Genomic DNA, 284,864 nt, shown 5'->3' with positions numbered 1-284,864 from the left:
CATCAGGCCCCATGGACTTATGCGTGTCCAGCTGCATAAGTAAATCATTAACTACTTCCTCCTGGACTATGGGGGGGTTGTTCTGCTCTCCATCCTTATCTTCCAGCTCAGGAGGCTGAACACCCTGGGGATAGCTGGTCCGACTATTGAAGACAGAGGCAAAGAAGGCATTAAGTATCTCAGCCTTCTCCTCGTCCTTGGTCGCAATGTTTCCCCCCTCATCCAGGAAGGGATGGAGATTCTCCCTGACTCTCTTTTTGTTGACGTATTTACAAAAGCTTTTTTTGTTGTCCCTTATATTAATGGCCAGGTTGAGTTCCAGCTAGGCTTTTGCCTTCCTAATTTTTTCTCTGTGTAACCTAACAAGATCTCTGTACTCCTCCTGAGTTGCCTGTCCCTTCATCCAAAGGTGGTAAACCTTCCTTTTTTCCCTAAGTCCCATCAAAAGCTCTTTGTTCAACCAGGCTGGCCATTTTCCCCGCCCTTTAATTTTGCGCCTCATGGGGACAGCCTGCTCCTGGGCCTTTAGGATTTCCTTCGCGAAGAGCGTCCAGCCTTCCTGGACCCCTTTGCCCCGCAGGATTATCTCCCAAGGGACCCTCCCAACCAGGGTTCTGAACAGGCTAAAGTGCGCCCTCCGGAAGGCCAAGGTGGAGGTTTTGCTAACCCCCTTCCTTACCTCCCTAAGAATTGAAAACTTGACCGTTTGATGATCGCCAAGACCAAGACGGCCTCTGACCTCCACATCTCCCACTAGTCCTTCTTTGTTTGTGAAAAGTAGGTCTAGTGAGGCGCCTCCCCTAGTAGGCTCTCCTACCGGTTGTGTAAGGAAGTTATCTTCCATACACTCAAGGAACCTCCTAGCCTTGCCTGCTCTCTGCTGTGTTCTATTTCCAGCAGATATCCGGTAGGTTGAAGTCCCCAACCAGAACAAGGGCTGGCAATTGCAAGACTTCAGCCAGCCTCTTATAGAATACTTCATCAACCTGCTCATCCTGGTTGGGTGGTCTATAGCAGACTCCCAGCACAAAATCCCCCTTGTTAGCCTTCCCCTTCATCCTTACCCACAAACACTCAACTTCATCACTGGAATCTAGCTCTATACAGTCAAAACACCCCCAAATGTACAGAGCCACACCCCCGCCTCTCCTTCCTTGCCTGTTCCTTCTGAAGAGCTTATAGCCACTCATCACAGTATTCCAGTCGTGACTGTCATCCCACCACGTTTCGGTGATGGCAACTACGTCATAGCTGTCCTGCTGCACCATGGTTTCCAGCTCATCCTGTTTGTTGCCCATGCTACGGGCATTAGCATAGATGCACTTGATCTGGGCTCCCGATTTCACCCCCATCCTTGGCCCTTTACCCCAGGCTCATTACCAGTGGGCCTGGTTTTATCCCCTTCCCCCTCCACCTCTAGTTTAAAGCTCTGTCCATGAGCTTTGTTAACTCCTGGCCTAGTACCCTTTTCCCCTTTCGGGATAGGGTTTTCCCATTGTTCGTAATCAGAAATTTCTAAATGTCTATCCCTTTTCTCAAATGAAATGACAGAGCGAGAGTCCTCACTAACCCAGCATCCTTCAAGCCCTGGCATGCTTCCCTTGGGTTTAATCCTGACAGGCCCAGTTAGTTCCCCTTCCCCCCTCATATCTAGTTTAAAACCTTATCAATGAGCCCTGCTAACTCCTGCCCCAAAATTCTTTTCTCCCTCTGGGACAGGTGCATCCCACCTGCCCCCAGCAGGCCAGGTGTCTCGTATAGCTGCCTGTGCTCAAAAAACCCCAAACCCTGCCGATAGCACCAGTCCCGGAGCCACGAGTTGACCTGTTGCCTCTTCCTATTAATTTCCTCATTCATAGTTGCCACTGAAGGGATAGAGGAGAACACAACTTGCGTTCCTGATCCCTTAAGCAGCCGTCCCAAGGCTTTAAGATCTCTTTTAATTGATTTTTGCCTCCTTCTACCCACTTCTTCACTACCCACCTGAAATACTAACGGGGGTAATAATCAGAGTAGTTTACCAGGGCAGGAAGTTTTTCCAACATGTCCCTAACCCATGCCCCAGGGAGGCAGCAGACTTCCCTGTGAAGTGGGTCAGGGCGGCATATTGGTCCCTCTGCCCCCCTCAGTAGAGAGTCACCCACAACAATGACCTGTCTGCTTTTCCTTTTGGAGCTAGTAGTGATGCCGGGTCTATGGTGACTTGTTCTTTCTGACTTCTCCAGCCTGGGTGTACTATCCTCCCCTTCAACAGCCAGTTCCTCCTGCAGGACTCCATACCTGTTCCACAAGGGTAACTGGGGAGGTGAGAGGGGCCGGGAGGGGGCTCACCTGCTTCCCCGAGCAGGGACCTGTTTCCATTCCCCCTCTTCTCTGAGATCTCCTCCTATTGCTTGGTGACAAGAGGGGAGGGGGTTCTCTGATTTATGTGGGGCCTCAACCTGTTCCCTTACTCTCAGGGAGCGGGGCCACCAGTCAATATCTCCCTCACACTCCCTGGTACTCCTCAACCTCTCCACTTCATCCTTCAGCTTGGCCACCAGGCTGAGCAGATCCTTCACCTGTTCACACCTGATACAGGTGTTGTCTCCCCTACCCTCCATGGCAAGAGCCAGGCCCCGGCACTCTCTGCAGCCAGAGGCCTGAACTCCCACATGTTTGCGTGGGGCCTCTGTCTGGGCGCCCACAGCTTTTCTAACAGTCTTTGACCGGGCAGCAGCCATGGCTGGATCTCTACAAGCAACTGACACCTTGCGACTCGAGGGTCAGCTGGGGTGAGCCCCCTAGTCCTCTGGCCACTTAAAGGGATTGAACTCACCTCGTACACCGGTAGAGGCTCAGCACCCAGCCGTACAGACTGCAGCCGCTGAGGCACCCGCCGGGGCACACACACAAGCACCGGGTGCTCGCTCTGGGTTCTGTGGCCAGGGACTAGTCCCTGCCTTCCCTGAGGCTTCTTATACCCTGGAGGCTTGGTGAACCGGGGTGGTGGTGGCTCTGCCCAGGCTCCCTCAGCAGCACCTCCCGCCAGCTGTCAGCCCCAGCACAAGGAGAGGGCTTGTCCCGGCTTCAAAGAGCCCCAAAAAGAGCTTCTCGTCAGCCTTTTTGCTACTTGCTAATGCAACAAGTAATCACATTTACCTTGCTGTTAGGTATGGAAGGAAATGATGAGGTTGGAAGGAGACACCTTCACACCGAATTGAAGCAGGAAGCATTTCTTAGCAATGGCTTTATAGCCTATTTAAGGCATCAAAAGAAGAAAATATAGCTTAAATGTGCAGAAAATTCCCAGAAGGAACAGAAGTTCATCTGGGACATTTTGAAACATTTGAGTTTGAGTCAATGCCTGTGAAACCTGCCTGGGACTCCAGGCTGTGCAAGCTTCTCTCCACAGTTTGCTTCCTGTGGCACCTGGGCAGCATCCACTGCTGCTGCCACCCCTAAGATTTGCACCCTGTGTCTCACAACTGGAAGAAAGGGGAGGCGCTAGTGGGATGAGGGAGCCTTAGGAATTCATGGTGCCTGAAGAGGTGTAGAAGGTCAGACAAGGTGACAGGGAACAGCTCATCCTCACATGAGGCTTGAGGCGTTTTTCTCTCTCTTGAGGATAATTGAGATCTTCTTAGTGTTTGGTAGCCTTGTCATGTGTTCTCTGCAACTGCTTTGCCTAGAGAACATATTGGCGAGAAACTCGTGGGAATTTCATGTTGTATGTCTTGTTACAGGAAGGTACACAGCTAAATTCACTCTTCTCTTGCCCAGAGAATGAGAAAATGTTCTGCTGTGCCAAACAGGATAATTTTCTGCTTTTCTATTAGGAGAGTGAAGTGATGAGGTAATGAATGCGAACCTGATCTGGGATCCAGGTAACCGTCCTACCTGCTCCCAGGATGCAGATTTCAAAACTGTCAGTGTCGAGTTTCTGGTTTAAGTTTTTTAAACCCAAAATAACAGAGATTACATTGGTCAGAGCACTGGCAGGAGAGCAGAAGGGACTGAACAGAGATTGTATTTCATGCAGAAGAAAATGGGCTTTATGTTTGAGTGACATGGCAAGAACATGGGATAAACTGATCTTTATGCCTACAGTCATAGACAATTTTTTCCGTTAGATCCAGAACTGTTCTGGAGACAGTTCAATCTGGTTGAGCTGAATAAAATATTAATAATCATAAGTTGTTCCTGAAACCACCTCCAGCATGCTCTAGTCTCTGCTGTGGTTATTCCTTTAATAACCAGCATGTTGTCAGAGCTGCTTTCAAGGGACAACAATCAATACTCGATTCCACACTTTTAAAAACCCCCATTTTTTATTCATCTCATACTAGGAAATTTTCAAGGACTGTTCTTCAAGAAGATCTTACACAACATATCTTCCCTTTTTTCCATTCTTCCTTCTAGCTTCATTTAGTATATTGAGGCATGATTCAGACTATTGAGGTGAATGAAAAGACTTTTGCTGATTTCGACAGCCCTCCAGTTAGGGCCTGAGATCCCAAGTCATTTCATATGCATATATGTACATATATAATAACTACCAAAAGTTTAGGGAGAACAGCAGTGCTTGAGAGCCATTCAGATGAGTAGCTATGGAGGTGGAAGTCACCTATTTATCCATACAGCAAGCAGGAAGAGGAGGAAAAGTTAGCCATGTTCTCCCAAACATGCTTATTTTTGGTGCAGAAAGATGAGTTTCAGAGCATTAAGGTGGTCTTACTAACATGATGGATTTCTTTGACTCCCTTGACAGACTGATGGGGCTTATTTTCATAATTGTGAGAGCCTGAGGGCAGGCTTTAATGGCCTGGGGCAGCCTCACCGGGGATCTCCATCCCACACTCTCTAACTCCTGGGCCCAGGAGCCCACTTAAACTCAGTCCTAGTCCCTCCCTGGGCTGTGGATGTGCTGGTGTCTGTGCCTGGCACTGGTGATGGCTGTCTCTGACCCATGGACTGGTTTCTCACCCTGACCTTGTTGCTGTGAACCTGTTTAGCAATCTGCATCTGACCTTGGTTATCCTCACTGGAGCTGACCTGCATAGTGAATTCCTGGTGTGTTACCATGAGCCTTTCTCGTGATCTGGACTCTCAGCTGGCCCTGGCTGTTCTCCCTGGACCTACTCATGGGAGCCTTCAGATAAGGTTTCAGGGCCATTTTTCTAGGTAGATACTGATTTTCATGAACTACCTTGGTCTTTCACTGTTCTTAATCAGCTTGGAAGCAATGAAATATTAATCACGAGATGAAAAGCAAAGCTAAAACCTAGCTTGTGCTATGATGGCTAATATAGTAGTTAGAGCCACAAGGCAAAGTGGAGTGGTGTTTACTGGCTTAGAGAAGATGCAAGCAAGCTTTTAATTAGGAGTTTGCTTCTGTTTCTAATTGGCTGTCACAACAAACAGTGTGTTGATACAACTGAGGGCAGAGAGTGGGTAGGATGAGAAACCACTCACAAAAAAGGTGAACAAATAGGATGACTTAACTGTTTCTGTTGCTGATCGTTTGTATCATCAAAATGTGTCCTGAGAGTCCTTTTTCTTAATTACAGCATGGCTTTGGGGGTTGCAATGGAACAGAGTTTACAGAAGTGATTTTTCTGTTGAGATTTTAAGGCTGTTCAAAGTGGGTACGAACATGTGCAATGAGATTAAATTCACTGAGCAAGCACAAGGGGGTTGTTAAGATTGCTTCCCCTCTATGCCAAGGCTTCTTTGCTTTAACTGTAATGCTGACTCCATTTTTAAATATGGCATTAATTAAAAGCAAATTACCTGACTATTTCTTTAATTTGTTTTTGATAGGATTATAGTATGAGATCAAATATGGGTTAAATGGTTATTGAAACTCATACATGAACTGTATTGTAGTGATACATAATGTGACAATTTAATTGGATCTGAATTTTCTGTGGTGTGTTCCTCTCTAGAAATATGTTTTTATTTCAGATCGCTGGCTAGCAGTGGGCATCTTGCACATGTAACTGTTTTCTGTGGAGCTGCCAGGGTGGAAACTCCCAGGAGCTGAAATCAAGCCTTAGATAATTGTGTTGTGTTGCAACAACATCTAGTTGCCAGTTGCAATGAATGTAGTGCTGATAACCTAGTGTGAGACAAACCATTGCTGTTTATGTTAACACTTCAGTTAATCTTAAAAGCCAGGTGAAGCAGCCTTTGTGAACAAACTTTTTATTTTCTTGGTGGTGTCCTTCTGACAGAAAACCTGGAGGTGTGAAGTGTCAGCAACTTGAAGCTCGCCTGTGTTTTTGACTGAGAATGCCTGATGACAGGCACTCAAATTTGCTTTTAGACCATATTGTAAACTATTTTTTCAGTTGTTCTCAAAGTACAGATTCTACTGAAATCAGTAATATCTGCCAGGGTGTAATCTCTGAAATTAATGCTTTGTGATTTTAAGTCACCTAGTCGGGAAAATACCAGTCTTTAATTGTCTTGCTAATGATGAAAAGCAAAGCATTTCTGGTAGCTGAGAAGTGAAAGGTGGAGCTATTTACAAAGATGCTGTAATGTAAAACACACCAATCTTTTTAATATTGCCTTAGTATCTGTAGTGAACTGGTTAGTTATGTTTGAAGTGGGTGGAGTGGTGTGTATGTGTGGGGATATATATATATATATATATATACGTGGAAATCAGAACAGTATGCCTTACCCCTGCCTTACCACTGTGCAGAAACAGTATTGATATCACCTAAAAATGAACACTTCTGATATTATAGAATGTTATAAGGTTTCTGTAATCTTGGTCTTGCAGTAAAAACAAAGTAGATGTGGTAACTAAAATGGAAAATTCTTTTTTTCTGGAACATTGTATTCTTTGTCTAGCTTTAAAATTGTAAATTTAATTGCTAATGTCTTGTTGTGATGTGAGTAGTTAAAGGTTGTCTCTTCCTCATCTTAAAGTACATTTTATTAAATATATGAAAGTCTAAGCTTAGCTAATGTTGCAGCTGTTCAATGCCTGCTAGTATTCATTAGCTGTTGAATAATTTGGGTAGGGTACCTCTCCTTCTACCTTCTGCAGGAGCTGCTGTGTTGGTTCAATGCAGCCAGTGGTTAGAGGCAGCGTGTGCTATTTTAAAGAGTTTGTTGGTGTTTTCTTGTCTCCTTTTATTGAAAAGAAAATACTTAATCTTAAAATATACATTTGCTCTTCATGAAGTTTCATGAGGCAGACTTCACCCTAGTTTTCCTTGGCTAACACTTATGCAGTATGGGCTGGAGTTGAGTGTATTATTCACCTTGTTATGGAGCCAGAACACATGTTGTTACTCTCCTGGGAATGTGGTGGTGTGGTGTTGGCACAGGATGCGTTCTGCCTATTGTACCTTACAGCTATATTATTTCAAAAACAGTGTCCTACATACTGATTTCCATCTAGAAAGTACCTCATACCTGTCTAGAACCCCCTCTTCCTCTCTCTTCACACCAGCTATTTTTTGTTTAGCTCTTCTGGCTGCAATGGGATAGTTTCTCATCAAGCTGGGTTAAGTAGACTCTCTTCACAATATTTATGTACCTATAATGCAAATAATAATGGACTGAGAACTAGCAGCTTGTTGAATGTTACTGTTTTGCTAATTCATCAGGCTGTAAGGATAAAATCTGAATTTGAACATAATGCTGTATCTGAATTTCTCTTGTAACTGGCCTTAAAATGTCTTCAGTGTTTTGTTGGGTTTATTTTTTCCCCAGTTGCTAATGTCGCTTAGTAGCTCAGACTGACCTTCCACAAGATGGCACTTCAAGTATCCCGATGGAATCTAACAGTTCTAACATACAGGAAAGCATACTGCATTTTATACCTCAATTTGTAATGTGCTGCCTTTGATTTTTCAGTGTCTTAGAACTGGAATCAGAATGGACACCTGTATCCCCAGGTACCGATCCTCTGGATGCAGTCACATCACTCAGACTATCCTGTTCTGCTTTAATGCTTGTTAAGCTGTTTTCCTTGGAAATCTCCTTCAAAATATGGCCTGGTCAGTCCTGTTGTGAAGATGTATGAGGTGAAAGCTTTAGGAGGTATGGCTGTAGGCCACTTAATACAGATATGTGGCCAGAAGTTTCCTTGGGGTGTCAGCTGGAGTTCACAAGGACTGGGTTTAGAGGCATGACAATGAAATACCACAGGAAGAGAGCCAGGTTTTTTTATGGAGAGTGGTATATCTTATTGTTTCAATACAAGTGTAACTGTATATAACTTTAAAAGCCCTCAGGAAACCATGAAAATGTAATACTGGAATATAGTCGGTTTCTATTGTGGTGTCAATATACCAAGTGCTGGGATTTTCAGATTACTGATCCAGAGGCAAGAAAAGTATATTTACATTTTTGGAAAAGGCCTCTAATTATGTGGTTAAAAAAAATATCAGATGTTCACCATTATATGTCTGTAGAAATTAGCTGTTTAAAGTGTTTGTATTACCTTTTGAAGCAGTAAAAGGGATTGCCATCTAACTTCTCTCAGTGCTGTACAAACATGCTTTGAATAATGTTCCCTGCCCATGCAGCATAATTGCAGTCAGAGGATAGGAAGTTCAGAGAGCTCAAGTGACTTATCAAATGTCACTCAGGTCTGGAGATAACCTCAATATCTGAGTTGTTTTTATCTACCAGGTAATGATTTTGTTAACTAACAATGTAAACTCTTGGTTTCACACAGATATCTCCTGTTATTCCTCTGCATCTTTCCCACTTTCCATAGAAATTACTCTTTTTATACTAGAGTGATTATGTCAAGACACAGGACTTCTAAATCTTTCTACCCCGTTGCCTTTAAAAATCATATTCTGAGTTTAATTTAAAGACTTTTAATATCTAGGCATAGCTGAAAAGTGCTCTAAGGCGCAGGACAGACAAGTAAAGCCACTTCTGCTACTTTAAGGTGACTCTGGTACTGTCACATCTTCCAACAATTTGGGTGCTGGGCAGTGAGTAGAGAACATCCAGGGAGCTATAACAAGCTGTGTAACAGTGTTAATCCTTGACAAGGACACAAACCTTTTTATTCCAGAGGACTCCTTGCTTGCTGTTGATCTCCCTGGGGATGCACAGGTCAATAAGAGATTGTGTCCTCAGTCAGCCTATGTGACAATGCTTTCTGCTCTAATACAGTTCACCTTAGGAAGCTGGGTGCCTTTGCAAAGTAGTGCCTTTGCCTTTGCTGGCTTTTTTCAGTGGTGCCCAGTGGCAGGACAAGAGGTAACGGGCACAAACATGAACATAAGAAGTTCCATCTAAACATGAGGAGGAACTTCTTCACTTTGAGGGTGGCAGAGCAGTGGAAGAGGCCGTCCAGGGAGGTGGTGGAGTCTCTGTCTGTGGAGACGTTCAAAACCTGCCTGGACACGTTCCTGTGGGACCTGCTCTGGGTGGACCTGCTTTGGCAGGGGGTTGGAGGAGATGATCTCCAGAGGTCCCCTCCAACCCCGTATCATTCTGGGATTCTGTGATTCTGTAACAGGCTTCTGGTTTCTCTGGGTGCGAATCTTTATCTTTCACAGTGTCTCAGACTTGTTCAGATGGAGTACTTCTAGATCAACAAAATATTGGAACCCTTTCCACTTCTGAATTCTCAGGTTCAAATCTTTTATTCTTTGATTATTTAGTAAAACTGAACCTGGAAGTGAGGGGAATGTGACTGCAAAACTGTGGGTACTGTTGTCTTGATTGAGTTCAGTGCTACTTGCAGCTGAGCTTCATATATGAGTTGTCTTCAGCAAGTTTTTTCTGCCAACTGAATTATAGGAAATAGTTGGTTATTAATTACCCATGATGAGGAGGCTTCCATTTGTCCATTCCTTATTTGATTAGGTGCAGGTAAAATCCAGCTTATAATAGAAACAGGCCTTTTCAGACACAAGTTGATTTTTCTGAGGTCTGATAAAACACTCTGAAGGGGGCAATTAGAATAAGGGTAAAGGTAAATAACTTGCTGGCAGATCTTTAGTAAGATGAGTCAGGGAGGAGGAAGTTAAGAGACAAGTGACCCTTATGGCCTCATCGGTGTGGGTGAGGGCAGTGTCCTGGCTTTGTCAGCCTGAGTAAAAACCTGGAGCTGAAAGGTTAAAAAAGTACCTGTCAGTCTCAAACTGGCACTTCAGGTGTTGCCTGCCCAGCTTTTTGTAAGGGCTAAAAATATGCAGATGTTGGATTGGAGAAACTAGAGCCCATCTGTTCTGCTCTCAGCAGCGGTCAGGGAATTGAAAAGAGCAGCTGAAGATGTTTCGAAAGCAAGAAAGGGATCTCTGAACTCCTGTTCTCACATAAATGGAAGCAGCATGTGGTGGACTGCAGCAGACTTGTGTTCAGATCAACTCTGAATTATTTTCACAGGCTGCTGCTGTGAGCCAGGGGAAGAGAAGACTTGTAGATACAACGTAAAGTAGCTCCTACTATAAATACAACTGCAAGCAGGTTAAGGTTTCTATAATCTATTTGTTTTTATTTATTGACTCAGTGTTTTGCACAAACATTTAATACTCTTGCATCATGTACGGCTGGGTATTTACTGTGTGAGTAGTCACACACCTTCTTTCAGTTCTCTTGTCTTCTGAGAAGAGTATGAATAAACATCTGTGGTAGAGGTTGCCCCAGAAACAGGTTAGGAGCCCATCTGTGGAGGGACTGGCAGCCCACAGAGCCATAGGCTGTGCTTCTTTAACTGGTTAATGTTATTGTGTTTTACCTATGTGCGAGGACTAGAAAACGTATTTCTGGATTTTCCTTCGGTAAATGTACGATAGAGGGAGACTGGTCCAGCTCAAAGCTCTAGAAAAGACTTATGCTCACTCGTAATATTAATTTGTCTTTTTCCAAGCTTAGGAATGCAAGTGTGTTTTCTAGGAAAAAGCAAAGCCCTACTAGAGGAGCAGTCTAATCCTAGATTGATTAATCTTCTCGTTGCCAGGTTTCTTCATCAAACTTTGAGATTACTGCCTTAATGTATGGAAAAACATTGTACATTTTTTCCTATATTACAAAAACATCATAATATATCAATTATATAGGAAGGCTGTTCCAAATGCCCTTGAAGCTAATAGGAATGCTTACCTTTGCTTCAACAGGCCTTTCTATTTAATGTGGTGTGATTTGGCTCAGACCCCTCTTAAAACCAAAACACACAAGATGTTCCAAAAGTATGTTTTCAGAATGTTGACAGGCACCTTCCCCGCAATAGCCTCATTCTGTTTAGCGTTTCAGATGAGGAGATTGAAATGGGTAATTAACATGTATGAACTGCATTTACAAGCTGAAAAAAGTCTGACCACCTTGTTCAACACTAAACTGAGTGAAACCAGGAGGAAAACAAGCCTAGTTTTTATGAAAAATTTATTTCTGAAAGTAAGGAACTAACTGGCTAAAGCTGTATGCAGTTCTGGCACCTATCTTATGGTACCCAGCAAACAAATTCCCTTTTATCCATCACTGATACTCAGCCAGAAAGAATTCCTTCGTGATACCTGATACTAGGCTGTTATAATGAAACGCTATAAACTTGAAATTCAGGCTTGTTTTAATGTGTTGCTTAGACACTTTGGACTTCTTTCAAAACAGATTTATGTTTAGGAGTTTAAATAAACAAACTAGCAAGGTTTTGCTTTTGAGTTAGAGGGATGTGGGGTGCCTGCTGGCCTCCCAGCAGGTGATTTCCTCAGTAGACAAAGCATCTCTGGAGACGAGGGTTAGTGTCATTCACATGCAATACACTGATCTTTTTCCTAGTTTTTAGAGCAATTCTGTAGTAAGCAGTGTCCTGTGGAATAGGATGTATTGTGTGATACCTCTCTCCACTGGTAGAAGCCAGTTGCTGCTGAAAATAGCAGGTTTCCTCCATGGAATTGTTGCCCCTAATCAGCTGGAGATGGGTTTATTTCCCTTAAGGCTCTTTTTCCCCCCTGCCAGCTGTACCTGGTGAACCTGCCTTCCCGTGCAAGGCACGTCCTTTTGATGCACCGAATGCTTTCAGCAAGCTGCTGAAATATCTGCTCTGCTCCAGTGAATATGCCAGTGTTATTCCCAAAGTGATATTGGGCAACTGGTTTCTAAAGACTTTGGCAGAATCTTTAAAGGACTGGAGTTGATAATAGGCAGGAGAGGTTTGTCACGGAGTTCTGCCTGACTCAACTGTTTCATTTCCTGACAGAGTCCCAAACGCAAGCTCTCTGCTCTGTGGCACGTTGCTTTTGATGAGCTTCTACCTGTACCAGGGCATAAAGCCATCTTCTGCAAGTTTTAGAAAAATATGTTGCTGCTTGGCTGAAGAAATAAGGAACAGAAAGAGATCATGTGGTAAGTTTCAGTAAGGAATTTTTGTAAGGAAAAACCCTTGGAGGCAGCGTAGTTGCAGTGTATGAGTCATCGGAAATACATAGCATGAATTGGGTAGTAAAGTCACCCTTCTCTTCTCAGAAAAATTAAGTTAATTATTGTTTCTAGAAGATTAGGAAGATTGGGAGAGAGTGGATAGATGTTTAACAAACTGACCTTCCAAAGTTCATGGCAGTAATTTCTCAGTACAGGCTAAAGATAAGATCAGAACCTGTAGGACAAACATGCCTCCTGAATAAATGCAGCTTACAAATAGTTTTAACACAAAGTTCAACGAACTTGCTGTAGTAGGCTGCTTGATTTATTCACATATATATTAGGAAATAAATGCTTGCATATTGGAAAATACTCATAGTTTCTGTAGAAACTGCAATTCTGTAGACAATTGCAACATCTTAGAGAGATTTGAAACCGAAAAATAATGTAGCTATAAAGATACAGGAATATCCAAGTTATAGATTGTTCCTATATTGGCCTATGTAATAGGGTTTAGGGGGATATTCAGCAAGAATGGGTGATATAAAATATACTCTATCCTGCCTGGTGATGCTGAAGCGTTGAACAGCTGCAGCAGAGGAGATGCCTGTTTACAGCAGAACATGCCTGAACAGTGCTTGGTGTGTTATGGGATGCTGCACAGCTGAGGAGACCGCAGAGGCATCTCAGGTCAAAAAGCCCCACTCACAGCATGCAAATGTGAATTCATTCCTGGGGGATCATATTCTATAACTAAGAATGAATCAGTATTGTAAATAATTATTACAAGTCACTTAGTCTATTGTATTAGAAAGTTTTAGCACTTTTTAATGAGGTGCTCAGGTTGTTCCCCTGTAGCACAGCAAGAAACCTGGATAATTTTTGTGGCTGAAGCGCAGGCCAGGAGACCTGGGTTCCCTCCTTGGCTCTGTTATGGTAACTATGAGCAGACACTTAATCTCTGTGAACTTTTCGTGTCCTTAAATGATTGAAAGCATTTATTTGACACCCAGTCACACCTATGTGATACTCGTGACAGACTGACACTGTATTAAGATTAGAGGTTTTTCCTTATTACAAAATTTTCCTATTGTTTTGTAAGAGGATTTCTGCTATTACATGTTCATTTGTATGCTACTCGCATATTTGATTGGACTCTTATTTTCTACTACGCTTTTGTGTATTGGATGTGTATTTTTTGTGTATCTGATGAACTGTGAGATCTTTGGGTGCAGGACAGGTTTGCTTACGCTTCGCCAAATGACAGAACAGGGAAAAACCATCAAGACCTCATACAGAACGCACTGCACTTTCAAGGTATGACAGCATCCCGGAGCTAAGTGGTACTCAGAATCCTGCAGCAAGACTTTATGGGAAACTAAAAAAACCTACATATCTTCTAAAATTATTTTCCATTGTAATAGTTTGTATTAACACAGTGGAGGGATATATGGCAAGCTTGCATAATTCTGTAGATGAATGTAACTCAAGTTATTTTGCTAAAGCTACTTTTGTCCTATTCTGTCTTAAGATCAGTGACTGCTATAACATTTGACCTGAAGTGTAAAGCTTTGATTCAGCAAAGAACTTGAGGCTTTGTAACAAACACTTTCCTCAGCAACAGTACTTGATCATGTCTACTCTTACCCATGAGTGCAGCTGCTCTTTTGTAATCACATGTACGCTTAAATTCAAATTAAAATCCATGAAACAGAAAGTAATTCAAGTGATAGTTTTTGTTACACTGCAAAACTTGTACGAAGTGCAACTTATTTCCCCATATAGTAGTGCTTGTAGTTGATATTTTTATTCACAGGCTGAACTGAAGAGTTGAATTAAGTGTCAGGTGTACACTCACATACACTGATGGTAGTGGGTTTGGGAAGTAATGTGAGAAAATGAAAACCCCTTTTAGAATGCAGTGAAGCATGTTATTTTCCTGTGTCTTTTTTATCTTAAATTTAAATTGATACAATTAAAAATAATTGCATAAGTGAAGAAATAGTGTTCATTCTTAGTCTTTAAAATGTCATAATATTTAGATGCAACTTGGGGGGTTGGACTAGATGATCTCCAGAGGTCCCTTCCAACCCCATATCATTCTGTGATTCTGTGATATGTTTTCCACTGAATTTATAAATTCTTTCAACAGTACATTCGGTGGAAAACATTTGTTGAACATTCAATTCTCAGCTCTGGAACCTGGATCCTTTTTCCACTAGAAATAAAAAAATCTCTGAAATTATGTCTTAACAGGTGTTTGGAGTTGCATTTTGCAGTGCCAGTCAGCATGCTGGAGCTATTCTGGGCTGGAAACTGAATTCCCAAGTGCCACAGAACATGCTGATGGCAGGATGTGCAACTTTTTCAGAGGTACTGACTTTGCAATGCACTGAATGCTGAGTGCCAAAAATCTAGGAATTAAGGTTTCTGTTACAGACAGGGACATCAAACACAACAAAATTGACAACTGGCCCATAGCTTATTGTTAGTGCTGAGGCATTTATAAATGTCTGGCTGGCTTTTTTTCATGATCACTAATAGAAAGATTTTTAACATAACTCAGGGAGTTCTGCAGGGATGGGAAAAGGGTAGGGAAAGACTGTAGGGAGAGAGGAATGAAGATATACAGTAGGCCACAGTGGAAGATGGGGTAGGGGACAATAGATGGAGAGTGATGTAGTACAACAGTGACTCAGTCATATGCTGGGAAGTGGAGAAGCAAAACTCACAGGAACATCAGCAGACTGGACTGGTTTTCTAGCAAGCCTGCATGCAAAAGGGGGTTTAACGTTGCAGTGTGAGTAGCACGCATGCAGAAGAGCCTGGGCTGTGTCTCCTGGTTACAGTAAGGGTAGGGAGTACTTAACAAGTCCTGCATGTTACCTTGGTGCTGCTTAATACCCGTTGTGTCTATTCCGGATTAGCTAAGGGTTCAGTACGTTCACTGGCTCTGCGTGTACTTTGGCTCTTTCAAATAGACATGAATAACAGCCACTCCTGAGGCAAACCTAGGAGTGACTTTGCATACTGTGTGACTTACATGAAGATGTGTGCTTTTTCCCAGGTGAGAGAATAAGAACAGATCAAGCTGTGGCCAGAGGATGGAGTGCAATCTAAGCTCTTGGTGCTTCTCTACTGTGTTTACCTAAGGCTACCTCCCTCCTGAGATACAAGGTGAGAACATACTTCCTCCCACATGATTGCCCTTCAGTCATTTTGTTGAGATGTCTTTGTGAATAAGAAGTATCCAGAAAGCCTTCAAGGCTTTCTGCTTTGCTTTTGATCAGGCATGTGGGTGCATTGGTTTGAAGAACAAGCTGTGAAATGCTTCTGTACTGTCATATTAGTTCACATTTTTGCACAATTCCTATGTGTTGTCTCGCACTCTGGCACAGGTCCAGGCAAGGAAGATCAGACAGAGCAGGGACTAGCCTGAACTTGTATCTAAGGTCATGATAAATAGCCCTGTGGGACCATTAGCTCAGTGCTTGCTGGTAGTGAAGAAAACCAGGTGCCAGGAAAAGATGGAGGCCAAATCTGTATAAATTTATGGTTCATCTGTGCTTAGATTACTAGATGTGCTGCTGTTCTCATCTTGGTGTATGAGAGACCTGGAGAAGGTCTAAGGGAGGAAAAACAGGTTGATATAAGATATGGAACAGTTTGTGTATTGGGAATAAGTTAGAAGGCTGAGAGGAATATAACTGAAGTATATAAGAGCTAGTGGCACGGAATGGGATCAGTTGTGTAATCTCCCCTCAACACAAGTACTAGAGGCCACATGTGAAATCACTAGGAACTAGATGAAAATAAATGGAAGGTGCATAAACCTCATGAGATTCCAGCCAGTTCCCTCAGCTGCAAGAAGCTGGAGGCAGGGGAAGACAGAGGACAAGCATCGTATGATTGTCCTGTTCTCTTCTGTGGGTGTCTGCTAATTCCCACTGCTGAGGACAGAATGCCAGGCTGGATTGTGCCCCTACAGGCAGTGCGGACACAGTGAGGTCTAGTTGCCCAGTGTGGCAACTCGGGCACGTGTTGAGGCACAGCGAGCTGCAACAGCAGAGACGAGGACGTATGCTCCCCCCGTCATGGCAGAATAGCTCTGATCTGCAGCTATTCCTGACAGCCTTTAATGCTAACCTTCAGGGCATCAGGAGTGCAAAAGAAGGCTTTAGATAACACCCTGGTCAGAGCTCCCAGGGAATTGATATCAAAGATAGCTCATGCTTCTGGTCACCTCGGTGCCCCACCATTCTGCCCTGCTAAGCACATATCTGTCTGGACTGATAAACAGAGCAAGTCGGGTACTTCATTGTCTCAGCTCTGTTGCGTGGCTTCTGCCTTGAGGTAAAGGGTCACTTAATATTACAGCGCTCAGGCTCTTTGATAGAGGTTTTGCTTGATGATTCAAATTTAGCATTTTCACAATCAAGACAAATATTGACCAGGGAACCAGAAACACCACCTCCTTTTCATCCCTGCTTGGGACAGTTTCTCTGTGGAAAAACAGAAAAATCGAGGCATGCTGCAGCTGGTCTGACAGCTGCCAAAAATGTCAGTGGATTATAAATAAGTTATTTCTCTCTATAGGATAATTATTGGCAAGGGTATAGGACTAATCTAGAGGCTCTCATCTCTAGTCTAGAAATAGCTGCTTTATAGACAAAAAAATAAAGCACGAACCCCCACCCAAACCCAAAGTCATCCAAGCAAAAAATACACCTGAAACAGGAATAGTAAGCTTTGATAAAATAGCTGGGGAGGAGAAGCAGGGAAGACACCTTTAATGAAATTTCTCCCAAAAAATCAAATTGAAGATCTTCAGGGGATTTGGGGCTTTAATCTGTTATATGCTGAATATGTATATTGAAAGATAACTCTTGCTACAGCAGCATTGCACGCTTGTCGCATTGACCTGTGCTCAGCTTTAGGCTTTGACATGTGCAAAAATGGATGAAATGTTGAATTACACAAATTGCTAGGTACTTTAAGATAAATGCATTGGGGAATTAATTACTGAATGGCTTTGCTCTTGTGCAGAAATACTTCTTCTTTCCTTCCTATAAATTCACTGTGCCAAATCTTTCAAAAGTTCATAGTGAATATTTTTTATGTTCCTAAACTGTAGAAATGACCCCAGAATATATGCATGTATTTTGAAATAGCCCATTCTCTTTTACAGCAAGTGGCAACTCCTTTCATGTTCCAGCCTCCTTAAACTAGTCTAGAAATAGAGATGTCAATTACAGGTGAGAAACCTTGACCTATGAAATAATTTTGTTACACTTTAATGCATTACTGTTATACTGTGACTAAGTGATAAGTTTATCTTTGAAAAAGATACTGGTTTATCCATTTTTATGCGGAATAGTTCCAAGGGACTTTAAATTTCACTCCTGGCAGTCAGCGTTGCAGCACGTGGTGCTACTGTGAGGTAGAACTGGGGTCTAAGAAAAACTTAACGTTTGAATATATCACTTCAGCTGATCCTTCAACGCACATGAAAGCCCTGTTAAGAGGAAAAGATTTGCTTGCTAAAAATCTCTTAGAATTTCCCTGAGGCTCTTAAAGTTACAGCAGAAAGAAAATGTTGCAAGTCAAGAACATCAGAACCTGGATCTAAGCAGCCTCTACCTCTGACAGTCAGTATCAGCTGCTTAAGATGAGGATGAAAATAAACCCTGAGGGTAGGAAGTTGCACGATAATTCTAGCACAGTCCTCTTCTAAACTCTCACAGCTAAAAGCTATTGTGCTCTGCTGCAGAAATGCTTATTTTTCTTTGAGGAAGTCAATGATGCTGGCTATACTAGCTCTGGGTGCCCTTAGCTGTACAGGAATTCTTTCAGGAATGCTACTAAGTCTGTTATCTTGATTCGGTGATTCTTGATCTTGATAAGTAAAGGAAAAAACTTTAAAGTTTTTTTTAAAGAGCTGCAGAATGGCTTAAGGTGTGGTGCGTAAAAGAATCTAAGAAGCTCCAAAGGCTTTCTGCAGCCCTCTCTATGGAATTTTGTGTTACTGAATTAAACAAGCTCATTATATTACATGCTCCTTTTCCAGTTTTGAATTACCCACTTGTATTTGAAAATCACTGTTTTGCCTTGAAGGAAAATATGTACAGAAGAGGTGCTCAGTGCTCATGCTTAGGCTGTACCTCCTACTTCAAGGTTTCTTCATTGTTGATTATTCCAGTCAAGAAACCATGAGCGTTAGCCTTTTTGGGATATTTTCTGCTTTGGGGCATATGCTTACCAAATTGCTCAGTTTGGCACATCATAATATGATAGCAGCAGTTTAATAAATTAAGCTATTGGTTGCTAAATGCCAGTATAGAACATTACTGAACACTGACTGTAAGATTGTAGAGACTAAAGGCTGTGTCTTCAAATGATCCTGCTATCCTGAACTCCTGTAAATATTTACAAATATATTGGCATTAGGATAAGAAGAGGAAAATTCCCTACCAGCTTCACGTGCAGTTTAATCTTTGACTAGGCCATAGCTGCTGTTTGTTTGAAATGAAAGTGCATTTACTTTTTCCCCAAACAACATCAAATATTGAGGTCACGGTGGAGGTCTGAGTGCCGTGCGTGTGAGCTGAGATCTCCTCTGCCTGTTGCACTTTGGGAACAAGGAATCTACAAAGGCCTGGTCATGGAATCATGGAATTGTCAGAGTTGGAAGGGACCTCTAGAGATCATCTAGTCCAACTCCCCTGCTAAAGCAGGGTTGCCCAGAGCACATTACTCAGGACTGCATCCAGGCGGGTCTTGAAGATCTCCAGAGAAGGGGACTCCATGACCTCCCTGGGCAGCCTGTTCCAGGGCTCTGGCACCCTCACAGGAAAGAAGTTTCTCCTCATATTTGAATGGAACTTCCCATGTTCCAGCTTGTGCCTGTTGCCCCTCGTCCTATCGCTGGGAACCACTGAAAAGAGTCTGGCTCCATCCTCCTTCAACCCATCCTTGTAAACATAGATAAGGTTTCCCCTCAGCCTTCTCTTCTCCAGGGTAAAGAGTCCCAGCTCTTTGAGCCTTTCCTCATCAGGGAGATGCTCCAATCCCTCAATCATCTTTGTTGCCCAACGTTGGACTGTCTCCAGTAGTTCCCTGTCTCTCTTGAATTGGGGAGCCCAGAACTGGATGCAGTATTCCAGTTGTGGCCTCAGCAGTGCAGAGTAGAGGGGGAGAATGACCTCCCTCGACCTACTGGCCACACTCTTCCCTAGGCAGCCCAGGATCCCATTGGCCCTCTTGGTGACACATTGCTGGCTCATGGAAAGTTTACTATCCACCAGGATTCCCAGATCCTTCTCCTCAGTAGTGCTTTCCAGAAGATCCATCCCTAACCTATATTGGTGCCTATTCTTCCCTACCAGGTGCAGGACCCTACACTTTATTGAACCTCATTAGGTTCTTCTCTGCCCAGCTCTCCAGCCTGTCCAGGTCACGCTGGATGGCAGCACAGCCCTCTGGGGTGTCGGCCAGCCCTCCCAGTATGGTATCATCAGCAAACTTGCTGAGGATACACTCTGTCCCCTCGTCCAGGTCATTGATGAATATGTTGAACTGGGCTGAGTCCTTCTGGGAAACAAGCCCAGCTATAGTCCCTTCAGCCTAAAGACTCTACCTCTTTGCATCCTACTAGTTTTGAAAGGAAGGATGTGTGCTGGGAAGTAGAAATCACACTGGATCTGGCTGTCATCCCCATCCTCTGTCATCTGAGGAGAGAACAGTGGTCCTGGCCTGTTTTCTAAGGGGCACTGGGGGACATGCATGCACAGACCCCCAGCACTCTGCACTATTTCTCTGCATGGACACTTCACGTGTCAACTCAGAGTGACTTGACTTTTGCAAGATATCCACTGCTGCCTCATAGTATAGTGGGCCACTTTGTACTTACTGAGAACGTGTTTTTCAGGGTGCGTTAATGCAGACTAGCTCAATCTCTGCTAATGCTCCACATTATTGTCCATTTAGCCTGGACAGAGAAGATGTGCAAGATCTCCCAATAAGGCATTCTTAGTATGAACTAGAGTGCCCACACAAGTCTTTACTGCAGAGTAGCCAAAGGTAAGACAGTAGAGCTTCATAGCTCTCCTGGGTAGTATGACTGATTCTCTCTTCCCCAGGTTTATTTCTTAACAGATGTTTTCAAGACACAGTGGTGGAAGTGGCTGATGCCTCTGGACAATGAAGGGTGGTGAAACTCCTTGTTTTGGTCTCATTGGTTTAGGAAGACAAGCCTCTTAGAACGATTTCGAGGTTGAGAGCAAAGTTGAGAGCAGGGAAAAGCAAAATTAGCTGTTTTAAAACAGTGCCAGCAAAATGTAAGTTTTTGCTCTTTACTTTCCTCAAACAATTTTTGAGGTTACTAGGACAAAACCATTTCAATCATTTATCTGACTGGGAGGTCAATATTCCTTTGAATAATAAATGGGTGTGGTGAACCTTTACTTCTCTCCCCTTGGACCCAGTTGCCTAAACATTGCCAAAAAAAGCATGAACACAGGACAGATATGGCCTTGGCAGGGACACGGGAAAGACAGACACATGCTCTGGGCAAAATCTTTCTTTAGAGGAAGCCATGTGAAAGCACAAACACATGTAGGAAGTCACAAGTGGAGTGGAACTGGGTCTTACACTTGCAAAGTTGCCTAAGCTGCTTTTTCTGCCAAGCCTAGCAATTTCTGGGCTTCCCCATGGCTCTTACTGTGTCATTTAGCAGAGCAAGTAACGTACTTCAGAGATTCAGCTGCCGTCAGAGGTGGTGTGGCCACAGCTTGCCTCTTCCGATTCGGGGGGTGCCAGGACATCTGCAGGGACCATCTTGCTGATGTGGGTTCAGGTTATGGTGTTGGTGACAAATGTGGAGTGGTTGTTGGTGTTTGTTTGGTTTTTTTTAGTTGAAGCAAAAAGAAACCAGATAAAATGTTTCAGTATTGATGCCAAAACATTTGTTATCATTAAATATGTGGGTTCTAGTTTTGGTGGATAAGCTAACATACAGTTGTGTAAATGGAAGTTTTCCTGTGTGGAAATAAGTGGAGATGCTTCAGGCAGCAACAGCAGAGCTGGATTTTAGATACTGCACAGAGATTATATAGAACCAAAATACTTGGTCAGGTTTTCCAATACTTCAGTTGGAGAATCTGCCTTAGATTAAATGATCTGGACTAGTGTGTGTGTGTGAAGCACTTAACGTCCTCTTAGGCAGAAAACACACCTTGAAAATATAAGTTGAACTTTATATTTGTGTTTTACCATAATTGAAAGAAACACCAAAACATCAGAGCACTACTGTGGCCTGTGGAGGGGTCAGACTGGGAGTGTTCCTCTAATTATGAAAAACCAACAGAACATGAAGTTCTGATGTGTGAAATTATGTAGTATGTCGTGATGATTTGGCACAGAGTTGGTGCAGCTTAAGTCTTGCTAGAGAGGCACTACCGTAAGAAGTGTTCTGCCATGAATTGCCAGCAGCAGAGGTAACAGCAGTGAATTCTGACACCAGAGGGGTGTTACTTCTTAAGCTCCCCTAAATCAGGAGTCAGCAAAATCGGGGCTATCTGACAGGTTTCATGAGTAGGATGTGGATGGGTAGAGCTTCATGACCTGAGGTGAAAAGTCAGTCAGTAACAAGGAAATTTCTTGCAGTAGGGGATGGTTCAGGTGCAAAATTTTCCCCCAGAACAGTGCTATGGCTCTGTCCATGCTTCCTGGCATATTTCACAAATTTTACCTTGGTAAATCATAGCATCAACCTGTTGGAGTTCCGAGAACTGTATCATGGGTGTCCTAAGGGGAAACAAACTGACCTTGGCAACAAATGCACCCAGGATTGCTGATACTGTGAACTGGGGAGTGTGACTTGAAGGTGGAATGGATTGCTACCCATGAAGTCTGCCCCTCTCCTGCCGGCCAAAACCTTCTCAGGTGGGGACTGATGAGTGTTTTGAATTCCTCTCTACACCCTGATAAGGGATGATTTGCCTAGCTATCGTTATGTGCGAGGGCTCATTTATATAAAAGCAGACGTAGTGCTCTACCCCTGTGCCCTGTGTTTTTGCAAGTACAGAGATAGAATTGACCCTTTACAATAGGCAGTCCTTAATGTCATGAATCCCATTTAAAAACAAACAACTCTTTTAAAGAAGCTTTTCATAGGCTGCTACAGAAGTATTACTTTGGTTTTGCATTTGGTGGTGTCTCGCTAATCTAGCTTAGTATCTATTTTCTGGATAATGTTGGTTAGATGCTAAGCTTTATTTTATTTTCAAAAGGAAAAAGTTTAAAGGAGAGTTTAGAGGAGAAACGCTTGGAAAGAATTCATTTTATTGACAGTTTCCACTTAAGTCTGACAAATCTATTTGTAGCCTGTGTCATAGAGATGCCTCAGGTCTCAGCTGGAGTATAGTGCAATACACCTCAATAAATAGCCTACAGACTAGTAGTTTAGAGGTTTTTTTCTGTAAAAATCTGAAGCCCTCTAAAGACCCTTAGTTCTGGGCACCAGTGAAATGTTTTTGTCAGTTTGTGCAAAGAAAGAAGGTATTGTTAGTCAGCTGTGTGCTCTGACAGCTGTGAGTAGAGATAGTGCAAAGTCATGCTGGAAATCTCTAGATAAGCTTTTTACTTGGTCAATTAACTAATCTGAATGATACTTCTTGCAATAAATCAGGAAGAAAATATAAGTGAATTGTATAAATTTGTAGGTCAAAGGCTGGCTGCCAGGCCGAGTGCAGATTGCACAATTACTTCCTCTTCTGGAAAGTTTGTGCAAAGCGTTGAGCTGAATTATTTGTTTCCAGACAAGGTATGTGAGGAGAAACAGTAACACTGGTATCTATTCCATGTGATGTGTTTGTTGGAATATCTATAAAAAAGAAGCCCCCAGATTGCTGTATTCAATGGTCTTCTTGTGCAAGCAAATGAAGGACAGGGGGTTATTGTTGTACGTGAACATTTTCCTGTAAATAATTGTACTGTATGCAAAAATACGATAGAGCTTGTGTTTTCGGAAAGACATCCTGGCTTTATTTGCAGAGGTAATAGAATTTGGAAAACTAGTATCTCTAGTGGGAAATGGAGAGGATCTCCTCTTGTACATAGACAACTCTTTTTCTGCAGGCTTGCACACATAAGAAGTAAAATCAGGAACACTTCTTATAAAGCCTGCCAAACCATTATATTGTTTCCTCTTGTATCTATGCTATGAGCCACTATGGTCTTGAACATCTTTGTTCTAAAATGTTTGACATGCAACACTGCAACACATTGAAAATAGTTTTTGGAAACCTAGTAACAGGACAGTGTTAAGTCACCTAACTGTACAATTGCCTTAGTTTCTCTGGAAGCTTAATTTTTCCTTGACTGATATGGATGCATTTGTTACCTGCAATTAAATCTTTGGATAATGCATATAAAATCCTTTGCTCCCATCAAAAAAAAAATCACTATGGGTTATTTGAGAGCTTTGTGCAAATGCCACCATGGATAAAGGCCCAGACAACTTGAAAGAGAACTTAGAAAAACAAGTATTTACTGAGTCAGGTTTTCAGAGAAATCACTGCTAGTTAAATTTAAAGTGAAACAATGGCTTCATATTTATTAAAACAACTTATTCTGGTGAAATTAAAATAGATTATAAAGTATCCTACTTTGATGTGGGTTGTGAGAGTATAGAATTCCTTTTCATGAACTGTTTTTTTTATATCACATGGTTGATAGTATGCATTTTAACATGATATCAGCAGTCTGCCTGATCCCCTTGAGATAGTAGTTCCAAAATAGATGGCCTCAGAGATAAAAATATGCAGCATTTACTACTTGAACTGAACACTTTGGCACAAATCTATTTGATTTGTTAAGGGCACTTTAAATTTAGCAAGCTTGATCAATTATTCCACTGAATTGAGTAAGGCACCTTGGATTAAAATCCTAGTATGTTGTAAGTTTTACAGGAAGCAGTCTGACTCATTTTACAGCTACTGTGCAACGGGCTTATAAGCCTTTTTCTCACTGAAAAAAAAAATTATAAACTGAAGTCTGTATTTTCAGATCCATTATATGATATAATAAGGTGAAAGCAAAACCACAAACTGTCCAAATTAGGAAGAAAGTTATCACATTTTCTCACCCTTTTGTGGCCAAAAAGATCACTAGTGTTAAAACAAGCACACAGTGCTATTCTATCACTTTTGTTCCCACCTGTAATTATAACTAGCAGTTTTTCTTTAAAATACAGAGGAAAAACCCAATTCTGCCACAGGAAGCATGGCATTTTATGAAGCCTCAGGTTTTAATTTGTGCCAAGGGTTAAAAATGAAGGTATTTGTTCAACGCAGGACTTGTGCCATGCATGGCTCCTATAAGCCTTCTTTTGCGGTAGTTACGTAGTCAGCTGAACATTACTAAGGAAGATCACTACATCATTCATTCACAAGCTGGGAAGGGGAATATTCCTGCTGACTCATGCTTATAAGACTTTTCCTTGCTCCGCCTCCATTCATTTCAGCCCCTCCTCTCCTCTCTTCGTGCTGGGAGCCTACTGTATTTAAACAGCTGTCCTAGAGCAGAGGCAGGAGTTGAGGCTTGTGGTTTGGTTGGCTTTGCTGACTGTACAGGCATTTTCCTAAAGATCTCACTTCTCATCGGACCTGCTGCTAAAGGTAGGGAGGCTACAAGTAAATGTAGAGAGCTCTGTCTGGCATGCTGTAACATTGCTGTCTGAATATCGCAGGGCTGGTGGTCGTTTTTTTATGTACCATAAAGGTGAATTTTTTTCCACATACTTTAATTGTGTTAATAGGGTCTGGCATGCAGGAGTGATAATGCAAGTGTGCGTGGGGGGAACAAACTTCTGAAACTTGTAGGCAAGTATAAAATGTAAAAGCTATTGAGATTTCTCTTTTTTTTTAAAAGCAATAATGAATTAAATTTTAAAAACTGCTGGTGAAATGAATGGGTTGATGAAGAAAAGAAGCTGAAGAAAACTGTTGCTTTTGTATTAGCGTTGTTCTTGTTGAAACCTGAGTGCCAGGGTAGCTCTTTCAGGCTCTTCCATTATTCATGTATACTGACTGCCCTGCTCTCTAGAACTCTCCCCATGTGCTGCACAGGCCACACCTGGTGGTCCTTACCTGAGCAAAGGTGTCATTGATGTTACAGGGAGAGCTACTCACGTATGGCTGATGTAACTTGGCTTTTCATTTCTGCTAAAGACCATTTAGTGTCATTGCCTTGCTAAATGCACCTTTGCTTTTTCTTCTACTCACTTAAAACCTGTTTCAGTTGTGCAGCCTGCAACTACTGGGGGCCACACTGACCAGCTCTGAGTGAATGATAGTCCCTCCAGGCTGGGGGCTGTGTCGGGAAGGTATGTGGAGTTTGGCCTGGAATGAGCTGGGTGCTTTTCCAAGCCAGAACACTTATGTAAGGTCACACAGACACTGAAATGCTTTGGAAGCAGTGAGGAGATAAATTGTGGAGCCAAATGAAGAGGAGGAAAGAGACACCCATTTAAAGTCGGAAGCCTAAAGCAGGAGCCAGAACAGAGATCAGTGTCACTGAGTTGACCAAGTGTGAGTGCCCAGCAGCCTAGTCTATGTAAAAGGAGGGTGAGAAGAGCAGTCTTGGGTTTCTTGCTAGCTCGGGCTTTCTCTTGCTATTTACTAGTTCTGCAGAGATTTAAAATAAACTTAAGTGTCCTGTGTGCTTTCCAATAGCTTCAGCAAGAACAGGCTTTCATCTGCTACACTGTGTTAGTTGTACAGGCTACCAAGGTATATGTGGACCCTTGATTCTAAGATTGCAAAAAAAAAAAAGTTAAAGTAATCCACCTTTACTTCTAGCAGCAGGAAAAGTGAATGTTTGGCCTGAAAGAAATGCCTGAGATGTTCTGAGTTTTACCCCCAAAATCAAACATTTAGCCTATGGGGTGGGAATATCACAATCTGGTTCATTTTTGACTAAAAAACTGTTAACTACAAATTATAGAGATGGCAGCTATAGGATGTGGAAGGGACTTTTCCCATTAGAAGAGACATGCGAGGACAAACAGAAGCATCTCTGATGGTTAATCTTGATAGAATTGTCCAGTGTCAAAACTTCAGGAACAAAGCGTGTAGCACTAGAGTGGTCATTCAGGGGTTTTGTGGACCCAGATCCTAAATAAAACCATGGCTAGGAATGGCCACATATATGCATGGATCTAGTAATTTCATCAGAATAACAATTGTGTTCCTCTAGCCATTAGGGTTTACTTTAGTTCCAGCAAATGATCCTTTTTCACGTGTCAGAAGATACAGAATGGAGGAGGAGTGTGAAATGAGGACAGTGTTATCACTGAGCCCGTGGCTGCCAGCTTTGCTCTCTATCAGGGTGGGGTAGGGTGCCTAATGCAACGGCCAGGAGCCAAGGCAACCTTTCTCTGATGCAAACAGGCCTGCCAGGCTGACTTCTACTGTCTTGTGCCTTTTTTGTCCCCTTCAGCCTCCCCCAGAAAATTGCTGGCACACAATGGCATGACTTTGCTCCCAGGTCTTACAAATGGGCTTGCAGGCTCATTATGTGTATGCTGGTTTTGCTGCTCTGCTGGAACTGTTGCCATGTGCTGTACTGGGTTGGTTCAGCAGTCCTTGCTTCCAGCAAAAATCCCATGGATGTTGCTGGGTTACCACTGTCTACAGAGTGCATACAGTCTCTGTGAAAGCTGCTGCAGGCTGCTACGGAGCAGAAACCTGGAAGATCACTTCCAGAGATCTTGCTTCCCTCTTCCAGACTCCCGATAGTTTCACAGAAACAAGATGTGCACTCTGTGTTAGGAAAGACTAATGAGAACTTGTTGTCTTATGTAGTACAGCCATGGAGAAGGGTTTCTTTATTACCATGGAGGAAGAAACTTCCACTAACCTTCAGATAGGTGCTGTAGTTTAGCTGGTTTGAGGGAATACCTTACTGGTCACACCAGTGTCCTGTTCCTTTGGTGTCTCTGGCCATCCCAGGTGCTAGTGCTGAATTCTACCAGTTGCAACTCTGGAGCTTTGTGGTGGGGAATTATTTGGTGGTAAATTTCCCCAACAATCTGCTGAAGGTGGTGCAGGTTTTGGTTCATGTGGCAGAACCTACCAAAGGGCTGGGGCAATATTTGGGCCATTAGGCTGTGCTCCTGCAGCTAGCAGGGGTGCGTTAAATATGCTTTAAAAAGTTGGTGTATGCCTCAGTATAGACACAACAAGTGTTCATCTTCTGTAGTGCGTGCATCTACCTTTGAATCTCAATTAAACTGGGAACCTTGAAAGTTTCCTTGAAATCCAGCTCTCTTCAAAGCTAGATGCTTGAAATTACTTAAATTAGAAAGCATGACCAGTCTTTTTACTAGTTCTTGCCCTGTCAGGCAAAACACACGAAAGTCTTAGACTAATGTTTAGTTACGTGGTAACAGGTGACCTGTAAGTGCTACTATACTGTGGTCTAAAAATTTGGACAAAGCTGATAGTTTTGAATTCAACTTGTAAGTCTTATTATGTGCCTCTCTACATAGATGTACTCAGTCTTCTTGGAATAGCTCCGTCTAGCCCAGCAGTGGCTGTATATTAGTGAATGTGAGAATTGTCACACCCTTGCAGGAAAATGGCACTTACAAGATTCCTCTGGAAGCCTGGAGTTCTGCAAATCCTAAACTCACCTGTGTTTTTCTGGCTGCTCATTCAATCTCCAGGGACTTTCTGCATTACTGTAGTTGCTGGTGATGTAAATGTCAGGCTTAAAGTGGAGTGTTACACTTGTAGGATGGCATTTGCTGCAATACCTGTGTCAAAGGCAGTGATGTGCCAGACCTTATGGAAGTGGCAGTGCACTTGCCAAAGATCTTTCTGTGTTTGACAAGGGTGTGGAGAGCATGCCCTACTGAACGAAGACATGCCATTCAGTGCTTTTTTACTTAGCTTTCAAAAATGGCAATAATGGCTTTATAAAAGACTATATAATAATGGTTATATAAAAGACTCTGTAGATAAAAGCTTAAAAGCTTATGCTGAATTTCAAAAATTTCATTACTATCATGGTAAAAATATATTTTTAACTTCTCTAGATTAGTGACAGTATAGTTGAGTTCCCTGGAAAACTAAAGAGGTCATTATTTGACAGAGTAGGATTCCTGCAGGAACGGCAAAAAAACTGAGTCAGTGTTCATTGAGTGTCTGTGTAATGGTTAGATTAGTTTTGTAGATTCCACTCTAATGACACCTTAGTCTCCAAGATAATGATGTATATTTTGTTTAAAGACTTGTTGCTAATTACTTGTTCAGACCTAGAGTTTTCTGGAAAATTTACAAAGGCGGCTCAGGAACTACACTAGTACTTCTCAAAAAAACCCTGTAGCAATGGATGGTACATATTTGAAAATGCAGCCAGGAGACTTCCAGCCTTTGGGCAGAAGTCTTAAGTGAGGTTTGTTCTAATTATCAGTAAAAGCACAATTTGCTTTAAAGAGTATGAGGTGTTCATGATAATTATGACAATTTTCTGCACAGCACAGGCAGAAGTGAAGTTTTCATTAACAAGCTGCAACACTTCAGTTACTGTAGTCAGAGGATTGCTGAAGTTGCCAGCTATTCTGGAGGGACTGAAATTCATGTGTGGAAGAAAGATAAGGGTTCTCTCCCTTCTTTTTTTTTGGTGGTGTATAATCAGGGAATCATCCTTTGGCTCTGGAGGCAAGAGGAGAAAAAGATAAGTAGGCCTGTCCTGAGCGGAGAAGTGTAATGTGATGGTCTGCAATGGCAGGATAATACTTCAGATCAACCTGCATTTGTAGAAAGTAATGGATTTTTTTTGTCATAAAGGCAAATAATTCAAAACTTATTTGTCTTCACAGGTAGACTCCAGGACCTAAATGCTTCCGGACAGGAAGATGCATGCATTATTGACCAGACCCCAAAATAAGAGTGGGTTCAAGCCACTGCCTGTTGTCATCATAGGTAAGCTTTCTCCTGCCAGCATTACTGTGTTCTCTCGTGCTGTTGGTGCTTTGGACTTGCTGTTTTCAGCTTTTGTTCCACGTGTTCTTACTCAAACCAGAAATGCCTGGCCACTGTCCTTTCCCTGGCAGCCAAACTTCCTCTAGTACGAAGAGAAAGATCACTAAGAGACAACTCTTACAACTCCCCCACAAGGGAAGTAGGGAACCAGGTATTTGACAAACTGGGACACATACCTCTTTTTTTTTTTTTTTTTTTAAATAGTAATGTTGGTAACCTTTTGGGCATCGGTTCAGCTGAGCCTGGTTTTTCCTCTGGATACTTAGAAGGGTTTGAAACCTTTTCACGAGAGATAATCACTTCTCAGTGAGTTGATTATCCATAGTGCTTGAATTTGAGGTGGGTTTGTGTGATCTTTCCCCCCTCCCCCCATTATGTGTGTTTAGAAAGTGCTCCAGATGCTGTTAGTTTCTTAAAATTTTTCACAGAATTCTTTTAAAATGCAAGTCGGCTACACTGATTTTGTACAGATTTAATAGAACAGTAAAAAGCTGTGATGTTTCTGCCAGTTCAGAAAGCAGGTTATGTAGTAACTGTCTTGTCTCCCTTTCAAGAGGAGAGCTTTGTGATGCGAAGTGATTTCTGGAGCAAAGCACAAGTCATGAGGTCAGCGCCTTCCCCTCCGTGACCCATCATGAGCTGTGCTCCAGCACAGGTGCTGGACCCTGCTCATCTGAGCGTATGCTTAAATGCCTTGCAGAGCTGGGTTCCTTCCTTATCTATCATCTAATTTATAGCCCCTGAGAGAGCTAGTCCAGAGTTAGTGCACCGCATAAATCACACTTAATCCTTGCTAGCAGTGAGTTCAGCGAGGACACTGCTACCAGCAGCTTCTAGTCTGAGGGTGACTTTGCACTGCCCAGCTGTACGAGTCTTGAGGTGGGAGGGAGGATATTTTTGGTACGTCCCTAGTGCACTTCTACAGGGATCTAGTGTGGAGATGTCGCTAAAGCCTGGGAAGCACCAGTGTGAAGATGTGAGCTGTGAAGAGGCTGTTGGATCGAAGTGGCTCAGCTGTTTCACTGCAGCAGGATGTCACACACAGGTTCCAGCTGCTTCCCCAGGCCCTGCTGCAGGGAGGCTGTGGGCTCCCTCCACTCTGCTGGCAGCCTCAGAAAAGCAGTTGCTTTTGAGAATAGTTTGAGCCCCAGAGGCAGCTGTACTTGTGACCGTCCATATCAAATGTAAATGTGGCTCAGAGTAAATCCTCAGTGTGTGTTGCTGAGTGTTGTGCACTAAGTTTGGCTTAGGTACCTCCTTGTAGTTGCTAAACCAAAGTAGTAAGCTGAAAAGTGTTATATTTTACTGTAGCTTAGTTTGCTTTTAATTTGTGTTGCTTTTGGATAAGTTTCCTGCAAGTGGAATATTCCAGATACTGACCTGAAGCTGTCCTTGCTCAGCATAGCAGACTTTGACCCCAGCTGCGGCATATGCTGCCCTTCACATCGCTCAGCTCACTGTTAGCTCTGCAGCCCAAGCCTCCCTCTATCAAATCCCTAAGGAGCAGCCTTTGCTGCAGTTGCTCACGCATGTGGCACGGGCACTGTGTCAACACAGGCTGCTGTGTCACTTCAGCTCTCCACCCCTGTGTCGTCACCGCACTGTGTAATGGGGGTTAGTCACATACTGGTGAGCAGCAGAGCCTGAGCAGACAGAGAAGCTGACACCGTTATGCATACACTGTAAAATATTAAACATGCTGGACAACAGCCATGTGAAAACTTTCCACAGCCTGCTCTCACTGGGCTTTGGAGTCACATATATCAAGTTTTTTTTCCACTGGCTGTTGGGTGGTCAGCAGGAAGAGTTTAGTCATCCAGCAATCTGTTCAAAGTGCTGTGTTCCGGGGGTTTGCCTTCGCATGGCAGAGATTTTTTTTCCTTAACACGCTCCCTGCAGCACCATGGTAGGGCTGGTTCCCATTTGAGGACATTTAAAAGTGTCCTCAAGACCTGTTAGTCAAAACTGCTATTGCCAGATATCCCTTATTAGATGGGATTTCTTACTGAGCAGAGCTGTTTCCCCTTCACTTCGATAGTCACTCTTTTTTTGTGGACTTGCTCTGTATCCTGTGTGTGATGAAAATCCCTGTAGTGGTGTGAAATGTGCATCCAGGAGAACTGAGGCCCCCAGTCAGTATGTGACTAGTTTCCAAATCTTTGAAGAAGTTAATGAGCAATAATTCAATTCATCAGCATGCTAGAGACTTCAGGCTTCAGGTGATGTTATCCTCTGGCTTTAGCCCAATGTCTCTTCAGCAAGTTCTGAAGACCTTGCAATGCAAATAGGTGTAACTGGGCAGGAGAAGGGGAAATATGAGGGCAAAACAATTTCCCCAAGTCCATCAGTAGTCAACCATCACACTCCCCTGTGTCAACAGCAGTCTCATACACTTTGAATTGGCCTGGGTATTAGAAGCACTCCTCAAGGGTCTGCTCTATCTGCAGGACTATAAATTCTTCTCAATTGTGTCTTCTATTTTTAGGGAATGGACCTTCAGGAATCTGTCTCTCATATTTGCTGTCAGGCTACATCCCTTACTTCAAAAGAGACTCTCTTCATCCTCATCCCATTCTTCAGAGGAAACTGGAAGAGGCACCAGATGTCTCTATTTTGGACCAGGTTCGTGTAAAGAGAAACAGTATAACATCATAGTAAAGCATCCTAGGGGTATAAGTGATAACCTCATTTGACTTTCAAAGTACACAGACAGAATGAGCCTTAGGCAAAGTACTTTTAGTTGCCCAGATCTCCCTTTTATGAAATGCCAGCATTGCTGCTATTTCTTGAGGTAGTCCTCAGGCTATAACAGGGTCTTTGTGCCAGTGAATGAGCTTCACAGAACACCAAAACCACTCTGGGAGTAACAAGCTGTCTGCTGCCTGGCAGGACACGCATTTTGAGCATCTGATCTGCCTTTCTTTAGGATTTGGAGTATCTCTCTGAAGGCTTGGAGGGACGATCCCACAGCCCTGTGGCTCTTTTGTTTGATACCCTTCAGCGTCCAGACACAGACTTTGGTGGAACAGCAGAATCTGTCCTCACTTGGTGGCACGAGACTGACAGAGCCATCCCCCACCTGGTGCTTGGCAGAAACGCTCCTGGAGGTGCCTGGCATGTATGTGAATTGAAGCCTAACTGCTTAGGTCTGCATGTTGTGAAATAGCCAAATGTGTTGACTGGAGAGGCAAAAGCTCTTCTCATATACCAATTAGCCACGTTTGATTTTATGTATATAGACAAGCAAAAATTTAAAAAAAAAAAAAAAAGGTATGAGAGGCATTTATATTTCCAGTCTGTTGTTCTTTTTGGAGAACATGAATAGTTCAATCCATGACAGCAAATCAGAGGAAATCGCTGATTTTGTGATCAGTGCTGTATTGAAACATGACAAAATTGCATTTCACTTCTTACATTAAATAACTGAAAGTTATTTTACTGTGTTTCTTGTTCCAGTCTATCGAGGGCTCTATGGTTACCCTTAGCAGAGGTGAATGGATGGGACTCCCAGATCTCCCGTTCAAAGACTGGCTAAAGCAAAAGAGAAGGTAAGATAGCTATGGTGCAAACATTCAGAGGTTATTTGGGAACCTGGGGTGGTCTCCTTGAGTGTAGCTGCCCATCTGTTATGGGTGATTCTAGTGAGAGAAAGGATACCCTCCCACCCCCCAGTAAAAGTCCATTCTGCGTTCAGTGATTCAGGTTAAATTGCAGTGCTGCTTGGAATGTGTCCTTCTCAACACCCACTGGGAAGATGGATCACAGTGACCATGAGTTCTGCATAAAGCTTGGAAAAGGCATGGTCATCTGACTTCTATGTCTACTGCTGCTGTCCCTAATGACAAGTACAATCAGCCCAGCTGCTGTGCAGTCTCTGAGGTGCTTCTGCTCTTGAGATGGATAATCCAAGAGTTAAAAATGGAATGGAAGGAAGATGCAAGAGGAAGGCATAAATGAGCAACCATGTTCTTGGGGATGGGATTCTGGGACTCATGCTAGAGAAAGCTGCCTCTGTCCAACAGCTTGTGGACCCGAGTGTTAGCTCTAAATACCAGGAATAACTTTGCTGAAGTCAGGGAAACTAGATAAGTCATCCCTGGTAGTGCCAGAGTAGATGGCTCCAGGATAGATTCAGTGGAAGAGGGGAGAAATTTCTGTCTCTTACTTAACTGCTGCTTGACCTTTGTTTGTACTATATTACAGAGGCCTCAGAAACAATCGAGCCACAGCAGAAGACATTGCTCAATATTATCAACACTACGTGGTGAGGAAAGGGCTGCAGAAGAATTTCATATGTGGTACTGTTGTGACCTCTGTGAGGAAAGTGAGTGCAGAGAGCATCTCCAACCACCTACAGAAAGATCTGCAGGAGGATTGTGACTCGCTCTGGAACTTCAATAAGAAAAGTACAGAGGTCTTCCAGGTGGATGGATTCTTCAAAACTGTGAAAGGTGATAAAGAGCCCTTCTCCATCTATGCAGAGAATGTGGTCTTAGCTACAGGAACATACGATAGTCCTTCTTGGCTTGGGGTCAAGGGAGAGAACCTTTCCTATGTCCATCACCAGCTGTCTGCCCTAGAGGAAGCAGTGAAAAACAACAGCATTGGCATCATGTCAGATCCAGTCTTGATTGTAGGTGCTGGTCTGACAGCTGCGGATGCGATTCTCTTTGCTCACCATTGCAATATTCCAGTAATCCATGTTTTTCGGAGACGAGTCACTGATCCAGGTCTTATATTTAACCAGCTCCCCAAAATGATGTACCCCGAATACCACAAAGTCCATCAGATGATGAAAGAACAGTCAGCTGCTTGTGCTGGGCCCTATGAGTGTTACATTAGCCTTCCTGAACACCATGTGCTATCCTTTGGCAAGGACAAGAAATGTATCTTTCAAGACAAGAATGGCTACCAGAAAGTCTATAAAATTTCCATGGCTCTTGTTCTAACTGGCTCAAACCCCAACCTCTCCTTTCTGCCAAATAATGGCATTGACTTGGTGATGGACAGTGGCCAACCAGTCAATCCAAAGAGGAATCCCATAGATGTTGACCCATTCACCTATGAATGCACTCAGGAGAAAGGGCTTTATGCTCTAGGACCTCTAGCTGGAGATAACTTTGTGCGCTTTGTGCAGGGGGGGGCTCTGGCTGTTGCCAGCTCTCTGTTAAAGAAAGCAAACAAAAATCCCCCCTAACAAAACAAAAATCCTGTGCTAACTGTGTCTGCGTTACTGCTGTTTTCTTAAAAAAGCAAGTCATCTGATTTGTACAGCCTCAAATGTGAAGCCCACTCCTGGTATTCTCCAAGGTTATGCAGAGAGTTACTAAGTTCTTGCTGAGTTATTTGGGAAGATGAAGTCACCAAATACAGAGTGGGTTTCACACACAGCAGTACCTTCAGTCCCTGGGGATTCAGCTCCTTTCCTGCACAGCTGTGTACAAAGGCTGCAAGGGCTTTGGATCTTGTGCCTGGAAAAGCAGGGAGCACGGTAGTGATTGCTCTTCTGTGCAACACCTTCCAGGTTGCTGAAAACTGAATTGGGGAACAATCAATGTTAATTATTTCCAGGCAGCAGGCTGACAACCCTGTGTCTGTCAGTGTCTTACAGTGTTTTTTCACAAAACAAAGCCAACCAACATGGTTTTATTTGCTCCTGTAGCTTGGCTGTATGTTCTTATTAGATCAGAAATCACTGAAAGATGTTGCAGGTACCTCTGGCCCATGAAGTGGTTACTCTGCAAATAAAAGCTGACATAAAAACAGTCAAAACTATTGTCTATCTGACACCAGCAACAAGTAATATGCAATATCTTTTTAAACAAGAGATTCCTGTGATGTGTTTTTTCTCCTTCTTGAGAAGGAATGCTACTGATTTACAAATACTTGGTTTGCCATCTTGCAGCTTTCTAGTTTCTAAATCCTAAAACTGCAATAGCCAAATTCTTGGCAGCTGCTGTAGAGACAGCAGAACTAAAGGGGAGCTACTGGTCTGTCTTGTAACTGCGCAGGTACTGTATGGGGCTTCTGCTGCACAGGATTTCAGAAAGATGTAATATGTTGTAGATTGCGTGAATTTCTAATGTAATGTGATTTTTTTTTTTTTAAGAATACTATTTCTGTGAAGGGGAAATCGGCAGAGTCACTTTTAGATAGTTTTGTGCTATATATATATATAGCAGTTTTTAATACTAGTTTTCTAAAAGATTTTTATTGGCAAAATATTTTGTTACAGGCTTTCAGTCAGTGCTTTGGATGAGCTGGGGTGGGTGGGAATGATGTCTTATGTTGCAAACAGCATTCTCAACAGACCTCCAAGGCCTTTCATGGGGAAAAATCAGAGTCCTAGCTAATCTTATTTGATGTAAAGACAGACTCCGCTCCCCGTGCTGCGCTGAAACTCACTGACACGGTAAGATGTTGCGCATGGCTCTGGAAAGCTGAGAATGTGGAGACAGTGGCTGTTTGTAAATGAGTCAGCCTCAAGCCGAGATGTGTAAGGAGCTTGTCTGTGGTGTCGCTGTATCACACTTGAATGTTTTTGCCACTGACTGTTATATGAAATTTTTCAATAAAGTGATTTCAGACTTAGTCTGTGCTTGGTTTTTAACTCTGAATCTCTGATCCAGAGAAGATCTAATGAACTGTTCATCAGCTCCCTGGAAAGCACCAGGGTGTGGGTTGTGCCTGCTGAATCCTGCATCTTTCCCCTCCCGAGGAGCACTCCTCTCTGGATTTGCTTTCTGTGTATCTTCCTCTCTCCAGCAGGATAGAGAACCCTTGTATAGAGTGCTTTGGCAGTAGCTAGCTCTTCTGTGAGGCTAAAACACAACAGCAAACCAAGCTATTTGCCAAGCATGTTCTTGCCTAGGGCTTCTTAGATCTTTTTCCTGCTACCTACTATCTTCTCCTGTCAAAAAAACCCAAATCGGGGCCTAGTCCTGTTTAGATCAGAAGGGACAATTGAAGGTCTCTAGTCTAACCCCACTAAAAGAGGGTAAGCTTTGGAGTTAGAGCTGGTTACTCAGTGCCTTATCAGGGAAACCTTGGAGTATCTCCCAGGATGGAGATTGCACTATCAACGTTTGATTGCCCCAGTCAGCATTTGATCCCCTTTGTTGAGAATTGTGGGCCGTTTTCTTCGCGAGTTGAAGTGTCCCTTCAGTGATCCAGTTTGTTTACTGGATCTTGGAGTGTGTTGGGTTTTTTTTTCTCATTGCACAGGTCTGAGGTGACAGTTATTCCCCTGTGTCTGTTATCCTGGCAATACTGGGATTCATGAGTATGGATAATACAAGATGGCACCTGATGGCACAAAACCCTGTGGTTTTGGTATTCCCCAGGAGAGATGAGCTGGTTCTCCGTTAACCCTGCCTTGTGCTCCTCTAGACCAGGTCCCAAGCAGTGCAGGATTGTGCTCTTCCTCTCCTGCAGCTGAACTTTGGTAGAAAAAAATCAGTGGCCACCTTTCTAAAAATACCATTTTTGGCCAGGTCTCAAATTCCTGCATCAAAAGCAAATGAAGTGGAGAACAAAAGCCAAAGGGCACGTTAAAAAAAACACAAGGGACGTTGGAGTGTGCTGGGAAAAAAGTGTGTAGGGTTGGTGTCCAGTGAAATGCTGCTCTTCCCATCACTGTGGTCAAGGTCCCAGCATTTGTGCTGATCATTCCCACGTCCCATATTATGTTACTGTGATCTAATTTGCCCTGTGCTGGGGAGCTCCTAACTAGGGCAGCAGCCTGTGCCTGCGTCGGGGGAGCTTGGGTGACCATGTTTTAAATAGCTGGCTTTCTTGCCCAAGATGGATGAGCTGATTGCCTGCCCTGTGTAGAACCAGAAAGGGAAGTGGTTTTTCACAGCTGAGGCTTAGAAAATATCCTACATTCTGCCCCCGAGGGATTTTGAAGCAGAGGATCTCAATAGCAGAGGTAGTGGTTTGCTCATCAACAATGACAAGTCCTCAGGGCAAGGCTGCGCAGGGCTAATCCAAGTTGTCATTTAGCTCTCCGTATCCAGGGAGACAAATATGGATTATTGTTCCAAAACAGCCATGAGAGTCAACAGATACCAGCTTTGTTACGTATGGGATTCACCCATGCATTATTACCTTGACCTACAGCATGTGACAGGACTAGGAAAAAAATTAGTCTCCTCTTGGGCCTTCTGCACATCACATGCCCCTGGTGAGAGTGACGCAGGTTCGTCAGGCGAGATACTAAACACTTTCACTGCCGTTTCTATTGCTGCACATGAGGCCCAGCCAGACAGCTACCTTGGCGAGTTCCCTGGCTACTTAAAATTGAAGACCACTCTGCTTCGTTTCTGTCCCCTGCAAGTCCTTTGATGTTCTCTCTGTGCTGTCCAGTGGGAACCTCCTGCAGCCACCATGACCAGAGCAGGTCGGTCTGGGAAGCCCTGAGCAACTCCCTGCTCTGCTCAATTTGGATAGAGCAGATTTAGTTTTGTTCAGGCCTCTGGCTGCTGCTAAGAGGTGATGTTCCTCACTCCACAGCAAGGGCTCCACGTCAGGCACCCATTTTCTGTCCTTCAGGGCTCCTCAGCCTCCTTTGGTTTCCTCCCTGAAACTCATCAGTCCCCAGTTTGTGTCTTTGCAGAAGAAGCTCCCGAGACCCGCTGGCACTCGCCAGGAACAGGGGAAAACTGTGCACCCAGAACAGAAACGAGGATTTGAAGTTTACCAACAAGACAAAAAAAATAGAGAATTGTGGGGATTTTTTTTTATTTTCTTGTATGCTAGTTAGTCCTTGTAGTCAAGGCTGTTGTGTTTTAAATAAACATACTTCGGGTGTGGCAGAACTGACTGTACAAGTCTGAACTCGGGCACCTTTCCTTATGCAATTAATGTACAAACTTACCGCTTCTACTTTTTGTGCTGGTGAAGGACTTACAAGATGTTGGAGCATGTTCATTGTGAGCTTTCTTTTCTTAAAGGAAGGGAAGGGTACCTTCTTTTTAAAAGGAGCCATCTTTTACATGTCAGATGGATTGAAAGTATTTCAGTGAAGCTGTCTTGGGAACCCCTTTGGTTGTTCAGCATTCACTTTTTTTGGCCACACTTCTGTCTTTGACCATACGACTAAATCCAGCCACGTCTTGGCCAAACCGCTCTATTTAAAAGGTCTACAGAGCATTATGATGAACTGCAAGTCCGATGATGGCGTAAATCTTGGCTTTATTGGGACCCTTAGGGAGCTGTCAGGCTATTGCGGACTGCAGCGGCTCAAATTAACCTGCTTTACTTGTGAGTTAGAGAGATCTGTGGGCAGGCCAGCAGCCAGGGCATCACTGCTAGCCGGCAGCTCCTGAGGCTGTGCTGTTGCTCGGGGGGCACTTGGGAGGGGGGCGGTGAGGAGAATGTCTTCTAGCAGAAGGGGTTTCAAGCTGACACCAAGCCTGGAGGCTCCAGGGAAAAACATCTGACTTTCAGTGTTCTGAAGCAAGTGGCAAGGGTCGAAGCAAGCTCCTGGCTAGAGACGGGCTCAGTGGGAAGTAAGAAAAGGGAGCACAAATGTTGTTGCTGTTGTTGTCTGGATCCTGCCTTCTGCCAGAGCCTGGAAAGCTGGAGGGATCCGCTACCCAGGAAGAGCTTTCTTTGCCATCCCTGGGGACTAAGCCCCAAGGACCAGGGCAAAACCTGGATCCTCTGCTGTGCAGCTTGGAGAGAGAGATTCTGCTCCAGTGTGGCAGGGAAAACGTCTCCCAGCATTTCTGTCCTTGGCCATATCAACGTGCCCTTCTGCTCTGTATGGGCACCTATGCACAGCTTGGCTCAGAGCAGCAGGACCTACTAATATATTGATTTACAGGACTCTGAGGTTGCGCGGAGCAGGCTGCTCCCATGAACTTCCTTCCATGTGAAGGAAGGAGGATGGATTTTGTTTTCCAGCCCAATTTTTGCTGCTTGCATTCATTTCTTGGAAGCACTGTAGAAGGTTCTGCCTGATTTTATGGCTCTGCTGCAGCAAGCTGGAAATGAGGAGAAGGAGGGCAATCCCGAGCCAGGCAGCACGGATGCATGGGCAGCGTGGCTCTGCTCCGGTGGCATCACCACCAGCCGGTAAACCCTGTTTGGGAGGTGAAAGCACTATTTATTTAAGGTATTTACCCCGCAGGTGAATTTCTACATCCCGGTCTCGCTGGAAGCAAAGGGGCTGGTGAAATAACCACAGAAACCACCTTTATGAACTCGGGACGCAGCTGGAAAGTGCTGCGGTCCCTGTGGCGGGTGGCCGAGCCAGGGCATTTGATTTCAGCCCAGCGATCTCTGGGGGTAAACAGAGCTGGTTTGGCCACGGCGCCAGATCGGGGCCGGGTCAGAGGGGGTTCGCAGGGTGAAATAGCGGCTGACTGCAAGCCGGGAACAAAGAGGCGGTTCAACGGAGGTTGTGAGTGTGTGAAGTTACTGCCGATGACAAAGTGCGGATTTTGGGGGTATTATGTTGGGTAAGTATCCAAATTTCAGTTGTGCTTTTATAAGCCCACTGAACCTTTTACCAGGGAGGCAAACCTTAACCAGACGACAAGCAAAGGGCAGGATGAAATCATTCCTTTAATGACAGAGAAATAGAAAACCAGGAGAGCTGGGCTTTTTTTTATGAGACCACAGAGAGAGTTTCAGGCCTAAAACATTCATTCCTTTTGAGAGCCAGCCCAGCAGAGCAAACCTCATTGCAACTTGGCATTAATACCCAAGTAATCCAGTATTACCGTAACTCCGAGTCAGCAGAGGTCTCAGAGGCATAGATAGCTTTCAAAGCCAATAAAATGACCGATAGATCTTTCAGCTGAAAAAGCCAGGGAATTTGTATGTCAGAAAAAATTCCTTGGTGCTTTTCTGGGGTAGTAAATAGACCTTTCAATTTAAATATTAAGGTCTAGCAAAACCAAACAAATGGCAAAGCGGTGGGATGCTGAATGCGGATGTTCCAGGGGCTGCAGTGCCGGGAGCATCGCAGGCTGCACCAAGTTCAGCCCATCCCTTGCTGGGCATCCTGCTTGGGGACCAAAGGGGCCACAGGGGCTTCACGGCCTCCTCCAGCTGGGAGGAAAGGTGTACATGTGATGGGCATCATGACATGGAGAGGGTGAGAGGTTTGTCTTCCAAAGCTGGAGTGGTGGCTACAAGAGAGATGAACAAGTCAAGTTGCACAAAGTTAACTTGATACTGTCGTTTCTAAGTAAATTGGAACTAGTGGAACGTTTATGCCATGTGAATCCCTTGTGCTGTGCAGCTGAGTTTTTTTTTCTCCTTTTTAAAAAAAAAAGTCTGTTTGCTGGGATGCCAGTACTGTTTTGTCGAACCACAGCCTGGGAAAAGAAGCAGCGGCAGCAGATGCTGACACGTTGCAGCTCAGGGCTAGAGAGATTTCACAGCCAATGCTTCTGAACAGCTTTGAGGGTGGGACATGCTGGGGGCTCCCTTCCTTGTGGAAGTGGGGTAGTGGGTGGCAGCCCTGCCTGGAACTGGCAGCCCTTCCTGGGGCACGCATGGGTGTCTGTGTGGGTCTGGGGGCTGCATGGATGGGAGAGGGTAGGCAGGGTCTGACTCTGCAGGGGGAAAATGCAAGGAAAGGAAACTGGAGATACGAGGTACCTGCAGAGATACAGTTTTCCTGGAGCTGGTTGGGAAGGACGGCATTGGCATGGCCAGAAAGGCAACAGCCCATCCTGGGTGCTGTGGTGGGAGCACTGATTCCAAGCTCAGATGTGGCAGTCAAAGTTTCCCCTGAGGCCTTTCTGTCACCCGTTTGCCAAATTCCCATTCACAGAGGTTGCAGGACCAGCTTTCTGTCAATGCTGCTCTTGTCACGGCATCTCTGGCAGCTGCCCAGGAAATTAAGGCCATTAATGAGCAATAAGGCACATGAGCAGTGCGAGGGAAGGGTGGTGTTTTGTATGAATGAATCCCACGTGATTCACACTCCCTGAAATAACCTATTTGCAAAAACATACCATGTCACCTGCAATGCACTTTCATGAAGTTTAAGCAAAAGAGACTTCTCAGGAGTGTGAATAGCTGGTAGTATTTTTGCTGGCATAACTAAGATGGCTTAAGGCAGGATATTAAAGCGGGCAGCACACAGGCTCTGCGATATATAGACCCCATCAAATGTGTAACAGCAAGAAGTTTTTCCCCTCTGAAAATGAAAGCTTTAAAATCCTTTCTCTGTCTTACATAGAGGTGGAAGTAAGACCTTTGGAAATTTTTCATTAGAAAAAGAGACAGAAACCAGTGTTCAATCAGGGATTTACAGTAGAGCCCCAGATGCAGTGCTCTACCATTGCAGTGAATGCTGTAACCACTGGGATTTGGGGGTGGATTTCTGGTTCCCTTTTCAGCTAGTGCTTCCATCTCAAGGCTGAGAGACACTTTCAGATTTGTTTCACCAGAACTGGTTTCTTCCCCTGCATAATTCTGATTATGGTGAACCTGTGTTTGTAAGAAGCAAAAAACATTCCCAGGCAATGCAGTGTTGGTCTGCAGCAACCACTTGTACCACTTTATAATTAAGGTGACCGTCATCCTGAAGTTGATATAAAGAAGTTCACATTCCTGAAAATATAAATATTTACATAAGTATTTTTCAGGAAGATGGAGAAGCAAGTGTCCGAGAAAAAGATAAAGTTATATAAACAAATGTTATCGGTCTGATGTAACACTCCAAATACCTCATCCACTGAGTAATCTGGATATGACATCAGGGGGGAGCTGGCCGGGAGCTCACCAAGTGAAATGTTCTCACCCTGAAACAAAGGAAAGCAAATCAAAGGGAGGTAGAATCTCCCGTTCCCAGGCTGCCTGTCCCCTGTGACCTTCCTCGTGCTCTGTTACATCCATTTCCAACAAAAGGCTTTTTTTTGCTCCCTTCCTTTAAACAATGTAATGGATACCCCTCCATCCATGTGCTGGGAAACATCTCGCTGGAGAGGAAGCGATGCGGCTCTGCTGGAGCAGCTCCCGGTTTGCCATCAGAGCGTGCGCAGCTTTCCCAGCCTTAGGTGAAGAAAACTATGGGGCTGTGAAAGCAATCCTGCAGCTGAAACAATAAAGTCTTGCTCTGGCCAAATACCATTAGAGATGAACCATCTTCCCCCCTTTCCTCATATGAGCAGTCCCAATAGGCTTTGAATACTGCACTGATAAGGGAAGCGGAAATACAGAGGATGAAAGTGCTTGTTCTGTTAAGGGCTGAATGACTGAGCCCCAAATTCTCACTCTTTCTGAGGCTAGAAGATCCCAAAGGCCCCCACTTGGTGAAAGAAGCATTTTCTATATGGAAATATAATTTCCATATTCCTCTGATTCCCCAATACTCAGATTTGTCAGGATGATATTTCATTAATTATTTACTACTTTAAAGTTTGTATGACAGGGACAAAACTCATCAAGAAGGATGGTGACTAATGATGTGTATTCAAGTAAACACAGGGAAGAGGTGAATAGGGATATTGCTGTTCAGATGGGATTTTTTTTGCTACTGTTGGTAGGGGATATATTTCTTTTATTTATTCATTTTCTTCCCCAGTAGTGCATTACTTGGAGCTGTAGCTCTCCTTGCTCTTTCCTCAAAGCACTGGACCACAGAGGAAGTCTTGGTCCCCGCAGCCCAGGGCTGGTCCGAGGCAGCAGATGATGGGACGGATGCTGTGCGCCCTGTAACACGGCTCTTCCATTTCATGATGTAGCATTGGGCTCTTTGCTGCTGGAAAGCCAGCACAGTTCAGGTTTGAGATCAGAGCATAGCTGTTCAGACACAGACACATGGATTGCTTGGTGTGGTTATCTCATGCCGACAGCTTTTAATTTAATAAATTCAGAGCAGGCTGCCTAAACAGATAACAGGGGGACCCGACAGCCTCGCTTTCTCCATGCAATTTTCTCAGCTCGCTTCCTCTGATTTCTCCCCAACTCCCACAAGGAATCTGGACTTTTGTACTCAGCTGTGGTTTGTGACAGTTTTGAGTCCATATCGAGTAATTCCTCTCACCACCCACCCAGATATCTCGCTTCTCCCAAGGCATTTGATCATACCTTCAAACTGCCGCCTGTGTTTGCTTTGCTTTTCTGACAGCTCTTACAATAACAAATGAGAATTCCATTCTCAATAAACAGTCCACCCCAGGAGATCTGACTGCTGACCAAGTTTGGCTTCAAAATCCTTACTGTGGTTGTACGTAGGCAGCCACCCCACCTACGAGAATGATTTGACATGTCCTAGTGATGGGCAGCGCCCGGGTCAGCAAACAGGGCTGCCCAGAACAGGGACCTGAAGGAAAGCAAAGGTGTAAAAGGCCAAAAGGGGACAAACCCGAAGAAAATGAACTATTTGAGGAAACTTCCTTGCATTTGGGCTGCAGCAGGATCTGAAGGTGGCAACTGCAGCGGGTGCTGGCGTGCCTGGCCCTGCAGCGCCGGTGGGTCTCTGGAGGTTGCTTCCCCGTACAGCTGCGCTGGCTCCGAGACAGAAGCCAGCAGGGCACGGGCTGCGTATTTCTTGTTCTTTGATGAGAAACGCAGCACATTCGTGGAGGAGGAGGAGTGAGATTATTACAGGGAGTTGGGAAATGATTGCTTTTTATTAAAAGCGGACATTTCCTAGGGATGCTTTATTACCCTTCACCAATTGCACACAGCCCTTGAATGAAGCCAGTCCCTGCTGGATTTTCAGTCCAGGAATGACACTCTTCTGTGCTTCACTGTCATGCAAAGGTGGTGTGTTCAAACTGGCCTTTGTGGTGGCCACAGGTACACCCGATCCTTTTTTTTTTTTTCCCAGTTCTTCTCTCCATTTTCGGCTATTACAAACCGTCTCAGTGCAGGGCACAGGCGAGCATCCTCAGGCTGATCTGGGAAGCGCAGTATTGTGTTTTTTGCAGCCTGCTTGCCCAGGGTGGGATCGTTCCATGGCCAGCTTACCTCCCAGCATGACTGCAAATGTAAAAACCTCCTGCTGCGAGCTGGTGCTTGTGTTTCAGCAAATATTAAAAAAAAAATCACTGTTTATTTGTTGAAGGAGCAGCCCCAAATACAGCCTCCTGTCAGTATCTAATCTGGCTGTCAGAGCTGGAGGGCACTGCCCATACTTCTAGACATTCTGTGGCTGATACTAGGCCAGGCTGTTACCTAAGTGTGTTGTATCATGAGCTTTGTTTCTAATGTTGGCATGTGAATCGTGACGAGAGATTGAGTGCGGGGCAGCAAGTCACCCAGGGGGAGGATGAATGCACAATGGTGTTATTTTGTCATAACTCCATCCCCAAAAGTCATCAAGAAAACCTCCTCTTGGCAGGTGGACTTTGAAATGTACTGGACTATTCTGTTAGCCAAAGCTTTTGGGCTTTGTTGTAAAAATGGAGAATCTAGTGCTTTGCTGAAGTCTGCCAGGGCAGGAGAGCATTGGTGTCTGTGGCAGGAGGTGTAGGAGGCAGCTTTGCTGTCAGGGATGTCGTGATTGCCAGGATGGAGCTTGCCGGCACGTTGGAATATGAGTAAGAGCCATAAGCTAGGGCTGGGGAAGGGGACGGGATAGTAAGCCTATCGTGGCTTCTATTGTATCACCCACATGGCCATTTTCCAAAAGCCCAGTCCTTGGAGGGACTTTGTCCCCAGCTGATTCAGGACTGTGAAATGGGGCAAGTGTAATTCCAAACAAATGCCTCTGGCACCTATCAATAATTTATCTCCCCGGTCCCTGAATTTCCTAGCAACAAGATTAGTCCCAGTAATATGCGGTCAGTGCAGCCACACCAGCCCAGCTGGCCTTGCTGGGGTGCCCGCAGGTGCCCAGGTGCTTTTCACCAGGTTTTGTGCCTTTTCCCGGTCTCTCTCCATCTCCTCCCCAAGCCCACATCCCTGGTGTCCTCCAGCCTGTTGGCTCTTTGGGACCAAAACATGCCCATCCCTCTCAGGAGTGGCTGTTCAGAGACTCACATCTCCCTGCTGCAATCAAAGCATTGATGTAATTTATGTTTGCAGTGGGACATTAAGGTGTGCCCTGTAATGCTATAAAATAAACAACCCTGGATCATTTGTTTTAACAAGTTTGAGACTAATAGCTAGAAATACTTCACAGCCATAAAGAAAGTACAGCAGGACAGGAGCACTGCACAGAGAATTTCTCTGCTGGAGGCAGAGTGGTTATCAAGTCTATAATGGGCTTCTAGAGTCACTTGCCATAGTCTTGGAGGCAAAGGTGAAGCAGTAAATCTGCGGTGACTCAGAGTGTGCACTTGGTAGAGAAATCCTCAGAAACATTACTGCAAGGCACCGGATTTATTCTGGAGACAGACGGTGAGGAACATTGGGAGAATCCCTCTAAAATTGCCCAGAAATGAAGGGAACCTAAACAAGGATCCCAAACAACCCATGGATGCAACTCATAAGCAGTGTTCCTCTGCCAGGAAGCAAACCGGAGGTTTTTCAGGTAGTTTATCTCATTGCAATTTAAGATTTCTGTATTTCAGCAGTTAAGGACGCCATCTTTATTCTACTTTTTAATATAGCCACTCTTCACAAATCTGAAGTGACACCTGGTGGGTCTGTCAGCTGGGAGCCTTGCACCCTGGTACCCGACATCCCACCTGATGTTCGCGCTTCCTGGATGCCCCTCATGAGAAATAGGCTTCTACCATGTGAGAGTTGGTGCTAAGCACCTGGGAAAGAAACCTCTCCTTTTGAGACAGATCCCGCTGCAATGAACTCAGACAATCTGGGTGGCATAGGAGAAGTTAAAATTATAGCATGGTTTCATTTAATACCTTTATTTCTGCCATTTTCATGGGGAAAGCCATGTGGTAAATAATTAGCTTCATATTTTTACCAGTGTGTCTCATTCTGCAGTCTGCTACTGAAATATATGGACCCTCAGGTGCACCTAGGAATTGGGAATGAAGACATCATCAGAAAGACATCACAATAGGGTTTTTACCACTGAAATTTGTGGTTTGCTTTGGATCTTTTTTCCATAATACTCCAGAAGTTACAAAGTTAGAGTTACCTGGAGATTAATTGCCGCCCTGTGTCCTGCTACCTGAAATCACTAAGTAGCACATAGAGGAAGGGTAAACCCCTCTCTATATCTATCGCTTGTGCTGGAAGAGGGGTTTCTCTGGAAATCTGTGCCTGGGAGCCCCCCGAAGATGCCGTTCTCGCTGTGCTGATGTCTCCCCACGCTGACCTGGCAGCAGGAGCAGGCAGCCTCAGCTTTGCCAGTGATTCACAGAGACGACGTGGAGATCTTCTCCATCACGATATTTTGGACATCATATTATGCAATTATCTGTGTACGGACTGTACAGACATGCCTTCAAGGAGGTGATTAGCTGTCTTGCCAATCCCGAAGCACCAATCTGGACTTGCACAGGGCAGTAAAGCTGTTGGGACAGGTTTTGCTGGGAAACAGTTCCGGGCTTCTGAAGGTGTGATTCAAACCCCAAGTATGAGGCTAAAACCTGCATGTGTGTGACTTGGGATGCAGCTGGCGGTGGGAAAGACAACTCTAAAAATGTCGATGTATTTAATTAAAACCACTTAAAATCAATATTTTATTTGGGAAATGCAAGCATATTTTGCTGCAAGTTCTCATCAAAAAGAGGCTTTCAGCTCTCCTTGAGGTGCCCGTGTGCCCGTCCCACAGCAGCACAGCTCCCTCTCCTGACTGCAGAGCCCACCAGCGCAGAGATGAACGTGTTGTTATGCTCACTAGGAGACAGGCTCATTTTTGCAGAGCAGAGGTCTTTTAAAACACAAAGGGACACATCCCCACCTGCGGGGATGGGCTAGATTAAGATATCCCAAATCGGTAATTATATCAGGTTCTCCATTGAACTGCAGGGGCTGGTGGGACCTTCTCTATCTCCAACCATCTTTTCCAAGTCACATTTAAAGAAAAAATACCTCTATTTTACATTGAAGGTGGCTGCCTATGGAGGGTGGGGTGGGCAGGGGTGTCTGCTGGCAGTGCCTTGGTGCGAGGGGTTTCTGACTCTCACCACAGCATGACGCAGCGCTCAGCTGGGCCACTGCCCTCCCTGCTGCCATCCCATGTCCCAGGGCTCTGCAGGGACATCAGCAGGACAGGTACTGGGCAAACATGCTTTGTGCCTAAAGCACTGGTACACCCACGTGTCAATCTGTGATGATCTGACCTTTTAGTGCTGTGGAATGGTTTTCAAGTCTTGATTGTTGACTTTTCTCAACAGCAGACAGCTTAGATGATCTTAGAAATACAGTATTTCTGCTTGTACAAGGGTTTGACAAGCCCTGCTTGTGTTGCCCAAGCAGCTTTAACGCACCAGCTTGGCTACAGATAATTTGGACCAGGAGTATGTCCCCTGAAAAGTTTCTTATGCTGAAAACCTTGTGGTCAGCTCCTTCCTCGGAGCATTCAGTTAGGATGCTCTATCTGTGCCTGACTTTGAGAAGCCCACAAAACAGATACAGGGCTATAAAGGTGGGCACTGCAAGTAGATGAAGACACAAATCTCACATTCTCACCAGCCGTGATGCGCTACTCATGTTACCCCATGAAGCCCAGCTGGGGAAATGGCCCCAAACTGGACTTGTCAGAGCAGCTGTGGTTCAGGTAAAGGGGCAGGGGCTGTCAGGGAGCTCCAGCTGGGGAGATGAATCCTCAGACACAGCAGACAGCTGAAACGCATGTCAGTGTTATGGTTTGGGGAACCCACAACAATTTATTGTCTTTTAGACAATTATTCTCTCACTCAATGACCCCTCCCCATCCAGGAAGGAGAATCAGGGGAAAACAAGGAAACCCAAGGGTTGAGATATAAACAGATTTAATAGAATAAGATTAGAAAATTAACATTAATAATACTAAAGAACCAATATTGATCCCAATACCAATATAAAATACATGAGGACTATACTTAGCCCATTCCATCAGCAGAAGCCACGCACTCCCAGCACGGACAACCAGTGTGGGACCCTGCGAGCGCTGCAGCTTCAGGAGGAAGGGATGGCCTCAGGCCTCTGGCACCAGGGCAAGGAGTTCTCAGCCTCTCTTCTCATCTGAAGAGAACTGAAACTAATTTATATTGAATGTGATGTTCATGGTATGAAATAACCCTGTTGGCAGCTCAGGCCTCCTCGTCCCCGCACCCAGTGAGCTCAAAAACACTTGAGACCTTGAAACCCACACCCCAGAGCTGGCTGTAAAGTATTTTCACCAATTCAGACACTAGAGTATTCTAAAAGTGCGGTTTTCCCAAGCATTAGAAGAGACTTTACTGAAAAGTAAAATTACTGAAAGAAAATTAGTCCTGTGTCACTCAAACCAGGACACAAAACCTCCTTGCAGCCTCAGCATCAGGCACTAGATGTCCTTGCATGCTGTGCCGTGGGTGCGCAAGCCCTCTGGTGCCGCACAGGCTGCAGGTGTGACATTTCTATGGGACAAAGGTGACCCTTTTCCAGCTCTGGTCTTGCCAGAATGGAGGGGACTTCATGGAGAAAAGGCACTTGCTGCTCCACTTGTCTTCATGCTCCCCTGGGGATGTCAGGTCAGGAGCTCCCTCCCTCAGGGGATCGTTTTCCATGAGATCCCAGCAAGCTCTCATCCATGCGCATCCCAGCACCTGCAGCTAAAAGTCACTTAATGGTGATCTTGTTAAATTACTTCAAGAGCAGCCCTTTGTTGTGGGAAATCGATAGCTGCCTCACAGGTCTGTTGATGTCTTGCTGAAACCCATTAAATTACATGACTGGCAAACACAGCAGCACTTTAAAATAGCTTCACAGCCAGTAAACCCAGTATGTGCTTATAAAGTGATTTTTTTTGTGTCCAGCGGTGAGCAGGACTGGAGAAATGGCAAATGTTACTCCCCAAACTCTTAGTGAATAATTACTGGAGCAGTGTAACATATAAATAATTTCCCCACTTTTATCACTTCGAGGGCAGCAACTAAGGACAAATAAAGGGCTATGGGGAAAATGAGTGTGCCTGGTGCTTGAGCAGCAAGAAGCAGCCTTGAGTATGCTACTAAATTGATGGTCTGTACATGAAAGCCCAGTTCACTCCTGGAAGCTGCAGTAGGTATCTTTTGGGGAGCCCTGACAGACCTCTCCTCCTCACCGCCAGTGCATGCTGCCATGCCATGTGCTTACCCTGAACCTCATTTGTGCCAAAATCGCTCCTGTCCTGCAGTTTCGGTGACACTTTGAGGACTGAGAGCAATGCTGCAGGCAAAGGAATACTCCAGCAAGTTTTATGCCCTACTGAATAACCTCCATGTCTTTGCAGCTTTAGCCACAGGCTAAATATGTTAAGAATAACAGACGAGAGCAACAGACATCATCTACCTGGACTTATGCAAAGCATTTGACACTGTCCCACATGACATCCTGGTCTCAAAATTGGAAAGTCAGGGATTCGATGGATGGAGAGCACTCGGTGGATAAGGAACTGGCTGGATGGCCGCACTCAAAGGGTTGTGGTCAATGGCTCAATGTCCACGTGGTGGCCAGTGATGAGTGGTGTTCCTCACGGGTCGGTACTGGGACCAGTGCTACTTAACATCTTTGTTGGAGACATGGACACTGGGATAGAGTGCACCCTCAGCAAGTTTGCTGATGACACCAAGCTGTGTGGCATAGTTGACATGCTGGAGGGAAGGGATGCCATCCAGAGGGACCTGGACAGGCTGGAGAGGTGGGCCCATGCAAACCTCATGAAGTTCAACCAGGCCAAGTGCAGGGTCCTGTACCTGGATCACAGCAATCCCAGGCACAAACACAGGTTGGGCAGAGAATGGCTGGAGAGCAGCCCTCAGGAGAAGGACTTGGGGGTGCTCGTGGATGAGAAGCTCAACATGAGCCGGCAGTGCGCGCTGGCAGCCCAGAAAGCCAACCCCATCCTGGGCTGCATCAAGAGAAGCGTGGCCAACAGGTCACGGGAGGTGATTCTACCCCTCTACTCTGTGCTCGTGAGACCCCACCTGGAATACTGTGTCCAGCTTTGGAGTCCTCAACACAGGAAGGACATGGACCTGGTGGAATGGGTCCAGCAGAGGGCCACGAAAATGATCACAGGGCTGGAGCACCTCTCCTACAAAGACAGGCTGAGAGAGCTGGGGTTGTTCAGCCTGGAGAAGAGAAGGCTCCAGGGAGACCTTTTTGTGGCCTTCCAGTACCTGAAGGGGGCTACAGGCGAGATGGGGAGGGACTCTTTATCAGGGAGTGTAGTGACAGGACAAGGGGTAATAGTTGTAAATCGGAAGAGGGGAGATTTAGATTAGATTTCAGGAAGAAATTCTTTGCTGTGAGGGTGGTGAGACCCTGGCCCAGGTTGCCCAGAGAAGCTGTGGCTGCCCCATCCCTGGAGGGGTTCAAGGCCAGGCTGGATGGGGTTTCAAGCAACCTGGTCTGGTGGGAGGGGTTGGAACTTGATGATCTTTAAAGTCCCTTCCAATTCTAACCATTCTATGGTTCTATGATTCTATGCATAAGAAAGGTTTCTATTTTATTTCTTTAAACCAAGCATCCCCTCGGGCAGCTCTAGGCCAGCATCCTGCCCGTGCCCTGGCTGAGCCCTGCAACCCTGCCTGGGCTCTCTCCAGAGGGGCTTTGCCATTGTACGCCACCATATATTGGGTACCCCAGAGGGAGTCCCTCCTACATTGAAAGCTGCCAGATTTTACCCTCCGAGCAGTAAGTAACGGTATTTATTGCCAGTAATACGTTGGGGAAATCTTCTTGGCCAGAGGTGGTATCTGCTGGGCAAAGGAGGAAATTATTTTAGAAAATAATTACAAAGGGCATGAGCAATGGGAAAAATGCCAGTCCTTCCATCCCCACTTTTGCTGTGAAGAAGCTCTATAGCTCTAATTTCAATACATCTGCAGACACATTTTGTCCATTAAAATAGTGTAAATTAACAGTTTTATGTTGCAATTGGGGAGGTCAATTGTACAGAGGCAATAATTTATTTAGGTGCAATAACTCGTTTTTTTTTTTAATTGGTGGTCATGCCCACACACATGCTTATAAATACGAAAGTCCACAATTCTCCATTTCTGTGCTTTTTATCCTGTTATGTATGATCTCACATGAGGTGTACCTGGCACAAGAAACAAAGAGCAATTTTGAAAGGTCATCAGAAATTAATTAGCTTATTCCGAGGGTTCTTAATAGTTCTGACCTAAATTGCATGTTGACGGAAAAAATATTTTTTTTTATATATATATATATATATAAAAAAAAATATATATATTTTTTATATATAGTGCTTTATGTGAACACTATTATAGCTAATAAACATGCAAGAAAAACGTTACAATATCTCTTCCCTATGACTACACAATCACAAACTCTTAGCAAGTCAGTGGCCTGTAACTTTAAGCAAGGGCAGGTCATTTTTGGTGTTAAACCGTCATTTTCTCAATTGACAAAATAACAGAGCTGGGAAATGCCCCCTTAACAGCCAAACACCTAACAAACCCAACACACCAGCCTCTGAATTTATTCAGCAGCTGTCAGCAGAGGTTTTTAGCTGCAGCACTCAGCCTCAGGCTTTGTGCCTTCTGCTGGTAATTCTCGTAGTTTGCCTGCATCCCTGCAACTCAGAGTAACAAAAATGCAATGTTTGGTTTTGAAGGTTTCCACTAAATGGTGGCAGTTTCTCTGAGGAGGAAAGGCCATGCCTGGAGCTGGTATGGAGCTTTGATTTATTTGGGTTTTTTTCTTATGGTGTTAATTCCTCATACTGCTCTGGAGAACCATCTCAGAGCTCTGGGGAAGTTTGGGCATCTGAGGACTATGATCATAGAATGGTTTGGGTTGGAAGGGCCTTTAAAGGTCATCTAATCCAACCCCTCTGAATGAGTAAGGACCTCTTCAACTAGATCAGGTTGCTCACAGCCCCATCTAACCTGACCTTGAATGTTTCCAGGGATGGGGCTTCTACAACCTCTCCAGGCAACTTGGGCCCATGTTGCACCACTCTAATCATAAAAAGTTTCATCCTTGTATGTAGTATAAATCTAGCCTCTTTTGTTTAAAGCCATTACCCTTTGTCCTATTGCAACAGGCCCTGCTAAAAAGTTTGTCCCCATCTTTCTTATAAGCCCCCTTTAAGTACTGAAAGGCTGTAATAAGGTTGCCCCAGAGCCTTCTCTTCTCCAGGCTTGTCCCGGTTTGAAGTGAAACCGAACCAATTTTCTGTTCTGTAACTTTACATCCCAGCCAGGCCTCCTCTAACTCTCTGAAATTAACGGCACATTGTGGAGAAAACTGCTCGTTCTCAGAATGATCAGACCAATGTTTGTGCTCCATGCCAAGGAATGGTGTGCAGGGAGGCCCTTGCTTATACTTATTGCTATAACAACCAAGGGCAGCCAATTTCATTATTTGCCCCCTTAGAGGGTCGGAAACGGAAAAAACGTAGAGGGGTCACATCAGTGGGGAGGAGTGGACACGACAGGTGACCCAAACCTGACCAACTGGGGTATTCCATCCCATCTGCCCCACGCTCAGTATAAAGACTGAGGGATCAAAGGGTCAGCCCCTTCCTGCGATGGCCAACGTCCAGAGAGGACTCTGTCTGTTCATCTGCCTTTGATCCCGATCCGTGTGTTCCTGTCTCCAGAGCTGGAATCCAGTTCCCATTCGTCACTGAGTCCAGTCTGGGACTTCCCCAGTGCCTGCCGGTGATGTGACTGTCACCCTGGGAGCTTGATACGGTTTTGTATATATTGTATCTATTTCATTATTTTTCTTCTTTATTTTTATTTTAATATTAATTTTTCATTAAAGTAGTTTAGTTCATTCTAAACTTCTGAATCTCCTTATCTCTTTCTCCTCCTCTCTCCTCTTTTAGGAGGGGGAAGGGGGGGGGAAGGGCCATCTGCCGGTCCGGTTTTGGTAAATTCAGCCAAAACCACGACAAGGCTGAACCCCCCCAACTCTCTCAGCCTGTCCTCACAGCAGAGGGGCTCCAGCCCTCCCAGCATCTTCATGGACTCCTCTGGACTCACTCTAACAGGTCCATATCCTTCTTATGTTGGAGGCTCCAGATCTGGGTCTCATAATGCTGCAGGAGTTGTGCTTGATAGCGAGGTTAGTCCAGGTAATTATGAGGGTTCTCGGATGTCTAGGGAGTGTGCCTTTAGGAATAGGACCAGGAATAACTTGAGCTCTCACACTGCGCCTGGTCTCTATTTGCAGCAACCGGGTGCATTGCGTGCGCTGTGTAATTCCTCAAAAATACTCCCTGAGGAGGGGATGTTTGGGTGCAAGCAGGAGTGTTTTAAAAGAAGGGATTTTTTTTTTTTTTTTGGCCCATTAGTGTAACTGCAGTTGGAAAAGGCTCTGGACGTATTTAAAGTCAAAGTCTACATTTTATCTTAGAGCAAGAGCCAGTGTAGCACTCTAAGATCGATGTGATATAAAATGATGCATTTGAAGCTGCTTATTTGCATCAGCTCCTGCCCTGGTTGCAGCGCCTGGGTCAGAGCCCCCTGACCCCAGTCTCTGCGGGGGGGAGAATCGATGCTTTATTAGGGGTGTGGGCGAGTTGTGTTCCCCAAACCATGAGCTCTGCACCCCTCAACTTGCAGAGGGGAGGGGGTTTGTTGTGTTTTTAAGGGTGAACATACATTGCACGTGTACATGGTTTCCCTGGGTCTTTCTCAGTTCAGACCACTGCGTTACCTTGGTGCTGTTGGCAGTGTGGCACTTTCAAACTCGGGTATAAATTTGTTATAAAATCACCTGGTGTGATTTTATGTTTGTGTTCATTATAATAAATATAAATTAATGCAGGGAATAAAGTGGCATTTCATCCTTTGGGCTGGGCAGGCAAGGTTGCTCTGCCTAATTCCCATCTCTATAATGAGGCCACCATTTCTTCTTCCTGCCATTGAACCCTCGGATTAACCTCAATCCCTCAGTTATTAGTAAATATGAGTAAGTCATATGTGACATTTTGCACTAAGTGAGGCTGCAGGTCCTGACTGTTGGAAGTTTTTAATTAAATAAAGCTCCCTGCTGTGCGTAGAGGGGCAGGGGGGAGAAGGCAGAATTCAAAGGGGAGATGAAAGCTGCTGTCTCTGCCTGCCACGCCGGGGTGCAGGCAGGACTTCTGCTCTGTCTCGGACCTTTCTTTCAGAGAAGCCCTTGGGTTCTTCAGGTGGCCTCTCATCTGAAATTACAGCACATGGTTTGAGCTCCTGCTCCAACAGCCTTTCCAGAAGCTGCTGGAAAATACCACTGAATAAGCCCCCTATGAAAGCTTGTAGAGTAAATATCACCAGTGACGGGGATAAACCAATGCTTTGTGCTGAGCACCACATGCACAGGGAGCAAAAACTGTTGGGCCACGATCAGGCCTGAAACTGGAACAGCAATAGCCTTTTCTTGAGATCTCTGAGGTTCTGAACTTGGAGCTGGGGTTGCGGAAGAATAGGTCTGATCTCTCCCAGCCTTCAACAACCTCCCTGTCCTTACTGGATCCTTCATTAGTAGAGCTATAGTGGCCTGGGACCCCGCATGTGCCTGCCGGCGCAGCAGCAGGGAAGCTCACCGTTAAATGGCGCGGAAGAGAAGGTGGAGCTGCTGCTGCTGCCTTTCCCTCGGCAGCTCACCCTTGGTGCTGTTGGGCAGGGTTTTGAGCTCCCTGCCTGCAAAGCAATGTGGAAAGGAAAATGCCACCAGGTCAGCAGTGGAGACAGCAGGCTGTGCTGCGTGCTGGGCTCTCCTGCTGTTGGGTGCTGTGTGGCTTGACTGCTCCGGGTCTATCAAGACCTGTAATTAATGTTTGCTGCTTTCACTGGGATGCACTTTGCCTGGATTTAACAGTGCTTTTTGTTGTCTCCTCTCTGCTCTCTCCTATTTATTCCTGTGCTGCTCAGCATCTGCATTATGCATATGCATAAAGCTTTCAAGGCAACCAGTGGCTGCTGGTGGTCTCCACCTTTAATGAAAGAGCAAAAAGAGCACTGGATGCCAGGGAGCAGCAGCTAGAGAGATGCTCCAGCATCTGGCTAAAGAGGCAGGCAGGTGTCAAAGCCATATTGTCTCCACTTGTCCATGACTTGTTTGGTTTCTTCTTCTGGCCCTGGTTGATGGCTGCATGCCAGGGACCTGGGCAGTGCCGTGACCAGCAGCACAGGGTGACAGGAGAGGTTGGCAAAGCCCTGATGCCTTGGCTGCAGTCATGTTTATTTGCACAGGACAGAGTCCATCACCCTTGGCAAGAGTCAGGGGATGAGTTTTGGCACACAGACCCCAACCTGAGGTCTGTGCCTCTGCTCCCCGCATTGTCTGTGGTGTGACACGTGGGCTGGGACCAGCCTGAGCACATGACTTGGGGGTTTCTGTGTGTTCTCACCTGGCTCAGATAAGTACAGAAGTGTCTTTCCCATTTATTCCTCAAAGGGAGACTTCAGCCTCGTGGAAACCTGGGAATAACTGAGCCGCAGCAATACGGCCAGTTAACTTCTCAGTGCGAATGGCTGGCAGCTTCCTAATGCCTGAGGATTTCAGCCTGAGGCTGAAACTTTTTCTATATAGATCCATTTATGGAGAAAAATGAGTATTTAAATGCCATAGAGCTGTTTTTGACATTAACAAAAACTGATTTTTAACAAAAGCACAGAAATAGTCTCAAACTTCCAAGCCAAGTAATGAATCTTCTCAGCACACAGAAACAAAAATTCAAAGAACTGTATTTATAATTTATCCAGTACATAATTTTAAATAACGAGCCTATAGTAATTCTAAACGGGATGAGATTAATACAGTCTGAACCAGCCATTTAGTGGAGGGATGTCTCAAGGAGAAAGAACTGTATGAATAATCTGAGGATTGAGAAAATACTAAAGAGCGCAACAATTCAGGCTGTGAGGGGTATGGGCTGATCGGCAGCAGCGGTTGGTGCGGAGGGATCCAGCCCTCCTAAGCCTGTGGCAAGGATGATAAGATGTGTCTTGCCTTAGATTTTCTTTGCTGTGACATGTAAGTGGGGACTGTGTGATGGCTGGCTTGCACACCAGCCTGCTCTAAGCATCCCTCTAAATGAACAGAGGGCTATTAAAGCACTCCACACAGCTCCCACGAGCCAGCATAAACCTCCTGAAGTTCCTCCGGTTTCCCACATTAATTTTGTATTACCAGAGAAGAAGGAATCCCTGAAAGGTGAGAGCTCACTGAAAGAGGGGCTCAGCCCACCGGGCGTCCTGGCCTACTGCCACACTTCTCTGTGCTCCACCTATTTATCAGCCTTTCAAGAGCCTCCAGCCGTTATCTGTGTACTCCGGCAGAGAAAACTGGGCTCCCACTCACTTTCCTTTGAGCAGCAGCTAAGAAAATGCGCATTGTCCCACCTGTCACCTCAAACACAGTAGTTTCACCCTAACTTACCTTAATAAAGATGGGTGGTTAGAGGAAAAGGCTAAATAATAGCTGGATTTTGCTGGGAGGTCTGGGCTCTGGTCACTGGAGTATCGAAGTGCTGCATAAAGAAATAATTTATTGGTGGTTTGATTTTTTTTTTCTCTTAAAGCAGTAGCTGGTCAGGCCTTTTGGAGTAATGATGCTGTTTCTCATATGGAGATCAGACATAGGGCTCAGCGTGGGAACTTGCTGGCTCATGTGTTGATGGTCAAATCTGGGGATGTGGCCCTTGTGGGGCATGAAGTTCCCTAGAGCTGCCTGCGAGAGGGTCTGGCTGCTGCAGGTGGGCAGGGGGGAAAGGCCATTCAGAGCCTTTGGGCACTCTGGCACTTCAGAGAACCCTCCGAGAGGGTCTGGGTCAGAGCTTTCTACCTTTGGTGCCTTTCTGAGTCTGAACTCAAACTGGGAGCATCTCCTCAAGTGTGGAGGGGGAGTTGAAATGATTTAGTGTCATTTTGGCCAGAAGACTTTTTGCCTCTACTGCAAGTCTAGATCTTGACTTGTGTAGGTGAGCACAGGAGTATCACAAAGGAATACCCTTGTAATACAGAATTACAGGATTAGAAATATTTGTCCAGCTGAGTGCTGTGATTAGCTCTGTAGCCGTGAATGCTGCAGTACCCCAGCTGGAATCACTGGCTATTCATTGTATAGGGGCTTTTTGGAGTGGGGGTACGGGGTCAGGGGCAAGTTTTATATTTTAGCAAGAAATTTTTCTCTGATGTCCTTACAAAGAGCTGCTAAAATCTGTTGTGGGGGTAGGGAGACTGCAGAGGGGAGAGGACATGCCATAGGAATACTCTTTTTAGATAGAAAATGCCTAAAAGAATGCTTTGTGTTGGAGCAGGGCGGGGGTATATGGGCGGGGGGGGAGCACGCAGGCAGCACCCACCGGGTCTCTGCGGGATGACCTACCCCCACACCAAAATTCCCCCCCCGGCCCCTCGGGTCCCCCCGCGGGCCCGCCCCTGCCCGCCGCCCGCCGTGTGGCGGTGGGAGGAGGAGGAGAAGGCGGTGGGAGGAGGAGGAGAAGGGGGGGAGGAGGAGGAGGGGGGAGTCCCCAGCGCCGGCATGAGGCCGGGCTGAGCGATGTGCGAGCAGGCAGCGCGCTACTGCCGGGCCGGCGTGCACAGGCTGCTGCGCAAGCCTCCGCCGGCGCTGCGCGGGCTGGACGGGCTGCTGCGCTGGGTGGTGGCCAGGATGGGCGACAAGGGACTCGCCGAGCGGGAGCTGCTCAACCCGGGTGCCGCCGCCGCGCAGAGGAAGGGCACCTCCGTCATCCTCGATGTGAGTGGTCCCCCAGCCGCCGGGGATGCACCCCGCGGCCCGCGTTCCGCATCCGCACGCCGGCTCCGGCCGCTCCCGCACCGGCTCGGGATCGGGGGTATTCCTGGGGTCTTGCACCCCCTGGACCAGTTGGGAGCGGGTTGTAGCCCGGGTCCTGCAACCCCCGACTGGGTGGGCACGAGGGTGCATCCTATCCCCTTGCGCGGGTCCTGCAGCCGCGGACTGGGCGGGCGTGAGGGTGCAGCCAGGGTCCTGCATCCCTTTGCCCGGGTCCTGCTCCCACCCACCCAGCTCGGAATCGGCGTTATTTCCCGAGTTCTGCATCCGAGGGGCTGCGCCCCGGTCCAGCATCTCCCGGACCAGCTGGGCAAGAGACTGCACCCCGGCTCCTGTATCCTCTTGCCCGAATCCCGCAACCGCAGACTCTGCATGGGCACGGCAACGCACCGCGGCTCCTGCACCCCCCGACCAGCTTGGCATCAGGGTTATTGCTGGGGTCCTGCACCCCCGGCCGGTTGGGAATGGGGTACAGCCCAGGTACACCTCCCGGACTGGCTGGGCATAGGTGTGCAGCCCAGGTCCGGCAACCTCTTTTCCAGGTCCTGTGCCCTGGGCTGGCTGGGATGGGGATGAAGCCAGGGTCCTGCACCAACTTGTCTGGATCTTGCACCTCCTAGACTGGCTGGGCACTAGGGGTGCAGTCTGGGTCCTGCATCCCTTTGCCCTGGGACAGTTGGGAGTAAGATGCACCTTGGTCCTGCATCTCCCAGGCTGGCTGGTCATGGGGGTGAGGTCTGGATCCTGTACCCCCTTACCTGCAAAGTGGCTGGGCATGAGGGTGCAGCCCAGGCCCTGCATCTCCTTTCCCAGGTCCTGCAGCCCCTGGAGCAGATGGATGGGGATGCACCCTGGGTCCTTAATCCTGGTATTATCTTGACTGGACGGGGATGCAGAACTCCAGGTCCTGCAACCCCCCCAGTCTTGCATCATGGGTTGCCCCAGGTTAGCTGGGCATAGGGGTGCACCCAGGTCCTCCACCTGCTCCAGTTCCTGGACCCCCATCCCTGAAGGGCTGCAGGTGAGAGGATCTGTGCAGTGGAGCTGGGCAGCACGGTCCTGGATGCCTGCGAGTGCTTGGGACCCAGGGTTCCCTTACCCAGGTTTGGGGGGGCAGGTAGGGGTGTGCTTAGTGCCTCGGCTGCGGCATTTATAGACTTGCTGGTTAGGGAGCTAACAAGGCTATTTGCACTTAAATGAATTGGGAGAATGGGCTGGAATCAGCCGGAGTGCAAACGGTGTAATTACACAGACTTTCTGCAGTATCTAGTAATTAAACACATAGATCCCCAGCTTTGCTATCTCCTAGCTTTACAAAAAATGTAGTGAATGCAAAAACAAGCTCCTGAGGCATTGGCTGTAGTAAAGGATAACTCACACCCCCTCAGAGTTAGGCAGTAGTAACTCTTACAGGCAAGCATTTGCGTTTTCTAAATAATTGCTGAATTTTCTACCACATCGCTGGCAGGCATTGGCATGGGGTGGTAAGTCCAAAATTCATTACATCTCTGAACCCCCAGGGCTGATAGGCATTTCTGTCCCCTGAAATGAACCACTTCAGCTGTGTCTGTTGAGCAGCCGAAAGCGCTGGATGGATGGTTGTGCCCAGTAAAAGGGGCTGGCAGGTGGGCAATTGCCAGCTGTAGGAAATGCTGCTTCGTGGGGAAACTGTAAGGATAAATGCAACTAATACCCTTATGTCTTTTAAGTTAACTTGTTTGGGGTTTTTTTTCTTTTTTTTTTTTTTTTTTCTTTTTTTAAACCTGCCCTGAAATTACCAAAATTATACCACAATCTGGAATCTGGGTTTCAGAACATAAATGCAATTGGGAAGCAATGTTCAATTTATACAAGAGGCTTTTGAGTTAGGACTGTTTTTCCACAAAAATGATATCTTATCTGTTCAACTTTACCATCTTTAAATGGATTTTTTTTCCCCCCACTTTGAGGTTTGAGCTGAGAAAATGAGCCATGAACTTTCAGAATGGCTTAACCGGTAGGAAATACAATAGAGCTGGGTGTGCAGCTCCTGCTCTTTTTTTCCCTTTCACAATGGGTCTGGGAGCCCTTTCTCACCTGCTGAAAGTAGAAATGGATGCTGGAAATATAACTTTTGAGGGTTTGGTGGTGTTTTTTTTTTTTTCTGCTCCCTTAGAACTTGCTTCTCTCTTTTTTCCTCCAGTTATAATAGAAATGTCAATTGAAGCCATGGCTTCGCTGTAACAGGCTCTTCAAGCGCACTGCAAGACCCTACCCTTCATACAGAGTTTAAACACGGGAATGCGCATTTAGGTTAATTTTCACACATTAGCAGGAAAGTAGCAAGGTTCCCACGGAATCCTCAGGGATGAGAACATATTTTCTGCTTAACTCTTTCACGTTCTTGCATTACGTGGATGTGCTGGGGAAGCAGCGAGTCCCAGCCACGCACCAGTGCAGCTCCTTGGTGAGTGGGGATGAAGTAAAAGACCTGTAAGATTTTATATTTAACTAACACGTTCGCACGAGCGGGTGTGCTATGTAGGCAGTTCATCGGGGGCTGGGGAAAGTGAGTTAAGCTTGGGTTTGGCTATGAATTAGATAAGATAGCTCTGATGCTAATGATACCTTAGTCACGTTTTCTTCTTCTTCTGTTCTGGTTTTCTTTTGACTCAGCCATCCCCAATGTGCTTGTTTTGACTCCTCCAGACTGTGAGGGTGGCTGGTGGGTCAGTATGAAGTTCCCTACCCCCTTTCCACCAAAGAAACAAAACTGTGGTGTTGTGGGGCAAAACTGAAGGCTGAGAAAGAACAAAATACAGCAAGAGGTTAGATGTCTTCTGCCATCAACCTGGCTACTGCCACTTGGAGGGCTGTTCTCAGTGTTCTTCTTTTATTTGGCTAGTGTCCTTTTAGGTGAACAGTTAAAAAGGTTGAATAACGTTTACTAGTTCAGCTCAAAATCATCAGTGTAAAAAATGGCTAAAACTGCAGATTAACTAAACCCTTTGTACAAACTAGTGAAGAAGATACTTAAGTCCTAAGCATTGTCTAAAACTGTCAGCAGGTAAAACTAGGGAGCGATAGATGCTCTTCTGTGGTGGTGGTAGGTTAAATGGAGGTGATGTGTCACTCTAGGAACCTGGAAAGCATCACTGTGCGTTTAATGGTCAGCTCTTACAGCGTCAGTCAAATCAACATAAGGGGTTGGGGCTGGGGTTGAGCAAAGGCTCTGTACCCATCCTGTGTTTGCCTCTGGGTGTTTGCTCCCTGGGGCTGGATGGCACAAGGCTGCTCTGCCTGCAAGAGCCAAACGCTCAGGGTTGGCAGCACGTGCAATTTGCTGTAGACAACTAGTGCCTCTATCCACGGCTCATGGCAGTGCTACATTCTCTGTCTGCCCTCGGGGCTGCTTGAAGATGCTCTCCAAAGGCTCTGATCTTTCTCTGCATCCACAAGGACAAAACTCCTTTGTTAAAAGAAAGATGAAACTCTCACGGTGCTACTCGAATCCACATGTGTCGATGGTGGCATTTCCAGTCCAGAACAAGTCTGCAAATGTCACAAGACAAGGAAGAATATAGCGTGGGTGGGGGTAGGCCTATATGAGACCATGTTTGCTGAGTGTGAATGAGTCCACATGAATTACAGAGCTGTGGTGGGTGGCACCCACGGTGTCTAGACAGGTATTGCTCTGTCTGGGAGTACTTCAGTGCTAACTTACCGACTGTCCTTACTCAAGGGTCAGCCTTGGGTATAGGTGAGCATCCCTGTGGCAGGACTGTGTGCTCCAAGGGATGGTGACATCTCTGCCACCTTCCTGACTTTGCCCACAGTGAGTCAATTAATTGCTTTTTGGCTTTATTTTAAATGTCCCTGAAGAAAGAAGTGCCATTCGTTTCAGGTCAGATGAAGCTTTTTGTTTGATTTGCTCTGTCTTTGCTGAAAACTAATTTTCACCCTTATCTACCTCTTTCCTTCTTCAACAGGGTCAGAAAGATTGCTCTCCTGCTCATGGCTCCTCTTTTACTCTCTCTTATGTGGCCAAATCTGATTTCACTTCAGCCCTGTGGGACCAAGTGAAGTGTTTGAACAGAAGATATAGAGGATTTGGTTTGTGCCACGGGTGCATTTCCAAATGTAGATCTCTGAGCATCTATTCTGTACCTTGTTTACCTGTCTCTGATGGGCTTCCTGCTTTTGATACATTTGAAAAGGCTTGTTATAGTTTTCATGCTATTTGCTTGTTGCTTCTATAGATCATTTTAACATGCCCTGTTATACTCTTGCATTTAACTACCAGGATATACCTCCCTGTCTATTTTCCTCATTTGGAGTCAACTTGGATTTTTCAGTTCTAGGCAGCTCCTTTACTCCAATATTTAATCATAAAGACAATTATATTTTTTATTTTTAGGCCTGAGTTTGGGTTTGAGTCTTTTTTTCTAGGTGATTTACATTTACTCAAAGACTCTAATAAGGTACCTATAAAAAACCGGCACAGTTTTCCAACTGTTTTGTCAGTGCCATTCCCAGAGCAGCCCTAACTAACAAAGCTATCGCAGCCACAGGAATCCCTTCTCAGTCCCCTTCTGCTTTGACATTTTTCCTTCTGCTTTTTTTTTTTAAAGGCTGATTCACTTCCCTACTTGTGTCCTCGTTTACCTTCTCCCTTCTCCGAGTGAAAGGCTCTATAAGCTTTGTTTTGAAGTCATGCCAGCAGGGCACGGCTGGAAAGCAGGGGTGGGCCTGGCTGGGCTCTGTGCGTATGGGGATTGCTATTGCTCACTGCAGAGTACCTCATCGCATGGACAAGTTCAGCCTTTCTCTTCTGCTCTTCAGGGATTCGAAAGCAGGTGCTTGAAATGGAGCTACGGCCAGGGCTGGTGCTTACGGAAAAGTAACTTCTAGCTCTGTGAACGTGGTAACGTCAAATGCACTCTTGCCTGTTTTATGCAACTTTTATTTAGCACAGCCAGGTAAAGTCTAAGGAGAAGGTGGGAGTGAAAGGAGAGGCCAGGATATGGTGTTAACTGCCCTCATCTTGGGGAGGAAGGGGAGAGGAGAGTGAAGTAGGAACACAGTGATCAGATTAGTCAGGTTTTTATGCATATCTGGATGGTTTCCTCACCCAGGAGACTTAGGTTTTGTTTGTCCTCAATTCTGCACCAAGATTATGATGGAAAACAAAATTCTAGCTCAGTCGTACTCTATTTTAAATCATCTTATTAACCTGCTGAAGGCATAATAAACTCTATGAACACAGTAATAATTCTTAGGCTTGTTAGGGGAGCGCTTGTGTGAATTTAATAAAATTGCTGAGAAAACCTCCATTAAGCAGCCTCCAGTGTCACACGTTCTCATTCAGGAGCTTTGAGAAGGCAGAACCGAGTGTTTAAATTTGAAACCACCAATTTTTTTTTTTCAAGTTTATTATTACCACTAGTGTTCTGAATTGCTTACTTCTGCCAGCCAAATATCTGTATTAGGCATTTGAGAGTATAGCAAAAATGTATATTTAAAAAAGAAAAGCTATTGGAAGTCTTCACAGAGGCTCCTGGCTCTAAATAAAATAGATTTTATATTAATCTAAACACCCGGTAAATGGAATAAGTATCCTGCAGCCAGTAAACTGCATGCATTGCCTGTCTAAATCCTATAAAATGTGTTAATCTGGTGCATATTGTGGGCATCCTGTGGCCTCACCGTGCGACTTAGCCTGTGCTTCAGGAGACTTGCTTAATAAAAGCATAGCTGGTGAGGGAGATGGTTGCTGTAGTACTTTTTGGACTGGATAATTTCTCATTTACCATCTGAAAGTGGTGTGTTGCCCTAACGGTTGGAGAACTGGGGGTGATGGAGCGGAAAGAGCATCCCTGGTCAGCCTTGTACAGTGCTGCCAGCTCCTGTCCGCCGCTTGGGACAGTCCCTGGCCATGGTGGAGGCGCAGGAAGCCAATCACCGCCAAGGGCCCGGAAGGACAGGGCGTTCCTCCATCAATATTTCATTGCCTCCACTCTCGCTGACCTCCCGGGCTGCTGCCTTGGATAAGTCTCAGCAACTTCGCTGCTGAGTGGGAATAGCACTTATGGAGTCACTGCAAGCCTGCAGAGAGCGGCTGTGGGGTGGACCAGCTTTGCAGCCTCTGTGTTGAAGGTGATGCAGCATCCTTGCTTGCGTTCCCTTCTTCCTTGGACGCTTCCTTTCCCTGAGCTCCCTGGGAGCCCAGCACTGAGCTTCCCTTAGGGACTCGCTCCTCTGGTTCACAGGGAAGGTGTGAGGGGCTGTGTTTTCCCTCCCATCCCTACACCTTTCCCTTACCAAAAGCACACCGCATCCTTCCTGCAGCGGAATAACTACTGCAAGACACGAATGGAGGGCATCTTCAGGTTGTGTGTGGGAGGGCACTTTTGTTCGCTGAGCTAGAGTGTAAATCCTAGGTCTTCACAGAAGCAGCATTTTTGGCAGCATTACAAAATTATCACAGAATATATTGTGTCTTTATCAGCCTCCTGATGCTCATTCCAGTGATCATACCATGATGTACTGCTTGCCTGTATTGACAGATGACTTTATCTTAAATTGCTTTCACTCCGGGGTGTCCTGTTTCAAATTTTTTGTGTGTGTGCAAATTTTTAGGTGGTCCAATCAGGTTATCAAGTGGGAAGAATAAATCTTGCTCGTTAGCAATAAAAACTAAACAGCTTAGTCACGTAGAATGAGTCCTTGGTAGGTAACAGAGCTGATGTGATCTTCCATCAACCTGTTCATGTACAAATACTCGTACTTTCTGGGAGTATCTGGGGGATTTAAAGCCCTAAAAAGTTCACTTAGTGAAGCTGGACATAAATATTTCCATGTCTTAACATTTCTTCCTTTTCTTAATTGCAGGGTTTTTTTCCCCTCTTGCTCTGAGAGTTTATTGTGAGGTTGGTGCCTCCACAGAGCAGAGTGCTGCGGATGGAGCCTTCCTCCCACTTTAAGCTACATTTTACCTATTGTTTTTGCCTTCTTGTTCTTCCTCTGCCAGTTGTGCTTAGTGGGGTGGTAATCTCCCGCAGGACCTTAAAATAGACATCATGGCTTCTGTGTTAGACTTGATGTGATGTCTTTGTTTCGAAGCAATGGGAACAGTAATGGAAGGATGTGGTGATGAAACAAAAAACCCAGAAATAATCAGCATCTAGAAGGAAAAGTGCCTCATCTGGAGGTGCTCAGGGATAGTGAGGAATTGGGGTGTCCAACTTGGGAAAAGAGGAATATTTCATACTCTGGGCAGGGCATATTGTGCATGGCTGGGTGGTGTGTGCCAAACCATGGCCCTGGCTGGGGTCCTGCTTGTCCTGGCTGGCTTCGTTCTTACTTCCCATTGATAAGCCTTGACTGGCCGGTCCTTCAAAACCCATATTTAACCTCAGTGAAGTCCATAAGTATGGAGCCAGGTAGAATTTTCTCCCAAAACTTCTAATTGCTCTAAAAAAAATGAAAGGCCAAGAAGTAAGCAGTTTCAGAGTGGCTGCAAACTGTAATCCCGGTAGGGTTTTTCTGATCCTCTCTTGAAGCTGGGCCTTGATGACTCCCACCATTTGGGTTTGGCTTAAGCAGAGGGTGGCTGCCTCTGCTGAAGTATGCCAGAATGTCCAGCTTTGACTTTGCCCTATGCAGCCTGTGAAGAACTTTGGGCAAAAGAATGATTAATGTTCCTTAATTAAGCCATATCCACTTAAATAGCACATTCTGCAATTCAATTTGTCTCTTGGGTTTCTTGTTTTGTGCAGCAGTTTCTCTTCTGATTTTTTTTTTTTTAATGATTTTATGACCCAGAAAATAAGAGATTCCATTTTACAGCTGACTCTGATCTGTCCTGCTGGTGCTTTTATTCCCTCCGCAGGGAAATTTCTTTGAACAGCTGAAATCTCTGTTCTTGCTCAAATTAATAGGGTCAGTTCTGAAGAGATGATGAGCATGCTTTCCCTTTTCTGCCCAATTTATAAGCATGTTAATTTTTTGGTAACTTATGGCCAAACCTGTGCTAGTAGCCATTTTTGGCAGGAATTGATAACATTTCAGCCCTTGCACAAGTCTTCTGCTATTAATCGCATTGTGTCAGGGGACTATTCCTAAAATGAAACTAGTCAGAAAAATAGCAGTTGTTTCTGTCTTTCTCCCAGAAAATTCTACTGTACTACACATTATTGTGATTTTTGTTCTTCTGAAAGGGCTATCTGATTCCTCTCTTTGGAATCAGATAGCCTACTGCTACTGCAGTAGTTTTAAGTCAAACTACTCCACACAGTAGTTTTAAGTCTAAATATAATCTCCTTCCCACGCAGGAAACTTGCTTTTTAAAAGAAAAAAAATTGTAAATAATTTGTTTCAGGAGTGCAGAACTGTGAAACTTGGTTTAAGAGATATTATCAATGCTAGAGAAATTGGCTGGGCTTGCTGCACAGCTGTTGTAGGCTATTTTTTTTTTTTTTCCTTGTGTTGTATCCATGTTTTTGGCTTTCTTCTGTGAGGGAGATGGGAAAGGCTGGAACTGTTTTGTGTTATCTTTATTTTTCTAGTTTTTCTACCAGTTAATCCAAAGCCAAACCAGTTGATACTCTTCCCCGGAGGTATTGTCCATCATGTGGGGTAGAACATTGCCCTGGTGCTAAGGGTTTCACCCTTTCAAGTTGAACAACATAGTAAAAATATTTCTCTCTCTCTTTCAATTCTAGATTTTCAGAAGAGCTGACAAAAATGGTAAGTCTGTACATTCATATTTCACATTTCTCCATTGAACTTTTGTCAGTATTACCATTTTTTTGTGACAGTAATGTTTAACCTTTTAAATGTCCTTCAGTTTACTGGGTCTTATGCTGATATGGTTTAAGCCTCGGAAAAAGTTTTGTTGTTTCTTTGGCTGAGATATATTTTTAGAATAGATGTGATACCAGTGTGCAAGTTGGCATGGCAAGATCTGCCAGCTTTGGGGCAATTTCACACAAAAAAAAAAAATCCATTAAAAAAAATCACAGTTAAGTGATGAGTGAAGATCCACCTCTCGGTAATTTTGGTAATCTTGGAATAGTTTTGCAAAACAGACCTGCTCTGTGAATATTAGTCTGGTTCCCGAAGGACTTGGACACAATATGAAGGATGTGTGTTTTCAGTCTGTGCCTGTAGAAAGCTGAACAACTTCTCTGAAGCCCAGTCTCGTCCTTAGATGGGGAATAACATGGAGGGGTCTTCTTTAAATGACTAGGGATCCTGAAAGGAGAGAGCTGTTCTGCTGTGAGATAATGTAATTATGGGAAAAAGTATCAATGGAGTCCGATCCCAGGATCTCTGCAAAGCAATCTAATTTTAGCTCCCTGCTAAAATCCCAAGACCTAGTCTCTATTGTTTTCCTGTTGTACAAGAAGAAAATTAAATATGCATTGAACCGGTGTGTGTTTGCAGAGGGACACATGGGAGGGTTGTGCAGAGGAGCACAGGGGAATGTTTGGTTTGTCCCTGCCAGATTTAAAAGGGAGATAACTGATTTCTGCAAGATCTTGTAGGTATGATCACTGCCCCCAGGTAAAGCAGAGAAGGATGCTGTGAGCTGGCTGACACATAAGCAGTAAATGCCCAATTAACATGGACATTTGGCTATAACAACTGACATGGTAATAAGGCATTGAAATTTGTTACTCAGATAAACTGAATTTATCTCATCTGGGGGGTTGATGTGGGGGGAGAGCACTGCAAGTGCTGCTTTCTGAGAAAAATGAATTTGTGCTCTTAAGACCTAGACTGTCATACTTCACAGCCTCCTGAGCACTTAATTGTTGCATAATTGGAGACCTGGAGGTTTTGCCTGATGAAATATGCGATGCTGCCTCTGAGAGATGCTGCCTGCTTGCTTTCTGCGGGCTGGCGTGCCTGCCCCTGTGGAGCTGAGTGCCGGGGTTGCCAGCCTGTAATGAAGTCTTACCTGCCAGTTGCTCTCCATCAGAAGTCTGGTGTTACGCGATACCATGCTAAAATCTGTGCTTAGTTATTCCCATCTCAGTTTGAAGTTGAAAATGCCACTCCAGACTTCGACCTGTGAAACTATTTCTTGCTAAGCGCATGTTTAACCTCCCTCCTGCCGGAGCCTCCTTCCAATTTCCGTTACAGCCTCAGTGTAGGGCAGATGAGACCAAAAGCAGTGATTTTTCTTCTCAATAACAAATATTACTCTGCTGAACAAAGCTTGAAAGCATGCTCTTTAATTCTCCTTGGATGTTCCTTCCTTGGTAAGGCTCAAGCAAGTGATCCATGCAGATAACAGGTGGGATCACTCCACTGCACGTGGACAGGAAGACAGCAAGAGGCTCAGGTACAGCGTGACACTTAAAAGCATTTTCTTGTCCTGCTTGTTCGAACAGAGGGAATATGGATGTGAGCAAAGAAGCAGAGTTTAGTAACCCAGAGCTGACCTCGGGTCAGCCACGCTGGGCACCCAAACATCTCTCCATGGGGCTGCTGTCCTGCCCAGTAGACGTACCCTCCTGGGGCACAGCTACCCCATAATGTAATGCCCATGGGGAGCATTGCTCGTGGATGAACGGCCTCTTTGGCCATGCTCTGAGGACTTGAAAAGGTGTTCACCCCTTTGCAGGTGTTCCCCTGGATGCTGTTTGTCTCAACATCTTTATTCCATGTTAACCAGTAATATCCCAATTAAAACTCAAACAGGATGCTTGCATGGATCAGAAGAACCAGACCTGGTCTTGTCTAGGTCACAAAATGTTGAAATGACTGTGGATTGCCAGCAACATCTGCCACCAGGTAGCTGTTCATGCATTGGGTGTAATGGTGATGGGCTGATGTGTCAGGACCCGTGATCAGCTTGGGGTAGTATGAACAGACACTGGCAGGACAAGCCCTACCCTGATGTTGGGTGGTTTGCTGATAAAAAATGGTGTGGGGCAGGAACTTGAGCTGGTAAGTGTGAGAGCTGTCACTGCTGGGGCACAGCAAGTCTGAGCGCTGGGCTTGCAGGGGGGTGAGGAGACCAAAGGCTCTGAGTGTAGGCAAAAAAGGTGCACCTGACCCCCAGCAAGGCCGGTACTTCCAATTGCTCTTCTGAAATTTTTCCTGCCTCTTCCTAACCCTGGATGGGCACTGCAGGGGGGGACAGCTGGCTCTGTCAATAAAGGCCAAATGTTGTCTGAAAAAAGTGGTATCTCCATCTGCTTCTACTCTCATTGCTTGTAATGCAGGTGACCTACAGTTACATTGTTTGGACAACAAAACATGCTGCTCTCCATGGGACTAACGCCGCCAGGCAAACAGGATGCTGCCTTTTCCTTTTTATGACCTGGATGACAGGCTGTCACAAAGTAGTCTGGATTTAAGCGGCAGCTCTGTCCCCATGTTGGTTCCTGCAAGGTGAGGTGGCCGAGCACGTGTCCATCTGCTTTCCACGTGTCCACGTGGCTGCTTTCCAGTCCCACTGAGCAGGGTTGTTTCTGTAATCTTGGGGCTGTCCTCTTGAAGGACTGTACGTCCTGCAATGCCTTTCCCCACATTTTTCCAGATGCTGATTTTCCTTTTTTCTTGAGAGAACATCTGCCATTCGTGGTGGCCAGCTCCATCAGTCAGTCGTATTCACTTAACTCTTGATAACAGAGTTTGCCACTCTTTGTAATTAGCTCAGTACGTTCCTCCACAGCCCTTTGGGGTCATAGCTTCCCACAGCTGCCCCTCCAGCACCCTGCGGCTCACAGGAGACGCACAGGAATATTTCCCTTGGTACAGTCTCCCCACAAACTGTGGCTCAGAGGTTTCCAGAGCCAGAAGTAATATCTTTGTATTTAATATCCCTAGGGATCTCTCTTTCACAATTTTCTCTTTGACATCCTGGCTTTTAATTTACTGATTTCTTGAAATTCAGTCTTTTCATGGCTGTACCTGGTACAGCTCCAAGGAACAGTGGAAGCATCAGCCCGCTGCTTGTCTGGCTCACTACAGGCAGCCTGTGCACCACACAGAGCCCTCCACTGAAAAATGAAAATCTTACACTTTTAGATGTTTGCCAGAATCCCAGGAAGGGGCCCAGAGCCCTGGACATGCTGCTGAAAACACAAAGTCACAGGTACCCAAAATATTTTACCCTGTTAACGGGCTTCTGCTGTCTCCACACCTGCAGAGGTTCTTATCTGGCAGGGACTTTGCTCTTTTTAGTTAACCAGCTGAGACGGATCATTATCCTATGCTGTGCACTGGTGGCATACTGGGGAGAGAGCTCCCAGGGCAGGGAGTGCTGGCAGTTTTACCCAGAACTGGTAACTCTCGCTTTCCTCGGTGATGCTAAGGCAGCTCTCATAGACCTGTGCAGGAGCCCTACAGAAGTGGTGGGGAGGAGAAATCTGAAATAAAACCAGATGTCAGGAACTGAAGTTAATAGAACATCTCATTCAGCTTTTACCATCCAGGGATCAGATAATTAAAGGGTCACCTAAAAGGCAGAGGGGAGATTGTAAGCTTAAGGAATTGTGTCATTTAATGTGCAGCTTCCTACAGTCATAGAGGTCAAAAATTTGGAAATTTTTCACCATCTTGATTTTATGTTATTTTGTCTCCAGCCTGGTAAAAATGGTATGTATTGTGTTAAAGCAATGTGGCTCATTCAGACATGGTAGCTATGGAGCCTGATTGTGTGAATTCAAGAGCTTCTCCCTCCTCCCCTTCCCTCCAAAGCTCCTCGGCGTAAACTGTTAATTCATGTAAAATTGGATGTTCTTGGTGCAAGATGCTAAAACACATTATTGTTCCTGCCATGTTCAGGTACTTGTATCAAGGTGATTTGATTCAGTGCCTGTGTGTACTAAGAGACTACTAATGAGGCAGCTTTTGCTCGTTAAAAGATGTCTTGGTCTCCTGCCCCAGAGAAGTGAGATTCTGTCTCTAATGGGAGTTAAGCCCCCAGCCTCTCTTCCATCGATAATACCAAGCAGCTGGACTTACAGCTATCCGTATGATAAACTCAGCAAACAGTCTGCATAGAACACCTTGAAGTGATGAACACATTGGAGACATCTGGATAAACTGGCAAATGGTCTGAAAAAGGGGAGAAGGGCTGGGCCATAACCTTCTGGCAGTGAATAATTCATCGAGCTCTAGTTAAGCTTTGCAAGGGCATGGCTGTTAGTCATTCAAAATAATCTTTCTCCTATGTGTAGGAGTGTTTTTCCTTTCTCTGCTAATAAATCCACCTACTGTCTTGTAGTCTTCACACTCCCAGTAAACAATACTTAATCATTTAATTGGCATGTGGTGGGAAAACGGAGGCATCTTGTTTTAGGCTGGTGAAGCAGAACTGTCAATCATCTAGGTTATCTACTGTGTACTTTAATCCTCTCATTGGAAAGCTGTTAATCAATTACAAGTTAAATAGACCAGCATTCTCTTTGAAAGATTAAGACAGTTTCATTTTGACAGAACAGCCTAATTGCTAACAATTCATTATAGAAATGTTGCTTCCCAAACCCTGCAGTTTTGTTATCTTGAAATCTCCAGTCACTGCAACTACCCAACTCCTATGTCTTAAGCGTAACTAAATGTGAAGTGCATCCAGCTTTAATCTTGTGGCTTAGTTCGGAGCTTTTGCCATAATTAATAGATCTCCTTCACGGAAACAGCTGTTGATCTGCCCCATGGACAGCTTGCTGGGCACTGGAGGTCAGGTGGACCTCTGGACCTCTGGACCTCTGCTGTGGAAGCAGAGAGATGCAAAAGAAAATGTGCCAAAAACTCAGCATATGGTTATAAAGTGCCACAGAATGTGGCAGGAAGAGCTGGCGGTGGTGCAGTATTTCCCTTGACAATGACCAGGGATAAGTTTGCATTGTGGTTCTGTCAACTTGGCACCTTCCTATTGTTGCTGTCCTTGTGGCTTCTGCACCAAGAACCGGCCCAAACCGCTGTGCTTCTCCCTTGAAAATTTATCATAACTAGAGAAGGTGTGGATGGGAACAAAGCCATTCAACACATACTGTCTTGGATAGCTTCTGCTGTTATCAAAAATGAAATACGATGAAGTGTGATAAAACTAATTTAATTTGTAGATTTAACGTAGACATCTGGAGTACAAATACTGAGAAGAAGTTTCAGTTTTTAGTTGATTGAGATGAACAGCTAAAGGCCTGTAGAGGACACAGCAGAGCTAATAAAGGAAAAAAGGAAGCATGAATGCAGCAGGAATAGGTGCTTGGAAAGGGTTGTTGGCTAAGAGCCACCGAGGGCAATGGAGCTGTGCCCATTCCTATCCCAGCAGGGCTTGTCCTTTAAATAGCTGCACACAGATAGCTGTTAGTGACTTAAGAGCTCATTAAAGGAGATTTATGTGGTTATTCTTTGTAAGTAAAGGTCTGCATTTCCCAGTGTTGCCAGCCTCACAGCAAATTGCGCTACAAAGGATGGGGGCACATATAGAGCCACTTGCACGTGGGGCACATAAGCATCCTTGGACATCAGCATCATAACAAACTGGCTAGGGAGCCTGGTTAGCTGGCAGCAGGGTTGTGTCCTTGTGAGTAAAGCAAGCTCTGCTTCTTACAGACAAACCAGCAACATTGCTCTGCCCGACGGCATTGTGCCGGTAATGCCCGTGCCACCGCTGTCCCCGTGGTCTGTGGAGCTCACAAGCTTCTAAAGCTGGAAAATGGCAGAAAAAGAAACACAAATAAATGAAAAGCTTCAGGTTCACTTCTCAGTCCCAGTTTGATATGGTTAAGAACTGAGGCATGTCGTAGGTGTTGCATAAGTAGAAATCAGCCTTGTTAATCAGCAGTACACAAAGGAAGAGACCGAGGCTTGAGGTTGTCTTATGGATTGGGTTTCTTGATTAAGAGATAGTGGTGGGAGAGCAGGGCAAAAAGGAATAAAAATGCGGCAAAAAGGGATAAAAATGCCTCTTCAGTTCTGGCAGCGTGGGAGCTGTGAGAAACTGGACCTTACAGGAGCACGAGAAATGCAGGTGGAGAAGGAAGGAGAAAACTGGAACTGGTGGACAGGTGGTCCAAAGACCCCATTGTTAGTGTTCATTGCTTTATATCCTCACAAACTCCTCATCTGCAGGGCTACAGGTTAGAGGAGGCGCTTTGGGATCAGGAAAATGGGATTATGGTCCAAGCACAGTACTGCTATCATGACACATGCTTAATGTCGTGTATTGCTTGCTTCTTGTCCTGCCTGCATTGCTGGTTCTACCTTTCCTTATTTCAGGAACCCAAGAAGCTGTCACCATTCAGCTTTCTTGCCCTGCCCAGGCCCATCTTTTTTTATGGCATCTGACTGCTGGGCAAAAAACTTTAATTCTGGAGTTGTTCTGAGTTTAAAAATAGCAGGTATCTGTTATTAATTACCTTGTTAATTTATTGAAACATTTTTAGAAAATTACTTGATTGGAATTTAGCATGGTAGTTGTCCACAAGATGTTTTTAAGACTCAAAATAGTTATCTCCTTACCTTTCCCCATCAATTTGAGGCCCTTTGGGAAAATACACTTGCACAGGACTTGAATGGTGGTAAGCAGCTGGGACTTCAATAATATGGCACCCAAGACATCAAGGAAGAAAAATGGAGACATCCTGGCATTGGGTGCTTTCATTAGATCTTAAAAAGATGCCAGGCTAGGACTGTGATACCTCCATCGGATTGAAAAAAACCCAAAGACCTAACAAGCCTCCAGTTGCACACACATCTCTTCCTTCCACAGCCACAACTCTGCACCTATTTTGAAATTATGCTTTTACTGTGAGGTCCCAGGAGCCTTGCCGTCCCTGCCATAATGGGCTACCACTCATCAAAACTACTTACCTTCCAGACCTTCTGTGTGGCTACTGCTCCTCACGCACAGGGAAAACCTTGAGCTATTCATATCCTGCTGGTGCATCCAAATTAAGTCATTAGTTCTAAGTGAGAATATTTATAATTCTTGCATAACCAAAAGACTATTAGCAGCCACCCACTTATAAGTGGAAAAATGAAGTGAAGAATCAAGTTTTCTAAGTACGGATAAATCTGATAGGTTCTTCCATGACCAGATGACCTGTCTAAATGTATTTATATTTTTTAAAAAAATAAATAAAATAAGATTTTAATTTAGATAGTCTAGATTTCATGTGACAATCAAAAAGCACCTTGTAAAATTGTGGAATGACATTTGTTTACCAGGAGAAAGTTTGGATCTGCTTTCGGTTATTGGGACTCCTGTATAATTTCCTGGCTCTCTATTGTATGTTCAGTTATCCTTCCAAGTCCTTGCAAAGGTCACAGCACATGGTTTTGAAGCGATGACATCTGTTTAAATCGGGACATGCTGTTCCCAAAATAATAAACAAACCTATCAACCAGATAGTGAATTTTGAGATAATGTAGAAATTGTGAAAGGTGGTTGCTGGCCATGATCTACAGGTTGTCACTAGATGTGCCCGGCACTTCTGTCCACCCCTTAGACCTATGAACTTAGTGTACTGAATCAGGGTTTGGTTTTCATCATTGACCAGCTTGAAAGGGCAATTCACAGCTGCTTGTGCCCTTTCAGAGCTGCTTTTTGCTTTCAACAAGAATGCGAAGGTATATAGTACACACTGCATGCAGCACAAGTGAAGAGCTGAGATTTTTTAGGACTTGTTTTTCTTCTCATGTCTCCTCTCATTAGAAAATGCATGTTAGAACTAAGGGGTTTTGTTTTGTTTTGTTTTGTTTTGTTTTATACTGTTTTTGGCTGACCTCCTTCATTCTGCAAAGTAGACTTTGAATTGAGTGCATAGGGTTAGGACTTGTATCCCCATGTGCTACAGGCTGACAGTTACGTAGCAGTTTGGCTTTAATCTGGGCCCATGTGTGGTTTGCCTCATGCAGGGCTAAAGCCAGATGAATTTTGAGCTGGGCAAGGTTTGGATCCAGCCCAGAAACTCCACCATTAACTTAATCCAATGGTGTTGCCAGCACATGAGTTTTCATTTCCACAACAAAAATGTCTATATCCCACTGTTGTGGTTTGGCCTCAGACGGTAACAAAGAACCCTGTGGCAGCTGCTCTCTCGGCCCCCCCAAGGCCATGAGGGGAGAATCGGAAGGAAAAAAGGCAAAACTCATGGTTGGGACAGAGACAGTTTAACAGAACAGCAAAGGGAACAAGAAAACAGTAACAGTAACACGGATAGAGGAGTATACAAACATGATTACCATACTGCGGCTACAAGAGGGGACCCGGGATGCCCCAGCCCCCTCCCCTGTGGTGACTTCCTCCCCCCTCCCCGGCAGCTCCTGGGCATGGCTCCCCTGAGATGGAATACCTGTGTCCCTGCTAGATCCTGGGGAGAATTAACCCTATCCCCCCCCGAACCAGGACACCCACCTATTTCTGCACAGCATCAGTTTATAGCCCATTAGTCTCTAAAATTGTTTTTCTTGTCCTGTTTCTAAAGCTTTTCCCTGCTAAAAGAGGAGGCTACCAGAATAGAAGGTATTATGAAACCCTTCATGGACAGCAGCAATGGAGGCACTGCTAGTCCAAGTGAGACCTGCACATGTGGGGAATGGTGGTGGTGGTGGGGCTCCTCTGCATAGGAGGCAGTTATCCACAACTGGGAAGGTTGCTCTATTTAAACAGAGTACTTGGCCTTCCCGGCTTGCTGACACCTGATGTATCACTCAGGTGTTATCATGCAGAATGTCCTTACCTCATTATTCAAGGTACAAATCATTGACCGTAGTTGCAGTGTTGGCCATCACCTGCATCCTCCACCTTTTTGCTGTAAAATCTGCAGCTAGAATATCAAGCCAGACTTAAAGAAAAAAAAAATAAAAAATCAGCATTACCTAGTATTTGCCCTTCCTCAGTCCCGCTTGCCAGTCTGCAGTACTTGCTGCCTTGTGACTAAAGCATATTTGCAGGTTGGACTGCCCAAGGGCTGTGCTGGCAGCTCCTGGCTGCCCTCTCTGCCTCATCTCATGGCTGCTGAGCCTTCCTCTCCACCTTCTCTCAAAAATTCAGCTGCTGTGCAAAACCCACAGTAAGAGTCAATAAATTCTGTAACCTTCAAGGGTTCCTGGCATTTCTGCATTGACAGTAAATGGATTTGAACCTCAAAGACAGTCAGATATCTAAACACGCAGCCTTTCACATCTTCATGCTTTCTTGTTAGGCTATACCTCAGTCCATCAAAAACTCAGATGGTGATGCTGACCCAAAGGGCCATCTTCCAATGAGTGAAAGTATCAGTCCTCAGGCTGTTTCTGATCTCTGCTCTCTTCCAGACCTCGCTCGGAGGGCTCAGATGTGGACGAGCAGGCTAGATCAAAGCTTTTGCATTGAAAACCACCTACCGTTCTGCCCCAGTGCCTGGATTTCCAGCCTGACCCATCAATCGAGCCTTCCTGCTGCCTGCGTTTATCTCCATTAGAGGTTCAGGGTGGTCTGAGACCTGCCTGCCCACGAGCATCCTCCTGTGGTTCATCAAAGCTCTTACCCTCAGGAAACATTTATCCCCATGCTTAGCAAATGCTGATCTGCAGAGCAAAGAGGTGTCCGCATTTGGGCTATCACTAATTAATGCAATGGTGTTGCATTGGACAGTGGGGCAGCCTAGCTGTGTTCAGCCTTTAGGTTGGTTTTGGTGAGTGATGAATATTTCTATAGGCTATTTTTTTCTATAGACTCTTTTGGTGAGTGATGAATGTTTCTATAGGCCCTTTTTCTGTTTCTGCTCTTTCCGTTCTCTCGCTTGGATCCTCCTTTCAATTCCTTTAACACAGATTGAGAGACAAACAGCCATGCTTGGGTGTCCCCAAGAGATGTGGGGAGGGGACATCGAGCTGGTGTTACTGCTTTAGCCTGGCAATTTGAGGCTCAACATTTGATCTGGAGGGCAGTGTTTCCAAATGCTCCTGCTTTGCTTTGAAGTGCACCAATTAAGGTTTGACATATGACGTAACCTGAAGAAGACGAGGTTTATTTTCTTCTCTCTGTGGGCTGGGGGATGTGAGCTTTCTTCTGCAAGCCTCATTAAAGACTTCAGGCTGGACAGGAGTGAATGGGATATATTATGATGACAGATTTAATGGCCATGTCGCAAGTTGTGGAGGGTGGGAGTAAGGGATTGTAGTTTCCCAAGGAGACTTTGAAAAGCTTCTCAATTAGCCAAGAGGATTTTCATAGACATTTCTTTCTGGAGCCAAAGTTGAGAGATATAACTGGGGACTGCACAACAAATGTGTCTATGTGGCACGATGACGGCCAGCAAAGGGCACTATGAAACATTTATGGAGCTATTACCGACTTGTGATCCCTAGCCAAAAAACATGAGCTTTATTGGTAATGCCTTAAAAGTGGTGGTTCTTGCCCTGGCTTTTCTGGAGCATGGAGATTGCTGCCAGCTGGCCCAGAGAGCTGTGGCTATAGCCATCCTGAGGGCCATTTCACTGGAAATGTTATATTCATATATTTTGCTTGCTGATGGGTTAGTCTTTGTGCACCCTGCCATCCCTCCCCTTTGAGTTCATGACACAAGCTCCAAACCAGCTCCAGGCTCCTTGTTTGGACCAGCTGCTGGGGATGTCCCTGTGGTCTGGCTGGCTGGGTAGCAACCATCAAAGGGCAGAGAAAGCCGAAATAACAGGGTATCCTCAAGAGGTGATAGCCATGAACACTTCATGGGTCTGCTGAGATTTGGCTGCACCAGGCACACCCGATACCTGCGGACGGGGACACAAATATTGCAGGTTCGGCAGGGAGGGGGGAGCCTCTCCTGCTGCAGCAAAGCCATGATCTCATGGAGACATTGCTGTGATGTCCAACCTTACCATAATGCCACGCGCTGGTTTCAGGAGAGGAGGATATCTACAGGAAGGTCTTTTCTGTGTGGAACTGGCAGCACAAGGCAAAGGGAAGGCTCCAGCTATAATGGCAAGCCAGGGAACTGATGGATGTTGAGGGCTTAGCACCTAAGGCGCTTTTTGATCTGTCTCATTAATATCTTGTGTTGCTGTACCTGGGAAGCTTTTCAAAGTAAATCCAGCAAATCGATATTCCTCTTGCTAAATTCTTGATGTTGCTTTCTTGGCAGAGATGAAATTTTAAAGTGCTTGGAAAGGAATTTTGCAACTTGGCTGGCTGTAGCAATTTGGCAGGTTAAACGGGTGCAGCTGACTGCAGGCTTTGGGGACTCAGCTGATGTGTAGCAGTGACCAAGGGGCATGACTTGGGTGCAGGGACAAGCTCCCAGAGTGGACATTTGTGTTTTGAGTGTTGGGAGTTGAACCCTACAAATTGTGGGGCTCTGGCCACCTTGTGAAACTCTCTTCTCCTGTGGAAGGCAATGTGCTCATCCCTCATGTAGGACAGCCAAAGAGCTTGCTGCTTTCTTGTGCATCAAAGCTAGTTGTAGCTCTGGTTTGAGGCTCTTAAATCCTTATGATACCTAGTTTCCCTGCTAGGTATTAGCCTGAAGGATCTCAGCTGCTCCTCCCTGCTCTGTATTACCATCCCTGCTGGCTGTATGAGCCCCTTAACAGAGGGATGCAGGCAGCGGGGACTTCACCAGGCACCAGAGCCGACAGTGCACTCTGCATATGCCAGCCCTGAAATTGTTCTTGCAAGATCTGGGCCCCTTTGCCATAAATGAGCTTAAAAAAGGCTTGGTTTTGTCCTGCTCCCTTGGTGGGAGGGTGTCACTGCTGCAAGAGTTTCTCAAACTGCGCTCAAAGGAACAGGGTGGCTGTGACATGACTTTATGCATAGCTTCCCGTTAGTGTTCAGTGAATTTCCCCTGGAAGCACTTATGCATGATGCTGCCTTTGGTGGAGAGACGTTCTAGCCTGGATTTCACTGAATTTCACTGAATTTTTAGAGTTGGAAGGGACCATAGAGATCATCTAGTCCAACTCCCCTGCTGAAGCAGGATTGCCCAGAGCATGTCAGAGCATGTTACTCAGGACGGCATCCAGGCGGGTCTTGAAAAAAGGAGACTCCACACCCTCCCTGGGCAGCCTGTTCCAGGGCTCTGGCACCCTCACCATGAAGAAGTTTTTTCTCGTATTTGAGTGGAACCTCCTATGTTCCAACTTGTGCCTGTTGCCCCTTGTCCTCTCACTGGCAACCACTGAAAAGAGTCTGGCTCCCTCCTCCTTCAACCCACCCTTTAGATACTTATAAGCATTGATAAGGTCTCCCCTCAGCCTTCTCTTCTCCAGGCTAAAGAGTCCCAGCTCTCTCAGCCTTTCTTCATAAGGGAGATGCTCTGTTCCTTGAATCATCTTCGTTGCCCTTCGCTGGACTCTTTCCAGTAGTTCCCTGTCCCTCTTGAATTGGGGAGCCCAGAACTGGATGCAGTATTCCAGTTGTGGCCTCAGCAGTGCAGAGTAGAGGGGGAGAACGACCCCCCTCGACCTACTGGCCACACTCTTCCCTACGCAGCCCAGGATTCCATTGGCCTCTTGGCCACAAGAGCACACTGCTTGCTCATTGTCATTTTGCTGTCTACCAGGACCCCCAGATCTTTCTCTTCAGAACTTGTCTCCAGCAGGTCCACCCCTAACCTGTATTGGTGCCTGACATTCTTCTCCCCAGGTGCAGGACCCTACACTTTTCCCTGTTGAACCTCATGAGGTTCTTCCTTGCCCAGCTCTCCAGCCTGTCCAGGTCTCGCTGGATGGCAGCATGGCCCTCCAGGGTGTCAGCCACCCCTCCTAGTTTGGTATCATCAGCAAACTTGCTAAGGATACTCTCTGTCCCCTCGTCCAGGTCACTGATGAATATGTTGAACAGGACTGGACCAAGTATTGACCCCTGGGGGACACCACTGGTTACAGGCCTCCAGCTTGAACCTGCTCCATTAATCATTACCCTTTGGGTCCTGTCACACAGCCAGTTGTCAATCCACCTCACTGTCCCCTCATCCAGCCCACACTTCCTTAGTTTCCCAATGAGGATGTTATGGGAGACAGTGTCAAAAGCCTTGCTGAAGTTAAGGTAGATGACATCTGCTGCCCTCCCCTCGTCCAACCAACCAGTTATAGCATCATAGAAAGCTATCAGATTGGTCAAACATGATTTACCCTTGGTAAACCCATGTGGTCCACTTCCAATAACCCCCCGCTCTTTGACTTGTTTGGAGATGACATCTAGAATGAGTCTCTCCATTACCTTCCCAGGGATGGAGGTGAGACTAACTGGTCTGTAGTTCCCAGGGTCCTCCTTCTTGCCCTTTTTGAAGACTAGAGTGATGTTGGCCTTCCTCCAGTCTTCAGGCACCTCTCCTGTTCTCCATGACTTTTCAAAGATGACGTTTTATCTTGTTTTAACTGGATCGGTGGTGTGGTTTGTGTGCTCCTGGTGTATTACAAATGAGTGACAAGGTGCAGTGTGACAATGGCAATTCACATTTCAGCACATAGGACCTCCTTAAAATGCCTTTGCCACCACTGCAGGCATCTTGTGTGACCCCAGCGTGCATTATTTCTCTTGCCACCTCACCTAAATCTCACTTACAGCTTCCATCGCTGCTTCCCTCAGCAGCAGGGATTTCCTATGTTTGCCTGGGAAGCACAGTCCCTCAGGGGCAGCGGAGCAGATCCTGCATGGAGGAAAATCACTACTTTTGCCTCCTGCCTCCTGCCCTGGTGCCTGTGAGCCATCCTCTGCTCTCGGCAGCACGGGAGCAAGGGGCAGCTCTGGGCTCTGGCATTGCTTTTAATTGGATATCTTCTTGCAGATCAGCTGGATTTATTGAAGATGGTTTATTATAGCTGTTAAAATTAAATAAGGCAAAAAATGAATCCAGAACAAATACACTGCTGCAAGTAATCCTTATAATTCGCTAGCAATTTTTGCCAGACAATTGTGAGAAAATAAGTCCTGGCAGCCTGTGTTCAGGCAATCGGCCAGAACAGCTATAAATCATGTGTTTCTTCCTATTATTTTTCTCCCTCTTTTAAAATCCATGGGTGGCTAGATAATATATATTGGAGAGAGGGGAAAAATTATCTTAGTGACTTGCAGTGGGGAAAGAAATCCTGAAGCTAAAACAATGATACATCCAAATCTGTAACTTCCAGCAGGGACAATTTGGGGGAAAGGAATAGCTAAATTTTCCCTGGGAGGATGTGTTAGTAGAGAGCGAAAACCAGATGTTCATGGACGTGAGACACAGGAGCCTGGGTGTCTTTAGTTTTATGCTTGGTCATCTGCACTGTGGGAAGGTACTGTGTCAGTCTGGAAAAAGCCTGCACTGCTTTCAGAAAGTTTTAAAGGTGGGAATCATTAGAGTGGAAATTTCTCTTCTGTGACTCTGCTGCAGCCTCGGTGCAGAGGGGGAAACCTGTCTGTGCGCCGGCCGAGTCCCAGCCGGAGCTCAGCTGCAAGGGAAGATGCTCCGGCTGCACTCCTGCTGCTGCTCAGCAGAACATTAAAGGGCTGGTACAGAGTGGGCTCGGGTTCAAGAAACGACTCAGCCCGGCCTCTGGGTTTGGATCTGAGGTTGGTTCCTGCTGCCAAGTTTCTGCCTTTAATTAGATACTGGTATTGAGGCATCCAGCCTGACACAGCACAGGCGCAAGGGGTTTCAGCCCTCTCCTAACCTCAGGCTGTGAAAGGAGCCAGATTTCTGGGGCGATGCTATTGGTAATGATCAGAGAAGGTGGTTTTGGGGCGCTTCAGGTGCTGGGCATGTAAACATGGGATTTCTTTTCCTTGCGCCAAAATAATTGACTCCAGGAGCCTGCAGAGACTGTGTATTCTTTCGGCACATGGTGGTTTGGTTATGAATTGCTCTGCTGTGCTGGCACCAAAACACAGGTTTGTGCCTGGTCCGCTAATAAAAATAAGTATGCTGAGACTTGTTTTCCTTTCCAAAGGATTTTCTGTTCATCATGGAGACATTACTTTTCCAGCTGGCTGGTTTGCTGGCTTTCAAACATGCTGCACTCCGTTAAGCAAGGGTGCTTTTCCTTCCTTGCCTTTGTAATACCATCAGACGTTTTTTTTTTGTTTCCTTATGTCTCCCTCCCCAGTATCTAAAAAAAGGTTGAATTAATATTAGCAAATAGCCCAAGATTAACTGCAATCAGTGTATTTACATTAATAGGCTCCTCACAGTATAATATGCTTTGTGCTTTCTTAATCTGTAATAGACACGACCGTTAGGAATTAATACCTGATGCCACTTAGTGGTTTGTTATCCCTAATAGAGCATGGAGGGATTACTTTTGGCTCTGTGGGAGACAAATGAGGCAATATGCCCTCCTGGCACGCGGAAGCAGCCGCAGCCCTGCTGTTGCAGCACTGGCCGCAGAGAGCAAATGCGCATCGCTAACCAGCTGCTGCATCTGCCCCGTGGGGTGGTGTAAGAGGAAAGGGAGGATGGAGGGGCAGGAAGGGACCATGCATGAATTGTAAATGCTTCTGCCTGGGAAAACCCAGCGATGGGAAGGCACAGCTTGCCTGGCTGGGTTTCAGGCTGGAGATGTGTTTCTGTCCCTGGGCTTTATGGAGTTGGCTCAAACTGGTCTTGTTATACTTTTGTAGCTGGAGTGATAGAGGTATTAATTAATACGCTTGATATGTGTGAAGCAGTGGGGGAAAAGAGTATGTACTAAAATTGGAAGTACTTGCTTGCACAGCACTGTAAGACCAAGATGAAATATTTATATTTTTCAAAGAAAGGAACCAGACTTGTTTCCTCTCCCCTGCATCCTATAATGCAGTTGTTGGAAAACAGCAGAGTTTAGATCTTGCAAAAGGAATTCCTAAGTTGGATACTAGAGGGGGAAATGGTTTTGTAGCATTTAACTGGAAGAAGAGCTAAATGAAAAGAAGTTACAAAAATGGGACTGTGCTTTGTGAGGCCTATTAAAACCTCATATGGCAAGAGCACTGTGAGCAGACAAGGTGATAAATGGGGAGATGAGAGGAAAAGGAAAACCGAGCAGTGGCGGATGTTCTTCTAAAGCATCGTCATCAAATGTGGCTGGAGCAGGACACAGACACTTAAAAGTTTTCAAAAACCAGTGGTTGCTTTCTAAGTGAGGAACCTGACATTTTAGAGGTCAGCAGCCAAGGAGAAGGTGACCTGTTAAGCAAGTGCAATCAGAAACTGTGCTCACTGGCTTGCCCTGCCCTTCACACCAGGGTGTGGAGTTGCCTGATTGTCTGGGGAGGCAATTTCTGTAGGCGTTTCCTAAAAAGACAGATCTGCAGAATGCAGATACCCAAATGAGTGAGGTTACTTGATATTTTCCCATTTCTGCTCCCTCTAGAAGAGCTCATAAGGGAGAAATGGGCGAAGAGAGACCTCATGGGCGTTGGAGGGTAGCTTTGGGTAGAGGAAATGGCAGCAGAAGGAGTCTGTTGGCAGGGGGGACCTTTCTGCAAGACCAAGGCAGCAGTTAACAGCAGGGATACAGCGGGGTAGGAGTGTGGGGGAGCAAACACAGCGGCTGCACACACGTCCCCTGCCTGGCTAACAGCCGGGGGCTGTTGGGTGATGTGTCCCATGGGGATATCAGTATCAAGAACCTCAAACTGTGGTTCGCTGGAGCCACTCGCCTCCTCCCTGTGTGCTTTTTCCAAGAGCTCTGCACTAAAACAAGCAAATGTATTCATGCAGCGAGAGACCAAATTACCAAGGAGTAAAAGAAAGCAGGTTTTTTATATTCATAAATCACTACAGAACAGGACTGGGCCATTGCAGTGTAGCACAAGGAGGGTTTTTCTTCCCTTTGACCTCCTGTTTTCTACAATTTTGGTATTCAAGTTTTAAGCCCACAGTATGTATTTCTTTGCTCTGATAGTTGGATGTTGGGACTGCTAAACCTTTAAATTATCAGCACACTGAGCATTTTGATCCTTTTATAAAACAAGAATGAGGATTAAATGTTTCTCACAGCACTGCTGCTGCAGCACTTGGCGTAGGTATGTGCAGGCTGAGCTTGTGGTAGGAGCCAAGTTGTTCTGTCACACAAATATCCCACAGGACTTCAGCAGGTAGGAAACCACCGAACCGATCATCTGTGAGTGCCTTTCTCTCTGCAAAAGCATGTCAGTGTGCTCCATGAGAGAGACAGATGAGGTCCGGAATTAGCTTCTTTTTAATTAGAGTGGAAATTGCAGGAAACTGCAAATGTGTTATTTCTCATGCCAAATGTCATCTAAGCCCTCAGTCAGAGGTTTCCTATGTATGAGTGCATGGCACCAAACCCTGCAGCACCCTGGTCTTCCTTGGCCTGATGTTGCTCTTTGATGGGAGGTTTTCTAAGGTTTCCCTGAAGGAAAACTGCATCACTGATCACCCCCTGATGGACTCACTGGGGTGTGCTGGGATGCACCCACGGTCTGCTTGGCCAGCGCTACCTCCTTCTGCCTGAGGCTTTGCAGTAGGTCTGACCAACACCACGAACAACAGCACTGTTTTTGTAAAGACTGTTCTGTTTCCTGTATCCTAGATTATTCATATATCTTTTTTTCTTTTTTTTTTTTTTTTTTTAATATACGTAAATAAGACAAAAACGTTTCAAGATCACGTGTGTACAATGAGGCCAGCAGGTCCCTGAGGACAAGGGATGGCTCACTTCACCTGTTTACTTCACCCATAGCTTTGTGCATTGAACCGGTCTAGAAATCCAGCTTGCACTAATGGTTTGGAGGAGCAGGTAGATTTACTGGGTTACCTGCAGGCAAAGGAGAGCCCGGAGAGCTGTGCTCCCCTGAGGCTGCAACGATGTTTGCTTTCTGAAAAGCTTTTCCATGACAGGTTTGGCAGTGATGTGTGAGGTGGGAGACAGAAAACATCTCTGTTAACTGCTGCTTTAATGGAGCTCTTAGATGAGCCTTCTCCTGCTCCAGGATGCTTATTGCTTCAAATGGGTCCAATCTCTGCTAATAAATCACCTCCTCTGCATGAGAAGGGTTTGATTGAACATCACAGGAGATATCATTGAGGGCTAAACCTAACATTTTCTAAATTAGCTAAAGCTCATAATGTTAAGTATTTCAAAGAAATACAGTATTCCCTTAAGCATTTCTATTGCCAAGCCAAGCAACCTGTGGTGAAATCTCTGTGTGCAGAGTGTCTCCTGTTTTGTCTTTCTTGGTTGCTTGGTTGTCTTTACTCCCATTGCAGGTCCAAGCAGAACGGAGCAGGGCTGTGCTCCCCCTCCCAGGGCACCCTACCTTTGGGAAAAAAATGTCATCAATTTGGATTTCCCATGGGTAGGCTGTATAATCTTTCCTGGGATGGCACTTTTGTGAAATCTAGATGCTGTTGGGTTTTGGTGGGATACTTTTTTTTTTTTAACTACAAAATTATTCCAGTGATTCTGTTACCAGAGCTTGGGGGAGGAGAAGAAAGCTCAAATGAGTGCGTTTTATCTTTTGAACTCTCTTGAGCATCACTGTGAGTGCTGGAGGCCCTCAGTGCTGCCACCTTCCTGGGTTAATTCGGTTCTGCCAAAAGCAGAAGGTGTTTCACGCTTCACCCTTTTGTCAAACAAGTTGTGTATCTTGACTTTTGTGGCCCGCGTTTCTCTTTTCCTTCTCGTTCAGCACAACACATTGGTTTCCCAGCTGGTTGCCCATGCCAGCCTCCATCAATTCCCCCTCTGCTCTCCAGCCGTCACCTTCATACTTCCTAAGACCTTAGAGAGAAAAGAGGGGAAGAGAGCGGCGGTTCCCGGTGCAGAGGCTGCAGGGTGCTGCATTGGGGTTATCAGTGATGCTGGGAAAGGCTGCGTATGCTGCTGAGATGGCCTGGAGAAAATGTGGATTCAGCAACAGCTAAGTAGCACACAACATTAAAAATTCACAAAGCCTTCTCTGAAACCCCCATCTCCTGGAGAAGCATTTTAATGAGCTGCAGCGGGGCTGGGGGAGGGAGCGGGGGGACCCTTCCCCAGGAAGGAAACAGCCCATGTGCACTGGTCACCCCCATCGGTTTATGCATTTATGGTTCTCAATGTTCAGTGAGAAACTATACCAGAAGGTTTTTCTCTTCTTTTCACACTGTCTTAGGAATGCTGTGGAAACTTATTCAGGTTTGCTGCTGAAAAGTAAAATAAAAATTGAGAGGATGTTGTCAATGTTCAGGGGAAAGTGGTAGGATTAAACTTGCAACACTTTGGGTCTTGGATTTTCAGATGTTCCTTTGAAAACTTTCTCTAAGAAGAGAAGCCAGGTGACACTATTTTCCCCTGGGGAAGAAAAAAAAACCAACCAAAAACTTGCGGGCATTTGTCCAATTGGCTTTGTCCTTCAAATACTTTTTTTTCCTCATTTCATTTTAGTCAAATTAAAGCAGGACAGGCTGAACCGCAGAGCCCCAGAGCGAGTGGCTGGGATGCTGGGGACTGGGGCTGAAAGGATCAGACTGGGAGATGCTGAGATGGGGAGGGGTCGGGGGGGCGCTTTGAAACAAGAGTCTTGGGGCGGTACACAACTTTCCTTCTGCCTTTTGTGTCAGTACTAATGGGCTTTGGCTGCTTTTGCAATTAAATCTTGAGCACATTGAATGGGTGTTTCGGGGATGCTGCGCCGTGACCCACTTGTTACAGAATCACCTAGGTTGGAAGGGACCTTTTAAGATCATCTAGTCCAACTGATTAAACAAACAAAAAAACCAACCAAACAAAAAAAAACAAACACAAAAAAAAACCCCAAAAAAACCCACTAACCACCAAACCCAACAAAAAAAACCAAACAAAAAAAACACACACAAAACACCACCCAACACTAATCCATATCCCTGAGCACCATGTCAACTCCAAAAAAGTTGTTAAAGCAGTTCCCGCCTGGCGTGGGCTGGGGGTAGGTTTTCATTGTGCGGCTCAACGCTGCGGTGGCTCTTGTTCTCATTCTATTCCTCATTTGTTTGAATTTATATTTTGTCACTTGTACTTTATTCTACAACGTGGGGCATTGTGGAAAGCACAGCAAAATCTTTCCCTTGGCTTAAAACCAAAAAGTCTGATAAGAGTCCTGCGTGTTTTTTAACCTACTTTTGAAATGAACAACTACAAAAAAAAATAAACAGAAAAGATACTAATGCTGTTAAAAGGTAGTAGCACAAGTAGGTGATTAAGATGTGCTTGGTTAATTTGCAGAAAGATAAAAATGTATTTAGGATTTTTTTTTTTTTCTTTGCAATCTTTTCAGAGCATATGCACCTTCCCTGCAGGACTGCTCTGCTTCTGTGCTGCTCAGCTGGTTTGCTCCGAGTGTGGAAAAGATCTGCATTGTTTGCTTTAGAGATGTTAAATGTCTCTGACAGGCCTGAGACACCCATCCTGCCCTGGACAAATAGCTGGAGACACTGAGCATAGGGCTTATGTTTTTCTGTGAAAGAAAGGAGAAAAGCAGAAGTTTATTAAGTGGGAGCATAAAATTAAGAGCAACTGGGCTGGATTCAGCGAGGCTTTGCTTGGTTGCTCTCCCTGTGCAACCTGCAGGGAGCCGGGATGAGTGGTGCTGGAGACCTGCAGGAGCATCCCGTGGGGAGGGACCGCTCTGGCTCTCGCTTGTGCTGGGTCCTGCAGCAAAGATTAGCCCAAAAAAGAAGTTTCTGGAGGAGACTCAGCTATTGGCAAAGGAATTTCTTAGAGAGGGACCATCAGCAGTAGTTTGGTTCAGAGCCTGGAATTTCTTCAACAGGACTTTTGAGACCGTTGAGTTTCAAGAAATGAAACGTTCATGTTGTGAGAGATCAGCATGGTAGGCTTGTGTCTGGACTTCACAGTCCAGGGGTTAAGATGAAGAAGAAAGTTATTAATTATGCAGGTTCTGATTTGCCATTCAAATAACTTCTTGTAAGCCTGGCACAAGGATGTGAATGTCGTATATGCTGCAAATGCTAATGCAGTAGGGTAATTTTTTCTGCCTTCTGAGAATGCAAATGAGGTATCTGCTTTTCGAGTTAGTTTAATTTGCTGTCTTCATCTCTGCACAGCTTGTTAGCTGAATGGAAAACTGTTGATGCTGCCAATGCAATCTGGATATTGTTTCATGGGATTGCAGAAAGCCATGAGTTTGTAGCTCACTAATCTGTGGTAATTTGCTGCTAATTTGTCAACAGTCAACAACTCCAGTGGCTACCACACCAGAACAGCCACAATGCCACTTATCAGTGGTGGTAAAAGGTCATTTATAGCGGCGTTTTTCATTCACTGTGTGGTTTACTGAGCACAGAATAATGCTTATTTTACAAGGAGGAAACAAAGCCACGGTGTAATCGCTGCCAGTGACAGAAACCAGGTGAGGTTTCACACTTGCCCATGGCTGGGTGGCTCATTCCTGACACAGGGAGACCCCAGGGCTCGGTCTGGCTTTGGTTAGGTTGACATGCAACTTCTACTGTCATAGATCAGGAAATCAAATAAAATGTTCTAGCTGCATTCATAGCAAAATTTTTTAACTGTCTTAGCCCTCTGCTTCCCCGTGAAGGGCAGGAGCTGAAACACTTGCCTCTTCCCTTTTTCTCAGCTGGGTGTAATGAGCTGAAAACAGTGCAAACCCTACCCTGATTCTCTGAAATATTCATCTGCACCTTAGAGAGCAGAAAGCAAGTGAGAATGGCTGCTTAATGAGGAGCAGAGGGGATTAGGGCTGTTTGGTTCCTGTTTCTCAGCTTTCCGTGAAATCTAGATTTAATAGGCTGTTGCAGAGCTGGGGTGTATTGGAGTTGGGAGTACTGGCCTCTGCTTCGGGTTGATTGAAACTTCCTGATATATCATCCCAGGCTCAATTTTTTGGATGTTTCTGCCAAAGTTTAAGGATCAAGTTTGAAAACTTCTGTGCTGGCCGTCTGTCTGGAGCTGATGGTTGCCCAGTGTTTCAGCTAACACATTACTAGCTGTGGCACAGTGCAAAATTACATACCTTGCCTTTCTAAATCTGTTTTCTGAGGTGTCCCCACTCAGAAGCAGGGACGTTCTTTTGGCAGAGGAGACCATTATGATGCCAAGATCTTCCTTTCTTGCTCTTACAGTAAAATAACACCCAAATTTGGACAATATTGTAGTCTAGGAGAAATGGCTGTGTGCACACTTGCTGGGCAAGCTTGCTACTGGCTGGGCTCTGCTATCGTCTGCTCTACTGCAAGTATAGCCTACATGGTCCTCTCCCCTCCTTCATCAGCTGTTTTGCTGCTCTTTTGGGAATGAGAGGGCCCTTTACGGACTGCAATGTGTTTTAGGAACATGTGAGAAGTTACTGTCAGTAAGCGATGGTGTTTCCCCATGTAATTTGATTGAAAACGAAGAACCTGCTATCTAAAATTTTCTTCCTTCTCTCTTTCCTGTTCACCTCAGTCTTTGGCACAGCATCTGCTGCAGCTGTCTAAGGAGGCTGAGTGCTGGGTGAGCTCCATGGTCTGGATTTGCTGCTGGTCTCAATGCACAGAGCTCTGGGGCTCCTCTTCTTTGAGCTGTTCCCTAAATCCGGTGGGATGCAGAGTACATCCAACAGCGGTTCTGGAGCTTTTGTGCCCATGCTGTGGCTGCTCCAGCAATCTCCCAAGATTATCGGTCATGTTCTCCCGGTCTGGCTGGGTGCAGGAGGGAGCTGAACTCAAGACTCTACTTTTCAGCAAAATGGAGCTTTTGGCTGCCCTCGCAGAGCTGGAAATGAAGTGACCTACTGATAAGCTTCAGAAGTGAAGTTTTGGCTTCCCTACCCAGGTTGCCCTCTTTGCTGCTGAACATGGCAGGAGGTCAGGCACTGGTGTTTGTGTGTGATCTGGATAGAAGGGACTCTGCATGGTCATCCATGGTAGCTTCTCAGAGGCTTTTTGTTCAGCTAAGGTGAAGGTAACCTGGAGTCCAGGAATCCATGAGCTCCCTCAGGGCCCCATCTTGTTGTTGTAGGAGACCTGAAAGAGAACATGCTGAGTGCTGCCATAGTTTTCCATCTCTGCCCATCACCCCAAGCTATCTGCCTTTCAGCGCGTCCAGTGTGATGCATGTGGAGGAGGACCATGGTGTGGCAGGAGTAAGAGCCTTGCAGCAGCCTGAACACATGTGTAGCTTTTGATGTGGGTGGGGGGGAATTGCAAAAAACTATCCCAAATAAATCCACTGTTCTGCTTTGATTGTGGCAGAGCTCAGTAGTGGATTAAAAGCTCTGTGATTCCCAGGCCACCTCTATTGTACAAACAAAGAAACACTTAACCTTGCAGGGGATTATGTATAACAGTGTGTGTTGCTGGTGCATAGAAATTAACTATTTGTTACATAGGAAAATAGCAGCTATACTAGTGAATATTTTAATATACATATCCAAATATCAATTTTTCTCCCACTACATATTTTAGTGTATTTTTCATGGTTTGTAGCGCTTCCTGTGCAACATAGTTGTTTTTAGGGCACTGTAGGAGGCAGGTTCTGTTCTCTTTAAGCAAGGTCTCCGTGGGAGAATTTTGTCTTAAATGGAAGGAGGAAGTTTTGAAGTCAGGATTTACAGCTTTTGAGTGCTCTGGAGCACTAAGTGATCTTGTATTAATGACAAGCTGTGCTGTCTTTGTGTTTTATTTCCCCTTTAGATCAAATGTTTAGAGAGGCTGTCAGTAGCTCGTGTGCTTTGATTGGGGTTTGGTAGTTGAGAGCTTGCTGGTGTTTTTGAAATGCAACTGGGTGTTGCTGCCTGGGCAATAAACAGAAATTTTGGGGATCAAGTGGTAGGGATCAAAGGTTGATGATGTTTCAGCCACTTCTCTCCATACAATCTTCTCTTAAACAGAAATCCTAGTTTTGTACAACTGCATCCAAAACTCAAGTCCGAAAAGGACAAGAAGGAGGGAAGATGCTGAAGGCACATTAATGGAGAAGGAAGACAACGTTCGCGACAACAGAGAAAGATGGGACTGAGTAATGCTGGAGAGAGCTAGGCAGATCTTTGAATACGTGGAGAATCAAAGCCTTTGGGAGAGAGAATTGGGTTGTTTGGGTCAGGAGGCTGCAAGCTCTGCACAGGAATCTGCTGCTTTGCTGTGGTGGCTTGTGTTTGTGTAACTTGCAGGGGAAATGGTTTGAATGGGCAAATAGATCAAAGGTACTAAAAAACTATGGTTGTTCAAAGCCAGCCAGCCATTTAATAGCACCCAACATAAAGGAGACAGGCTGAGGCCAGCTAAGATGAAAAATAGCTTTGAGGAGCTAAGCTGGGTCCGCTGGTGGCTGCAACAGCTTGGAAATGGAGATGTCCTCATGGGGGAGGGTGGGAGAAGGTAGGTCGCCAATCTCTTCACATTTATTTATTTATTATATGCCATATATTTATGGTATTTAGGTCTCCTGTGTGCTACCACACTGACCAGTAAATACCCTTGGTGCATGTCTATCTGGGCTGCCTCCCTTCTGGCCTCTCTTGCTTCACAGACTGGAGCCCGAAGGCAGGTGTTGAGAGGTCAGGTACTGCCTCTTCACATGAACTACTTACCAGGAGGTGCCTTACTGCAAGCCACGGTTTCTTTTCCCGAATGTTTTTCCACTAGTCTGCCCTGAGCTAGACCAACATGTCCATGTACAAAGTGTCCTGGGGCCCAGATCACCTGAGGTTTTCATAGATTATTACAGAGCAGCAGTATGTGGAGGGGCTGACTCAGTCTTTTCTTGTGCTGCTACAGATGTGAAGCAAATATATTGAAATCAGCTGTTCACATTCATTTTCTTTTTAAATGGAAAGAAAAGAAATTTAGTTAGTGAGAGCGAAACTGAAACAGGTTTTCCATAGGAAAATGGTGAATTAAGGCGGCTTTGTGGACTGCTGGTATCTCTGTCTGGATCCTCTTCTAAATGTTTGGGTAACTTTTGTTGTAGCCTCTATTAAGTAGTGATTGCATTGAACCTGGACAGGCTATTTGCACACTGAGAAAGTCTGATCCCAGCATTTAGTTTGTAAAGGAGTAGGAATTTCTTTGGAAGACATCTCTAAATAGCTATGCTAAAACATCTGAAGTCAATATATTGGGCGAGTACAGAAAAAACCCCATTTAAATCAGTGCATTACAGCAGGGTGAGGATTATCTGGGAAATGGAAAAAAAAGTAGAGTTTTCACAAAAGACAGTGGGAGAAAATGTGCTGCATCACTCCTGCACGTCTCCCTGCCTACCGGCCTACATTTGGTATCCATCTATAGCCGCTATTAAAAATAATTTCAAAATTATTTCTAATTCAGGATGACAAAAAGCTTGATTTGAAGATAAGATCTGAGCAGCTTGGTGAAAATTCTGGCATGTTAATGGACATTGCTGGATGCTCGGGCTGTTTCTGGTGAGAACGAGGTGCAGTTTTCTGACTGCGATGGAAATCCCCACTCTTCCCCAGGCCAAGTCCTACAGGGAAGATGGCCAGCCATCGTCTGCTTGGTACATGCATACTCATCATCCTAGACAAGAAATAGGCTTTAACTCATTCCTCAACATCTTATGCTGGCTGATGTGGTTATTTTGAAATGAAGGTAACTTTTCCCCCTTTTTTAATGGAAATGAAAAGGTTAAAGCTGGCACAAAAAGGAGCCTCAGTACTGCTATATCAGTGCATGTGACAGATTTTGAATACACACCAGTTCCAGTCTTGCCACAAAACTGCATGATCTGCTGCAGAGCAGAAAGAAAAAGACCAAAACTGACTTACGTATTTTGTTTGATGAACTCAGTGCTTTGATACAGAGAGAAGTACCTTCAAATTACTGAAGAAGAGCTGATCTTTATTACTGGGCTAAATGACTAGGGAGAGGCATTGGCTGACTTCTTAAGAGATATTTTTTCATTTGATATGTGCAACTTATGACTCTATAAGGCCTTGTCTGAGTGTAGAAAGGAAAGATGTCCTGAAAAAATTCCAAAAAAATTGCAAAGGTTTGTGCTAACATGTGGCAAAAAGAAAATGGTGATGCTGAAAGTAGAGCTGCATGTGGCAACCTGCTCCGGAGCGAGGAGCACTGTGGGTTATGCTCATGGGAGCTGTGGTGGGGTCACGGGCAGAAGACAGGAGACACCACCTTGAAACAGTGTCAATGGCAAGAAGAAAAACATTTATCAAGTGTTTTCTGATGAGTTGAGTAGGCCAAACCCCAGCTGCTGAAGTTCAGTCCCTGGCTTTGTCTGTATGGGAAACTGTGGCTTCTTCTGTGCCAGCCTTTGCATTCCCATGCCAGCATCAACCAGTTGGTCCCATCAGCAATCCCAGCAGCATTAGGAAGTTCATGGGAGTGTTTCAAACAGAGATTATCATCTGTGATGGAAACATCAATCTGTCTCTCAGGTTATCCGTGCGCATGGCTTTGCGTGGTACCAACCCTTGTGAAAACATCTAGGCTGGGCATTAGTTACCTTTCAAAAAAAAGGTGATTTTGTAGTCATTCCTTAAATTCCTTTGACTAGAAAATTACTATAATTGTAGTAATTTCCTTTTAACGATGTGTGTTACATCTCATTAGCAACAATGTTTGCAGGGGCTCGGTTCCAGTTGCAATGGCACCATCCTTATAGAGAGCCACTGAAATGTGGGCTGTGCTTCTCCACCAGAGCTCCTGTGGCTTCACAGCTTCAGCCGAAGCTGGAGGTGAATCACCAGGCCAGCTTCTGACTAAATTCAATTACTCCCATAATAACACTGGGATACTGGAGTCAAAGTGGGGGGATAATTTTCAGCTGGCTGCAGAGGAGCTGCAGATGACTTGGGAGCAAGTCAGGGGCTGCGGTGAATGCACCCTGTCCTCAGCCAGCAGAAAGGTTGTGTGATGCCGTGCAAGATGCAGTCCCAGCCACTCGGTGATGCAGGGGATGTGGCCCAGAAGCTTCCCATGAGAGTGGCAGCTCAGCCTGATGGGGGGTCCTCCAATAGCCTCCCCAAAGCCACAGATTAAGACATTGGAGGACATCAAGACACTCATCAGGACAGCATCTAGGTAAAAATGAATGGTCTAAAAACCAACACTGAATTCTTCTGAAAATGGCAGGTAAAATGGCTTTCTCCAGGCTTAGGAGCCTATTTATATCCTTTCTTTTGTTCAATATGACTTCCCCTTGCATCCGATTCTTAAGATGCAGTTCCCGGTACCTCCTGGAGTATCTGTGTTAGACACAGCGTAGGGAAATGGGGCAATAAGTGATGGACTGCCTGCCCAGGACAGCCCCATTGGTCCCTGAATATGGAGAACATCCAGCTTTTGTGGCAGGTTTTTCAGCTTAAAAACTCTGCTAGGAGGGATATTTTGAAGTCTCACATTTGAGACCAGCAATGTGCCCTTGTGGCCAATGGAATCCTGGGCTGCATAGGGAAGAGTGTGGCCAGTAGGTCGAGGGAGGTCATTCTCCCCCTCTACTCTGCACTGCTGAGGCCACAACTGGAATACTGCGTCCAGTTCTGGGCTCCCCAATTCAAGAGGGACAGGGAACTACTGGAGAGAATCCAGCGTAGGGCAACAAAGATGATTGAGGGATTGGAGCATCTCCCTTATGAGGAAAGGCTGAGAGAGCTGGGGCTCTTTAGTCTGGAGAAGAGAAGGCTGAGGGGAGACCTTATCAATGCTTATAAGTATCTAAAGGGTGGGTTGAAGGAGGAGGGAGCCAGACTCTTTTCAGTGGTTGCCAGTGACAGGACAAGGGGCAACAGGCACAAGTTGGAACATAGGAGGTTCCACTCAAATATGAGAAAAAACTTCTTCATGGTGAGGGTGGCAGAGCCCTGGAACAGGCTGCCCAGGGAGGGTGTGGAGTCCCCTTCTCTGGAGATCTTCAAGACCCGCCTGGATGCAGTCCTGAGTGATGTGCTCTAGGCAATTTTGCTTTAGCAGGGGAGTTGGACTAGATGGTCTCTAGAGGTCCCTTCCAACTCTGACAATTCCGTGATTTAGTGTCCAATCTGCATCTTTCAGATCCATCACAGATCAGATCTGTGGACCTGGAGGTAATTTTTCCTGAAAGCCCAGGACTGTCAGGAAACTTAAGTTAACTTTGAATGAATGAAGCTGTTCTCACTGACTTCCGAGGAAGCTGGATAAAGGGTAGAAGCCCATCCATGTTCTCACTGGCTTTTGTATCTGCACACATATTCCTAAGAAAGAAAGAAAAAAATGCAGTCGTCATTTTTATTCACAGGCCACAATAAAATCCAATTTGTTTACTTGTAGCTCTGCTGGCAATTGCACTCTAAGTGGGGCTTAAAGCATTTTAGAACTCATAGAGTGATAAAAATAAGTAATGAAATATATTTTTAATATAGCTAGAAAATATATGAACAGTCTCAGCCTGATGTAATTAGAGGTGGATTTAACAAACTCAGGCTCAGAACAGTGACCTTATTTTGTAGATGCTTTTAGCTATTTGTATCGAGTGAATTTCCAAAAACTCAGCCATCAGATTTCCTATATATTGGATGATTTAGGATCTTAGTTTGATTTTTCCCCTGGCTGCGTTAACGGTTGAGAACAGCCTGATTGTGTGAGTTAGAAGGTATAGAAACTGCCTCTAGACACCTTAGATTTTCACGATGGCAGATGGAGCAATAATAAAATCCCATTTGGGGCTTTCGGATGTTCTCCGTTATATCCTTCTCTCTTTGGTTAGTTTTAACTTTGGTAATTCTGTTTGATGGGTAATTTGCTTTGGTCTTTGCCTGTGATTGAGTTATTTTGAAAAGTTAGAGTAAAATGAAGATTCTCAGGAAAAAATAATGATGGAATAGCTGTAGCCTGATTATCTCTTTTCTTGGCTGATCAGTGCCAATGTGGGTGATTTTTAGTTGGTGGCATTTGTCCTTGCTGCCAGCTTTGGTACTTCAGGTACTGGGTTTAAAGGGGACGGGGGTGAGCAGGTGAAAGTAGGTTTCTTGCCTTTAGCGTGCTTATCTAGATGAAGAAGTCACAAAGACTTCTCTAGATTTTAAAACTGCTGGAAACTTTATTTTGTTTAATGAGATTTGGTGTGGAAACTCAATTTTTCTGTTACCCTTCCTATCAAAAGTAGCTACTTAGGACTGAAGTGTCCCCAGACAAACACCTACAGGGCATGGCATGGGTGAGGTCGAACCATACAATTGATGCTGCCACTCTGGTACGACGCCTGACAGTTCATTTGGAGAAGTTGTATCTCTTGATCCTGGGAGTTTTCAGCAAAAAGCAGGTTTCTGGAAGTCTTATCCGCTCTTTGGTGAGCACAGACACTTCTGCTTTCAGGAAAAGCTTGCTTTTCTGTGACTCTCCTGATAAGGCTGCTCCTGGGGCACAGCAGCTCCATCAGCTCTTATCACAGCACCCGCCGGCGGGTAGACCTGGTGTCAGTAATGTTTGTGGTCAGTCCTCCTTGCCCAGGATTTTCTATCAGTTTGATTTTAACTGTCAAATCCCAGCCCAGTCTCCTTCCTCTTATCACCTGAGTTCCCCCAGGACTTCCTTGCCTACTGGGCTCGAGCAACCTGTGGCTTTCAGGCTGTTTCACAATTATAGATATGCAGCTCAGGGATTATCTTGTTACTCTGGAAGGTTTTTGCTTGTGTGTGTTTGCAGACAAATATTCCAGCTTGTATTAAATAACGATCAGCTTTAAACTGGCTGGTACTTTATGGTGTTATTTGGGGGATAAAAGTCTTCAGCACTGTTTATGAGTGAAATTTGTACTTTACTCAAATTCCTGCCAGGCCCAACCAGTTCTGTGGGGTCTCAAAAAAAAAAAAAAAAAAGGAATAAAATTTACTGTCATCTCCTCCTCCCTCTAGATCCTTCACTCATTCTGTATTACTTTGGGCTGTTAAATGCCAGAAAAATTTGGCACGTGTTTGTACCTGTTCTCATCTGTGACTCCAGAGGCTGTGAGATAGGAGTCAGAGCAGCATTTTGGCACAGATTTTAAATGCCAGCATTTCAGAGGCTGCAGAAAAAATATATAAGATAGAAACTAGGTAAAGGAAAAAGACTTTTTCCTTAAACTTCAAAACACTTCGTGCATTTCAGGGGTGAGCACTGTAAATTTGGATTAAAGTACTCTCCTGAAAAAAAATCACTTGCTTTTACAGTTTTTTTTTTTTCCCAGTAAGTTGATTTATGTGACTTTTCTGGCAATTTAATTCTGCCTGCCCTCTGTGTGGAAGGCCAATTTTAAGGTGAAGAACCACTAGTTTATGGTTTACAGGAAAAGTGTACCATATATAAAGAACTGTTTGGCCCTCGTGAGACAGAAATGCTGTTGTTCTTTTGATCTTGATGCTTGGAGACATATTCATTGTCAGTCAGGATCAGAATAAGCCAAATCTTGATCTTGGCTAGCATACAGCATAAATAGGAGCACTGTGGGGGCAGCTTCTCATCCAGTTGTGCACTATGCAGAGGTGGAGCTGGATGGTGTGGATGGGGCTCTTGCTCTGGGCACAGCCTTTATTAACCCCCCACGATTAGCTCCCAGGTGACACTGGTGGGATGCTTCAAGCCATATGTGCTTGTTGAAGTACAAATGCTTTAGTGTTCTGTAATCAGAAACAGAAAGCAGACCTGGGACCCTTCCTCCGAGTTGTGCATTGGTATTCTGCATCCTGCCTGCTGCAAAGAGGTCACGTTCTTGGGAAGGAATGCAGAAAAACAATCTAGGCAGCTGGGCACTCTCTATAACCATTGTGCTGCTGTGGAAAATGATACCCTTTTCACTGTGGATTTTGTTCTCCTGCTGTGTTCCTTTCGTAATTGCCAATTAAATAAGTATCTTGGGCTTAATTTATCACTGGTCTAAACTTGTCTATGTCAGGCAAGGCAAACTGGGTTAGCATTTGGCAATGCAGGTATGTTTTAGGAGCATCAGATTTATTTAGTTCGGGGAAGAAATATTGATATGTATGTGGTAAATTGGCTAATTTTGTCCTCTAGCATCATTTCCTGAAAGAGAAGCAACAGGGTTTATAATTGATTTGATTAAATAATAAATGATACATTCTCCTACTGCAAAGTAGGCAGCATTTTCAGTTTTCAGTGTATGAATCTTCTGTGGATATGAATAGAGAGACTCTAAATAGTACATGACCTGGGGTAGTTATTCTTCCCTAGGCATTGCTGCACACCAGTGCACAGTGTCAGCGGCTTGAACAAGAAACTTGAGGTAAATTAAGGTTTCTTTTGTCTCTCTCCCATTGCTTTATTGCTGAACTTCATAGGAGCTTTCTCCAGACCTTCTCACTTCCAGCTGTGGCTTCAAAGATGTTCTGTACCTGTCCACAGCTCACAGACAAAGGTTCCAGATTTAACAGTTAAGTGTAAGCTATTGTCCTGTTATCAGCAAAGGAGTCCTCCTTATGTGCCCTTGTACATGGATTTGATCCTTTTTTTCTTTCCTGGTCATTTAAGTTGGCTGTACTAAGCCTAGTATTAAATTAATGCTGGGGCCAATTTGTAAAACAATATACAAAGTGTATGGCCAGATTTTCAAAGCTGTATATTATTTTTCAGTCTCTGAGTTGGGAGCAGAGACACTTTCCCCCAGGCACTGAGTATCTGCAAGGCCACTTTGTACATCCAGAGGTGAGGCTGCTAAAGTGCCTGTGAGGTTCTGGCCAGAACCGGTATCAAAAGAATCGTTCAAGGATGAGCTTGGAGCTTGCTGCTGAAATTACTGCAAGTTCCTCTCTAGGTGCCCAGGAGAACATTATTAAACCTCTGTCTTGTGACTCCTTCACATGCCGGTAGGTTTGCCAAAAGGCAGCCAGCAAGCTGTAAGCCCGTATGGCCAGGCAGATGGATTCTGTGCGTCATCAGGTCCCTTTAGAAGTAACATTAAGGTGACACAGTCTTTGTGTGTTTAAACGGCTGACAACTGAAGCAAGACATGTCTTGTTATGTTTGGTAGCTGCTATTTTGCATTTCTCCACAGAGCTGGGAGATGCGTGGTGTTGGAGAAGATGCAGCTGGATGCAGATGGCAAAAAATACTGCTGGGTTTATCATTAATTCCAGTCCTGGGTCTTTGCCTGTCTACTATATGTTCCTTAACGAGCACCCTGCATCACTCAAACATGGGGTAGACAAAACACTCCATAATTCATTAAATGTAATTCAGTTTTAGGATGAAGCTTGCAAGCTTTCCTCTTTAGGCTTGGGTCATGCCTTGGGTTAATAGCCCAACTAGTTGCTAACAGCTAGTGGACCCATACCCAGGAGCAAGGCAGCTTCACCTGCCTCCGGTGTTGCCAGTCTCACCCTGTACCTAGTGAGCACTTCATTGGTTGAGGGCCGGTTCTGCAGAAGCACTTGGAGATAATTTTTGGTCTGAATATTTAAATCTGAACATAATTCTTGATTGTCAGTTGTCGTGTCCCTTGTTTTGCCTGTTCCCTAATGGTGGCTGTTTTGCTGTTTGCAGATGATGGGAAGCTCTCCCTGGAGGAGTTCCAGGCCTTTTTCTCTGACGGGACGCTCAACGAAGAAGAACTTGAAAAGCTCTTTCATACCATTGACTCTGACAACACCAAGTAAGTTTCCCGTCTTGACACCCTCCAGTTTTACAGAGCCTTTGGATCATTGCATTAATGTGCAGTGGCAGTGCTGATCTAGAGAGCTAAGCACCGTGGAGGCTGCAGGAGTGCAACTCACTTTGCAAAACTTTGCAAAATCTCCATTTCTGCTTGGTTTGTGTCTCGTCATGGTGGCCACTATGACTCCTTTTGTCTTGGTGGTTTTTTCAGGCCATCTTCTTTAGTGCAACCTGATCTTTATGGCATCTGAAATGATGCTTAGTTTTACTCATGAGGGTAATTTAAATGGCTCTTCAGCTTTTCCACTTTATCTAAAAGCTTCACTGTGCTATATAAAAGGTGACCATGTGAATCTCTGTATGCATTGTCCTATCCAGCTATTTTACGCACAACAAACTGGAATGATTTGCGGTCTTGTCTCTTTGTGATCTCTCTGTATCCCCTGCACTTGGACCATGCCTGCTTTGCCTCCCTCCAAAATATCCCCGGGTGCAGCGGTTGTTCTAGCAGTGGGTAGAGGTGGAATTCAGCTCCATGGAGGCCAGCCCAAGCCCTGCAGCTGCTGTTGATGATGCTTTGTCTCTGCTCTGACCCCAGCAGCCTGATGTGGCTATACTTCTGTCTGCACAAAGCCTGGGCAAGGAGCAGGGGGACAGATCATAGAATCATAGAATCACTGTGGTTGGAAGAGACCTTTAATATCCTCAAGTCCAACCATTAACCTAGCACTGCCAAGTCCACCACTAAACCATGTCCCTCAGCACCATGTCTGACCAGCTTTTAAATACCTCCAGGGATGGTGACTGCGCCACTTCCCCGGGCATCCCATTCCAAGGCTTAAGAACCCTTTCCGTGGAAACATTTTTCCTAATCTCCAATCTGAACCTCCCCTGGCGCAACTTGAGGCCATTTCCTCTTGTCCCATCGCCTGGGACTTGGGAGAAGAGACCGACCCCCCCGGCTACACCCTCCTTTCAGGGAGTTGGAGAGAGCGAGAAGGTCTCCCCTCAGCCTCCTTTTCTCCAGGCTGAACACCCCCAGCTCCCTCAGCCGCTCCTCACAAGACTTGTGCTCCAGACCCCTCGCCAGCTCCGTTGCCCTTCTCTGGACCTACTCCAGCAATACGAGCAGCACTGCGCTGTCTGCATCACGGCTGCAATGGCAGCAGGGGAAAAGGATGGCAGAGGAGGGGTCTAGGCGTGCTTTAGTTTTATGTTACATCAAAGTTGAAACTAAATGTGCCACCTGAGCACACTTGCTGAGAATCAAGCTTTTGCAAGCTACATCCAGCTATCAAATTAAGGTGACAAACTCATTAGCTGCCCCTCAGTGCCTCCTCTGACTGCCTTTGCCTTTGGTGGGGTTTGAGGTGTCTGTGAGACCCCTAAGTCTCTGGCACTGGGGCGTGTTTGGGATCGACATGAAGCCATGTGGTCTGTGAGGCTCCAGTGGGAGCCCCCCTGCCAGCAGGTGGTGACAGCACTGGCTACCGGCTCAAAGGGCACAGCCCACTGGTGGGGTTTTCTCTTTCCAAGAGGAACCCCTCTTCATGAGCCTGAGTAGCTTAGGCTGTTTAGAAATATAAAAGAAAGCCAGCTTTGAGTCATATTCCAGTGTGACTCCTCTAGAGAGAAAAAAACTGTCCAAAAAGCAGATGAAAAGAGAATCCGATTTCAAATAAGAAGTCTTGCAGTAAGTGTTTAAAAAAATAATGGTCTGGTTAATTATAAAGCTTTCTGGCAGCAGGTAGATAGAGTCTTGCCCATGTGAGGGGTGCATGCTTTGCCACCCATCCAAAATATCCCCTGGAAAGAGTGGCTGTTCTAGAGTCTGCTGGATCAAAGCAGAATATTTAAAACTCATTAACCTGGTACAGGGGCTGCTGCTGAAGACATTTCTGAAAGCAAAATGAATGTAAGGTTTCTCAAAATCCCATCTTTCCAATATGTGTATTTCCCAAAGTTTATTCTAAGGGCAGAAATGCCAAAGACCAGCTTGGTATGTACTATTCACTGAATAATTAATCAATGGAACTTAAGCAATCTTGTTACTAAAATTAGCTGAGAGTGATCCATTCCTTCCAATGGTTCCTTTTCAATGGACACTAGATGCTGCCTTATGCTTTGTGGGTCTATTTATCGAGCTGCAGGTGATGCTCCCGGGTGGGCTCTCTATAGACTCTGGCACTCGGGTGCTCACCTGCCTCTCTTATGAAATAATTTATAGCATTGCCTGAGCTTATCGAAGTTCATCTGGCCTTTGAAAGGATGCAGACAGCTGGTGTGTGGATCAAGATATATGGGGGGTTAGAGTGTGGGTGTTTCTTTTGACTTTCTTGAAATGCGACTTCTTGAAATTGGATTGCAGTCCATTTTCACTTGGGGATTGTACAGAATCTGCAGCTTGCCCCGAGCCTCAGTAAGGGATTTCTTCTAAAACGGACAGAGAGAAAGTGTGCTACTTCTAAGTGTCATGCAACAGTGCTGCTGGTGAGCAGGGTCTCGCTGAGCAGATCCTGAGCATGGCAAGAGTTCCCACAATTCAGTAGCATTTTTCTTCTGCCAAGATGGCTTGATTCAGTCAGCAACACCCATTAGGGACCAATATTTGCACAGAGCACTGTAGCATCTGCCTTTCTTGGCTGGAAGAAGCAATGAGTTGGTCAGCCTTCCAAGTTAAATCCTTGTATGAAATTGGCACTTGCTTATTGATTTGGAAAGCGTAGACACCTACAGCAAATTTATCAAGTTGGGGGAAGAAAATATTCCTCGGTTTTTATCTGCAAGAGTGCTGTTGGTCTCCAGAAAACCTGTTTCAGAGACAAGCTTCCTTCTGCAAAAGCGCTTTTCACTATGAAACGAGTAGTTTGTTGTTGACTGCAGTCTTGCATCTAGTACAGTCCTTCAAGTTGTGTGTGTGCTCTTCACCTTGCCCTGTCTTCTGTTCTTCACACAGTAAATCGGAGGGTCTGTAGGCATATAGGGCAGGAAGGATACTGCCTCCAGCCTCCGGCATGCCCAAGGGTTAGGGTTGTAGTTTCAAGAGCTGCTGCTATTGAGCAAGAATAGTGGAGTGGAGCTTTCATTTTTCTATTTTACAGGGGAAAAAGGAACAATATTAACTTTATCTTTCCAAAAGGCTGTTTGAATGACAATCATGTGCAATTTGATAGAAGTTTGCTTATTTTTAAAGCTGTTTTTTGATACTCCCTTTTATCTCTGTTTTTCTCATATTGCTCATGATGTTTGTTTAGTGTGCAAAACAGTTTGCTATTGAAATTACATTACAGCTAGAGTAGAAAATGAACAAAATTATGTTCCTGCTGATTATTAGTAATTGCTGTTACCAGCCAAATTACAAAATGTTGATTCGATTTCCTGGAGTATTTTTAGGAGCAGGGAACTGCCTTACTGGAGTAGACAAAATGAATGTCTGTATCAGTTTCTTGACTTGCTTTAGTTGGGAAGACAGTGCAAAGGAGAAAAATTGGGCAGATGAGTGGGAAGATGAGGTTGGTTGATGATGAAGGAATCACTGTGTGGAGAGTCAGTCGCAGTGTGCTGCGGCTGGGAGATGGGCTTCTGTCTTGGGAATCACAGTCCTCTACAAAACATCTCATTGCCCGCAAGGTATGGTTAGGAGGATGCTGAACTGAACTGAGATACCCCAAATAGCCCAGGGGCATAAGCAAGGTTCCTTCTTTCTTCTTGGCTGCCTGGGAAGTGTCTCTAGGAAGTTAATGATGTGGAATGGTGGGCATGGGCTCCAAACACCTGGTTTATTATCGGGTATGTCTGTAAGAGAATCTGCCATCCATGGCAGGGTGCGAGGATGTGCTGCAAGTCCCATCATCACTGGTTACTTCATCCGGCAGCAAGAACATGCAAAATGTGTCATGTATTTAAATCCCTTTTTTTTTGCAAAATTATGTTCGTAAACCTGCTGTTGCTTAAAAACAATGATCAAGTGGTGTTTTTCTCTCTATTGCTCACACTGGCTGCCCTCCTTCCCTCCCAGCTGAGGCAGGCAGCAAAAGCAAGATGTTGCTAGGTGGTTTTTCATTATTGGTTTTAGCTACTATTTCAGGAGGTTTCAGCAGTGCTTTATGGGGAGCTGCCTGAAGATTAATGGGGAGGTAATAATATGTTACTATTAATATCAATGCTACTGGAATTGCACAAATTATGTGTATGATATGTAGACACATTTAAAAATACATATATTTGGTTTAGTGGTAGAACAGGGCTTTAGAAAACATTAGATTGATGTTCACCTGGGAATTCCTGTTATATTTGCAGTATGATCTACAACTTTTCCTACCTTTTCTAATGATACGTATCAATTTTAAAAGGAAAAAGTTGTTGCAAATGGAAAGCCAAACCAGTTTTAGGATCACAAATGGTCAGATGAAGCCCTTTCAACCTCTTATTGTGATACTGGGTGAAACTTGCTTTGCCTGACCCACAGTTCCCGTCTTGCTCCCGCTCGCTGGGCCAGCGCTGACACCCACTCTGCATCTCCCCGGAAGGAAGGAGTCCCTCTCAGTCCTTGTGAAAGCAGGGGGAGGTCAGGCGTGACTGTTGACCAAACTAATTTAGTCCTGGCAGGGGATTTTAAAAATACCTTTTCTATCTCGTACATTTTTCATAGCTGAAAAGGACAATCCTTCAGGGAGAGATCTGCTCACCGGAGCAGGACTTCTCTCCAACGAGCTGTACAGGTCCATTCACAAGGAGCCAAGAACATGGCATTAGCATTCTGCTGCTCTGTCATTTGTTATCTCTTCGCTAGGCTTAAAGCTCTTCTTTTAATTGCTTTATTCTCCCCCTTCCCCTCCCTCTCTAAATGAGCTCTTCTCTCCAGTGGCAAACACTAGAAAAGGTTGGAGCGTGCATGTAGCAGAGGCAGTATCTCTTCTTAGAAGCCCTTCACAGCTTCCCCAGATCGTCACTTTTGCTGGAGGATTGTGACAAATGGAGAACCGAAGACGATCAGGTTTTTCAGCAGCATGTCGCCTCCTGCCCTTCATGGAGGTTACATAGGGCTGTGCTGGGATGGGGGATGGATGGGAAAATGTCAACCTTTGGATACTGAACATCATCCTCCTTGGAAACAAGGAGCCACCTTCCTCCCCTGACCAGATATCACGGGGAGCTGTATTATAAATCGTAGTAGTTTGGGGTTGCTTTGGGGTGCAGGGCTGTGGGGTACAGGGGGGGCAGCTACCAGCCCAAGTGTGTTGAGCCCCAGAGCTAACGGAGACATGGCTGTGCAGGGCCACCTCAGAAGCAGGTAACGATGATGATGAGCTTCTCTACCTGTGCTAATTAGTCCTGCTGAGAAGCAGGAAGCCCAGAGAGCACTGTGTTGGCCCAGACATGCTGCTTCCAGTGATAGATTCAGCTCCAGGGTTTCGAGAGCCCTGAGATGCTGGTGTGGACAGGGTGGGAGCTTTGGGTGGGAGCTTTCACAGGCAGATTGGGTGTACCTGGACCTGCACAAGGTGTTTAAATGGCCACAATCCGAGGCAGAGCTGTTGTTGGTGGGGGCGACCTGCTGCCTGACAAAGCTGATGAGATGGGTCTCTCCCTGGGCTGGCCCAGCGGGACAGCTGCTCCTCAGGGCCCCACTGCGAGCGCTGCTTACTTAAGGTTGATGGAAGCAGAGCAAATGAGGGACAAGTTAATTGTGCAGGAGAAGATGTTAAGATTGTGTCAGCGTTAATGAGGAATATGAGCAGGGGCAAGCTGCCTCCCGCAGTTGTGAGTTGCTGGTTGTGGTGTGTGTTTCATGCCGGAGGCGTGTGGAGCATCGGTGCTAGGAGAGGGAGGGAGCATGGCAGCATGTGCTCCTCCTGCCTGGCCTCCCCAAGGCCTCTTCCTCCTCTAATTCAGCTAGGAAACATCCCCCAGCTCTTCTCTTCTGCAAACATCATCAGGGCATTTGCAGAGCCAGAAACTCTCAAAATTGGGCTGATGCCTGCACAGATGAATTTTGTTTCTCTGTTACTTGATTGCAGCGATACCCAGAGAGTAAAATCTGTTTACATTAGACCCTGTGCAAATACATAAGACTCAGTGCCTGTGGCTATGCAGCTTGATGCTGTACAATGGTGATCAGCATCCATAGCAGCCTTCCAATATCTGAAGGGAGCCTACAGGAGAGCCGGAGGGGGACTCTTTGTCAGGAAATGTAGTGACAGGACAAGGGGTAATGGTTTTAAATTGGAAGAGGGGAGATTTAGATTAGATATTAGGAGGAAATGCTTTACTGTGAGGGCAGTGAGACACTGGAACAGGTTGCCCAGGGAAGCTGTGGATGCCCCATCCCTGGAGGGGTTCAAGGCCAGGCTGGATGGGGCTTTGAGCAACCTGGTCTGGTGGGAGGTGTCCCTGTCCATGGCAGGGGGGTTGGAACTCGATGATCTTTAAGGTCCCTTCCAACTCTAACTGTTTTATGAGTCTATGATTCTATGATTCAAAGAGTGGGAGGAGATGCTGGCAAGGTGCTGCTGGTGTAGCTGGGGGTCCAGGCTGATGCTGTTCCCCATGAGAGGAGCCAAAGGAAGATGTCTTGGTAGCAGTCCTGCAGCTTCCTGGCTCAGTGGTACTCTGAGCTCTGAAAACTCATGATGTTTGTCTAAGAGCAATGCGGCATTCTGGTGGGGTCAGTGGCCAAGGAGTTCAAAGTCTGTTCCCAAGCGAACAGCAAGCAATGGACAGGTTGCAAAGAAGCCCGATATGTGCAAGCTGAAGCTGCACCTTGTGCTCCAGCTTATAACCTGGGCAGAAACAGAGGTTCACATCATCACAACTGAACATGGGGTTTCTCAACACCCTCTTTCCAGTACACAACCCTGCTCCAGACCTGGACACCTTCAGTACCTTTGCCTGCTGTCCTTCTGCTCCAGTGATTATTTTCCTCTGGTGGAAAAGGTCTGTTGTTACCACTTTGCTTGGATACCACAGTCCCCCCAGGCATACCCTCTGAGATGCTTTACCTTCCCACAACCTACATCAGGTCTGGAGTCCTTTGGTGATGGAGGAGACTCCATCTGATAGATGTGGGCATGGAGATTTTAGCAGCAGTGCTCTGCTGCCCATGGTTTTTTTCCAGGTTTCTGTAGTCCAGCCCTCTCAAATTTGAAAAGAAAGTACTTCCACTTCTTGGGCAAGGAACAATAATGATTATGATTATTTTTTTCCTTCCTCCCCCATCCCCCTCATCTTGGCTATTTGCAAACCTGATTCAATTGAGTGCTGGATTCTTCTGGGATCCCAAAGACCACGCTATGGAGATGGATGCGTCCGTTGAGACCAACTTAATTTTTGAATATTGAATGTTCTCAATTAGCTCTCTGGGAAACAAACTACGGATGGCATAATCAGCTGAGATTTTGATTAACTGATTCAAGAGACAGTTCTCGTCTCTTCTGAAAGGGACAAAGTGATTGCACAAAAATTATATGTCTGGCTCTTATTTCTGGCTCTTGAGAGTGTGGGCATTTGGTGGATTTTGTTCTTTCTGTTTATGTGGAAGATGTTTTTTGAGTCCTAGCTTATTCTTCTCTGTGCCGACACGTCACTTATGCTATACTCTGCTCTACTTTTGATTTAAGTGAAGAAATACTTGGTGCCAAAGCTGGTGCTTAGCAGCTGCATGCTGATAGATCTACAGGACATTGCAGGCTCACTGAAGAAAAGGGGCTTTTAAAACAAACAACTCGCTGGAAAGGTCATTGGGAGAAACAAAAAGCTGGAAAAACTGCACAGAGACTCATTTGAACAAACACTTGAGAACATTTTTCTATTTCTAGTCGTATTTCCCAGGTGTTTTCCTGGGCAGCTTCTTGACAGGGTCCCTGGAGGGAGCCTGTTCAATACCAGCAGCAAGGCAGATTTGAGCTGAGAGCAGCGGGCTGGTGTTGGCTGTGGAGGGTGTGGAACAGGGTTTGTCTGCGCAAACAGGATGGAGAAGCGTCACACCAAAGGGCTTTCTAGCTGGGACTGGAGCTCAGCAGCTTGGTTTTTTGGACTGTGCTGGGCTGTTCTGCATCAGAGGTTTTCTTTTCTTGGGAATGGAAAGATACCGAGATCTTGCATTAAAACCATAAAAGTGACTAGGATATTTAAGCCTAATCAGCTGCTTGTGTTCGAGTCATGTAGGCATTCAAAGAGATCATAGCGTTTTGGTTTAAGCTCCAGTCTTACAAATTTATCCCTGTGGGTTTTTTTTTCTGAATAAGCATGCATAGGGCACCACAGTAAAGCAGCAGATGTGTTCAGCTGCTGCTTCATAGGCAGAGCAAGCCATCTGCCTTAGGACTGAGTTTGGGGAGAGGTTTTTCCAAGTCATTTTTCAGTGGCAGGAGAAGAGAATACATGAGAAACAAAGATACTGGGAACATACAGGCAGCAGAGTACAGGGATTTCTTGCTTTACTATTCTTTTACTAGTTTCCTGCCAGTTGTGTGTCATGTATCCAAACCTGCACGTTCGTTGCTCTGATATCTTCCCCTCCTACATACAACTTTGGTGATAACCAAGATACCTGCGAAATCTAAAAGGAGGAGGAAGGTGATTTAATTTTAACTCATGCTCTCAATATCTTACCATTTGCTTCTGGCAATTAGCAAATCATTCAGCTGAGATCCGAACAATTAGTTTTACCCTGTCTCTTTTGCAGCTCAATATTACAGAGATTACAAATATAAATCAGATTAGTCCAGGCTTCTGTATCAAGTAGAAATAGGCAAAATGTTAAGCATTTGTTCATCAAAAAAGGCCATTTCTGACTGACTTGTACTGTTGGCAGGTTGTGCAAAAAGGCCTGAGAGATCCACTCCTCCCAAAAAAAAGGAAGGAGTATTTAATTGTTTTAATGGTTTGCTTTGAAAATTGAGCTAAAAGAAATAACAAGGGGTTTAAAACATGCATAAGTGGTTACTTTTTTTGAAGGAAACAGGAGGACCAGAGAAGCTGTGGATGCCCCATCCCTGGAGGGGTTCAAGGCCAGGTTGGAGGGGGCTTTGAGCAACCTGGTCTGGTGGGAGGTGTCCCTGCCCAGGGCAGGGGCTGGAACTGGATGATCTTTAACATCCCTTCCAACCTAAACCATTCTGTAATTCTATGACCAAGAAGTGGAGGGAAGTTTGTGAAAAACCAGCTGAAGTATGTGCTGCAAGTCACAGTACCACTAACCTGCTCCTGTGAAGGTGAAAAATCATGCTGTCCCTTGGCTTTCTTACCTTGGGAGGTCCAGGTCAGCAGCAGGTAGCTCAGTCCTGCAGGGTCCAGCACGGTACCACTCTGAAATCCAGGCAGTGATTTCCAGTCCCTGTTATGAATGCATAAATCTTTTCTGCCTTTATAAATGGTTTATTATTGCATTTATAATTGGTTTATCGTTGCCACCCTGGCATGGTGGGCATCAAAGAGCAGCACTGGCTTTGCAAGTGCTCTGAAGTTCCCTGTGGCTGGTGTTTGGTGGGGAAATGACCTGAGCCCCTCCAGCATCACAACTTGGAGAAGAAGAGGTGCTGCATAAATGCGATCTGTTGTCTGCTCAGATTGCCACTGCAATGAAGTAGTCCTAGCTGAATGCGGATTAGGCTTTAACATGCTTGTGGATGTTGTTGGCTTTTAACAGAGCGGCTGGGAAAATATTATTGAACTGGCCAGAGTGGGAAAACACTCGTGGGGACAAAGGCTGAGTGGTGGATGTGAGCTCATCTGGACAACTTTCTGTTTGTTTTTTAAAGCACTTTATCGAGCACTCCATGGCAGGAGGGCTACCTCGTGATTTCTTAAATGAGCGTCATAGATTGAAAATACTCTTTTCCTTCCTGGTTTTATTTTTTATTATTTCCCCCCCAACAGGCCATCCCTCTTAGAATAGACCAGAATAGTTACAGTAACTATCCCAGTAATAGAGTTGACATTACAGAGTGGTCCAAATGCATCACAAGTGGCTGGTATTTAAAAGTCTGTCTTGAGGCTGATCAATTTGCACAAGCCTGACAGCAAAATTGATGCATCGTTAACTCAGACGCAATTGCTGTGCTTACTGTTCATGAAAGGCATATGTGAGACAAAGAGCTCAGTTTAAAGCAGGCTGTGGTGCAGGGCGCAGGCTGAAAATACTGGCTCTGCATGGGACCAGGGTGCCAAAATTAAATAATCAGTTATCTCAATGCAACATGATGGAAATATGTCAAAAAATCATGCTGTGTTTCCAAAGCGGTGCTGGTGGAAATACTCTGAGAGCAAAGGGGTGGCCCATGCTGCCTCTGTGCTGAGCGTGGTGTGTACCGCCCCTCCTTCCGAGGGTTAAAGTCCCGGTTTTTCCTGGCTCTGCCTGGGGATAAATCGAATGAGAGCTGATATAACCCAGTGTATATACACACTGGACCCAAGTGTGTCTATAATAATTGGCAACTCAATAAATTTGGAAGTGCCATCCCTCCTAGCAGCTAAATTACTCCTGGGCTGAAATTAAACCTGCCTCCTCTTTTCTTTGATGCGATATTTTCAAGATCAAGTCATCCATCCAAAAAAAAAAAAAAGGTTAAGGGCTTAGATGCAATTTATTAGGGATTTGGCACATGCAGAGACTTGGAAATGTTTAGTACTGTACTAAATGTCTGTTTTATTTAAAGTGATGACTGTTCTTAGAAACCAACTGTTAGATTAAGCTTAGTAAATCAGCATCCTGCATTGATATATTTTTCAGGACATCAATTGCACTGTAAACAGGCATTTTATTGTGTTGTCATCTTGTTTAGAGTTTTTATGAGCTTTTGGAGACATTTGTCTTTTGTAAGTGAGTGGTTTGAGGTTCTGGCTGCCTCTGACAAAGCAGAGAGAGATGATGATTATTTTTAATAGACTGTGAAATGGTCTTACAAGGTACAGAGAGAGATGCAGAGGAGCCTTTATCACCCAAAACTTTCTTCTGTGGGCAGAAACACCCCCACCAATTTTTGCTTTTAACATGTGTGGCCCAATGAGATATGCAGAGGGCAAAATAACCCTTGCCCACAACTGAATTGCAGAAGGCTGTGGTGGTGTCAGAAGACTGAGCCTGAAGTGCTTTGCAGAGGGCAGGCAGAGAGAGCGGCCTTGGGATATCTCTGCCTTGGGCTCCTCCTGCACTCCATGGAGTCTGGGGATTTGGATTCATGATCGGCACTTTGTGGAAAATTGCTGCATTTTTGATGTTAATTTATAGAAGTGATAGGGCAGGGAGGGCAGAGCCGCAGCGATGCTGAGCCTGGCTTGCCGGCGGTATGCAGACCCCAGCTCCGGAGCTGTGTGACAAAGCAGAACGGTCTAGCGCCAGCTGACAGCCTGAAATGCCATATTGCAGTTGGTGATGAATGAACAAACAAATGTCTGGTACTCTGCAGATGCCAGTTTATTGCCCCTGCCTTTTTTTAAAGTGACATTTATTTCTCTTTTAACTAATGAGAGCTTTGAGTGTGTTTTCCAAGAGCATCTAGAACATTTGGTTTCATTTTTATCCATATTCAGTCACTTTTCTTGGTGCCCTTGATGATCAGAGCTGCGTGTTTTGTTCTGTCAAATACTTCACCGCATAGAAAATGTTATTTTGGTTGTCATGAGACCACTGATGAAATAAAGCATCTGGTCTGCCTCGGGATGGTTTGCAGCTTGGGACTTTCTGGGGATGTGGGAGAAGCGATTGGGGTCTTCACCGTGCTATTTCTGACCCGGACTTGCAGCTGTAGGTAGGAAATCAGGTTGCACGGAGGCTTGCACAGGGCAGACCTGGTCCTTCATGAATGTCTATGACTGCAGAATAAATCAGGATGGCAAGGGAGTGAGGAACTGAACTGGCCTTGAAATAAAGCAGCAGATGAGAGTCGTTAAAAATGCAAAACTAAGCAAATAACGTCTTATGTTGTAACGGTCTCTATGGTGAATATTGATTCCCTGAAAGGAAAAGGAAATCTGAGCGCTGTGCCGCTGAAAAAGCGTATTATGAATGGAGGTGTGTTTAGTCCTCCCCATCCTCACAAGGTGCCCACATTGGTTTTATCAGCTTCACGAGGAACAGCAGGAACATTGCTGTTAGTAGGTGTTATGGGCAAACTGATCCCCCGTGTGTGTGTACGGCCTTGTGCTCGCTGCACCTACACCTTGTGCACGGCCCATGGCCATGGGGAGGGGAACGGGGTATGTGGCCCATGGGGGCTGGTGGGGTCACTCCTGAGAGCCTCTGGAAAGCATGTAGAAGAGTTTTCCCTTTTTCAAGCCTAGAAAAATCCACACCAAAAGCCTTTGCTCAAGGACAGTGATGAGTGTGAAACCATGGCTGAGGTAAGGGGCTGTGCTAGGAGAGGTGGGGATGAGTCTCATGGGAGACCAGAGGCTGAGATGGGGTCACAGGGGATGGAGATCCCTTCGACTGCTTCATTCATAACTTGGGTTTGATGGTTTTGGACTTCGGTGATTCTGTTTAGCAAGTTTAATAGCCTCTTCGCATCGTAATTATGAGGTTTATTACTGCTACAAGGAAAATGCAATTGCTTTGCAGGCCATTGGCCAGAGAAGAGACATCTTCCTGTCACATTCCTAATTATACCACCCAGGCCGAGTGCTATGGCAACCGCCTTTCTGCACCACGCTGCCAGGCAGGACATCTGCATTCAGGTATCGCAGGCTTTTTGGAGAATGTCCAGGCTCTTTTGGACCTGTTGCTCCCCAAAGTGTGCTGCCCACCTGTGGGATTCAGTGTCATGATGGATCAATTAGTAGTTAGTGTTCAGTGCTAACCAGACTTCTTTTTTTTTTTCCTTCTTCTCCTTTGCAATCAGAGCTGGAATAACCTTCACAAGGCACACGCCTTACTATGAAGGTATGAAAGCTGCTCCAGGCTGAACTCATTATCTTCTGGCATGGTGGGAAGGATGCCAGTGAGCAGGTCTGCCTGCGAACCCTACACCCTGGCCTGTGTGGTGGCCACAAGGTGATGTGGCACTTTGCTGAGGGTGAGACTGTCCCCAGGAGAGCCCCCAGCCATACTCATGGGCGTGCCAGGGGCTTCCACATTGGGGAGGAGGTGGAAAAAGGAGTGAAGGTCTTCTGATCTTTTCCATCATGCTGGATGGTCACCTAAAGGAGGCTTTTGTGATGCTGAAACTCCAGATGTGGGGATGTGAGATGCTTTTTGTCCAGTTTGGTCATGGAGAGCCCTACTCAGCAGGGGCTGAGCGCTCAGGAGGGAACCAGGACCTCCTGGTTTCTCTCTGTGTTTCTGCAGGCAGAACAGGTCTGTCCTCTCCTCCCTGTGTGACACTGCAGCAACTTCACAGGGACTCCTTGTGTAGGGAGGGAGCAGCCTTGGAGCAGAATGAGTGAAGGAGTGTGTTTTATCCTGAGCCTGCTGGATTTACTCTGCTTGTTTGTATTGAAGGTCAGTTCAGTTTACCTTGAAAAATCAGTGTTTTTCCAGATTGCCAGCTTGTAACGAGCACTCTGCTGCCCCAGTGCACAACTTGGTGCACTAACGTTTCCAAAGCATATGGTTTTAGGGCTTGAAAATTGGATCTGGGCAGTGTCTGCATTAATGAGAGTGCAGATGGCTTATCAAGGCGAGGAGCCACAGAGAAAGCCATAAGAAAATACTAATATTAAACTACTAATATTCAGTGGGTCTGAATAGAAGTTTGCAGTGCAGCCCCGCTGTCTTGCTGAGCAGCATTAGCCACAGTGGCCGTGCAGTGTGGAAAAGAAGCAAAATTGCCCCTATCTTGATCATCATCTGACCAAATCCTGAGGAAAGCTGTGCAAGGAGCAAGAAGGACCTGCACCTTGGGTTTAAGTGGGCAAAACATCCTTGGGAACGCTGGACTTCAGCCTTCAAACTGGTGAACAAAAGTCCTGCTGATAGCAAGGGCAAGTAGGAAGGAAGAGATTGTCTCCCGTGGTACCTAGAATCTGTTATAATCCCAAATCACGCACCGTGGGTGATAGGCTCTTTGTAATGCAAAATCTATATGTGAAAACTTGATGCAAATTTCTCCTTTCACTTCTCTCTGTTTCTGGGCAATTCTTTATCCCTATTTTTTCTTCCCTGTGTTGCCAGCACTTTGGAGAAAAGTCATGATTCACTGCTGGGGCTTTCAGCCCCCCTTACTACGGTCCCCAAGGCTCGATGATGGAGCACGTGCCAAGGCAAGAATAAAGTTATTAGTTTTGTTTTGGAGAAGGCAGCATTTCTCTCCCTTTCAGGAGGCCCCGTGGGAGCTCTTCCCTGTAGGTGTTTTAATCTAAATCATTGTGCTCAGTGTCCTAGTTACGTGGCAATCCATGCGGACTCTATTTCAGGCAATATGGATTTTGGGAGAAACCTCTGTCTGGAGTGAATGATGAACCCTGTATGAGCTTGTGCAAATGGGCTCTCTTCCATCCACTCTGGGCATTTAAAGAGGTGCTACTCCCTGCCCTGCTGGAAAAAGCAGAGCTGAAGGAAAAATACCTGCTGGGTTCTTTAAGTCTCGCTGCTCACTCTGTTTATTGGTTGTACTGAATCGTGTGCGGGACAAGCGTGCTCATGCCAGTATATGCACCTTTGAATTATTCCTGCTGAAACGCACCACAAAATACATTTTAAATTTATTTTATGCAGGAATCAGGGACATTTGGCAGGAGATACAGACCATCCTTTAAAGTAAGAGCCAGGTGGGCACCAGAGTCCTGACTGCCAGTTTGCCATGGCAGAAATTAAAGCCAAAACTGACATATGTTATGAATACTTGTCTGCCTGTGTCATTCGAAGCTGGCTGGATGCACATCTGGTTGTGGACAGCCTTGGCATATGGTTTATGCATGTGGCAGCTCAGATTTTGGAAGTCCTTTTTTTACTTCGTACCATAAGAGCGGTGTGGTTTTTGCTGTAAAGCGAGTGGGCAGGTGAAGGAGGTATTTGGGTAGGTCTTGGGAAGGATTTAGCAGGATTCTCCAGAAGAGTATGATGAAGAGCTTGGAAAGTTGCTTAGTTCTTTAGAATTAAAGTTATTCAGCTCCTGGCTGACATCCAGTATTTGGTATTTCTCATGCTCTGCCTGGAATAATTTCTCTCACTCTGGGATTTGTGTAAAAATGTTTCTTTGAGTTCAGAAACTAATGATCAAGAGTGATCATCTGTGACCCTTTAGTAGGCATCTAGATGTACATTTTCCACTTCTGAGGTGCTGAGATAACACAGCGCTGTTGCTGCTGGGACTAGAACGCGTATCATCAGATATAATAATACTTTCCAGCTGCACATGTTTTTTAGTCTTTCCTAAATGAAAATGAGTTTTGCAGGTGGCTAGCGCTAGAGGATAATTTGTTTCCATGCTCATTTGAAGCCTTGTAGCAAACCCAAAGCTGTGAATTGAAGATGGAAATAAAAGTAGAATGTGATTTCAGAAAAACCTCCATTTTCTGTGCTGCTGAAGCAACTAAGCTGTGTGGCTGCTGATGCAAACCTTTCATCTGCTCAAATAAAAAGAGTTATTATCTTCAGCTGAAGCTGATCAGGTGTTGAGTGGCATTTGAGCAGCACATCCAGGCAGCTATTTGTGTGAGAAATACACTGTGAAGATGAGACTTTGATGTATTTGCAACTTCTGCATTCCCATTATGTTTTTGATTGTGCCACCCATTGGGAGAGCCTGGGACATATTCCCTTGGCTGAGCTGGAACCCAGGAAGGGAATTTCACGCTCCGCTCCTCCACATTATCTTTTCCATTCTGAGATAACTTTTCTGCTTCTTTCTACAATTGAAGAGAAGCCTGGAGAAACGTCTTAAAAGCAGCAAGTCAGAGACCATCAGCCTTGCCTTAGGGAGACAGGGAGATGCTGGGAAAGAGAGGGAGAGATGCTGGATGGTAGACACAAGGCTGTTTTGGTTGGAAGGGACCTCTGCAGGGCTCTAGTCCCTAGTATTGGGACCATCACCAGCACTGGACCAGGACAGCCCTGCTTTTGCCATGCTGAGTCCTGAAGACCTCCTGGAATGCTCTCTGGGTAATCCCTTCCAGTGCTACGCTGCACTGGGCTTGCTTATGAAGAACTAAAGCAAATAATCATGGTGGGGAATTTCCAGAAATATCTTTCTTTTTTTTTTTCCTGCTGGAAAAGGCTGATTTGTTTAAACAAAGTGTTGGGCTGATCTGGATCGATGTAGCTGGATCTTCTGACCTGAGACCTGGAGGTTTCATGGGGGACTGGCACCCACCCAGAGATCTGGCTGCCAGGATGCTCGTCTTGAGCTCACAGTCCCTGGGCTGTTGGACCCCCAGCTGCACTGTGCCCTCTGTCTGGTGTTACCACCCCACCTTTCCCTGGGAGAAAGTCTGAAAAATGGCAACGTGTTTCAAGAAAAGCAGGTAGAGAAGAAAAACAGCTTAAAACTGCTTTGAATCGATGAAAAAGCAGCAGAAAGACAGTACAACTCTTATAGAAGCCCATCCCTGGGATAATCTGCAATCAGGGATGTGATTAGGCAAAGAGGTGACTTCCCAGGGATCCTCATTTGCTCAGGTGCATTTTCACATTGGGTGGGATTTTGGGGGGAGAAATGTATTTCTCTCTGGAGTATGCAGGAGGCACAGCGAATGCTCTGGGAAGCCTCCTCCTCTTGCTGGTTGTGCAGCAGTAATTACCCTATGGGAAAATTCACTTAATTAAGCCCGCTGAGGAGGTGCTCTCACAGCATGGTTGTTGCTCTTTAAACTCCCACATATGAGGGAGGAGTATCACACTTTGAGGACTTTTCTTTTTCCTTGAAATAGTTGAATGTGAACCAACTATTTCCCTATTGCCAATACGTTTATCTGGTCAAATTATCCCAGTGTATTTAAATGGTGGTGGGTGGTGAGCAATAAACAGTCCTTTCTGTGGCCAAATTAGTTTATAGCTTGGACTGATTTTTCAGAAGATGCTCTAGGTTGAAAGCTGAGCTCTCATGTTTGGCTCGTATTTCTGTCAGAGGAATTAGGTCCCAAGAGGCAAATGGAGGATCTCCAAAGTATATCTTTGCCTTGGAAAGTAATCTCCCAGGGTGCACATCCCCAGCAAAACTGGGGATGCAAGCTTGTGCTGCTGCACGTTACAGCTTCATTGGTTGGAAAGCAGAGAAAAAGGCCTGAAACCAAAAAGACTTGGATTTTCTTGATTTTTTTTTTTTTTTTACTTTGAAAGAAAAACCCTTGTTTTGGAAAGAGATCAGATAGATGTGGCCTCTATTTTGCAGAAAAAAACTTGTGTAACACAGAAGTCTTTAATGTTTCCTTCATTTAAAGTTTCATTTGAACATTATTATATTCTGCTTAGTTAGTTGGATTATGGCTTCAATAAGTTCTTTAATTAGTCACACTATTAATGTAAAAATGCTTAACATTAAAAGCTAATTCACAGCCAAGTGCTCTGGTAGCTGAAAGATTTTTTTCTTTTTTTCTGAAAAAATCAGAATAACTTGTTCCTATTTTTCTATTTCATTTATTGTGGCTTACAGGCATGTTGACTATCTGGTAGCTTAAAAAAAAATTGGTAGCTAATGCTTGCCTAAATGTTTTCATGTTGAAGGGCTTCGTGATACGCAACCACTCCAACAATCTCCGCTGAAGGGCAGCGCTGGGGTGAAGGGTTAGGGATGCCCAGGGTATTTGTGGGGAGCCGAAGCTTAAAACCCAGATCCTGAATACTTTCAGCATAAAAAAAAAAACCTACTGGCATAACCCACACCATTTGGGCAATAAAAGCCCCATAACACTGATGGAGACATGGCTGCAATATTCCTGATGGACACACTCCTGTGGGATGGAAACATCCCAGGAAATGCCATGGGTCGTGCTTGAGTACCCGTTGATTTCTCCTTATAAATTTTCATCTGAACATTATCATATTTTTTATTAAAAGTCCACTCATGACTTCAGTAATTTCTTGGATTAGGTTTATTCTTAATGCAAGATGGCTTAAAATTAAAAGCAGTTTCTCAGCCAAGTTGACATTCAAGCACAATTAAGTTAAATAATGTGATGGCAGGATGGGGGAAATAAAAGACCACTTTTGGCAGCAGCAAGTCAATTATTACAATGCAAAAACCACATGGAATACAATAATTGATTTTTTTTCTCAGTAACGTGCCCTAGCTGCAAACCCATAACCACTTCAGGAGGTGTTTATAAACACTAACTGGCTTCTGAAAAGTATTATTTAAAGACTTTGTGGGTGATGCTAATGTAAAAACTACGCCTGTGCCTGAGAGTATCGGTTGACTTCCCGGGCTCTGAGCTGGCGTTTACTAACCAGTCCATGAGAGCTTTGTTGAAAGACCACTCGTGGTCCTCAGGTGGGTGTGGGGCTTTGCTGGTGTTGGAAATGCATCTCCTGTGTTTCTTCCCCTACCTGAATTTTCTCTGCCGGTGAATTGCTGAGGCCCTGTGTTAGCAATCACACGCTGCCAAAGCGCTGTGGACTGTTTGGTCAGGAGTCAGCTCTTTTGGGTAGCGTTTCGGATCTGCATATTCAGTGAATTTGGGCATGAGAACATCAAGTCAGGGAAACTGAGCTTGCAGCATCCCCAGGGGGTTTTGTAGCATTCACTGAAGTAATTCCAGGGTTTGAGAAAGATCATAAATCTCCAAGGGAATTAAGATAAAGTACTGCAAAAGCTCATTTTGCACAGAAGCGTCTGCTGCCTGCACCTCTGGCTGAAGCTTGTGCCAGCAGCTTCCACGCTGTGTGTCCTGCACCATGAAGGTGTCTGAGATGAGAGATGACTTTTTTTTTTATACTGTGACAGACATGACTTACCCAAAAGGGTGTGTGATTCAGTAACTTGTGCTTTTACAGCATGAGATGGGTTGGGTAGCACTTTTCTGTCAGCCAGCATCTCATGGGATCAAGATGTTCGTGTTTGCCTCCAGCGCCCGGCAGGTCACACAGCTCAGGAGTGGTGGTGAAGGTGTCCCCAGTACTGTCACTGGGGGCTCTGCTTTTGGGGAGAACCTGGGTACGGGTGGCACTGTGAATTTGGGGAATTTCCTCCCCAGCTATCACCAGCGCACACGTGTGTTTCTGGTTAGCTGGAATGCATCTGGCTAACGCGCCTTGGGGATGAAATGCATCTAGTGAGGGGCCAGCAGGGTCCTCGAACTGCAGGAACTTGCATCTTCTCAGACAGAGCCTAAAGAGAAAGAAAAAAAATCTCCTATGTTAGTGTCCCTGTTAAAGCAGAAGCGCTCTTGATAATGCTATTGGAGTGGGAAATGCAGCCTGTGCCCCGTCCTGCTGGCACCCACAGCCCAGTGAGGCTGCTCTGCTTGCACGGGGCCTGGGTCTGCTGCAGAGGGTGGCAAAAAATTTCAGCAGAGATGAGATGTTCCAGGGTACTTCAGCTTGCTGCAAAGGCACCACGCTTCATGTTGTGAGTCCTCAATGAGAGTTCAGCATGGCCTTGGTAGTGAAGAGCAAACCCAAATTAAGGCTTTTCTACCATGTATCGTCCCTTCAGAAGGATGTCTCATCCCAAGAGAGGGCCAGCAGTGAGCAAAAGCTTCAGGTCACGGAGGGAAGGAAGAGCCCAGAGCTGGGAGCATCCCTGTTGGTCACGGCACGAGTGAGCGGTTGGGAGAATTTTGGGATTCAGGGCAGGACTGTGAGAGGCTGCTGCTGAAAGCGGTATTGAAAACATCTCTTTCCCTAATCCACTTATGTTGGCAGGTCAGCCAGAGCAGGGATGAGTTTAGTTAAAGAAATAGCTTTCCAAGACATAAATGGATTGATAAAATATAATTCTATTAAGAGATCTTTCCAGTGATTGAACAGCACTAATAATTGTGTGGGAATCCGAGGCACAAAGAGATAAGCAGCAATCTTGATTTCCCGAGCAGGCTGGCTATTGAGTTGTCATTAGGTAAACTAAATGTTCATGTATAAAGAAATAATTGTGCGAGTCCCAGGCAGGAACTGGAACTCCATGTGGACTCTTTGCAAGGGTAGAATCCAGGAATGTTGACCCATCTAGATAAGTTAATTGTGCCCATTTTTATTCCAAGCAAATGGGAACAAACAGGTTCCGGTGCCACACTGGGGACCTCATCGGGATGTTGCCAGGGTGGATATTTGGGAGGAAGGCAGGGGAGTTGCTGTGCTGCATGGGTACAGAGTCCTCCATAGGCACAGGGCCCCTTTTCCCCCCCAGGGGTTGTCCAAAATAATGTGTGAACCCATCCTGACTGCACAGATGCTGAAGATGCAGAGGTGTGAGGATGCTCTGAGTGGCACCAACCATTGCCTTCTCCTTAGGCTGTCCCCACCTACTGGGGATGCCGAGGGGTGGGTGACATTTCAGGTGGGTATCTGGGGTTAAACCTGCAGAAATCTGAACTGTATCCTTTGTCCTTTACATTAAAATCTTTTTTCTCTCTCTTTTTTTTTTTTTTTCCTGCTTCCTCCCCTGCCTCTTCCTCCCTCTCTTCCAGCAACGTGGATACCAAGGAGCTGTGCGGTGAGTGTGGTCACTCCCTTGGGGCAAAAGCAATGGCTATGTGCATGTGGACTTTTGAAGGATGCATGAAACCTGTTACAAAGCTGGTGGTGCTGTGGGGGCTGCAGAGCTGGGGTGGAGTGTGTGTGTCTCAGCACTTCTGCTGCTTCACCCCTTATTCCACAGGAAAATTGGCAGAAGTTTTCTTCATTTTCTTGCAACACAAACGGGGTCAGAGCTGAGTGGAGCACTTGGCTCCTGTTCAACAATGAGCTGGAGTTTAATTTCTGGCAATGTCATGGCTTCCAGCTCCACTCTGAAGTTCAATAAACCAGTATCCCTTCAATACCCATAACGTGTTCTCCTTAGGCAAACCTCCGTGTGTCCCAGCAGGATGCCTAAGGAGTGCAGCACCTCTGCTGCACCTCCCATGGCTCGCAAAAATTAAAGGCTGAAAAGAAAATCTCTGATAGTGTTTCGTCCCACACCTTGAACAGAAAGGGAATATTTCCTGGTGGGATTTCTGAAGGGCTTCGCTTCCATGGGAGCTGACTCGTGGCAGAGGGTTCCTGCTGCTTACTCAGGTATATTTTTCCATGGACACTTGGCATTGGGAAATGTTTACTGTGTCCCAGCTCTTTGGGAGGAGATGGGGAGGCAGAGGTGTGTGGCCTTCCAGAGGGCTCATCCATCTCCTCTCCTCCCCTCCTGTGCTAGGATACAGAAGAACATCTAAAGCCACCTCTGCAGGTGGCCATTTACCTTCATCACTTATATATAAATAGAAGAATATATAATTATACATATAAAGAAACTAAGCCTTTCATTAAATCTTTTTGGTTTGCTGATAAGCTTGTTCCCGTCACTCCTTCCTTATTGCATTAGGTCTCCTTGCCAGATGACCCAAGAAACCAAAACCCCAGATCTTGTACTTTCACCTTTGCTAGGAAATACGGGCATAGTAACGTCGTTGCTTGACCCCACCCTACTTTCTCCATCAGTCTGATAAAATCAGAAAATCACACAGCTGTTACCCAGCATGATCCCACCTCACTGCCTCTCCTGGGGATGACGCTACCAGGAGAGGAGGGAGATAACCTCCTCCAGCCTCCTGTTGGAGGTGATTGATCAGTGTGAGAGCCTGCCTAGATCACTTATCTGCTGAATACCTGTCCTTGTCTGCAATTTCTTATTTGCTTGCTATTCTTCTAAGCATTAGTTTAAATACAAAACCTCATTTTGGCAAAATGGAAGCTGTGGTCTCTCTCTTGAAATGGGTTGCGTGTTGTATGATGTTGAAAGCATCTTAAAAGGGATTTCTTGATCCCTGCAGCTTATATGAGAACTTTGATATGGCTTAATCCATATCAGGTACCATCTTAAAAAGTTCTGGCTTTTTTTCCTGCCAACAAATGCAACAGTTCACCAGGACCTAGACTCACTTAAATATGGTCATGTAGCTCCTCACGCCCAGAGGAGCTCCCAGTCACAGGACAGCTTGCAGAACTTAGAAAATGCACGTGCAGAGTTTTCCTTTACCTTTAAGATCTACTCAGCTTTTCTTTCCCAAGCAAAGTAAGAATAACACAAATAAACACACTGTGGTGAAAATAAGCTGTTTGGCTTATTGTGGAACAGCAAACAGCTGCTGTCAATCATGCTGTGACATTCTGGTTTCTGCCAAAATCTTCTTCCCCTTGGATATGTTCTCAGGCTGTAAATAACTATAGGCACTTCTAATTAAGCCAAGAGAACCTAATTGGTGGGATTGTTTCCTGGAGTTTGTCTTGTTGCATTCCACAGAGATGTCACCTTGGTGTGAAGCTTTGTGCTTTAGTACTAAGGAACAGCACCAGTGGCTTTTAAGGAACAGTGTTTAGCTGTAGTCTGTCACGGAATCACGGAATTCTCAGAGTTGGAAGGGTCCTCTAGAGATCATCTAGTCCAACTCCCCTGCTAAAGCAGGGTTGCCCAGAGGACATCACTCAGGACGGCATCCAGGCGGGTCTTGAAGATCTCCAGAGAAGGGGACTCCACACCCTCCCTGGGCAGCCTGTTCCAGGGCTCTGGCACCCTCACCGGAAAGAAGTTTCTCCTCATATTTAAATGGAACTTCCCATGTTCCAGCTTGTGCCCATTGCCTCTCGTCCTATCGCTGGGAACCACTGAAAAGAGTCTGGCTCCCTCCTCCTTCAGCCCACCTTTTAGATACTTATAAGCATTGATAAGGTCTTCCCTCAGCCTTCTCTTCTCCAGACTAAAGAGCCCCAGCTCTTTGAGCCTTTCCTCATAAGGGAGATGCTCCAATCCCTTAATCATCTTTGTTGCCCTATGCTGGACTGTCTCCAGTAGTTCCCTGTCTCTCTTGAACTGGGGAGCCCAGAACTGGATGCAGTATTCCAGTTGTGGCCTCAGCAGTGCAGAGTAGAGGGGGAGAATGACCTCCCTCGACCTACTGGCCACACTCTTCCCTACGCAGCCCAGGATCCCATTGGCCCTCCTGGCAACAAGGGCACATTGCTGGCTCATGGAAAGTTTGTTATCCACCAGGACTCCCAGATCCTTCTCCTCAGTAGTGCTTTCCAGAAGATCCATCCCTAACCTATATCAGTCACCCAGAAAACAGGTAACTTTGCGTTGATGCTGGAAACTCATTGCAAGCCTCACCGCCACACATCACTTCTCACTGTTTCTGTTGTGAACAACGAATTTCAGGACTCTGTAGCCCATGCACAGAACCCCACCAGGGCTCAATGTGTCACAGAGCCGTTGGCTGCGTGGGATTGCCAGAGCTGTGGTGCAGCCTGGTGCGTGTCACCCCTCCCACAGGAGGGATGAGGATGGCACAGAGAAAGTGTGAACTCCCTCTCCGTGGAGAATATGTGCTTTTGGACCCAGCTTGCAGCTCCATTCTCTTCCTTTTGAGGCGCATTTTGCTCTCAGGAGCATGTGCAACCTGTGATTGTGGGCTGAGGCGCAAATGGGATGGGAACATAGGGAAAGATGTAAGGCCAGGCTCAGCACATATAACTTGGGGTGAACCTGGCAGGTATTTGGATGCTTGGATTGGTAAAGACTGTCAAGGGAATGGAAAGGGGATTTCTTTCAAGGTTGCTCCCTCCATGTTGGCGAGAGAGCCAAGATATGGTCAAATGCAGAAGTGGGCGTGGAAATAGAGCACCTGGTAAGTTATTTTCAGTGGGAGCTACTGTGTCTTGCATCTCTTTTTTATAATGGTACCAAACTTCACGGGAATTGCACCACTTCCCATCGCTGCAGGAAAAACCATGACTTTGACTCAGGGTATAGAATATATTAAAGTGTAACTGAAACCACACTCTCAGTTTTTTATTTTCACCAATAAATAGACCTTGCTGTGTCACATAGGCTTGAAGTGTTAAGTTACATCAACAGTTCCCGTCATGCCCCTCTTGATTTTCCCAGACTATTTTGCTGAACATATGGGAGACTATGAAGACGTCTTGGCCTCACTGGAGACGCTGAACCTCTCCATCCTGAAGGCAATGGACTACACCAAGCAGGTGAGTCCTCCTTACTGTGCCTTGTGCTCCACGGGCTCAGAGCAAACAGTGCAAATGTTATCAGAGCATCTAAATCCCAAGGTCTTCATCCTGTTCAGCAGCGTTGTCTCCACGTGCAGTTAAGTGGCTCATCACAGCAACAGGACGACAGTGGACTTTTTTTGTGTTAACAGCAAATGAATCTTGAAAATATTGGCCAAATTGTGAACCAAGTGCCAATGTCTTGTGCAGGAGATGGTAGCACAGCGGCTTTGTGGCAGAGCACCATATCTTTTCAGCACCCTTCCTAAGTCTGACCTTCCTAGGTCTTGTCTGTGCCGTGGCTTACACTCTGCATTGTCTGAAGCTCGAAGGTGCTCCTGATGTCTTCAGACAGCACAGCCCATGGGTCTCTTGAGTGGCATTTCGAATGCATGACATTGGGAGTGCTTTTGGAAACGTCGTGTCATAAAGCTGCCATTAAATACAGCTTGTGTGGTGGAAGGCATCCTAATTTCCAGCAATACGGTCGTTCATGTGCACAGCTGTGGTGTTAGAAGCTAGAGGGCTATGTGTTTGAAGAACTACAGGGGAAATGTTCTATTTTATATATGCAGGGTACCTCCAGCTTCTTAAAAAATCCACCATGTACCTTAATGATGTACTGTTAATAATGGACTACTAGACAGTGGTGCTGATCAAGAAGCATACTGAAGTATTTGTAAAAATATCTAGAAAATCTGAGCTGATGTACCAGATAAACGTCCCCGCTGAGAGGTGCACCATTCATTTGGTGTCTTATCAGGTGGAGAGAAGTATTTATAGAGCTCTTGTTCCTTTGAAACCATTTTCTGTCCTTTGCATACCACTTAAAGTGATTGGTGATATTTTTTACCTCAGGATAATCAATCCTTCTCCCACTTCTACCATCAACTGTATTTCCATCATTTTGTGCCACAATGAGAGAAAAGTAGCCTTTCCTCTTCCCTGGTGAGCAGTGATGTGGTGCACTGAGGACTGAGCCAAGGAAGGAGGTTTTACTTTTTCCAGGCATCTGTAAGGGCTTCCCAATTCAACTCCAGCCCTCCTCTGAGTAATCCAGATTCAAATCTCCCTTCTGTTTATCTTTAAAGCTAAAGGAGAAACTCAAATTACTCCACATTTAAGGTGTGGGAACAATAAAAAATTTTAGGAATTAGAATGGGAAACAGCAAATTTCTCTCCCCTCTGGTTGCTGAGTAAGGATCCTGATTTCCTTGCTTTATCCAAAGCCATCCTTTTTAAAGTGAGAGCAGCATGAAAAGTGAAGCCACACATTTCACATGTTGATGTCTTGCCATAATAAACTGAAGGCAAAAGTTTCTGGCCAAGCAATGATCTGTCTGAAGTGTGTGAATTTTTTATCATTTTTATATTGTTTTGCGATTTTTTAGCATATTATGAGGGAGTAAAAAAAATCAGGGCAACAGTAAGAGTTCATTTTTTTCTAATTAAATTGCCAAGTCTGTTCATGCCTCATTTATATTCATTATCAGTAAATTTTCTGGCAGTCAGATTTGCCAACTATGTATTTTAAATGCATGTTAACATAGATATCTCAGTAATTCACTCCAACTTAATATTCATGATACTTTCCACCATTGATTTTCAAATGTGAGGTTAATATATATGACTAATTCCTCACAGTGTTTTGCAAGAGGAGGATGGCTTCTCCTTGTTTATAAAGGAATCTCACATGAAAATCCTGAGCATGTGGGTATTACCTTGTGTAAGAAATCACAGCAGAGGTAGGATGGTTATTCATAATCCCAATCCACTGGGATGTACTTCCTAAGAAGAGCGTCTTTCTCCCTCCTTGGTTCAACAACTCGTGGCAGGATTCGCCTGCCTTAATTGCAGCAGGTAAAGGTTATTTACCTAAACCTGAGCTGGTCACCCCTGTCATGGTCTTGTGGAGGGAGAGATCCAGAGCGCTGGAGGCATCTTCCTCCTGTGGCTCTGAAGGATCTCAAACGCAGACATCTCCCTTCTAAGTTGCTAAAGCCAGGCGAGGGGAGTGTGGTCCCAACATCCCCTCATCACTCCTGTTTTATCAGCCCATGGGGTGTGTTGCTCTTCATCGCCCAGCACACTTTTGGCAAGTGAGCAGATGGAGCAAGACTCCTTCACAGAGAGGAGCTGGCAAAGCAGCATTTCATAAAAAACATTGGCTCCCTGCTGCGATTTTGTGAACAAAGAAGTACAAACCTCATCAATGATTTATTCAAACACATGCGCTTTGTTCAAGTAAAGAACTGAAGGGGAAAAAAAAAAACCCAAACAGAAAATAAATTATTGTAGGTGGTAGAGAAACTCATCTCCAGCATTCAGATAGGACAGACTTCCAGGCAGCATCAGAAGCTTTTCCTGAGTGCAAACCATTAGTGCTTTTTTTTTTTCTGAGATGTGAGATTTTTTCCCTATATTTTTTTCTCCTAAAAAAAAAGTATTTGTTTACTAGACTTTCTGGCTTTAGTGTCAGGATTTCCAAGAGACAGTGTCAGAAGAAAGCTTCTTAGGATCCGAACTGATAAAATACTCCTGCTGAGGTCTTCTCACCAGGTTCCAGCCATGTGTGTTCCCGTACCCCAGCCTGGGGGATGTCGCAGGGCTATTTTATTTCCTCCTGAGCTGGGCTCACACCTACAGGGTAAGGCTTCAGCCCCAGGGAGAAGATTCTCCATCCTAGGATTGCAAAAACCGATGCAAGCTTTCTGAGGGGTCCCCCCATGCAGATCTCCTTCTGCTCCATCTCTTCCACATGTAATGCTGTAACCAAGGGCCCTGTGCTGATGTTTAGGAGATAAATATATTTTTAGAAATGCTGGATCAGAGAACAGACTGCCAGAGCAGCAGGTTTTGGTAGGACCCAAGTGTGGTTTTGTGCCCCCCCCAGTGCTTGAGCCTGTTGCTGTCTCTGCAGCTTTTCCCCAGGGGCAGATCCTGCAAAGGGCTTGGTGCTGGTGCTGAGCCCCCTTACTCACAAGCAAACTACTTCACTTGTGAGATGCTCCTGCTTCTCTGTATTAAAATAAATAGTTCATCAGCTGGAGAAAACTGTTGATCATTTGGGAGTGCTCCTTATTGCCTCCCTCTCCCCGCTATTAAAAAAAAGCATTCAGTGCAAATGATAAATGAAGCCTAACCTTCTCCTGTGTTGGCGGTCTGACGAGAGGTGCCTGCTGACGAAAGGGGTTGGATAACCGTAGTATTTAATTGCTGTTTATATTTCTCACCTTAAAAGACAACTGATTACTTCTTGCTCATAAAAAGAGAAAGCAGCAATTATCTCGTGCTGGAGGAGCTCATAAAGTATCAGCAGTAATTAGATTCACTGGTGGAAGGTCTCATGCAGCAAACGAAAATCTGTCATTGTAATTATTTTTCAATACAGCAATGGCTGTGCTGTGCTGAAATGATGGGAAGTGCAATGTTAAATTGGAGAGAAAGGAAATCAACTTTCAGGATCTAAAAAAGAGCTGATGGTGGGAGATGTTCTTATATAATTCTCATTTACTGTTTTATAGCGCAGTCGGCAAATATCAAAACCAACGTGACTGAGAAGGACACGGTTGGTGTGTCCGGTATCGGTGGGAGCTGGGGGACCAGAGCCAGGTTAAGCTGTCGCCCCTGTTTGGTTACTGACCCCACCTCCCTTGGGCTGCCCACTGTGGGACTCGAGGGGGGAGAGGGATGGGGGCCCAGGGAGCTGGAGGGACAATTACCACTGAACAGCTCTCTAACAGGAAATGTGCTTTAGCTGGGTTAAAAAATAAGCACATTTTGTGGTTTTTTTAAACCCAAGAGGTTCAGTTAGCCCCATTCCTACAGATCCCACTGCCTGCTGCACTGGGGTTGCTCCTCCTCCCCACTTTTGCCAAATAAGCATTTTGCAGAACGAGCATGGGAAGACTAGCACAGCTGACCTTTAGCAGTGAGGCAAACTGCAAAGGCAAGCTGCAAAGGAGTTTCAAAAACGCTGAATGAGGAAAGCCCTAAAGGACAAAGTAGCTCAGTTTTAAGGTCAAATCGTTCCTTCCTAGAGAAGCTCCTGTTCGGCACCGAACAGGTCCAAGAAGTGCTGGTGACCGTCCTTGGCATGTGCCCTGTCCCAGCTGGAAGGAGAGGGTTTGGAAAGCAGAATTGCCCAAAATCGAAGCTGAAATTGCAGCAACCCCTTCTGCACTTACCGGAATGAAGTGGAGCTGATCTCTCTGGTGCTCACTGAGTCAGTGGAAAAGCTTCAGCGAGGGCCAGGGATGGGGTGAGCAGAGCAGGGGAGGGGGATGCTGACAAATATGGGGGGATTTGGAGACTGGCTTCAGGGAGGAGAGAGGAGCAGCAGGAGGGGTTTATGAAGGAGGCCTGAGGACCTGCAGGTGGCCCTGGACTTGAGGTTCAGCATCACCTTTGATCCTGGAGGGGAGCAAAAGGAGATGTGAAAGATGGTGTTTTACTCCTTGCTTGTTTGCTGCCAGCTCCATTGCCAAAATCACTTGCCAGAATCCTTCTTGCCTCATTTAATGCACCAGGAGTGGAAATATGACCAAGTGGTGACACATCACACCCACCCTGCTAGCCTTTTTGTGTCAGGTTGCCAAATAACCCATGTGTGTCTTATGGACAGGCACTGTACTCTAACCAGCTGCAAATACATTTTTCCTCTGAGAATCATTATTTAGATGAGAGAATATGTAAATCATAAAGGGAAAACTGTGTCTACTGACCTTCAGTACCAGCTGCTGATGCTCCAGCAGCGCTGGGGAGCTCAGGGGTGTATACATACGGGTGAATAGTTGTGAGTTAAATTGTTCCTGCTGCCATTCACTCTTCTCGTCTCTGCCTTATGATGTTGTCACAAGAGCCACTGTGGTGGACCTCCTCTCCCCATGGCCATGGCCAAGGTCTCCCCCGGATTTCAGCCACCACTGCGGAGCGCTTGTTTGAGCAGCTCAGTTACAGCCCCAGAGTGAGCACCATCTGCCACCAGTCTTGGATGCTGAAAATGATGGATGGATTTTTTTTGGTATTTTATAGCACAGTCCAGAACAGCAATATAGAGTGCTCTCATTTGCATTCTTACCTGCCAAAATTAAGCTTGCCAAATATGCTATTGCTCTTTTTTGAATGATGACACCTCGAGATAAAATAGTCAGTAGAAATAATCCTTAAAAATAATCTTTTCCTCCCACCCTCTAGCTAATCCTTTATCTTGTCCTTTTATTTTACTTCAGCAGGATTTCTCCTGCTCTGCTGAACAAACTTGGTGTTTGTACCAAAGTCATCTGTGGCCCCTGGAGTAGAGCTTTGCCGCGGCAGGAGGCTGGCCCACAGCAGGGTGTGACAGCAGCTCTGGGTAGTGCCCAGCACAAACAGCATCAGCCGCTCGGGGCTTCTGAAGACGATCAGAGCACCTCTGATATGAGGACAGGCTGAGAAATCAAGGCTTTGGGGACACCTTAGAGCCCCTTCCAGTCCCTAAAGGGGCTCCAGGAGAGATGGGGAGGGACTCTTGATCAGGGAGGGGAGCCCTAAGATGAGGGGGAACGATTTTAAAATGAAAGAGGGGAGATTGAGATGAGATCTCAGGAAGAAATTCTTTGCTGTGAGGGTGGTGAGACCCTGGCCCAGATTGCCCAGAGAAGCTGTGGCTGCCCTGTTCTCCAGTTCTCCATGTGATGCTACCCAGAGCAATGTCCTTGCCAGCCCCGCAGGATTGTGCATGAGATCCAACCAGGCTGCCAGACTGCCGGGGAGCACAGCGGGGCTGGCAGGGAGAAGAATCTTAAGAAAGTCTCTCTTGGAGTTTATTTTTAGACAAAGATGTTTATTCACTTCTCTTCTGCTTGTCTGTCGCTGCAAAATTCATGTCCCTCCTCTCAGTACGAGAAGGAAGAGCATCTTCTGTGGAGGTCCTGCTCGTGCTGCCCTGGATCCAGCTCTCACAGACCTCTCATGGACACGGTCTTCCTTCTCCTCCCTCCCACTTTAAGGCTGTTGCTCCTGGGATTAGATAAACAGTACGGTGAAGGGAATAAATAGCGCTCTCCCATGCAGTGCTACAGGCTGGGGGCAGAGTGGCTGGAAAGCTGCCCAGCAGAAAAGGACCTGGGGGTGTTGGTGGACAGCCGGCTTAACGTGAGCCAGCCGTGTGCCCAGGTGGCCAAGGCAGCCAACAGCATCCTGACCTGTGTCAGGAACAACGTGGTGAGTAGGACTCGGGAGGTGATCATCCCCCTGTACTTGGCACTGGTGAGGCCCCACCTCGAGCGCCGTGTCGTTTTGGGCCCCTCACCACAAAAAAGACATTGAGGTGCCAGAGTGGGTCCAGAGAAGGGCAACAGAGCTGGTGAGGGGTCTGGAGAATAAGTCTTGTGAGGAGAGGCTGAGGGAGCTGGGGGTCTTCAGCCTGGAGAAAAGGAGGCTGAGGGGAGACCTTCTCGCTCTCTACAACTCCCTGAAAGGAGGGTGTACCTGGGGGGGGGGTCCATCTCTTCTCCCAGGAAAGATGTGATAGGACAAGAGGAAATGGCCTCAAGTTGCGCCAGGGGAGCTTTCTTCACCAAAAGGGTTTTCAGTCGTTGGAGCAGGCTGCTCAGGGAAGTGGTAGAATCACCATCCCTGGGGGTATTTAAAAGATGGGTAGATGTGGTGTTGAGGGACATAGTTTAGTGGTGGTTTTGGCAGTGTTAGGTTAATGGTTGAACTCGATGATCTTAAAGGTCTCTTCCAACCTAGATGATTCTATGATTCTATTCTATGATTCTATAAATCCACCAGACATCAGTGCCATGGTCTTGCCAAATAGCCTGAGAGTAGCTTTGAAGGAGCTACCACAAGGAAAGGCAGTCAACACATAACCAACTGGCACAACCAGGCTGAGCCTTCAGCAGCTTGACCATCCCACGTCATTACGTCTGTGGGGTCTTATGAGTAGGTAGGTCCTGTTTGGAAAACAAAATCTGTACTTTCTGCGGAAAATTGAAATAAAATATGTATTAATTTACAGTCTTGTGGATACTAAATACAGCTAATTAGGAACTTATGTGAAGGAAAAGGCTAATTATAGCCAGAGTGTTAAGAAGTAGGAGGCCATGTTTCATTTCCAAGTCTGTTCTTTGCCTGCCTAAGTGAATAATGGCAGGACCAGAAGAAATTGTCTGAAGTTGCTGCAGGGGAGGTTTAGATCAGATATTAGGAAGAATGACTTTACTGAGAGGGTGGTCAGGCACTGGAACAGCCTGCCCAGGGAGGTGGTGGAGTCGCCATCCCTGGAGGTATTTAAGGAACATGTAGACATGGCACTTCAGGGCATGCTCTAGTGCCCGAGATTGTTGGTTTGTGTCTGTTTGTGGGTGGAGTGGGGTGTGGTTGTGGGCGTTTGGCTTGGTTTGGTTTTGGTGTTTGGTGTTCCGGGATTTTTTTTTTATTTTTTTTTTCTTGGTTGGACTTGATGATCTCAAAGGTCCCATCCAACCAAAAATATTCTGTGATTCTGTGATTCTGTGATTCTGTGATTCTGTGACAGGCTGTAAAAATGCCATATACCTCTTGATCCATGGGTGACCTCAGGGGGGTGCACTGTATAGCACATGCATAGAATCATAGAATTGTCTGGGTTGGAAGGGACCTTTAAGATCATCTAGTCCAACCATCAACCTAACTCTGGTAAAAAAAACCAACACAAACCCACAAAAAACCCCACACAAAAAACCCAAACAAAAATCTTCACTAAACCATGTCTCTAAGCACTATGTCAACCCGTCTTTTGAAAACCTCCAGGGATGGTACCTCAACCCCTTCCCTGGGAAGCCCATTCCAGTGCTTAATAACCCTTTCAGTGTAAAAATTTTTCCTGATATCCAATCTGAACCTCCCCTGGCGCAACTTGAGGCCATTTCCTCTTGTCCCATCGCCTGGGACTTGGGAGAAGAGACCGACCCCCCCTGGCTACACCCTCCTTTCAGGGAGTTGTAGAGAGCGAGAAGGTCTCCCCTCAGCCTCCTTTTCTCCAGGCTGAAGACCCCCAGCTCCCTCAGCTGCTCCTCACAAGACTTATTCTCCAGACCCCTCACCAGCTCCATTGCCCTTCTCTGGACCCACTCTAGCACCTCAATGTCTTTTTTGTGATGAGGGGCCCAAAACGACACGGCGCTCGAGGTGGGGCCTCACCAGTGCCAAGTACAGGGGGACGATCACCTCCCGAGTCCTACTCACCACGTTGTTCCTGACACAGGCCAGGATGCCGTTGGCTGCCTTGGCCACCTGGGCACACTGCTGGCTCATGTTCAGCCGGCTGTCCACCAACACCCCCAGGTCCTTTTCTGCTGGGCAGCTTTCCAGCCACTCTTCCCCATGCCTGTAGTGTTCATGGAATTGGTGTGACCCAAGTGCAGGACCCAGCACTTGGCCTTGTTGAACCTCATCCCATTGGCCTCATCCCATCGATCCAGCCTGTCCAGATCCCTGTGCAAAGCCTTTCTACCCTCAAGCAGGTCGACACTCCCACCCAACTTGGGTTGTCTGCGAACTGACTGAGGGTGCGTGGGCCAACGTGCACCTTCACACCCATGTGGCCACAACCAGAAATGATGGGATAGTATTGCAGCAAGGAGATTTTCTGATAATGAGAAGAGGGAAGTCCTGTGATAAATTACTTGGGAAGGGTCCAGGGCAGGAGACCTTCAGGACCAGACAAAGCAAACATGAGCTGAGAAGGGGCTGAGGCCAAGATTTATAAAAGGAGGATTTTATAGCAAAAGTCTTTTAGAGCCCATGTGATGCTGTCTTCTTTTTTTTTTTTTTAGTCTGAACAGGTGTCTCATTTGTTTTTTTAGAGCCATTTCAGGAAAGCTGCAGGTCTTTCATATGTTAATGTTTTCATTTATCAACTATTTAAGTGTCTCTTCTCTTCAGGTTTCTTCTACTGATTATGTGCCAGGCAATCAGTTTTGGGTCTCCGCTTTTGAAGGGATTTAAGAGTCGGGTGGAGGGAAAGGAGCAAGAGGCAGGTCTGAGTGTTATTCTGCTTATAAGAAAATATCTCTTGGAAGAAAACAGGCAATTATGAGCAACGAATTTAAATCAGCCACTCAGAGGTTACAGCGTAACACGCCTGGTTTTTAACGGGGTGAGGGGGTGGAAACTTCTCCATCATCCTGGAATGAGGTTTGACAGGGGTGTTTCATGGCATGGCAGTGAGTTTGTTGTTGGGTTTGGGTTTTTTTAACTGGAGGAAAAGTGTGGGTGAAACAGAATTGGCTGTGGTTTCCACTTGAAAAAACCTCCTCAGTTTGGTGCCATCTCCCTGTGGGCATGCTTCAGCGGTGGTTGGAGTTAATAAAAATTGGAGAAACCGTCAATGTCCCCAGGCTTGGTAAATGTCAGCCAATTTGGCCAATCTTGCTGAAAAACAGCACTGGAAAGCTTCATTGGTGAGGCTGTAACGCTGCAAGGCAAAGCAAAGGTGCGGGGCTGTTCCAGGGGGGTGTCTCTGAGTCCGTGGGTGGCACAGGATCATTTATATTTTAGATCCTGTAGTCTTAACGAGCTAAATAGTGACCTTTAAAAATGCCAGCAAAGAAACTACTACAAGATTGAAAATCTCCTTTTTCAGTCATTTGATACCCACAGGGACATGGCCATGAGAGCCCAGTTTTAGGCGTCTGCAATGCCTGATGCTGGTCCTGGCACCAAAATCCCAGCTGTGGTTTGCACAGGTAACACATTCCAAGAGTGTTTTCATTAATCTCTGCCAGAATTTGGGCAGATTTGGGGCAAATGCTATTGCAAATGGAAAGTTGGACAAGCTGTGATGGCACTTTGAGCAGCCTGTGCCCTGATGTGTGGACCCGCTGCGAAGTGTGCTTTAGAGGCACATAAAAAGCCTGTGATGTGAAGAGATGGGTGGGATCTGGGGCTTGGGCCTCAGCCTGGTCTCACCAGAAGACCCAGCACTGGGCAGTATTTCCCCGATTACCTGTGGCTAAAGCAATTTGTCCTTTTCCCACTCCTTCCTTCTCTCATTTTTCAATGTCTCTGACTCACCCCCACTTTGTCAAACCGTGACGCTTTTTGGGGGTCTCCTGAGAGCCATCCCCTGCAGAAATCTCAAGGCCGTTCTTTCAACTAGGCTTTTACATTTGCTCCTCGTCACAGATGCACGCAGCCGCCTGTTTGCAGCAGCGGACATGAAGGCCAGGCAGCTGGGGATGTAGTAAAGGGAGAGATGCCTTTTTTCAGCCTCTTCTGCTTCTTTGGAGGCCACCATACTCCTTCTTCAACCAAGGCTTGACAGCAAAACACTCTGCGGCACGATAGTATCTGTGATGCCAGAGTCTTTCTAGCCTTGAGCTAATGGACCAGCTGGATGGAAAAGAGCAGCCTTGGAGATGTGTCCCTCCAAGAGCTTCTGGCATGAATGAGCTTCATTGAGCAGCAATTATTATATTATCTCCATAAATATTTTAACTTCTCAAGCACAGCAAGGAGGAAATAACTCTTCAGGGTGGAATTAATAAGACCAAACCTCATTAAATCTCCCTAGGACAGATTGACAAATGTTTTAATAAGACCATGGGAAGGATTCCTTTGGAGCTGGTGTTCTTAATGACTTGTTTTTGCAACGCCAAATAGGACATTTGCTAGAGGAGAATCTGAGGGATTGCTGAAAAGGCGTTTCAGACCGTCACAGCTGGGTTGGAAAATGGCCAGAGTTGGTTAAGTGAGGGAATAAAAACACCCACACCATTGTTTTAATTTCAGAGCTATTGGACTTATTGGCCTGCCAAAAAAGCATCAGCACTTCATGGACACCCCAGTATTCCTCTGTACCAGCTGCCATAGCTTTGTACCCAACAGCCATCCATTCAGAGCGCTTCAATGTAGGAAGTTAAGCTGATTTAAATGAACGTGGGAATCGCCTGTATGATTTTTCCTAAAGCTGAACCAAGGTTATAGGCTGTAGTAATAAAGTCCAAATGTTTAATTACACATACCCCCACAGCCTTATATTCTAGCACCCGGAGCCAGTCCGCATGATCAGACAGCACTCAGCGTAGCCTGCGCCTTCATAAATATGATTTTCCAAAATGAGCAGACTCCCATGCTGGGGAGAGCGATCTGTTCACACGAGGCACAGGAAAGGTTGATCAGGGAATTGTTTCATGGCGTTTGCAGGAGACAGGCTATAGAGTCTTGGAGAGCAACAGAAAAGTGGAGGTAGATAGCAGCACGTTACCCCATTTATTTGGTGTATGGATTGAAATGGAAAAGCAGCAGTGCACTCTTTGCACCTGAAGGGAAACGGAGTGTGGGATAAACAGCATGGAGAGGGTTTAAAATCAGCTGATGCGGTCAGAGCATCCATAGGGAATGTGGTACATGGTTTGGACAACTATCAGAGAAGAGGACAAGGTGGTGGTGTTGCAGATCTCACTGGAAAGGGACGTTAATGGGGAGTTACTGTGTCTTTGCACTGCAATAGTGCTTGGGGTAGCAGTGGGGGTCTCGGGGCACAGGGACCCAGGTGCAGCCCCCAGCCCGATGCTTGCATCCAGCCCCCTGTGCTCAGCAGGGCAAACTGTGTCCCAGAAAACCAGTGCTCTTAATTAAAATAATTATCCAATCAGCCACTCGAAGGAGCTCACACAGCTCTGTGTTTAGCAGCGGGAGCCCCTGGAGGTCTGTGTTAAACCCACGTAGAGGGACACAGCCCCCAGCCCACAGGAACAGCCACCCTCTGCCAAGGCAGCAATCAGATCCTCCGTGCCAGCAATCAGAGCAGGGCTGGGTGTGAGAGTTAATCAAAACTTATCTGTAATTATAGCAGAGCCTGTTTGAGTGCCTGATTAATATAGTTATGCCTTCACTATGGGCAGGCTGCTGGCTGCAGGCAGGTGTGTGCGTGGGGGGAGCAGCTGTGGAGGGGGGGAAACCACAAAAGAAATTGTTTCAGATCCCAAATGAAATGATATGTCTTTGCCAAGGAAATTTATCGATTTTAATACACCCTCCTTAGCCAGAGTGTGGATAGTGAAAGATGTATTAAACGATAAAATAATTGCCTGGGTGAAGGGGCGGATTTGGCCCGGTCAGGGGCTCTTTCCAAAACCTGTTGGCAGAGGAAGACAAAGAGTGAGGCACCTGCAGAGTGAATTTAATGCACTGTCTATACAGCATGGTTCAGATGTGATGTGTTTGTCTGTGCGTATATGTATAATACGGTGCTTGGAAAGAATACACACATATACATAGGACATATTGCTCATTCTGAGTGAGTTGTGAGTATTTTTTTAGGGAGAACAGAGACCATCCAGCTATCCAGGAATATTTGTAAAAGCATTCAAATTTTTTCCCCAATACAAATGCTCAACAAATGTTTTCACATCACTGGCTCTATTGCTCTTTATTTGTCTCGCGGTGGTAACTGTGCCTCCTCCCACAGAGGGGGCTCAGTGCCGTGTTACACTAGCTGCTGCATCTGTGGTCCCAGGCTGCCTGTTCATCCTTCCCCCTGCTTGCACAGGGTGAGGGAACACTGGGCAGGAGTTGTCAGGAGATGTCCGAGTTCGGCGTGGTGGCTCTGGTGTCCTGGGGGTAAGGGCTTGCAAAAGCAACCCCCTTCGTAGCAGGCAGGGAAGGCAGCCAGCCTCCAGAGGCTGTGTGGTCTTGTGGCAGTCATCCTGGTAAAATAAGGCAAAATCCTGAAGGGGAGAGCAAGGGAGACATTGATCTTTTTTTCCCCCCTGGTGAGGCAGAGGTGGTCCCAAGGCAGCCTGGGTGGGGACACTGCTCCATCACGCTCCTCGTCCCATGCCTCCATACAGGCAAGCGGTGCCCCACTGGCTGCACTCGGGTTCAGGGCATTATGAATCTCCATGTTAACACTACAGCAAGCAGCTGCAGGAGATGGTGAATGCTTGGCAGTTTGCTTCAACGTCGCTGTCCCACGATGCTCACCGTGTTATGTGTGTCCCCCAGAAGCACCATGGCTCTGACGGGGAGGAGTGCAAGTTTTTTGTGTTAGAGAGAAGTCATTAAGTGCCTCACTAGTTAGATGCTCAAAAAGTCCATCAAGAAACTCGTGCTCCCCTACCAATTCAGGTGTGAGAAAGCAGCTCTGTGACCAGTTTCTCAGAAGTGTTTTTCTGCAGCTCATTCCTCATTTATGTTTTAAAATAGGAGATAAAGGCCCTCTGGGTTCTTGTGGAGCTGCTCCGGTTGCCATGGAAATAGCCCTCGTTAATCACTTTGCCATAAAACAAGAATAATTTGCTTTGGGGAGCTTGGGGTACTCATGTTGTGCCACTGCATGCTCAGGTGGTGCTGGGACCACTCTGGTCTCACCCTGAGTTTGATCATTGCTGGTGGCATGTAGGGAGCCAGGAGTGTCAGTCCCTGTCTCATGGCACCAAGAAGTTGTGAGTCCCAGAGTATTCCCGTGCCAGGAGGTGCTGGCACGCAGGGACAGGCTGCGTATTGGGGGTCTGCCTGGACCACCTGCTGTCCCAGCAGGCACCGATGGGTTGGAAATAATCTGGGAAAAACATCATGTCAGTGAGTTTGGGTTTAGAGGAGCCTTTATTTCACAACTTTTTTTAGCTCCGATGCTGAGCTTCCGTCAGACCTGATATGGCCAGTGGCCCGGCTGGGCTGGTCTTGGTCTCGTTGGGCTGCGATCAGATCATCTGGGCTGGTGTTGGACTGGCTGGAGTGGTATTGGCCCAATGTTGGACTGGTTGTGCCAGTGTTGGTCTGGTTGTACTGATGTCAGTCTGGTTGTGCCAGTGTCCCACCTCTGCTGAGCATGGTCCTGCTCCTCCACGTCCTGCTAGCCACCAGCCCCTTCCCAGCACAGCCTTGCTGCGCCCTTGTGAGAAACTGGGCTGTGCTGGGAAGGGGCCCCAGGTGCTTTAGGCTTTGTGCTGTTGAAACATTTTACTAAGTGTTCTCTGTCTTGCAAGGGTTTGGATTACCCTGGGAGCTTCTGTCACTTGAGCAGCTCGTCCTCCTCCACCAAAGCTCCCTGGGAGCAGCTCTGTGGGCTGTCTCCACCCTGCCTCTGGCCCCAGATGGCCAGAGCTTTCCTCTTCTCCATCTTCAGAAAATATACAAATGCCAAAATATGCTCGTCTTGCAGCGCAGGACGGGCAGGAGGCTGGATGGGGGCATCTTCAGCTCGTGGCTTCCTGGGGAGAGCCATGTTAGTCATCCCAGACCCCTTTTACTTTGGCACTGGGTTGCCCATACTGTTGTGGACTAAGGCACTAAATAACACGCTGAAGCTCTCGGGGTGGGGATCTCCAAAGCAGAGGAGGGGCTGCTTTTCATACCTGCACCTGCTGGCTCTTGTCCTGCAAGGCAATTGTAAAGTAATTTAAGATCACAGTAAAGAGAGCAACTACGGATTTTGGGTAATCACCTCTTTATGTTGCTGTATTTATCTATAAATGAAGGGTGCTGATGTGCCCCCCCTGCCCACACTCCCCCCTATCACGGCCTGTATGAGTCTGTCCCGGGGTGATGGATGCTGGAGGGGCCATATGCTGGGCAACCCACAGATGCTGGAGGGCTGTATGCTGGACAACCCATGGATGCTGGAGGGCTGTATGCTGGACAACCCATGGATGCTGGAGGGATATATGCTTCCTGTGGGGTGGGACAGCATGTGCTGATTCTTCCTGTGGTCATTATGGTCTGGGACATAGACCTGTGGGTGGGATGTTGGATGGATGCTGCCCCCCTGTGGGTGGGATGTTGGATGGATGCTGCCCCAGCCGGGGTGCCCACCAGCACTGGGTGGTTGGTGCTGGGTCTCACTATGCTCCCTGTCTGCCTTGGCAGGTGTACGAGAGCGGCAGCAACGTGGACCAGTTTGTGACCCGCTTCCTGCTGAAGGAGACGGCCAACCAGACCCAATCGCTGCTGAACTCTGTGGAGAGTGCCGTGGATGCCATTGATGAGCAGACCAACCCCACCAGGTCTGTAGCACCTCCTGCCCTCCTCCCTGCTTCCCCATTGGTGCAGGGGGTGGAGGGAGAGGAGGAGGATGCTTTTGCGGGGTGAAGGAAAATACAGTGGACAGGAGCAAAGGGGAGATGGGCGAGCGGTCGCCTATCTCTTTGCCTCCCTTCCCGGCTGCCTGAGAGCTCTCCGGGCTTTTCTCCACTGCTCTGTCCTGCCCTGTCCTTGTCTCCCTCAGCCCTAAGGGTCCCTCTTGACCCCTTCACCCACGAGTGGTGCGGGGAGGGTTATGCAAACCAGGGTGCAACACCCCGGGGCTGGACTGGGTGGTACTGGTTGCACAGGGCCGCATTGAGGCTCTCCTCCAAGCAAAGCCACCGGTCCCATCCATGGCAAAACATGGGCACCAGCAGCATGATGGCTGTGTCTGGGGTATGCTGGGGACAGCCCGCAGTGGGTGGCTTCCTGTGCAGGGGATGCTGTCCCTCCTGCTGGGGCACCCAGCAAGTGAAGTCATCCACAGAGGCAAAAGGTGCTTGTGCACTGGGGACAGGTCCCGTATAAGGGGACCACCCCCATCCCAGCAGCCCAGCATATCCTACCAAGCTTGAAGAAGACAGAGGAGATGGTTTCAACATTCCTCAAGTGCTGGCAGGGCTGAAATATAAGGAGTACCCAGCAGCATAGCCCAAAACGCAGCAGAGCCCCCCGCTTGGTGTCACAGCGTGACTTGCCTCTGGAGTACCGCCATCACAGGCTGTAACCAGGACAGGTTGCCATGGAAACCATTCATCAGCTGCTTATGAAGCGGATCCCTCTCCTACCATAACTGCAAACCAGGAGGTTGGGGGATGCTCAGGGGGATGCCTCGGTTTCCCCAAGCCATGGGCGGGCAGAGGGGCCGAGGCACATCGACCACAGAGTCTGAATGCTTCATTGCAGCCAGATGCATTTTGGGTTTTAACATCAGAAGCAGGCATGTCCCAGATGGGTGGCAGTGGGCTGGTATAGCAGGAGCCGTTGCTTCTTGGGTCACAGTTGAGACCCTGGGCAGCTCTGGTGACATCTCACCAGCTTTCCTAGGAGAAATGCTCCGAGTTTCATCACCCCACATTGCTTTCTTCTCCCTGTTTTGGAAGGAAACTGCTGGCCTGCAGCAAACCTTGCACAAAACATGGAGAAAGTACAAGCTCCTGGGAAACAATGTGAGGAAACAAGTCCAACATCAGACGGAGCAATTAGAGCCCATGAAAGACTTTGCTGGCTTTTATTTGCCGACATGTGGGCCCAGTTCATAATGAGGAGTATTGTAGTTGTTTCCTCATGGTAATAATAGCCAAAAAGAACCAAAACCACCCCACTAAAAATGATCTCACGCATCTGCATGAAGATAAAGAAGTGTCCTAAAAAGCACTGAAATAAAGGGCTGTAAAATGAAGTGCAAGAGCAGAGCATCCAAGCCTGAGACACCTCATTAAATTGTGATTAAAAAGAAATCTCTGTCTGTTCTCGCCTAATTTCCTGCCTATTGACGGGGGATTATTCAGGACTGGAAGGGGGATTATTACACAGCCTGTAGCAACGGGGATGTTCCTGCTACCTTTATTGCTGTTCTTGCTTCCTTATCGTGGGGATGCTCTTTGGGACCAGCTCATCACGTCCCTGTGTGCGTGTTTGGGTCCACGCCAACTGATTTTGGGGGACAACAGCAGCACCCTGGACATTGCTCCCTCAGTACCAACAGAGCCAGCCGAAATTGCCCTGGGTAGCCAGAGAGGGTAGAGAGAGCACTCGGCTGTTGTGCTGCCTCCAGCTGGGAGCCACATGCCTGGTGAGAGATGCCAAGAGGAGCCAGGGCTCCCAGGCACCTCTATCAGCAGACAGCCAGCATGGAGCTGCTCTCACTGGAAGGAAACACTGGAAACCCTTTGAGCAATTCAGCCTTTCCCTCTTCAGTTCAGGTTTCCCATCAGGGGAGGGGAGGAACAAAAGAGAGGATCATCCTTCCCAAAACCCATTCCCATCTTGCTGCACACAGAGGGTGGCTGCAAACCCTTGTGGGGATGGCTGGTCTTAGCATCCTCTGTGGCTTGCAGAGGAACGAGGGCCTGGGGGGACCACCGAGGAGCTGGGTGGTCATTCATGTCTCAGGGATATGTGCTTGCACACCTGCTCCTTTTCTCCCAGAGGCATTGTAGGATAAGCCAGGCCAAATGGGCTTTGTAGTCCCAGAGGAAGAAGCAAGGTGGAGGAGATGCTATGGTAGATGTGTCTCCATTCTCCAGGAGAACTGTTGCTGCTGACACATGGCCACGCTGCCAGGTGGGCAGCCTTTCCCTGCTCAGTGCTGAAGGACAGGATGGGAGGGAAGCCTGCACTGCCTGGGAATGGTGTGGGCACTGCTGATCTCCAAGGGGTCTGGCATTGGTGGCAAAGCTGCCAAAAAGGATGCTCCAATGCTGTACGTGCCCATCTCTGCCCTCCCTGATGGACCGTGTGCTCTCTGGTTGCAGGCACTACCCCAGCAAGGCTGGCCATGGTCTGATGGACACCTGGTATGACAGCACCATGCCCAGCTACTCTCCCACCAGCCAGATGGTCCCCAGGGAGTATGGGAAGAGCTTCCAGACTGGTAAGTGATGGCCACTTCCCAGCCGTGCTGGCAGCCTGAGGTGGCCCAGGGTGCTCGGGGAAGGGAGCTGTGATCCCAGTGGCAGCATGGAGGTGATGCTCAGCTTCCCTGGAGGGCAGCAGGGCTCTTGAGGGGCATCTCTCGCTCCATCACTGCCTCTCGGCTCCCCGCAGGTTCCCCCGACACCAAGGCAGAGGGGCTGGAGGGACAGATCAACAGGCTGGCTGAGCTGATTGGCAGGCTGGAGGACAAGGTAAGGGCCAGCGTTTCAACCCGTGGGGCTGTCCCTTGAGTATCCCTGCAGCCCCAAGGGACTTGGAGGTGACCAAGAGGTGTCTAAGCCCATCTCTGCATCATGGTGTGCATGGGTCATGGGTGGGAGCTGGGTTGCTGGTGGTGGTGGTGGTGTTGGAGGATGTTACTTCTGATGAGCTGACGGCAGCTATTGGATGTAGCATGATTAAGTGGTAGTTTATTTAAACAAGAAAAAGACATAAGGAAGAAGGTAAAGTCTCTTGCAGAGGCAGTCTGACTCCATCTAGGGACTGAAGGAGAAAATGTTTTGATGCAGGAAACCTATTGGTTTGCATTTTCAGGTCAGAAGGGGAAGGGAGCAGAACGGGGAAAAGCAGTGATTCAGGGCAGGAAAATATTGATTATGGTTGCCGAAGGAATTAAGAGTGTGCCCAGGGCTGGGGAAGGCACAAGCAGGCATTGAAGAGAGGTGGGCACCCCTGCTTCTGTGTCTCCAGGGCAATTCAGGGACCACGAAAAGGTGACAGCCGTTTTGGGGCTGATGCAAGGACACAGTGTCGGGGATGTCAGCTGCGCTGGGAGCACGGGGAGTTTTTGCAGAGGGTCCTGACAGGAAGGCACGTAGGTGTGAATGGCTGTTGGAGCCATGCCCTGTGGAGAAGGGGGCATGGTCCATCGTGCCAAGTGATGGGAACAGAAAGCCACCAGCCTGGGGGGTACATGCAGCCTCAGCCCACACCTCTGCTTCTTTCCCCCCATTTCCCAGACTCTCTGGTTTGACCTGCACCAGCGGCTGTCGGACAGTGAGAGCACGGCTTGCACGGTGAGTGTCCGGCCACTGCCCGTGGGGTGCTGGAGTGTCCCTGCAGCCTGGCATCGGACTGGGGGCTGGGAGGGGTGGGTCCCCCTGTTTTTTGGGTCTCACATGCCGCTTTGTTTTGGGGGGGTCCCGGCAGTACCTCCTTCTGGTGCGGGATGAGATGACGGTGTCGCACAAGCACCTGGGCGAGTTTTGCAGCTCCCTGAAGCAGTACCTGAAGAGCGTGGCCGGGGAGCAGGATTGCTTCCAGTGGGTACCATCAGCAGTCACATGTCAGGGGGGCTGAGGGTTCAGGGGAGGATGTTGGGGGGTGTCCAGCTGCCCTGGCAGCAAGGGACACCCCACCAAGTGAAGGGCTGAGGCAAACAGCCAGGATTCTTGGGTGTAGTGATGTTTGGCTACCACAGCCCTTCTGCATGGGGTGGGGAGTGCTTGGGGGGGGGGGGGGGGCAGGGAGTGTTTCCCCAACTGGTGGGGCTTGAGTCACCCCTTGGTGGCCCACCCTAAAGCATGTCTGTGGCTGCATGGGGGGGAGGGATGCCCCTTGGTTCAGGGCTCACCCCTTTCCCCGCTTGTGCCAGCGTCACCGCAGTGAAGCTGCCCGATGGGGTCACCTTCATTGTCTACGAGTTCTGGGAGACTGAAGAAGACTGGAAGAGGTAGGGGAGGGGGCACAAAAAGCTCAGTTTTGGGTGGGTTGCTTAGGCATGGAGGGGTGTTGGAGCTGCTGAGCCCCAAGCTCTGTCCCCTGTCTGATGGCAGGGGCGAGGATCTGGTTGTCTGTCCTGGGGCTGTCACTGTAAGAGGGGACGGGGTCTTGGGAGATCTCTGTGCATCTCCCACCTGGGGATGCCTTTGGACATGGGGGACAGGACGGGAGGTCTCACTGTCCTGAACCATGGCAGGGTGCTTTGCCCAAGGGGGGGTGAGCGGGATTGCTGGCATGGAGCCCCTGCCGGAGCCTGTGTGGGTGGGGGTGGGCCTGGGATGGTGATTTAGGGGGAGGCTGTCACCCCCTCTCTCCTGCCCGGACGCAGGCACCTGCAGAGTGCCACCTGCAAGGGCTTCCAGCACGTCAAGGTGGACACGCTGAGCCAGCCTGAGGCCATCTCCAGCGTGGCCGTGCCAGGTAGGAGGGTGGCCACCCTGTGGGGGGGGGGACAGGGACACCCAGGTGGCCAGCACCACTCCACTATTGGAGAGCAGGGCTGGGCAGGGGGCACAGGGTGGGGGACAGTGCAGACTGGGCTGGGTGGGATGGATGGGGGGGGTCAGGGTGATGTGGGGCCAGGCAGGGGTGACCCTCTGGTGCCATTCCCCCACAGCTGCCTGGTGCACCCTGAGCCGAGAGTGACCACTGGTGCCAGGGGACCTGCCAGCGCCCATCCCCGCTGCGGGGTGGCCGTGACCCTCTGCCTGGAGGGGGTGGGGTGGGAGGTGTCGGTGTGACCTATCTGCAGTGAAGGAAACCCCCCGTGTGTGTCCCCAGCACCCCATAGAATCCTCCCCACAGCTACCCCGTCGCCTGGGTCACCTCTCCTGGGAGTGGGGTGGTCTCTGTGTGTGTGTGTGTGTGCGTGTGCGTGTGCACCAGCCCTGGGGTCTGCCAGGGGGATGCTGGCAGGGTTTGGGGGGGGTAGGGGGCACCCCCAGGCATGGGCAGGCAGGGAGTGGGGGGGGGAAGGGTGCAGGAAGCCGGGCGATGGGGAGGGGATGAGGCCAGTGATGAAGAGCAGGGGTGGAAGTGGGAGGTCAGACCCCCCCCCCAGACGGTAATTTGGGGGTCCCTGCTAGTCTCCAGGGCCATCCAGGGAGGAGGCTGGGGGGGGGGTGTGTGTGAGGCTGTGCCCAGTGCAGCGTGTGTGTGCCTGCAGGGACAGGGACCCGTGTTCCTGGGTGGGGTCAGGGTGGTGGCAAAGGGGGGTATCCCTTAGTCCTGCGGGGTGTGGGTGGTCCCAAGGGGTTTCCTTTGCGTGTGGTCAGTGGCAGTAGGTGCCTTGCAGGCATGGGGGTGGCTCCACCCCCCCCCTTCCTGGGGTCTGTACATCTGTCTGTCTGTCTGTGCGTGTGCAGCACTCACTGCCCATCCTGCCCCCCACCCGCCGTGCCCGGGGGTCCCTCAGGGTGCGTTGCGATACCCTGTCCCATCTTTATTAGCCGCTGTACAATGGGGACGGTGATGCCAAATAAAACTGTGATGGGATACAGCCGTGTAACTGTGTCTGGGGCTGGGCGGGCATGGTGGGGGCCTCGGCGGAGGGCATGATGCGGGTCCATGGCCCCTCAGCGCAGCAGCCCCAGCACAGCCAGGGCAGCGCTCTGCCCACAGATGAAGGCACCACCAAGGACAGAGAGGACACCCCAGGACACGAGAACAGCCCTGCGGGGACATGAGCAGGGGCCCGGTGGGACAGAGCCAGCGCCCAGTAACATGCCACCCCCAGACCCTCTGGGTGTGGGCCCTTCTGCGGGGTCTCAGCCTCCTGTGTCATTCTCCTTTGCATCACTCCTGGCAGATGGATGAAGCCCCCGGCAGCCCCTTCAGCTCATCCCCTGCACCCGCTGCAATGACAAACAAAACCTGGTCAAAAGCCTGGCAACTGCCACCGTGAGACCACCCCACATTCTGCCTGTGCCTGGTGGCCCCACCAAGGGGGCACAGATCCGCTTCGGCCCCCCATGCAAGGGCACAGCTGCTCCCACACATCCCCAGCCCTCACCCTACTGCCACGTGTCCCCACCCCAGCTCCATCCCCGGCTCCATGACCTGTGGCTCTGCACCTCCCTGCCCTGTACCCCCCCGCCCTGGGCACACAGCCCCCCACCTCGGCCAGACATCAAGCCCCCGGGACGCAACACTCACCCCCAAACCCTGCTGCTGCTCCATCGTGGGGTCATCATCACTGTGCACCTTCCCGAACTGCCCCAGGCAGGCTGGCACTGTCCCCTTGCTGTCCCCATCGCCCCGGCTCATGTTATCCCCTTTTCTCGTGACAGCACTCCTGGGCTCACACCCTGGCAGGTCTTCCAGAGGGACCTCTCCAAGTCCTTGTCACCCACCTGGGTGCCCTTGCTCGCCTCCTCCCTGGGCACCCCTGGGCCCCCCAGCACCCCAGGGGGGAACCCTTGCAGCTGCCCAGACAGCCATGCCCCCCCCCTGCCTCCCAGGGTGCCTCTTGTCCCAGCACCCCCTGGGGTGCTCCCTCTGGTCACCATGGGGGACAGGACACCCCCCCATCACCTCCATCTTCACTCAGACTCTGCTGCTCCCCTGTGGGGACACACTTTGGCACACAGTTACCCCAAAATCGGCCAGCACCATACCAAGTCCCCCTGACATGGGCTGCTGCTGTGCCCACAGCCTCTTCAGCCAGGAGCAGTGATGGATATGTGTCCCCCCAGCACCAAGAACCACTGAACACCTGATGGCTGCTGGCCTTGGGGCACCGTGCCTCTCTGCCCCCCACCCTGACCCCCACGGGGTGCCCCAGTGCCTCCAAACCCCACGGCTCTCCATCCCATACAGCCGTGCAAAGGGCCTGGTACCTGGGCACCTCCCTGATGCCCGGGCTCCTCCCTGATACCCAGGCACACTCCTAACACCTGGGCACATCCCTGGTATCTGGGGCACATCCCTGATATCCTGACACACCCCCGATACCTGGCACGACCCCATTGCCCAGGCACATCACCAATGTCCAGGCACCTCCCTTATGCCTGGGCTCATCCCTGATACCCAGGAACATCCCAGGTACCCGGGCACATCCCCAGTGCCTTGGCACATCCCTCCTCACCCACCCCTCAGCCCCCACCACGGATCCCATGTCCCGCAGGAAGTGCTTCTGCTTTCAGTGCCCACAGGTGCCCCAAAGCCCCTTCCTCATGGGGCTCCCACCGCAGCCAGGGTGACCCTCAGGAACCCTTTCTGGACCATGGGATGCTGCACTCCACCCCTGCCCCTGCCCTTGCCCACCAACCCACAGATACTCACTTTTTGCATGGCCCAAGGGTGCGGGTCCCAGTCATGCACACCAGGCACAGCCCTGCCACCATCACAGAAGCTCAGCCCCGCTGCCATGGCACCCCTCACCCAGGTGCCACTGCAGCATCCCCCACAAGCACGTCCCTGCACTCCCAAAATGAGGCCAGGACGGGCCACCCACCACCGCAGCAGCTCCCCTTCCCACAGAGGGCACTGGCAAGCCCTCCCCGCCCTCCCACCGCTCACTCTTGCCTGGGAAGATGAAGATGAAGAAGGCGCTGATGCCCCCAATAAGCTCGATGACCTTGCCGATGTCAGGGACAAAGAGGGCGATGGCGAGTGTGGCGGCCATCCAGGCAACCGTCAGCACCACCCGGCTCTGCCGCTCATGCGCCTCAGGCACCTCCGTAGCCCCGCGCTTGCGGGTCACCCACATGTCCCGCACCACCGACCTGGGGGGACGTTGCGGGGTCACAGCACCCAGCAGAGCTGCACTGGCCAAGGGGGGACACCCAGCTCGCCACCACCCTCTCACCTGCCCAGCAGCACCACGATGGGGTAGATGGTGATAATGGAGATACCAAAAAGCAAGCGGGCGACAATGACAACTGGGTCGTTCCCTGGGTAGGACATCAGGACATCGGATGCCACGGCCTCGCCGAAGGTCAGGTAGCCATAGAGCCCTGACAACAGGGAATTGATGGTGGGCAGCTGTGCCGTTGAGGACAGAGGAGCCCCAAGGAGGATGGATGAGCCCTGGGGACAGGGGACCCCCAGGGCAAGAAGGGAGTCAAGGGCTGTGGTGCTGGGATTACCAGTGAGGGAGTAGATGAGCAGGCAGATGAGCATGGAGAGCACAGAGACAGCGACCCAGTGGGAGAAGCTCTGGTTGCGCATGCTGCTGTAGATGGCCACACAGGCCTCGTGGCACTGCAAGGCATTGGGACGACAGTGCAGGGACAACCCCCAACATCTTCCCTCCCACCTGTGGGTGCCCCGTCCCACTCTTCTTCATCCTTAGGGGCTTGGTCCTGCCCCGCAGCCACCTCAACAGCCACAGGTCCCCTTCCTTGGAACCTGCCCCTTGCAAGGGATGGTGTTCCCATCGTCCAGGATGCCGCGGGAGGCTGCCAGCACCACCCCAGCAGCCAGGGACAATGGGGACAGGGTGACCTACCTGGAAGCCGAAGCAGATGGTGGGGATGACACTGAAGACAGAGGCCCAGGAGGAGGCCCTGTGGCACGGTGGGGAGAAAGCATAGAGCAGAGGGCATGAGGCCCCCAGAGGTAGAGGGGACATTGGTGGCATAAGCTGTGAAGCCTGGATGCCACCGCAGGAACCTCCCGCTTGGTGATTTTGGGAGAAGGGGGCATTTCTGGGGTGAAAGTTAGTATTGGGGGCTGCCACCCACCCACCGCCCTGCCAGCACTGTCCTCAGCTCACCCTCTCCCCACCTGGAGCCACCCCCTGCACTGCCTCCAGCCCTGCCCCATGCCGCTGCTGATGCCACTGGAGACAGGGAGGGAGAGTCATGGGGTGACCTCTACCTACCTGGAGGGCTGGGGGGGCTCAGGTGAGCTCAGGCTCTCTGCCTGCAGGTGGTACTTCAGGACGATGACCAGGGTGAGGTAGCAGGCGGCCAGTGTGCCCAGGATGCTGCTGGGGCATGGGAAAGCATCAGCACATGGACCCTCGGCAGCCAGGAGGGAGGGGGAGTCCCATGGCCCCACAGGGACCCAGGAGGAAGTGGCTTGGGGTACAGGGTGCCAAGATAGTACCTGGAATACTTCTGGAAGCCGATCTCCCTGGGGACGGAGAGCGGGAAGATGACAAGGATGCAGAGAGCCGAGAGGGTGAATCGCTGGTCCGCGTACCAGGGGAGCAGTGGGGGGGCCCCGCTTAGCGTCCCATTGGGGTACAGGGAGTCACACACTGCGGGGGGCAGTGGGGGGGTCAGCTGCACCCCAAAGGGTGTCCCAAGGGGGTCAGGAGCATCACACCGTGGCAGGCCCAGGGAGCCCTACATCCCCAGCGGCCCCAAGAAAACCCCAGAGCTGTCCCCAGCCCACATGGGACCACCTTCCCCTCACTCCTGGGAGTCACCGGCCCCGAGCAAGCATGGGACGTGGGGGGACACAACTCACGTTTCTCCAGCTGGTCGCCCACCACCCTGAGCAGGGCCACGGAGATCATGAAGAGGTTGAGGAGGAAGCAGACCTCGCAGAGCTTCCCCACCGCTGCCCCACACACCACCCGGATGACCCCCTGGTAGGTGGGCTGGGCGCTGAGGGCTGCCGCGTAGCCCAGCACGGCCAGCCCGCTCACCAGGAAGACCAGTGAGCCCTGCAGGGACAGGACGCAGCAAGAAGCACCACTCCGACCCTCCGTCACCCCCCAGACCAGGGGAACCCAGCAGGGCCGTGGCCAGGGACCAGGTCACTGGCCAGGTCACCTTGTGGCCCTGGGTAACATGGGTCAGCAAAAGGATGGTGAAACAGCCCTGTGGGATACTTTGGGTTTAGATTTGGGGGTTTGGGGGCATGTAGGGGACCAGCCACCGATTTTGTTTTAGATTGAGCTAAAAGCGAGCTAAAAGTGTGGCAGCAGATGCCAAAGAGCATCTCTAAGAAGGGGAGGGTACCCGCCGCCCCCCCCCCCACCCCCCAACACTGGGACAGGTGAACCCCACCATCTCTTTGCCCCTTTCCCTGGGCCGGCAGGTTCTTCACCATCCCCAAGGGGCTGAGTCCCCCCCAGCCCCTCGCCCCCGTCCCCCTCCCCGGCTCGGGCCCCCCTTGGTCCCCTCCCCTTACCATCTCCACCAGGAGGGCGGGGGCGGCCCCTCCGGCCCTGCTGAAGGCCCAGGGGAAGCTCAGCAGCCCCGCGCCCAGCGCCGACTTCAGCATGATGAAGACGGCGCCGGCGGAGGAGAGCCCGGCACCGCCCTCCCCCGCCGCCGCCGCCGGCAGCAGGGGCCGGCCCTCGCCCGCCGCCCGCTCCATCCCGGCGCCTCCCCGGCAGGGCTCTGGGACGGGGCGGGCAGGGGGAACGCACCCCCCCCACCGACCCCCCGCCCCCGTGGGGAGGGGGCCACCGGGGGAGGGAGCAGGAACCGGCCGTGGGAACCCGCCAAGGGAAGCCCCGTCCCGATCCCACCCCCGGCTCGGGTGCAGGGGAGGCGGCATCGCCCCCAAGCCCCCCGTGGCCATGCCAGGGGAGGACGGACCACGGTTCATGGCATCCCCCCGGCTCGGGACTAGTGGTCCTGACTCGGGACTAGCGGTCCGCGTCCCGCGGGCATCCCCATGTCTCAAAGAGCGGTGGGGTAAACCCACAGCCCCAGCAGGTCCCACCACGGGGTGTGCGGCCTGGGGGCTCCCCGTTCCGGCTGGGTTCACCCCATCCATGGAATTCCCACCACGGGGCATTTTGGAGCATCCCGGGGTGGGGAGGGCGAGGGAGGGTGGCTGCAGCCAGAGACCATTTGGCTGGTGGATGCTTCACCATTCATGGGGCACAGGACGAGGCCAGCACCCCTCGGTGTCTCCGCAGCAGGCAAAAGCCCACCAGGGCGGCTCCTGCACTCAAGAGACCTTAGCGAGGAGCCACCCCATCCCATCCCTGCTCCGAAAGGGGGTGCTGGGATAACAGGATGGGGTGACTGATGCTGCAGGGGACCCACATGGAGGAGGCTGCACTCCACAAGGATAAGGAGACCATCCCTTGTTGGGGGGGACGGAGGACACAGTCGCTCCCGGCACATGCCACCGCCCCAGGGCTCAGCACAGGGGACCCTGGTGCTGGCTGACAGCCCCTAATGCGTTTTTGATTTCCCAAATATGTGCCCTTCTGATCTTGGTAAGATGGATAAAGAGACTTTAATCAGCTGCTCGGAGGAATTAAGGATGGCTAATTGTGCCTGCCGCCTCCACTGCACCGCTGCCACCTACGGGGCTTATAACCAGTTAGAAGGGCCCTTCCAGGCCTTCATTAGCTGCACACCAAAGGCTTCGGAAATAATTGGCCTCTACGATTTAGAAATTGGCCACTGGGCTGTAAAATACCAGCCACTGGTATTTTAGGCTCTTACTCGGACTGGCGCTTTGATACAGCTTGACTCTGGTTTCAAGCTCCGCAGCAGAGCTGTAATCTCTCATTAGCGCTGAGATGAGAAGAGCAAGCCTCCTCATTAGCACCCACACCAAAGCTTTCCAGGCTCCCTCTGATGGGAGCGCCCCAAATCAAAGGGACACAGCCCAACCCCAAAGGGGCACGGGCCCCTGGGGGGGGTTCTCTGCTCAGTGGTTTTGGGCTCCCTCACTCGTGTTTTCCCCATTTTCCCATTTATCTGGGTGCGAGCTGTAACCTGAGGGTCCCCGTGGGTCGGCACCTTCACCCACTGCTGTGTCACCTCAGCAGGTGCTCTCCTCCCCTCTTTTTGATGGAAAAAGGGCTGCTGATGTATTTTCCACACTACTCCCTTCGTTTGAAGACAGTCAAAGGTACAAAGGTGCAAATGGACAGTCCTTGTTCAGGACAAATGAAAACACAGACTACAATTACACGTTGATATCTGCATCATCTTCTGAGGGATTTTACACCTTTACTGACAGCTCTTCCGCGACCAGTACGACTTGCAGAGCTGTTGCCGGCTGTTGTACGGGAGACCCTGACACCACGGATGAGAGGGACAAAATCCCCTCCATGTCAGCACGGTCAGAGCAGGAGGAGCAACGGGCTCCAGCCCCACTGGGACGGCACAAGCAGTACAACCTTGGGACCCTCTCATCCCCAATGAGCTTCCACTAATGACTGCAAAGTGAAAGCTCGGTCCCTTCTCTGGCACGGCAACAGGATGTCACCTCCTCCAGTGCATCTTCAGAAGGGAAGAGGCTAAAAGCGTGGCAGCATGGCTGGGGAGAGCCAACTGCTCTCCAGGTTAGGGAAAATGGGTTTTCCCAACCCTTTTTGCAGGACACTTGTGCACTTTGAAACCCTACTCACAGCCACCTCTTGGAAGGTTTGCCCCAGGCCACATGGAGAAATGTCCTCTCCTGCAGTGTCCTTCCCAAGGCCCAGCACCACCATCCATGATTGTAAGCCCTGAACAGGGCAGTGAGACAGCCCAGTGGGGCTGTCTTTGGCACCTTCTCCCTTCTCCAGCTGTGCCCAGGGCTGTGCAGGAGCCGACAAGCTGCCCAAAAGCCCACCAGTACAAACAGCTTCCCTGTTTGGGCAATACTTCTCTTCCCTGGGGTAGCCACCAGCTCCCTGCTCCTCCTGGGAAAAGGCACTCTTATTTGGAGCAGCGATAAAAGCAGCTGCCAGGGAAAAACTCGCAGCTTCGCTACAAAAAAAGGGGGAGACATGAGAATTTTCTCTACTCAACAGCTTGCTCTCTGTGACTGGTAGTGGAAAGAAGAGCCATCTACCACATTGTCTCAGCTTCATATAGATAACATATTTATTGAAAATCTTCACCAACAATGGTGATATCATGACCAAAAATTACAAAACATCATGGTAGTTGGCTTTATAAAAATAAACTGCAGGAGTATGCCTCACCGGTTTGTACTGCTCTCTCTCTCGCCCCCTCTCTCCTTTAATGGTGTACGTTATACTCTTCAGCATAATACCGTTCTAGAAAATTGCATTCCATCCAAAAAAATGCACTTGTTTTTCCTTAGCAGAGGCCCTTAAAGTGACTTTTCCCCCCCGCCCTCCCCAACAATAAATATAGAAAATAGCCTCTAAACAAATATATTTTAGTTTGGTCAGCTTAAAAAAAAAGGTCCATTTTCCCCTCTTGGGATATGTAGTGACTGAGCAGCCATTTAAACAGTATTCAAGTCTTTGGTGGCTTTGGCTGCTTAAAGCTGCAGTTCTATAAACAGACAATCAACCAAGGTCCTTTTTTCTCTTTCTCTCCAGAAACCAAAGACTACGAGATGATGTCAAGTGCAAGTCACCAGTATGATCAGTGCTGTGTTCACCGTACCTTCACTGGGAGCGATGGATCACCCAGGAGAGCAACTGGTAGGAGGAGGTCATCTTTGGCAAATGAGAGCTTTCAAACAGAAGGCGTCTTTGGTGGATGAACCTGTTGCATAAGCTGTGGTCGTTTTACTCGTGGTTTCCGTCTCTTTGGCCTGCTCTTCGCTTTGTTGATCTGCACCACAAAGAACGCCAGAACCACCATGGCACCAAGAAAAGCAAAGACCGGAATAGTCTGTCCCACGTCCTGGTTGTACCTGCCGGGCATTATACCTGGGAAGGCAAAGAGGTTTGGAAGCGACTTGCGACCATGTGAGCTATGATGTCTTTGCAGCGTTAACACTACTGAGCGAAGCGATCTGATGGTAACTTGCGTTTCAAAGATGAAACAGTTATTAATCAGATCACATTTCAGACAGGAAGATTAACAACTGCAGACCGATTAGCGAAAATAAGACAGGATGCTAATGTTACAGAAAAGCACGAGCATTTCCACCCTGACTTATTTGGGCACGTTCATGTGTAACCCAGATTTCCCCTGCAGCAACCACCTTCTGGTCTGCATTAGAGCAGCAGTGCAAACACTTGACCATAATTTTACCACTAAGCAATTTTTATAAATCACACACCAAATTCTGATGCTACGAGGAAAGTGATTTTGTGCTTGCTCCAGAGCACATGCACACACATGGTGAGGATGAGCTATAGAACCAAATCCTTCATTTTTACAGGCATTTTTACTCTGCTTTTGTGCGCTCACACAAGGAATTTTAACTAGCAGGAGGTATCCAGCCACAGCTCCCAAGGAGAGGGACTGCTGCTGACACCCCTTGGTCTGAACAGCACCAAAACAAACCTCAACTACCTAAAAATCACCCACCAAAATCTTCCTCCCAGGTTTCTTCTGAATAAAATATTGATACGCAAAAATATTTCTCTCAGGCTTCATCAGTCAGCCTTCTCCAACACAGCCACACTATTATTTGCATGTTTTTCACAACTGAAAATAAACATGTGACCTCTCTTCTGGCTGCGCTGTTTGTAGTTTTTTCAAAGCTTATACAAAAAAAAAAAAAGCAAAACAGTGACTTTCAATTTTTTCAATATTTACCTCCAGGAATGTCCCATGCTCCACTTTCTCCAGGGGACAATGGTCTTACTTGGGGGCGATTCTGTCGAAAACTGGGCAAAGCCACTTTATCAAGGTCAATTGACAGTAACTTTTGATGTTTCCAAAGGTTGCTAGAAGAAAGTTGAAGACAGAGGCACCTGCTCACTTGCTTCAGGAATGCAAGGAATTTTGTAGAAACATATAGAGAAAGTGACAGTTGGAACCTACAAATAACTCACTAGTTTGGAACCAAATGATAATCCGATCCATTCTTTAGGATCTGCAGTTTGCAGGCCTCTGGAGTTCAAATAAGACACCACAGGGACACACTTGGATTGGCAACTATTTACTAACAACTCTCTCTCTTGCACACCAAGTACCAAAAGTCACCATTAGCAGCTCAGCAGACAAGTATGGGCTACACGCTGACACATTTCCTTCAAGTGACTGACAAATGATAGACCAGAAGGCAGAGTTAGGTGAGCCGTCCAAGAAGCTGCTTCAGAAAACTATTTCAAAGGCAAGCAGTGACAATGGATTTAAGCAAGTCCATCCACTCTAACTTGGGATCAATCACAACAGTGAATTTACTTGTGAAGCTATTTTTAAAATCCTGCAGTTTCACAGCGTAGCTATAAGGCGAGTCAGAATTATTCACTGAAGAGGCATTAATCGTCATTTCCTCTTTGCAATTTGGTACTTCTCTAGGAAAGGCATTCCAGCTGTCTCTTTCCAAAGCAGATGGAACAAATAATTTTTCAGCTGAACTCAAAAGCAAGACTTGTTGCGTAACTATAATAAAGACATATACTAACCTGGGGGCAGTTTCATTCAAAGGCTGTGGTTTGGCCCAGGACAGGTGAGGACAAGCAGGAAGGGACCGGGGTTTAGGGTCTCCCAAGTGAGCCTCGAGCACCTTTGAGTATCGATGCAAATGGTTACCTGCAACTCACAGCAGAGACAGACTGGGTCAGCAAAAGACTGGTAGGATAAGAGTTACCGACATTCACCCCCGGCTAAACAGAGCTGCTGTAAAACAGGAGTTCTTTAGAGTAATGATGACTCATAGCTAAATCTCAGTTCAAATTAACCTTACAAAACAGTAAGACACTGCACCTACAATGGCAGATAATCCAAGTTTTGCTGGCAGCACATGAGACAAGACTGAATGCTTTATATACCTCCATAGGTAGTAACTAGAATGCTCCCTGGCACAAACAGGCATCTAAAAATTCCTATTCTATGAACAGAACATTTTCTTTAGTCAAATCACAACTGTATCACCACAAATCCCTACAGTAAGTGCTCTCTTCTAGTAAAACAACAGAACATCGTAGAGCTCGCACCAAACTAACTTTACTGGCATATAACTCAAGAGGTCTGCCTGAGTCTTCCTCAATTCCACCCTGACACTCCCTCAGTTGTGGGAAATTAAGGCTCTCACCTTCCATCCGCTCGGGGAGAGAGTAGCCAACTCCTGACGGCGGTCGCTGTCTGTTTTCAGAATGGCTGAGGCTTGGCGGCATCACTCCGTAAGAAGTGTACTGCAGGAGGGAATCCAGGAGCCAAAAGCAATCTGTGGATTTCACAGCCCCAAGCCCCAAAACAAGATATGCATTATGCCACATTTTAAATGGCTTATCTTCCTGTTAAGAAGGCTGTAATGACGTTTAGAAGTGCAATCAGTTTTTCTGGCTCTTGTTTTTCTCCTTCTGAAGTACTAGATCCAATTTCAGAAAGATGCAACTTTCAACACACACCCCACACAAATACAAAAATACACAAACACAAAAATAATCATTCAGTCTTAAAATATTCTCTTGTGCACAAAATCTGGCTCTTTTGAGGAGTAGGACATAAACCAACAGGTCTTAAATACGGGAATTCCAGGTTGTGCGAGGCCACCCAAGTCCCTGCAAAAATTATGAGGCTTTTTGGTGTGGAAACACAGGAAGCTCAGAACTTCTGATATCATTCTAAAGAGGGAAACAGCGAACTAACTACTTTTTTGGGAAGGATAAAATAAATACCTTGCAAAGAAAAGTAAGAACAAGGTAGTGCATTCAAGTGAAAGTTGTGACCCATTTGCTTTCCCAAGCTTAAAAAAAATAAACAAATGAAGGGGAAAGGTTCTGGCTCTGTCCCAGCTAAAGCAAAAGCAGTGCTACAGCAGCTGTGGTACAGCCCAGGCTGGGCATCAGTGCCACAATATATACTTGATCATGGGTTTCCCTTGCACTTCAACAGCACGTGAACCCTCATTTTGATTCCCTCCTAAATTACTACTACCTCAATCCAGAGTTACCCTTAACGAACAAGGAGTCCAGTGAGTCAACAACACATTTCTCTAAAACTCACATTTGCAGGAGCAGGACGATGTTTTATCGGCTATTTCCACCACACAGCAAACTATTTTTCTCATAACTTCTCCCCCCAGGAACAGTTGGCTGGGAATGGGAATTAATCCTCATAATCCTGGTGTCCCTTAAACCCTCACCTTTGATTTTTAAAGAGGTCAATCAGATTTTTAAGGATTTATATTCACAAATGTTAGGAATTCACCTCAGTTAAAGCCACTGGTATCTCTGCAGGAGACATAGCTCCTGATTCACAGCTTAAAAGCTAATTTTAAAGGATTTCTTTGGAGCCTTCCACTTTTTCTTGCTTCGCAAGTCACATTGAATTTAACAGCATTAGGGAGTCACAAAGCACTGTTTTCTATTACTTAATTTAAAGCTACGTATCTTATGCTATGTGCTTTCAATAATCTACAGCAAGTCCATAAGGCACCAATATGTTGGTGTTACAGCAATTCACTGGAAGGCACCCAAAGACAGTAAGTAGAAACCACACAACTTTCAAAGAAAAAAGAAAATGTTTGGGAGAGAAAGAAACGAGCTGCAGACGGAGAGCTCCCTTAGGCAGTAAATTCCTTTAAACGTAAATAAATTAGACAAGGGATGGATTACATAATCCAGTATTTTAAAATGTCAGTGACAAAAGCTTAATTATGAGTGTACTTTTCATCACAAAAGGAAACTTCAGGTTGAACATCCCATTCAGTGGAAATGCAGAAAAAGACCTCACGTTGCATTATCTTCAGCTTCTCGAGCCACAGATCTACCATCTTGTGCTTTACATGTCATGAGAAACCCAATCAATCTCTTAAAAATTTTAAAAGTCAGATCAGACAAAGTGCTAGAAAAAGATTTTATAAGGACCAACCACACAGAGAAAACGGCTTCTCTGGCAGTCACAGAAACCACACACACACACAACTCGCATACTTCCCACCTAGAGTTGCAAACAAATGCTTTGAACAGAAGTTTCTACTTTCTGGGATAGTTACACCGGTTGTGTAACTTTTGTGTCAGAGCAGAATTAACCTGAAAATAGTAATGCACAACTGAAATGTTGAACATTACCATATATCCTTACAGGAAACACTGCAAAGGGAACAAGGCATGCTGATGAGCAAACTCAAAAGCTAAAATCCATTGCACTACACAAACAGTTTGAAAATGCAACTGGGGAAATAGTGAAGGCATCCCCTAACGGCCTCTTCACAACTTCAAATCAAGCATGTGTTAACAGTATTGCTTTCTGGAAGCAAAACCACCCCAAAGCAGCAAAAAAACCCACCAACCAAACCTTCCCAATAAAGAATCTACCCCAAAATCAGCCCCCAAAGCTCATGGAATGGAAAAACAGGCAAGGAGCCTGGGCGGGGGGGGGGGGGAGGGGCAGGGAATGCTCCCAACTATCAGGGGGGTATTTAATGTGGGGTGCTCTTTTGTTGTAATGGCACCTTACAGCATTTTCAGTAGAGCTCAGCAGAACTGGGATTAATCCCAAGTTTGGAATATTTAGATTCCCTAGAAAACATCTACTTCTGATAGGAGCTGTAAAACCCCCAACTGGACAATAACTTTTCCTGCGCGTTGAAGCTCACACACCTTTCTGGCGATGGCTGTCATCCAAGCAATTGGAGTCACCGTACAAAACAATTCTGCCACCACCTTCGGAAGGAACTTGGTAAAGTCCCAAAATAGGGACATTTTCAATTATAGCAGTCTCCTGTTTTAAAACTTCAAGACCTAAAGCAAAGCACAAATAAATTTCTTAGTCTGCAAAGCTAAAACAACATCAATATACCGTTGATACAATATCAACGTACCTATAAATCAACACAGCCTACATTGCAAACTTACAAATGCAGCTACACCACTCTTTCATGTGACATATTTACGCAAAATGTTTTCAAAAACCCCATGATGTTACGATAAAAATGAAACTGCTCTAAGACCCAGATTGTGAAGCTTTCTACGGTACTAATGCTTTTCTTTCTTTGGTGGAAAAGCAGAAAAAGACCTCACAACCTGGATCATCTTCAATATTCTCAAACGAAAAATCCTAATATTTTCAGCAGCAGGTTTAAAATCAAAACGATCTGCCTTACAGATTGCTTTATGTTGTTTTAGTCCTTCTGCAGAATTCTACAGGACACAGGAACTTAAAAATCAGCCATCACAACACACACTGCTCTTCCCTAACTTACTTTGCTGCCATGCCTACCTATTCCTACAAAAAAAATGACTGTGGAACTAACAAGAGAATAGAGACATTCTGTGAAACACAACATCTGTCTCTCTGTAAGCAGCAGCTCCAAGACAAAGGCTTTGACTTAAGTGGTTTAAAGCAGCCGTTCAGGGTAAGCCCATTTTAAAGACTGCTGGGCTTGAATCTCTCTGCGACTCTGCAGTTACTCGTTACCCTTGTGCTTTGTCTGTTCAGCTTTCAATTCAGCAGCAAAAAGGATTGTTTAGCAAGGGTACCTAAACCAAAAGTTTAAAAAAAGAAACTCAAGTGAGTTTTTCCACCTTCCCTTGGCAAATTTTACTCCCTCCTCACCCCAGCTGCTCTCAGGTAGAGCCAGTTTTCGTTATGTCCAGCCCTGCCATGGTTCAGAGATCTGTTTCTCAGCCTTTTTCTGAAACACTTGTACCAATACTGTGAAGAGAAATTTTTGAAGGAGTATCATTTAAAAGCCTGCCTCCAAAAGCGCTGCAAGTGTCTGAGTAATAAAGCGGCAACCTAAAAGATGTGTTTGCAAGATGTTTACAATTATAACTGAGATAATCGATGAACAGAAAAGAAGAAAAAAAGCACAGGAACCTTCCCAGTATAAACAGGTATGTGCAGCAAAACCCATAGGACACCTGGCTGTAAACCTGCCATTTATATCTTACAAATCCAGCCAATCATTTCATCTCCTGTGAACTGAAAGCTCCAATATGCAGCAGGAGGGAAAATACCCCAGTTCACAAAGGAACTAAAATGAAGCCTGTTGAAAGATGGTTTTAGGTTAAAGGTTTCCCACCTCTTACGCTCATTTCAAAAACCAAAATAAGACAAACTTCAAATTCAGTATTTAGTCTCCTTTTCTTTAGATACTGCCTTTAGGTAGTAGAAGCAAAACACGAGCTCTTTTGCTTCATGACTGCAATGAAAAGGATTCAACAGGGAAAGCAGGTCTAGCAGGCTACTTGTCAAATTGACACTCTCCCTCTCCCTCCTCCCCGCCACGCAGATGTGTTTACATACAGCAGATACGATAAACGACTGCATATATACACATGGATATTGTTGTATTATAGTAATTGCACAGAATCATACTGTAGCTGCCTGTTAGGCATCCAACAACATGTTCTAGGCAAGACGGAAGAATGCCTACCCTGTTGATGTGTTTTTCACTGAATTTTTCACTGAATTTTCACTGAGTTTTTAGAGTTGGAAGGGACCATAAAGATCATCTAGTCCAACTGCCCTGCTGAAGCAGGATTGCCCAGAGCATATCAGAGCATGTTACTCAGGACGGCATCCAGGCGGGTCTTGAAAATCTCCAGAGACGGGGACTCCACACCCTCCCTGGGCAGCCTGTTCCAGGGCTCTGTCACCCTCACCGGAAAGAAGTTTCTTCTCATATTTTCCCTCCATTGTTTTTATACCTTTAGACTTTGTAGCTTTACTCATGCTCTTTACTTCAAAGTTCTACTCAAAACACAGAAAAAAGACCAGAAAGCGCGTACCTTGATCCTTAAAAGTGTGTGCAATGACAATGCCATCTTCTGGAAACTTTGCAATACTGCATCCTGATGCATAATTCACTGAAAGACATGGCAAAACTGCAGTTTAAAGACTAGAAATGACACTCCCACCCTTCCCATCATATTTCAGTGAGCTGTTAAAACAAGCACAGAAGAAAATTTTCCCAGGAACACTGCTCTGAATTTGCATATTTTGACCAATATGTGTATTTACAGAGAAAGCACAGCTTTCACAGGTTCACCTTTACATACTGCTTTCTCATCTTTCCATTTAGGAAACTGACATTATATTTTTCAAACTTAAAAGCTTCATCAAATGCCTTGAGAAATGTAGTATTTCACATGAAGAGACGCTATTTATACTACCAAGAACCTGTCTCCTTCAGTCAGCACTGGTGAGCATACAGAAACCTCAACACTGGTGACTTCTCTTTTCACATACACTTTCCAAATGAAGCAGTGAAAAGACAAGAGATTTGGAAACAATGCTTGAAAACATCAAGTGACTTGGTCAGATAAAAAGAAAGACTGCCTAGACCTAGAAAGTCAGAAAACAGGAAGGTCACAGACCTGTGGCCTAACCACAAAGCTTGAACTTGAAGCCAATCCCAAACAATTTCATTTCAGGGGAAACAATTCAAAAGATTCTAAGAATTTACAATACATTTCAGGATGTTGTGATGCATGTCTAAATTGACATATTCCAAGGAAAAAGTCCCTATCGATTTTCTTCCTCCAGAATTTCAAATTTCCACATAATTGCAAAATTAAAACCAAAGGCTTCAATTTAACAACTAATATTTATAGTCCAGACAAATACAGACAATACTCTGCTAAGTATCAGCACCTGGAATGCAAGCTTCAACTGAGGACATGCATTACCTGGTCTGAAAATTTTTCACATACAGTCTATGAAGGAAGTAATCATTTAAGCATGTTTATGAGACTCTTCTCACTTAATGTGAGTGGTTCCTTTGACTCTCGCTCCACCTCATTCTCACAGAAAGCTATTTTCCAAACAACACACCATAGCGGACATAGGCAGTGGACTCCAGTACTCACTTTCGTGATTTGCCATAGTAAAATCACCTTCGTACAGCCCATCACTAAAGGCCATATTCCAGACAGACAGCAGATCATTGAGAGCTGGTATATTAGCACCTCCAGTATCAGGCATCCACCACTGTCTGTAAAAATTACAGCATAACACAGTTTATTAGTATACAAAATACACTCCCAGGGTTTGTATAATGAAAAGTCAGCTGTCTTCCCACATGCAGGCTTCTTCAAAGTCACTTAAATACTGAACTACATCTCAAAGCCACATTTAACTTCAGAGGCATGTGAGCAGCTGTCTCTCTGACACCAACGCTTCTGAGTAAAAGTTAATACTAATGTAAAGTTCTCAGTGCATTTCAGTTCCATGGAAAACTCCTCTTTGCTAGAAGGAAATTCAGTCTTATGCTCTTTGTTTAGCTGAGTCAAAACCAACAGTCATGTACTCTGCATCTCATTTTTCTAATGAAGCAAAACGTTACTTGCTCACAAACTGCAGAACAGATCTTTCTAGCTGAACAGTAACACAAAACAGGCTGACAAAAAAAGTAATTATAAGGGTCTCTATCACCTACGGGTGATATTGGTGTATTTTCTCTTTATACAATAATTTCAATAATGGGTGCATAACCTGGTGATACTGCTTGGAATACACATTTTCTTTCTATTCTGCTCCTTGAAAGTGAAAACACATCCATTTTTCTTTGCCAGTCTCCAATTTCTTACTTCTTTTCATTGTAAATGTTTTTCTTGGCTTTAAGAGATTACATTCCCAAGGGAGTATTCACAATCATGATAAAATAGGTAGCTGTTACCCTTAAGCTGCAGCTTAAGGTCAATTTTGCTCTTCAGGTAGTCCCTTCTTAACAGGCAACATGCAAGTGCTGAAGTACATCATATCACATTCGGGATCTTTAGGGTAATATATGCATAAAATGGCAATTCTATGGCATTTTATTTCCCAAAGAACTGACACAAATCAGTACCTTGTGTTTTCATCATAAAACTTGACTTTTCTCATCACAGATGTGTTGTACCAGTCACTAAACACTATAAGTGAAAGTCCGTTATCAACATCCCTCCTCAGCTTGGTGATCTCTTCAGGAAAATACTCTTCCTCACTGTCCACCATCAGTAAAGTCCCTGTGTGTAAAGGCAAAAACAGGCTGTTGACTGTAATGTTATCACTATTCACACAACCCACGCAAAAGTCAACACAAACGGACATTTTGCACCGCATCTAGTCCACACGCCCTGCTCTGGTAGTTCACCTAAAGAAGTAACATTTAAGCATGGGAAATATAAGATGATTCAGTTTACAAATGTATCCAAAAATTAGTTTGGCAGCACAGTACTCTTTTTAAGGGTGTTACTTAAGACTTGTGCTTGTATGGTCTCATGAACTGAATGCCCGCCTATGTCTGGTGTGTATTATGCAGTTTGGTCTCACCCAAATGCTCCACACACTGAGCCAAACTGTGGCAGAAGACGACAATCAGGAGATTCACCACTGATCCAAATCCTGATCCAAACGAAAGTGCTAATGTAGATGCAACCCTAGTGAGAAGGTGTTTCACTGCTGCAATTCTAAAAGGCACTGCACACGCTACTGCAGATTTGCAGCCAGGTAGACAACAAGTACTCTGCAACTTAGTTTGATTCAGACCTTGAAAACTACAGCTGCATTTTAGTAGTCCTGACTAAAGTGCCATTGCCACTTTCATATAGCCCTCTCCCATTCCTGTCAACAAGCAAGCACAACCGTCTCTGCATCACTGAAAAACACAACCAGAAAAATAGACTTTTATTCCCTGAAAATGTGTTTATGCTGTTCGATTGGTTCTAAATATCAAGTCACTTTGCTTCTTCACTTTCTGACTGCCCAAAGAGGTGGTGGAGTTTCCATCCTCAGAGACAATGTAGATCTCGACAGGACGATACCCTGAGCAACCTGATCAAGCACTGATGCTTGCTCTGCGTCTCAGTCCTTTGCAACCAGGCCTCTTCTACAAGTCCAGGCAGCCTGCATTTGGAAAGCCTTCAGATAAAGATCCTGTAGAAAGCATGTTAATGACATGGACAATGGGACAGTGCACCCTCACCAAGTTTGCAGACAATATAACCTAAACAGAAGTGGTAGATGGACCACAGATCACTGCATTTTCCACCCCTTACTCCTTCCCATGGAGGAAATTCTGGAAGCCCAACAAACCACTAATCAAATGAGGTACAAGGTAATGGTGAATCAGAGGAGAGAGAAGTCGCCTAATGCTGCTCCCTATCAACTATAAAACTAGTGGTCTCAAAAGAGAAAATATTATGTTACTTTTTTAAGGGCTACCATTTCTTTATCTAGTTGTACATTCAGTGAACTCAAAAACCAATGGTGACATATTTATTGAAGAATCAAGATAAACAAGTGATAACTACTGACAACCCTTCCAGAACTAGAAAAAGGTCAGGACAATGCACCCTCACTTTACAGTCCACTAAAGAACATCACAGCCTGAAAGACGGCCTGTTTGGAGCATGTCATGGTTAAATCGAGGGGGAAACGAGCAGAAAAGTGCATGGAGACTGCCTGGCCGTCCCCTGCCTGGAAAATCTATCCAATCTCCTTCCTGATGAACACAGAAGCCCCATACTGCTTTGCTAATCACATATGGTTGAATGGAATACTTTCCCCACTCTCTTACCTACCACAAAAATCAATGTTTTAAAATGCCACTTCTAAGGGAGAAAAACCCCAAAGAACAGAATGGACACTTCTGATTTTAGTCTTCTATTTACATCATGCTTCACTTTGACTGTGCCAAAAGATTTTGGCAAATACAGATCTGACTTTGGGGGACTGAATACAAAGGGACTTCTAACTCACTCAAAGGTGGGCTCTTCCTCCCATTTTTTCATTATGCGGATAGAAAACTGCACTAATTCTACTAGACTCCCAAGCAAGCTCCTGCAGTGACACTTTACACAACTAAATATCAGCATATAAATAATAAATACACCCACTGTTAGAATATTTTTCCACCATGAGAATTTTTCTTTGTGCCCCCACAGCATTTTTGGTATTCCAAAACCCAGGTCATTTTACGAAGAAGTTAAGAGTATGGAGAACAAGGCAATTAACTCATGCTTACCATACTGACTTGCATCAAAACATGTAAACGGGGAACCAAGAACCTCAACAAAGTACCCCATGCTCCTCAGGTGCTGGTACATATCCCTGAAGTTTGTGTGTATATGGTCACCATTCCTTAGGAAAAGAGAGAAGTGTTGAAGGCAATTAAATCTGGCATGCAGAAATCTGGTATTAATCTTTTAATTATAGATTACTCCCTAGCTTCCTTTCTAAAAGGTCCACTTTTTTTCAAATTATAACCTGCAGTTTTCCAAGCACGATCTCCTCTTTGCAAAATTCTTCACAAATTACACCGGTTCCAAGTGCTACAGAGAAGTGTTAGTTATACAGTCAAAGCTAGAGATCGAGCACGTTCCTTACAAAACATAACTCTACTCTAACGTGTTTGCATCACGTCACAGACAAACACTGCTACATTAAAAACAGATGCTCCTCACAGGACTTCCTCCTCACAAAAGAGCCAGTAAGAGCAGTTTTAACTACTAATTGGAAGAAACACACAGGGACCACCTGTATAAATAATTGCTGAAACTCAGCAGAGAGTTCCTACCCATTCGCCATATCTGAGTGCTCCAAGTAGCTTCCCCAAAGCCTATGTCTTAGTCACTGACCCAATTAATCCTCACTTATACATCGCTGCACAATTCTTCCTACGGATGGTTTCCCTCTCCATCTACGGAAGACATCAGCTGAGGCGAACCCTGCTTTGAAGATGGTCTCCCTCAACAGACAAGGGATTTCTCCTTTAGGATTCAGTCTTTCAAATTGCTTATGTTTTTTTTGATAAGCAAATGCTGAAGTAGCTAATAACGTGGCCCCCTTAACTTCCCAGGAGAAATTAGGGCAGGAAAGAAAAATGCTACACTTCAAAACCCAAACAAAAATCTCAGTGCCTTAAATGTGCATTGTAAAAGCTTTTAATTTCATGTGAATAAATACATAGAGCGCAAAAAAAAAAAATAATCCTGCACCAAAAGCATGCAGAGTCCACGTGCTTTTCATGGATTTCTTAGAAAAGATAATCTCATGCCACACTGAAAAAGGCCAGAGCTCTCTGGCACTCAGTAAAGTTATCCCGTATCATTAACACACAATCAAGAAATACTGATTTAATAGAACCTGAGATAAATACCAATCTAACGGATCATTCTTCATCCTCAAATTATCCCTGGGGAAGTATCCTGGTGGATAACGAAGATTATGATACTGATCCCAAAGGACTCGCTTACTACGAGGTGGAGTAGGAATAATCTTCACTTTTATTGGAAGCTTCACCGTTGAAGTCTGCTCTGCGCCGTTCTTAGACTGAAGGACAGAACAAACTACAGTGAAATCCTTCCCCCCCCCCCAGGAACATTCATCAGTTAACTGCGGATTGTAAAACACCAAAAAAATGGAAGTATCAAATGTACTTTTAGTCACCAGTACCAGCTCTGGAGACAAAGAGGTGAGTTTTGCCTTAAATCACCATAGTACTTTTTCTGCACTCAACAGGTTATATTTATGCTCAGAATGGCAAATACTTAAAATATGTTACAACTGTGATTTGATTCAATCATTCAAAACGTTAAGAACTTCTCCAGAACCATTAAGCATGGTTCCAGAAGAAATATATATATTTAAGTAATCTCTTTTTCAAAACACTTTACTTAGAATTCACAATAAACAAATAAAATGATGAAGTTGGGAAGTAGTTTTAATAATTATTAACACAGAAAAACCAAAATGCACAGAACTTACTTCATTTTCTGCAGTTGATGATACTGTGATCATAACATGACCTTGAGCAATGCCTTCCCAAGATGCTGCTTTCTTTGCTACAGAGATGGAAATTGCTAAGTATCCAGACCAAGGCCACAACACGGGGGAATAGGAGAAAGCCACTTCAATATTATCCCCATTTTGGGGGAGATAGGGCTGCCAGTCTGGCTGTGAAATGAAGAATATAGAACATTGTATTCAAATACAAACCAGTATTTGTAGTCACAATATTTTTGCACACATGGCCCTCTTCCTCTGCACGAAGAAATAACAAATCTTAGCTCTTCTGAAGATTATGTCAAATTTAAAAATGTCCACCAAGCCCAAAAGGTTGGCATTGTGTCAGTGAATCAACCTAATTGTGATAGTCTTAATGACCCCACTATAGGCTTTTCAGAAGCAGGACTCTCTAAGAAGCCACCTGCAGCATGCTGCCTAAGCACACACATTTTAACATTCTGGGGTCCTGTGCAAGACTTTACTGGGAAGAACACAAAATTTCCTTTTGGTAACAAAGAGAGCTATCGCTGTAACAGACAAACAGGCAAACTACAGCAGCTGTGTCAGAGTACTGCCATAAGCCAATGATGTCGGACAAGAGCTTCAATACTATTTAACGTAAGTTTAAATCCAAAACAGACCTCAGGATTCACACTAAAATGTTGAAATTAAGCTCATTTACATTGACTAGAGTTTTGGAATCGGTGCCTTACTTAACCTCATAACTTCCCAAATCTGTTCTACATGTAAACTTACTTAAAGCTTAATGAAAAAAAAAAAAATTATTAAAAACCTCCCTAGTCAACCAACATGCTCAACATCACTGGCGTAGACGAACAGATTCTTCTACAGGCAGCAGACCTTGGTAAGTCAATACGTTCAGGCCATTCTGACCCATGGAAGAGGCATGATTCATAAAGTTAGGATCCTTTACTGAGATTGCTTATGCTCCAGACCAAAAAAAAAAAACCCCGAGGAAAGTCCACCCAGAAGATTTTAACTGCTATCAGAGAATACAAAGAAATCTTTAAGTACCTGTCAATCCAAACTGGTTTTACAAAGATAAAACGCTACACACCCCTGAAACCAATGCATTGCTTGAAAACTCTTAGACAGTTCATGTTGACAAATCTTACTAATCTGGGTGCGTCCTTTAAAATCAAACATTTTGCATCTCTTGCTCTCAGCAGAGATGCAATCGGATTTGTTCTATGAAATTCATAGCTAAAATTGTCTTTTCTGTTAAGCTTTTAGCAACATTAACAGTCAGGACATGGAACAACATCAAGTCTTACCTTGTCGACAATTCTCCCAGTGACTCCCATACCATTAAGGATAGTAACATTAACAATGGTTGGCATCCCTCCGTAATATATGGGCTGAGAACAATAGGGCCACATGTAGGGACACTCTGTCAAGTCAATATAGCTTGGGCTCAAACTACAGCAGAATGGAAGAGATAAAATTAGAAAATAATAGATCAATAAACAAAAGAAGAACATGCCACTATACATAACTATGAAAAAATTACAGATAAAACATGCAAGTCATAGCTACTCCGTCAAGCTCTTGCCTCGCTTCCTAAATCTGTCCCAAAATCTTTTTCCTTCCCCCTCTTTTTTTTTAAGTTTTGTGAAAAGATTATAATAAAATAAAAGAAACTTTTCAGCACAGTGAGAATGTTCTTATTCTGGAAAGTTTAAATTTAAGTACTTTTCTGTTGTGTTCTAAGTTACATTACTCATAACATCTGAGGCTAGAAGAGAAATTAAATTTAGCTCTCACAGACTCTCTCCCCTACACTGCTACAACTTACACAGAAAATACATTGACTTTTCATCCACTCTTGTCAAAATTCATACTTCACAATTACATAAAATCTGTGCAAGACCTCTTTGTTGCGTAAGTACAGATTGCTTAACTGAGTTGCACATGCATCACTTGCTCTCTTACAAGAAATAAAGCAGATTATAGTGTATCATTGATTAATTAAGGATTAAAATTAACCTGGCCTGTGGTTTATAGCTGTTGAGGATCTGATAAGCTCTCAGAAGATCCAACTTGCCATGTCCTTGTTCAAACATGTTGACTCCAGGAAGTCTACGTGCTGATGCGATAAGTGCCTGCTTCATACTTGCTGGATTCACCATTTCACGCTTCTGAACTGTGCTGTAATAGGGAATAATAGATCACGTTAGGTGGCCTTTATTCCCATTTCTAGCTAGTCCTGTATAATGCTAAATTCTGCCTTAACAGTCATTTGATCTAAAGAAAATGCAATCAAAACCCAGGTTGCTGTGAGCAATATCTACAGTTCATATTTGTCTATTACTTGATTTCTCACTGGAACAGCTGAAGACCACTGACAAGTTTCTGACCAATTTCTCTTAAAAGCTAATATTACATGAATTTTTCTTCTCACAGTGTGCTCCATGACCAGCAGTCAACAAAGTATTCTGAAAATCAAAGCCTTGGTAACTGGAAACTTGCTGGTATCTTTCGCAACATGACTCTTCCAGGGGGAAAAACAGCTTTGCTGTTCAAAGAAAAACCCACCATTTTATGGAGTAAATAGGATGACGACTCTGAATTTCTGGCATAAGTATTTTTCAAATAAAAGTTTGTCTCACGCTTATGTAGTAGCAATGGGAAACACAAAGTACAGACTTGCAACTCAACAACTTGCAACTTCCTTTCAATTCTTCAGTATGCAACAGATGACTTACGCAACCAGATAACAGCCATAAAACCCTAAATCCTATAAAATTTATAAGTACTTAGATAATTATCTGCTACAGGTGCCTACTTTGAGCAGCTGCTCAAAGACCAGGACACTTCTACAACACAATTGACAAGCTCAGCAATTCAAAATGGTAAAAAAATGTGACAAAATGACTTTGTAGTATTGTTCTCCCTAGTTGTATTTTCAGAGATGTAATTATTATTCAAAACAGCTCTCAAGTTTTTCCCAGGAAACTTGGAGCTAGTCAGACAAGGTAATGTCTAAGGCAGAAGAACTGTGATTTCATCCTCCAAATTTTTTTCCTACATCTAAACACAATTTAGTTTTAGTTGGTGGGTTCCTTTATAGGGCCTTTTATGACTCTCCTGCATCAGTATCTTTTTAGAGATTCTTATTTAAGACTTACCTCACTAACAAAGTAACAGCACCTGCCACCACAGGAGACGCTACACTTGTCCCAGAGAGAGAGCGGCATCCACCTTTCATACCAGAACCTCTCACTCCAGAGCCGTAAGTAACAATATCAGGCTTCACTCTACCATAACCTCCTGGTAGCTCCTGTGAAAGAAAAGAAAACAGACGGATTATTGCCCTAATACATAATGAACACTGGCTGCCTCATCTGGGCATTTAAATTAACTGCAGGTCATTCAGAAGGAAAATGATCAACTAAATTAGCTGAGAGTCAGCATCACGGAATAGCAAGTAACACCTGAAGAAGGACTCAAGCTGTTTATGACAAGTTCTCAATGTTTCTACATTAACATTACTGCTGATTACTCTAGTACCTATGCTAAGCACAAAATCACTGACAAAAGGATAACCACACTGCTACCTGGCTAATGAATGAGATGCAGCACAAATGGAAACATATAATATTTATATAATCAAGATCACAATGCAATCTCATCTGAAATCTTGTGTGCAGTACCTGGCACCTTGGGTTCAACAAGCAAATAAGTGCAGTGTTACGTGTAGCGAGGTAAACCAAAGGACAAGAGCAGGCCTTCATTTTTGCACATTTAACCACACAGGCAAGTCCTCACATTAAACCAAAAGGTACCAAACATTTTACAAATCCACCAAAAATGTCAATAGTGGTCAAGATTAATGATGAGAAACCCCACAAAGAACATTAAGCTTCTTGCTTAAAGACTTGTAATCTCTAACCATTCTGATCTTTGATGAGATCTTTTATCGCTGGTTACTCCAACACATACCATCTGCATGGGATTACCCCTTCAAAAAAGGCTCCCTTTCCAAGGCTTATTTTGGCTGCAAGTACGGCTAGCCCTGGCCAAAGTGGCTTACCCAAGTGGTCATTCCCCTAGATGAAAAGCGAGCTATATTATCTTCAAAGTCAATGCCACCTACTCCAATCACATCCATCTGGTCAGCAGGGTTATTGAGAGTCCTAGAACAAGTTAGGAGGTTGGAAGATCAAAAAACCAAGACAATCATAAGTTTATCTTGATAATAGACATGCTGCCATCGGATTTCTGTCAGACACCCTTTTTAACCTCCACAGAAAAAATTTTGGTTCTACCCGATACATTTATACTTACTAGTGAGACCAAATTTTCAGGCAGTTAGTAACTCAGTAACTAACTCAGTAAATGCCAAACCATGTTATCTTGAAGACAAAACAAAATCTATTTTTAGGCATTTATTTTAGAAATATATCACAAATCATTCTGGTCCGATCCCTTCTATATTCAAGATCAGTAGCCAAAGACGTCTGCTCACAGTAACAGGGAAATGTCTGGGAGAGTATAGGAGAGTACTGCTATTCTTTTACTGACTTTCCACCATTTCAATGAAAAATATGTAGGTAGGTACTTCACAAATTGCAGTACTACTACAGCAAGTGATAAGGACAGTGGAAAGAAGAGTTTAACTGGAGTCATTTTCTATAAACAGATTACAGCAAAAAGGAGAAGGGAAAACTTCTCAGCCAAGCACAACTGCTTCCAAAACCATATAATAACAACATATTTAATTTTCTTTGAAGTGGTGATTGAAACTTACCCATACAAAGGGCCATCATTGCCAATAGCAGATACCATGATGACGTTGTTAGCTGTCAGTTCCCACACCTACAAAAAATAATGTGTACCATAAGGCTCTGCCACAAAAAAGAGACTTTTCTAGCAAACATACATTCCATGGTGCCTGACATAAGCCAACAATTGGTCCAACCTCTTTTTCTTATGGGGACTTATAAAATACCTCTCACTGGTATATTTACTACTAAGATCCAAACTTTCTTAAGATTATGTGAACAATAACCCAGCCTCAACAGCAATACTGCTGGTAAGACATATTTAGGTTACATCAAAGGAAAAACCACCCATAACAAGGCACTCCAGATGCCGAAGTCAAGTTATTCTGAATGCCCTCCAGTAACACTCTGGGAAGAGTAATGAAGTCATTGTCAAACTAAATTTCAATGCAAGTCATAAAAAAAAAAAAAAGAATTTCTATGCCTTGAATCCCTTAATTATCCTTTACAAAGGAAGATTGTACCCTTTTTTAAAACATAAACTAATTCACTTAGTGCTTCTGAAGGACAGAAAAACAATTCAGGGAACCATGACATTTACAAAGACAAAAACCTAATTCCATCTTATTCTGAATCAAATCCTTTATCACATAGCTGAATCAACTACCTGTACTTGTACCTATTTGTTCTTAAACAATTTGCTGCTAAATTCACACTATACATATTTTTTCCAAGAAATAAATTAACCATGCATTGATTTAAAAAAAAAAAAAAAAGTAAGGGTGGATTTCAGTTAAGCTTCTTCTATTAAGGGCCCACTTAGTTGCCTGCTTGGGAGCCAGACTTCTTAGCAGCACATAGAGCCATACAGCATGTTGTAAAAGCTCCCTGAATATTTTGGCTGTTTTTTTTTTAAATCCATTCCTTAAATCTATTCCTGAAAGCCTGTACACTGTACGAAATTTCTCTCATGCAAATGAAACCCCCACAGAAACTGTCAGCAGCACCAGAATCTGTCAGCAGCTGCAGCAAACAAGTAGCTCTGCAAGCCCAGCATTTGTATGAGGGATATAAATACCACGACCACTGTATTTCCTCCTACTAACCTTGTCAACAAATGGATGATCCATGAAGTCTGGCCCACCAATACTTAGATTCAACACATCTATCTTCTTTAAAATTGCATAATTAAAGGCATCCAGAAACCAAGATGTATATGAGACCTATGTAAGAAAGAGGGGGGGAAAAGCTATCATTGGAAAATCCAGTGATCCCATGACAATACAGACTTCAGACAGACAGGAGAAACAACATCAAAATAAAGCACAAAAGTGACAATGGTCTCCTAATATTTCTAGTGCTTAGTACATTTGAGTGATTGCTCCAACACTGTAAGACCAGACTTCCACTCATTATTTCTGAAAAATATACCACATTTGGAAACTGTAAGATGTCTTGTAGTAAGTCTCTTTTAAACAGAAAGATGTATCCTTCTCACTTATCAAAGAAAATATGTCGACATTTACAAGTGCTTGTAATATTCCCAAAGGAAATAATTAATACAGCATTAATCTGGGAAGGCAGAAATTGAAACACATGTAAAATAACTACCTGGTTATTGGTGAACACTCTGAAAATGTGCAGTTCTGCATTTGGAGCGAATCCCTGGCATTCTCTCATGCTGGCTATCACACCCGCTACAAAGGTCCCATGGCCTAAACCTATCACAGAGAGAAGGAAACAAAATAAGATCATAGAACCACAGAATGGTTAGAGTTGGAAGGGACCTTAAAGATCATCAAGTTCCAACCCCCCTGCCATGGGCAGGGACACCTCCCACCAGACCAGGTTGCTCAAAGCCCCATCCAGCCTGGCCTTGAACTCCTCCAGGGATGGGGCAACCACACCTCTGGGCAACCTGGGCCAGGGTCTCACCACCCTCACAGCAAAGAATTTCTTCCTGAAATCTAATCTAAATCTCCCCTCTTTCAATTTAAAACCATTACCTCTCATCCTATCGCTCCACTACCTCATAAAGAGTCCCTCCTCATGTCTCCTGTAGCCCCCTTCAGGTACTGGAAGGCCGCAAAAAGGTCTCCCTGGAGCCTTCTCTTCTCCAGGCTGAACAACCCCAACTCTCTCAGCCTGTCCTCACAGGAGAGGTGCTCCAGCCCTCTGATCATCTTCGTGGTCCTCCGCTGGACCCGTTCCACCAGGTCCATGTCCTTCCTGTGTTGAGGACTCCAGAGCTGGACACAGTATTCCAGGTGGGGTCTCACCAGAGCAGAGTAGAGGGGTAAAATCACCTCCCTTGCCCTGCTGGCCACGCTTATTCTGATGCAGCCCAGGATGCGGTTGGCTTTCTGGGCTGCCAGCGCGCACTGCCGGCTCATGTTGAGCTTCTCATCCATGAGCACTCCCAAGTCCTTCTCCTCAGGGCTGCTCTCCAGACATTCTTCACTCAGCCTGTATTTGTGCCTGGGATTGCTGTGATCCAGGTGCAGGACCCTGCAGTTGGCCTGGCTGAACTTCATGAGGTTAGCAGACAAACCATTTAATTGTCAAAGATTTGCACTATTAAACACCGCCTATACAAAACAGGCTTTACAACAACTCGCAAACACTGGGTTCAGTCCTAGTCTTCTTGAATCCTATTTTGCTACTGGGTTCGGTGGGGCCAGAATTCCCAGTGCTGTCTAGGCCAGAGGACCAGCTGATGAAACTCGGAGCGATATACTCTTCGGTGTACCCGCTCCTGATTACTACCAGTAAAATCAAGAGCCACACAAAGCAACCATGAGAGAAAAAGGTTATTTTGAAAAATGCAAGTCACAAGGCCAACTTATTTTTACATAAACTTCTTAAAAGATTTTTATCCTAACTGTAATAACTATATTTTGCTAAGGATGAAAAAAAAGACAAGAAAATACATTTTTTCCTCCCCTCAAAAACAACAACAAAAAAATAGCTTTAGTGTGTGCACTGTATTTCGGTGCTCCGAATGTGCCTGTTCAGCCACCATCTGGGCACAGAACTAATAGAAAGTGCTACAAAAATCAGGTGCTGCAATGCCAAGAAATACTACACAGAATAAAACTACGGAGGTGCACACAAGACTGAGCAAGATATGCATTACCTTGAACTCTAAAGGGATTAAATTGCCAACTGACTCACTGATCCAGACTGTATGAAGTTAATAATCTGTGAATGCATATGGTCAGGGCAAGCTAGGGTCGACATATGAAAAAGGAACACAAATATACTGCAGAAATAAAACGAAATAAAAAGTTCTGTGGAACGTTGATGGGCATGAGTCAGCACAGTATTTGTTGATGAAAACTATACAGATTAGAAAAACTTTACAGGAAGGTGCCAAAACTCTGATTAGTTTAGGACTGCACAGTAAAGAAGTAAAATGCTCTCCCTCACACGTATGGAAATATGTATGCATGGTGAAACAGCAGAACACATATAAAGGAACAGGAACGAAACAGTTTTGTGGGGTTTGCTTTCGCCTCCACCTACTTTGACAACGTATGTATACCTGAATAATGTCTTCTGGCCCTGACTTTTTTAAATGCTATCATTCAAAGGAGACTTATGCAACACCCCCCTGGAACCTTAATACTCTTTGTTGAATTTGGTATCAGTACAAAGTGCTCAGGACACTGCAAAATTCAGCTTAAAATCTCAAGATATATACTTTCAATAGATGTTAGCACCACAGTAGCAATGGCAGTTTTACAATGAAAAATAGAACATGCCAGTGTCAGGAATAGTTGGACAATTGTGCACAGTAACTCACCATCATCCAAGGTTCTCTCATTAGTCCAGTTTGTTCTCTCCTTTACATTTTTGAAATGTGGATGTTTCTCACTCAGACCGGTGTCAAACACTGCTACTCTTACACCATCACCTATAACACAAAAGCATCGCTTTTTCCAATTCAGGTTCATAGCAAATCTATCAAGTCAAAGAAAACATTTATGCTTGATGTAGCATGCAAGTCACAAGCTCAGTAAGTTACAGATCTTAAAGAAAACATATTCCAATTCAGATATTCTACCACAGATCATAAATATGATCAATTTCTCTTAAGTATAGTATACAAATACACAGAAGAGCTCTCCATAAGTATACAACAATGAAGTATTTCTCAATCTTTCCGGAACTGACACCCAATGAAGGATTAACACATAGGAGCCAATTAGCCTTTCCTTACACTTCACTTGTTCTTTCAAAGACGGTAACTGTTCTAAGCCAAGAGACAAAAGCTTACCTGTATAACCCATCTGCCAGAGGACATCTGCCTGCAAGGTCTGAGCAACCTGGCGTGGGATAGCTCTCAGCAAACGCCTGCTCGAGTGTCGACCTGTTGCATGCCAGAAGCCGGAACCTAAAGAAAGACTTGCTCTTCTCAAGGGACGAGACGACTGCCATTTTTGAGTCCATCTAGTTTCATTGCAGTGCAACATCAGATCAGCTACGCAGAATGAGAATGAAGAAAATACAGTATGAGGAAAACCAAAGATTAGCTCTTTATGCAAATACACACATCATATTACAACAAAAATTTTAGATGAGTGAGTATCCATTTTCCCTGATCAAAATCAGTAAAAGCTTCCGTTTTATCTACTAGGGATATAGTGGTCTGGTCTCTGGTAAGTGATTGCTGCAAAAGAAATGTTTCTACATTGTAGCTGGAATCTTTGCCGTGCTTTAGCAAAGGTATGACAAGACCCTGATAATTTTATAAGCAAAAGAACAGATTTCTGTAAATTAAATAAAAGCTGGGCACTTCTCATTTGTGTAATGCTGATGGTCCAAAATAAAGCTGAGAAGACTCTTCCAAAGCAGCTCTCATGCAACCACACAGAAAATTACTTACACTCTGAATATTTGAGTGATCGGAAGACCTTCCGCTGAGGTGTTACACGCTTGATGTTTGGATGGTCTTCCAGTGTCAGTACTCCATCTTTCTGTTTCTCATTGATCTGAATAACTTCAAAATCACTAGGATAGTCACTGGCTGGGTTGTTGCGAGGTACAATCCTCCAGTTCTCAATATCACTACTTTTTAGTGCACTTGAAATAAATTTACTTCTAGCTTTAGCTGTGAAGTATCCATTAAAAGCCACAATATACTCTGGAACAAGAGCACAACTTATCAGAACTGATGTTTAAGCAGTTTACTTGCACATTCACATTGCAAAGGTCAAAATATTTCTGTTTTAAGTTATCCAGAACAAAGAATCACAATTTGAGGCACCTTTTTGTTGCTTTTAGAAATCTGCAATTTCTGTGCTACATAATGTGGGGTTTTTTTTCATCAAGAAATCTGCAAAATAGGATAAAAACCTTTGAAAGGAAGGTAAAATTGTAAGTATCATAAAAAGGCAAAACGATGAGGGGGAGCAGAGGAGAGGTAACAGAATTACTGTTACATCCAGCAGTACAAACAACTGCTTGATATGCCAATTCAATATGCTTCTTGATATGTATGATTTAGAGACGTCTAGCCTCTAGATGGTATTGAGTTTTAGTGCTTTTACTGACGCCAAGTATGACATGCACAGAGAACAAAGTTGGTCCCAACAGTCCAGTCCTTGATCTGGATTAGTGATTTGCGAGCAGAGCTGAGCCCCAGCACACACCACTTCATTCACCACAGTATGCTTTTGGGTAACTACGCACAGAAATGTCGCTATGGACACTGTGCCTGTGAGCACCCAGGCACATGCACAGCTTCACTGCGGAAACATTACAGGTACCCGAGGCAGCAAGTTGACTCAGAGTCAAGGCATCCTACTGCCATCCTTTGCCATATCAGCAGTGATATCTACCGACAAAGTCTTTCATCTGCTCCCTTCACAACTATCTTTGCAATTTTTCCATGCACGTGCTATCACTTCCAAACTTTTCCTTGAACAAACCACAGAGATTTCTGGCCTTTCTCACCCCTTCAGTGCCCACTCATGGTTACATTTCATGAAAGAGCCTCAAATATACCACCGGCAGGGGCGAAACAAACAGCCACTAAAACACCAAAGTGACCGGGCTTGGCCACCTGAGCCTTCACACTCCATTTTTACTTTTAACATCCTCTTTATTTCCCCTCTCTCCTTTCTCTTTTCTTGGAATCTTGTCTCCAGTTAAACCAAGAACCTTTGAAAAATAAATCTGTTTCTCTCTTCGAATACAGAGAATTTGGCAGATTATATGCTTCTACAGAAACTCTCTGAATGTTAAAATTGCGCAAACACCACAAATCAGTAACATACACTTGATCTTCACAGGTTTTTTTTTTTGTTTTTTTTTTTTTTTTACTGCTTAACTCTTTATTACCATGCTCCACGACTGTTGAAGTGAATTCCACTTTCAAAGTAAGGCGAGAACATCCAGGGCATATGTGAGCCTCATGAGAGGAATTCCCTAGTCTGGTACCAAAGTGTTTTTTGCCACAGAGTAAAATAACAACCAGAACAAACCAGATGTTTGCAAACTTCATGGTCATAGAAGAAAATGATTTCATTCCAAAAATTCCATATATTCAAATCACAATTTTCTTCCTTATAAACTAGTTCATTTTTGTTTCAGTAAACGTTGCTTTCACTGTGCTGATCAGTCGGATATTCTTAAAGCTGTGTCCAAAATAAGTAGAGATTTCATGGTCTTTTGAGGTAAAGCCTTATAAACAGGCTCATTTCTTTCTACGTTTCTTCTCCATTTTGTATTAAAGGATTTGGTCACTCAGGATGTGGTAGCTGAGTCCTGTACCCCATTTCTGATGGCAAAGTTGACTCCCTAGAAGAATTAGGAAAGCTGATTGCAAGCCAACCTGTAAGGCAGGGCAATATAGAAAATAATTAGATTCACATTTGTGCAAATGTATAGCCCGGAAAATCACAAAAGATAGACACCTTTAGCAGTTAGTACTAGAAATAACACAGAAAAAGTTGTTCATATATTTCATTTAGTAATTTTTCACAAGTGTTCGTTTCTTCCTTGCTCACCCAGAGCACACATTGAACACTCAGGCATTAACCTGACAATAGAACAGGCAACAGTGACAACCAACCTCTACCAGCCTTTGTGTAAGGGGAGCAAAGAGAAAAAAATGACAAGCCAGGAAGGCTTTCCTTGCTTTCCATGCAAGGAAAAAGTAAAATGTAAAATAAAATATTAACATGATAAAAAGTGTCCACAGACACTTAAAAAAGCATGGAGGCTTTTTTCCAGTCAGAAATGCAGCAAATAGAAATTCTGCTATGGTATGCCATTTTACACAAGGAGAATCAAATCCAAACTCTGTGCCAAGGGCTGGTAAGGACAGGAAGCAAACTTTCAGTCCCTGTGCTTGTAAAATAAAATTAGCATGAAAAAAGTCTTTCAAATTTTCTTGAGGTGGAACATGAGCTACTTACAATGTGGGCTCACAAGGTACAGGAACCGTTCAAGAAAAATTGCAATTTTTTCTTTGCAATTGCTAGCATTTTTTAAAATTCCAAGCATTTATCTCACAATTGATAGATAAAAAGCCATTAAGAGATGAGCAAAGAGAAACATTTTCATCTGGTCTGTCACACTACGTGGAGAAGTAGAGCAAAACTATACACTGGTGCAGCGACCAGGATTGAAAAGTAGGAGCCTTATTAGGGAATTCACACCATTTAAGACAATGACGGGATGACTTCACAGCACAAAAGAATGAATCAAGTCTGCATGTGACAGCTCTCACCTCCATGTTATTTAATGATATTTAGCATTCTCAAGTATTTCCTTGTAACAGGGATAGAATTTCCCTCTATTTCTGACTGACAACACCATGACAGACTGTAAACTGCTCGTGATTACAGAGTTTCCTCTTCGTTCTTAAATTAGACAGTTACTGTACATTAACTGCTGATATTGGCTGAGCTCTGCTTACCTTATCACTTCGTTGGTTTATAACCCCTAACGCAATTAAAAAAAAAAAAATCAACTACGCTAATGAGCAAAACAAACATCCTTATGGCCGATAACAGACTGTATGCAAGCATGATGCTGAAATACCATAGAAACCAAGAGCAAAGGAACAACACGCTCGCACCTTTATTCTGTTTAATACCCTTAGCGTTTGGGGCTGGAAAGGAACTTAAACTTGTTAACTTGTCCTAGAATGGCCACGTTTGGAGTTACTCCCCGGTTTTTCTGAAGCGAGGGTAGCCCAGACTGAACCACGGGATCTCCGCAGAGATGGCCGGCCGGGAGAGGCCCAGAGAGCACGGGCGCCGAGGCGGCGGGCAGCCGAGGAGCCATCCCGTTCAGGGAGCTCGGCCCCTGCCGCAGCAGGACGAGGCAGCCCCAGAAAAGAGGGACACCGGGAACGGCGACCGGCTGCTGGAGGCCCAACTGCTGCCCGCTCCGCTCCGCCACCCCCAAAGCTTGACAGCACAGCGCTCCCCCGCAGCCTACACACAGAAACGGCGCGGCGGAAGCAGCAGCCTCACCGCCGCTCCGCTCCCCTCCCCTCCCCCGCGCTGCTAGCCCACCGCCCACTCACCGTGCCGCCACCGGGCCCGCCGCCGCCATTTTGTGCGCTGTTTACCACAGTACTCTCGCGAGAGCCCCATAGCACCCAGCGCATGCGCACGGCGCGGGGCGAGGGGGCTGCGCGGAGCGCGCAGGTGCGGGGAGGCGTAATGGCGGCCGAGGTACGGGGGATTACCGTGAGGGAGGTTACCCGCCGGAGCCGGTAAGGAGGCCGGGAGCAGCCGGCCTTTGAAGAATCACAGAATGGTTTGGGTTGGAAGGGACCGTAAAGATCATTTAGTTCCTACCCCCTGCCCTGGGCAGGGACACCTCCCACCAGACCAGGTTGCTCCAAGCCCCCTCGAACCTGGCCTTGAACCCCTCCAGGGATGGGGCAGCCACAGCTTCTCTGGGCAACCTGGGCCAGGCTCTCACCACCCTCACAGCAAAGAATTTCTTCCCCAGATCTCATCTCAATCTCCCCTCTTTCAGTGTCAAACCCTTCCCCCTCATCCTGTGGCTCCCCTCCCTCATCCAGAGTCCCTCCCCAGCTTTCCTGGAGCCCCTTTAGGGACTGGGGCCTTCTCTTCTCCAGGCTGAACCCCCCCAACTCTCTCAGCCTGTCCTCACAGCGGAGGGGCGTCAGTCCTTGCAGCACCTCCGTGGCCTCCTTTGGCCCCACTCCAACAGGTCCACGTCCTTCCTGATCTGAGGATTAAGGCTGTTTGAGAAATGGATTCTTCAGATGTGGTTGAGGGGGGTCTAACCCCAGCCAGGAAGACTGGAGATTCTTTATTCAGTTTCTCCAGCCATATTTGAGATTGCTGAAGCAATATTTAAAATATTCACACTTTGAAGAAGAAAACATACAAGCTTATCTCCAAATTCCTTTACAGGTCTGTAAGACTTTTTCAGTCATTTAAATAACCTCCATGTCGGTGTTACCTTGCCATACACCTTAATTTTGAGAAGTTCCTTAAGTAAGATCATTCAAAAGCAACAACATTTGCACTTAAAACATACAAACATCTGCTGCTAGAAGAACAGAAAAGTTACACAAAACTATGTAATAAAGAAACAATACAGTTGACTGGAATTGGTTTATTTGAACAGAATGATTTTTGGGGGCCCTTTTCTGACAGATTGGGGGAATTCTCAAATTCTTTACAAGTTGTCAAGTTTACAAGTTATCCGATCCTGCCAAATTACCTTGAAGAGAAGCGAACAGAGATCAACCTCAACAAGATCAGCTCTTTGTCGTGGAGGATAGCCAAGCTATTTAATACAAGGATACAGCAAGGATCCAGACTTCTGATGTCAAGGTTGCAGGTAGCTTGTTGAGCAAGGTATGGATAAATTACAGTAAGTCCACCAGGGTTCACTAAACAGTTTTGCAGCACTGATCAGAATATAGCACTCATTACACAGGACGTTTGGATATTCCTATTTCATTTTGCATGTTAAAGCTTCTTTGCGTATAATTCTGCCAAAATACATTGCAAACCATGCCCAGATCCATTCAGGTATGCACTCACCCAATGTGAACTGTGGAGAGGCACAGGGAGACGAGAAAAAGAAAGGAAGGGAGAGATTAAAATATATTCCATGAAAAAAACCAGTTTTTCAAATTACCACTAAAGCAAGGAAAAACCTGCTCGAACATCAGCAACTAAGCCTTAAATTCAATCCCCTGAAAGTAAATTATTTAGACATTTTGGAAGTAGTGCACACGACTGAACAGTTAGCTTCTGCAAATAAATTCTGAAGTGGTTTGCCCAAGTTCGCAGCAGTAGTACTGTCCACTTCCTTTAACTGCCACATCTTGCCAGAATCCTTCCCATCTCTTTTATTCCTTTTGGACTAATCCCTACTTCAATTCCTTCTACTTGATCTAATGCTACAGAAAGCCACTCAGTAGGACACATGAGATGTGACCAACATTCATAAAATTACTTTGGAGCCCATAGTCTGTCCCCAAAAATGAAAACCCAACATACGTAGGACCTGCTTCCAGGTAGCGTAGAATAAAAACGTGGGGGTTTTCCCCGCTGTTACTCCATCCTCCCTACCCACTCCTCCCCAAAGTAAAAATACGCTCAATAAATTAAGACTGAAAAAAGCTGTTTCTGTTCACAGAAGACAGTGAAATGCTTGCCCAGTCAGCAACACCCCAAGTGAAACAAGATACCCTGTGCTTTTGAATAAAAAATTGTCTCTTTCCCATTTCTGCTGTGCATTTCAAGTGGGAATTGGATTCACCCTGTCATTCTAAAAATAAGCATGCCTGAGTGTAATTTTCTAAAGCAGAATTAGTGAGAAAATACAGTGCAATGCCTTGGAGTCCTACAGTATATATTGCACTGTTTCAGGATACAAGCATGGTTTTCATTCAGATTCCTAAGAAAGTAAACAGCTTGCTTACTTTCATTGACCAAACAGGAAATAGTTTAATGAATTGTTACCTTTATTGCGTGCTTCCAGTATCCAGTAGTCCTTGTGGATAACCCAAGAGTAGAAACAGCATGACTTGCATATTCTTCGGCAGAAGGAAAAAAGAAAGATCTCTTTGATGCAGTGCTGCTGCATGCTACCATTTTTGTGGCAATTACGAATGGGGTTAAACTCTGAACAAAAATTCCTTTTGAGGCATACTCATAATGTAGTGCTCTACTGAAATAGTCCAAGTAGGTCTAGAAAGACAAAAGCAGAAAGAGACGTCTTTTCTTCCTTTTCTAATAAAAAGAAGTTTTAGGGCAGAGTTTTATATAAAACCTTGAATAAATAGTATAGATATACACATTTCTAAAGCATTACCAACAGTTCTATTTGTTGCTGTTTGCTAAAAATCTGCAACAGTACTTGTAGGACAAAGTGACTGCTTAAATCTCTGATGTGAATTTAACAAGAAAATCTGACAATTTCTGCCTAAAAACAATACAGAAACATTTATTTAATGTAAAACAAACACCTTGTTTAGTTTGGGGGCACTGCAGGGGACACTCCAAATCTAACTATATATACTACTGTCAAAAGGACAAAATGAAGACCCATTCCTTAACACATTTACAGGTGAACTTCATATTCCAGCTGATCTTCCCCAGAAGCTAGGTTAATTACTTCCTGGGACTCCCTTGTGCATTTGTTTATGTGCATCTGTATTATCTCCTTTAGTTCATTTTATGTTTACAGAATAATACAGAAAAGCACAAGCCTGATAACTGGGGTTGCTGGAATCAGAGAGACGGGAAAACGAGCACGGCTCAGTCTTATCAAGGAGCAACACTGATGCCACACTGAAGCTACTGCTGCGCTGCACACTCAGTTACCCCCTGAGAAAGAGCATTTTAGACTCAGCTTATGAGTGAATGGGTTTCTACTCCCAAACGGCCTCACAAAAGCTTGGTTCCCAACAAACTGTTAGGAGAGCACTTTCTACAAATGCTCTTATGCCTGCTTTAGGAAAACAAAATAACCTACCGCTTCAAACACCTTACACTGTTAAGGCACAGAGGCTTAGGATGTTAGAGCGGCTTGTTCCCACAAGCCGATGCACAGAGGCCAGGCTTTAAACCAGATTGCTGATCTAGGACTTCGATTAATGCTGGCAGCTAAAGGAAGAAACTTTGGTACACCTGGTTTTGTTCTGTTCTTTTTCATTCAGGCCTTTTAATTGTTTTAGTTGCAGTTTTGCATACACTTAACCAAGGGAGGAGATACTCTGCAACAGGAACAGGAATGTTAAAACTCCCTGCCGATTTTCTTCAGTGGCTTATACCTGGGGTAGTAAGAGCTGGTTTTGCTCCAGTACTCGCAAAAGCTATCCCAGGAGCAAGGCTGCACAGGGGTTAGGCTACAGCAGAGGGCAGCCACCCGCAGTTGGGAGCAACAACCACTTGTGTTTACACTCCAGACAGAGACAAGATCCTTCTACAATCTCCACTGCTTTTGTGGATTCAGCAGCAAGTCATCCACTGTAAATCCACATTCACACTTCCAGCATCACCCAGCTGCCCCATCCTATTCGTTACAGACTGGATCTCCCCAGGAAAAATAATTATGAGGGGGAAAGTTCTTTTCACTTCTCCCCAAATATGGTACAGACAATGATTTAAGAAGCCTTCTGCCACTTGGTGTTAGGTGAAGAAGTGGCTTGATTTGGCCACAGCCCTTGTCATAATGGTGGTCTAAGCATTAGTAGAGAGCCCTTCTTGCTACCAAATACGACTGTGTAGGTAGCTTGAGGTATGTCTGCACAGTTCAGCTGAAGAAGACAGAGCCGAAATTCTTGACCCTTTCAATGGCTCATAGAACTGACACTTTGCTTTCCACATCATTCCCCTGAGGAAGGTAACATTTTTCGTAAAACTACTGTTATGCCACCGTTCACACATAATCCAAATAGCACTGAATTTGTTTCAAAGCCCAGTATTGGTGAACACAAAGAGTTTACTGCATATTATGTGTTAACATTCACCTCCGATACTTGAACAAATCCCTAGAAAACTTTGAAGTATATTACGATATCCTTGCTGAATGTGTTTACAACCAAGCTATAATGCATCTACTTTTCAGCGCACATCATTAAACATTACATCCCAACTTACTTTAGAGGCTCCATAGATTGTCAGCATTGGTGTCGGCTGACAACAGGACGCAGAAGAAACATTCACAATTGCCCCTCTCTTCTTCTCTACCATGCGCGGCAGCACAATATGCATCATCATGTTAGCAGAAACAATATTTATGTTGATCATGTCCCACAGCACATCCTCTGACAGGTTGGTAAAATAGTCCGGGTAGGGATAAAACATTCCTACATTATTCACCAAAATGCCAATTTCTTTGTCTTTCAGAGCCTCCCTAATGGCTGGGTAAGGCTCACGCCCCTTGCTGAAGTCAGCTATTATGAAATCTGTTTCAACTTTATAGGTTTCAGATATGCTTCTAGATACAGCCTCCAACTTCTCCTTGTTTCGGCTGATTAAGATGATGTTGACACCACGCTTTGCCAGTTCTTCAGCATACGCCTTCCCAATACCGTCTGTGCTACCTGTAATAGAAAACAGAAAGACAAGGTGAAAATCAGAACAGCCCCAGCCTTCTCTTTTGCCAGTCCTTTCAATTATAGCTTTGTTCCCTTATCTGAAGATCACGTGGCACTGAATATGGTGATCTCAAAACCACAACAATAAAGACAATGTCATAGAATCATTTAGGTTGGAAAAGACCTTTAAGATCGAGTCCAATTGTTAACCCAGCACTGCCAAGTCCACCACTAAACCATGTCCCTCAGCACCAGATCTACCCATCTCTGAAATACCTCCAGGGATGGTAACTCAACCACTTCCCTGGGTAGCCCATTCCAATGCTTAATAACCCTTTTGGTGTAGAATTTTTTCCCAATATCCATCCCAAACCTACCCTGGTGCAACTTGAGGCCATTTCCTTTTGTTCTATCACCCGTTCCTTGAGAGAAGAGACTGCCCCCCCCAGCTACACCCTCCTTTCAGGGAGTTGTAGAGAGCGAGAAGGTCTCCCCTCAGCCTCCTTTTCCCCAGTCTGAACAACCCCAGCTCCCTCAGCCACTCCTCACAAGACTTGTGCTCCAGACCCCTCACCAGCTCCGTTGCCCTTCTCTGGACCTGCTCCAGCACCTCAATTCTTTCTTCTAGTGAGGAGCCCAAAACTGGATACAGCACTCAAGGTGGGGCCTCACCAGTGCCAAGTACAGGGGGACAATCACTGCCCCAGTCCTGCTGGCCACACTTCCTGATACAGGCCAGGATGCTATTGGCCTTCTTGGCCACACTGCTGGCTCATATTCAGCCAGCTGTCAACCAACGCTCCAAGGTCCTTTTCCGCTGGGCAGCTCCAGCCACTCTTCCCCAGGCCTGTAGTGTTTATGGGGTTGTTGTGACCCAAGTGCAGGACCTGGCACTTGGCCTTGTTGAACCTCATACCATTGGCTTTGGCCCATCGATCCAGCCTGTCCAGATCCCCCTGTAGAGCTTTCCTACCCTCAGGCAGATCAACACTTCCTCCCAACTTGGTGTCATCTGCAGGCTTACTGAGCGTAATTACTTTTTTTCCTCAGTTCCAGCTAAAGCTCTCTATTCAGCCAGGCCGGTCTTCTTCCCCGCTGGCTTATCTTATGTCACATGGGGATGGCCAGGTCCTGCACCTTTAAGATTTCCTTCTTGAAGAATATCCAGCCTTTCTGGATATTCTCCTTCCCCTTCAGGACTGCCTCCCAAGGGACTCTCTCAACCAGTCTCCTAAACAGGCCAAAGTATGCCCTCCAGAACTCCAAGGTGGCAATTCTGCTGACCCCCCCCTCTGTACTTCCTCAAGAATCGAAAACTCTATCACTTTGTGATCATTATGTCCAGACGGTCTCCAGCCATCACATCCCCCACAAGTCCTTCTCTGTTCACAAACTGCAGGTTCAGCAGGGCACTGTCCCTAGTTGGCTCCTCACCAGCTATGTCAGGAAGTTATCCTCAACGCACACTCCAAGAACCTCTTAGACTGTTTCCTCTCTGCTGTACTGTATTTCCAGCAGATGCCTGGTAAGTTGAAGTCCCCCACAAGAACAAGGGCTAGCGATTGTGAGACTTCTCCCAGCTACTTATTTCATCTGTCTCTTCATCCTGGTTGGGTAGTCTATTACAGACTCGCAACATGCTATCTGCCTTGCTGGCTTTCCCCCTGATTCTCACCCATAAACACCCATTCTCACCCACGCACACACCTATTGCCCCCATTGTTAAGCTCTAACCAAAACACTCCCTAACATACAGGGCCACCCCACCACCTCTCCTTCCTGGCCTACCCCTTCTGAAGAGTTTACAGCCATCCTTTTGCAGCACTCCAGTTGTGTGTGTCATCCCACCATGTTTCCATGATTGTCAGTAGCAACCTTCTGCAATCCCACCTCATACAAGTTTTATATTTTCTATGACAACAACAGAGAGCTTAGAGTAGAACCTTAATGAAAGGCAAGGACATCAGTGGTACATACATGACTTAACCTCGTTGAAGAACTCGAGCACATGTGAAAAGTACATAGCAAAAAAAGGATTTTGTCTGCATCTCTGTCTACACCTGTATGTGTTCCGGTTATACCTTGCAATTATGGGTAAAAATTGCTCTGTGATTCTTTCCCAGGAGTCAGTCAATGCACTGAGCTCACCCATCTCCTGAGGAAGTGAATTTAGTAAGGCACTGAACAACTGTCACTGCTCAAGCAGATGAACTTGCAACCTGAGATAATGCAGGCCCAGCTTGTGACATAAAGCTCAACCAACAATATAAGCTAGCAATTTTTATAGTACCAGCAGAGTATTTTATATAAACATAAGCAAATATCCTGCTTCAGTCTCTTACCAGTGACCACAGCCCATTTCCCATACCGCTTGACAAGATCAATCTCGCCACCCAGCTTTGGAATTAAATGCAACCTCAGCATGCTGTAAGTGTCAAACGCAAGAGACACACACTTTCTGACTGTGTACCACGCTCCAACTATAGCCAGAGCCTCTATGTAAAAACTGCAGGAACGACTGATCTCTCTGTACAAGAGGTAGAAACGATCCACTGCAGCCATGGTGATCACAAGCCTGGAAAAAAATAAGAGAGACATAGGCAGTTACAATCACCTCTTGGGCCACATAAACTCTTCAGACTGAATAGATAACTTTTGAGAGTCAGCACATGCAGCCTGAGCACCATTTTGATGCAGAAAAAGCCACAAAAATGTGGGTATTGCCTACCATCATCCTTACTGTTTTAGCTACTGTTTAGCCCTTGTTCAAGGGTTTAGCTGTTAATCAGTTATACTGCAATAACACAAACCAACAATGCTGTAAATGAAACAATTTGAGTCCAAGCAGATACGGGAAGCTTAACATGTAAAAATTAGGTTTTCACTGAATTTCACTGAATTTTTAGAGTTGGAAGGGACCATAGAGATCATCTAGTCCAACTCCCCTGCTGAAGCAGGATTGCCCAGAGCATGTCAGAGCATGTTACTCAGGACTGCATCCAGGCGGGTCTTGAAAATCTCCAGAGAAGGGGAATCCACACCCTCCCTGGGCAGCCTGTTCCAGGGCTCTGTCACCCTCACCGTGAAGAAGTTTTTTCTCATATTTGAGTGGAACTTCCCATGTTCCAACTTGTGCCCGTTGCCCCTCGTCCTCTCACTGGCAAACAGTTTTGGAAGATTAAGATTTACCCGTAGAAGAGGCAAGGAAAACAAGCTGAGCACACAAGAAATAACAGACTCTCCCAAGCACAAAAGGCTACAGGAGAGACTCAGCAAGCTGAGACAGACACGTAACTTTATATAAAGTCCCCAGTGCTATCCTGAAACACTGCCCCTTTCCCAGCAAACACACCGCATCTGCCGTGTCCTTATGGCTTGGAAAGCCTTGAGCCACGGGACGGTGCCCCGCATTAATGTCACCGGCTTTCACTAGAAAGCTTGCCGTGCCTCCCAGGGTTTTTACGAGTGAGCAATTTTTTAAAAACAAGCACAAAAACCAACCGCCACCTCCTCGGCAGCACCTCATCTACAGCCGGAGCCGGCTCCTCACCACCGCCGCTGCCTTTAGGGCCGCCCACCCCCTGCCCGCTCGCCCAGCCGCACTGCGGGCCGCAGGCCTCACCCTCCGGGGACGGACAACGCCGCTCGGGAGCGGCCCGCCGCCTCAGCCCCGGCTCTGAAGGAAAACACCCCCGCGCCGTTACCCCGTTACCCGCCCGCCGCGGGGCCGGGCCCTTCCGGCAGCTCGGATCGGCACCGCCCCGGCCCGCCGCCGCCTACGCCCTGCGCGGGGCCGCCGGGAGCGGCCGCGGGGCCTTGTGGGGCTGCGCGCGGCGTCGCCATAGCGACGGCGGCGGTTGGGGCGGCTGAGGCGGGGGGCGCGGCTGGCGGCCTCGGGAGCGGGCTCGGGGTCCCTCTGCTCCGCTCCCTCCCGTCCTCTGCGGTTTGCGTCTCCTGCTGACCGGGGCGTACCGCGGCGAGGCCAGGAGCGGCCGCCCACCCCGTGCACCGGAGCCTGGGTCCGAACACCCGGCCCAGCCCGGGTCTTGGATCAGGTAAAGGGAGCTGGAGGTTCAACGGGAGGTATCGTAGAGTCGTTAGAATTGGAAGGAACCTCAAAGATCATCTAGTTCCAACCCCCTGCCCTGGGCAGGGACACCTCCCGCTAGACCAGGTTGCTCAAAGCCTCCCCTGCAGGGGGCTTTCTGGGCTGCCAGCGCACATTGACGGACGGGCGTGTGGAGCTTTTCATCCACCAACACCCCCGAGCCCTTCTCCTCGGGGCTGCTCTCCAGCCATTCTCCGCCCAGCCTGTATTTGTGTGCTTGGGTTACAGCAGTGTGCCGTAGGACATGAGTCTTGTCTAGAGAGCTCCGAGGCGACAGCAGCGAAAAGTGCAGGGCCGAAGGGTAACAGCATCCGCAATCCTCATGGGGAAACTGCAGCTCCCCTTGGGAGCCTGCCCAGCTTGCAGTGGGGCAGGAGGCAGGCTGTGCCTCAGAGCAGCACCACCAATGCATCCTCAGTGCACCAGCTTCAAAAGGAAAAAAAGTGACTTGCTTTAGTTTTGGGTGGGTTCTCAGCCATGGGCCTGTCTGCTCTGAGTGAGATCCACGGTGGGCACAATTTAAGATAAACTCTCCCAGCCTTTCAATGGGATGAATAGCCCCGGATTGCTGGCTCCAATCGTTTACTCATGGTCTTTTTATCTGTAACAGGTTGTCCTGCTAAGGCTTTTACACATTTTGCCTGGAAGTTGGATTGTAAGTCAGATACCAACTTGGCTGATGTTTGTCTAAATCACATATCTTAAAATGCAGTCACAAAATGGAGACTTGGACAAAGACCTTGGAGGGGAGGTTACTGCACAGGAGGTGTCAGGAGAGTCTGTGAATGACACCGGTAACAAAGCTACCCAAACAGAAAATGAAGGTAATTCTATCAACACAGGTGAGACCTTCCAGCTGGTTCACTAGGGTGAATTTAGGGAAATTTAGTGAACATAAAGCCTAGAAATCAAGTCTGCCATTACTCTTCTGGGTACAATATGAGTTTATTGTTTCTCCCACTGAAGTCACTGAAAATCTTGCTATAATTGAGGCTTCCTCAATTGCTATCTTCTTGTGCTTTTTTTTCTGTTTCATTTTCTTCTTGCTGGAGAGAAACCTTTCACTGTGTTTCAATCATACAGCTAGCCTGACCTCTAAATGCTTTTATTACAATCATATTTAAATGAGCAGGCACAATCAGCTTGTTTGCACTGTATCTTTTTTAAGTGTACAGACTGCAAGTGCAACTAGAAGGTGCAGAGCAAGAATCTGAAGAGAAGGGTATTGAAAATGCAATTAATCAAAGGCAGTCTAAAGACAGCTTGAAGGAGTATAGCACCGGAGACACCTTTCAACGAGCGCAGAAGGGTGAACTTTTAGAGGAGCTAGACTAACAAACAGTGTTTTAGATGTCTCAGATACACCATTACTGTAGTCACTTTACATGCAAGTTAGCAGTCTTTTTAAACTCAAATTATTGTTAATTAAATGTAATATATAGTAGCTGCCTAAGACCATAAAAACATTGGTGCCAGTACTTTATTGTCACTGTACGTTATAATAATCTTAAGATTGATGGGTACTACCTGACTTCTAGATCTAAAAAAAATAAAATATGCAAATTTCAACAATTTATTTTGCTACTAATTTTACTACTTTGCCTTCTAAAAAAGTTGTTTCCTTTCCTTAAAAATGTCAGCAACAATTCTTTCTTAAAACTTATATTCAAAAGCTCTTCAATATTTCTTTTAAGTAATTGCCAACATGATACTTTTTCCCCACCCATGCTGTTAAATTACAACTTGTTTTCTTACTTACAAAGATGTTAAAACTCAAGAGAAAGCCATCAACTGTATGTCCAGAGCAGATCAACAGAATGGACAAAGATCAGATCAAAGGACAAAAGAGAAGAGTGGCTGTGTAAGGTAACACATTATTTGTGGATGTTTTTTATTTAAATCGTGGCATCACTGAAGTCAATGGGAGTTTCACTATTCGACATGTTAATGTTAGTTCAGGAGAATAATTTTGAAGGTGAACTTGAGAATAATCGATAAATCAGCAATTGGTGGTACTTCCAGCATCTGTACAGCTTTTTTTTTTTATGTTCAAAGTAGCAGACTACATTCTAATTACATGATGGATCTGGAGAAAATTGTGCAAACTCTCGTGGGAGTCTTGTCAGCGGATTTGACCATTTCTCAGCATCAGTTCAGACAATACATTGTATTAATTCATCACAATGTAAATATTAAAGTTGTCAAGATAGTTTTTAGCAGAAGAAATACAGAGGTATCTCAGATTGTTAGCAATAAGACACATCTCCTTTCTGTGATCTGGCTCTGATTTTGGTCCAGCCTAAACCAGCATATGCTGCAATGGCTGTTAATTAATAGCTATGAAATGGGATTATTCTCGTGTTATCTGTGACTAAGCACATTGCAAGCAAATAATAAAATTAAACCCTTATTTGGTACTATTTAATAACATGGTTGAAAGTCTGGTCATGTGGGATAACACAATAGAAAACAATGGGATATACTGCAAACAGCTAGCATACAATAATGTACCTGGGATGAAAGTACAAGAAAACAGTCTATATTTAAAGATTTTGATCACAGTTTATAAATTTTTCATTCCTTCAGAGATTTACATGAGGCACATTGGGTTACAGGGCAGTTATAGGCTGACAATCATATTTTATATTGCCCCAAGAACTCTATTGACTAATTGACTACAGTTTTGTTCTTCAGCAATATTGAGATTTTTAGTCTAGTAAGTAAATAAATCTAAAAGCAAATTCATTATGAAAGGTTTAATCTCACTGCCTTTACTCAAGTTTTTTAGTTATTTTGAAAATATCTTAATGCCAAGAAAATCTTCCTGTTACAGACCTTAGGCCTACAAATACATATGACCACAAATGCAAAGTTCAATTTGTTAAGATGTAATTTAGAAGTAGAAAATAATTTTGGATCATTTAACATTGTACTTTTGCAGTATTTCTTTAAGTGAGGGATATCTATTAGAAGTTTTATTCTGGAATTTTGTTTTACAGAATCTAATCTTTCTAAGCAGGAAGATACAGATATTTTCTGCTTTGGAATGTTTTGATAAATGTTTTCCTGATGGATTCCCAAGTTTCTTGTCTATAGTGTTACTAAATTTTATGTAGCCCTGAACACCTTGTCTCCAAAACCAGTGTCCTATCATTCTTTGCAAAGTCCCTGCTCGGGGACTACCAAATTTATGAAACTGTTGACCCAGCGCTGTCTAGCACAGCGTCCCAGATAAGGGTGTAACACCCCATCAGCTGCTCTTTGCTGCCATCCATTTCTGTTTGCAGAGTTTTCAGGCTCCCTGTGTACTTACCACTTCAGGGGTTTGCTGTCCTCTTGGCTGTTGTGTGCAGCTTTGGCCTCGTTTGGCCACTGTTGGCTACCAGCCCAAGTGCTTTGCTCCTGCACCTCTGCTGTTCCACACTGTAGCTTTCTGCCCAATGCCTCTTGCCAAGTCCTCTGTCTCAGTGCTATTTCAGAGTTGGCATTTCATTAAAATGTTAGGTTGATAACTATTGATTTTTCTAGTCTGAGAAAAATGTTGTGTATTGGCTATGCCACCAAAGGTCCTGCACCAAAGCAGCAAGGATTGGAGCAAAGAACTGGAGAGGAGGGAACTAGAATCTAACACGGAATCATGCTGCTCTTTTCCAAGAGGGTGGACTCCCTAATCCCTACCCACTTACCTATGTACTCTGTTTTTTATCAGAAGAGCTGGGAGCTCACTTCAAACAGATAGAAATGGAAAGCCACTCTAAAAAAAAACTACTGCTTTTTTATTTGGAGTATAGTCTTGAAAGCTGTAGCTATTTCTCTTGCATAAAAGAACCATTAATGGTGTTGCACTGAAATCTATTAAAAACCCAAAGATTTTAGAATGTGCACTGAAATACATTTTTTGTTTTGCTTCTGCTTCCCATTATTATTTCAGAATGACAAAAAAGATTCTGCGAGATATCTGTAAACAGCAGAAATTATACTTGACCCCATACTTAAATGATACACTTTACTTGCATTATAAAGGTAAGATGTGGACATGACTGTTTAGATTTATCATTCTAAGTTGTATTTTAGCAGAGAATCTTATTTTATGGCTCACTGAAGTAAGATACCCAATAATTCTTTTAAATTAGAAACATAACTTAATTTTATATAAAATAGTGAAATTCTGAAACAAAATGAGTCAATATGAAGGCCGAAAAGTGAACTGATTATAGACCTAATTCACTTTGTGGAGTCATTCAAAGGATCAATAGCAATCGAAGGGCACTTTTTTTTTTTCCAGAATAGTGGCCTCTGAGAAATGTCTTAAAATACTGGTCTAGGTTACATTCAGAGGAAAATATATGTATTTCTTTTTAAATGTGTTTGTATAAAGAAGCTGCTTTCCAGCTCTAGGGACTTTTTTACTGCTAAATAAAAATGGTCAGGAAGGAAATGAACAGTGAAGACTAGCTGCATGTTCTCAAATACTACTAAAAGTAAAAGAAGTTGCTAGAATCATCCTCTTGTGATCTTCCAGCAGGTTTTTGCATGATACGGTTAGCTGGTTCAGATTAACATAAGAATTGTTTTAAATAAATAGAATGTGCTACATCCACCTTCTACCTTTGGCCTTGGTTTTGCTATTTTCTCAATATGTATTATTTGAGCATCTAAAGGCCTGCACCAGATATAGACCAGAACAGGTACCTTTATGGTTTTGCCTGTTACGGGCCAGGTACTGTACCATTAATTCAGTGGAAATATTGACAGCAACTTGAGTACAAGCATTCTCACAGGCTGTTTCAGCAGCACTGGTTTAATGTCATTTACTCTTCCAAAGACTTGTTTTCAACCGATTCAATTTCATTTTAAAACATCTTTTTCTGCAGGATTTGACCGCCTGGAAAACCTGGAAGAGTATACTGGATTGAAGTGTTTATGGCTGGAATGCAATGGCTTAACAAAAATCGAGAATTTGGAGGCTCTGACAGAGTTGCGTTGCCTCTACTTGCAACTCAATTTAATTAGCAAAATTGAAAACCTTGAACCCTTACAAAAGCTGGATTCCCTCAATATCAGTAACAACTACATTAAGACCATTGAGAATCTCTGTAAGAACTGCGGGTGCAGCATGTTTTAACCTATAACGAGCCCATATTCCTAAGCTTTGCCTAAGCTAAGCTATTATTAGAGGCACTAGTTTCAATGTTCTTTTTTTCATTCATGTTAAAATTTTGTGCAATATCCCACACGAGGCTTCTACTGAAGAGTCAAAGCTATGTATTTTAATATTTAAATAGATGAGAAAACAGGAAAGACATAGTAATTACTTTCACATAGATGCCTAGGACAATTAAATCATTTTTTCTCACTTCTTAATAGTATCTCAGTACTTTCCTGTGTTGCAGACAGGCTGACAATCCAGTTTTCACCATTCACTTTACAGTTAAGATGTGCTTTGGCAGTTGCAGACATAATTACCAAATCTTTTATGTCTGTTGAAAGATTTATTCTGTCTTCAGCAGAAAATAAAAAAGAATTCCTCTACATTATGATTCGTGAACGTTGGGAGTAATTCAAAACACAAGTTCTTGCTTTTGTGTAACTGACTAGTTTGAAACATGAATTAAAAACATCCACCATCCTAAAGCCAAACAACTATTTTTCCCGGTGTGAAGAAGGCAGCTTTGGAGGCCTGGCCAAAAAACGCATATATTAGAATAACGAACCTAGGAAAAAAACTCCCAATTCAATATCAACAATTATTTTGACAATGCAGTTTTCTGCTTGCTCCAGAAAATCCTCTGTGAAGCACTGACTCTTACCTTTCATTGTCTGGCAGCTTGTCTGAAAGCCCTGCAGACTCTGCAGATCGCTCACAATAAGTTACAAACAGTGGAAGACATACAGCACTTGCAAGAATGCCCAAGTATTTCTGTCCTTGATCTTTCCCACAACAACATAAGTGATCCCAATATTATAACTGTTCTGGAGACCATGCCTTATTTGGTAAGTGGGATATAGATGGGGGTTTGTATCATGTATATGGGGGAATCCTCCCATTAAATGGTTTTCTCAGTAGTACAGTGCATAATAGGTATCAGTCTAAAAGACAAGTTATTAAACATTATTTGGGTTTTTTGTAGATTACCTGCGACATGCAGGATGTTTTATTCACTTCTCATTTTTGAAATGATAGGGAAGGTGCATATCCAGATTGGGGGTTCTTTTGCTGCTCAACTTTAAAAATTGTTTCCCTTGTTTCTATAGCATGTGCTGAATTTGATGGGAAACCAAGTGATAAAGAAAATTGCTAATTATAGAAAGACACTTATTGTTCGGTTAAAACAACTAACATACCTGGATGACAGACCAGTTTTCCCAAAAGATAGGTAAGAAATAGAGCCATCTTTACACAGCACTAAAGCTCAAATGCTAATGAGCATAATCCATGTTTTGTCAATTTTGTTGTGGATGGAAGACTTGACTGGTACAATTTATTGAAGGTGGGTGACTTGTAATACAAGATTATTATACTACAGGGTTCTACTTCTAACACACCTAGAAAAAAAACATGTATTTTTTCACAAGAGGATTAATTCTTGAACAGAATTGTTTTATGCAGTCTGTAGACTAGAGGCAAACAGAAACTGAACAAGTGCCTGGAAAAGAGCCAAGATGAGCACTCCTGTAGATCTCTGCCAGTGTCATCACCAGCATTTGGATATCTTTGTTTCTTTTGTTACAGTTCCACAAAAGAGATACGATACATGTGCATCTCTGTTGTGTAAAGGATTGCCATTGCTATATGCTTTTTTTTTTCCTATTGCAGCTATTTTATACTGTTGCAAACTATTTTAAATTTCTCTTTCATTATAAAGATGGAGTTTTTTAGCTATATTACAGCGAGCTTTTTGTTTTTATTAGAGCCTGTGCAGAAGCCTGGGCTGTTGGAGGGCTTGAAGCTGAGAAGGCAGAAAGGGAAAAATGGGAAACCAGGGAGAGAAAAAAAATTGAAGATAGCATCAATGCTTTAGCAGCAATCAGACAAAAAGCAGAGGAAAAGAAAAGACAAAAGTATATGGAAGAAAGAGATAAAAGTGTAAAATGTGGAAATGGAGGTGCAACAGACATCTTAGAAGGTTTGTTGTTACTATTTTGAAAGATGCCTGTGTCTGCTTCGATTTGAATGTTTAAAATAAATGAATAGTTCCTAAATGTTCAGAAGCAGGCTGATGCGATTTTTGGAATATGTTCATAAATCTTCTTTTCCCATACTAAATACTTTATTAATCTTGGTGCTTCTTAGATTAACCACAATTATTTTAAGCAGTCTTCACCTTTCTCCCTACTGATGAAATAGAAAAACAACAAACGACTTTCTGTCTCAGCATTTCAAGCTCTTGTGCCCTTCACCAGAGCAACCAGGTGCTGGTCAGGGTTCCAGCAGGCATTCATGGGTGGAGGCAGGCACCCACCTAATACTAGATAATTGTTTACTCTTGAGTTTTCTTTAGATGAGTTTTTTGCTGGGGAACTGTATTTGCTGGGGAGTTGAGATAGATAGGAAAACCTACAACATTGCTGCAATCTTGGGAGGACTACTGATCCACAAATAGCTGCTGAAACAAAGTGGGAGCTTTTGATGCATATTTTAGGCCAAACTATTAAGACCATGTAATAAAGTTTGGATATTTAGAATGAGTAATGCTAGATTAACTCAGCAGTTGTAATGAACTTGTTTCTTCTGTACTAGTACCTGCAAATACAGATGACAGTGATGGAAATTCTAATGCACCAGAGACTTCAAATATAGCAGAAGAGGAAGAAACTCAAGAGAAGAATGAGAAACTTAGAAATGAAAATTGTGATGTCCGTGATGAAGTGACAACACTTCTACCAAATAAGGGAGATAACACAGATTTCCCATCTGGAGATACTCATGCTAGGATTCAAGAGGATGCACAAGAATCAGACTCTTACAGGGACTCAAACTTCAACAAGACGACAGATGGTAATGTACACAGTGAAGAATCAAACCAAACTGGGGAAGCAGAGACGATGAGCCAAACTCTGTTTTAGTGTAGCACCGCCTCTGCCATGATTCAAACCGATTCATAGATAAGAACATCTCATTAGATTTCCACAGGGACTGTTGCCATATATAAAGTCTTTTATTCACTTAGTTCTCTGCATCTGACTATTGTTTATTCTGTAGATCTGCCAAGAGAGAAGGCAGCTACTGAAAAGGCCACGCTTGCTGAACTGGATGAATATGCTGAAATTGAAGAGATCAAACTGGAGACACCAGAGAAACTTTATCTTGATGTATGTATTGGATTCAGATTTTGGGAAGTTCAGATTTGAGTATTGTCTGCTCCCAAATTAATTCATGTAACATCCTGGCTAATAAAACTACATGGCCAAGTTTCTAAGAATGGTCTACCATTAGGAAAAGTAAAAGGAAAGAACAAAAAAAAGAACCAAAGTAAAGTTGTAGGGGGTCTTCATTCTCTCCAGTGTAGCGTGTGTAGAGAATTTACTGCTGCTTCCAAAGTTTATTTTGTCCTTTGGCCATAAATCACCTGAAGTTGGCCTTGTATCTCTGTGATTTCTCTGGAGAAGTTAATGAGGTCTCTCATTTAAAAAACAGAAATCACAACAAAAGGAATCTAGGGGATACATATGTACTTTTAGGCAAAACTCAAATGAAATATGTAGTTGAAAATGTGAACTATTGCAGAAAAAGCATAAGGAAGAAATAGCCACCCACTCATTGTAAATGTTAGCTAGCAGTATTAGATATTATAAATTAATTCTCAAAATACAACTTTTAGTTATATTTCCAAGAAAAGCAGAATGTGCATTATTCGGGTATATAATAAGCAATTGACATTTGTAATATCTATTATCTAAGATTATCTATTATCTAAATCTTATCTAAGATTTCTATGTGATGATGCAAACATTTAAACATGTTTAATCACATTTAACTGTGAGGAGGACATGGATGATACCACTGGAAAAACAGTCTTACTTCAAAGGAGAACTATTCAGTATGTCCTAGTTGTGACACTGCTGCTAAACTGACGGTGTCAGATCATGACATAAGTAGCAATAACAAACTTCTGAGCATATGCTTTCCCAGAGCACTTAATATACTCTTTGATCCCTTCTACTGCCACTGTTAACTGAATTTTTACTAGAATGTTTTAGAAAAGTGTCTCAGATCTTTTCTTTGCTCTTTAATTTCCCAGGTCAAAATTCCACGCTGTTATTGGAGGACTCACCTCACTGCTTCAGTAGAGTGTTTATTGCTGCATCCTCCTGTGTGGCTGGTTTTAATTACAGGTTTAACAAGGGTAGTAGAGAGGACTGGCAGCAATTCCAAGTATATACAATATTAGTTTTATAAGCAGATCTTGCAGGGTCTGAACTAAAAGCTTTAAAGGAATAGTGATACTGTAGGTAACCCCAAGGTGAAGATCTCATAGATTTAGTGTTTTCCCCTTGGTGCTATATGGCACCATAGCACGCTCTTTTGATCAAACTTTAACACAGTGTAAAAGGAACGCTTCAACATGCATGCGTGGAATTTCTCTTGACACATAAAAAGTGTGACTATTCTAATTCTACAGAAGAAAAAAAGAAACCCAGATCACACACATTTCAGTGTTCTGTGCTACTTCATTATCCAACAGACATTTAGTAATGGAAAGAGCTTCTCCCAGTGCCCTCCAATACTTACGCTATCGCAGATTTTCCGAAGAGACTTAGTGCTGCCATAGCAGGCAATGGCTGTGACAGTGCCAATGGTGAGAAGCTCTGGAGCAGCACCGTCGTCTTTATTCATATCCTGGAGTCAGCAGATGGTCTCAGTAGTAATATAAGGGAGAAAAGTGGAGGAGGATTTGTAACATGGTGGTTGTGACATCTCTCTGTCAAGCAGAAACAAGCCCGTGTTGCTGCACATGCCCTGGTGGTGTTTGAACTAGGAGAACTTTTAGTAAGTGATTTTGATTTAAGCTGCAAATGCAGCCTACTGATTGGAACAAGACTAGCAGCTATTTCACTTTCCTATTGACATCAGATTCCACTCAGTAGCATTAGTCTCAAATCTTCATTTGTACATTTTTAATGCAATTCTTGTAAACCCATGGGACTTCAGAACGTGCTTCACTAGCTACAACCACATCAGGAAACAGAAACTTCTTTGTTCATTTTAATTCTGTAATAATTTTCACCACACAAGACAGTACAGGCTAGATGTACCTGATGCTACCGCACCAAGCAGCGTGCTACAAAATCATTAGGCTCTAAAAACACCTAAAACCAAAAGGAGATGCTTCTACCAGTATTTGCCTACACTAAAAAAATGACAAAAAGGGTATTACTTTCTACCTGTGATTTTGTATTCCCACCCTCTTAATTTTGCTTTTGTGTCAGCAAGCGACAGTTGTCTTGGGTAATATTTTCTAACGGAAAGCTGAAGTGATTGGACCTGTCTGAGGAAAACCAGTTCTCAGCAAGTTTGCAGTTCTATACCCTTAATGATGAGGCATTCACAGTAAATCATTGTTTTATTAGATGTATTTAGGTTAACAGAGTTTACTGACAATCGGTTTCAGATCCTTATTTGTTTCTTACCCATAAAGATGGGTTGCAGTTGAGATTAAGTCTATTGAATAGATAAGAAACAGCTTATAGACATAAACCACGTGTACAGCTTCTCCTTTAACACCATGTTTGCTTTTAAGATCCTGTTAATGCCTTGCTGTTTATCCTTTTATCTCCTTTTTTTTTCCTTTTTCCCCCATAATCACACAGTATAGTAGAAAACTGCATTCAGTTTGACATTGAGGTTATTGCCTTCCTGTCTTCTATTTCTGGAGACAGATGAATTTTCCTTTTCCCACGTGTGCTTAACAGAGGTGACTGTCATCTCAGAGGGTGACAGTGCAGTGCTCCTGACTGTGGCTTTTTACCCTGAAAAGCTTTGCTTTGAAGGAGATTCCCAGTGAGCTACAGATGTCGTTTTTTTTATTGGTTAGATCAGCTTCTTCCACTGATTAATGATCTTGTGATTGTCCTCAGGAACTGCCCGATTTAGAAGATACAGATGTAAGTGAATTTCCACCAGAAGAGGAAATCTTTATTCAAAAGGTAAGATTCTAATTAATTCCAGTGATGAAGCTTCCCTAAACACATTTACAAATGTTTTTCAAAAAGACGATAATTTATGAAACGCTGTTTTGGGAAATGCAATCAGTTTTGCATTTATGAACTAAAATAATGGACGTCTCAGCAGATCTTCTCTATCCACTTGTAAATCTTTTTTTAAATTTGAATTTTCATATTATTGCATTGCAAGAATAGGGGAATTAAAACCTAAGATCAAGTAATGCAACAGTTAAATAAGATTAATTTCTTAGTAGCATGTAGTGTTTTAATGAAGATTACTCTTAAAATGTACTTTACCAGTCCTGATACGCTGCAAATAGATAATCAAATCACCTACTGCTGAATAAAATCAGACTTTTCAACTGAAAACACAGAGATTGAAATTCCTCTGCTCCACTTGGGGCTACTCGGATAGAAGCCCACATGAGCTTTGTGCTGTGCTCAGACTGATCTAGGCAACAGCCTGTAAACAGAAACAGAAGAGGAAAAAGAAAACAGCAAGGATTAAAAGCCCAGCTCTGGTTCTAGTGCTGCTGTTGACTCATACTTGCTTTGCTGCAGAGAGAGGCTGATGCAGTACATGTTTTCACAAGTCCCTCGAAGATAATGCAAATTTTCCGACAGTCAGTGCAAGGCATGGCATTTATTTGCTTTTTTGGCCATGGACTCATAACAGTGTTGCAAAATGTCTTGGCCAACAAAGCCTCCAATTAAGATAAGGGAAGGGAACAAAGAGTATTATTGAAGGAGTAAGTGTTGAGCAACTCTCACGCTCCAAAGGGTGTTCAGCTCTTAACTGAAGCCAGATGCAGATGTTATTCGGGTCCCTGAGTTTGGAGGTAAGTAGTAGAACTGAGCCCACACGTTGCTGAAATGGGTCTTCTTGTTAAGAACTGGTAATAGTTTATGGTCAGTTCGTTGCTAGTGCCTGAGAAATAGTTAACCCAAGATTCGTCCACAAAGCAGCGGAGCTGTGGGCATGAAGCACATGTCCCATACCTCTTGGGAGAACAGCACAGCAAAGCTGACAGCTGTTACGGGAATCCAAGAGGTATCTACCCACCTTTTAGCTTTTACATCTAGAGTAATGTATTTTTAACTACGTTTTCTACCTTTACAGCAGGAATATCGCCCAAAGATTGAATTAATTTCTGAAATGACAAATGACAGCGATTCTGCATTAGAAGAAAACAATAAAAGCATGTTTGAGAATTCAGTAGGAGAAGTTCCAACAGCAATTTTTTCAAATATGTGTAAGATACATAAAGAGCATGAAATGGAGCACTTAAGATCCCTTGTTGAAAGCTTCGTTACAGAGCCTGCTAATTCAGAAAGATACCCAGAGATCAAAGATAAACAAGCAACCCCCTTGAAACCCTTGATACAAGAGGTTGTCACTGAACCCCAGGATAATCTGCTATTGTCACCAGTCTGCAATCAAGCAGATGACCCAAGCCCATGGGAAGGGGACAGCAAGATTACAGTTGCTTGCTCTGGTAGATGACAGTAACATAATTAAGTGACACAAAGGAAAAGGTGGGTGGCACATTCACACTAAAAGTAAGGATTTGTTCAGCTCTTGTGGAAAAAGTTTTATCTCCACTGTTAGTTAATTTCACTGAATGTTTAGAGTTGGAAGGGACCATAAAGATCATCTAGTCTAACTCCCCAAGAATCACCTCTTTTATTTATGTGCAAATTCTAATAAATTAGGAATTAAAGTGCTATTTTCTCTTTTTCTGCACAGAAGTTCTTGCTGAATTTTATTTAAATGGTTTTTAAAAATTGGGCTCTACAGCTTTTTTTCCAGTATTAAAGACCACCAGTAGGTTTCATTTGCATTCTGCCTTCATGCTCCAACAGGGAACGGCAGCAATGGAGAAGTACTGTACCTGGCTGAGAGTAAAGGATGTCTTCACAAAGCACAAGGTGACAATGACCCCTGAGAGTGAATTAGATTAATCCCTTTGAAAAAAATAACAGACCAAATGTGGTTATTCTCAAAATGCAGAGTTCCGCACTGGAACCGTTAGTTAAAACTGACATAATGCTTATTTTGACATAAAACCCACCACCTTCAGCAGAAGGACTTGGTGTTTCCAGCAGTCCGAGGCTGCTGCAACCTCCAGCCTCCCACCTTCAGGGCAGAACTTGTGGTTGTGTCAGTGTGAAAAGAGCTCATGATCCCCTGTGACCCGCAGGGAGCCAGTGCGTGTGTCCCCACTGCCAAACCTGCTGGGGTTCCATGGCTCCAAGCCCTCCAGGGCAGCTGGCAGCAGTTGCTACCTCTGAAAGTGAGGGCATTACTGTCTTAAGGTTAAATTCCACTCTCTTATGTAATTTTCCCCCTTGCATCCTTCTAGAAATTACTTAGTTAAATGTTTATATCTTAGGGTGTCCTGGGTCTGGCGGGGATAGGGTTAATTCTCCCCAGGACCTAGCAGGGACACAGGTATTCCATCCCATGTGAGCCATGCTCAGGGGGTAACAGGAGCTAGCCGGGGAAGGGGAGGGGCAGGAAGTCATCCCCCAGGGGAGCGGAGCGGTCGGGGGCGTCCCGGGTGCGATCGGCAAGCGGTGGTATCGTACTCGTGGCTGTGTATTCCTCTGTCGGTGTTATTATTGTTGTTGTTTCTTGCTCTCCTTGCTGTTCTGTTAAATTGCCTTTGTCTCAACCCACGAGTTTTTGCCTTTTTCTTCCGATTCTGCCCTCCCGGCCGCGCTGGGGGGGAGGGCCCCATCTGAGCGAGCGGCTGCCACGTGGTCCTTTGTTGCCGTCTGAGGCTAAACCACGACAGTCCTTTTTGGCGCCCAACGTGGGGCAACTCGGAGGGTTGAGATAAAAACAGATCTGACCAGAGTGTGCTAAAAGGAATTTGTTATCGGTATTTATTGTATTATTTACTGGGGACAATGTTGCTTCGTTTGTTTTCATGGCTGTGTTATGTAAACTCTTACATGCTCTATGTACTCCCCGTGATGATGTTTATCACTTCTGGGAGAGGGATCAGGATTATAATTTTGCTGTCCTGTGCGATATCAACTTATGATATGATAGCATCACTGTTCAGATGGTTATGTTGGGTTGTTTATTTGGCACTGCTTTCCTGCCCATATCTCGGGGAATTTATTAATAAACACACTGAGTCTATAGGGGAAGCAGGGGGGGATGCTTTTCCCAGCTCTTTCACCTCCCTTTTCTCTTTCGTGCTGGATATGCCAGTTTTTGAGAATTTTGAATACTCTTGGGACATGCAGACCAGCTTGGTCCTATTGCTCGGTCTCCTGAATGTTTTTCAGTTTTTGTTTAGGGTTAAGCAACTATTTAAGACTACCACCCCGAGATCTGCCCCAAGGCTGGAGAGTCATGGATGGCATGGCATGTGGGAGAACATGGGCAGGTATCTAGAGAGTTTTTCACCTCCAATGGTCTGGGATTTCACCACCGAACAATTACAGAACCCCGATAAAGTGATAGAATATTTGAAAGGAAAATGCTGTGGCTATTCCAGAGAGGCACAACTCACTGCATTGTGCTGGGCCCTGGCCAGTATCTACCAAGCATTGCTCAATGGTGCGCAGCATCCTCAGGAGGAAGAGATGGAAACCAGGCTGACAGGCAGTGTGGCTGCTCCGGCCCCTGTGGCAGGCGCGGTGGCTGCCCCAGCCCCTGTGGCAGGCACGGTGTCTGCTCCGGCCCCTGTGGCAGGCACGGTGGCTGCTCCGGCCCCTGTGGCAGGCACGGTGGCTGCTCCGGCCCCTGCGGCAGGCACGGTGGCTGCTCCGGCCCCTGTGGCAGGCACGGTGGCTGCTCCGGCCCCTGCGGCAGGCACGGTGTCTGCTCCGGCCCCTGCAGCAGGCACGGTGGTTGCTCTGGCCCCTGCGGCAGGCACGGTGGTTGCTCCGGCCCCTGCGGCAGGCACGGTGTCTGCTCCAGCCCCTGCGGCAGGCGCGGTGGTTGCTCCGGCCCCTGTGGCAGGCACGGTGGTTGCTCCGGCCCCAGTGGCAGGCACGGTGTCTGCTCCGGCCCCTGCAGCAGGCGCGGTGGCTGCTCCGGCCCCAGTGGCAGGCACTGCAACTGAACCAGAAAACCAACCTGTGCCCATATCAGTTGCCCCTATCCAGAAGAAGAAATACACCAAGAAATCAGTTCGCTCAGCGAAGGATGACGATGATCCAGGGTTGTCACGAGAACAAGAGGAAGAGGCAGAACCAGAGATAATCACTCGATCCCTGTCCCTGAGTGAGCTGCGGGACATGCGAAAAGATTTCAGCCGACTTCCAGGTGAGCACATTGTCACCTGGCTGCTCCGGTGCTGGGACAACGGAGCTGGTAGCTTGGAATTGGAGAGTAGGGAAGCCAGGCAGCTGGGATCTCTGTCTAGAGAGGGGGGCATTGACAAGGCAATTGGGAAAAGGACACAAGCTCTCAGCCTCTGGAGGCGACTCCTGTCAGGCGTGAGGGAAAGGTATCCCTTCAGTGAAGATGTTGTATGTCATCCGAGCAAGTGGACCACCATGGAAAGAGGTATTCAGTACCTGAGAGAATTAGCCGTGCGGGAGATGATTTATTATGACCTGGACAATGCCCAGTTTCCCACAGATCCTGATGAGATCCAATGCACAAGGTCCATGTGGCGGAAGTTTGTACGGAGCGCACCATCATCATATGCCAACTCATTAGCAGTGATGGAATGGAAAGGCGAAGAGGGACCAACAGTGGATGAGGTGGCTGCCCGACTTCGGCAATATGAAGAAAATCTGTCTTCTCCCCTCGTCTCAGCTGTGGAGAAACTGTCCCGGAAGGTCCAGCAACTTGAAGAGAATATGTCCTCCCCGCCTGTACGAGCCAGTATCTCAGCTGTTAGGAACAGACGTTTTTCCACTCAAGATAGAGAATACAGGGAGTACACCCCACGAAGCACCCTGTGGTTCTGCTTGCGTGACCACGGAGAGGACATGAGGAAGTGGGATGGACAACCTACTTCAATCCTACGGGCACGGGTACAGGAATTGCAAGGAAGAACAACCACAAAAGCAGATCTCCCCAGGAAAAGTGCTGCCCCGGTTTCCAATGTGCAGTTCCCCAAACAGAATAGAAGGCCTGAGCCTACTTCTGATCCCCTTGAAGGAACCTCCAGAGCATTTCTGCACGAGGTGAGTGACGGATACTATGACCAGTATTAGGGGGGCCCTGCCTCCAGCCAGGTGGGGGAAAGGGACAACCGAGTTTATTGGACAGTGTGGATTCGATGGCCTGGCACATCAGAGCCACAGGAGTATAGAGCTTTAGTAGACACAGGTGCACAGTGTACCCTAATACCATCAAGCTATAGAGGGACAGAACCCATTTGTATTTCTGGAGTGACAGGGGGATCCCAAGAATTGACTGTACTGGAGGCTGAAGTGAGCCTAACAGGGAATGAGTGGCAAAAGCATCCCATTGTGACTGGTCCAGACGCTCCATGCATCCTTGGTATAGATTATCTCAGGAGAGGGTATTTTAAGGACCCGAAAGGGTACCGGTGGGCTTTTGGCATAGCTGCCTTGGAGGCGGAAGAAGTTAAACAGTTGTCTACCTTGCCTGGTCTCTCAGAGGACCCTTCTGTTGTGGGGTTGTTGAGGGTCGAAGAACAACAGGTGCCAATTGCTACCACAACAGTTCATCGGCGGCAGTATCGAACTAACCGAGATTCTCTGATCCCCATCCACAAGCTGATTCGTCAACTAGAGATTCAAGGAGTGATCAGCAAGACTCGCTCGCCCTTTAACAGTCCCATATGGCCAGTGCAGAAATCTAATGGAGAGTGGAGGCTAACTGTGGACTATCGTGGCCTTAATGAAGTTACTCCACCGCTGAGTGCTGCCGTGCCGGACATGTTAGAACTCCAATACGAACTGGAGTCCAAGGCGGCCAAATGGTATGCTACAATTGATATCGCTAATGCATTTTTCTCAATCCCTCTGGCAGCAGAGTGCAGATCACAGTTCGCTTTCACTTGGAGAGGTGTCCAGTACACCTGGAACCGACTGCCCCAGGGGTGGAAACACAGCCCCACCATTTGCCATGGACTGATCCAGACTGCACTGGAACAGGGTGAAGCTCCGGAACATCTGCAGTACATTGACGACATCATTGTATGGGGCAACACAGCAGAAGAAGTTTTTGAGAAGGGGAATAAAATAATTCAAATCCTTCTGAAAGCCGGTTTTGCCATAAGACGAAGTAAGGTCAAGGGACCTGCACAGGAGATCCAGTTTTTAGGAGTAAAATGGCAAGATGGACGCCGTCAGATCCCAATGGATGTGATCAATAAAATCGCAGCTATGTCTCCACCAACTAGTAAAAAGGAAGCACAAGCTTTCCTGGGCATTGTGGGTTTTTGGAGGATGCATATCCCAGATTACAGTCTGATTGTGAGCCCTCTGTATCAAGTAACCCGGAAGAAGAACGATTTTAAATGGGGTCCTGAGCAGCAACAAGCTTTTGAACAAATTAAACAGGAAATAGTCCACGCAGTAGCTCTGGGGCCAGTCCGGGCAGGACAAGATGTTAAAAACGTGCTCTACACCGCAGCTGGGGAGAACGGCCCTACTTGGAGCCTCTGGCAGAAAGCACCAGGGGAGACACGCGGTCGACCCCTAGGGTTTTGGAGTCGGGCATACAGAGGATCTGAAGCCCGCTATACTCCAACAGAAAAGGAGATACTGGCAGCATACGAAGGGGTTCGAGCTGCTTCAGAAGTGGTTGGTACGGAAGCACAGCTCCTCTTGGCACCTCGGCTGCCGGTGCTGGGTTGGATGTTCAAAGAAAGGGTCCCTGCTACACATCATGCAACGGATGCTACATGGAGTAAGTGGATTGCATTGATCACGCAGCGAACTCGAATGGGAAACCCCAGTCGCCCAGGAATTCTAGAGGTGATTATGGACTGGCCAGAAGGCAAGGATTTTGGAATGTCACCGGAGGAGGAGGTGATGCGTGCAGAAGAGGCTCCACCGTATAATGAACTACCAGAAAATGAGAAGAGATATGCCCTGTTCACTGATGGGTCCTGCCGGATTGTGGGAAAGCATAGAAAGTGGAAGGCTGCCGTGTGGAGTCCTACAAGACGAGTTGCAGAAGCCACTGAAGGGCAAGGTGAATCAAGCCAGTTTGCAGAGGTGAAAGCAATTCAGCTGGCTCTGGACATTGCTGAGCGGGAAAAATGGCCAGTACTTTATCTCTACACCGATTCATGGATGGTGGCAAATGCCTTGTGGGGGTGGTTACGGCAGTGGAAGCAGAGCAATTGGCAGCGCAGAGGCAAACCCATCTGGGCTGCTGAATTGTGGCAGGATATTGCTGCTCGGGTAGAGAATCTGGTTGTGAAAGTACGTCATGTAGATGCCCATGTACCCAAGAGCCGGGCCACTGAGGAACATCAGAACAACCAGCAAGTGGATCAGGCTGCTAAGATTGAAGTGGCCGAGGTGGATCTGGACTGGCAACATAAGGGTGAATTATTCATAGCTCGATGGGCCCATGACTCCTCAGGCCATCAAGGAAGAGACGCTACATATAGATGGGCTCGTGACCGAGGGGTGGATTTGACCATGGACACTATTGCACAGGTCATCCACGAATGTGAGACATGTGCTGCAATCAAGCAAGCCAAGCGATTAAAGCCTCTTTGGTATGGAGGACGATGGCTGAAATACAAATATGGGGAGGCCTGGCAGATCGATTATATTACACTCCCAGAAACCCGTCAAGGCAAGCGCTATGTGCTCACAATGGTGGAAGCAACCACTGGATGCTTGGAAACATATCCTGTGCCCCATGCCACCGCCCGGAACACCATCCTGGGCCTTGAAAAACAAATCCTGTGGCGACATGGCACCCCAGAGAGAATTGAGTCGGACAACGGGACTCATTTCCGAAACAGCCTCATTGACACCCGGGCCAAAGAGCACGGTATTGAACGGGTCTATCACATCCCTTATCATGCACCAGCCTCTGGGAAGATAGAACGGTACAATGGACTGTTAAAAACTGCACTGAGAGCAATGGGTGGTGGAACTTTAAAAAATTGGGATACACATTTAGCAAAGGCTACCTGGCTAGTTAACACCAGGGGGTCTACCAACCGAGCTGGCCCTGCCCAATCAAAACCTCCACGTACTGTGGAGGGAGATAAAGTCCCCGTAGTGCACATGAAGAATATGTTAGGGAAGACAGTCTGGGTTAGTCCTGCCTCAGGCAAAGGCAAACCTGTCCGTGGGATTGCCTTTGCTCAAGGACCCGGGTGCACTTGGTGGGTGATGCGGAAGGATGGGGAAGTTCGATGTGTACCACACGGGGACCTGATTTTGGGCGAGAATAGCCAGTGAATGAAACTGTATGATGTTAATTGCTAAATAACCCTGCCACTGTACATCTCATTTCTGTAACTGCTATTGGTTGTACTATAATAAGAATCACCCAAACTAATGACAAATGGACTCTGATGAAAAACCAAGTAAAGTGCAGCAGCGAAGGGACCAGGACTGACCTCAGCAGCTGGCGTCCAGCAACTTCACTGAGATCGACATCTTCAACCCATGGACCATGGACATGAGCCGCACCGGATACATCAGCCACAAGCCCCAAGAATACAGCATGCGACAGTCCAGCTCCACACACGCCATCTTGCATGCCCTGAGGGACTGTTCCAACAGATGGAGCTCGAAGTCATGGACTAAATGAACTCAACGGACATTTTAGAGTGATGGCGCACAGACTAAGGACATTACGCCTGTATGGAGATATACATATGTATATATATATATATGTATGTCAGGGGAAACTGATAGTATTTAATTGGAAACTGTAAGATCTGGGCATGGCATGAAATGGTATGGAATAAGGGGTGGATGATGTCCTGGGTCTGGCGGGGATAGGGTTAATTCTCCCCAGGACCTAGCAGGGACACAGGTATTCCATCCCATGTGAGCCATGCTCAGGGGGTAACAGGAGCTAGCCGGGGAAGGGGAGGGGCAGGAAGTCATCCCCCAGGGGAGCGGAGCGGTCGGGGGCGTCCCGGGTGCGATCGGCAAGCGGTGGTATCGTACTCGTGGCTGTGTATTCCTCTGTCGGTGTTATTATTGTTGTTGTTTCTTGCTCTCCTTGCTGTTCTGTTAAATTGCCTTTGTCTCAACCCACGAGTTTTTGCCTTTTTCTTCCGATTCTGCCCTCCCGGCCGCGCTGGGGGGGAGGGCCCCATCTGAGCGAGCGGCTGCCACGTGGTCCTTTGTTGCCGTCTGAGGCTAAACCACGACATAGGGTTTCATTACATATGTTGTTTCAATCCGTAATGTAACATGTTTCTGTCATTCAAGTTAAATAAAGATCCTACCTGTAACCAAATATATTTTAACTTGTTTCATCTACTTACAACTATGTCATACCAGAGAGACTTGAGCAACAGAGGGAGATTGCTTCTTAAGAGGGTATTTTATGGATCTAATATTCATAGACATTATGACTATTTATGGAAAACCAGATGCAGAAATAGTGTCGGTGCATGGAAAGTCTGTTTTTAACTTTTAGGACAGTCTGTGATGGAACATACACTTAGCTCTGCCATTTTCATCTTTTTTCCTTGAGAGATGCGTCTCAGGATCCGAAATTCAAATATAACAGAAAAATAACCAGCCAGTCAGTAGTGGCAGCAAGATAGGGTTGGTGTAACAAGCCGACCAAAGGAATCCTTCCATTGTCTGTTACATCACAGCGGCATCTCGTGCCAAAGTGAGATGGACGGTAACAGCAGTGATGCCTCAGCCCAGCTCTCTCAGCTTCCCTGCCCTCCCCCTGCCCTGTCTCCCCTTTCGGAGCTAGAGAGTAAAACTGGAGGAGGTGGAGATGGCTGAAGAGCAGCGCTTCCTCTGCCCCGCCGCGAAAGGGTTGGGGGAACAGACAACTCTTGGCCAATTCTGCTGAGGCTTTAATGGCTCTTGTTTGCCTGACACAGAAGCAGCTGTGGCAGTCAGTCAGAAAATAATTGTACACTGTTTAAATGCCACATAAAAGCATTGACCTCATCTTTGAGGGCTGATGTGGTTTTTATGGTGTAACCAACAATCACAACACTGGGAGTAGAAGCTAGGCTTTAGGTGACCTCACTTCACTAACCATACTCAAGTTTAGGTGGATGTCTTTTTTCATATCTCTATAAATCTCTAATAAGTTGTAATAAATAAAATTGAACCGGTCTTGTAGGTGTGCACATTTAAAAAAAAAAAAATAATTACTATAGACTTGTTGAAAAGCTCTATTTCCAATTAGCTGGGTTTAGGTGACCTCTGGTGGTAAGAGAACCTGTCCTAACCATAAGGCAAAATAATCTTAAAAGCCCTCAGGGAAGACAACACAATTGCTTTAAATTTCAGCTGTTTTCCACCTTCCATGAGTGAAAACATGCTGGTAAAACCCTTGGCTTCCAGGAGAGGGGAGGAGCAGGGGCTGGCAGGGAACAGGCCTGTCTGAAAGCAGCCACGTAGGAACCTTCTGAGGAAGCTGCAAAAGCTGCTGACAACGTTTCTGAGCTCGGTCCTAAAAATATTTGCTTCCCTGTTCTGACAGAGAGCTGGGCACAGTCTGCTTTGAGGGATTTGGTTTCTGCGTTCTCTGTGCTGCGTTTTAGGGCCTGTCCTGGTACTCCCTTATTGCACTAGGGACAAATAAGTAGGAAGGACCATATTATCACACTTGAAAAAAAAAAAAAAAACCTTCTTCAAAAAAGTATTTCAAGAGTGAAGTTTGAGCTCTATTATCACTGAAAACAAGAAAAAAAAAAAGGATAAAAGCGAGTCAAGAGCTATTGATTCTTTGCCTCTGACCCTGATGTTGCCTGATAACCCACACTGACCCGCGAGCCAGTTGGAAGAACTCGGCTGCTTTTGGAGCTGCGTTTATGCCACGTTTCACATGTTAGATCTCTCCAGCCTGTGCTTAATGGTGCCAACCAAAGCCCATCGTTATCTCACTGGGGAGCCTTCCTGCAAGCTCTTTTCACTTGAGGAGGGCCCGGGAAGGAGGGAAGGAGTAAGGGGTAGGTGAAAGCAGTGAGACAAATGCCAGAGCAGGACTAAATGAGAAAAAGGAAACATATTTAATTAGTGTTTTCTGTAAAACTTTACAAATGTACAGCATAGTGCAAAAACACAGTCTCAGCACATCACCTTCAAGAAAAATTAACAAGGTAAAAAGCCAAGGAACACAAGCTTGTTTCTTCAAAGGAGTGGCTCTCCAATACTGTTCCTGCAGGTTCCTCTCTCACCCTCAAGCTCCAATCTCATGTTTACAGCAGAGCAAAAAACCTAAAGAAAAGCCCAAGAATCACCCCCAGAAGCTGCGAGCAGCGAGCGCAGTCTGACACTGGGCACAAGAAAACCCCAACAGCCCAAGAAGTTGCTGTGCACCATCGTTGGTTGAGCTGCACCTTTGTCTGCTTGCGTGCAGCTCTCCCAAGATGGGTCATTTTCAACCCCAACTAGACAATTCCGGAGGACATGGAAGTGTATGTCACATCATCTAAATACCAGGCCAATGGGAGCTGCCAGAATTTTCCCTCGATCCTGAACACAAAACCAGTGTCTGACACTAATTCTGAACTTCTGCAAAGACTGCACCACCACGGCGGTTACAGAGCTCCCAGCACACGGTGGTTAACTGGGGAAAAAGGGGCTCAAAAGCAAATTTTTCTGAACTAAGATGACTGTTCACACGCTGAGAAATGGATGGAGGAAAGGGCAGTGACAGGAAAGTCCATTTGAAACTTGCTCATCTTACTAAGGAGAATTTGAGCCTGCATTCCTCTGATTTCGGGGTGGGTGTTGCTTGACCATTCAAGATGCTCAGAAACATAGTTTAGAGCCAAGAATTGTCATGGTAATAAAAGTGGGCAGAGCATTTCTTCAAATTATACCCCCTGTCTAAGCCCTCGGGAGGCCTGAGTCGAATTTCCTGGGTCTGCCTTACTGCATTTGGGTAGCTTTCCTAAGGAAGAGGAACTCAATTAGAGGATACTGAAATAACTAATATGTTCTCATTAGAACTACGGCATAAAAAAACAAAGCTCTGCTTTGTTGAGAAACTCAGTTGTCAGAAACCACATGGAAGAGGAAGATTAATTCAACCTTTGGAGGTGGGTCTCAGATGCACAAAGGACAGAAGAAAAATTGGTGGGACTTCTGCCTCTCTCCTCACTGAGCAGCTGAGAGTCCTTCTAAAAAAGGGGATACGACCGATTAAACTGGTTTATCAGATTTCATACATCAATAAACCAACATCTTTCATTTAAAATCTTCAGGGGAGATAGGAAGGCCAAGGAAAAAAATCATCGGACTGGACATGGAATACTTTGCCAGCACCAAAACCCAGAGTGCGCTCTCTCAGTCCTCTCTGCAAATGGAAAATTGTGTGTGCAGAAGAGTCAATATCTTTTTCTTTTTCCTTTTTTTTTAAAGTATGGGTGCTCTGCCTTTACGTTAGAGAAAATAAATTGGGAAAAAAACACCCAAACAACAAACCCTCTCAATCAGCATGGGATGTTTGGGGGTCTGTGATGGTCTGTATCTCCCCTGGGAGCCAGAGACACATTCTTAGAGTGTCACTCAGGAAACGATCTTCTGCACACATCCCAACAAAACTAGAAGATGGGTAATAGAATATTTTTAGAGCATTGGACTGGCATATTGAACTATTTCCCTATTTAACAAACAGCATCCAGAAGGGTCAGGCATCCTAGCTAATCCGTGCTGCCCCGATAAAAATCCGACAGTTTGACATCACAGACACTAGTCAGGACCACTTATTTTATGAAGTCGCTGATGTACTTTCAAGCTACTCTTCACTTAAATTTTATTAGAAGATTTGAAATTTCTAAAAACATTTTCAAGAAAAAAACCAAAATCCCTCCAAGTTCTCACTCCCTGTAGCAGCAAGCGCCAGAAGCAGCATTTTGTTTTAAAGTTATTATCCTGGACAAACACTGAAATCCAGGTGCCGGGAGAAACAGTTACTGACGATTTCCATGTACTCAAAAAAGAAAGGGCACAAAAAAAACTCTCTTGTAGATTTCTGAGTAACGTTTGTTTCTTTACATTCAAACCTGTGGATGCTTGGATGGGTGGGAGGGAGATGTTGTTTCTTAGAAGGTAAATCACTGCTTGGTGTCAGGTGAAGAGCTCAGGTTTAGCGGGATGCCCCCTTGGACACCCACAGAGGTCAGGTAGGAAGTAATATTTTCAGATGGAACACAAAGCGATGAACTTTCAGGCAAGCTGATGAAGTCGTTTGCAAAGATTGACTGACGATCGATGAGGAACTGCTGGGCACTTTCCAGGATGACATCTTTCCCTAGGAATGCAAATGGACAACATAAAACTCAGTTTCTGGAAGGCAAGTTACCAGACTTCACGTATGTAAAACTGAAAAGTGGCAAATTCCCACTGCAACAGGAGAAGAGGGGCCTCACTCCAGGCAAAAAATGCTTGGAAACACTTGAATCAAACTTGGACTCACTCAGAAGCCCACTACAATCAATGGGAATCTCTGCAGGCTGCCAAGATGGGTCCTGCCCGAGTGCTGAGATGCCTCACAGGAAGTGAAAGAGGGATGACCAAATGGTTGGAGACTCTGAGAAGTGGATAAGAGCAGCTTCTCTTCTCCTTCACTCAAGAACAGTCTGTTCTTGTCTTGTTCTTCTTTGCAGAAGGAGACATCTGCCAACTGCCCCATTTTTCCAGCATCATGCATGGACCATAAAGGCTTTGCAAACAGGAGATGCTCCTCTTGCGCAGTTCAGCCCCAGCCTGCAGAAGAATTCTCTCCAGTGCGGCTGGGCTTTTAACACCTTCGATGTTCATGCAAGATGCTGAGCTTAAGGTGGAGACTGGAGATCCTTGAACTACACACAATACATCAGAACTCAGGTGGGATCAGGTGTCTACAGCACCAAACTAAGGCTCACAAAAAGCTTCTCTTTCAGATCTAGCCCAGTTGAATACACATGAAAATAATAATAATATATCACTATTCCAAGACCAGGAAAACACTTCTAGATTCATATCTATGGCCAATGACACACTTTATCAGAGTCAATGAGGAGGAGAATATCAGCTGGACAGTTCCCTTGAGGTCTGGTAAAAGGTCAGGAGAAACCGAAACACAACCTTTGCCTCTGGCTAGTAGCAGCTACTGGGTCACCTCCACTGCAGCAGGAGACAGAGGAAACACAGAACTTGTACAGCTCTTGCCAGCCCTACTTCACTTAGATCACCACATTGCTCGTAGCTGGTGATGAAAAGGCAGAGAGACAGTGGAGACACTGATAGACACGATGTGGACCCAAACAGGAGCAGAAGCAGCTCAGTTACATTTAAACCTCAGTTTACGCCCCATGCGTTTCCCACTGCTCAGTAGCCAGTTCAGCAGTTGTTGTGAAAGCATTGCTGACTGGCACTCATGAAAGTAAAATAGCAAATATGTTTTGCTCCCTCAAAGTGGCAAATGGTTGGTGCTGGACATTGCATCTACCTGCTGACATGTTTAACACCTTAATTACATCCCCATTTCCCAGTCCGCAAGAGCTGCTGGTGCTCCTACCTGGGCAGGCATTGTTAAATGGTGGGTTGAACACTTTTGAGGACAGCTCAGTTGCATTCTTCTCCAGGTCCACTGTGAGTCGCTGCATCTTGATGCAAAAATATAAACTACAATGTACAATTATACAAAGACAGGGGAGCTCGTTAGAACTAGGCCATTTCTGGAAATCAGTGCTTCATCAACGCTGCCCAACATCCACCAGTAATGCAAGCTGTCCTGTCCCTGCATCTCCTCCCTGTCGCACCTGCACTTGGTTAAAATACCCAAAAGCATGTGCTCAAGGGCAGCTACACCTGAAGGAGAGGTCTAAGGGAGATGTAATCTTCTACTGGCACTGGGTAATGAAGATCCTGACACATGAGGAGGCCAGGCTAGTGTCACTGCAGCTGTCCATGCCTGGCTGCCATCAAAGTTAAACCCACAGGCCTCTGCAGCCAGCAACAAATGAGAAAGGAATTCTCTTTCCATTTCCCTATGACTTCTTTTAAAGTAAGACTCGCTTCTGCTTGCACGGAGTCACTGCTAGGTGTGGAATCGCTGCTTCCAGGCTTCTCTATGCTCATGGCTTACTGGAGGATGAGGAAGCCTAAGGGTGGGTTGTACCAGTTGCTGGGAAATTCAGAGGACTCCAGGACTGAGCTATTGAACATTGCAGCTCCCTCTTGGTTTTTTGTCTCATGCAATCCTTCTTAAAAGAGACCATCCCTTGCTTCCAAGACTTGCTAATATTATGCCTCTTCAGAGACTCTCCTTCCTGACACTAAGGAGGTGAAGTTACCCAGTAAATTCCAAATTATTAAATCAAAGCCTAGAAAGGATAGTGATATCATGAGGAAGGCTTAGAGACCTTTTGCACTTCATTAGAATAGATTAGACTTTGCTGGCACATCAGTAGAGATGGCAGAACCATTTTTTTTTTCTAATCTGGCTGGCAGTGATGGGTCTGAAAAGTCACCCTCTATCAAGAAGGAAAAAAAAATCCCAGTCATGAAACTCACTTTTCCTTCACTGTTTACTACATCACCGTATCCTCTTCAGAAATGTCTGTGTCAATGTCAATTCCAAACAAACACTGCCAAACTGAATTTCTCCTTGTTTCTTCCGTACGTGTGTGCACGATCCTCTGTTCTAATTATGTGTGGTTTCAGGGATGGCTGCACTTTATAAAGGGCTTTGGCACAAAGACACTTTATGGATCTATGGCATTAGTAGGAAGTGACATTCATACCAAGAGAAAGTTTGGAGCAGCCAGTTTAAATCAGAGACTCCAGGACACCAGCACGTCTCGAAACAAGCTCTGGCTGAGGGGAAAAGACAGGTCACGAGTATAACGCTCCCAGCCTGCCCTCAGGAGATGCTGACTTGCTGGGCTTTACCACACTCTTCCCTCTGGCTATAAAATAACTACGCATTCTTCAGTTATGCACAAGCTCTACTTAATAATTACGTTGTTATTATTATTCTATCAGAAATACACATCTCTTACCGGGGACAGACTGGCTTCCACTTCAGTCAAATTCCACTCACTCAAAGATAAATTGGGATTAAAGACCTGCTGGGAGGAAGAATAAAATTAGGGCTCTGAAAGGTGTAATAGTTAGAGATGTTCATATCCTCAGCTGTCTGTGGAGATGCCAGGCTATGCCCCAGCTGCTCTGGCACACTACCCAAAGCTCTGGCACATTAATTACCCAAAGCTACAGGCTCGTGTATGCTGGTTTGTAGCAGAGCCAGATCAGCGAGGGCTGAGTTGGGAGCTCTCGTGCTGATCTGCTAGCCTTGCTGCCTGCCACTGGAGGGGTGGCACAGGCACAGAGTGCCACAGTCACACCATAAGCCAGGGCAGCTCTTTGTGTCACTGCACATGCAAGTCAGAGCCCTTTTTTGCTGCTCTTGCATCCTAGGACACTTCCAGATTCATATGGGTTTTTCAAAGCCTTCCAAAAGGCAGTAGCAGAGTGCAGATCACTGCTGCATCAATGCCCCAGTGGCAATTTCTTGAGAAGTCTGAGCAATGTGGGAAAATGAACTCTTATCTGGGGTACAGTTTTATGATTCGTTCTCACTTTTGTGACGTTCAATTGCACAGAGAGAGCAAAGTGTGTCAGTAACAGGAAAACTCCTCCTAATGAAAAATAAGAAATAGAAGCCAACGGAGCCAGGGACAGAGCAGGCCATTAGAAAAGCTTTCCGTAAAGTCAAAATCAATCATAGACACTTAGCAACAAACATAGACATAGGAAGTGGTTTTAAGAGAATAAGATTGATATATTTTTAATGATTTTTCATTCCTGTTTATCCATGCAAGTTTACCATGTGCCTGCATCTGAAGCACCTCCTCAAGGAAGTGAATCTTAGACACATACATTCTTTTGCTATGTAGTTATTTGATTATTGGCAAAACCCTTTCATATACTAACTAGGTACAAGGAGAGAGAGTGAAAGAGAGAAAGAAACAAACCTTCATATTGCTTCATATATACTTAAGAAAACAGTATTCTAAAGAAAGGTGACCTGAAAACTGCGAACAGATAAATATCTCAGCAGAGAGAGAATTTGACATCACCTACATTTCCCAGAACATGAGAAAAGGGGGAAGGTAGTAGAGTATCTAGGAGTATCTATGATGCAGAATATGCAGAAAATAAACTAAGCCACCCAAAAAATTTACCCAACTATCTAGAGAGTTGTATTAAACCTATTTTATGTACATGTGTTAGGTCTCATGATGATGTCTTTACCAAATGTTTTGTGCTCCTAGAAGTTCAAATATATATATTTTCAAAAGAAATGTAAAAAAAGCATCATAAATTCTGAAATCCTGCTTATAGGAGCAGGTCAAACCAAAGCTGTGACTCTGCTGGCAGCACGTGACAGATGACGCGCCACATGAGAGCAAGCAGCATGGTCCATCAGATCTACAGCCCAAAGGTACCGCTGGGAACTTCCCAACTGTTCCCCGCAGCTATCCTCAGGGAGGGCCCGACACTCACATCCAAGAGGCTGGCAGGCTCCAGCCCGTACTGCTGGCTCCTCAGCAGCAGCTGCAGCCCTTCCAAACTCCAGTCCATGCCCTCCAATGGGTCTGGAATATCTGTTCTGAGAAAAGACAAGGGGAAAACATCACCACAAATGAGACTTGCATAGATACATACAGAAAGCAGGACTGAGCAGCCCTCCAACATGATGTTTATGCTTAAATCTCGTTTAGGAAACCAAGAGCCCACTGTCAGTCCGGGTTTGTGCCATATAACTTCATTTAATCCCAGAAGCACAACCCAGCAGAGCACAGAGGGGACTTGGTGATGGTAAAGCAAGTTGAGACGACTGCTCTTGGGCGACACGTATGGTTTTGGGATGGACAGTCTGTGCACATCTCTTCAAGACTGGGAAAATTAAAGCTTTCCTTTGAATAAATCCTTCTAGAGAGGCACTTGGGATCCAGAATGGGCTGCATTCCCACCCTCCTGGGTCCGAGATGCCTGAATTACTATTAACTAATGGCTTTTAGAGGAGTGACTTTTACCTGCAGGCATTCAGCCTGTATGCTGCATCTACTGGAGATGTTCAGCTAAAGGAGCAGCTGTGAGGGCCTGCTGTATTTAACCACCCCAAAAAGCTACAAAAATTTCTCTTAAAATCCAGAGTCTTTAAAAGACTTTTCAGTCAGGTTTTTTTTTCTAATAAAATGTAGTAAGTAGCCAGTGTGGTTAAGAAGGAGGAATTTAGTTCTCTGTAAGGACCTAAAGGAAAATAGAAGCCTTTTTGTTAAGTCTACTGAGTGTGGGGGCTGTTCCCCCAAGTTGTCCTCACATTGCTGCAGTTGCCATAAAGAATGAATTTTGCATTTAACTTCTACTTCATCCACCAAGCTGCAACCCTGCTCTCCTGCTGCTGGTGAAGTCTGCTGTACACTCACCCTTGACCCTGGTGCTGTGGGGATGCCTATGGCATCCTGGCATCAAAATAATGAACCCTCCATCCTTTTGTATGAAACTTCTGCACTCAGTGAACACAAACTCCCAACTCTACATCCTGTGAGTGACCTCACTTGCTATTTCATGATTTTAAGGCGAGATTTTTATCTTTTATAGGCTTTTATGAGGCCTTGCTTTGGACTGCACAGCATTTTACTGAGCCCCTCCAGTTAAAGGAGACAAGCACAGTGGTGCAGCTGAGTTTTGTGGGTTTTCACTCTTAGTCAGAGATGGGGAAGCCGAGCTCTCTTGCAGCGTTAGCTCCCCGGTACCTCCCCAGAAACGTGTGGCCCATGTGACACTGCCAAAGGGACTGGCTGCCCCCTGAAGACGGACCTAGCACTGACTCAGGAAAGTCACCTTGGAAAGCTGGTAGGAGGAGATGCAAAGGGAGAAGAGACTAAAGAGAACTGAAGCAAAACAGAACTAAAGAGAAAAGTCTATTTGACTTCACAGTACAGAAAAAGAAAAGAGGGCAAATTATTTCCCTCTCAAGTCCAAGCCTGGGCCTGATAAATGCTTTGCTGCCTTACCACATATTTCCCCTATACAGATTGTACCTTCAGAGGTGCAGAGGTTACGATGATGCTGGACTGTCATCTTCCATCACTGTGTATTTGCACACAAGTGACACCCTTATTCACTGTCCAGAGAGACCAGTGACAAATATTTCCTTATGACTTTATGTAACTGAAGACTCAACAAAACAGATGACAGAGGGTGCAGAAGCTACTGGAGGTGTAGTGCCATCCAGTGGCCTGCAAGTCCACAGACATGGATGCTGGTCTAGGCTCCAGCTTTCACTTGGACCTTGGGCAAATCCCTCTCACTGCAAAAAAAACTCTTCCTGCTCCCATGGCTCTGATGCACGTGCTCTGACAGCTCTTCCTCTAATGGGTCCTTCAAGCAAATCATCCACAAAACCCTCTACCCCTGTGAACTATCCCTTGGGCTTCAAAGGTCCTCTAAACAGGTGCCACAGGTACCGGATGGAGCTCACCAGGCTGCATTAGGTGACTTAAAGCCAACATCCCTTTCCTGCTAGCTAATGGGAAGAGAGGGCCATGAAACATGCAGAACCACAGCTCCCCTCACCTGTCCAGCAATGTCCTTCTGCCTCTTCTCTCAGGTGGTTGTGAGGTCCCTGGTGGGGTTGCACTGCAGCTCCCTTTGCCTTCCAAAACTGACTGAACCATGGCAACCGGGAGCACAGGGGGCTCGGAGCAAGCCCGGCAGCCTGGCAGGGGAACATCAGGCTCAGCAGGGGCTTTCACTCCAGGGCTGACTGGCTCTTCTTTGATCAGCATGAGGCACTTCTCTCTGTATCAGAGGCAAGAGTTAGCACCACACACACATCTGCTCCACAAAGGCCTCGTGCTACTGGGAAGGGCAACAGCACAAGGGCTTGCTTCCACTTCCCATCAGACTGCCCCACTGAGTCTTTCCATTCTCCTAGAAAGAAACCAGCAACCTTGTTGTTTTTCCAGCAAGCTCCAGAAATGTGCTCAGCTGGAATATCTTCAGTCACTTCATTAGTTATAGATATAATGACTTTGCCCCATTCATTTTTTTGCGCAAATATGGAAAATACACGTCCATGTGTTCATTATTCCTCAGATGACTTGAGACAGGTTAAAGGGTCACTAGGCTGGAGAGGTTCCTCTGAAAAAGAAAAGTCTCCACCCTAGAGATAAAAATGGGATCAGTAAGAACTGAAGTTAGGACTGGACCAGAAAGCACTCTAGAGATCCCAGTGACATAGGTGGCATCTTGTGGCCCTGCAGGATTTGGCGCAGAAGCTGACAGTCCCAGTCAGCTGTTTCACTTGTTTGGAAGCAGATGTTTGCCTTTTTCCAATGGGAGAGGCATTCCATGTTATTGCCCAGAGAAGCTGTGGCTGCCCCATCCCTGGAGGGGTTCAAGGCCAGGTTGGATGGGGCTTTGAGCAACCTGGACTGGTGAGAGGCATCCCTGCCCAGGGCAGGGGGCTGGGGCTGGATGATCTTTAAGGTCCCTTCCAACCCAAACCATTCTATGATTCCTAGACAGACATACGACATTGAAGTTTTGAATGGTGGCATTTTCTATGTAAAAATCTACTCTGTACCACTTATAGGAGACTTTACAGCTCTCCCTGAAACTGCACAAGTGGAGCCAAAGTGACAAGGGTACATAGATCAACAGGGCATGGAAAACCATACTGAAAAAATACTATCTTACTTCCTTTGACTAGCTTTGCTGCAAGACAGCACATGAGCATGTCACATATGGGATGGCATGTGACACTACAAAATCCTCCTCTGAATTCCTTTCAGACTGTCTTCCCATCTCGTGAATCCTGAACTCCCACAAGAAGCTCATGTTGATTTAGGAAGCACTGCACTCCTGAACTCAGGGCTGTGGCTCACATTCTCAACTCATGCAGACAGAGCACAGATCAGAGGCCACCAGATGGCACTCAGTAATTAGTAGAAATAAGCAACTTAACTTGAAGGTTATATATTAAAATTTTTCTGCTTTAGAGATGGCTTCCAGGTTTTTTGTTTGGCTTTTTTTTTTTTTTTTTAATTAAATCTGGAGCTCTTTACATGTTTCTAGCTAATTTTATGGCTATGGTTTCAATTGACAGACAGATATACAGGCAATTTCTAGAGTATAACTGCCTTGCCTATATGCTTGAGAAAATGTTTCCATCATTCATCTACTTGCTTACTTTCCACTGACATAGCCGTAGCTGTTCTGCTACTAGCCCTAAATACACTGCATGTCGGCGGCAGGAAGAGATAAGCATTAAAATACCTCTGCATTCAGTTCTTAAGCTACTGGGACCTTTTCACAGAAAAGTTGTCAAACATTGGAAGTTGTGATGCAACCTTTCTGTTCTCATTAGCAGAAAGATGTACAGTTTGATTCTGTTTCTTCTTTGTCAAAGCCAAAAGGAAACTTCCTTTCTCTCAAGAAACCCAACAAGTGCTAGTACCTCATTATTTGATAAAGTCTGAGACAGCCCCTGTCTTGAGAACAAAATACAAAGAAACATCAAATACTTCTTAAAAAGGTGAGTGGAAGTTCTCAGCCTGAAATTCATTACTTTGTTTTGAAAGTTATTATCTGCTGTTATTATCCCTCCCTGATTCTGAAAATCTCACCCGCATTTCAAACTGGAAAAAATATTCCAGCACACCACCTCTACAGAGGTTTGCGACTCAGACAGGAACTTTGGTAAAATTACAGCCAGTAAAAACTCTTTTCAAGTTATACATGTCCATACCCACTCTCCTTGTTTTTAATCACAACCATGTTTACCTGTCATTTTCAGGAGGAGATTGCATATTTATTATGTTGGAAGGTGATGCTTCAGTAATATCAGATATGATGGGTCCTCCAGAAATTGCAGGGCTGTTTAAGCAAGAGGCAGGTTCTGTTGATGGCTAAGAGGAAAGTAAAAACCATATAGATTTATCCTTCTGAGGACCAGAACAAGCCCAAGCTCCTATCTGAGATAGTTAGGGTTTATTCACTGTGCCCTTGAGTCCTCCTTGTATGGAAACCAAGAAAGCTTTTACCTACTGCGCAACATTATAATTTCCTCTGGTCTTTCTTCCAACCATGCAGAGGTGCAGGTGTGAAATAAGCACTGTGACTGAAGTGTCAGCTACTGAGAGGTTTTACCATGCCTGACATTTTGCCTAGGCTGCTTAGCTTCCTCTGCAGGGAAAGCTCCGACACAGCCCAACAGGGGAGTGTGTCTCTCGTGCCGGCTCAAGTATCTTAGCTGCATAAATGTCATATGTCTGGTGTCTGCTTTGGTGGATTAGGGTGGTGGGGATCCTTCAGCGACTGCAAAAATCTGGCTTGGGTCAGAAAGATCACTTCTAGAACATACTGCTTCCTCTCTGCCCTTGAGCTAAGCCAGCCTGGGGTAAGATCATGGAGAGTTTGGTGTTTTGGTGCCTTTCCCTCCCACAACCCATAGCCTCCCATATGAACACAACAGCATGAGCATACACAAGCATGCGCCCCTCCCTGCAACGGGGAGCTGAAGAAATAATAATGCCCCTCAGCTTTGCAAACCTCTTCTTCACTGCCAAACTCTTGCCAAACTGCCTACTCTGTATTACTGCTTCAAACATTTTTCCACCCTGGCCAAAGAAATCCCGCAAAGCGCAAAGGCTGGTGTCAACCTACCGACTGTATGAAATAGGGGTCATGGAGGGGGTCCGTAGACAAATGCCGGTTGACCTTGGACACTTGTGGGGCTGAGATCCCATTGTCAAGCATCAGAGGTCTGTGAAGAGAAACAGGTTTGTTTCCCCAGCACATGCTGACTGGATCCTGGTTGCTCATACAAGGAATGTCTCTCAGCCAAGGACTGTTTTCCCCTGGGTACTCCTTTTTTTCTCAGCTGTAAGGTACTTTCTTGTCCAGTGTTATGGACAAGGAAGGGAAACAACAGTTTTGGACGAGGTCACCATTAAAAAAGGGCATTAGCCATATAGAGAAGATATAGAAAGATACAAGATACAAGATATTTTCTTATTTGAAAGATACAAGTAAAATAACCAATTCATACTTTCTTCTAATTGCTAGTGGTTTCAAGCTCTAGGCTGGGTCCTCAGCTCATTTAACCGGAGGTAACTATGCTGAAATTATTAGTGAAATACTGGGAATCTGGCCTTCATAACAGCTCCCTCACGCTCAGGGCCCCTTTGGCAAAGCAATATCTTCGTACATAGCATTGTATAAAAGGAACCCATGCCACACACTAAATAATAAAACAGGGGGAGGTGCAAAGCAGAGCCTAAACTCATTGCATACAGGCTTTTAAAAAAATGACTGACAGGCTTTTACAGGTGGCTACTGACAGCAAGACGTGGGTCTGCATGCTGGGTCCTGTAGTGGGAGTGCTTTATGTTCAGTAAATGATTGAAACCAAGAGAAAATGAGAAGGACCCTCAAAAGGGCACTGCCTTTCCACCATGAAACTTCCTTGGATTTGTGATACAGTCCCAGAGAAGCTGGGTACTGGTATATTTTGCTACACACCCACTACTGTTAATGCTGTGATGATCCTGTAAAACTGCCTAGCAAATTCCTATTCTTGTCCCACTGTCCCGCAGTCTGGAAAAGCATCTTCAGTGTTCATTTAGAAGACAGTGATTTGGAGGGCATTAGGGAAAGCCAATTATTGCACAGTAACGTCTAACAGGCTTGACAGAAGACAATTCCTCGCTCTCCCCATCCTACAGACATGAGCTGGATGTGTTGGGAGAAATTACGGGTTTGCTCAGACTCCAATTAGATCCCACAGCGAAGGGCATTATACAACACCACACAGTGACCACAGTGCTCGAGATCTCAGTGTTGTCTAACAGCTCATTTAAACAACTTTTTCTATTCTGTGACATTAACTAAAGACACAAAATAAAAAGAACATTTGAATCACCCTGACATGGACCTTGTTATGGCAGGTGCTACCTACCCTTCAGTACACACCAAGATATCATAGCCAGCTCTGCAACAATTACAAATTTGTAAGTGCCCAGATCTCTGCTCCAGGAGCCACAAATAAACTTCCCCATCCAACATTTCTTATCAAAGTAACTTTGGCATCTAACTCATCTACAGCCTCCCAGGTCAGACATGCTTGTGGGACCTACAGACCTGTCCAAACCCAAAGCCCCTAGTCAGCACTTGGGTCTGTGCCGACAATTACTCCAGGCTGTACACTATGCTTCCCTGCAGTCATTTAAGAGAGAGGCAGGTAAACAAAACTGTGAAAGATAGAAGGGCAGATATAGAAGTTCACAAGAGCTGAGGTTCCTTGAACACAGACCCTCATGTTTCCAAGGAAGCAGAAACTCAAATTAACATGCACAATACTGCGCAAACTGCAGGTGGGCTGTATCAGTGTGATCCCTCTTCATAAGGAGGCCACCACAGTTGCTGTGCAGATAGTTCTGTGCTCTTCTGCTTCTTTCAGCACAGTTTCTCACTAATGATTTTGTTTTTTCAAAAAGCAGTAGTCTAAGACAACACTTCTTGGGCTGCAAAGCTTCTATAGGGAGTGCACAGCCCTAACCATGGAAATTAGAGATCAGATCTGGCATCTCCTTTCTCTGCCTCCTCACTCCACTGGAGGAAAATTTCCCCGCTCCTGAAACTCAGCAACTCGGAGCAGCTGATATCCTTCTCTTGAGCCCTCTTCTTTGTTACCATTCTCCATGCAGTGTTTATCCCTTCCAAGAGGCTCAGTAGAGGGGGTAGGCAAAGGTAAAAGTACCCAGCTTGTACAGATTGTCCTTCATTCAGTCCTGTGTTTCCTTTACAATCCTCAAAAGAGTCAGCCAAGAACAAGGACACTGATTTAAAGAAAATCAACCCTCTTGAGCAGCCATTCTTGGGAAGCCTGGCTCCTTTCTCTGAGGCATGGAGAAGGTTCTGAGTTGCCAAAGGCCACAAGGTAATAAACATGGGAAGCGGAGGTGGGTCCTTGCCCTCAGCCTGAGCCACAAAGGCAAATTCCACTTAGGAGCCCTTCTTCCCTCTAGATCACAAGAACCACAGAGCAAGAAATGCAAGGGTGCTCAGCTGGAAGGCACTGAGCTTCCTAATTCAAGCTCCTCTATTCACTTGCCTTGAAGAGCTTATTTATGATTCTAAAGGTAGCCCTTAGCTAATATCTGTCTCCACCTTCCTCTCTGTAAGGCCTGCACCACCCAATCTGTGTCTGATACACACTAGTGGCCAAAACTAAAGATGTCTGTGGTTTGCTGGACCCAGCCCCACTCCCACTGATGACAAGTGGCAAAACTGGGACCTTTAGGACCAGCAGCAGGGTCCTGCCCTTTACCCTCCCACTAGTTCATGTTCCCATCTCCCATCGCGCTCCGTATTCCCCAAATAAAGGTCACGAGCTGACAGGGTGCTTCTCTAAAGGCCACTGAATGGGGCATGTCAGCAGGTCTGACTCGGCAATTCAGGCCATTCATTTCCCATCACCATGGTGCCCTGGTCCGGTGACCACCCGCCCAGGCGAGCTGAGCTTGTGCTTTTAGTGAGGGGGCAGCATTATGCCCACAACGTGCGCGTACCACACAAGGGTACTTACAGCTTCCTCTTTATCCCAGCGCTGCTGGGGCTCGACTGGAGCTGGCCAAACAGAAACTGAATCAGCTGTCAAGAGAGATCAAAATCCGGCGTTAATTAGCAGAGTGATTCAGCACACCATGCTCTCGCAGCCACTCTCATCTCACACATCCCTCCCTCCTGATACCACCCCGAAGCTGAGTGCAGCCATGAAATACGGGAGCCAAATTGCATCAGACTTTGGAACCCAAAACCGAACTAAGCTTTCCAAGAACTCCAACGATCTGCCCAGCTTTCAAGAAACACAGCCAGGTGCCTGCTTTGTGCAAAGGCTGCTTTCTCTCACGTGCTCAGACCTTTCTCTCTCTGCTTCTGTGCATGCAGAACTCCAGTGAGCCCTATTAGACATGGGAATTTTCCTGTGAAGTACACAGGCAAACATTCCTAGTCCTGAAGTTAGACTTGGCCTCCCTAAAAGTCTTTAGAGACCTTTAAGGCTTCGCAAGTGAAAGAGGCAACCCCCTAGGGGAGACCCTGGATGGATGTCTTAGCTCTTCCAGTTAGGTTTTTCAGCCCTGTGAAGTTCAGTGTTGATATAACAGGACACTAAAAAAGATGCAGAATTGTTTTGGAGAGGAATCATTTAGCAACATATCCCCAGGTCACCTTGAGCCTAATGCTCTGCTTTGGCCTCCAAACAAAGAGAGCATTATTGTCATATATCACAGCTGTCTCTTACTCATTGCTCAATATAACAAAATTGAGTTGCATAAACGCCTCTACAATGAGTGGTGTGGCTGGCTGGTCCAGCCTCAGAGCCAAAGGGAGGTTTGATAGCCCTGTGCTTTTCTACCCAGTCCTATGACGCTGGGATGCCACGTGAGGGTCAGAATGTTGCTCTGAGGGGGATTGGGAAATGTGACATGCTCAGTCACGACAGCACCATCTGGGAATCGCTGGGGAGGACTTTTCTAGTACTGGTCATGCTAGATTTTAAGGGAGACAGATCTGCAGTGCTCCTTCAGTCTAAAAGGTTATACAGTAATTCCGCAACTATATCAGCAACTCCAGAAAATGTTATCTGTTACCAGAAGTCCCCATCAGGGGGAATGGCTAACCAATTCTGCTGCCTTCAGTTTCAGTGCTGGCAGGATGGGGAGGCTCCTCCCTTGTACAGACGAAAAAGGAAAGATTTGGGAAGCCCAAAGGCATCGGTACAACCAGAACACAGTCAATACAGGGCGATTAGTGAGAGCTGTACTCTCTGGCTCAAGACTTCCACAGAAAACTTGTTTCTAACATCACAGCAAGGACTGACAGGAAAATTTAAACCTTTTGTTTGAGGGAATAATCTATGCTTTCTTAATGACCACTTTCCATAGGACACATAAGAACATCACACAATTTGAAAGAGAGGGAAAATAAATATATGGCGATACCAGAGTGTGGAGGTTATGGGACATGAAAAAAAAATCAGAGGAGGACATACACCATGCAGTACAAGTGAGTTTGGAGTTTAGATGTCCACTACCTTGTTGATCACTTTCTGTTGCTGTGAGTGGTTCTGCCGGAGAGAAACAACTTCCCGCCAAAGAACTTCATTTTGCCTGCAAGTGAAACAGAAACTTTCCGTGAGCACAGAAACATCCCAACAGCTCATGGTGCTGCCACGATGCACAGCAGACCCAACTGAGCAAAGGCTGTCTCATGCTGGGGCTCTTGCAGGGCTCGGCTCTTTTCAGGTGTCCCAAACTGGGTCACACAATTGCTTTCCTTATTTTTCTTTGACCTCAAAAGAACTACAGACCAAAGCATGGAGGAAAAACAGAGAAGCCAACATCTATAGGAGAGGGTAACAGGAGGACATGTATTTAGGTTTTGTGGAACATTTGGGCCAAACTCAGAATTACAGCAAGGCCTGATTTATGACTTTGAATGATTTTGATCACCAAGACTATTTTTCCTGCAGGAGCCAAGAAAGCCCAACCTCTCCACAACCGCCCGCAAAGACCAAGAGATCCTATGTATTTTGCCTGCTGCAACCTCATACACATGGCGGTACAAAGGCATGTTTGGGAGTGACTGGAGCAGCTAAAGGGATGCTTCTGCATCTGAGAGAACTAGGAGGACTGTAATGATTTCGTTAATGAAAGTCAATGATTTCATCCAGCACAGACCCTGTGTCCAGCTTTCAATTGCATAGAGCGTATCTATTTTCTGTCTGCAAATGCAGCACATAGGGGAGTTTAGAGGCTTCCTTGAACAGCCAGCCCCAGAAAGTGGGATGGGGAGATGCAGAGTTCATTTACTGTGCTGCTTCCAAACCCAAGCGCCAACCAAGTCCATGCTGCAAAAGGCTTTGCCAGTCAATTTATCTCAAGAGTATATGGAGGTACCAAAACCAACAGGACGGTAAAACCTACCATACAGGTGAAATTTATAAATGATTTTTGCTTTTTAGCCTTTCTAGTGTGGATTGATGCTAGAACTGGGAAGATAAGGTCCAGGGCTTGAAAGAGCACAGTAGCTGCCCTCGTATAGCAGCTTGTACAGCAAGAATCTCTGCAGGGAACTTTCTGTACTGGTAATGACAGGTTTTTCAGCAAAGCAGCTTTCCATAGTCTGACAGCTTGTGCTGGTGTTATGTCCTAATCATTCTTCATCAGTGTAAATTTCTTAACATGGTTTCAGCCTGGGATTTCTTGTCTGTCTTAGTTTATAAAACTTGTTTTACTTTCACCAGTTTGATGCAATTTAACCTTTTGTCAGATGGAGGAATGGAGCAAGCAAATCCAAAAGGAGAATAAACTAAAAGCAAGGCCAAATAATCAATCCTGGAATTCCTTAAAAATTAAAAAAGATACAAGCCTAGAAACTCTTTCATTGCCACTGCACCTGGATTTCATGGTATGATTTCATGCATGTGCTAAGTGTGGGAGTCATTAAAAATTAAGATAAAATAAAAATATTTATCCATTGCATGTAAGTTCCTGGGCTGGAATGGCGTTTCATAGTATAAGGTGTTCTCTCAGGGCCCAGGATGCCAGTGTCATCTGGCGATGTATGAATATCAGCTTTCATTATAAAATATGGGGTTTGGGTCTTTTTGATTATTCAAGTGCTTTTTAAACAAAGTTCTCTGCAAGGATTAAAATTCTGGAGGCATATAAAAACCTCTCCAAGTACATGGTTTATAAACCGTATCCATTTAGTAAATTCCTAGTGACCATGTCTGACTCAGAAAATCCCAGAGTCTCAGAGAGCCAGAGGTCAGGCAGCCACAGGCAAGCAGCATTGCATTTGCATGTTTTGCTCTTATAGAACAATTTTGGCAATGTCAGAAGACACAGTCTTCAGAGAAATGGACTAAACACTACCAAAGTTCTTGTGTTCTTATATATTTTGGGCCAGTCATGTATTTTGGAGGTGGAGGATGACAGAGAGGTATTTTTAATATTTTTGATAGCTGGAGTGGCCACCCCCACATTTCTGCCAAGGACTCTTCTAGGTGTGAGAAAGAGCTACATCTCTTTTTACCATGATTTCTGACTGGAAGAAATACCCTTATCTGAGCTAAATCTCCAGGTTATGCACATACTTCCTGCATGGCCCCTGCTGTGCTTTCCTCATCTCTAAAGGGAAAATAGAGATGAAGAGCACATGTCCAGCTTTCACAGAAGACAGAGAGGCTGAGTATTAATTAATTTTGTAGATCATGAGGTATGCATAGAAATCTATATGGAAATCCTACATGTTATCATCTCAACAGATCTAGTCCCTATGATTAGTCCCTGGCTCAGCCTGTGCTCCCTGGGAAGGAGGTGTGTAAGGTTCCTCCTTTGAAACATTGCCCAAGACAAACAACTCTCAAGAAGCAAATGCCCGTAAGAAGCAGCCTGAGTAGGATTCAACTCACTGCTTCATGTCCTGCACTTGACACTCCATGTTCTCCTGTTGATTCCTCAGTATCTGTACCTCGTATAGCAATCTGCTGAGGTCCTCCTGGCGCATCTTGGTCTCCTCACTTTTCACTACTGACACCTGAGGAAGAAAAATCAAAGATGGATTTTACCAGCACAAGAAGGGCATAGACAGAGAGAGTCACTGCTGTGGCTCAGGTGCTGGGCTCTGACATGCAGAAATACTGGGACAGGCGATGTATGTACAAGAGTTTAAACTATCCTTAGGTTTATTACTGCAAGGGTCAAAGGGATAAAATAGAGCAAAGAGCAGGAAAAATCCTTTCATACAGGCAGCAGTACATGCTCCACTAGAGTGGGAACTTATTTCAAATCAACCTGGGGAAAAAAAAAGGTATTTTGAGGAACAGGGTGGAATTGAACTAGACTATTTAATTAATTCTTTCTATTTTAACTATAGAGAGACCAAATCCAGCTTTGTGTTTTACAGGAATGAGCCTGAGGAACTGCTTTAAATTGACATATTACACTTCTGGATTTCCAGAAGGTTTTTGCTGAAGTCCCTCAGTAAGCTAACTTAGTAAGAGAACATCCCTTTTGGGGCATCACTAACAGGTTAAAAGATAGAAAACAGAAGGTAGGAGTGGGTTATTGCTACTATAATAACAGAAAATAACCGTTGGGGGACCCTGTAGGAGTTACGCTGCACTTATCTAGAAAAGCGACAGAGCAAACAATCACAGAAAAAATTCTGATGGAAGCCAAGCTCTGCAAGCCAAGGACCCCCTGCCCCAACCATACATGTGTATGGAGAGGAGAGAAGTCAGAACCACAGGGTGATATCGAGGTTATACTGAATGGTCAATAGTATGGCAGCCCGTGGTCTGAAAGCAAACAAGCATTTTGATCAAGAGAGGAGCGCAGCTGTGGTAGAAACCCTTGCAATGACCATGGAGTGCTGTCATGGTCAATCAAACCCAAAAAAGGGTTAGAAAGGTCCAAGAGGGTCTCCTGCTTGGGGAGAAATGAAGCATTTGCTGCTCAAGACACCTGAGGGACAGGAAACAAATATTCACTACTTCTCTCCTAGCAGAAGGCCTGAGGGAAATACATTAAATAAAGAGACAAGAGGCTTAAAGTAAACCATGGGAGCTCTACTACAGTGAAGCTGTGGGGCACATTGTTGAGGGATGTTTGCAACAAGCACCAGGCAGCCTCTCCACAGCAGCCGTGTGGAACCTTCTGGAACTGAAGTCTCCTCACCTCAGCCATCCCACCCAGAGGGCTCACCAGGGGCTCTGCAGAGGCCTGGCTGCCATGTGTATCCCCCCTCAGATCCCCTCACCTTCCTCTTGATGTGCTCCAGGAGGTGCTCATGGCCCTGTAGGAAGCAGAGGTGCTGGAACTCCGTGTCGTCCCGTTCAGGCTTGACGAGACCCCCCTGCTCGATGTTCACCACCTTCCTGAAGCCATCTGCGTGGAGAGGACATGGGTGAGGGGCCCACAGACCCAGGCCTTCCTCCTCACTTCCCACCTCCTTCACTTTTGAGGACATTTCTGTTTATTCTCCCTGCTATTTGAGCTGTGCCGGTGCTCAAGGCCATAGCCATGCCCCCTCCCCACAGCCAGGCATGATTTTGGGCCATATCTACAAGAAATCCAGCGTGAGGGCCATCCCACTGGCCACCCTTGCTGCTGGCCCATGCAATGAAAACCTCACCAGCAATCCCTTGGCCAGGAGCTGAAATGCCTGCTCTTAGGAAATCTCTGGTTTGATTTGGGAGCCAAAGGGATTTGGGGGAAGGTTTTTCAAAAGGCACAGACCAGCATCAGGTGCCACTTTTGGAAGAAAAGGGTCACATGCACATTTGGAAATCTGCTTGGAGTATACTTCTCCGAAGTCCTAGAAGGGTTTCTCAACCATATCTAAAGACTGGCCTAAAGTTTACAATAGAGCTACTGTATAGTTAAATAGTAAAGTTCCTTTACTGTTGAGCTTTGTGAATCAGTCATTGAAAAACTTCTAAAAACTACTATATCTTAATAGAGTCATGGTCTAAATGTGGCTAAAAACTATAGCTAAACCTCCACAAAGAGGTGAAAATATCGGAAAAGCAAGGCAAGGTTTTCAGGGAGAAGTACTGTCCGTAATTAGTTCAGCAATATGGCTGCTGAAATGGGTAAGCTCTGGGCTCTACCCTCAAAAGCAGCAGTTTCTGAGGGAGGTGTCACAGCATCAGGCTGCTGGAAAAAGCCCCATGTAGAAAAAAATGCAAAAGAAATAATAATAGGTCATCAAATTGATGCAAGACAAGCAGAAAACCTGTTAGCTGAAATTTCTTAACTCATGTCTTGCAATGTAATCTAACAGAAATTTCACGCTGGAATCTAAGGTCAATGCAAGGAAATCACCCTCCTGGGATCCCAGAGGCAAGCAAGCCCCCTTTGGCAAAATCAGTAATGCCACAGTAACACAGATATGTGAGACCTCAACTTTTCTATCCACAGTTGTCCCTCACACCTCCTGTCCCACCTGCACCCTCCATCGCTCCCCCTGTGTCTCTAGGGCTCACATGGCCTAGGCTCTGGAGGTGGAACTTACACATGTTCAGCTGCCGGACGAAACTGGCCATGTTGTTGTGTTTGAAATATTTGGGCAGCACCTCTTTGGCAAAGCGTCCTTGGTCAAATACATGGAAGCTGGTGCCATTCTGCAAAGGAGACAAGAACAAAGGCGAAGTCAGAGGAGCGTCCCTGACTATGAGAGGTGATTTCCTTGAGTCCTACAGCCGGGGAAGTCTTGCTCTTTGAATTGCCATCTTGAAGCTGAGAAGAGTGATAACAGCCTTCAATGACGGATGTGCTCCTTTCAGTTCTGGCCCTTTCAGTCCTCTGTGACCACGGTTTTGATCTTTTTCTACTAAGCTTTGCTTAATTCAGAGCCTTGGATATGAGAAAGAAACTGCAGATTTTTACACACAAATAGTTGGCAGCTTGTTGTGGCAGGGAAGCTGTGATCGTCCACCCTTGCATGGACCTCACAGAAAGACTCTGGTGTCTGAAGAAGGTCCTGGAAAGCAGGAATTGCCATTATAACCCCTTGATTTACTTGTATAGGTCTAACTCCAACCCACCTGCTCCAGAGCATAGCAGTCCCAGAGGGAGAGCTGCCAGGAGAGCTGGCACAAGAAGCATAGCAAGGCAAGAAAGCAAATAATCTCTGGAGACACCACACTGACCCAGAAGCTCTACGTACCTTCTCTTGATTATTTTTGAAAGTACACAGCCACGAGGGAACCTGAGAAAGGTTAACAATCCTGCTTTACAGCCCAAGCTAGCAACATGCATGTTAACTAGATAAAATACCTGTTTCTGGGGTTGCAGTGTCAGGACTGGCAACTGCAAAACAATGAAAGCTGCCTGGGATCGCTGGCAGAGACAGACAGGCTGCAGGCCCTGTGCTTTCCCAGCCTGGCCTTCCACCTGCTGGCAGCTAAGCTGGTACGGAGAGGGCTTGTGAAACACTGTGCACTGAAGCTGCCTTCAAACTGCAAACAGCAAGTCATGCAAACTTTTTAAGCAACAGAAAAATTGGCGATTAATTTTCATCTGTAACCAACACTTAGGAACAATGTTTTCTAAATCCCCAGCCTCAGTGTGTCTCCAGGATATGGAGACAGAGGGACCACCTTAAATCCTATCTGCTCTGGATAGGGGGGTGCAGCACAGGGAATTTGGAGGAATGAAGAATCATGATTTCAGCTGTGGAGTCTGAGGCACAAGTGGCATTTTTGTAAACTTGCACAGAGTGATATCTAGGGGCTCACACTGACTTTGCTCATGGAGAGAGAGCGAGCTTTATGGAGGGACAGGCAAGGTGCAGAGACCTACACCAGTGCAAAGACATCAGCAGATATTAGGGACCTACCACCTCAGCTGAGGCTGAGTTTCAAGGGACAGCTAGCTAAAGACACCACGGTCTGCACGGTGTTGGCAGGGAGGGCTCTGAGACCAGCAGAGCCACCATCATCCTCCTGCTGCGTTCAGCGTTATTACCAGCACCAAGTGGCATGTCAGCCTGGGGGGACGTTACTTCGCAATGGACTGGGTTTTGACTGAGAAGGACAGTGTTTCATAAGAGTGAGCACCCAGTGATGTGCGGGTCCCGCCACACGCCCATCACAGGGTTTGTAGCTGCACGGGGTGCTCTCAGGGCTGCCTGGAAGTTTCTAAAACTGGGAGCGTAATCAGGACCACGAGAAAGCTCAGTGACTAAAGAGGGGCCAGTGTGTGACTGTAGCCAGCCCACAGCCTCTGGAAAACAGCCAGCTGGCAAACCCTGCTCGTTGCCACTACACTTCCATCACCAAACAGGGCCAATTCCCTCTGTGCTCAGGCTCATTTGCCAGCTCTAACAATTAACACTGCACGCCCACAAACACACAACTTTGGTCAGCTGCGCTTCTTGCTCCTTGTTCTCTGCTGCAAACATGACTGTTTGCCTTCAACAGTGCCGTCTGACCATCAACAGAGTCTTTCCTATTGTTCCTTGTCCCATGCAGCAGAAGCAGAGGCTGATCCAGCACTGAAGAGATTCACTAATAACCTGTGTGCTGGAATTACCTCACAGACTGAGCTTGCAGACATGACAGCAGGGACCAGGGTTTCCCGAAACGCTGCAAAGGCTGTTCTGTGGACAGAGCGCAATTTTCCTGCTTCCCTTCTGCTTCTTCCCCACTCACTCTCTCTGGGATACAGCTGTGTGTCCCAGGCTGGGCATGCTGATGAAAATGAGAAGCACAAGGGTTGCATGTACCCAAACATCACCTTATGGCCTCTCTTGAGAGGTCATTCCTTTGAATTCAGGGCTGCAATGTTCTCAGAACCTGGTGTACTCAAAAAGATTCCCACAGACACAAGAGACTTTGGAGTTACTGTGTGTTCATTGATGAACAGTGCGTGTGCCAGCTTGTTCCCATATGGCAGCTATGCCTGGCTTGTCTTACATCATGGGAATACAAGCTGGGAGAAACTTTGAAAGTCTTCTCTGCCCAAGGGAATATTGACTCTGCAGCATGTCGGTCTTGGCAGATGCTTATCTTAACTGTTTTTGACAGACCCAAGATGATAGACACCCCTCACCCAGCCCCGGCAAGCTACTCCAGAAATTTGCTAGGAGTTCTTCCTGACTCATCGAGGAGACCAGCTCCAGTGTAGGTAAGTCCGCACCGGGGGAGGGAATCGTGGCAAAAGGAGCTCTTTTTGAGGGCTTTTTGAAGCCGGGCAAAGCTAGTCTGTCCTGGGAGCGGGTAGCTGCTGGGCAGGCTGCTGAGGTGGCCTGGGCAGAGCCAGCACCCCCGGTGACAGATTCAAACGAGGTGTAAATGCACCGGGACCACTCCCCCCCCCCCGCTCCTCCCATAAAAGAGTCCTTTCGGGAGTACTGAGCAAGCAGTGAGTGGGTGTAACCCAGAGTGCCATCTGGGACCACCACCACAAGGTGCAGGCAGTGGGGAAAGGGCACGGGCACGTAGAAAGGAACTGAAGCTCTGCCAGCTTGACAGTTGAGTCCTGCTGCTGGCATCATCCCTTGGAAGGAGCTTAGCCATGGTCTCCACCTGGAGGAAGGTCATGCTCTCAACCTCAACCAGAATGGATGTGCGAACCCAGACAGAGCTCCCACGGAAGCATACAGCTGCCCAGGTCACAGGCTGCAGGGAGTGCCAGGACCTTTCACTGGTAGTGGGTGGTAGCTGAGACCTGCTGTGTGAGATGTGAACAGGTGAATGATCTGCTCAGCCTGGTGGCAGAGCTGAGAGACGAAGTTGAAAAGCTGAGGTGTATTAGGGAGGAAAGCAGCCAGGGTCTAGAAGCCCCTGTATCCACCCTGGTCAGGCTGAAGGCAGAAGCCTAACTGAAAAGAGCAAATGGAGACAGGTTCATGGTCGGGGCAACAGATGAACTCCCAACCTCGCCCTGCCCAGTACCTCTGAAGAACAGATACGAGGTACTGGTTGAGGAAGGCCAGTCGAGGGAGGATGTAGGTGATGAGCAATCTACATCACAGATGCTTCCTCAGTCAAAAAAGCATACACCCTGGATCACCACCACACCCACAAGGACAAAAAGAAGGGTTATAGTTGTTGGTGACTCCTACCTGAGGGGGGCAGAGGGCTCAATATGCCAGGTGGATCCTCTTCAGAGGGAAGTCTGCTCTCCTCCTGGAGTCCAGGTTGAGGACGTCACCAGGAAACTTCCTGGCTTAGTACGGTCCTCAGACTATTTTCCATTATTGATTTTCCATGTAGGCACAGAGGAATCTGCAACTCGCAGTTCATGAGCAAGAAAAAGAGACTTCAGGGAGTTGGGAGGGTTGGTAAGGGAAACTGGGGCACAGGTTATTTTTTCCTCACTCCTTCCAGTTGCAGGCAATGATGCTGGGAGGAACAGATGGATCCAGTTGATTAATACATGGCTCCATGGCTGGTGTCACTGCCATAACTTTGGTTTCTTTGACAATGGATTGGCCTATAGAGCACTGTGCTTGTTGACATCAAATGGGAGACACCTCTCTCAAAGGGGGAAGATGGTTCTTGCCCAAGAGATTGCAGGGTTGATTGACAGGGGTTTAAACTAGAAGTGAAGGGGAGGGGGATAATAACATCACGCTTGTCTGTGACAAGCTGTGGGATATGACATCAGGGTTAGAGGGACAGGGTGCTAGTAAAAGCCTTCAGCCTGTTGCCCTGAGGCACACTGGTGACACTGCACTGCAGTCACAGTCTTATGGAGATGAGCCAGTAGTTCCTGAGGTAGCTGAAGTCAGCAGGGAAACACCTGTGAGACACCTCAAGGAGTGTTCCCCAAAGAAGACAGCACAGCCGACAGCCCAGCTGAAGTGCCTCTACACAAATGCACACAGCATGGGCAACAAACAGGAGGAGTTGGAAGCTACTGTGCTGCTGGAAATCTATGACATAGTGGCCATCACTGAAATCTGGTGGGTTGAATCCTACAACTGGAGTGAGGCTATTGAGGGCTACAAGCTGTTCAGAAGGGACGGGTGAGGAAGGAGGGGTGGAGGTGTTGTCCCCTATGTTAAGGAATGGATAGAGAGTGAGGAGATGTCCCTAAAGCCCTCCCTGGGGTCAGATGAAGAGAGAGTTGAGAGCTTGTGGGTGAGGATTAAGGGGTAGGCCAATATGAGGGACACTGTTGTGGGTGTTTATTACAGGCCACCTGATCAGGATGGGGAAGCTGATGAGACCTTTTAAAGTCAGCTGAAAGTAGCCTCACAATCACAGGCCTTGGTTCTCATGGGGGACTTCAATCACCCTGAGATCTGCTGGGAAGGCTGCACAGGCCAGGAGGTTCCTCCAGTGTATTGATGGTAATTTCTTGACTCAGGTGGTGGAGGATCCAACAAGGAGAGAAACACTACTGGACCTAGTTCTGACAGACAAAGAGGGACTGGTGGAGGACATTAAGGTTGGGGGCAGCCTTGGCTGCAGTGACCACGGAAAGATAGATTTCAGGATCATGGGTAGTATGTGCAAAACAACAAGTAGGACTGAAACCTTGGATTTCAGGAGGGCTAACTTTGACCTCTTCAAGAAACTGCTTGGAGAAATCCCATGGGATAGGGCTCTGAAAGGTAGGGGGGCTCAAGAGGGCTGGCTGATATTCACTTTCTCCAAGCTCAGGATCGGTGCATCCCTAAGAGCAAGAAATCAGGCAAGGGAAGCAGGAGACCTGCGTAGTTGAGCAGGGAGCTCCTGAAAAAGCACAAGTGGAAGAAGGAAGTTTACGGTGCGTGGAAGAAGGGACTGACCACTTGGGAAGATTACAGGAATGCCATTAGAGTATGCAGGGATGAAACGAGGAAAGCCAAGGCCTCCTTGGAATTAAACCTGACAAAGGATGTCAAAGTCAACAAGAAGGGGTTTTGGAGGCAAAAGGAAAACTAGAGAAAATGTGGGCCCACTGTTGAATGAGACGGGTGCCCTGGTGACAGAGGATGCAGAGAAGGTGGAATTGCTGAATGCCTTCTTTCCTTCAGTCTTTACTGCTCAGGAGTCCCAGACTTTGGAGGTAACAGAGAAAGTCTGGATGAAGGAAGACTTCCCCTTGGCTGAGGAAGATCAAGTTATGGAACACTTGGGCAAACTGGATATCCGCAAGTCCATGGGTCCTCATGGGATGCACCGCAAGTGCTGAGGGAGCTGGCAGAAGTCATTGCTGGGCCACTCCCCATCATCTTTGAAAGGTCCTGGAGAACAGGCGAGGTGCCCGAGGACTGGAGGAAAGCCAATGTCATCCCAGTCTTCAAAAAGGGCAGGAAGGAGGACCTGGGAAACTACAGGCCGGTCAGCCTCACCTCCAACCCTGAAAAGATGATAGAATGACTTGTTCTGGGCGTCATGTCAAAGCATATGGAGGAAAAGAAAGCTATCAGAAGTACTCAACACGGATTCACCAAAGAGAAGTCATGTCTGACTAACCTGATAGCCTTCTATGATGGCATGACTGGATGGATAGATGAGGGGAGGGCAGTGGATGTTGTCTACCTTGACTTCAGCAAGGCTTTTGACACAGTCTCCCACACCATCCTCATAGGTGAGCTTAGGAAGTGTGGGTTAGATGAATGGACAAGTGAGGTGGATTGAAAACTGGCCGAAAGACAGAGCTCAGAGGGTCATGATCAGGGGCACAGAATCTAGTTGGAGGCCCGTAACAAGTGGTATTCCTCAGGGGTCAGTACTGGGTCCAGTCCTCTTCAATGTATTCATCAATGACCTGGATGAAGGGATGGGATGTACCCTCAGCAAGTTCGCTGACGATACAAAACTGGGAGGGGTGGTTGACACACCAGAAGGCTGCGCCGCCATCCAACGAGATCTGGACAGGCTGGAAAGTTGGGCAGAGAGGAACCTGATGAAATTCAACAAAGGCAAGTGTAGGGTGCTGCACCTGGGGAGGAATAACCCCCTGCACCAGTACAGGCTGGGGGCTGACCTGCTGGAGGGCACCTCTGAGGAGAAAGACCTAGGAGTGATGGACAACAGGATGAACATGAGCCAACAATGTGCTGTTGTGGCCAAGAAGGCCAATGGCATCCTGGAGTGCATCAGGCGGAGTGTGACCAACAGGTCGAAGGAGGTTATCCTGCCACTCTGCTCTGCCCTGGTGAGGCCCCATCTGGAGTACTGTGTCCAGTTCTGGGCTTCCCAGTTCCAGAAGGACAGGGAACTGCTGGAGAAAGTACAGTAGATGACTACGAAGATGATTAGGGGCCTGGAGCATCTCTCTTATGAGGAAAGGCTGAGGGACTTGGGTATTTTTAATCTGGAGAAGACTGAGGGGGAATCTGGTCAATGCCTATAAATACTTAAAGGGTGAGTGTCAAGAGGACGGGACCGGTCTTTTTTCAGTGGTGCCCAGTTACAGAACAAGAGGAAATGGGCACAAACTTGAATATAAGAAGTTCCATCTGAACATGAGGAGGAACTTCTTTACTTTGAGGGTGGCAGAGCACTGGAAGAGGCTGCCCATAAAGGTGGTAGACTCTCCTTCTCTGGAGACATTCAAAACCCACCTGGACATGTTCCTGTGCAACCTGCTCTAGGTGGATCTGCTCTGGCAGGGGATTTGGACTAGGTGGTCTCCAGAGGTCCCTTCCAACCCCATATCATTCTGTGATTCTGTGACTGCATCTTCCATTTCAAAAATGCATGTAATTACTTCTGGTCCAATCTTCCACAGATAGCAGACACAGACAGTCAACTTTTCCACCTTAGAACAGCATTTAGTGTATATATAAGCCATTACCAGATTTCCTCCCCATCTCTTCTCCTTCATGCTAAGAACAGTACATAGGTCCTTATAGGTCCTATTTTCTAAGAGTTCCAATTACGTCCACAAATCTTAGGCATGCACACAATTTCTCGGCTCCAACACACTGATGGGTAGAAGAGGAGGATACAACACGGGAAACTTGGACATCTAAAAGTCTTACCAAAAGCTCCTGAGAATATAGCTGTAGCCTCTGTTAGGTTGCAGGAAAGCAGAGCATGGTGGGAGTGGTCAGTCAAACAAGTGTAACAGAGGAGGGACTACTTATACGTGTTAGAAAATCCTTCTTGGTTTGAAAGTCCTTATTTAAGACACAGGATACCGAAACTCGGTGGCTGGGAGAGGTATGGCCATGTAATACCAGCATCAGAAAGCAACCATTGCCTTGGATAACAGTGCAGCTCAAACCCATCTCAGGTTTTGAATGAAAACTCTGATGGACACAAACACATGACAGAAAGGCTGCTTTAGACTATTTTTTTCCCTTTGAAACCACTTTTGTTATAGATTCTTAATTTCAGAGAAGTTTATGCAAACAACTGATAACTGATGATAAAAAATCACAACATTATTTGCAGCAAGTCTTAATCAGGTCAAAAGCACAGCTGGGTATCAAAATACTGTACTAGGGGGACAAATAAATCATCTTAATTCTCTGATTGCACTTAGTGAATTAATGCCTCGGTGACCAATAAGCTAAAGCAAAGCAATCTATCCCAATGAACCTGTACAGACAGCACGTACACACATCACCATGATCATCACACAGACTAGGTGAAACATCAAGTAAAAGCTCTTCTGAAACAGTGAGCGATTTAGGGTGCCAGTCTGAGATCTCTGTAAACTACAGGTTTCAGCCTCAGGTCTGAATGCTGTTTGTCTGATGCCTTCTCCCAAGACATTTGCGAAAGGCTGATAACAAACACATGTGAAATAACATAAACAGTAGTGGAATTATTTAAGGGCTTTGCACCTTTTCTAGACTATTTAAGGGAACTGCAGATTGAAGCAAGGCGAAAAACATCTCTCAAAGAATCTGGATTTTTAGAAGATTCAGTATTAGACACCACTTAAGATGCTTTAAGTGAAATGTGTAGATATTAAAATGCTCTCAAATCAGTTGTCCCTTTGAAAGAGAAAAGCCACAATATTGCAAATAAGTAAAATCAAGTATATCCAAAAGGTCCCCTAAGGAACTACCAGTCATTTCACTCTCCCAGCTGTAAGGAGAGCCAGCACTTGTAAAGGAAAGAGAAGACGATGTGATACCATTTGGGCCTCACACCTGGGTTTCTCCCAGTGTTGCAGGCATTCAGGGCCACCCAATATTTGCTGTACTTACACTGCTCCAGCAGATGAGATGGTTCGTTTCAGGGTCTTCCACCAGTGTCCAGAGTTTGGTTAGGAAGGCTGGCACATTGCTGGAGTATCCATCCATCACCAGAGAGCTGGGGGAATCCTGCATACTTTTTCAGTGTCCCGGCTACGCTAGCCCCATGGCTCTTGGTGTGCCTGCCTCCCTGCACGTGCCTGCGGACAACAGAGAACGAACCACTCAATTTTTATCCCAGGCCAGTGGAAATTAGGCTACCGGGGAGTCACATCAGCAGTGCTGCTGCTCACACTCTTAAAAACTCAGCACAAAGCGATGGCATCATCAGCCCCTGGAGAACAATACACAGAATGAAACTGCACTGCAGCCTGATCTCACAGAGCCCTGAATAAATCTGCAGCGTCATGCAAAGGGGACACGTGCTGTGCACCTTCTGCTGGCCGCTCAGTGTGCCACCGGAGTGAGCCCGCCTGAGAGAGCCTGTGGGATGCCTGGGGACAGCAGTGCAGATTTGTGAAGACATCTGAAGTGCTATTTTGGAATTGTCTTGTCCTAAATGTTGATCAGCAAAGATGAACAAGGGCTGGCCAGACCTCAGGGCTGCACATCTGTGGCAAGGTTTTGAAGTGTCAAAATTGTAAGCTGATTCGGCTACAGATCTTACGTCATTCGTCAAGAGAAATGATTTGGCTCTTGGTTGAGAAGAGAGGGTGTTAAAAACTGCTACACATAGAATCTAAATGATGTGTGGTACAACACCCCAGACCACCCACCCACCCACCACACACACACCCCCGCCTTGAGACCACTCAGTGCTTGGCATGATTTCCTCCCCACCTGGGCCACAGAAGAATACAATGGGTTAGAACGTCACATCATGCTCCAACATGAAAGAAAGAAAAGGTGGAGAGCAATGGACCGGAACACTATGGCAACTCTTTAGCGTGCCTGGCTCCTATGGCTCCTACCCTTTGAAAATAGTAACTATAATCCATCATTCCTGACAATATACGGATCGTGGCCACAGAGCAGGGGATACCAGCACCAAAAGATCCAGTGAGTTCTGAGCTGGTGTAACCAGTGGAAAGTACCAGAACATCCCATTGTCCGAGCTGGGACAGAGTGGGAATTGCTTTCATTGCCCCACAAACCTTGGGGCTCCCCGCTTGCCTGGCAACTTCATCCTCAAAACCTTCCTTTTTGATTCTCCTAGAAGACAGGCTATAAAGAGGAGAAGTCTGGAGATTGCTCCCACACCCAAGGTGCCAGTAGGGAAACATGTTGCCTATTCTAACTCTTTGTGGAAACCGCTTTCATTGCCCCAGAAACGTTGGGGTTCCGTGCTTGTCTGGCAACTTCATCCTCAAAACCACCTTTTTTGATTCTCCCCAGGGTAGGGCTCAAAAATACCGAATGTCTGGATATTGATCTCACACTCAAGATGCTAAGAGGAAAACCTATAACTTGTCCTCACTCTCTCTGGTAACCATTTTCATCGCCCCACAAACCTTGGAGCTCTGCACTTTCCTGGTGACTTCATCCTCAAAACCACCTTTTTTCACTCTCCCTTCTGTGGGACGAGGCCTGAAGAGCAGAACCCCGAGTGCTGCTCAGTTGGCAAGCCGGGACATGTTGGAACTTGTAGGCCATAAACTAAGGGTGGGCCTGACCATAAAGGGTTAGACAAGAACCTGAAAACAGGTACTTGACAAATGTTGCCACACTGAGATGGGCAAGATTCCTGGCGCCTACCTAAAAAGGCCTTAAGGACTGAGTCGTTAAGTCCTGAAGATAAGCTATAGTTGTTGGTATGATAATATATCACTGACCAATCAGATGCAGCTGTGCGAGCAGTGTGTGTTCAAAAAGACCAATCAGTTTAAAACACGCAGCCAAAGTAAGCATATATAAAGAAATGATGTTATACAATAAATGAACATTTTGCTTGCATCAAGCTGTGTCCCGTCTCTCAATCGCCGCAAATTGGTGACCCTGACGTGATGGGTTTATGAATCGCCTAGCTGAGCGACTTGCTGCGAGTCCCACAGAACTTTGAATGAGCTGCTGAAAGGAAGCAGGAGCTGGCCGGCCTGAAATCCCTCCGGAGTAGAGAGGTGAGCTGTGGGAAACATGGGGAATCAAGCGTCTTCCCCGGAAAGAGACGTATGTGAACTTATGGAAGGTCTACTTAAAAAGCATGGGAAAAATATTTCTGGGCATGACCTCAAGGCAATGCTTAAATGGGTGCAGGTGAAAATACCCACTGTAACTGCATCGAGTTTTTTTACATGGGAACTCTGGGATGATGTGGGGGTGGAATTATGGGACGCGGCAACAATGGGAGACGTCGAGGCTCAGCGTATGCTCCCGTGGTGGAGAAGCATTTTTGAAACTCTAAAAGCCCAGGAATGGGGAATAAAAGCCCAAGAAGGGGAAGAGGCCGAAACCCCTACGGTGCCACCTTCTGGGCCACCGCGTCCCGGACCTTTAGGCGCACACGCCGCCGGTCACCCCCTGGTAGAGGAACCTTTTGATCCAGGTCCGGTCGATCCGGACAAGGAACCGGACTTATACCCCCCCGACCCACACGATGTGTGGGCTAACATAAGACAACAAGCCCTGAAAGAGGGGGAGCTGGAGGTTGCTAGAACAATAGTGGCTCCGGTGATTTATCAGGGCCGGGGGGTGCAATGGGAAGCCCTATCTTTTTCGGTTATTAAGGAACTGCGCCGTACCGTCACCGAGCACGGGATTTCTTCCCCCTATTTTGTGAGTCTGTTGTCTTCTGTGTTCGACACATATGTTATGACTCCTCATGATCTAAAGTCTCTAGCGCAGCTGCTATTGACTCCGACTCAATACTTGCTATGGGAGTCACACTGGAGAAGGGGACTTCAGGCACTTCTCCTTACATATGCGGGTCATAATAACGCTGCATTGGCTGCGCTGACCATGGAGCACCTTACCGGTACAGGTCAGCACTCAGATCCGGCAGCTCAAGCTCGGGACTGCCCCCGAGAGGCTCTCCCGGCGGTCCGCGAAGAAGCAAAAAAGGCTTTCCTTAAGGTCCCCAACTCACAGAAACCGCAGAAAGCCTTTACCACTATCACTCAGGGACCCCGGGAGCCTTACATGCAGTTTATTGATAGACTGAAACAGGCTTTGGAACGTCAAATAGACAACACGGAAGCTCGGGAAATACTGTTGCTAAAGCTGGCTGTTGAAAATGCTAATGCTGATTGTAAAAAGCTACTGAAATCTCTTCCTAATCCGAATCCCACATTGATTGAAATGGTGGAAGCTTGTAATAGAATTGGCACTGTAGATCATAAATTTGAGGCTATAGCTGCCGCCTTTGCGGCCATGAAAGGTCCATCAGGCGTGGGGAATTGTTATGGTTGTGGTAAGCCAGGCCATTTGAAAAAGAACTGCCTGATCACAAAAGGAGGGGCTAAGTCTCAAGCCCCTGGGATTTGCCCTAGATGCCAAAAAGGACGTCATTATGCTAATCAATGCCGGTCTAAGTATGATTTCCAGGGTCAACTGATATAGGGAAACCGATCACGGAGCGCAGGGCAGCGACGCGTGCAGACACAAGTACCGCAGCCAACATTCCAAACCCCCCGGAGGGAAGCAGCAGTGCCTCAAGTCTTTGTCCAGCAACAGCCGGTAGCGCCGGATTGGACCTGGCAACCTCACACACAGTAACGTTACTCGATCCCTCGGTTCACCTATTGTCAACAAATATCTCGGGGCGCCTACCCCCTGGAACACAAGCGCTATTATTAGGAAGATCATCTACAACGTTGTCAGGCCCTTTTGTATTACCAGGGGTCATTGACTCTGACAGTACTGATGAAATTAAGATTATGGCATGGACCCCATTTCCTCCCTGCACAATACCTAAAGCTAGCCGTACAGCACAATTAATATTGATTCCAGTGGGGACGAACTCCCCCATTCCTAGTCAACCTCACCAAAGGAGGGGAGGGTTTGGATCTACGGGGAACCCGCAAATTCTATGGGTGCAATCTATTTCTCAAAAGCGACCTGTATGTCAATGTACCCTTATCTGTGGAGAACAGCAAGTAGTGCTAAATGGAATTATTGATACTGGAGCTGATGTTACGGTAATCTCTCAGGCTAAGTGGCCCCCGCAATGGCCTCTGGCTAACATTTCCCAAGCATTGGCTGGAATTGGGGGAACTGGTAGCAGCCACCAAAGTTTGGAATTAATCCAAATCCAAGGTCCGGAGGAGCATATAGCCTCTGTTAAACCCTTTGTGTTACCCGTTCCTATGATTCTGTGGGGGCATGATGTGCTATCACAGTGGGGAATGTCCATTCGGACCCATTTTTAGACGGGGCCATTGAAGTGCGTGACACCCTAAAATTGACATGGAAAACCGATACCCCTATTTGGGTAGATCAATGGCCCCTACCACTGGAAAAGCTTCGCGCCCTCCAAGAGTTAGTTATGGAACAGTTAATGAAGGGTCATATTGTGCCTTCCACTAGTCCCTGGAATTCACCTGTTTTTGTTATTAAGAAACAAACTGGCAAGTGGCGCTTGCTCCACGACCTCAGGAAAATTAATGACGCTATGGAAGACATGGGAGCCCTCCAACCAGGACTCCCGTCCCCCACTATGATTCCTCGACACTGGCATTTGACTGTTATTGACCTCAAGGACTGCTTTTTTAATATCCCATTGCACTCAAACGATGCTCCTAAGTTTGCTTTTTCAGTTCCAAGCGTCAACATGCAAGCTCCGTTGCAGAGATACCAGTGGGTTGTGCTGCCACAAGGAATGAAGAACAGCCCTACAATCTGTCAGTGGTATGTAGCTAAAGTACTTAGTCCTGTTAGGACCGCAATGTCCGGTGTCTTATTGTACCATTACATGGATGACATCCTAGTGGCTGCACAACATCACGAGGTCATGGAGGAAGCTGTAGCCCTTGTCAGCTGTTAACTCAGCAGGCCTCTGTATTGTGCCAGAGAAGGTTCAAAAGATACCCCCATGGAAATACTTAGGTTGGTGCATCAGGGCCCAGACTATAGTTCCTCAACCTTTACAGATACAGACAGATATAAAAAACTTGCATGATGTACAGAAATTGTTGGGAACAATCAATTGGGTCCGACCGCTGTTGGGAATTTCTAATGCGGACTTAGGTCCTTTATTCGAACTGCTTAAAGGAGATACTGACTTGCGTTCCCACTGCAGTCTTGGCCCTGAGACCATTGACTCTTTGCAAAAGGTTACTACAGCAATCACTCTCAGACAAGTACACTGGTGGGCTCCCGAATTACCTTTTTATCTAATTATTTTAAACCCCGCTCGACAGCCTCATGCACTAATATTTCAATGGGACCCTCAGAAATCAGACCCACTGCTGATTATCGAATGGGTTTTCTTGCCGAATCAATCTACAAAAACCATTTCGACGCAGCATGAGATGTTTGCTTCTTTGATAATTAAAGCCAGGCAATGCTTGTTAACATTATCAGGAGTAGACTTTGCTTGTATTTGCTTACCTGTGATGAACATGTATTTACAATGGCTTTATCTGCAGTCAGACACCTTTATTATGACATTGACAGGCTATACGGGTCAACTCACATCCCACCCACCTTTGCATAAGCTGCTTAATGTTGACTTCCGCTTGATGCCCAGGCCGAAAAGGAGCGATCAGCCATTACAAGCCCTTACTGTATTTACGGACGGGTCTGGAAAATCGCACAAATCAGTCATCTTATGGTGGGACGACCAGCATGGACGATGGGACTCGGACATAGAGACCATTCCTGGTTCTCCCCAGATAGTGGAGCTGACTGCGGTTGTTCGAGTTTTTCGAAGGTGGTCCACACCGCTTAACCTCATCACTGATTCAGCCTATGTTGCAGGGATTGTTGAGCGAGCTGAAGCATCTGTATTACGTAATGTCTCACATTCTGACCTATTTGTTTTATTACAGGAACCTATCTTTCTCTTGGACTCTCGCCCTCACCCCTATTTTGTTATGCATGTCAGGTCACACACTTCTCTACCTGGTTTTATTGCAGAAGGGAACCGACGAGCTGATTTGCTGACATTACCAGTACAGGTGTTGCCAGATCGCGTAGCACAGGCTAAACTCAGCCATTCTTTTTTTCACCAGAATGCTGGAGGTCTCAAACTGCAGTTTGGGCTTACCTCCCAACAAGCATCTAACATTATCGCAGTATGTCCTGACTGCCAAAGGCATTCTTTCCTGTCGACAGCAGGAGAGGTTAATCCCAGAGGACTGCAGAGCTTACAGCTATGGCAAACGGACGTTATGCATTATCCAGAGTTTGGTAAATTGAAATATGTCCATTCCTCTACTGACACCTTTTCAGGCGCTTTGTTTGCTTCTTGCCACACAGGGGAAAAGGCGCGTGACGTCTGCAAACATTTGATGCGTGCTTTTGCCACCTTGGGCATACCCTCTCAAATAAAAACGGACAATGGCCCTGCATATGTCTCAACCGCAACGAAAGCATTTCTTGACTCTTGGGGTGTGACCCACATTACCGGCATTCCTCATTCCCCTACAGGTCAATTGAATGCTCTCACCGATCTTTGAAGTGTTTCTTACAACAACAAAAAGGGGGAGTAGGAACTGCTATTCCTGAGGAACGTCTGCAGAAAGCTTTGTATGTTTTTAATTTTTTGAATTGTTCTTTAATAGATAACAATCCTCCGATAGTTCGACATTTTAATGCAAACGTTTCACTTGAGGTACGAATTAAAGCCCCGGTTTTGGTTCGTGATCCAGAAACAGGTAAGATCATGGGACCATATCCTCTTGTTACATGGGGAAGAGGTTATGCGTGTGTCTCCACAGAAAAAGGTCCTAGGTGGATTCCAGCGAAGAACGTACGACCCTTCCGTGAATCCCTATCACAATCATCCAGTGATGACTCTGATCATCTCTTTGATCAACAAACTCCTGAACCCTCTGGGACTGTGAACGATTGAGACACTGACGACTAAGACACTGAGGGAGCCTCGGAGCACCTGGATGGGACCAGACTTTGACTCTTGTTACTTTGAAAAAACTTGAGACCATGATTGGGTGTCTGGTTTTGATAACAATAGGTATAAGACCCTTACCTCTTTGAGGCAGTCTTTTTCCCCCTCCTCTTCCTAAAGTAAATGTGTGAGTCACATTGGCAAATTTGACTGGACAAGACACTTTGTGTCTTGCTACTGCCTCTCTTTGTTACCTGGAGTTGCTGCTGGGAAAGCATTAGTGACTTTAAATAAGCTTGGCTGCTGGCTTGCTAAACAGACTAATGCTACTAGTAATGCATTGTCTGGCCTTTTATTAGATGTTGATAGAGTTCACCATGTTACATTGCAAAATGGAGCTGTTATAGATTTTTTGCTTTTAGCGCAAGACCATGGCTGTGAAGATTTTGAAGGCATGTGTTGTATGAATCTCTCCGACCACTCGGAATCGATCCATGCCAGCATTCAACAGCTTAAAGACGGAGTCTCTAAACTCCAACAAGACGATAGTTGGGATTGGTTAGATAAACTTTTTGAAGGATAAGGTCTATCGGGATGGTTAAGAAGTTTGGTAAAGACAATTGTATATGCTTTAGCCGTTTTTATACTTTTGTTGCTTTTTTGCCTTGTCTGTTACAATGTTTGCAAAGGATAATAGCACGCTCGATGAAGAAGATTCTTTTTGTACAACAGGAAGGGGGAGATGTGGGAGGCCTGAAGAGCAGAACCCCGAGTGCTGCTCAGTTGGCAAGCCGGGACATGTTGGAACTTGTAGGCCATAAACTGAGGGTGGTCCTGACCATAAAGGGTTAGAAAAGGACCTGAAAACAGGTACTTGACAAATGTTGCCACAATGAGATGGGCAGCATTGAGATGGGCAAGTTCCTGGCCCCTGCCTAAAAAGGCCTTAAGGACTGAGTCGTTAAGTCCTCAAGATAAGATATGGTTGTTGGTATGATAACATATCACTGACCAATCAGATGCAGCTGTGCGAGCAGTGTGTGTTCAAAAAGACCAATCAGTTTAAAACACACAGCCAAAGTAAGCATATATAAAGGAATGATGGTATACAATAAATGAACATTTTGCTTGCATCAAGCTGTGTCCCGTCTCTCAATCGCCACAACACACCAGACCTCATTGAAACCCAAACTGAACTAGAAAGCCAATATGAGGGAGAGCGATGAACCTGCCTCCCTTTCCTAGCCATGCCTCAGTCCCAAAGCTCACCCAACCAGGATGAGCACGTTGATGAAGTATTCTGTAAGCGGCTGGCTGAAGTCTTGCCATCGCCAGCCCTTGTTCTGGTTGGGGGCTTCAACCTACCGGATATCTGCTGGAAATAGAACACAGCAGAGAGCAGGCAAGGCTAGGAGGTTCCTTGAGTGGATGGAAGATAACTTCCTTACACAACCGGTAGGAGAGCCTACTAGGGGAGGCGCCTCGCTAGACCTACTTTTCACAAACAAAGAAGGACTAGTGGGAGATGTGGAGGTCGGAGGCCGTCTTGGTCTTGGCGATCATCAAACGGTCAAGTTTTCAATTCTTAGGGAGGTAAGGAAGGGGGTTAGCAAAACCTCCACCTTGGCCTTCCGGAGGGCGCACTTTAGCCTCTTCAGAACCCTGGTTGGGAGGGTCCCTTGGGAGATAACCCTGCGGGGCAAAGGGGTCCAGGAAGGCTGGACGCTCTTGGAGAAGGAAATCCGAAAGGCCCAGGAGCAGGCTGTCCCCATGAGGTGCAAAATTAAAGGGCGGGGAAAATGGCCGGCCTGGTTGAACAAAGAGCTCTGGATGGGACTTAGGGAAAAAAGGAAGGTTTACCACCTTTGGATGAAGGGACAGGCAACTCAGGAGGAGTACAGAGATCTTGTTAGGTTACACAGAGAAAAAATTAGGAAGGCAAAAGCCCAGCTGGAACTCAGCCTGGCCACTAATATAAGGGACAACAAAAAAAGCTTTTGTAAATACGTCAACAAAAAGAGAGTCAGGGAGAATCTCCATCCCTTCCTGGATGAGGGGGGAAACATTGCGACCAAGGACGAGGAGAAGGCTGAGATACTTAATGCCTTCTTTGCCTCTGTCTTCAATAGTCGGACCAGCTATCCCCAGGGTGTTCAGCCTCCTGAGCTGGAAGCTAAGGATGGAGAGCAGAACAACCCCCCCATAGTCCAGGAGGAAGTAGTTAAGGATTTGCTTATGCACCCGGACACGCGTAAGTCTATGGGGCCGGACGGAATTCACCCAAGGGTACTCAGGGAGCTGGCGGGAGAGCTCACCAAGCCTCTCTCCATTATCTATCAACAATCCTGGTCAACAGGAGAGGTACCAGATGACTGGAGGGTGGCCAGTGTGACGCCCATCTACAAGAAGGGCCGGAAGGAGGATCCGGGAAACTATGGGCCTGTCAGCCCGACCTCGGTACCGGGAAAGATCACGGAGACGATCACCTTGAGTGAGCTCTCACGGCAAGTGCACGGCAGCCAAGGGATCCGCGCCAGCCAGCATGGGTTTATGAGAGGGAGGTCCTGCTTAACCAACTCGATCTCTTTCTATGACCATGTGACCCGCCTGCTCGATGCGGGGAAGGCTGTGGACGTTGTCTACCTGGACTTTGGTAAGGCCTTTGACACCGTCCCCCACAGCGTTCTCCTGGAGAAGCTGGCCAATCATGGCATAGACAAGTGTACTCTTCACTGGGTGAAAAACTGCCTGGATGGCCGTGCCCAGGGAGTTGTAATTAATGGGGTGAAATCCAGTTGGCGGCCGGTCACCAGTGGTGTCCCTCAGGGCTCAGTTTTGGGGCCAGTCTTGTTTAATATCTTTATTGATGATCTAGATAAGGGGATTGAGTGCACCCTCAGCAAGTTTGCAGATGACACCAAACTAGGTGGGAGCGTTGATCTGCTGGAGGGTCGGAAGACTCTACGGAGGGATCTGGACAGGTTGGCTCCATGGGCCAAGGCCAATGGGATGAGGTTTAATAAGGCCAAGTGTCGGGTCCTGCATTTTGGTCACAACAACCCCAGGCAACGCTACAGGCTTGGGGAAGAGTGGCTGGAAAGCTGCCCAGCAGAAAAGGACCTGGGGGTGTTGGTGGACAGCCGGCTTCACGTGAGCCAGCCGTGTGCCCAGGTGGCCAAGAAGGCCAACGGCATCCCGGCCTGTATCAGGAATAGCTGGGCCAGCAGGAGTAGGGAAGTGATGGTGCCTCTGTACTCGGCACCGGTGAGGCCTCACCTTGAGCGCTGTGTCCAGTTCTGGGCCCCTCACTACAGGAAGGACACTGAGCTGCTGGACCGTGTCCAGAGGAGAGCCACCAAGCTGGTGGGGGGTCTAGAGAACAACTCATACGAGGAGAGGCTGAGGGAACTGGGCATGTTTAGTTTGGAGAAGAGGAGGCTGAGGGGAGACCTCATTGCCCTCTACAACTCCCTGAAAGGAGGGTGTAGAGAGGTGCGCGTTGGCCTCTTCTCCCAAGGGAATAAAGACAGGACCAGAGGAAATGGTCTGAAGTTGCGGCAGGGGAGGTTTACATTAGATATTAGGAAGCACTGCTTTACCGAGAGAGCGGTCAGGCACTGGAACAGCCTGCCCAGGGAGGTGGTGGAGTCGCCATCCCTGGAGGTATTTAAGAAACGTTTAGACGTGGCTCTCCAGGGCATGCTCTAGTGCCCGAGATTGTTGGTTTGCGTCTGTTTGTGGGCGGGTGTGCTGTGTGGTTGGTTGTGGGTGTGGCTACCTTTTTTTTTTTTTTGTGTGGTTGGACTCGATGATCTCCAAGGTCCCGTGCAACCACGAAGATTCTGCGATTCTGTGATTCTGTAATGTTGGGTCATCAGGGAGGGGAGCCACAGGACAGGGGGGAAGGGTTTGGAGAGCACCTTGGAGGAGAAAGACCTAGGAGGCCTGGTGGACAATAGGATGACCATGAGCCGACAATGTGCCCTTGTGGCCAAGAAGGCCAATGGCATCCTGGGATGCATCAGGAAGAGTGTGACCAGCAGGTCGAGGGAGGTCATCCTCCCCCCTCTACTCTGCCCTGGGTAGGCCCCACCTGGAGCACTGCGACCAGTTCTGGGCTCCCCGGTTCAAGAAGGACAGGGAACTGCTGGAGAGGGTACAGCAGAGGGCTACAAAGATGATGAGGGGACTGGAGCTTCTCCCTCATGAGGAAAGGCTGAGGGACTTGGGTCTGTTTAGTCTAGAGAAGACTGAGGGGGGATTTGATCAATGCTGATAAATACTTAAAGGGTGGGTGTCAAGAGGACGGGGCTGCTCCTTTTTCAGTGGTGCCCAGTGACAGGACAAGAGGGAACGAGCAGAAACTTGAACATGGGAAGTTCCACCTAAACATGAGGAGGAACTTCTTTCCTGTGAGGGTGGCAGAGCCTTGGAACAGGCTGCCCAGGGGGGTGGTGGAGTCTCCTTCTCTGGAGACATTCAAAACCCGCCTGGACAAGTTCCTGTGCAACCTCCTCTAGGTGGACCTGCTGTGTGGGGGGAGGGGGGTTGGACTAGATGATCTGCAGAGGCCCCTTCCATCCCAATGTGATTCTGTGATTGTGTGATTCTGTGACACTGACAGAAAGGAGATTGAGATGAGATCAGGGGAAGAAATTCTTTGCTGTGAGGGTGCTGAGACTCTGGCCAACGGTGCCCAGAGAAGCTGTGGCTGCCCCAACCCTGGAGGCGTTCAAGGCCAGGTTGGACGGGGCTTGAAAAACCTGGTCTGGTGGGACGGGTCCCTGCCCAGGGCACAGGGTGGGACAAGGTGACCTCACAGGTCCCTTCCAATCCAAACCAGTCTAGGATTCGGGGACATGCCTTCCAGCCCTGTCACCAGCTTGGTTGCCCTCCTCTGGAGGCATTCGAGGACCTTCCCATCCTTCTCCAACGGTGGGGCCCAGCCCTGCACCCAGGGCTCCAGGTGAGGCCGCACCAGCGCCGAGCACAGCGGGACAATCCCCGCTCTTGGCCTCCTGCTTCGACTGGGTTTGATGCCCCCCAGGATGGGGGTTGCCCTCTTGGTGCCAGGGGACAGCGACGGCTCCTCCTCAGCTGCTGCCCCCAGCACCCCCGGCCGGACCCCTTTCTGCAGGGCTGCTCTCCAGCCACCCCTCTCCCCAGTTACACTCCTGCCCAGAGTTCCTCCCTCCCAGGGCAGAATCCTGCACTTTTACTGCTTCAACTTCACGCCACTGCTGATTGCCCAGTGCTCCAATCTACCTAGAGCCTTCTGCAAGGCCTCTTGGCCCTCAAGAGGGTCAACAGCACCTCCCGCTTTGGCATCATCAGCTCGTTAAGGGGGCATTCAACCCCCAAAATCCAGGGCAGCAACTCTTCCCACCAGTTTTCTCATTCCACTGACGATCTTAAACTCAACCATTTCGTGATCACTGTGGCCAAGACCATCCCATCTCCCACCAGGCCTCCAGCAGGAGATGGGGAGGCTATGGGCGGAGGGGGCGGGGCACAGGGAGCCCCCACATTCCATCCCTGGTGACCAAAGAGTCCTTAGCAGCGGAGAGACCGAGAGGACCGACGATGGCGCTGCCACCACTCTGGCTCCCACCGAACGGCCCCCGGGCCCCCGCGGCGACCCAGACGCTTCAGACTTTTGTGCTCCCACAAACCTTCTACCCCCAAGGTAGGCACCGACCCCGACCCGCAGCCCGGGGACACTCTCGGGGAACAGAGCGCAGGAGGTGACCGCAGCCATGGCTCCTGTCTCTCTTCTAGGCTCAGCCACCCTGGTTCGACTGCCCGGCCAGGAGCAGCCCTTCCCCGCAGCCTGGCCACCCACCGTGGGGGTGGCCCCATGGGCCCCACGGGCCACACCACCAGGTATGGACCCCCTGTGCCCTCTGCCACCTTCAGCCCCCGAGCACTGTGGTCACCTTCACCATCCCACCTCCCCTGTTCCCCCCCAGCAGTTTTCGTACTGGCTGTGGAGGGTTCAACAAGCCCGGCTGAGCATCCCTGCCCTCACCTGCCCAGGAAATCCAATTTCCAGGGAATTTCCCAAACTGGGGGGGCCATCTCTCCTGTTTCCTCCCGCAAAGCACGTCCCCTCCCCAGTTTCCAGCCCCAGCCCCTCCGGCACAGCAGCTCACTCCGGGGAGCGACCGGCCACCAGCTCCCCAGGGGCCTGGCTCACACCCGGGATGGGGGCCACGGGGGACAGCTCGGCGGCTGCCCTGGAGGCTGCCCACGGCCCACCACGCCTCCCTTTCCCCCCTCCCAGGGCTGCAGAGGGCCCCCTGCGGTTGCTGCTTCCATCCCCGCTTCTTCCACCTGGAGTGGACCCTCACCAACCAGCCTCCGCCGGCCACCCCCACGCTCGGCCACGGCGCCGCTGCTCCCCTGGGCCCTGCCCTGTGGGGCCTCGCAGGCTGTGAGACCCTCCCGGCCTGGGCAGCCCCCGGCAGCCTCCAGGGACAGCCCACACAGCCCCCGCTGACACAGCTCCCAGCCTACGGCCACCAGGGCAGAGCGGTGCCCGCAGCCCCCCCGCTGCTGCTGACCTCCATCCCCGGCCTCCAGCACGTCAAGGGACCCCCTGCACGGAGCAACATCTTTAGCACGGCCAGCCCTGCGGGGGCACCCCCACGCAGCCACCTCCCCCCACGCAGCCACGTGCCCCCCAGACCCTCTGCTGCCCCCGACAAACCAGCTCCTGGGGACCCGGACAGCACCGTCAAAGTCACCCAGGAGATGCTCCTCCAAGAGGCCCTCAGGCTCTTTGGTTCCTCCACGGACACGGTGGGGGCCGGCCAGGACAGCACCAGCACCAACAGCTCCAGCACGGCCACCCCCGAGGAGGCTCGCCCGCACAGCAACCTCCCCCCATACAGCGACAGCTCCTGGGACAGCCTCCCATCCCGGGACAGCCAGGGCCCCACCAGCTCTGCTGCTCTCCGCCAGAAGCAGGCCTTTGGGGGGCTGGCAGTGCCCCAGGAGGTGCCTCTGGAGGAGGCCCTGAGCCTCTTCGACTGCTGCTGGGAGGTGGCAGGGGTCAGCCAGGACAGTCTTGGGAGCAGTCCCAGGCCTGGGGATCCTGGTGACACTGGGCAGAGAGGAAAGAGCAGCGGTCCCAGCACCCACCACGCTGCCAAACTCCATCCCTGGCCCTGAGAACATCGATGAATGGTCTTCAGAGACCACCAGCTCCAGCATGGCCACCTCTTTGGAGACACCCTCGGACAGCAACATCCTGCTGTACAGCGACATCTCCTCAGACGGTGACTTTACCTGGGACAGCGGCATCTCCCTGGGCTGCAGCGTCCCCACCAGCCCCGCCACTGTCCCCACCAGCCCCTCTGTTGTCCCCCACAGCCAAGCCCTCGGGGACCTCACAATGGCCCAGAAGGTTCCTCTGGAGGCGTCCATGAGGCTCTTCCACTGCTCTGGGGAGGTGGCAGGGGTCAGCCAGGACAGTCCTGGCAGCAGCCCAAGGCCTGGGGACCTTGGTGACACTGGCACAGGTGTCCCCCCCTGCGACTTCCCCTCCCTCGAGCTGCCCAGGTTGCTGCTGAGCCCCAGCTACAGCCTGGAGGAGACCACAGAGGCCGTGCGCTTCCAGGAGGAACTCATCGCCGGGACAAAGTCCCAGGAGCCCTGGGGGGATGTGGGGATGGAGCTGCCACCAGAGTCCCAGGAGCTTTGGGGGGACATGGGGTTGGAGCCCTCACCAGAGTCCCAGGAGCCCTGGTGGTACGTGGCCATGGATCCATCGCCAGTGTCCCAGGAGCCCTGGGATGACATGGGGACAGAGCCGTCACGGGAGTCCCAGGAACCCTGGGGGGACTTGGGGATGGAGCCATCACCAGGGTCCCAGGAGCCCTGGCGGTACGTGGCCATGGATCCATCGCCAGTGTCCCAGGAGCCCTGGGATGACACGGGGACAGAGCTGTCACCGGAGTCTCAGGAACCCTGGGGGGACTTGGGGATGGAGGAGCATTGGGGGGACGGGGGGATGGAGCTGACCCCGGCCATGCCCAAACTGGGGGAGAGGCGGGGGACGAAGCGGGGGAGCAGCCCCCCGTTGACATCACCCAGCAAACGCAGGGCTCTTGCAAGAGGGCTGGGGGCAGAGGGTGGGCCGAGTCCCACCGCAAGGAAGAGACGGAGGTGATGGGGGGGGCGGGATTTGTGTGTATTTGAGGGAGGGCTTGTATTTGGGGAGGGGCTGTGTGTATTTGGGGAGTGGGGGCATCATATTTAGAGGAGGGGGGCATGGTATTTAGGGGAGGGGGGTGTGCAGTTGTGGAGAGGGCTGTAATTGGGGGGGGTACTTGGGGAGAGGGCTGTATTTGGGGAGAGGGCTGTATTTGAGGGAGGGGGGTGTGTTTGAGGGAGGGAGGGGGGTTGAGAGTAGCTTCAATAGGACCTTTTCTCTTGTGATAAAAAGTTGTCTCAATTAAAAGTTGTTTCTCCAGAACCGCTCCGTACCTGTTTAGGGGCGGAGGCGGGGGCGGGGAGGGAGGGAGCGCAGGGGGCACCGGGAATCAGAACCCCCCCCAGGTGCCACAGCCCCCGTGAGCCCCCAGTCGCAGCCCACGAGCCCCAAAGGGCAACGAGCTGCCCCCAGGGACGAGCCACCACCAGCGGGGTGCCAGTGGCCGGGGGGGGACTCCCCTGTCCCCTTCCCCAGGGGCAGCCAGGACAGAGGGGTCCCTGCAGGAACCACCGACACGGCCCCACACAGAAAGCAGCACGCAGCCCCCGGGACAAGGACAGCCCTTGGGGACCGAGATGGGACACACACACACCACAACGCGGGCTGCAAGGCCTTGCTCTGGAACACGGCCAGCGCTCCCTCCTGCGGGGACAGGGCTCGGGACACAGTCCCCCAAAGCCTGGGGACAATCACACCCGTCCTCGGCTCACACCGCGCTCGGCTCCAGAGCCCGGCTTCGCCTCCCGACTGCAGGAAAATCACCACAAATCACCCAAGAAGGGCATTCTTAAGGGCTTTGTCCAAACGCCTCTCAAACAAGGAGACGCTTGGGGCATCAACCACCTCCCCAGGACACCTCTTCCAGCGTTTGACCACCACCTCGGCAAAGAAATGCTTCCTAATCCCTCTAAGGGGGATTTTGTGCTGGGAGTCTTCTTTAGTAACCTCCTTCCTTTACCTGCCTAAAAGGGGCTGTTCCTGAACAGCTCTATGCCCTTCTTGAACTTAAAAAGCCTGTCCTGAAACCGTCAACCTCAGTCCCTTACCAGTGCCGTTCCCTCAGTTTAGCTTTCAGAGAGCCGGGCGTCTGAATTCATCCTTGACAAAAACCACAACAGCTAACTCATTTTCCTGCAGTCACCTGGCTCCTCTTCATCTGCAAACAAGAAACCACAGCTCCAAGACTGAGCATCATAACTGCAAATTCCAACCTCTTCCACGACACCCTCATCCGCAGAAGCTCCATGGAGTTCCACTCACCTGCTCCACGCTGATCCCAGAACTGGAGGCTGCAGCAACAATTAATTATGGCACCTAAGAGACCAAGAAACACAAAATTACCACGGCGCTTATGAACCCTCACCGGTCCTGTACTCCTCTTTGATACATCCCGGCTCATCTCAAAAGTAATAAACTAGAACACACCAGACCTCATTGAAACCCAAACTGAAATAGAAAGCCAATATGAGGGAGAGCGATGAACCTGCCTCCCTTTCCTAGCCATGCCTCAGTCCCAAAGCTCACCCAACCAGGATGAGCACGTTGATGAAGTATTCTGTAAGCGGCTGGCTGAAGTCTTGCCATCGCCAGCCCTTGTTCTGGTTGGGGGCTTCAACCTACCGGATATCTGCTGGAAATAGAACACAGCAGAGAGCAGGCAAGGCTAGGAGGTTCCTTGAGTGGATGGAAGATAACTTCCTTACACAACCGGTAGGAGAGCCTACTAGGGGAGGCGCCTCGCTAGACCTACTTTTCACAAACAAAGAAGGACTAGTGGGAGATGTGGAGGTCGGAGGCCCTCTTGGTCTTGGCGATCATCAAACGGTCAAGTTTTCAATTCTTAGGGAGGTAAGGAAGGGGGTTAGCAAAACCTCCACCTTGGCCTTCCGGAGGGCACACTTTAGCCTCTTCAGAACCCTGGTTGGGAGGGTCCCTTGGGAGATAATCCTGCGGGGCAAAGGGGTCCAGGAAGGCTGGACGCTCTTCGCGAAGGAAATCCAAAAGGCCCAGGAGCAGGCTGTCCCCATGAGGCGCAAAATTAAAGGGCGGGGAAAATGGCCGGCCTGGTTGAACAAAGAGCTCTGGATGGGACTTAGGGAAAAAAGGAAGGTTTACCACCTTTGGATGAAGGGACAGGCAACTCAGGAGGAGTACAGAGATCTTGTTAGGTTACACAGAGAAAAAATTAGGAAGGCAAAAGCCCAGCTGGAACTCAACCTGGCCACCAATATAAGGGACAACAAAAAAAGCTTTTGTAAATACGTCAACAAAAAGAGAGTCAGGGAGAATCTCCATCCCTTCCTGGATGAGGGGGGAAACATTGCGACCAAGGACGAGGAGAAGGCTGAGATACTTAATGCCTTCTTTGCCTCTGTCTTCAATAGTCGGACAAGAGCACAGGAGGTGACCGCGGCCATTGCTCCTGTCTCTCTTCCAGGCTCAGCCACCCTGGTTCGACTGCCCGGCCAGGAGCAGCCCTTCCCCGCAGCCTGGCCACCCACCGTGGGGGCGGCCCCATGGGCCCCACAGGCCACACCACCAGGTATGGATACCCTGTCCCCTCTGCCACCTTCAGCCCCTGACGACCCTGGTCAGCTGCACCATCCCACCTCCACTGCCCCCCCCCAGCACATTTGGTACCGGGGGTGGCGGGTTCAACAAGCCCGGCTGAGCATCCCTGCCCTCACCTGCCCAGGAAATCCCATTTCCAGGGAATTTCCCAAACTCCTGGGGACTATCTCTCCCGTTTCCCCCGCCTAAGCGCGTCCCCTCCCCAGCTTCCAGCCCTGGTCCCCGCCATCACAGCAGCTCCCCCCGGGGAACACCCGGCCACCAGCTCCCCAGGGGCCTGGCCCACAGCCTGGATGGGGGACATGGGGGCCGGCTCCGTGGGTGCCCTGGAGGCTGCCCACGGCCCACCACGCCTCCCTTTCCCCCCTCCCAGGGCTGCAGAGGGCCCCCTGTGCCTGCTGCTTCCATCCCCGCTTCTTCCACATCGAGTGGACCCTCACCAACCAGCCTCTGCCGGCCACCCCCACGCTCGGCTACGGCACCGCTGCTCCCCTGGGCCTTGCCCTGTGGGGCCTTGGGGGCTGTGAGACCCTCCCGGCCTGGGCAGCTCCCGGCAGCCTCCAGGGACAGCCCACACAGCCCCCGCTGACACCGCTCCCAGCCTACTGCCACCTTTTTTTTTTACCTTTTTCCCAGCACCAGCCTTTAGAAATTACAAAAGTCAGGAGTTGACTCCCACAACCAAGCTGGCAGCCAGACGAACTCTTGCTTGTTTTGAACATCTCTGGGAACTACTTGCTTTGCACCCAGACTTTGGGGCTGCAGCCTTTCCTTGCCACTCTATCCTCACTACTACCTTTTTTTTCATTTTTTTCACAGCACTGGCCTCTAAAAATTCCGAATGTCTGGAGGCGGCTCTCACAATGAAGGCGTCAGCCAGAACAACTCTTGCTTTTTATGAACGTCTCTGGGAACTACTTGCATTGCCGCCCAGACTTTGGGGCTGCGGCCTTTCCTGGCCACTCTATCCTCAAAAGCACCTTTTTTTCACTTTTTCCCAGCAGCAGCCTCCAAAAATTCTGAACATCAGGAGCTGACTCCCAGCTGGCGGATCACCAACCCTTGCAGACACGTCCAGCTGTGTACGGAAAGGACGTGTCCACGTCAGCCGGTGGGTCAGACCGGACAGAGATGGCACAATCCCATCAAAAGGCGCCCCAAAGCTACCTCTCGTTGGCTGGTCCACGGGGGCCGCCCGGCCAAGGAGATGTCCCTTACCCATATCGATTGTCAACTTATATTATTAGAATAAGGTTGATCAGACTTGGTTCACAGACCGCAGCTCCAGCGTCACCATCCCAACGGGCTCCAGTCTGTGAGACTCGGACAGGCTCAGCTGTCCAATGCTGGGTCCCGAAAATGCTGGGTCCAAAGGAAATGTACCTCCAGGAGATGGAGCTCCACGGCCTGAGCGCAGCGCTAACCAGAAGCTTTACTGACTGAACCGCTGCTTTTCTACCCAAACGCTGGTGATCTCCAGAGAGAGAAAGCTGTTTTAGCCAGTTCTCCTCCAAAGCCCTGACAGGGGTAAATCCAAACAATCAGGAGCACCCCTCTGCAGAGAGACACAGCCAGCAGAAAGGCAATCCTTTGTGAAATCCAGCTGGAAACCCATTCCAGCAGAAAAGACAATCCTTACCAGGCTGTTGGCAAAACTCCCCACGTCTCTGGGCCAGGGGGATGTCACCAACACGTCCGCACCTCTGAGGGTTGGGGTCCACCACAAGGATGGTTTCCATTCTGTCACATCCTCGGAGCTAAAACTGTCGGCAGGAGCTGGCTCATCCTGGGACTCGGAACCACCCGGGCACCTGACCTGCAGAACAGAAGTACCTCTGAAGAGACTCTGGTGGCCTGCATTAACACACCAGCACGCTCTTGAGATCGCAGAACCACAGAATGGATAGAGTTGGAAGGGACCTTAAAGCCCCTCCAGTCCCTCCCCCTGCCCTGGGCAGGGACACCTCCCACCACACCAGGCTGCTCCAAGCCCCGTCCAACCTGGCCTGGAACCCCTCCAGGGACGGGGCAGCCACAGCTTCTCTGGGCAACCTGGGCCAGGGTCTCACCACCCTCACAGCAAACAATCTTCTCCCCACATCTCATCCCAATCTCCCTTCTTCCAGTGTCAAACCCTTCCCCCTCCTCCTATGGCTCTCCTCCCTGATCAAGAGTCCCCCCCAGCTTTCCTGGAGCCCCTTGAGGGACTGGAAGGGGCTCTACGGACTCCCTGGAGCCTTCTCTTCTCCAGGCTGAACCCCCCACCAACTCTCTCAGCCTGTCCTCACAGCAGAGGGGCTCCAGCCCTCCCAGCATCTCCGTGGCCTCCTCTGGCCCCGCTCCAACAGCTCCATGACCCTTTGATACTGGTGGCCCCAGAGCTGGAGGCAGCGCTCCTGGGGGTCTTCCCAGAGCAGAGCAGAGGGGCAGAATACCCCCCCTCGCCCTGCTGGCCATGCTGCTGGGGATGCAGGCCAGGATGGGGGGAACTTTCTGGGCTGCCAGGGCACATTGTTGGCTGATGTGGAGCTTCTCACCCACCAACACCCCCAAGTCCTTCTCCTCAGGGTAGCTCTCCAGCCATTCTCCACCCAGCCTGGATTTGTGCCTGGGATTGCTGTGACCCAGGGGCAGGACCTTGCACTTCTTACACATGAAGTCCTGGTGGAACTTCATGAGGTTCACAGGAGTGACCTCAATCCTGTCCACGTCCCTCTGGGTCTGGGCAGGGGGTGGAGACACAGGAGAACTGGCAGACTCATCACACAGGACTGCAGGAGAGCTTTTTCCCCCCATCCAGGTTCTCTCTGTGGAATCCATCTGCGTCGACCCCGCCATCATCGAGGGGAACATCAAGGTGAGACCCTGGGGGGAGAGAAGCGACACTAAGAGTAGAATCCTTTGGGGGGGGGGTTATGGGGGGGTGTCCCCCAAAAATCATACTCAACCCCCAAAAAAACCCGTGCAGACACCCTCCCCCAGCAAGTGAAGCTCAACCCACATCGAGGGGGACACGGGGGTCTTCCCTCGGGGACAGCAGGGGGGGCAGGACATGTCTGTGAGGTGGGACCAAGCAGAGACAGGCTGGGGGGGCAGGGGGGCACAGGGAGGGTGGTGGGAGGGGCGGGGCCAGGAGCAGGGCTGAGGCCACACCCACCCAGCAAATCAGGTAGGGGTGGGGCTAAGGGAAAGGGGGTGGGGCTAAGAAAGGAGGCCACACCCACCAGAGTCACCCCAGGTAAGGGCAGGGCTTGAGGAAAGGGGGTGGGGCTCTGTGAGGCCACACCCACAGACTCAGGGAGGAGGTGGGGCTAAAGGACAAGGCCACACCCACCAGTGTGAGTTACCCCTAGACGGGTGGGGTTAGGGAAAGGGGGTGGGGCCAAGGGAGGCAGTGCTAAGGGAAGAAGCCACACCCCCAAGGGCTACTACAGGCTGGGACAAAGGGGCGTGGCTAAGGGAGAAGGGGTGGAGCTGAAGGAAAGGGCTGTGGCTAAGGGAGGAAGCCACACCCCCACATGAGGGGTGGACACAAAGGGGTGGAGCCAGGGGAAACAAGCCACACCCACAGGGCCTCCTGCAAGAGGCAGGGCTAAGGCAGTGAGCCCCACCCACAAGAGCTGGAAGGCCACAACCACTGGGGGTGGGGCTAAGGGGGGACACACCCACGGGGGGGTGGGGCTAAGGGGGGACACACCCACGGGGGGGTGGGGCTAAGGGGGGACACACCCACGGGGGGGTGGGGCTAAGGGGGGACACACCCACCCACGGGGGGGTGGGGCTAAGGGGCCAGGCCACAGCCCCAGGAGCCCCCATCAAGGGGGGGCGTGGCCAGGGGTTGCCCCACCCCATGGGAGTGCCCACCCTGTCTACCCCCAAAAAAGGGCACAATCTCCCCAAAAAGGGGACTGTCCCCTCCCTGGGTGTGACCCCCAAAACAAGGACACCACCCTCAAAAAGGAGGCTCCCCACTCCCCAAATGCTGTTGCCTCCCAGGGAACCAGAGTACGAGGGGGAGGCAGTGAACACCCACCACGAGCAGCCCCAGGTAAGGGGGGACCCCCCCAAAAAAAACCCAAAAGAGGGGATCTCATTAAACCCCCTGAAACTGGGGGGGCGGTAGATTTAGGGGAACCCCCCCCCAGAGCCCCATTTTGCCCTGCAGAACATCGACATCAGCCGCCCTCCCAGCCAAAGCCCTGGTCACCGTCCCTGAGCATTACTGAGGAGGTTGGGGGGCCTTAATTTTGGGGGCCTCCCCAAATTAAGGCTCTCCCTCCCCAATTAAACCTTGCCTTAACGAAGCACTCATCCTGGAGATTGTGGGGCTGCACCCCAAAAGGGCCTCTATTGTGGGGCTGTGGGAATTAGGGGGTGGCCTCGGCCTCATTGTATTGACTCGTCCAGAACATGGGGTCCTTCCCTTGGACCTGGGGGGGGGGGAAGGAATGACACACACACAAAAACAGGGAAGGGGGTCAAATCCAGCCCCAGGACCCCCCCCCCAAAATCCAGAGTTTCCCCCCCCCCCCCCAACAGCCTCACCTTGGCCACGAAGCGCACCACGTCCCTCTTAGAGGTCTCCTTGGCCCCCACTGGTACTTGAATTCCAAGGGGGGGTCCATCAGGGGGATGGGGGTGATCTCCAGGTACCTACGAGGGTGATGAGGGGGGTGAGTGTGTGAGGTGGTGACTCCCTCCCCTCCAGCACATTTTGGGGGGTGCCTGCACTCCCTGGCCCCGTGACAGACCCCTCGAGCCACTGGGTTTGGGGGGGGAGGGGGGAGCAGTCGTTTTCAGGTGGTTTTCACTGCAGTACAGTATAAACCACACAGATGGGGCTGGTGCTGCTCTGTGCGCACCGGGGGATGGAAAATGGGGGAACTACAAAATCACCCCTTCTCCCACCCTACCCCCCCAAAACAGCCCCTTCTCCCACCTCCTCCATCCCCAAAAAAACCTTCTCCCACCCCAAACTCCCCTCTCTCCCCACCCAGACAGCCGAAAACCCCCCATTCTCCCAAACCCCCACCCCAAAAAAACCCTCTCACATCCCCCACCCTAAAGAATACCCCTCCTCCCAACCCTCCACCCCAAAAGCCCCTCCCATCCTAAACTCCCCTTACCAGCTCAAAAAACCCAACCCCAACCCTCCTTCTCCCAACCCCTTCTCCCTAACCCTCCCAAACCCACCCTCAACTCCCCCCATCCCAAAAGGCCCTCTCCCAAACCCTCCTTTCCAAAGAACACCCCCTCTCTTAACCCTCCCACCCCAAACCCACACCCCAAAAACCCCCCTTCCCACCCAAAATGCCCTCCCCCCCAAAAAACCCTCTCCATCCCACCCTCACTGCCCCTGCCAAAATCCCCTCTCCCGCCCCAAACCCCAACCCACTTCTGCCACACAAGCTCTTCCCTCTTCCATCACCAGCTTCTTCATATACCCAAAAGTATATATACTTTTATATACCAAAAACCTCCTGTCACTCCCTGGGGCCAACAGGGTTAACAAGGGGCAGCACTAACAAGCCCCATCCCCCATTATCTCTCATGTTCTACCCTGGTTGCAGCCAGAGCCGGCCAAGAAACCTCCAGACAGCACCTGGAAAAGGGGATGCCAATGGGGGGAAGGGGCACAAAGGGGAAGTGGGGGGAGGCCTCACCATCTTTGGGCGAGTTGCCCTTCATGAAGATGAAGCTGAGGATGACCACGAGGAGCCCCAGCTTGGCTGTCTGGGTGTCCCTGGAGGGAGGGGGGTCACAGAGGAGTATCATCGCCCTGAACCGGGACAGGGAATCTCTAACGGGGTCTGCCCCCTCCCAAAATGCCTCCCCCCCCGTGGGGGGGAGAAAGACCCCCCACTAGCACAGCTTCTCACCTTGGTGGGAGCAGCTCACTAGTGAGGATGTAAATGTGGTGTTTGGTGTCCATCTCCACCAGCTGCAGCCCAAGGACCTGCAGGGCAAGAAGGGTTAATCTAACAGGGAACCTTCCCCCCCAGAAAACACCCCCCCCACACCCCACTCTTTGCCTCCCCCCTCACCTGCTGCAGTGGCCTGCCCACCCGGCTGACCATCTCTGAGGAGACATCTCTGTATTCCCAAATGACTTCCTTCAAGATATCTATGGGGAAAAAGGGGAGGGAATTGCCTGGATATTGGGGCAATAAACTTGGGGAGGGGGGGGACGTGGGGGCTCCCCTCATCTCACCCACCCTCTTGATGGGGATCTTCTTCTGCTATTTCACAAGCAGGAACTGGACCAGCTCACCCACCTGCAGGGTGCAGACGAGGGAAATACTGATAACAGAGGGGCTGAAATACATCTCCCCTGGAGAAGGAGGGAAGGGGGTGACCCTCACCCCACATTCTCATTGACTTCATCCTGGGAACGCCTCTCCACCTTCCTCTGCACCTGGCTGTGCCTCAGATCCGGGTCAGGTTGAAACCCTCATCCCCAGCGTCCCCCTCCCCCCCCCAGTCATCTCCCCCAGGGAGATGCTGGACCCCACACTCACCAGGGGAAAAGGGAAAAAAAGGGGGAAAAAGTGGAGAGAGAAGGGTGAGAAAGGAGAAAGAGGAAATGGGGGGGTGGGGAAGGGTAGCCCCTTACCTGAGAGAAGCCCAACACTCTGCAGCGCTTCTTCAGGGACATTTCTCACAGCCGTTCGGAAGGAAAAAGAAGCACCCAGGGGGCTCAAACCACGACGAGGCCGTCCCCATCGCCCTCTCCCGCATCCCCTCCTCGCTTTTCCCCCCCTTCAAAAGGGCCACAAACCCCCCGGGACCCCTTAAAACCACCCGGCGGCACCGCCGATACCAGGCTGCCCTTCCGCCTGCGCGCCCTCCCCTTCTGCCCATGTGCTCGCGGTGGCACCACCCACCCCGGCAAACACCACTGCCCATTGGCCCGCTCACAGCTCTCATCCCGCCCACTGCCCCCTCTTCGCACCGCCATTGGGCCAGCGGCCGCACTCGCCCCGCCCCCTCGCTCCTGAGAAGGCTCCCCTCAGGTGGTGAAAAAGGCGGGAAAAGCGCCCCTGCCCCCTTCCCCCTCAGGGCCACAAAATGGCCGCGCCGCTTGGCTTGGACGGTTAAAAACAAGATAAAAGCTTCCCCAAACCCCCCAAAATAGCCGGTTTTACCAAAAGAAGGGATGTAAAGCATGTGTGCTGACCCCGCCCCTCGTAAGGCGCCACCAGAGCCCTTCCCTCAGCCGGGAGGAAGAGGCGATCAAATGGCTGCTGCGGCTGAGGGTGAACTCCCCTCAACCAGGCCCTGGGGTACGGGACGAGGGGGAAACCTGTGCCCCACAACCCCAGGGAGGATTTCACCACCCGCCTGCACAACCAAAGATGCCGTGAGGGGGACGGTGGACAACTTAAGGGAGACAACGTTCTATTTTGGGGGCATAAAAGGGGTTTTGGGGACCAGTGGGACCCCAGGGTGCAGCGGTGGGGGTCTGAGGTGCTCTGCAGGTTTAGGGGGGGCTTATTTGGTGTCGGGGGGGATGTGGGCTGCCTTATAGGGGATGGGGAAGGCTGGGAGGTGGAAATGGTGTGCCCTGAATAATCAGGGGTGCCCTCAATAATGGGGGTGCATCCTCCTCTCTGACTGTCCCCCCCCCCCAGCTGAGCCCCCCTCTATCCCAATCTTGGGGTTTACTGAGCCCCTCTGGGAGCTGAGTCTTGCCTCAGCTGAGTCTGCTGGAATATCAGGGTGTACCCCCCAAATTCGGGCGTGTCTCCCACATTCTGACCCCCCCCAAGCTGATGGGGGAGCCCCTTAAAATAAACCTCCATGGGGATTAGGGGTGCCCTCCCCTTCCCCCCAGAACTCCCAAAGCCTCCATGCTCCAACCTCCTCGTTTAGAGACCTCTCAGGACACACACCCCCCCACCCCCAAAATCACACCTCCCCAACACCCCCCCGTTCCGCCCATGCTTTTATTTCAGAAAAGGCTTTTTAATTATTTTAACAATTTCTCACTTAAAATATATACATATATATAATAAACGCCTCGTCCTCAGAGCTGCATGGCTGCCTCCAGCGTCTCCGAAAGCTTCTTGGCGATTTTCTCTGCAGGATGAGAGGGGGAGACAGTCTCATTTGGGGGGGGAATTACAAAAAAAAAATCCTCAAAGACCCCTTTTTCACTCTCCCCAGGGCTGGGCTCAAAAATAACAAACAGCCGGAGATTGCCCCCCCAAAACAGGACCCAGGCATTTGGGCCCCCCAAGTACCCCACCCGCCCAACAAAAGGGGACCCAGGGGCAAGTGGACCCAGGGGCAAGTGGACCCAGGCCCCTGGGGCCCACTGAAAAAGGGGACTCAGGCGTGCGGACCCTCCAGCTACCTCCCCCAGCCTCCCAACAAAAGTGGACCCAGGCGTCCAGTCCCCACAAGTACCCCCCTCAGACCCCCAACACAAGTGGACCCAGGCGTCCGGTGTCAGGACCACTTTATCAGAACAGGGATGGAAGGCGGGGGGGGTTGTCCATCCGTGGGTCCGTCCCCCAGGTGTGGGGCCGCTGTGGGGCAGGGTCGGGGCACTGCTCCAGCGTGGGTCTCCCCGCTCCTGCCAGCAAACCTGCTCCTGCAGGGGCGACGCTCCACAGGCCACAGGTCTCTCCAGGAGCCTGCTCCAGGGTGGGCTCTCCACGGGCTGCACCTTCCTTCTGGGCTGTGGGAACACAACAGGAGATTGGCAGCAGGACTGGAAACACGCGCCAGGGACCTACAGCTGAGGTGTGGAAAGCACCTGTATCACACCTTGTTGTTCACTTCTGTGTGCCTGACAAGGAGAACATCTGTGCTTAGATCACACAGGCCTGCCAGGGACTCGTGGAACCTGCTGGAGATTCCTGCCCTGATGTGGGAAAGATCAAAGCGCATGGGAAAGGAGGCCTGCTGGAATCCTGAGAGACAGGCGAGAGCAGCAGCTGGGGAAACACTCTCTGGCAAGGACCGAGCTCCGCGGTGCCTGCCTTCCCGCTGGCCTGCCTCTGCCCGGCGCATGCAAGGGTATCTGCAGTGGCATCTGTGTCTGCCGTGGCCTCCACGAGGGCACCTGCCCCAGCAACGGGAGGGACAGCGGGGTCTCTAACGGTGTCGGTGCCGGTGTCTCTGCCTACATTGGTGCCGGTGTCTGTGACGGTATCTCAATGGTACCTGCATGGCTAATTGTACCTGCGTCTGTGCCGGCATCTGTCAGTGTCCCGAGTCTATCTGTGACGGGAGTCTGCTGCCTGATACGAGTCCGCCTCCCTGTCCGTGTTGGCCTTCATGCGCGCTGCCAGGTCGGAGAACCTCCGTCCGCGGGACGTGCCCTCCAGGCGGAAGAGCTGCTCCAGTAAGGAAAGGCAGCAGCTCTGCCGCAGCAGCGAGGCCAGCCTCTTCCTCCTGCCACGCAAGAGACACTGCTGGGCCCAGAGGCTCTTGCTGCACAGGGCTCAATGGGGCAGGGCTGGGGGAAAGCAGGGCGGCGGACAAGGCAGTTGCACCTCCTCAGAGGAAAGGGAGCTGCCGGAGGGAGGGCTGCCGGAGCGGAAGGGGGCAAACACAGAAGTGCCGCTGGGGGGAAGCTGACACAGCCCCTGCTCCAGCTGCTTTTTACCCCAAGGTGTGCTCCTTCGCCATGACTGCGCACGGCGGGGAGGGAGTGCGGGGCTCTGTCCTTCCCCGCTCTACCCGCACATGGCTCCTTAATGCCTGGGTCCCGTAAGGGCCCTGCGTCAGGTCAGGGGTGGCCTCAAGGCTCGGCCGGTCTGGGCCCACATGCCTGGGACTGGGTAGGAAATGGCTCTTCCTCCCCTGGGGTCTCAGTTCTGCTTCTTACCGGATCTCCTGCGGAAGGGAGGCTGCTCTTCTGACAAAAGCGGCACACGGCAACTTCTCCACCTGAGACTTGATGAAGGCTCCAAAGGAGCTCCGGGGGAAGTGCCTCTCGAGCAGGCTCAAAGCCTCCCTGATCATCTTCTTTGCCAGCTTGATGTGGTTCATACGGCAGCAGACCTGCAGAGGAGAAGGGAAACACCCCGACGTGGTCAAGTGGCCCAAGGGGCTGCAGGAGTCTGCCAGTGGCTGGAGGGGCCAGGGATATCCCCTGCAGCTGGGGAAGGCATCCAGCTCCATCCCGCAGGAGACCTCCCAGACCTCCCCGTCTCTTTACCTCCCCTTTGAGGCTGAAGAAGGTGGCCTCCTCAAAGCGGGCTGTCACAATCGCTTTGGTCTTCCTCAGGACCTCCGCCTCTTTCAGCTTCATGAGGGCCTTTGCGCAAGCAGACGGAGAGCAGGTGAGCGTGGGTGCAGAGCCCATGGCCGGCCTTGTCCTCCCCCATTGCCTCTGGCCTCTGTCTTACGAGGGCCTGATTCTGCCCCTGGCGATGCCCACCCAAACACAGTCACGCTGGCTCAGAGCACAGGCACCAGTGATCCTTCAGCCCCCCTCCCTGCTAATGCCCCTCGTGCTCAGGCCACGCTGGCCTGTGTCTCTGTCCACACAAGAGGCAAAGCGGAGGAAAAAGTCGGGCTCTGACCCCAGCATTTCCCTTCCAAAGTCCCCTCGAGGCAGGCCCTACTGCGGCGGTGACGTTGTCCTGCCCAGAGCCAGGCCACCCAGAGGGCTCCGTGCACAGTGGGTGCTGGCAAGCGAGGCAACTCACCATGTAGCAGTCGGAGACGTGCAGGTAGCCAGCCGCAGACTCCAGAAGGTAGTAAAAGGCTCGGCCAGCATCGCCCGCTGCCAGGCAGTGCCGAGCCAAAGGCACCAGCACCGATTCCACGATGGCTTGGCAGGAGCAGTCGCCGTTGTGCTTCCCGTTGCTCTCGCTGGGCAGCTCCGTTCTCTGATCGCGCTCTGCCACGCTACAGTTCCCAGGGGAAGAAGAGAGCAAAGAATACACCGGCATCAGCCAGACTGGTCTTTCTCCCCACAGAGACGGCATCAAAACCGCTTTGCTCAAAGCAGGGCACGAGCCCACGGGCAGCCACGCTTCCTACAGGTGCTTTGTAGGTAGGGAGAAAGAGACAAGCTGGGCTTGCTGTCACCTCCCACAGGCAAACCACCCGGCTCCCCGGGGTGGCTTTTCCCCTGCACATTTTGTCGCTCCTCTCTAGGAACTGGAAAGCAAGGCCTGCTCCAGTGTAGCGTGACCATCGCTCGGAGCCCACGGGCTTCCTCAAGCACCGTCTCCTCTCCATGGCCGTCTCCTCCCAGCTCCCACCCCACAGAAAGCTTCTTCCCTAAGCTAGAGTCACAACCGGCAGCCAAATGCCGGCACTTCCTTGGTCTCCTCTGGAGAGCCTGAGCTCATTGCCTTTACAAAGAATCAAACCCTCTCTGCTCACCCCAAATCCTCCTCAGCAAAAACCTGGTGTTCTCCAGCATCTGCAAAGAAAAGAGGGGATTAGACACCTCCTCGCCTCCCCCAGGGTAAGAGCCGCCCTCCCTCTCCCAGTGGGCTTGCAAGGACCCTCTCAAGGGTGCCGACACACTGAGGACAGTCTGCGGTGGTTGTCCTCAGCTCCTGGGCTCGTCCCTGGCAGACCCACTCCCAGCCCATCCCCAGCGCACCCCCTGGGCTCCTGCAGGGCCCGGGCTGTGGAGCACGGTGCACAGCGTACCCCCAGCGGCGTGGGTCCTCTCCCTCCTCAGCTGCTCTCCGGCCAGCACCAAGGCCTCCCAGCTGCGAGAGTCGCCCTGGTCAGCAGGGTCCCGACAGCTCCCTCCCTCCTGGCTGCTGGTGACGGCGAAGCGGTGGAAGGCCACGAAATCCCCTCGGCCGCAGCTCTTGCATCTCTGTGCGTGCCGCTCCAGGAAGGCGGCACACTTGCGGTGTAGGGCGACCCGCTGTCTCTGGGGCCACAGCTCGTAGGCGGCCTCTTGCAGCAGCGGGACACAGAAGGCCAGGGCGCCAGACGGCTGCTCTGTGGTCTGCACACCTGCAATGCAAAGGGCCTTGGCATCAGCCCGAGCTGGGGCTTGGGCTTGGGGCCGTACCCGCTGGGGAATGAGAGTCACTCTGTGGTGGGCATCCTTGGCAGCGACCCCGCGCTGCTGCACACCCAGCCTTGAGCACGGGGAAAAAGCGCCCGCGCCTTGCTGGCACTAGCCCAGCCCTGGGGACACGGGGAGACAGGGCCCGGCTGGCCTCTCTGGCACTAGCCCAGCCCTGGGGATACGGGGAGACAGGGCCTGGCTGGCCTCGCTGGCACTAGCCCAGCCCTGGGGATACGGGGGAGACAGGGCCCGGCTGGCCTTGCTGGCACTAGCCCAGCCCTGGTGACCTGGGGAGACAGGGCCTGGCTGGCCTTGCTGGCGCTAGCCCAGCCCTGGGGATATGGAGGAGACAGGGCCCGGCTGGCTTCGCTGGCACTAGCCCAGCCCTGGGGACACGGGGAGACAGGGCCTGGCTGGCCTCGCTGGCGCTAGCCCAGCCCTGGGGACACGGGGCTCAGCTGTGCTCCAGGCAGGCGCTGGGCATGTTGCCACCAGCCAAAGCAAGCCCCAGCCAGCGCTTTCTCCCTGCTCTTGGCAAGGCAGTCCCCAGCCTCCTGAGCTTCCTCCAGTGCCACAGGGCAATCCAAGGTGTATAAAAGCCTGTCAAAGGCCCCGGGGCACTCTGGAGGGCATCTTTGATCTGGAGGCTGCAGGCGGCTGGGAGAGGATGTCAGGGACTCCACAGGCCCTCCCATGCCCGCGCAATGAGCAGCGCTTGGAGGCAGGGGAGCAGAGGCACTTGGGAGGGCGCTTAGTGGGAAGTTCCCTCCAGCACAAAGCTAGTGGGCTTTGCATCTGGCCTGAAAGGTCTTTGACCAACGCATCCCACACAGCCATGCCTGCCTGAGCTCCAGCCGCCCGTCACAGCGGGAGAAGCCCACCATGCCCCAGGGAACCCCGCCGGACACAGCTGGGAGCTCCCTTGTCCACCGTCCTGCTACCACTTACCGCGCTCTGCCTGCCAAGAGGTCGCTGGCCCCTCAGGAGGATCTTGCACATCTTCCGGTGCCTCCCGGGTTTTCAGCCACTTCAGGATCTTGTCGCTCACCAGCATGTCCAGCAGGGGATTCATCTGCTGCCGGACGCCCGCGGGAAGGATGTGCGACAGCAGCTGTGTGGTAAACACTGGCCCGATGACCGCCGCGAACTTCAAGATCATCTGCTTCAGCGGCTTCATCCGATCCAGCTGAGTCAGCGCGATCTCTGTCAAGAAGCAGCAACACGTCTCTCTTGCCTCTTCCCTGCGCTGAGGCTGGAGAGGCTGGAAAGGTTCAACACGAGACGGGGTAGACATTGGCCTCCTCTCCCTAGGACTCCTCGGAACTCCTGGGATGGGCGTCTTCAAATCGGCTCCACTCCTGATGGAATTGCAGGCCACGAGGCCTGGGGATAAGCGAGAGGCTCAAACAAATGCTCCCCCACCCGTGGTGGGGAGGGCAGGACCCAGCAGGTCTGTGCATCCCAGGATGCACCGTACCAGATCTGGAGGAGGTTTGTGCCCAACAGTGCACTCCGAGAACTTTCCCCACCTCACAGGTGGACTCAGAGCTCCCCACAACGGTTGCCTTCACTTGGCCAGGCAATACTATTCCTTTCTTTTGGTTTGGATCAAGTGCCTTGAGGCCAGCATTAGCTGGGGAACTTAAAAAGAGAACAGCAGTGTAGAATCCGCTTCCAAAGTTGGGACAGGTGCAAGTCAAAGCTTTTTCCCAGCAAAGGATTTGCTTCTGTGAGAAAAGGGAGCCATTTTAGTGTTGCACGATCACCTTTTCTCTCCTGCCTCCTGATGGAAAGCAGCCAGCAGGCTCACAGCTGGTCCACAGCCAGAGGGGAAAGCGGCTGCCCGCAGCCCCAGGCCTCTTTCTGGGGGGACCGGAGCCCCCTTCCACGCCGAGAGGGTGACTCTGCGGCACACGGATGCTCAGCCTCCCTCCAGCCCATGCCCCGCGAAGGGGCCCCAGCACGGCCGCCAGCCTCAGAGTGGCGCTCGGCCCCTCACCTTTCAGGGGGACGGGCAGCACGGTGTTCTCCAGGTTGACGCCTGGCCTGATGGTGCAGACCCTGCCATCATTCCTCACGTTGGAGCTCCCGGGTGCTGCGAGGGATGAAGCCTCCGCTGCAGATGCTGGGTGGAGCGGGAGAGCACCAATAAGGCAATTTGCAAAGTGACCTGCAACTTGCAAACGTTTCCAAAAGCACCTGGGATGGGACAAGTCCCACCTGACATGGTCCAGTGCACGCGCACGGACCTGCCCGCGCTGAACGTGCTCGTGAAGCTGAGCAAAACCGTTTGCACTGCAAGCCTTTCTTTGCACAGCCCTCCCAGAGATGTTCTGCCTTCAGAGCATCTTTCCCACACCCTCCTCCAGCCAAGGCTTCCAGACTTCCCAGGGGGCGACTGAATGCCCTGGGGCAGGAAGCAGCAGCATCGCTGCCTCCGACATTGCAGCGCAAGCTCCACAGCCCGGGAACTTGCCGGTGATAACGCAAAATGTAGCCTCAGTCCTGGCTCTTCCCAAGGCCACGGCACTCTGGCCGGCATTGCTCTCTCGGATGGCATCACCACCGTTCTCTTCTGTTACCAGCACCCTTGTGGGGATTTATGGTTTCGCACTCAAGTTCCCCGGGCCTGTCCCTCACCTCAAGCTGGGGTTTGTTCTCAAGTGAGCTAGCGTTTGGCCAAGGTAAATTCCGTGCCCATCAGAATGCCTAAGAAACACCAGGAACACGTGTGCTCCAGAACAATTTCCCTTGTGTTTTAGCCCTGCAACCCCCGCCCCAAGAATGGAGGCCCCTCCAAGCCCCCAGAACTCGCTAGCCCCTTGCTTTGCCTGTCCCAACAGCAAGGCGCAGAGGAGCCAACACCTCTGCCAGACCAACATCAGCACAGCTGCAGGATCTGACTCTGCCCAGACCCACGGGGGAACGATGGGGCAAGACTGTGCTGCACAGAAGGCGCCACAGCAGCTCGCTACTGGCGGCAAAGGTGCTTACTGATCAGGCTCTCCCAGTCCTCCTTTGCTTTTCCAGCCGGGCTCCGGGGGCAGAACGAGAGCATGTTGTTGGAACGAAGGCAGCGCAGCAGCTCCTCGCAGTAATATGGGATCCCCGAGCTTCTCTGCATCAGGAACCTGCACAGGAGCAGAGCCGGCAGTGAGCAGCACAAGGAAAGTCAGGTGAAACACAGCTCAGGTGGATGGCCAGTCACTCAGTCACTCATTTTCATCACAGCTGCAGCTCACTTGGGAAAGGGACCGTCCTCCCGCTGCCTTGGGCTTTTGGGCCCCCTGAACCTCCAGCCGTCGCTGAAGTCCGTGGGAAAAGACTTGCGGGCAATGCCCACAGGCGAGCCCTGCCTTTCTTCTCCTCAGGAGCCCAGACCCTCTCTGGCAGCAGGGCGGACTCTGCCCCAGGGAATCTCCCCCACAGCCCGGCCACCCACACCAAGGCCTTTCTTTCCACACCCCGACACGCCGGGGCTCGGGACTCCACCTCCCTCCTCCCTGTGCAGCAGCGAAGGGCTGACGCCTCCCAGGCTTTGGGTCTCAGAGTTGCCCACTCTCAGCTCACACTTGCCAGGCTGAGGCAGAACAGGCCACCCATGTCTGGCACTCGCTGGAGTCGGTGATGCTTCCAGCCCCCTGCGCTCCCTTTCCTTGGGGCGGAGGATGATTCCCCACCAGGGCTGGCAGAGGTTCAAGCCCCCGGGGAGAGCTCCCCTGTCTCCAACTCACCTCACCAGATCCCTGGAGACGCTGAACACTCCGAGGTCCTTGCAGACCTTTTGCACAACATCTGAAGCGTTCAGCTTGTCCAGATGAACATAGGTGATTTTCTGGGACGTTGTGCCGTCTGCTGCGCCTTTGCGAAAGCTCTCTGTTCTCGCGTAGCCCGGGGCTAAGCTCACGACCATGAAGAGGGAGACGTTCTGGAGCACGGCTGACATGATGCTCCAGGAAGCAGGGTCGATGAAATGGGCATTGTCGATGACAAAGATGCCAAATTCTCCTCCAAGTGTCTGAAAAAAGGAGGTTGCTCTGAGGGGAGTCCGGGGGATTCTTGATTGCCTTCAGGGGAGGAGATTTCGCCTCTGTCTCTGGAGAGGATGCTCGGAAGTCTCTCCCCAACCACTTCCCTGCTCGCAAGCTGCCTGCCTCTGAACTTCTTTGAGACTGTAGGGTCACACCTAACATCACTTGCCCTGCAGAAGGAGGGAGCTTGGGCAAGGGAACCCAGAAGACATTGTTCCTCCTCCCGGCCACACTTCACAGGAGGAAAGTGATTGGGTGTGTTTGTGGGGCTGCGGGGGGAGGTGGGGGCCGAGGGCTTTCTCAGGCCCTGACGGGCGATGACCCAGGCGCGTGGTCCTCCCGCCCCTCACGCTGTGGTGGGACAGAGCCCGCAGCCGGCAGGCTTGTTCTCCTTCTCTGGCCCAGGAGCAAGGAAGGAGAAATGCTCACCTTCTCCAGCACTCTTGTCCAAGTCAAGTGCAATTCCATTTTCCTTTCAGTTTCACGCATCTCGCGGACCTTGTCCGAAACGGGAAACTGGCCAGAAAAGCAGAGTCAGGGAGAAACATGGCTGCGGGGCTCGGCACACCTCCCCATCCCCAGCACGCAAGAGCGCAGAGCCCACCGCCTCTGCTGGCCTCGGCACCTGACCTCTCCCCAACGCAGGGGCAGGGAGCCACAGGCGGGACTCCATCCAGAGCCTAAAGCCAAGGCCCTCTGCTGAGGGTCTCTGCAGAGCGGGGCCTTGGGCTGGGCTGAAGAGCTGCTCCTCTGGCTGTGGGAACCTTGGGCTGGCTGGAGCAGAGCCCTCACACAGCGCTGACCTCGGCACGAGGTCAGGAACAGCCTCTCTCCAGTGCCACTTCCAGGGTGCTAAACAAGGCACCGGGCACTGCGGATGCAGCGCGGGACACAAACTGCCCACAGACAGGGAGCCCAGGGATAGGAAATGTGTGCTGTGACCCCCGCCATTCCCACCCCGGAGCTAAGGCACTCCCAGCGGCATGCCCACACAACGTCAGACCCAGACAAACTCGGGAGAGGCCTCTGGCTCTCACCTCGACAAGGAAAATGTCATTGAGGAGGCAACAGCTGCTCTCGTCGATCGTCCCTTGCAGCTTGCTCCTCAGCAGGCGCTGCCTGTCGCTGCACGACGCACAGTCCTGGAGGCCCAGGGCCCTGGCCATCAGCGTACGGAGGGCAGAGAAGGACTGCCTCACGTTGATCTCCAGCAGCTCCACGGACACCACCCTGCCGTGCAAAAGCAAAAGGGACTGAGATCCCCAACAGCCCCAGCTTTCTAAGAGAAGAGGGGCGGAGGTGCCCTTTGGGGCCAGCTCTTCAGCCCCCCATCCCCAAGGGCTTCCCAGAGAAGGCCAAGCTTTTCACTCCTCCTACGAGAAAGGGCACAGAGGGGCAGTTGCTGCCAAGCCACCGGGAGAGCCGGGTCCAGACCCTGTGTCTCCACAGCACTGGCCCAGGTCTCCCTACGTGCCCCCTGCAGAGGAACTCACGGGGCTACGAGGCAAGGATGGGGCAAGTGGCGAGTCTGCCGTGGGGCTCCAGAACTTAGCAGTCTGCCTGCCAGACCCCAGGTCCCCGTGCTCCTCCTGGGAAACAGGCAGAGGGCAAGCAGGGCTTCTGAGAAAGGCCACCCTGCTGTCTGTTGGGTCTGGAGTCAGATGAACAGCACTGGGCTTGGCCTCTTTCCTGCTGCCTGTGCCTGTCCCAGAGGGGAAGGAGCACAGGCCATGGCTCCAGAAGCCACCTCCAACTCCCCAAAGAGGCAGAGGTGGGAGCAGGGTACGCAGGTGCTCCCGGGCAGCGTCTCCCGCAGGCTTTGTCGGGAGGGCCAGGCGCACTGGCAGAGGGGCTGGAGTGTTCCACGGCTGTCAGGGATGGGCAGGGGCGGTGTCCCAAAGCTAAAGGTGAAAAACCTGTACCTGTGGCCAGCGCCCTGGCCTAAAGAGGCCAGTTCGGTAAGTAAGCGGCTCTTTCCGGAGCCCGTCGTGCCCTCAAATGCCAGGATGTTCCGTTGGCCTAAATCCCTATAGGCATTCAGGCAGCCGAAAAAGAGGTCAATCTCCTGCTGCCGACCTGTGCAGACAAACAAGAAAAGCAGCTGCTGGGGCGCGCTGAAAAGCAAAGAGCCGTCCCTTTGGCGGGCACCCTCCACCGCAGCTTCCCTCCCCACCACCACCACATCCACCAGCCTTCGTACCAGGTCTGGAGCATGGCAGAGAGCACCCAGCGCCTCACCTTGCTTTCCACCCCAAAGGTATAAGCAAGCAGCGACCGAGAGAGAGGCGGCACTTCCTTAGGGCTGCTGCAGGCAACACCATCCCTGGGAATAGCCTCTCCCTTCCCAGCGTGGCACTAAAAGTTACCAAGGGGAAGAACCGGGGGTTCAGAAGAGCAAGGCGTTCTCCACCTACCCAGCAAGGGGACGTACTCGGACCTCTTCTTGGGAAGACCCAAGCCAAATATGCTAGAAGCAGGGGAAAAGAAAAGATGAGTCAATTAGCTGGTGAGAAGCCAGGGGAGCTAGAGAAGCAGCCTGGCGTGGCGGGGAAAGATGTGCTCCTCGGGGACCTGCTTTTCTTTCGAGCAGCGCGTTATCCCCTGCACGCTCCCCCAGGCAAAGCTCAAGCTGACACGCTACGACAGCTTCAAGCATAAAGAAGCCCAATGGCCACGGCAGGACAGGAGAACATAGCAAGAGTCCATCACCAGAGACTCGCACACTCTCCCTCTCTGCTGGCCCAGGCTGCACCCTTGGTGCCGCCGTCCCCTCCTCCAGCCCTCTCAGAGGACACTCACCTCTCCTCGGTGATGCCCACGTATTGGTAGACAGGGCCAGGCTGGCTGATGCCCTTCATCTCCTTCTCCGGCAGCTCCCTGAAGTAGTAAGGGCGCAGCCGAGAGGCGGCGTAGGTGACTGCATCACAGGACACCAGCCCGGGGTAGTGCACCATCATCCGGGCTGCCAAGTTCACCTTCTGGCCAATGACTACCAGAGAGAGAGCACACGTTAGAGAGAGAGAGCACACGCCTTGGTGTGCCTGTGCCACCAGCCCCGCGGCACCCTTCCGGGCCAATGGCTGCCTCACCTCCGGCACAGGCCAACCCCACGGCGGGCTCAGCGGAACCCAGGCCAACAGCCGCCCACAGAGCCCCTTCTCCCGTCCCGGGCCTGGACCGGCGGCACTGGGGCCGTTCCTGGCCAGCTCTGGGCAAGCGCTCTCCCAGCCCGCCTTCCTCTGCCAGACGGCTCTGCTTCAGCAGGCCCACAGCAGCCTCCCGCGCCCCAGGCACCCCCTCGTACCTGTGTATTCGTGCCTCAGAGGGTGGCCAATGACGCCGCAGAACGTCGTCCCGCTGGTGACTGCCACGGACACTGCCCTGGTACACAGGGAAAGAGCGGGGCTTCAGCAGCGCCCCAGGCGCAGTCCTGCCCGCCCGGCTTCATCCCTGCCCGCACCTGCCCTGGGCGCCAGCCTGGGCCACCGGCTGTGCTGCCCTGCCAGCGTGGGTCTCGGGGACGTGGAGAGCTCAGGGGCGACACATACGCCGGTTGCAAGGGACAAGGAACGGGGGCAGAGCACGTGCAGGGCCACAGCCCTCTCGTGAGCAAAGAGGGAGGGAAGGAAGAAGGCGCCCGCCACGTCACCGCCTGCGATGACAGCAACTGGAGATCGGGTGGCCAGGCCCCATCTCTGTTCATAGGCCAGTGGCCCAGAAGGGCCTGCCTCTGGCACCAAGGGCCTCTGGCCCTTGCCAGGGCTCGTTCCAGTGCAGTGGCCAGCAGGGTGTGCGTGGAGGGACTGCGCCTGGCTGCCGTGGGCTAAGCCCAGGGGTTGCGGCCACCTCTCCGGGCACTGCCTCCTTCCTGCCAGGGAGAGGGGAGGGCGAGCGAGAAGGCACATCTCTTTGTGGTGAGCCCCCTTGCACCGTCCCAGGCAGCATGCACCCCCCGGCCCCCGCCACACACTCACTCTCTTTCCCCAAGCATGGTGGAGCAGGCGTTGAAGATCTGCAGAGCACATTGCAAGGCGCGAATGCTCTCGGAGGGCAGCTTGTTTCCAGCGAGTCCCAGCACACAGAGGAACGTGCAGCCCTGCCGAGGACAGAGGCAGCACATCTTGCTATGATGCCCAAGAGGGGAGTCTCTCCCTCGTGCTCACTGCCCACCGTCTCGCGCTGGGGGAGGCGGTTGTTCCCCCACACTCACTTTATCACACAGGAGGACTTTGTTGATTTTGCCCTTGTGAGGAGAGAGGATTTCCACCATCACGCTGCTGGCAGTGTTAAGGATCGTGCTGGTGCTCCCCGTGCTGACATCTGCAGGAAGCTGCAGCTGGATGAAGATGATGGTGACTGGCCGTAGCTCAGAGAAGAGCTCCAGTGGCACTCTTTCATCAAGCTGGAAGACAAGAGCACGATGGCTTCACCAGCCTGCTCTCCCGGGGTCTCACTGCCCACACCAGGTACGGAGGGAGAGCAGGCGCCCTGGCCCTCCTCCCAGAGGAAGGGAGAAATCCATCCCAAAAGGCAGCCCCCAGCAGCGGTGGCCTTGCCGTACCTTCCCAAGAGCAGCGTCTGGGATGTACTTCCTGTACACCTTCTCCGCATTGGGATCACTGGGCAGGAGAAGAGCCGGCCTCATGGCACCTGAGGAGAGCAAAGGCAGGTGGTCGCTGGACGCGTGGGACTACGAGCCGTTGCAAAGCAGGGGCTGGCCCTGGAAACGGGGCAGGAAGAGTCTTCTGCCTTTGCCCAGGTGGCCACCTCCAGATGCGGAGGGCAGGGCTGTCCCCTGGGAGGAGGAGGCAGCAGCAGCGACTGCCCCAGGAGGCCCAAAAGCAGGAGTGCCAACTGACAGGGGGAAGAGGGAGGAGGTGGTTCCTCTCTGGCCCCTGAAGCAGCCAGGCCCCACCTTTTGGGGCAACCGCAGAACAAGGGCAAGATGGCACTCACCTTCCCCTTCCGAGCGGTGGCTCAGTGGGTCCTGTACGAGCTGGCGTAAGGCGTCTTGGCATTCTGACCAAGACATCGGCTCCATGCCCGTAACCTGAAGACACGCAGAAGGAAATCACTGCCACTGGCCTCCCCAGGAGTCCCAGGGGACAGAGCCTGCCCTCCACTGCCACTTCCCAGGAAAGGAGAGAGGAAGCCCCCCTGGCTGGCTGGGACAGCAGTGCCTCCTCAGAAGCACCGGAGCTGGGCAGCCATTATCCAAGCATCCCCCAGCTGTCAACCACAGCTCCGTGGCCCACAGGACATTGCTGGTGGGGCTAAAACCCTTCCGGTGCCTCCCGACCCCTCCAACCAAGCAAGCCCAGCCCACAGTTACCCCTGAGATGGGAGGACAAGGGCTTCAGCCACCTGCCCACTTTCCCAGCTACCGCTCTCTCCACATTCAGCTCCTCAGCCTTCTGACACTTCCCTCCTTCATGTCCAAGTCCAGCTCCTCACAATGGCTCTAGAGGCCATGTCATCCACCCACCTTCACGGCTCTTTGGCCTGCAAGATGCTTGGTCCTCAGCCGGTGCTGCTCACAGAGCTCCCAGGCGGTAGCTGAGAGGACAATGTCACCTGCATCTGCAAGCTCTTCGGCCTCATGAACTTCACCCACGCCTCGGCCATAAATGCAGAAGTACTGCCGCCTCCTGTCTCCAAAAATGGAGAGGCTCATGGTGCCTGCAGAGATCCCTGGGGAGAGGGAGAGGGAGAAGCAGAACTGACACAGGGAACGTTTGGAACTCTGCAGCCCCCAGCATCTCAGCTGCTCAGAAGCCAATCTGAAGCCCAGCAGGGAGACAGGCATCACGGAGGGGTAGAGCACCCTCTGTCCTACGCGGGGGGACACCCACACAGCTCCCTGAAATGGGTGTCTAGAAACAGACAGACAAAGTCGACATGGAGAATGTGTTGAGGGTGCCGGGCATCTTACCCAGCTGCCTGCCCCAGAAGGCCAGCAAACCAGCGGGGCCTCGACCACCGCCTGCTCCTTTTTCACGCAGGCAGGTTGGAGCTGTCATTGGAGAAAACCCAAGAGCCTGCAAAAGCCCTTCTCGCAGGCGTGAGCCAAGCAGCTCCCCTTTGCTCTTTGTGAAAGGCAGGGGAGAATCCAGCAGGGGAAAGGACGCAAAGCTGCCCCCGCCTGAAGAAACAAAAGGATAACGACCTCCCGCAGACGTCTGTGCTAAAGACGACATTCAAAGATCCTAAGGCTCAATCCGACACCTGCTCTGCCTTTAAGCTTCCTCTGCATCTGCGGACACGCGCAAACCCAGCAGTCCCGGTCTCCCATCCCCGCTCCGACTACAGCTGGACCCTTGAACGCTTGCTGGAGATGCTTTCCTTTGGCACGAGCCCCAGTCCCCACATTCCCTGCTGGTGAGAAGCTCCCTGTGGCACGGGAGAGTGCCACGGATCTGCGTCTGGCACAGCGCCTGTACCTATCTTCAGTTGGACCTCCTGGCCCACGTCCGTCTCACGCCTTCTATACTTCTTCTGGATCTGCTGGCTACAGTGCAGCACCAGGCTGATGGTCCTGGCCAGCTCCCGGGGGGGTGTTCTCCACAGCACCAGCACAGCGTCTCCTGGGGAAAGTGAGGGAAGGTCGAGGCTCTGCTGAGACCTGGCTCTCCCCGACCTACGCTCAGTGGCAGGGACAGCAGAAACCAGCTGACGTGCGGAGGAAGATGGGCCATCGTCCTGGAGGACACCCCATCCCGGGCACCGGGACCCCTCTCCTCTCCCGGGCAGCCCCAGCAGCAGCCGGCAGCGGTGGCAGCCCCTGCCCCGAGCGCTCCTCTGCAGCTGCAGCACACCAGGGACTCTCCCTCCCCTGCCGGCCTGGCAGCCCCAGCTCCGCCATCCCCAGGGCCTCCCTGCCCCTCACCACCGCCCCGACACACACCTTGGGCTGCGCTTTCTCGGAGGTCTCCTCCTCTGGGGGCTTTCTTGCCCCCACCCCCAGCCCAGGGCCCTACAAGCCAGGGCAGAGAAGGAGGAGCCACAGCCCTGGCTAAAGCCAAGCCGCAGGCAGGCCCGGGGGGGACAGAGGGGCCACTGCGGGGGGTGCGTGGTGGCCAAGAGTGGGATCCAGGTGCTGCACAGAGCCTCTGGAGAAGGAGAGCAGAGCAAACGGCCGCCACAACAGGTAAATGCCACCCATCGGCGCACGTGGGCATCGTCGTCCCAAACACCTACCAGCAAACTTCAAGATGTCTCCTCCAAAAACCAGGAACTCTGCGGACAGAGGGAAGAAAAGGAAGAGTCATGCGGACACCTTCTTCCAGAAGCCACGGAGCAAGCCCCCCTCAAAGAGCAGCACCTGGGCAAGGGTGCACCGTGGGGCAGAGCTGAGGAAAGCACCGCTCCGACCTCTCTCCCAGGCTCACAGTGGTCACTGCCCTGGTACCCGCAGAGCAGGCAGGGAGGCAGGGCCTCCAGATGCCACCAAACCTCGGAAAGGTGGAGGCTGGAAGGGACCTCTGGGCTCCATCTGATCCGACACCGCTGCTCCAGCCCAGCCGGGCTGCACAGAGCCAGGAGGGTGGCTGATCGTTCCTGAATAGCTCTGAGGAAGGAGACTCCACAACCTCCCTGGGCAACCTCTGCCAGTGCTCAGTCGCCCTCACAGGCAAAAAGTGTTTCCTGACCTACAGAGGGAACCTCCTGTGTTTCAGTGCGGGTCTGTGGCGTGGCCTCTGGTCCTGACACTGGGAACCACTGGGAAGAATCCGGCTCTGTCCTCTTTGCACCCGCCCTTCAAGTTGTAGACACATTCCTAAGGTCCCCCCTGAGCCTTCTCTATGCCAACCAGTCCCAGCTCTCTCAGCCTTTCCTCGGAGCACAGATGCTCCACACCCTTCATTGCCTTTGGGGACTCTTGCTTTGCCCTAATAGCACTGCCAAAGGGGTGGCCACACTGTGCTCACGGTCAGCTCAGGAGGGTCAAGGTTTTCCCTGTGGAAAGGGGCTCGTGAGGGTCTCACACACGCACAGGTCAGAGCCAGCACCCTCAGGTCACCCTCACCAGCCTGCGCTGGTCCTGACCCACCGGCAGACCCTGGCTGCCCTCGCTGTTCCTCACAGAAAGCCCCAGCCCTGCCAAGGAGGCAGGACCAGGCTGCCCAGCATGTCTGCCTCCACCCTCCACCATCACGGCCCGATGCCAGACAGTCCTGCAGCACGGCTCTTACCTCCCAAAATATCACACAGGTACTCATTGAGGGTTTGCGCCAGCTCATCAGCGCCTCTGTCCCTGCCGCTCTTCTGGATGAATTTCTCGGTCAACGCAGTGAAACCTGTAGCAGGGACACGCAGAAATCAGGAAATGCCCATGGGGGCCAAGGGACTTGGCAGCACTTTCCACCCTGCCCGGCCCGAGAGCCTGTTGGGGACACCTTCCCATGCCCGGCTCAGTGCTGGTGGCAGCAGGGGTTGACCGCCCAAGACAACCCATCCCGCTCTCTCTGGGCATGCCAGCAGAAGACCTCAGCAGTGACAAGATGGCCACTCTGTCCGAGGGGCTCCAAAGGGCCTGGTGTGTCCCAAGACGGCGCGTGTCCGTGTCTGCTCCTCCCTGCTCCCCCCACCTGAGACATCCGCAAAGAGCAGCACTCCGTGGACAGTCTGATCGTCGTCTTTGCTCCTGAGGGAGCTGTCAGCAAGCAGCGAGGGGAGGAAAGCTGCTGCTTTCTCCAGGCCTGAGTGGTGATAGTTCCTCTCCCAAGCAGAAGCCATCGTCAGCGCCCTGTGGCACACGGGGTACCTCAGGAGAAGACAGCCGTGCCCAGCTGCGGCGAGGACAAGGACCTCACCGCACAGTGCCAGCTGCACACTGAGCCCGGGGCCTCTGTGCGGGATGACTGGCCCTCTGCCCTCACGGGTCACAATCGGAGGGCGGTGGCCTCCTCAGTTGGTCATCGCTTACCCGCCGGCCGACCTCCCGTGTCACAATCGGCTCACAGCGACATCCTCCGTCTGTCACCGTATGGAGCGCAGCACCAGCCCGGCCCCCCCAGTCCGTGGCTCTCATCGGCGGCAGCGCTCAGGTTTCCGCCCCGTGCTCTCGCAACCAGAGTTTGCAGAGACAGGGCCGGGCCCGACTCCTGGTCCTCAGTTTGAGCATGTTCTGCATCCTGTTATCTCCTGGGGGTTTATACACTATAAAGTCATCAGCCAAATTTGGACTGATATTACCACTTCAGCTCTTTTCCCCTTTGAAGGCAGGTACAAGCTTTGCTCTTCAGCCGTCGGAGATGAAACGCCGTCCCTCAGTTTCAAAAAGGCACTTGGGCTCGTTCCCTTACTAGTCAAGCACAAGTTTTATCTGAACTCTGTTTGACATACTCCTCCAGCCCGTGATCCTGGTGTTTTAAAGAACTAAATTTCCCTGAAGTTGGTTGAAGTCTGGTGAAGACGAAGGAGAAGCGTATTTGCCGCTACTCTTTCAACCCTTCTTTCTTCTCTCCTTAAGCAATGGATATGCGCTTTTCCTTCCTGGCCTTTACTTTTAAAATGCAAAAGAAATCACAGAATCACAGAATCTTCATGATTGGAAGGGACCTTTGAGATCATCGAGTCCAACCACAAAAAAAAAAAAAAAAAAGCCAAAACCCAAACCAAACCAAAACACACACACACACACACACACAAAAAAAACCCAACCAAAAACCAACGAAAAACCACAAAACACCATAACCCACACCCATCCGCAAACAGACACAAACCAACAATCTCGGGCACTAGAGCATGCCCTGAAGTGCCGTGTCTACACGTTTCTTAAATGCCTTAAAAAGGAAAATGATAAAGAAAAAAAGCTGCTTTTGAGGATAGAGTGGCCAGGAAAGCCCACAGCCCCAAAGTCTGGGTGGCAATGCAAGTAGTTCCCAGAGACCTTGAAAGAAAGCAAGAGTTGTTCTAGCTGCCACCTTGGTTGTGGGAGCCAGGCCAGGAGGTTTGGAATTTTTGGAGGCCAGTGCTGTGAAAAAGTGAAAAAAAGGTGCTTTTGAGGATAGAGTGGCCAGGAAAGCCTGCAGCCCCAAAGTCTGGGTGGCAATGCAAGTAGTTCCCAGAGACGTTCAAAACAAGCAAAACTCTTCCCACCAGTTTTCTCATTCTACTGACGATGTTAAACTCAACCATTTCGTGATCACTGTGGCCAAGACCATCCCATCTCCCACCAGGCCTCCAGCAGGAGATGGGGAGGCTATTGGAGGAGGGGGCGGGGCACAGGGAGCCCCCACATTCCATCCCTGGTGACCAAAGAGTCCTTAGCAGCGCAGAGACCGAGAGGACCGACGATGGCGCTGCCACCACTCTGGCTCCCACCGAACGGCCCCTGGGCCCCCGCGGCGACCCAGACGCTTCAGACCTTTGTGCTCCCACAAACCTTCTACCCCCAAGGTAGGGACTGACCCCAACCCGCAGCCCGGGGACGCTCTCGGGGAACAGAGCACAGGAGGTGACCGCAGCCATGGCTCCTGTCTCTCTTCCAGGCTCAGCCACCCTGGTTCGACTGCCCGGCCAGGAGCAGCCCTTCCCCGCAGCCTGGCCACCCACCGTGGGGGTGGCCCCATGGGCCCCACGGGCCACACCACCAGGTATGGACCCCCTGTCCCCTCTGCCACCTTCCGCCCCCGAGGACCCTGGTCACCTTCACCATCCCACCTCCCCTGTTCCCTCCAACAGCACTTTTAGCACTGGGGGGTGGGGGGTTCAGCAAGCCCGGGTGAGGGAAGGACATGCCTTCCAGCCCCGTCACCAGCTTGGTTGCCCTCCTCTGGAGGCATTCAAGGACTTTCCTGTCCTTCTTCAACGGTGCCCTTACAGCGCAGAATCCCGCACTTTTACTGCTTCAACTTCACGCCACTGCTGATTGCCCAGTGCTCCAATCTACCTAGAGCCTTCTGCAAGGCCTCTTGGCCCTCAAGAGGGTCAACAGCACCTCCCGCTTTGGCATCATCAGCTCGTTAAGGGGGCATTCAACCCCCAAAATCCAGGGCAGCAACTCTTCCCACCAGTTTTCTCATTCCACTGACGATCTTAAACTCAACCATTTCGTGATCACTGTGGCCAAGACCATCCCATCTCCCACCAGGCCTCCAGCAGGAGATGGGGAGGCTATGGGCGGAGGGGGCGGGGCACAGGGAGCCCCCACATTCCATCCCTGGTGACCAAAGAGTCCTTA

The 284,864-nt window shown here is 47.7% G+C and overlaps 7 protein-coding genes across 10 annotated transcripts; 3 read left to right on the top strand and 4 right to left on the bottom strand.

Annotated features, from left to right (window-relative positions):
- The first annotated feature begins 29,171 nt into the window (after nt 1-29,171).
- OSGIN1 (oxidative stress induced growth inhibitor 1) lies at nt 29,172-34,572 on the top strand. Its single transcript, XM_074158075.1, has 5 exons — nt 29,172-29,315; nt 31,861-31,997; nt 32,302-32,493; nt 32,832-32,923; nt 33,579-34,572. The coding sequence occupies exons 1-5, from the start codon at nt 29,231-29,233 to the stop codon at nt 34,570-34,572; spliced, it is 1,500 nt and encodes a 499-aa protein (XP_074014176.1). The 5' UTR covers nt 29,172-29,230.
- A 23,324-nt stretch (nt 34,573-57,896) lies between these two features.
- NECAB2 (N-terminal EF-hand calcium binding protein 2) lies at nt 57,897-143,678 on the top strand. The gene is made up of 13 exons (XM_074158103.1): nt 57,897-58,094; nt 66,854-66,878; nt 99,479-99,587; nt 120,089-120,114; nt 123,538-123,635; nt 138,498-138,634; nt 141,131-141,249; nt 141,423-141,502; nt 142,271-142,327; nt 142,461-142,573; nt 142,906-142,983; nt 143,362-143,453; nt 143,650-143,678. Exons 1-13 carry the CDS (start codon nt 57,897-57,899, stop codon nt 143,676-143,678), a joined length of 1,161 nt encoding a protein of 386 aa, XP_074014204.1.
- Nucleotides 143,679-144,607: 929 nt separating this feature from the next.
- Nucleotides 144,608-149,309, bottom strand: SLC38A8 (solute carrier family 38 member 8). Its single transcript, XM_074158133.1, has 10 exons — nt 149,121-149,309; nt 148,452-148,650; nt 148,086-148,239; nt 147,859-147,963; nt 147,484-147,541; nt 147,122-147,236; nt 146,842-146,989; nt 146,553-146,758; nt 146,316-146,385; nt 144,608-144,704 (listed from the first exon to the last, which is right to left on the bottom strand). The coding sequence occupies exons 1-10, from the start codon at nt 149,307-149,309 to the stop codon at nt 144,608-144,610; spliced, it is 1,341 nt and encodes a 446-aa protein (XP_074014234.1).
- Nucleotides 149,310-151,751: 2,442 nt separating this feature from the next.
- Nucleotides 151,752-176,758, bottom strand: MBTPS1 (membrane bound transcription factor peptidase, site 1). Its single transcript, XM_074158201.1, has 22 exons — nt 176,572-176,758; nt 175,115-175,372; nt 174,506-174,709; nt 174,032-174,142; nt 171,838-171,947; nt 171,333-171,449; nt 170,253-170,320; nt 169,536-169,638; nt 168,631-168,782; nt 167,489-167,650; nt 166,777-166,921; nt 165,461-165,649; nt 164,853-165,025; nt 163,719-163,834; nt 161,562-161,718; nt 160,582-160,706; nt 159,502-159,579; nt 157,369-157,509; nt 154,857-154,988; nt 154,228-154,354; nt 153,413-153,543; nt 151,752-152,574 (listed from the first exon to the last, which is right to left on the bottom strand). Exons 1-22 carry the CDS (start codon nt 176,756-176,758, stop codon nt 152,378-152,380), a joined length of 3,183 nt encoding a protein of 1,060 aa, XP_074014302.1. The 3' UTR covers nt 151,752-152,377.
- A 3,050-nt stretch (nt 176,759-179,808) lies between these two features.
- Nucleotides 179,809-187,570, bottom strand: HSDL1 (hydroxysteroid dehydrogenase like 1). Of its 4 annotated transcripts, none has more exons than XM_074158202.1 (5): nt 187,486-187,570; nt 186,124-186,356; nt 183,342-183,787; nt 181,200-181,427; nt 179,809-180,282 (listed from the first exon to the last, which is right to left on the bottom strand). In XM_074158202.1, exons 2-5 carry the CDS (start codon nt 186,341-186,343, stop codon nt 180,181-180,183), a joined length of 996 nt encoding a protein of 331 aa, XP_074014303.1. In that variant the 5' UTR covers nt 186,344-186,356; nt 187,486-187,570; the 3' UTR covers nt 179,809-180,180. The 4 variants fall into 4 exon arrangements, with proteins under 4 accessions (XP_074014303.1, XP_074014304.1, XP_074014305.1 ...); XM_074158203.1 differs by having other exon boundaries at nt 187,404-187,549; XM_074158204.1 differs by lacking the exon at nt 187,486-187,570 and adding an exon at nt 187,289-187,457.
- A 935-nt stretch (nt 187,571-188,505) lies between these two features.
- DNAAF1 (dynein axonemal assembly factor 1) lies at nt 188,506-201,001 on the top strand. Its single transcript, XM_074158140.1, has 13 exons — nt 188,506-188,731; nt 189,058-189,198; nt 189,653-189,755; nt 191,821-191,912; nt 192,764-192,985; nt 193,717-193,883; nt 194,145-194,266; nt 194,802-195,016; nt 195,631-195,888; nt 196,093-196,202; nt 198,969-199,037; nt 200,179-200,532; nt 200,924-201,001. Exons 1-13 carry the CDS (start codon nt 188,596-188,598, stop codon nt 200,999-201,001), a joined length of 2,067 nt encoding a protein of 688 aa, XP_074014241.1. The 5' UTR covers nt 188,506-188,595.
- Nucleotides 201,002-212,242: 11,241 nt separating this feature from the next.
- On the bottom strand, nt 212,243-239,990 carry LOC141471553 (heat shock factor protein 4-like). Its single transcript, XM_074158131.1, has 13 exons — nt 239,868-239,990; nt 231,276-231,384; nt 230,019-230,146; nt 228,670-228,794; nt 226,285-226,360; nt 224,776-224,840; nt 221,853-221,952; nt 220,971-221,095; nt 218,760-218,984; nt 216,681-216,786; nt 215,174-215,239; nt 213,688-213,775; nt 212,243-212,439 (listed from the first exon to the last, which is right to left on the bottom strand). The coding sequence occupies exons 1-13, from the start codon at nt 239,988-239,990 to the stop codon at nt 212,243-212,245; spliced, it is 1,533 nt and encodes a 510-aa protein (XP_074014232.1).
- Nucleotides 239,991-284,864: the final 44,874 nt, after the last annotated feature.

Source organism: Numenius arquata, chromosome 13, assembly GCF_964106895.1.
Source record: "Numenius arquata chromosome 13, bNumArq3.hap1.1, whole genome shotgun sequence".
In the NCBI taxonomy this organism is placed as follows: domain Eukaryota; kingdom Metazoa; phylum Chordata; class Aves; order Charadriiformes; family Scolopacidae; genus Numenius; species Numenius arquata.
This window is presented reverse-complemented; position numbering and strand designations above follow the sequence as displayed.

Bases quoted from the DNA above. Each gene is read 5' to 3' on its own strand.
- OSGIN1 (XM_074158075.1), top strand. From the start codon at position 29,231: ATGCTTCCGGACAGGAAGATGCATGCATTATTGACCAGACCCCAAAAT. The intron at 32,494-32,831 runs GTATGTGAATTG...TTCTTGTTCCAG, and splicing joins CTCCTGGAGGTGCCTGGCAT to TCTATCGAGGGCTCTATGGT. The intron at 32,924-33,578 runs GTAAGATAGCTA...ACTATATTACAG, and splicing joins TGGCTAAAGCAAAAGAGAAG to AGGCCTCAGAAACAATCGAG.
- NECAB2 (XM_074158103.1), top strand. From the start codon at position 57,897: ATGTGCGAGCAGGCAGCGCGCTACTGCCGGGCCGGCGTGCACAGGCTG. The intron at 58,095-66,853 runs GTGAGTGGTCCC...TTTCAATTCTAG, and splicing joins GCACCTCCGTCATCCTCGAT to ATTTTCAGAAGAGCTGACAA. The intron at 99,588-120,088 runs GTAAGTTTCCCG...CCTCTCTTCCAG, and splicing joins ATTGACTCTGACAACACCAA to CAACGTGGATACCAAGGAGC.
- SLC38A8 (XM_074158133.1), bottom strand. From the start codon at position 149,309: ATGGAGCGGGCGGCGGGCGAGGGCCGGCCCCTGCTGCCGGCGGCGGCG. The intron at 148,240-148,451 runs GTGAGTTGTGTC...TGCCCCCCGCAG, and splicing joins GGGCGACCAGCTGGAGAAAC to TGTGTGACTCCCTGTACCCC. The intron at 146,759-146,841 runs GTGAGAGGGTGG...ACGTCCCCCCAG, and splicing joins ATCGTGGTGCTGCTGGGCAG to GTCGGTGGTGCGGGACATGT.
- MBTPS1 (XM_074158201.1), bottom strand. From the start codon at position 176,758: ATGAAATCATTTTCTTCTATGACCATGAAGTTTGCAAACATCTGGTTT. The intron at 163,835-164,852 runs GTATTTATCTCA...TCTTTTCCTAAG, and splicing joins AAGAATGATCCGTTAGATTG to GAATGGTGACCATATACACA. The intron at 154,355-154,856 runs GTGAGAGCCTTA...TGTGAGTTGCAG, and splicing joins TCTCCCCGAGCGGATGGAAG to GTAACCATTTGCATCGATAC.
- HSDL1 (XM_074158202.1), bottom strand. From the start codon at position 186,343: ATGGCTGCAGTGGATCGTTTCTACCTCTTGTACAGAGAGATCAGTCGT. The intron at 181,428-183,341 runs GTAAGTTGGGAT...TTGTCTTTCTAG, and splicing joins CAATCTATGGAGCCTCTAAA to ACCTACTTGGACTATTTCAG. The intron at 180,283-181,199 runs GTAACAATTCAT...GCCTCTCCACAG, and splicing joins ACTGGAAGCACGCAATAAAG to TTCACATTGGGTGAGTGCAT.
- DNAAF1 (XM_074158140.1), top strand. From the start codon at position 188,596: ATGCAGTCACAAAATGGAGACTTGGACAAAGACCTTGGAGGGGAGGTT. The intron at 196,203-198,968 runs GTATGTATTGGA...GATTGTCCTCAG, and splicing joins CAGAGAAACTTTATCTTGAT to GAACTGCCCGATTTAGAAGA. The intron at 200,533-200,923 runs ATTACAGTTGCT...CCAACAGGGAAC, and splicing joins CATGGGAAGGGGACAGCAAG to GGCAGCAATGGAGAAGTACT.
- LOC141471553 (XM_074158131.1), bottom strand. From the start codon at position 239,990: ATGCAGGATTCCCCCAGCTCTCTGGTGATGGATGGATACTCCAGCAAT. The intron at 231,385-239,867 runs GTAAGTACAGCA...TCTCCTTTGCAG, and splicing joins ATCTCATCTGCTGGAGCAGT to AATGGCACCAGCTTCCATGT. The intron at 221,953-224,775 runs GTAAGTACCCTT...TTCTCTTCACAG, and splicing joins GCTGGGATAAAGAGGAAGCT to ACCTCTGATGCTTGACAATG.